Source organism: Pan paniscus, chromosome 4, assembly GCF_029289425.2.
Source record: "Pan paniscus chromosome 4, NHGRI_mPanPan1-v2.0_pri, whole genome shotgun sequence".
NCBI classification, from domain to species: Eukaryota; Metazoa; Chordata; class Mammalia; order Primates; family Hominidae; genus Pan; species Pan paniscus.
In genome coordinates, this window is record NC_073253.2 from 35,040,962 (window position 1) to 35,329,319 (window position 288,358).

Here is a 288,358-nt window from a genome sequence, read left to right on the forward strand (position 1 = left end):
TCAAGTAATATATAACCCAAGAACTTAACGCATGCTATGTGTTATTGTACTTCACTGTGTATAAATGTATGAACTCTCCTTATTTTACAGAGGACGAAACTGAGGTACAGAGAAATTAAGTCACTTCCTCAAGATTACAGACCTAACAAATGGTAAAGAACAAATTTGATTCCAGGGTCCAGCTCCAGGGGTTCTAACCCTAACCATTAGAATATACTGCCTCTAACAGGAGGGATGAAATTAGAAAATAAAAGTAGACAAAAAACGCTAATATTATATACTATGTGGCTATGCAATGCATAACTTTGACTAGACATAATTACATGTTGGCCGATAAATTTTATGAAAACCATGATGTAATTAGATTGGCAAGGGGGCAGGTGAAAGTGGGTTGAGAATTCAGCCTAAATGGAACATAAAAGAAACTGCAAAATAAATGCTGCCCACACATCAGGAAATAACAGCAGAAGAACATTATTTGAAAATATGAGGCTGGGCACAGTGGCTCATCCCTCTAATCCCAGCACTTTGGAAGGCCGAGGCGGGCAGATCACCTGAGGTCTGGAGTTGGAGACCAGCCTGGCCAACATGGTGAAACCCCATCTCTACTGAAAAAAAGAAAAAAGGGAAGGGGAAGGGGAAGGGGAAGGGGATATTGGCTAGGCACGGTGGCTCATGCCTGTAATCCCAGCAGCTTGAAACCCTGAGGCGGGTGAATCACTTGAGGTCAGGAGTTTTGAGACCAGCCTGGCCAACATGATGAAATCCTGTCTCTACTAAAACTACAAAAATATTAGATGGGCCTGGGTGCAGTGGCTCACGCCTATAACCCCAGCACTTTGGGAGGCTGAGGTGAATGGATCACGAGGTCAGGAGTTCAAGACCAGCCTGGCCAAGATGATGAAACCCTGTCTCTACTAAAAATACAAAAAAATTAGCCAGGCATGGTGGCGGGTGCCTGTAATCCCAGCTACTCAGGAGGCTGAGGCAGAGAATTGCTTGAACTCGGGAGGTGGAGGTTGCGGTGAGCTGAGATTGCACCACTGCACTCTAGCCTGGGCGACACAGCAAGACTACATCTCAAAAACAAAAAACAAAAAACTAAAAGGCCAGGCGCAGTGGCTCACACCTGTAATCCCAGCACTTTGGGAGGCCAAGGTGGGCAGATCACAAGGTCAGAAGATCGAGACCATCCTGGCCAACATGGTGAAACCCCATCTCTACTAAAAATACAAAAAATTAGCTGAGTGTGGTGGCGTGTACCTGTAATCCCAGCGATTCGGGAGGCTGAGATGGGAGAATCACTTGAACCAGGGAGTCAGAGGTTGCAGTGAGCCAAGACAGTGCCACTGCACTCCAGCCTGGCAAGTGAGCAAGACTCCGTCTAAAAAAAAAAAAAAAAAAAAAATTAGCTGGGCATGGTGGCACATGCCTGTAATCCCAGCTACTCAGGAGGCTGAGGCAGGAGAATCACCTGAACCTGGGAGGCGGAGGTTGCAGTAAGCCGAGATTGTGCCATTGTACTCCAGCCTGAGTGACAGAGTGAGACTCAATCTCAAAAAAATATATATGTATATATTTATATATGTATATATTTATATATACACATATATTTATATATGTATATATTTATATATACACATATATTTATATATGTATATATTTATATATACACATATATTTATATATGTATATATTTATATATACACATATATTTATATATGTATATATTTATATATACACATATATTTATATATGTATATATTTATATATACACATATATTTATATATATGTATATATTTATATATACACATATATTTATATATATGTATATATTTATATATATGTATATATTTATATATACACATATATTTATATATATACATATATTTATATATATGTATATATTTATATATATATACACACACATATATATATGGAGGTGAATAGGGGAAAACTGTATAAATGACTGAAAGTGGTTGCCTCTGGGGTAGGAACTAGAAGGTAAGGAATGGAGACTGGAGAGGATATTTTTCATTTTATTTTTTGTAATATTTGGACCCGTTTTATGTCATTGTCAATTTGTAAACTTTTGACACTAAAAATTTTTACTCTAAAAATTAAAAAAATTGCCAGGCGTGGTGGCTGACACCTGTAATCCCAGCACTTTGGGAGGCTGAGGTGGGTGGATCATCTGAGGTCAGGAGTTCGAGACCAACCTGACCAACATGGTGAAACCGCGTCTCTACCAAAAATACAAAAATTAGCCAGGTGTGGTGGTGGGCGCCTGTAATTCCAGCTACTCGGGAGGCTAAGACATGAGAATAGCTTGAACCCAGGAGTTGGAGGTTGCAGTGAGCCGAGATTGCGCCATTGTATTCCAGCCTGGGCAACAGAGCGAGACTCCGTCACACACACAAAAAAAGGGCCAGGCATGGTGATGGTGATCCACACCTGTAATTCTAGTACTTTGGGAGGCCGAGGCAGGTGGATCACGAGGTCAGGAGTTCGAGACCAGCCTGACCAACATGGTGAAACCCCATCTCTACTTAAAAAAAAAAAAATTAAAAAACATTTTGCATATGCTGGGTGCAGTGGCTCACGCCTGTAATCTCCGCATTTTGGGAGGCCAAGGCAGGTGGATTGCTTGGCCTCAGGAGTTCAAGACCAGCATGGGCAACATGGTGAAACCCAGTCTTTACAAAAAATACAAAAATTAGCCAGGCTGTGATGGTGCATACCTGTAGTCCCAGCTACTCAGGAGGCTGAGGTGGGAGAATCACTTGAGCCTGGGAGGTGAAGGTTATAGTGAGCCGTAATGGCATCATTGCACTCCAGCCTTCCAGCCTGGGCAACAGAGAGAGAGACCCTGTCGCCAAAAAACAAAACAAAACAAAAAAAAACAAACAAAAACCTGTGCATATATTAATTTAATAGAAATAAATGACAATATAGCTATCAGAGAAATGGGGTGAAGGCACTATAGGGCTCTGATTACTTTTTGCCTGGGGCTTGCAAATTTATAGCTATTTGTTTCTAAATGAATACTTTGTTGTTTACTTTTAATTGAAATTAATTAAACTTCGTCCACTGGATTGAGGTTCCTAGAGACCTCATAAGTGAAAATTAAAGAAATTTCTCCTTTTATATTTAAAAACCAACAGAATGCTTCACTAGGTTTTTTTTCAAAGTTGTTCATGTTTTAAATAATTAGAATAATTGGAAATTAAATTTGTAATAAAGTTGCGATCTTGGCTCACTACAACCTCCGCCTCCCAGGTTCAAGCGATTCTCCTGCCTCAACCTCCTGAGTAGCTGGGATTATAGGTGCCTGCCACCACATCCGGCTAATTTTTGTATTTTTAGTAGAGATGGGGTTTCACCATGTTGGCCAGGCTGGTCTCCAACTCCTGACTTCAGATGATCCACGCACCTGAGCTTTCCCAAAATGTTGGGATTACAGGCATGAGCCACCACGCCCAGCCAGTGTGTGGTGTTTTTAAACTCAACATTGAACTCTACCAAAAAAATCTTCAAATTCAGGAGGAGAAAAAAGCAAATTATAAGCTAGATATTTATGTTATATATACTTATATATAATTATGTTATATAAAAGGAGCTAATTCAGTTAATTTAAGAAAATTTTTGTGGGGGAAATATTTCACATGGTCTGCCAAGAGCTATACAGTCTTATTAAAACAGGTCTGTTACTGCTGGTTACTGAAAAAGCCACATCAAAAGAGCTTGACTGTAAAATTATCTACGTGTTATGAACATCAAGTCTCCCCTGAAAAAGTCTGCAGAGTACTTAAAATAAAAATTAAGGTGCCACTGTTTCGTGTTATGTCTGCTAACATTACCTCTACTCTTGTTAACCAACCACGATGCAAAGGAAGCTACTAACCAGACCTTAAATAGTAACTGCAAAGTCCTCAGAGCCAGAAGGCAGGTAAACCTCCAGATCTGGCCACATTCCTTTGAAAAAACTTTGAGTGGGGACAGGGAACGAGCCTGTATAGACTGTTTCTTTTTAATTTTCTTTTTCTTTTCAAGATGGAGCCTCATTCTGTCGCCTAGGCTGGAGTGTAGTGGTGTTTTCTCGGCTTACTGCAACCGCCACCTCCTGGGTTCAAGTGATTCTTGTGCCTCAGCCTCCTGAGGAGCTGGGATTAAAGATATGTGCCGCCACGCTCGGCTAATTTTTGTATTTTTAGTAGAGACGAGGTTTCACCATGTTGGCCAGGCTGGTCTCGAACTCCCAACCTCAGGTGATTTACCCACCTCGGCCTCCTAAAATGCTGGGATTATAGGCATGAGCCACTGTGCCCGGCCTCTTTTTTTTAATGGACAGATCCTGCCTCATGTTTGTTTGTATAAATAGAAAAGAATGGTACCAGCTCCATGCAGAAACAGATGGCAGCCCAGGGCTCACACCAGTCCTTCTGTCCTCCCATTGGTAGACAGAGGCCTCTCCTCCAGATCCTTTGTGGGTGTGCATGGGCACCCTTGGAAATTTGAACTGGAGCTGGAACTGGAACTGGAACTGGAGCTGGAACTGGAACTGGAACTGGAGCTGCAACTGAAGTCTGGGCTTTGGTTGGAGCCTTGGCCTTGGACTTTGGCCGGCAAAACCAGCCTTGGCCAGGTGGGTTCAAGCATGCTTCCTAAGCTTGGGGTGGATGATTCAGGCAAGTTGATTGAATTTTCAGCTGATGTCTTTTGGTATCTTGAGCTTGACCATGTAGGGGTGAAGGGCAAACTTCCCCTTTACCCTCTGAAGTTTCACTGAAAATCAACCGACAAGGCAGATTAAAAGGATAAAAGACATACAAATTTATTTGATCATAGTTTTACATGCCATGGGAGCCTTCAGAATGAAGACCCAAAGATACAGGAAAATTGTCCATTCTTATGCTTACATTCAACAGAGTATGGACGGCCATGTAGAAATGTGACTGGACAAAAAGTATATTGTTACCAGAGTGGGGTCCTCATCCAGTCCACAAGAGAGGGTTCTTGAACCTCACGCAAGAAAGAATTTGGGGCAAGTCCATAAAGTGAAATCAAATTTATTAGAGAAGTAAAGGAATAAAGAATGGCTACTCCATAGGCAGAGCTGCAGCATGGGCTGCTCAACTAATTATACTTACAGTTATTTCTTGATTATATGCTAAACAAGGGGTGATTTATTCATGAGTTTTCCGCGAAAGGGATGGGCAATTCCCAGAACTGAGGGTTCCTCCTCCTTTAGACCATATAGGGTAACTTCCTGATGTTTGTAAACTGTCCTGGTACTGGTGGGAGTGTCTTTTAGCATGCTAATGAATTATAATTAGTGTATAATGAGCAGTGGGCACGACCAGAGGTCACTTTGGTCGCCATCTTGATTTTGATGGGTTTTGGCCGGCTCCTTTACTACATCCTATTTTACCAGCAAGGTCTTTGTGACCTGTATCTTGTGCTGACCCCCCCATCTCATCCTCGAAGAATGCCTTAACTTCCTGGGAATACAGCCCAGCAGGTCACAGCCTTATTTTACCCAGTCCCTATTCAAGATGGAGTCTCTCTGGTTCAAATGCCTCTGACACTATTAACCTGGTTTTGAAGATGAGGAAACTAAGGCTTGGAGGTCACCCAGCTACTTCTTGGTAGAGTTAGAATTTGCAGCTTCCTGGCTTGAAAACTCAGGCTTTATCCTTTTCTGGTACCTTTCAATAGAGGCTACAAGTCCCCAGGTTATTTATTTATTTATCTATTGAGATAGAATTTTGCTCTTGTTGCCCAGGCTGGGGTGCAATGGCACCATCTAGGCTAACTGCAACCTCCGCCTCCTGGGTTCAAGTGATTCTCCTGCCTCAGCCCCCTGAGTAGCTGAAATTACAGGTGCCCACCACCATGCCTGGCTAATTTTTGTATTTTTAGTAGAGACAGGGTTTCGCCATGTTGGCCAGGCTGGTCTTGAACTCCTAACCACAGGTGATCCACCCACCTTTGCCCCTGAAGATGCTGGGATGACAGGTGTGAACCACCGTGCCAGGCCAAGTGCCCAGGTTATTAAGACTCTTTCTCCAGGTGGCAGACATCCACATTCTCAGAGTCCTCTCACATTGGCATGGAACTAGCAATGTAGGGGAGGGAAAAATGGCTTCCCTCTACCCTTCTAGGTTCTTTGCTTGGATTGCAAATTAAATTGACATAACAGAGATTTCTTTTTTTTTTGAGACGGTATCTTGCTCTGTCGCCCAGGCTGGAGTGCTGTGGCACAATCTCGGCTAACTGCAACTTCCGCCTCCTGAGTTCAAGCGATTCTCCTGCCTCAGCTTCTGCGTAACTGGGATTACAGGTGCGCACCACCTCGCCCGACTACTTCTTTTGTATTTTTAGTAGAGATGGGGTTGCACCATGTTGGTCAGGCTGGTCTCAAACTCCTGACCTCGTGATCCGCCCACCTCGGCCTCCCAAAGTGCTGGGATTACAGGCATGAGCCACCACGCCTGGCCGACATAAGACAGATTAACAGAAGAAAAACCGTTTTAATTACCTGCATACGCAGCAGCACAGGAATCTCACAAAACATGAAGGGCCAGATGATTGAAGCTTATAGCATTCTGAGCTAGAAATAAATAAGGGCTTGGGGCTTCTGTGGGGACAGTGGGGAGGCACCACAGGTTAGGATATAGGAGGGTTAGTGGAGGAAATGTATGGTAAATAATGTTGCCTTGTGGCTGCGCGCGGTGGCTCACAACTGTAATCCCAGCACTTTGGGAGGCTGAGACGGGCGGATCACGAGGTCAGGAGTTCGAGACCAGCCTGACCAACATGGTGAAACCCTGTCTCTACTAAAAATACAAAAATTACCCGGGCGCGGTGGCGCGCGCCTGTAATCCCGGCTACTTCAGAGGCTGAGGCCGGAGAATCGCTTGAACCCGGGGGGCGGAGGTTGCAGTGAGCCGGGATCATGCCAATGCACTCCAGCCTGGGCGACAGAGCGAGACTCTGCCTCAAAAAAAAAAAAAAAAAAAAAAAAAGTTGCCTTGTTATGTAGATAAAGTCTCTCATGTAATAAAAGTTCTCTGAGCAGCTGCCTTCCTGACACAGATACTTTTACTATGTGGACTTCCTTTATAGATGTAAATTTGCTTTACAAAAGGACAGCTTTTCAGAACTACTCCCGTGTCTGCAGTTTCTCAGAATAACCAGCTTGAAATGTGCCAAACAAGTGTATTTTGGGATAGCATATTTTGGTATTCTACAGTCATAATTTGGGGTGCTGTGGCCTGAGCCTCAGCAGCAAAAAGAGGACATGATTCAGGGTTCGGAGCGCTGGATTCTATTACCAGCTCTGCCCCCTAACCCAGTGGTCTCTTGTGAAAGGTCCTCGAGTTCCGAGTCGAGTCAATTTCCCTAAAAGGCAAAGAGGCATCGGAGTTCCAGCTGGCTTAAACATTTGTAGATTTCGCGCCTTCCCTTTTCGCCCCTCCTTCCTCTCCACCCGTCTCCCCACCCCGAGCTACTAGGGGGCCTGCCCATTTCCCCAGGCCAGGAGTAGGGCTGAAGTGAAGTGACCGCGGCCGTAGCCAACAGCGAAGCTCATTAGAAAGTCCTGGTGAGAGCCTCAGCTTCTGATGAGTCACACATCGCCACGGAGCAGGTTGCTGCGCTTGACTGATTGGGTTTACCCTATTTTTGTTTTGAGTTAGAGCCAACTGTCCTCATTCCTTTTCGTGGCTCTGAGTAGGGCCTGCTCCATTATATCTCTTTCTCTAAACGCCTGCATCTGAGATGCTGGAAAATCCTGCGCAGCTCATAACCCAAGGCCTGGTTTCCATTCACCTTTCCTCTTCTACTCCTAAGCTGCCCAAGACACTCCTTTGCCAGAGCTCTGTCTGGAAACGAGTCCCTCTAAGGTCAAGCCTTGCGTCATGTGCCAGGGGATCAGACGAGTGGATTCCAGGCCCAGTTTTACTTCCTCAACTTTGCTGTGAGGCTTTGGGCAAGTTATTTAACCTCTCTGGGCTTCAGTTGCCTCACCGCTAAAATGGGTACGGTAATGCTTATTTGAAAGAGCAAAGGGATTGGCGCAAAAATCGCACTAACAGAAATATCTTCATTCCGGCAGGGCGCGGTGGCTCACGCCTGTAATCCCAGCACTTTGGGAGGCCAAGGCGGGCGGATCACCTGAGGTCAGGAGTTCGAGACCAGCCTGGCCAAGATGGTGAAACCCCGTCTCTACTAAAAATATAAAAAATTAGCCGGGCGTGGTGGCAGGCGCCTGTAATCCCAGCTACTCGGGAGGCAGAGGTTGCAGTGAGCCGAGATCGCGTCACTGCACTCCAGCCTGGGCGACAGAGTGAAGCTCCGTCTCAGAGAAAAAAAAGAAAAAAAAAAAAGAAATACCTTCATTCCTCTTGGGGAGGTGGCTGTGAGGACAGCAGATCTGAGTGGGAGAAAACCTAGAGACGGCCTCCCTGCCTTCTGTATGGAACAAGCAATTATTGGGCACCCTCTTTTTAGTGAGGAAGCAGGGACGGAAAATGAGTCCTTGGGCCAGCGCAGGAGGAGAGGCTGGAAAACATATCAATATTCAGGGAGGCACGGAAAGGGCTCTCAATGGATCTCTCACCAAGTGCCATCAGGGCAGAACAGTCAAGGGCCCAGGGATTCGAGGAAGCTTGGGAGGCGCGGAGAGCCCAAAAGTTGAAAGTTTTCTTGGCAGATGAGGGAGGGAAAGGGATTTCAGGAACAAGGATCTCGTGGGTGGGCTGTCCCAGTTGGCGCGCGGCAGAGCGCAGACCAGCACCCGGCGGTCTGGTCTGTGCAGGAAAGGCAGGAACCGCTTACTAAGGCTCCAACCTTTTAGAGGCAGCAACAAGCTCTTTCTCCGGATCCGAAGGCGGAGAGGCGCTGCGCTCTCATTTGGCGAGGGCCCGAGCGCGGCCAGACCGCGCACCAGACCCGGAGCGTGGGGCCCAAAGGCTGGCGGCCGACTCCGGAGCTCGGCGCCCCAACCGGGAAGTGATCGCAGCAGCCCACCCGCCTGACGCCAGCGGAAGTGCGAGCCCGGGTCGAGCCTGCTCCGCCGCCGGGCGCCCGGGAAGGGGCGGGCACGGGGCGGGGCTGGGGGCGGGCGGGGCGGGGCCGGCGGCGGGGCGGGGCTTGGCCGCGGTTGTTTTTACCCAGGCCTCGGCGCCTAGGCGCTCCGCCGAGGCTGATCTTCGTTCAAGTGTGAGCCGCGGCTGAGCCCAGCGCTCGAGGCGCGAGGCAGCCAGGAGGGCCCGTGCGGCGCGGGGAGCCAGCGAGCGCGCCTTCGGCATTGGCCGCCGCGATGTCAGCTCAGTGCTGTGCGGGCCAGGTGAGCGAGGCCGGGCGCAGCGCGGGGGTTGTCAGATCGGAGAACCGGGCCAGGAGTCCAGGCGTGGAGGACCTGCCTGGGTGCGCTCCCAGCTCCGCGGCCGAACGTAGGGCCCGGGTGGGTCGCTCGGGCTGGCCCCACGGCGCTCAGCCGTCCGGGAAATCCTGTGCCCTGGGCGGGCGGGAAGGGGCAGGGGGAAGCCCGAGAGGCTACCCCGGGGTCTTCCCGTCCGGCCTCCGGGACTCCGCGTGGGGCGGGGCGTGCCGGGCTCGGGCGGAGGATCCCGACTGCTCCAGGGGCGTGTCGCCTCTTGCGCCGAGCACTGGTGAATAGCGCTGAGCTCCGTAGCCCTCTCCACTCTGCTTGTCGGATGAATCCAGGAAGAAAAGTGGGTTTAGGCACCGTCTCCTTTGCTATGCCCTGAATAAAACTTGGGTCAAACAACCCAGGCAGGTTGCGCTTGGCATCTCGTAGTCGAGCGTGGGCTCTGTACCTTTGAGAATGTCTCGAAGCCTGACTTCCAAACTACCGGGCGCAGGTCTGGGCGAAGGGAAAACTCAGCCCTGCTTCCTGAATTTCCCGACCCAACCCTGGCTCGGTACTAGCACGACTGCCTGGGTAGGGCTGGAGCCTTCCTGCCTCTCTTTGCAAATAAACTTGTTCGAACCTGTTTTTTAACTCTCGCCTATTTAAACCTATGATGTCTTAAAACATTATGTCTCCTACCAGTTACTGCATCAGTGTAGAATTAGTACGTCTTAGCCCTGTAATGCTGGTTTCACTCCTTCCTGCAGAGTTAGAAAAAACGAAGTAGGTGAGTCTCGTGGATGTGGAGCTCTTTTCTCCCTTTACATGTGGATTATCAGCGTTTCGGTACAGAGTTTTAATGGAGTGTTTTCACGAACGAATCAGACTCTAGGGAGCATCCTGGTTCGGGGTGTTCTTGCTGACAGCCTTTCCACAATCGAGGCCAGCTGTAAGTGATGGAGTGGTTAAACTGTGGGTTTCTGTAACCGGCGATTATACTGGCAGATAATCTGTCCTGTTTAGAGTGGCCACGTGGAGCTGTCTTGGTTTTTGAGGTCTAATACTGTGCTTGGCATACATTTTTTCAGAGTTGAGGAAATTGAGGCTTTTGACGACTGAGATGAAATGATTTTTTTCCCCTGAGTCAGGCAGAGAGAGAAAGAGAATGAGAATGGTCACCACCTTACCAGGTATTTGAGAACAAGGTGGACCAGGAAAGACTGTTTTCAGAAAGCTCTGCAAATCTTTTATTCCCGTTTTGAAATACTTTTTCTCCAATATGATGCAATACTTTTTATTACGTAGTAATGATATAGCTCTTTAGGGGCATCTGTCCTGGTCCCTTGAAGTCCCCTTGAGGCTCTTTCTGCCATTCCCAAGTTCCTAATTTAGAGCTCTGTAATTACCAGTATTCAAATGGGTTTTGTAAAAGAATTATTTTGCTATTGATGTTTTAGCAGGTTTCTAAAGTCTCCCCTCTTAGGACTTTGGAAAGAACCAAATCAAAGTTAACCCCTGCTTTCCCAGGCCTGCTGGAGGCATCACTGTGGTGGGCCTCAGTGCTGTGTGATGGTGATCACACTGTGATTTCCTGTGGATGGGGCGGTAGGAAGTTAAAAGAAAAGCAAACAGGCTGGGCGCAGTGGCTCATGCCTGTAATCCCAGCACTTTGGGAGGCAGAGGCGGGCGGATCACCTGAGATCAGGAGTTGGAGACCAGCCTGACCAACGTGGAGAAACCTCATCTCTACTAAAAACACAAAATTGCCGGGTGTGATGACGCATGCCTGTAATCCCAGCTACACAGCTAAGGCAGGAGAATCGCTTGAACCCAGAGGCAGAGGTTGCGGTGAGCTGAGATCACGCCATTGCACACCAGCCTGGGCAATGAGCAAAAAGAGCAAAACTCCATCTCAAAAGAAAGGAAAGCAAGCAAAACCTCACAGCACCATCAGAAGTTACCAATTCTTGTTTGTTTCTGTGGGCACCTACCTTTTGCCAGGAGCCTGCTATATAGTCATAAGTCAGACAAGCATTTCTGCTCTCAATGGCCTATCTGGGCAGGGGAGATCATTCATAAACATGTAAACAATGAAACAATGAATATGGTACTGGTACTGTCAGAAGGCCGTGTGGTAAGCAGCCTTGAGGAGGGTTGCCGAGGGAGTCTGAGAAGATGCCTGTGGAGTTGAGACTGCTCAGTGAGGAGAGGCAAGGGAGTCTAGGGTGGCTGGGGTGTCTTAGATGAGGTCAGAGAGAAGAGCAGGACCAGAAATGGCCAGAACCTGTCAGCTGCCTTTGGACTTTGGATTTAATTCTGGTTGCAGTGAGAGGCTGTGGGAGGATTCTGAGCAGGGGCGAGCTGTGGTTTGATTTGCACTTAGAAGATAATTGGGATGTCGTGAAGACTGGACTGTAACGGGCTAGAGTGGAGGTGAGGAAAGCAGTTCGAGTTGGTCATGAAGCATTTGGTGAGGAAAACCTAAGTGGATATTTGCCTCTTAGGGGCAAGCAGTGTTCTAGGCTTCAGCAGTGAACAAAAATCCTTTCCTGATGGAGCTCGAATCCTGGCAATCTGCTGTTGCTGTAGTCCCAGGAGGAGACAGCGTGGTACCTTAATTTAGGCTATGGCTGTAGGAGTGAGTACAGTGGGACATCATTGGCTTTGGGTATATTTCAGAGGTAGAACTGGATTTGAGCAAGGATTAGAAGTGGGATGTGGGAATGAGACAGACTCGGTTTCTGGCCTGAGCCACTGGGTAGATGATGATCGCATTACTGAGGTGAAGTAGGAAATTGTTAGGAAGAGGAATTTGGTGAGGAAAACCCAAGTTTCTTGGCTTCGTTACATTAGAGATGCCTATTATAAATTTAATGGAAATGGCAAGTCACCAATTAGGTATTTAGGTTGGGAGAAGTTTGAGGTCGGAGAGAGACATTTTGGTGACTTTCTTTAACTGCGGACCATCCTGAACAATATGTAACCCATAAAAGAGCCTGGGCTTTGGACTCAGGCCTGGGTTTCAATTTGGAAATCTGGACAATGAGGACTGGTGTGACTGGATGAGTTACTTACCCTCTATTACCTCATTTTACCTCAACTATTGAATGGGTACTTCTTAGGGTTATTGGGAAAATTACATGTGATGATAAGTGTAAAGTCTGTAATATAGGATTTGGCAGAGTGTGAGGAACCCCCCAAATCTTACTAGTGGCCATTACCCATCTGCATCAGGATAATATCCAGATCAGCTTATTTTATTTTTGTATCTACTCTGATATTCACTTTGGTTTTGCTTAGGGTGTTGCCTAATGGATGCTAAGAAAGTAGAGATTACAGGGGAGTGGTCACTCAACACTTTATGGGTTCAAAGTTCTGTGCTAGGCCCCTAGAGACACGGTAATGAACACAGGGCTTCCTTGTTCTCCTTTAACTTAAGGGCTATGTGGAGGTGGGAGTGTTGGGGGAAGTTAGCTACAGAAAATGACAGTGCAGGCTGGGCATGGTGGCTCTTGCCTGTAATCCCAGCACTTTGGGAGGCCGAGGCAGGTGGATCGCTTGAGGCCAGGAGTTCGAGACCAGCCTGGGCAACATGGTGAAACCCTGTCTCTACTAAAACAAAAATTAGCCAGGCGTGATGGTGCACGACCTGTATTCCCAGCTACTTGGGAGGCTGAGGCACCAGAATCACTTGAACTTGGAAGGTGCAGGTTGCAGTGAGCTGATATTGAGCACTGCACCCTAGCCTGAGCAACAGAGTGAGACGCTGTCTCAAAAAAAAAAAAAAAAAAAGGAAAAGAAAAGAAAATGACAGTGCTCACTGTCAGAGCGGAAGTGAGGTGTGTGCTTGGAAAATCTAGACAACCTTTCCAAGGCAGTTTGACAATAGGGATTGGGAGGGCTTGCTGCAGGCAAGTATAGGCATTTATGACAATAATAATGCTGAAATTTATTTCAGCCCACAGTATGTGCTTTGTTTTTACATACATTATAATTCATTCGTTCCTCACAAAACCCCTGCTTGGCCTCCTTTTACAGATGAGTCAACTAAAGTATAGAGAAATAAATGAACTGATGTTACCAACTGACTGATGGTAGAGCCAGGCCTTGCATACTGGCCCACCTGACTTGAGTTGGGTGACTTTTGTACCAGACTGCTATTCCTTATTATTCCTATATGAATAAATAATAATTGCTCCAGATGGACCCAGTGCAGTTTTGAATACCCTGCTATTGGCTGTTTTCGTAGATATTGTTGGCTGCCGTAGTTAATGGTTGGGTGAGGCTTAACTTCTCCCTCATGCCTAATTCAGGTCATAAAGACCAAAGTCACAGACCAAATTCTGTCACACATACAGACAGTGGCAGGCGTATGGAATAGTCATGCAGCCTGTTCTGAGACTTCCTGACATTCCAGCTCTTTGACCTTGTTGGTGCTCTGATAGGCTTCTTGCCTGAAAAGTTCACCCGAGGCAGATGCGCCAACATTCCAGTAGGCAAGACTCGGCTAATGTCTGGTTGGTGGGCAGCCAAGACTATTGCACCAGGAGGATCAAGCCCATGGTTGCCATTCTGAGTAAAGGTTCACTCTGTCTTTTTTTTTTTTTGAGACAGCGTCTCATTCTGTCACCCAGGCTGGAGTGCAGTGGCGCGATCTTGGCTCCCTGCAACCTCCGCCTCCCGGGTTCAAGCGATTCTCCTGCCTCAGCCTCCTGAATAGCTGGGATTACAGGCACCTGCCACTACACCTGGCTAATTTTTGCATTTTCAGTAGAGATGGGGTTTTGTCATCTTGGCCAGGCTGGTCTCGAACTCCTGACCTCAGGTGATCCGCCCGCCTCTGCCTCCCAAAGTGCTGGGATTACAGGCATGAGCTACTGCGCCGGCCCTATTCACTCTATCTTTATAGCCAGTTTATGCAAGGCAGGAATGCCCAGGCCCAGGTATTTCCAGCCAGATCCTATTTCTAGATCACCAAGATTTTCCTCAATGAAAACCCATGTATGTATGTATGTATGTATGTATGTATGTATTTAAAGATGGGATCTAGCTCTTGCCCAGGCAGGATTGCAGTGGCTCAATCATAGCTCACTGCAGCCTCCAACTGCTGGGGTCAAGCAATCTTTCTGCTTCAGCCTCCCAAGTAGCTGGGACTACAGGTGCGTTCTACCATGCCTGGCCAGTTTTTAAAAATTTTTGTAGAGACTGGGTCTGGCTTTGCTGCCCAGGCTAGTAAAACTCATTTCTGATGTCCGTTATGTTAATTAACAAAGCCTTGAATGCCACCAGGAACTGTCCATCACCAAAGATAAACAAAGCGGGACATTAGTTAAAGCAGTAAAAACACGTTTATTCAGTAACTATTGACTGTAGGGGAAAGAGCTGAGCTCCATTCGATTTTGTGCAGAGGTGACTAGGCCTTTTAAAGTGAGCATAAGGGAGTAAGGAGGGGAGTGAGCGGTGGCTCAAGAGTCAGGAAAGTGAAAAGTTACAAAGGGTTGGTCGCTGTAAATGCAATTAGGCCAGCTGTGTGGCCTTTGATTAAATGTTTGCTGGAATAGGGGTCTTATCAGGGCAACTGATGCCCCTATAATGCAGCTTAAAACACACACCCACATACACAGAGTCCATGAAGAAGACTTATTTAAAAAATAAATTACATACCGCATACAATAATGATGATTCCAGGCCGGGCATGGTGGCTCACGCCTATAATCCCAGCACTTTGGGAGGCTCAGGTGGGCGGAGTTCGAGACCAGCCTGGCCAACATGGCGAAACCCTGTCTCTACTAAAAATACAAAAATTAACCGGGCATGATGGCATATGCCTGTAATCCCAGCTACTCAGGAGGCTGAGGCAGGAGAGTCGCTTGAACCTGGGAGGCGGAAGTTGCTGTGAGCCAAGATCATGGCACTTCACTCCAGCTTGGGCAAGACAGCGAGACTCCGTTTCAAAAAAAAAAAAATAATAATAATAATGATGTTTCCCCCAAAATGTCCTTCCTTCTTCACTGTAAAACCCAAATCTCTACTTTGAGGTCCCAGCTCAATTAATGTTTCCTCAGTAATGATCTTTCTCTTGTTTTGAGAGTCCTCACAGAATTTCTGCTTCGTGGACTTGATTGCACCACTTAGTACTGGGTCATCTGATGCATTGGAATTAAATCCTGGCTACTGCAAGGATGTTTCCTCTCTTCTTATAAGCAGAGCACTTATTGTGACCTAGCTGAACCCCCTGTTGAGCTCTTTTGGTTACAAAACTCTTGTTCCCTATTGCTCTTTGTTTATAGTGATTGGAAATGTTAGGTCCTCATTATATTACATGGTGCTTCCACTGGAAGGGATCCAGTTACAAAAATTCATTGTTTCCATGATGATACTTTTTTGAACAATGTGGGAAGTATTTGTGAAACAGAGGGAAATCACACATATCATTACCCAGAGAGAACCACATTTTGATGCTTTATAGTCAGTTACTTATATTTAATATTTATTATTTTATTTTTTTTATTTTTGAGACAGAGTTTTCGCTCTTGTTGCCGAGGCTGGAGTGCAATGGCGTGATCTTGGCTCACTGCAACCTCCGCCTCCCAGGTTCAAGCAGTTCTTCTGCCTCAGTCTCCCGAGTAGCTGGGATTACAGGTGCCCGCCACCATGCCCAGCTAATTTTGTGTTTTTAGTAGAGATGGGGTTTCCCCATGTTGGCTAGGCTGGTCTTGAACTCCTGATCTCAGGTGCCCGCCTCAGCCTCCCAAAGTGCTGGTATTACAGGACTGAGCCACTGTGCCCGGCCGATATTTATAATTTTACTTTGCAAAGTTGGGATTTTGCTGGAAGTGCTGTATTTGATCCCACTCTTTTTGCCTAATTATGAGGTGACTGATAAAGTTTTTTTTAACATGCACCCACCACTTATTGTAGCTGTTAATGTTTTCTGGGTTTACATTCATATGTAGATAGTCTTCTACCTTCAAACTTGATGGTTTCTTTTTTTTTTTGGAGACAGAGTCTCGCTGTGTTGCCCAGGCTGGAGTGCAGTGGTGCGATCTCGGCTCACTGCAAGCTCCGCCTCCCAGGTTCACACCATTCTCCCGCCTCAGCCTCCCGAGTAGCTGGGACTACAGGCACCCATCACCACGCCCGGCTAATTTTTTGGTATTTTTAGTAGAGACGGGGTTTCACCATGTTAGTCAGGATGGTCTCGATCTCCTGACCTCATGATCCACCCGCCTTGGCCTCCCAAAGTGCTGGGATTACAGGCGTGAGCCACCGTGCCCGGCCTGATGGTTTCTTCAGAGGTGTTAATGTTGAATGTGTGAAAGTCACTTAATGAGCTTTTTGCGTTAAGAGGTTTGGGTGTGTTTCTATTCCCAAAAGGACAAAAGTAATGAAAAAAAATCCCTAATTTCATCTCTGTTAGATGGCATCATTGACAATATATTTCTGTCATTTTCAACATTTTCTTTAACTTTGACCTTTTCTTTTTACAATTACTTTCACAGATAACGTCTGTCCAAATGGTGGTTGAGTCACTGTTTTCCTGCTGTATGATGGTGGCCATCTTTGCTTCCACTGCATTAACATTGAGGCCTGTGTTTCTTATCACTAGCACTGGCACTTTTATTTTCCTGTTCATCTTTATAAAGATGTGGGCACAATGCAGTAAAATGCCCTATAATTGTTCTGTCAAGGTGGTGTTTTGGTTGATGTTGGCTAAATACGGTAGTACCCCTTTACTTGCAGTTTTGCTTTCTGTGGTTTCAGTTACCTGAGGTCTATTGGGGTATGAAAATATTAAGTGGAAAATTCCAGAAATAAACAATTCACCGGTTTAAATTATGCCCTGTTCTGAATAGTGTGATGAAACCTCACTCCATCCCACTGGGATGTGAATCAATTCTGGCCAGCATCTCCATGCTGTCTAGCTGTCTACCTATGCTCCTCACCCCTTAGTCACTTAGGAGCCATCTCGGTTATCAGATCCACTGTCGCAGAATTGCAGTCCTTGTGTTCAAGTCATTCAAGTCACCCATATTTGACTTAGTGGCCCCAAAGCGCAAGAGTAGTGATGCTGGCATAGTGTCATAAGTGTTTGATTTTATTATTTGTTATTGTTGTTAATCTCTTAACTGTGCCTAATTTAGAAATTAAACTTCATCATGAGGCCAGGCAAGGTGGCTCATGCCTGTAATCCCAGCACTTTCAGAGGCTGAGGTGGGTGGATCACTTGAGCCCAGGAGTTAGAGACCAGCCTGGGCAACATGGAGAAACCCTGTCTCTACAAAACACACAAAAATTAGCCAGGGCATGGTGGTGTGTGTGCCTATATAGTCCCAGCTACTTGGGAGGCTGAGGTGGGAGGATCACCTGAGCCCAGGGAGGTCGAGGCTGCAGTGAGCCATGGTTGTGCCACTGCACTCCAGCCTGGGTGACAGAGTGAGACCCTGTCTTAACAACAACAAAACTTTCTCATAGGTATGTATATACAGGAAAAAACACAGTATATATGGGGTTGGGTACTATCCACACTTTCAGGCATCCACTGGGGATCTTGGAACACATCCTCCTTGGGTAAGGAGGGACTACTCTATATAGCTCACTGGTGAGCTGATACAGGAAGGGTGGCTTAAGGGTATCTTTGTGTAGTGTAGCTAAATTCAGGTTGTCAGGTAATCCTCTGTCACTTACCTTGAACAGTATGGAGAGTGAAGGTTGCACTCTTAGTTGGAGAGTTCGCTTGACGGTTGCTCATTCAAATATGTTTTCTTGGGCAGCTCTGTAGCTGACCTGTCCAGCTGACAAATAGCTTTGGACTGCAGCAAGTCTGACTTTGTAGGCACGGTTGAGGAGAGGCCAGTCTGTAGGTGTGGAAGGCAGCCTCTGACTCATCTCTCTGTTCTAATTAAATAAAAGGTAACACTCCCTTCCCCATTGCTTGCTTTCCGCCCTCGTTTTCTGTATAGAGGCTGTAGATTTCCCACAGATACTGAGTATCTGGGAGTGACTATGAGACACGGAAGCTTTACTTTCCAGTTTTCCAGGTATTTTAATGTAGTCACCAGTTAGAGCCTCAGAAAGGGCACTGCAGTAATTATGGCATTGTCTACTTTTATTTCAGAGCAGTATGTGGCCAGATCATCTATGATAACTTGATGTTAAAAAGGAAGTCTTCATATAAGCTGATATGTCTACAGAACTAGCCATTGGATGTAATTCTTTGACCAAGCTATTTTTAGTACTTTAAGTGGCCATACCTGCCTAATTGTAAAGACCCAGTGTTTTCTTAGTGTTCTGAGTCAAGCCGCATTGTTAGTGAATTTTACATATTGCTGTTTGCAGTTGAATTTAGGGTTATGATTGGATCCTGAGAACAGTATCAATCAAGTTACCTATCTAAATCACTGTGATTGTTCCCAAATATTAGGCATCCCAAGTAGCCCAGAGTAAACCTTTGCAGCCCTGCTTAAAATGTATTTTAAAACATTTACAGTGAGACTATCCCCATATTCTTCTAGCTTATATATTAATGATATTTCAAAACATTTTAGAACTTAATCTGAGAGTCAGTATAGGGCAGTAGGAAATTCAAATAGTGAGTTGGTGTGATTACACAGAACATCTGTTTGAATTTTAAAGGGAAGCAGGATTTTACTTTTGGCTTTTCTTCCGTAGTTTGCCTTGTGAGATTAAAATTGCTGATGTTTAAGGAAAGCAGCTGTTGTGGAAAGACTTAGTGGGTTTTTATCAGAGAGTAAATTTTGAAACAATTTGTGGGTTTTTGAAGTAAGGTTACAGTATATAGTGATTAGACAGCATTTTCACTCTCTCATGAAAACTGTCTAGTCAAAACAAAAGTAGGAAAAACACATTGCATAACCCCTTAAATCTTATTTATGAAAAGATAACCAGAGGAGATGGGAAAATCAGACTTCTGTTTAAGTATCATTTTTTTATAAACTAGCTAAGTGCATTTTGAAACAAAATTCATGAGGTCTTTGTGGAATGCCTTTTCCATTTTTTTGTTTTGTTTTGTTTTTGCACTCACATTATATCTCAGCAATTTAATGGAGGGCTGATTTCCTAATGCTTTGATCCTTGGTGAGTGTGGTTCACCCGAACTAGGGAGGAATTCAGTCTTTTGTTCTTGATTCCATGCTCATTGATCTCCTCCACTGCCATTCTCAGAAACAATGGCAGTATTTTGTTTCCATAGTAATGAAACTGTTTGCTCTAATAGGATTCTATAGTGGTAATTTTTCTTTAGCTTTGCTAGCCTTATCCCTAAGGACTCTAGGACTTTGTTGGACTTATTTTGTTAGCTGTTACTCTTTTTTTTTTTTTTTTTTTTTTAAAGAGCTGACAATCCCTAAAGTAAAATGTCTATTGATAAATATTCTCTGGGGCCAGGTGTGGTGGCTCACACCTGTAATCCCAGCATTTTTTGGGGCTGAGGCGGGTGGATCACCTGAGGTCAGGAGTTGGACACCAGCCTGGCCAACATGGTGAAGCCCCGTCTCTACTAAAAATACAAAAATTAGCCAGGCATGATAGCACATGCCTGTAATCCCAGATACTAAGGAGGCTGAGGCACGAGAATTGCTTGAACCTGGGAGGCTGAGGTTGTAGTGAGCTGAGATCATGCCATTGCACTCCAGCCTGGGCAACAGAGTGAGACTCTGTCTCAAAAAATAAAAAATAAATAAATGTTCACTGGGTGCCTAGAATAATGAAGTTCAGAGGCTGTAGCTAGCCCTGCTTGTGCTTGGGAGTGACTTGTGAATAGATGCTGAATTTGCTAGCCTATGAGACTGTGCCTGGGCCAGTGCTTCTTCACAGACTGGATTGAGGGTTTGTTTGCCTCAGCTTTGCACCTTTTATCTTTTGGAAAAGGAGTAGAAGCTGGGGGTCCCTTGGCAGGGACATTTGCCCCCAGAAGTGGATGAGCCCATGCAGGGGAGCACGGGGAGAGTGGGTCCTCTTTCCTGAATGGGCTCTAGGGATCCATGCAATCCTGCAGTTGCACACACAGTTGTGTTGTTTATGTCCTGAACACTTTTCCAAGAAGAAAGTCCCCATCATTTCTCAGCTTCTCAAGGAAATCTCACCTCAGGAAAAAACAGCTGTAGTATGAGAAGGAAAGCCTAACCTTGGAACCTTGAGAAACATCTCCAATTTAAAAGGCACACATTCCCTGTAGCCAACAGGGAAATAAAGGAAATTAAGTGAAGGTAGAGCCTGCCTGGAGGGTGGGGAGAGGTGTGGAGCCAACTGGCCTGGTCAGACGACAACTTGGAAGTCAAGTGAGAGAGGAAGATCGAAGATCAGTGCCTGTGGATTTTTGAGAGTGCCGGCCTGTCCGGAGGCTGAGGTGGGAGGATTGCTTGGGCCCAGGAGGTCGAGGCTGGATGAGTTTTGATCTACGACACTCCAGCTTGGGTGGCAGAGTGAGACCATGTTTCTCTTTTTGTTTGTTTTTGTTTTTTTGAGATGGAGTCTCGCTCTGTCACCCAGGCTGGAGTGCAATGGCACGATCTCAGCTCACTGCAACCTCTGCCTTCTGGGTTCAAGCGTTTCTCCTGCCTCAGCCTCCCGAGTAGCTGGGATTACAGGCGCATGCCACTAGGCCCGGCTAATTTTTGTATTTTTTAGTAGAGATGGGGTTCCTCCATGTTGGTCAGGCTGATCTCGAACTCCTGATCTCGTGATCAACCCGCCTCAGCCTCCCAAAGTGCTGGGATTACAGACGTGAGCCACTGTGCCCGGCTGAGACCATGTTTCCAAAAATAAAAAAAGAGTAAGGCCAGGTGTGGTGGCTCATGTCTGTAATCCCAGCACTTTGGGGGGCTGAGGCAGCGTATCACTTGAGGTCAGGAGTTTGAGACCAGCTTGACCAACGTGGTAAAACCCCATCTTTACTAAAAATACAAAAATTAGCCAGGCCTGGTGGCAGACATCTGTAATCCCAGTTACTCAGGAGGCTGAGGCTGGAGAATTGCTTAAACCTGAGAGGCAGAGGTTGCAGTGAGCCGAGATCGTGCCATTGCACTCCAGCCTGGGTGACAGAACGAGACCCCATCTCAAAAAAAAAAAAAAAGTGTTTGGGGGTTTTGGCAGCCTCAGTTTCCAGGCAGCAGAAGGTAGAGAAATGCTGGGGAGCTGAGGAACTGAAGTCAGGGAGGGGAGGTTATTATCTTTTAAGATAAAAGGAGGCGCAGATTAAGAGCCTAAAGAGGTCTGGGCTGGGCCTAAAAGGATGGTAGTAGGAAAACAGCTTCCTGTCCCCAAATTGCAGGATGCTGAAGTTTAACTATTCTTTAAGTTCTGCCAAAATCGAGTCCAAGGGTAGCCCTCCATCCCCTTTTTTCTTCAGAGAAATCCCCCACTTTCTGTGCTCCCCCACCTTCTACTTTTTCTATCAAAGTTTGTGGAATCTCATCAACTGGGATTCAGTTCTTTGAAAAATTCTGTAGAGGCAAGTCTGGTTCTGGAGAGATCCAGGTTTTGCTGCTTGCTTATTTAATTAATTAATTAATTAATTTATTTATTTATTTAAATAGAGACAGGCTCTCACTATGTTGCCCAGGCTGGTCCCAAACTCCTGGGCTTAAGCAATCCTCCTGCCTTGGCCTCTCAAAGTGTTAGAATTACAGGTGGGAGCCACCATGCCCAGCCTTGCTTGATTTTTGAGGCAGGTCATGGAACCACAGAAACTCTTGGAAGATACCTTAAAAGGCATCTGTTTTTTTTAATGACCCATCTGAAGCTTAGATGTCCTTTTTAATGCCCCTCTTCAGTGTGCATCTGTGTTTGAATCTGTCCAGTGCTGGGGAGCTCACTACTGTTCCTAGTTCTTAAATTTTCTTGTTAAGTAGGGGAAATTCCTGTCTTGTCTCCCTAATGTTGTTAAAGAGATAAAATCCCCTTTAACAATATTAGTGATTGTTGAAGGGATACAAATCAGATGTTTTATGTAAGAGTCTTTTTTTATCTGTAAAGTGGTGATGCAGTGTGTCAGGGTTCCGTGTAGGAAGCCAACATCACTCTAGGTATTTTAAAAAGAAGATTTACTATAGGGAATTAGGTATGTTTAAAAAATAATTGTAGAACTAAAGGAGCAAGAATGAAGGGGCCACCCCCTGGGACTCTTGAACTTAAGAATGTTGCCTAAAGACCAGGGGTTCTGTCTAGGTCCTGCTGCTCAGCACACAAAAAGCCCACGACTGAGATCGACAAGGATTGCCAAGGAAGAAAGCTTTAATCAGGTGCTGCAGCCAGGGGGATAGGAGCTCAGTGTCAAATCTGTCTCCCTGACCTACTAAAACTAGAGGTTTGTATAGCAGGGAAGAAATTTAACAATGTGTAACATTTTGAGATGCAGTCTTTGCTCTGTCATTTAGGCTGGAATGCAGAGGCCTGATCTTGGCTCACTGCAACCACTGTCTCCCAAGTTCAAGCAATTCTCATGTCTCAGCCTCTGGAGTAGCTGGGATTACAGGCATGTGCCACCACGCCCGGTTACTTTTTTTATGTTATATATTTTTTTGAGATGGAGTCTCACTGTGTCACCCAGGTTGGAGTGCAGTGGTGAGATCTTGGCTCACTGCAACCTCCGCCTCCTGGGTTCAAGTGATTCTCCTGCCTCAGCCTCCCGAGTAGCTGGAACTACAGGTGCATGCCACCACACTTGGCTAATTTTTGTATTTTTAGTAGAGACAAGCTTTCACCATATTGGCCAGGCTGGTCTCAAACTCTTGACCTCGTGATCCACCCGCCTCGGCCTCCCAAAATGCTGGGATTATAGGCATGAGCCACTGTGCCTGGCCTAATTTTTGTATTTTTAGTAAAAATGGGGTTTCGCCATGTTGACCAGGCTGGTCTCGAACTCCTGACCTCAAATGATCCACCCACCTTGGCCTCCCAAAGTGCTGGGATTACAGGTGTGAGCCACCACACCTGACCTATTTTTCTAAAAGGGTCTTTTTTTAAGTATTTGGTAGATACTAATATAGCCATACCACCCTTTTGGCTTTCAACTAATCTGTCTTTATACTTAAAAGTATGCTTTTTATAGACGTGATAGAACTGGGTCTTTCTTGCTTTTTAATCCAATCTGACAATCTTTGCCTTTTTGTTTTGTTTCACTTTTTTGTTTTGTTTTGTTTTGAGATGGGATCTTGTTCAATTGCCCAGGCTGGAGTGCAGTGATACGTTCACAGCTCACTATACCTTCAATGCCCTGGGCTCAAGTGATCCTCCTACCTCAGCTTCCCAAGGAGCTAGGACTACAGATATGCATCACCTGACATGGATTTTTTTTTTTTTTTAATTCTCTTTTGTGGAGACACGGTCTTACTATGTTGCCCAGGCTGGTCTCAAACTCCTGGGCTCCAAGTGATCCTCCTGCCTTGGCCTCCCAAAGTGCTGGGATTACATGTGTGAGCCATTGTACCTAGCCAATCTTTGTCTTTTAATTGGATGCTTGGATCATTTACATTTAATGTAATTACTCATATGTTTGCGTTTAAGGCTATAAATTGTTGATCAGTTTCCATTTCATTTCCCCTTCTTTTTTTTATTCCTATTAATTATTTTTTAGCGATGGGGTCTCACCCTGTCACCCAGGCTGGGGTGCAGAGGTGCAATCATAGCTCACTGCAGCCTCAAACTCCTTTGCTCAGGTGATCCTCCTGCCTCAGCCTACCAAGTAACTGAAACCTGGCTCATTTCCTCTTCTGTTCTTTGTTCTTATCTTTTTTTGAGGAGAGGGCTAATTGAATATTTTTCACTGTGTTTATATGCCTTTTTATTTCTTCTTATTATTATTATTTGAGACGGAGTCTTGCTCTGTCACCAGGTTGAAGTGCAGTGGCGCGATTTTGGCTCACTGCAACCTCCGACTCCTGGGTTCAGGCAATTCTCCTGCCTCAGCCTCCCGAGTAGCTGGGATTACAGGCACGTGCCACCATGCCTGGCTAATTTTTGTATTTTTAGTAGAGATGGGGTTTCATTGTGTTGGCCAGGATGGTCTCGATCTCCTGACCTCGTGATCCGCCCACCTTGGCCTCCCAAAGTGCTGAGATTACAGGTGTGAGCCACTGTGCCCAGCCTTGCCTTTTTATTTCTTAAGATGTTCTAAGGATTATAGTATGTAGCACCTTGAAAAAGGGAGAAGCATCAAAACTTTATCATTAGTGATGGAAACCAATCGCTAGGTAGGCAGATCAATTTACTAGATACTGATTTAATCTTGAAATGATGAATTAAGTAACATGATATGAAAACTAACTTAAAAACAATACTTTATGCTTTACAGAAATACACGGCCGAGCACAGTGGCTCATGCCTATAATCCCAGCACTTTTTGGGGACTGAGGTGGGCGGATCACTTGAGCCCAGGAGTTCAAGACTAGCCTGGGCAAAATAGTGAGAACTCATCTCTACAAAATATCAAAAAATTATTCAGGCATGGTGGCATGCACCTGTAGTCCCGGCTGCTTGGCAGGGGGATGAGGTGGGAGGATCACTTGAGCCAGGCTGAGGAGGTCGAGACTGCAGTGAGCCATGATCTTGCCATTGCACTCCAGCCTGGGCAGCAGAGGGATACCTGTTTATATGATTTAATTAATCGTACAAATGTTTATTTTATTTTCCTTTTGGACATTTAGTGTAATTTTTAAGAATGAATGTAAATACTCTACACTAGAGCCCTGGAAATAGTTCTGCTACAATACAACATGACATATGCATTCTAAAAATTACCACATTAAGCAGAACTGCACAATGAAACCACAGGTCTCACGGGGAAAATTTGGTTAAGGGCACAATATTCTAAAACTTTGTCAGTGACACATTTGAAAAAAGGAACTGAATAAAAATGATATAGTTTTATAAATGTTAAATGGTTAAGAAATACATAACTACTATGGTAAATTTGGCATTTTATTTGAAAAAGTCTTGAAATTACCTTGTGGAAATGGGTTTGGAGAGTTAGGCTTTTGAGCAGTTGAGAAGCAGTGGGAGGAGGGTTATCTGGAATTGGATGGAAAGTTGTAACATCAAATGTGTTTGGTGTGACTCAGTGCACTTGTTGAGCTGAGCTGTGTGCATTTTTTGTGTATTACCACGAAGCTCAATTCAGCTTGGTGCAGTTTTCTACCTGGTGTTTCTCAGTAGACAGAAATGCACATCCTATTATGCCTAATTGTTCCGTAACATATCCATCCTGTTGGAGCAATTTTGTGTTTTCAAAGTAAGTATAGAATAAATAGCTCAGAAGCCTTGGACTTGCAGAGCTTCAGGAAGGCTGACCAAGCCTTGCTCCTGTTAGCCGTCTGAGGGAGAGAGCTGGCCCCACTGACTTCCTTTGGACCACCTCCCAGAAAATTGGCGCTGGAAGGGTCTTCTGTTCTTCTGACCCAATTGTGCTCGATTTCTTGTACCATAATAAACAAACAACTCCAGAGGCAGGAACTTCCTATCTTTGAAGGCAGCTCTACTTCACCCTTAGGGAGATCTGGTTTAATTCTTCTTCCTGCTGGCTTCTCAAGGCTGTAGTGACTTGCCTGTATCCTGGGGAGGGATACAGCTATTTTTGTATAATAAAGTTAAAAGAGGCGGAGTGGAAGGTGGGCATGGTCTGTGGCTCCTGGCTCATAGGGTACCACAATTTGGTTGATATTCCTGTTTCTGATCGTAAGAATCCAGTTTCTTTTTTAGTTCATAAGCATGATGATTGGGTTTTCATGCTTGTCTGTGAGATGTGCCTCCCTTAAATCTTGTCATGTCGTTGGTACATTACCCATGTGACATGAAAAAAAAAAAAAAAAAGAATCCCAGTGTTCACCCAAACCATAAACTGAAAATTGGGGGCATGCTGACAAAGGGGAATTGTGCCTCTGGGTATGAGAAATTTCACTAAGAAGCCAAAATATCAGACCTTTTAGCACACTCCAATAGTTTTTAAGGATAATGGTCAGGCAGTTTGAAATTAGAACCATTGTGGGAAGTCTTTGGTTGGCAGCCAGCCAGAGAAAGTCTCACAGCTGCTGATGAGGTTTCTGATGGGCGTAATGCCCGTTGCTCCGGGTCCTGCGTTGCCATTCTCAGATGGCTTATGGGCTGTCCATGGGGTTGTGAGAATCTGGGAAGTCACAGTCTAATTCTGGAGCTAGAAGGATCCTTAAGGCAGTGGCATATCCACCTAATAAGTTTTTTCCAGGAAACAGGTCCTGGAGCACAGGGTATCTTCCAAGGCCACACAGCTAATCAGCTCACAGCAGGTACTACCCCTGTGCTCTCCTAGCCTTTGCTATTTTCCACTGCCCAGTACACACTTGGCCTTTGGTAAATGATGAGAGCGTGAATGAGTGGATGTTGGGCTTTTCCCAAAGATAATCTGCTGTCTGTGCAGAGCAGTTCAACAAAGAGCTCATAGCTATGGATTTTAAACACAGTCTTATGATTTGATTATTTGAATCTCGGATAGGGTTTTTTTTTGAGATGAAGTCTTGCTCTGTGGCTCAGGCTGGAGTGTAGTGGCAGGATCTCAGTTCACTGCAACCTCTACCCTCTGTCTCCAGGGTTCAAGCTATTCTCCTGCCTCAGCCTCCCAAGTAGTGGGATTACAGGTGCCTGCCATCACGCCCAGCAAATTTTTGTATTTTTAGTAGAGATGGGGTTTTGCCACGTTGGTCAGGCTGGTCTCGAACTCCTGACCTCAGGCAATCCACCTGCATCAGCCTCCCAAATGCTGGGATTACAGGCATGAGCCACCATGCCTGGCTCTGGATTGGGGTTTTATACTGTATTTTGTTGTAATAAAATCAGTTTAAACTTTTTGTTCCCTTCCTTCTCTTAAACTCTCAAGCAGTTGTTTAAGTTATCTTCCAGAAAGTTCTGCTCTATGCGTGGATGATAGAATTTAACAGAAAGCGGTTTCTAAGACTGTACTATCTCACCATTAGTGTAGTTGGTGGAAGTTGCAGGTTGCTGAGTAAGGGGTATGAAGCCATTTAAATGAGGCACTTTATGCAAATCATTTTGCCTAGCAGCGGCTTCTGGCTGGAGGCTTTGAAAAGCATGAAGCTGTAAATTATTTCCTTATGATGGGGGGCGGGGAGGAATGAGGGTTGCCACGGGATTGCAATTTTTCTTTTTTCTTTTCTTTTTTTTTTTGAGTCAGAGTCTCACTCTGTCGCCCAGGCTGGAGTGCAGTGGCGCGATCTCTGCTCACTGCAACCTCTGCCTCCCGGGTTCAAGTGAGTCTCCTACCTCAGCCTCCTGAGCAGCTGGGACTACAGGCGCGCGCCACCACGCCCAGCTAATTTTTTGTATGTTTAGTAGAGATGGGGTTTCACCATGTTGGCCAGGATGGTCTTGATCTCTTGACCTCGTGATCCACCTGCCTTGGCCTCCCCAAAGTGCTGGGATTACAGGCGTGAGCCACCGTGCCTGGCCGATTGCATATTTTTTGGAAGCAAGAGTTCCAGCAGGGCTGAGTCTCTGACTTCTTTTTTTTTTTTTTCTTGCAGAGGGGTGTGGCAGATAGCTGGACCCAGGGCTTGAGAGGAACAGCAATGCTCATTTCATTTGCCCTTCATTATGGTTTGCTTGAGGGTATTCTCTGATTATTAGAGAGAACTGGCAACTGGTGGGGAGGTGGCTCTTGCTTGTAATACCAGTACTTTGGGAGGCTGAGGTGGGCGGATTACTTGAGCCCAAGAATTCGATACCAGCCTGGGCAACATAGTGAAACCCCATCTCTACAAAAAAATACAAACATTAGATGGGTGTGGTGGCGTGCACTTGTAGTGCCAGCTACAATGTAGGCTGAGGTGGGAGGATCACCTGAGGCTGGGAAGTTGAAGCTGCAGTGAGCCATGATTGTACCACTGCAACCCAGCCTGGGTGACATGACAAAAGACATAAAAAAAAAAAAAAAACAAAAAAGAGAGAGAAAGCCCTCTTCTTCTCTTCTTAGCATTTCATTCTCCTTTTTTGATGTTTGTAAAACAATTAGAGAGTCCTGTGCAAAGCTGATATTTAACTTACCCCCAGATGCCAATAGCACTCACCAGTCTTTGTGAAAACACTGCCCCTGCCTTTACTACCAAGGATGCACCTGACCCCTGGGGCAGGCAGTGATACTGCCCAGAAAAGAAACACTGGGGTCGGGCGCAGTGGCTCATGCCTGTAATCCCAGCACTTTGGGAGGCTGAGGCGGGTGGATCACCTGAGGTCAGAAATTCAAAGACCGGCCTGGCCAACGTGGTGAAACCCCGTCTCTACAAAATACAAAAAAGTTAGCCCGGCATGATGGCGGGAGGTTGAAGCAGGAGAATCGCTTGAACCTGGGAAGTGGAGGTTTCAGTGAGCTGACAATGTGCCATTGCACTCCAGCCTGGGCAACAGAGCAAGACCTTGTCTCAAAAAAAAAAAAAAAAAAGAAAAGAAAAGAAAAGAAAAAAGAAACACTGGGCCAGGTGCGGTGGCTCATGCCTGTAATCCCAGCACTTTGAGAGGTGGAGGCGGGTGGATCACCTGAGGTCAGGAGTTCGAGACCAACCTGGGCAACATGGTGAAACCCCGCCTCTACTGAAAATACAAAAATTAGCTGGGCGTGGTGGCGTGCACCTGTAATCCCAGCTACTTGGGAGACTGAGGCAGGAGAATCGCTTGAACCCAGGAGGTGGAGGTTGCAGTGAGCCGAGCTGCCATGGCACTCCAGCCTGGACAACAGAGCGAGAATCTGTCTCAAGAAAAAAAAAAAAAAAAGATTTAGGACTTAAGCTACTCCAAGTATTTGTTAGGAGGAAAAGGACAAACCTGCTTTCTACTGAGAATTAATTTGAACATATTTTTGGTGTGGATTTTTTAGGCTTTTTTGTGCATATAGTTCAGAGGCGGTGTAGCTGAGAAGTTAAGAGCCAGTTCTAATGATAGGAAGCCTGAGTTCCAGTATGTTCTCAGCCATTTTGGTGGTGTGCCCTTGATCAGTTACTTCATCTGTCTGTCGTTTAGTTTGTACATCTGTAAAATGGGATAATCCTTAGGATCTCTTTTATAGGATTTTGCGCTTGGAACAGGGGCTGGCCCACAGTATGAGTTCATAAATGTTAGATGTTGAAGTTATGGGGAGGACTGTCACTCTCCCTTGGGATACTGATATCCAAATTGTAAGTTGTCAATAGGCTTTCTTTGAAGTTTGCTCCACACCCTTTCCATTAAAATAAGTAATGTGTAGATCCAGTATTTAACCGTGATAAAATGGGTTAAAAAGGAGTCCATTAAAAGTATTGAGAAAAGATGGGCGAACTTTTAAAATAATCTAAAATGGCCAAGATTTTTCTAAGCATGACACACAGTTATTCGTAGAACAGAGATCCACTTGCCTTAATTTGCACAGTGTTCTTATAAATCAACAGAAAGTACACGTAACAGAAAAATTTAAAAGGTTAGGGATCATTTAGGAAAAAATGCAAATGCCAACAAACATGAGAAAATGCTCAATCTTACTTATAATTGAAGAACTACAATTCAGCCAGGCGCGGTGGCTCATGCCTGTAATCCCAGCTACTTGGGAGGCTGAGGCACGAGAATTGCTTGAACCCAAGAGGGAGAGGTTGCAGTGAGCCAAGATCATGCCACTGCACTCCAGCCTGGGCGTCAGAGCAAGACTTGTCTCAAAAACAAACAAACAAAAAACAACAAAAAAATTACCATTAAAAATGAGAGAGTTTTCATTGGCAAAGTTAAAAAGAAAGGTGAAAGAAAAACCTACTCTTCTTGATTTGTGTTTGTTCACTTATGGAGAATTTATTGTCATAATGTCTTTGAATCATAATTAAATATGTTCTTGGGTCTAGCAGTTCTTCTATTTCTTGTATTAGAAGTAAACATGGAACATCTTAAACACTGATAATGAAGACTAATTTAAAATAAAAAGTTACTAGCCTTTCATACAATGAAATATGTTGCTGTTAAAAAGAATGAAATTAACAATGGAATATTATACAGCCTTAATAAAGAAGGAAAGCTTGTCACATACTACAACGTGGTTGCACCTCAAGGACATTATGCTAAGTGAAATAAAAGTATGCAATAAAAGTCACAAAAGGACAAATACTGTATGATTCCACTCATACGAAATGTCTAAAGTAGTCAAAATCATAGAAAGTAGAAAGGTGGTTCCCAAGGGCCCAGGGGAGGTAGGAGGGAGAACTTGTGTTTAGTGGGTATAGCGTTTCAGTGCTGTGTGATGAAAAAGTTATAGAAATCTGTTGGACAACAATATGAATATACTTAACACTACTGAACTGTACACTTAAAAATGGTTAGGATGATAAGTTTAATGTTATGTGTGTTTCACCATAGTAAAAAAAGGAGTAAGTTAAATCTGTGAGGAACAGGTAGCCAAGATAACAGTGTTAGTTAAGTAGGGGTTATAAAAAGAGGAGGTTAAAGAACACTATGTCTATGAGGAACCCAATTATGGTTTCCAATTTGAAAGGCATGTATGTATCCATGTATGTAGATACGTATATATGCAATAATTCTGAGAGTTTTAAAGATATCCTAGAAACTGCCACCAGTGGTTACAGCAATAGAGTAATAATAGGAGGTTGGAGGGTAGGGGATAACGTTGGGGGCATTTGTTTTTCATTCAACAACTTTAAAGCTTATTTTAGCAAACCTAAATGTGCGAAATTCATCATGTTTTATAATTGTATTTGCTAGCACTGTTTTCATTTTGTTATCATCCCTGCCCTTTGTGGTGGGAGTGGTGGTAGTGTGTGATGTGTTTAGAAGTGGGTTTGGAGATAACAGAGTTTAACCCATTTTTGCATTAGAAAGGAAACATCAATTTGGTTGCACAACTGGCATGAATATGTGGTGTAATTTATTTTTATCAACATTGTCTACAATTTACATATGTAAATGTAGATTTTTCTTAAGTGTAGTGAGGTGAATAGAACTGGAAAAAAAGGGTACGCCAATCCTAAAACAATGGTGCTAAGATTAAACTGTCAGATCAGTCTTTGTCAAGTGCTCCAGCTGGCTGTGGATTATTAGGAAGTATTATTCAAAGGGCTGCTTTGGTACAAGACAAGAAAATTGCTGGAGAAATGACTGCTCTGGTGCTAAGATTCAGCCATTTCAAATGTGCAGTCTCTTAATAGTAAAAGTTGGGGTCGGGCACGGTGGCTCACGCCTATAATCCCAGCACTTTGGGAGGCTGAGACGGACGGATCACGAGGTCAGGAGTTTGAGACCAGCCTGGCCAATATGGTGAAACCCTGTCTCTACTAAAAATACAAAAATTAGCTGGGCATGGTGGCGGGCACCTGTAGTCCCAGCTACTCGGGAGGCTGAGGCAGAAGAATCACTTGAACCCGGGAGGCAGAGGTTGTAGTGAGCCGAGATCATGCCACTGCACACCAGCCTGGGCGACAGAGTGAGGCTCTGTCTCAAAAAAAAAAAAAAAAGGTAAAAGTTGAAAGATCTATAAAATACTTTCTGTAAACTTTGCAAAGCATTTTACAGCAGACTAATAACTTAAGAAACATATGAAGCAATTTCAGCTCCTAAAGTCCTGGGAATTTGCCTTTGGGGATACTTTTTATTTATAGGATACTTCCTATTTATTTATAGGATGCTTCCTATTTAAATTAACAAGTGTTCAAAAAAAAAGTCCTAGTTTTATTTTTATTCTTAAAGTGGCATTGGAGAGATGTCCACACTTGCACTTCTCTAATGAGCAGAGATGTCCAACCAAGTGATTTTAGAATTATTATTTGAGTTTTTTTTAAACTTATTCTAAAATGGCTATTAGGTTATTTTTAACTAAAGAAATTATTATTGTTTTTTTGAGACGGAGTTTTGCTCTTGTTGCCCAGGCTGGAGTGCAATGGTGCGATCTCAGCTCACCGCAACCTCCGCCTCCCAGGTTTAAGTGATTCTCCTGTCTCAGCCTCCTGAGTAGCTGGGATTACAGGCATGCACCACCATGCCCTGCTAATCTTTTGTATTTTTAGTAGAGATAGGGTTTCTCCATGTTGGTCAGGCTGGTCTCGAACTCTCGACCTCAGATGATCCGCCCTCCTTGGCCTCCCAAAGTGCTGGGATTACAGGCGTGAGCCACCGCACCCGGCCTTAAAGAAATTATTGATAAAGTAAAAAGTAGTTTCACATAGCATATACAGCCCAGTCATTTAAAGTGTGCAATTCAGTGGTTTTATAGTATATTTACAGAGTTGTGGAACCATCCTGACAACTTAGTTTTTGTCACCTCTATGCTTATTAGCAGTCACTCCCAATTCCCTCCCAAACTCCCTCAGAGCCCTGGCAATTGTTAATCTACTTGCTGTCTCTATGGGCTTTCGTAGACGTTTCCTATTAATGAAACCATATAATGTACAGTCTTTAGGACTACTTCTTTAACTTAGTATGTTCTCAAGGTTCATCCATGTTGTAGCATGTGTCAATACTTCATTCCTTTTTTCTTTTTTTTTTTTTTTTTTGAGATGGAGTCTCGCTCTGTCACCAGGCTAGAGTGCAGTGGCGTGATCTTGGCTCAGCACAACCTCTGCCTCCCGGGTTCAAGCGATTCTCCTGCCTCAACCTCCTATTTGGGAATATAGGCGCATGCCACTATGCCCAGCTAATTTTCATAGTTTTAGTAGAGTTGGGGCTTCACTATATTGGCCAGGCTGGTCTTGAACTCCTGACCTCATGATCCACCCGCCTTGGCCTCCCAAAGTGCTGGGATTACAGGCGTGAGCCACTGTCCCTGGCCAGTACTTCATTCCTTTTACTGGAATATACCACACTTTACTGAAACCCATTCATCTGCTGATGATCATTTGGGTTGTTTCCACTTTTTTTTTTTTTTTTCTTTGAGACGGAGTCTCACTCTGTCGCCCAGGCTGGAGTGCAGTGGTGTGATCTCAGCTCACTGCAAGCTCCACATCCCGGGTTCATGCCATTCTCCTGCCTCAGCCACCTGAGTAGCTGGGACTACAGGAGCCTGCCACCACGCCCGGCTTTTTTTTTGTATTTTTAGTAGAGACAGGGTTTTACGGTGTTAGCCAGGATGGTCTTGATCTCCTGACCTCGTGATCTGCCCGCCTTGGCCTCCCAAAATGCTGGGATTACAGGCGTGAGCCACCTTGCCCGGCCTTTTTTTTTTTTTTTTTTTTAGACAGAGTCTTGGTCTGTTTCTCAGGGTGGAGTGTGGTGGCACAGTCGTGGCTCACTACAGCCCTGAACTCTCAGGCTGAAGTGATCCTCCTGCCTCAGCCTCTCATGTAGCTAGGACCACAGGAGCATGCCATCATGCTTGGCTAACTTTTTTGGTATTTTATAGAGATGGGATCTCACTATGTTGCCCAGGCTGGTCTCCAACTCTTGGGCTCAGGTAATCCTCCCTTCTTGGCCTCCCAAAGTGCTGGGATTACTGGCATGAGCCACTGCACCTGGCCATTCTTAATGAGTTAATTTTTGTCTGGTATGGGGAAAGGGTCCAACTTCATTGTTTTGCATTTGAATATCCAGTTCCACCAACATTTGTTGAAAAGACTGTTCTTTCCCAGTTGAATTATCTTGGCAGAATTAGTTGACTGTCAGTGTTAAGCTTTATTTCTGGGCTCTCGATTCTATTGATTTTTTTTTTTTTTATTTGACTGTACGTTGGAAGAATTATTCATCTGGAATTTAGACCTACTGGGGCTGGTGGTCATGACGCTGGAGGTTGTGTTTTGGGAACTGGTGACCAGTCATTCTTAGATGGCTGACTCATTTTTTTTGTGACCATGAGATTTAAACATTTACAGAGATTTAATTGTAAGTAACAAAGGCCTGCAGTAGATGCTGTTACAGGCCTGAGAAATGGTTTTGTTTATACAGATCACAAACTATAAATACAGTGGCAGTGGCCCCTGGAGCCATCCATATATCACAGTTAAACTGTTCTCCTGAGTAATGGGGTTGTCAGCACTGAAGTACACTTCCTTGCCATATGGAGCAGTAGCCGGTTCTTTATTTAATATTTTCATTTACTAAGCAATAACTTAATTGGAAAATGAATTTTGATTGGGTTTTCTATAGTTAACTGTGTTTTAAAAGTACTATTCCCTTTTTCTCTTTTCCACATTCACTTTGGTGAGGTAGTTAAGAATACTGGCTTTGAAACTACCTGGGGCTGTTGCAGTGGCTCACACCTGTAATCCCACCATGTGAGAGGCTGAGGTAGGAGGACTGCTTGAAGCCAGGAGTTCGAGACCAGCCTGGGCAAAACCCAGTCTCTACAAAAAATACAAATATTAGCCAAGTTGGTAGTGTGCGCCTGTAGTTCCAGCTACTCGGGAGGCTGAGGAGGAGGGATTGCTTGAGCCCAAGAGGTTGAGGCTGCAGTGAGCTGTGATCGTGCCACTGCACTCCATCCAGCCTGGGATAGAATACTGTCAGAAAGAAAGAGAGAAAGAAAGGAAAGAGAGAGAAAGAAAGAAAGAGAAATTATACCTGGGTTTGGACCCTGTGCTCACCACAAAGGAGCTGTGACCTTGGGCAATTTATTTCCTAGAGTCCAAGTTTCCCAACTGGTACAGAGGAGAAAAATAATAATAACAGTAATACCTGACAGGTTGGGAGAGATTGTGCTGGTGTCACAGAGTCTGTGATAGCACTTGTAAGGGAGTGCTGCATAAATGAGAGTGGCTGCTGTTGTTGCATTATTATTTGTTTTACATGGTTATAAAACTTTCCTCAAGCCCCGTTTGAAAAGAGAAATCAGTAGTTGGCAAACAAATTCGAAGAGCAGTGGTTTCTTTCTTTCTTTTTTTTTTTTTTGAGACAGTCTTGCTCTAGAATGCAGTGGCGGGATCCTGGCTGACTGCAACCTCACCCTCCTGGGTTCAAATGATTCTCCTATCTCAGCCTCCTGAGTAGCTGGTGCATGCCACCACACTTAATTTTGCTGTATTTTTAGTAGAGACAGGGTTTCACCATGTTGGCCAGGCTGGTCTTGAACTCCTGACTTCAAGTGATCTGCCTGCCTCAGCCTCCCAAAGTGCTGGGATTGCAGGTATGAACCACCGTGCCCGGCCAATAGGTTTTTGGTCAGGTGTGAGGTTTGGCTGATGGGGTTGGGGTTGCTAGAGCTGCAAGCTCCTGGAGCAGGCTGAGCCTCCAAGAGGGAGCGAGTCCTTGGGTTCCTTCTGCCCTGGGAATTTCCTGAGCAGTGGAAGGAGAGCTGGCAACTAGGTAAATCTCCCAGAGTTTGAGGAAATGAGATGCTAGTGCTTTGGAGTGACTAGGTTTTGATCCCAGCCCTGTAAACCTCTGGCCTTCCTTTTCGAGCACACTGAGAATAATATTGACAATTAACGTTCTAAGTGCCTTGAAAACATTCTCAGTCCTAATAATCCTATGATGTAGGAACTACTGTTGTCTCTGTTTTGTATGAGGCAGCAGAGGCACAGAGCATTTAAGTAGCCTTGTATTGAATGAAATGAGCATGCATGCAAGCTAACATTAAACACTTATGGACCAGGCACATGTGCTGAGCACTTTACATGGGTGATTTCATGTAATCTTTACAGATGTTCATCATTATAACTTTATATGGCTGAACAGATCTGTGTTTTGTTTTTTCCTTTTCTTTTTAATTAGTTCCTGTAAGCAGAATGTCTGTGTTTTTGTATTGCTTCACTGGCCAAGAGATTTCTCCCTACATTAAGGAGCAAGTTTCTGTTGTTTACTTTTACCCTTTCCTAGTGTTGACTTAAACAATGAATGTTCAGTGTAGGCGAGTTCAAATTCTAGTTTGTTTATATTGATCACTTTTAGTTACTCAATAACTTTAAAGGTTGGTTGCAAAACTATTTTGTTTTTTGCAGTCTCTGAAAAGAGGATTCTGAGATGTTAAATTAGCAAAAAAAAAAAAAAAATTGTGTAAGTATGTAAAATGCCAGGAATGGTGGCTCACCCCTGTGATCCCAGCACTTTGGGAGACCAAGGCGGGTGGATCACTTGAGGTCAGCAGTTAGAGACCAGCCTGGCCAACATGGTGAAACCCCATCTCTACTAAAAATACAAAAATTAGCCGGGCGTGGTGGCATGCGCCTGTAATCCTAGCTACTGGGGAGGCTGAGGCACAAGAATCACTTGAACTCAGGAGGTGGAGGTTACAGTGAGCCGAGATCGCACCACTGCACTCCAGCCTAGGCAACTCCATATCAAAAAAAAAAAAAAAAAAAAAAAAGGTATGTAAAACATTGGTGGTATTTTGAGAAAAAAGAAATTCTCTGAATTTATCACTAAATTTGTTGTAAGCCTAAGTATAGTTTTTGTTTTCTGCCTTTTTCTTTTGTTCTTGTTTCTTGTCATAGTTAACTTTGAAGAGTTTGGAATGATCTTTTTATTTATATTAGAGTGTGAGGTATTCTAATGCTATCAACAAGAAAAAACCATGAATTATGTGGGAAATTTTAGACAAGGACATTTTGTGCAGAATGATAGTGAATGAGAATTTAGGCAACTTAAAATTTTTGTCTTGGCTGGGCATGGTGGTTCATGTCTGTAATCCCAGTGCTTTGGGATTGAGGCTGGGAATTTAAGACCAGCCTGGGGAGTATAGCAAACAAAAAATAAAATAAAAAAACTAGCAGGGCATGGTGGCATGTGCCTGTAGTCCTAAGTACTTGCGAGGCTGAGGCAGGAGGATCATTTGAGGCAAGGAGTTCAAGGCTCCAAAGAGCTATGGTTGGACCACTGTGCTCCAGTGTGGGCAACAGAATGAGACCCTTTCTTAAACAAAAAAAAATTCTTAATAGTTGAAAGAGAAAGGCAATGATGAAAGATTTGGATTGTGATTCAAATTTTATACGTACTACAAGTGCCAAACTCAGTTTTCACTCTGTTTTATGCTGAGTGTCTATACATTTTTTCTTTCCTTCCTTCCTTCCTCCTCTCCCCCTCCCTCCTTCCCTCCTCTCCCTCCCTCCCTCCCTCCTTTCCTTCCCTCCCTCCTTTCCCTCCCTCACTCCCTCCCTCACTCACTCTGCTTCCCAGGCTGCAGTGTAGTGCCGAAATCATAGCTCACTGTAGCCTTCTTGACCTCACAGGCTCTGGTGATCCTCCCATCTCAGTCTCCTGGGTAGCTGAGACTACAGGTACATGCTACCATGCCTGGCTAATTTTTTTTTTTTTTTCATATTATTTGTAGAGATGGGGTTTTGCCATGTTGCCCAGGCTGGTCTCGAACTCTTGGGCTCAAGTGATCCACCCACCTTGGCCTCTCAAAGTGCTGGGATTACAGATGTGAGCCACCATGCCGGCCAAGTGTCTGTACTTTTAACCAAAGTCCAGAATAATTGCTAGAAACTTTTAAACCTTCTTACCTTGTGTAAACACAGGTTTTTTCTTTTTTGTAAGTCAGGGTCTCACTCTGTCATCCAGGTTGGAGTGCAGTGGCACTATCTTGGCTCACTGCAACCTCTGCTTTCCGGGTTCAAGCAATTCTCATGCCTCAGCCTCCTGAGTAGCTGGGACCGCAGGTGTTCGCCCCCACCCTGGCTAGTTTTTGAATTTTTAACTTTCAAATGATTGACTGCAAAAATCAGGTAGTCAATTTAAAAATAAACATCTACACATGCGATTTTTTTTTTTTTTTTTTTGTATTTTTAATAGAGACGGGATTTCACCACGTTGTCCAGGCTGGTCTCAAACTCCTGGCTTCAAGTGATCCACCCGCCTGGGTCTCCCAAAGAGCCAGGATTAGAGGTGTGAGCCGCTGCTCCCGGCTGTAAACACAGTTTTATTATGAGGTGTGCTGTGACTCTCTAGAGACAGCTCTGGTCTAGAGACGGCACCATAGCAGCACAGGAAAGAGTTTAGGGCCTGGCTGACTGAGTTCCTATCTCGACCTTAGGAGAGACCTCAGTTTTCTCATTTGTGAAAAAAATGGAATTCGTTTTTCCTTTTTTTTCTCTTTTCTTCCTTTATGTTTTCTCTACTTATTTTGTCTTTTCCTCATTTTTCAGTCAGTATAGCTTATAAAATTTTTTCTGATTATAAAAGTAGGGCATAGGCGAGGCGCGGTGGCTCATGCCTGTAATCCCAGCACTTTGGGAGGCTGAGGTGGGTGGATCACCTTAGGTCAGGAGTTCAAGACCAGCCTGGCCAACATGGTGAAACCCTGTCCCTACAAAAAATACAAAAATTAGCCGGGCGTGATGGGGGGCGCCTATAATCCCAGCTACTCAGGATGCTGAGACAGGAGAATTGTTTGAACCCGGGAGGTGGAGGTTGCAGTGAACCAAGATCATGCCACTGCACTCCAGCCCTGGGCAACAGAGCCAGACTCCATCTCAAAAAAAGAAAAAGTAGGGCATATTATGCCAAAAATTTAAGTAATAATCCTCTTACTTTTGAAAAATGGCAATATGAGTATTTACTTCATGGGATTATTGTGAGGATGAAATAAATCCATGCTAAGAACTGAGGACCCTACCTGGCACCTAGAAAATGCACAATGCAATTTCCTATTATTTTAAAAAAATATTATTAGTATCACTGCCACAAATTACAAGAAGAATGAAGAATGGCTTTCGGAACGGTGGTAGGATGCCCAAGGCTGTGCTGTGTTCTCACAGAAAGCATTGGGAATGGCACATCTCAAGGTCAGGACTAGCCCTCACGAGGGGCAGGTAAGGGAGATGCAGCATCCAGTGGGCTCTTCTGACTGCTGTTGGTGCATGCACCTGTTTTAGGGTCTCTCTTGATTTTATGTTTCTATAGGGGAGTAGGTGGAGGAGGGGTCAAAACAGTATATTCCAGATATCCTGAGATCTGGTGAAGGAAAACTGGTTTTGGAATCCTGTTGGGCTCTGGAATCAGAGATCAGGATTTTGGTTTATCCCAAAGTGGCTTCTGGAAAGTCGGTTAACCTCTGAGACTCAGATTTCCTCATCTGTCAAATGGAGATTGTGATACTTCTATCAAAGGGTTATTTTTGGCCGGATGCAGTGGCTCATGCCTGTAACATGGCAAAACCCCGTCTCTACTAAAAAATACAAAAAATTAGCCAAGCATCATAGTGTGCACCTGTACTCCAGCTACTTGGGAGTCTAAGGCACGAGAATCGCTTGAAGTGGGAGTTGGAGGTTGCAGTGAGCTGAGATCGTGCTACCGCACTCCAGCCTGGGGGGACAGAGCGAGACACTGTCTCAAACAAAAGGCAGGGGGGTGGTTTTTTTTTTCCTTTGGGGAGATTAAATGAAAGGTCTTGAAAGCACCTTAGAGTAGTACCTTGATACATAGGAAGTACTTAAGAAATGGTAGGTAACTATTACTTATAATGAGTGCTGGGTAGAAGGATCTCCTTGGTTACCAAAGACACTCACATCTTTAATTTTGGTGTTTTGATGGAAGCACAGGATATAATTCTCTGCCTCCTTAAATTGTTGAACGTGCTGCAAAGTTTGACACTTAGAAATATAACTAGGGCTGTGGGGCTTTGTTCTGTCTTTAGGGCTTTGTTCTCTGCCCTTGCGTACACACTCGTGTGCATGTGTGAGTGCATATTACACAAGTGCATGGGATAACCCTACTCTTTCAAGGCAGTATGGAAGTAGCAAAGCTGCTGTCTTTGTCTTTTCGGGTGTTGCTGGTCTCCTCTGTCAGCACCATCAAGGCTTTGCTGCTCATTGCACTCATCCAGCAGGGTGCTATCAGAAAGAAGGAGAATGAGTTCCAAAAATAAGGTAACTTATTCAGGCTTCACATTTGTCTCTATGTCGGGAATGATGCTACTCTCCCTGCCTGCCTTGTGGAGTGATTATAAAGATAGAATGAGAGGAAGGTTGTGAAGGCGTGATCAAGGTGTTACACCAATCATTAAACATTATAAAGTATTGCAAACAAATGGACTTAGGAGTCACCTGACTGAGGCAGAAATTCCAGTTCTATTTAATAGGTTTGTCTGTGTTATTTGATCCACTTTCTCATTATAATAGAGGTGGATGATAACAGCATAGGGCTGTGATAAACATTAAATTCTGTAACATATGTAAAGAATCTAGTGAAGTATATGTTGCACATAACAGGTACTCAAAAAGTTGTGTTTGGGTTAGTCAGGAGTTTGAGACCAGACTGGGCAACATGGTGAAACCCAGTCTCTACTAAAAATACAAATGTTAGCTGGGTGTGGTGGCGTGCCCCTGTAATCTCAGCTACTCGGGAGGCTGAGTCAAGAGAATTGCCTGAACCTGGGAGGCAGAGGTTGCAGTAAGCCAAGATCACGCCATTGCACTCCAGCCTGGGCAACAAGAGCAAAACTTGTCTCAAAAAAAAAGAAAAAAAAAAAAAAGGCTGGGCGTGATGGCTCACGCCTGTAATTCCAGCATTTTGGGAGGCCAAGGCAGGTGGATCACGAGGTCAGGAGTTTGAGACCAGCCCGACCAACATGGTGAAACCCCGTCTCTACTAAAAATACAAAATTAGCTAGACGTGGTGGTGCATTCCTGTAATCCCAGCTACTTGGGAGGCTGAGGCAGGAGAATCACTTAAACCCAGGAGATGGAGGTTGCAGTGAGCCGAGATCATACCATCGCATTCCAGCCTGGGCAACAAGAGGGAAATTCCGTCTTAAAAAAAAAAAAGTTGTGTTTTTATACACTTTTCAAGAGCTGTTGCTTCTGTTACTATTGTTTCTGCTGCCCATTTTCTCTTTTCTTCCCCAATTTCTCCCTTCTTTGGAAGGGCTGGATGTTGGCTAACATGGTGGCTCATCAAACATGACTTTTTTTTTTCTTTTGAGACAGGGTCTTGCTCTGTCACCCAGGCTGGAGTGCAGTGGTGCAATATCTGCTCATTGCAGCCTCGACCTCCTGGACTCAAGGGATCCTCTCACTTCAGCCTCCCGAGAAGCTGGGACTATAGTCGTGTGCCACCAAGCCTGGCTAATTTTTGTATTTTTTGTAGGGGTGGGGTTTTGCCACATTGCCCAGGGTGGTCTTGAACTCCTGTGGTCTCAAACTCCTGGACTCAAGCCATCTGCTCGCCTCAGCCTCCCAAAGTGCTGGGATAACAGGAATAAGCCACTGTGCCCAGATTCATTTCTGACTTTTCTTTTTCTTTTTTTTTTTGAGACGGAGTTTTGTTCTTGTCGCCCAGGCTGGAGTGCAATGACAGGATCTCGACTCACTGCAACCTCTGCCTCCCGGGTTCAAGCGATTCTCCTGCTTCAGCCTCCCAAGTAGCTGGGATTACAGGCGCCTGCCACCACGCCCAGTTAATTTTTTTTTTTTTGTATTTTTATCTGAGACGGGGTTTCGCCATGTTGGCCAGGCTGGTCTTGAACTCATGACCTTAGGTGATCTGCCTGCCTCGGCCTCCCGAAATGCTGGGATTATAGGTGTGAGCCACAGCGCCCGGCTTGACTTTTCTAACTTTCTAGTTGATGAGTAGATAGTTGTATCATCACAGATTAAATCTTGAGGTTTTCATCTATTCCTGGCTATGGTGACAGCTACCCACCCTGCCAAGCTCAGGAATGCGTTCTTTCAAATCATTCTGGATGCTTAGGGTACTAGGAATTTAGTCTGTATGATTGCATTTTATTTTAATTTAATTAGAACTTTGACTCTCGAACTTGCTCTCAGGGTGGGATATTCTTTAGAAAGCATGAATAGCCTATCCTTACTGTATACCATGAGAAAGTTAGTGATACTAACCAGCTATAATTTTATAACAGAATATGATGATATATACAGTCAGCCCTCTGTATCCGTGGATTCTGTATCTGGATTGAACAAACCATGGATCAAAAATATTTGGGGAAAAAACCAAAACAATAAAAATAATACAAATTAAAAAATATAGCACAACAAATTTACATGGCATTTACATTGTATCAGGTATTATGAGTAATCTAGAGATAATTTAAAGTATATAGGAGGATATGCATAGATTATATGCAAATTCCATTTTATATCAGGGACTTGAGCATATGAGAATTTTGATATTCACGCGAAGGGTCCTGGAACCAGTCCTTCGCAGATACTGAGGGATAGCTATATGCTTTATAAAATCCCAGGCATATTTGTTTATGAAAAGGCAAGCTAGGCTGGGCACAGCGGCTCATGCCTGTAATCCCAGCACCTGGGAAGGCTGATGCCGGTGGATTGCCTGAGTCCAGGAGTTCAAGACCAGCCTGGGCAACATAGTGAGACCTCATCTCTATAAAAAAAATAAACAAAATTAGCCAGGCATTCTGGCACAGTGGTCCCAGCCAGTTGGGAGGCCAAAATGGAAGGATCACATGAGCCCAGGAGGTTGAGGCTGCAGTAAACTGTGACCGTACCACTGTACTCCAGCCTGGGCAACAGAGTGAGACTGTCTAAAAAACTGGCCGGTATGGTGGCCCACACCTGTAATCCCAGCACTCTGGGAGGCCGAGGCGGGTGGATCACCTGAGGCCAGGAGTTCGAGACCAGCCTGGACAGCATGGTGAAATCCCATCTCTACTAAAAATACAAAAAATTAGCCAGGTGTGGTGGCAGGCACCTGTAATCCCAGCCACTTGGGAGGCTGAGGCAGGAGAATTGCTTGAACCCAGGAGCCAGAGGTTGCAGTGAGCCGAGATCGCTACATTGCACTCCAGCCTGGACAACAAGAGCGAAACTTCGTCTCAAACACACACACACTCACCCACAAAAAACCCACCAGAACTTCTGGGTTGGATCTGGTGAGGTCACAATTTTGGATTTGGTCCCCACGTGGTCCAGTTTTGTTCTTATGGAGTAAATCTCTGTTTCAGAGGCCACTATATCACATTTCTCGAGTCTCCTTGTAGACACCTAACTTGTCCGTGATGATGTGAGGTAATAACAGGAGATAATGATTCAGCAAAGCTTTGTCCCACCACTGAGAAATTGCCTTGAAACAGTGGCCCATCCACAGTTGCAAAGTGGGGGTGATTCTTCTTCGGGGAGCACAGCGTAGCAGATTTTCCCCTGCGTCCTCTGTGTTTGTTCCTCAGTGTCTGGAAAGTGCTTACCCTAGAGAGTGAGCTTGGGACCATTTTTATTAAAGCTATTATTATTATTATTATTTGAGACAAAGTCTCACTTTGTCACCCAGGCTGGAGTGTGGTGGTGCGATCACACCTCACTGCAGCCTCCACCTCCTGCGTTTAAGTGATTCTCCTTGCCTCAGCCTCTCAAGTAGCTGGGACTGCAGATGGGCACCACCACGCCTAGCTAATTAAGAAAATTTTTTTGTAGAGCTGATGTCTCCCCACAACCCAGGGTGGTCTTGAACTCCTGGGCTCAAGAGACCCTCCCACCTTGGCCTCCCTAAGTGCTGGGATTATAGGCGTGAACCACCGTGTCTGGCCATTAAAGGTATCCTCAAAACTCATTTTATAGTATTTATTTTCTTTTGATGTTCATTGATTTTTTTTTTTTTTTTGGCTAAAGTTGTCTTGCTTTTTAATGTAGACCAATGGAGTGCATTTTACAGACAACAAAACATATCCTATATGGTGGGTAGCAAATTAAATAGGCTTTTTACTTTTTTTCTACTCTTTGATTCTTTACCTATTAAAATATTGCAGTTTTCTCTTCATTTAAAAAACTTATGAAATTCGTGCTTAATGTTAAACCTTGAAAACATAGACAAGATAAAGTAAACAAAGGCCATCTAACATCTCATAATCCTGGTTAATATTTTTGTGTATTCATCTCTCCTAAGGATGTGTCCATTAGCATTTTTTCCCGGTTGAATTACAGACACCTTTTTCAGAGACTGCATGCTAGTCTCTCATGATTCCCTTATCTGTTATATTGAAGTGGTGTGTGATCGCACGGGAAACTTGCTTTTGTTATTTGCCATCACCAAAGGACCCTTCTGAATGAAGAGTGAGGGCAGCTGGCTGTTGGGTGTGTGGCGTGTTGTCATCACTTGAACACAGGATTATTAAAGGTGCACAGGATTGTTAAATGTGCCTGCTGTCGGCTGATGTCAGATGATCCCCTGGGAAGGTTTGTTTATTTATTTATTTATTTATTTATTTATTTTTACCCTGCAGGCTCCAGTTCTGCTTCAGTAGATCTGGGATGGAGGCTGAGACTCCCCGTGATGCCCAGGCAGCTGTTCATGAGCCCCCTTTGGAGTGCCATTGAGCCAAGATCCTCTAGCATGGCCGAGTGCTCTCTGCTCTTGCAGTGAGGCAGTCTCTGCTTTTGTTCTGCTCAGGGCTGACCTGTTTTGGGGGGCTTCCTCCACTCTTGGGGGGCTTCCTCCACTTCCTGGCTCTTTTCCCTCATCCACGCTGCTCAAGACCCCATTTCTTCCCTGCTGTCTCATGCATACATCCACACTCCTCCCAAACCTCTGTTCCTGTCACTCCAGCAGGCTCCTCCATCTCCCCAGGCCACCCTCCTACCACCACCACTCCCACCACCACATCAGAGTCCTTTTTTTCCCAGTTACTACTTGATTGCCCCCCTCCCCGCTTCACCCCTCAGTTTCCTGTCTGGAGCCCTCAGATTCCTTTCTCTCCATGGAGGGCAGTGACTCAGAGGTGCCTACCTCAGAGGCGCCATCAATCAGGTGTGTCCTGGCCCCAAACTAGCTCTCCACTTGGGGCTCCCTGAGTGTTGAGGCCTTGGATTTCCTTGCAGGGGAAGGAAGGAGGGGTGAGAAAGATCCAGAATCTTCAAAGGAGCCTTCTTTGCCTAGTCCAACATCCACTCCACCCAGCTGACTGGAGAAATAAATGCTAGGTTTGACTGAACAAATAACAGTAATTAAGATCTGTTTCCTGAACAGCCTACCCCTTTGGCCTGTTTACTTTGCAGCCCAATAACAATTCGTTCAGTCAGCCTGGCATTGAGGTCCATTGTGTTTGATTTTGATGCTGGAGTGCTAGTCTTCACAATCTAGGGCTGATAGAAGACTTCTGCCTTGTAGTTTTAAAAAGTAGAGGGAACACCGCTGCCAATATGAGCAAGTTACTTGTTTCTTTCTATCTCTCTCTCTCTCTTTTTTTTTTTTATTTATTTATTGAGACAGAGTCTTGCTCTGTCGCCCAGGCTGGAGTATGGTGGCGCTGTCTGGGCTCACTGCAACCTCCGCCTCTGAGTTAAAGCGATTCTCCTGCCTTGCCCTCCTGAGTAGCTGGGATTACAGGCATGTGCCACCATACCCAGCTAGTTTTTTGTATTTTTAGTAGAGACGGGGTTTGGCCATGTTGGCCAGGCTGGTCTTGAACTCCTGACCTCAGGTGATCCACCTGCCTCGGCCTCCAAAGTGCTGGGATTACAGGCGTGAGCCACCGCGCCTGGCCTGTGACTTGCTTCTATCTCTGTACTCCTGTACTTGGTTGTGTAGCCAATACCCTGAATGAAAAAACAAAAAGGTAAAGGTTGGCGGGTGGTGACGTAAGGTTATTTTCATTTCTGTTGATGATAGAAGAAATAAGTATAAGCACCTTCATTTGGCCCTGGTTCCTTTTGCAAATGTATTTTAAGGACATAAACAGGAGTTTCTCAAGCTGGGGGCGAAGGGGTAATTGCATGACAGTTCTCTGCCAGTTGGTGCCATCGAGGCAGCTGGTGCTTGAATGCAGGCATCCTCACAAAGGCTGTCTAGGGCTTTGTGCCAGCTTGCCTTGGAATGAGGACCTGCTCCAGAAGTGGGTGGAGGGGTGCTGATAAAACCCACTGGGCATCTGGCAGTGCTTGCTTGAAAAGGCAATGAACAGCGGCTATTTGTTTGGGGGAAAGGCACACACCTATTCGTTCCTTCCACTTCAAGCTAGAAGTGGAAGAAGAAGATGAATTTCAAGGGTGAAAAGAGGGAAGAGCTGGAAAGAAGGTTTCCGGAAGTTTGAGGGTTGATGAAGGCTAAAGTTAACTGTGAGAAAAAGTGTTTTCTCAGCTGTAGGAAAACAGTGCAGCTGTTACTCCAAGAAAAAAGCTGTTAAACCAGGACTTTCATGGCACTACCAGGCATCCAGAACATGGGGTGGGTTAGAGGAGTGAGGGCGACCCTGTAGGAGGGACATGCGTCTTGAGAGGTTAGTGTGGGCTCATGCCTCCCTTTCCCCTTCCCCTCATCTTGCCTCTGAGCACTGGTACTATCCAGGTACAGCTGTGGTTTTCCAAACCAGAGGACTGTTGTCTGACATTTTGTTTTCTAATTTATGTATTTATGTGAAAAATATTAGAAAGGCTTGAAATAATCATCTTTTATTGGACAGGCCTAAGAACAGAATCCTGTTCTTGGGATCTAGGGTAGGTGAAGCGTGCAAGTTTTTCCTTGTACAGAGCCCTTGTTGCTAAACTAACCACCTTGAAAGAGAAACATATTGTTAACTGGGCAGTGGAATGGGTCAGAGGTGTTCTTTTGAGTAGTGAGCCCTTTCTGTGATGTGGTTTGTGGGGAGAGCGGCCAGTGGTTGAATCTGCACATGGGGTGATTTAGTCGGCTGTCAGCTTCTCAGAAGCGCAGGAAGGGAGGTAGTCGGGGGTGGGCATTACCATAGCACAGCCTGTAGCTGTTCCAGAGCACCAGACGTTTTTGTTTTTTTTTTGAGACAGAGTCTTGCTCTGTCACCAGGCTGGAGTGCAATGGCGTGATCTCGGCTCACTGCAACCTCCGACTCCCTGGTTCAAGTGATTCTCCTGCCTCAGCATCCCAAGTAGCTGGGATTACAGGCACGTGCCACCATGGAGTTTCACTCTTGTTGCCCAGGCTGGAGTGCAATAATGCAATCTTGGCTCACTGCAACCTCTGCCTCCCGGGTTCAAGTGATTCTCCTGCCTCAGCCTCTCATGTAGCTGGGATTACGGGCATGTGCCATCATGCCCGGCTAATTTTGTATTTTTAGTAGAGATGGGGTTTCTTCATATTGGTCAGGCTGGTCTAGAACTTCCGACCTCAGGTGATCCGCCCACCTTGGCCTCCCAAACTGCTGGGATTACAGGCGTGAGCCACTGCGCCCAGCCAGGAACACCGGTTTTGTGGCCACCCCAGGGTTAATGCGACACATGCTGGCTTTTCATTTTAACTGTCATGAGGGAAACCTTTCAAAATGTATTAGACTCTGAGACACTTGAAACTGCCTTCTTCCTAGGATCAGCAGAGCATTTGTTTGTTTGTTTGTTTTTGAGATGGAGCAGAGCGTTTTTTAAAGCTACTAACGATGACTTCCTTTAGTTGTCTCAAGTGTCTGTTAGTATATTGCACAGTAGATACAGAAGTGTGGAACCCAGAGGATGAGTGACTAGCTCCTTCCTTTTCCAGACTGCTGAGTTGTTTGCACTGATGTGTTTTTTGATGCTCCACTGATGGTTGTCACTAGATTTGTCCTTGAGCCAAATCACCTAACCTTTCTGGGCCTCGGTTTTCACATCAGGAAAATAGGAGGACTGGACTAGATCAGGGACTTCCAGTGCAGGTTTTGGGATGTAGCCCTGTTTAGGTTGAATTTTCTGGATGCTGAGTTTGATTAAAAAATCCACTAAAATGTGAGCTTCCTGAGAGCAGGGACTATACTACCAACTCCTAGAACCAGTACCCAGTCACTAGTAAGCATTTAATAAATACTGTATGAATATAGAACTGCATTTTTGGTATTATACTGCATCCATATGTGTTACATATTGTGCATAGAATTTCGTTTGGTGGGGAACAGAGCTCACTCGCCGCTAAACTCTTGAAGCTTTTGGTGCACTTGGGTTCTAAGGTCCTCTGCACTCCAGCTCTCTGAGAGCAGTGAAATGAGCTCCTTTCTGTTTCCATCCCCGAGCATACGGGCATCTAGCTGGCACCGGGGCCTGTCACCAGCCTAGAAAGCACTCCGTGGCTTGGCAGGGTTTGGGGATTGGGCTGGCACATAGCACCTCTTGGAAAGGGCTTGGCAGGTTTCTCCCTTGCAGCATAATCTCCATGACACAATGAGGCAAATTTTGGGTTTAGTGTTTCACTGGCTGCCGGTTGGTAAGCTACTATTTATAAAGTAGAACGAGCAGGGTTTCTGCCCACCTTCTTTTTTGCTGAGACTATTTAAAATTAACTTTATTTTATAAATTAAAAATAAAACTTTTAAATAAACTTATTTTAATTAAAAATTTGTAAAATAAAAATATCAAAATAAAAAAATTAAAATTAAAAATTAAGAATAAAAATGTAAACATCAAACTTACTTTATAAATGAAACTAGTTTTTACTGCATTTTATTTTATTTGGTTTTTTAGAGACAGAGTCTAACTCTGTTGCCCAGGCTGAAGTTCAGTGATGCAATCTCAGCTCAATGTAACCCCTACCTTCTGGGCTCAATCCATCCTCCTACCTCAGCCTTCCAAGTAGCCGGGACTACAGGCTTGTGTCACCATGCCTGGCTAATTTTTGTATTTTTTGTAGAGACAGTGTCTCACTATGTTACCCAGGCTGGTCTCAAACTCCTGGACTCAAGCGATCTACCCACCTCGGCCTCCCAAAGTGCTGGGATTACAGGCAGGAGCCACTGTGCCCAGCCCTAAAACTAATTTAAAAAAAAAATTTAAAACCCAATGAGTACTTTTGTTTTCTCCCAGTCTCCTACACTTCTCCGTTTTGAGTTTCAAGGTTTCATTTTCTTATACCTTTTTCTTAATAGAACTTACTTAACTCACCTTTTTCAGCCCTGTTCTGCCACAGGTATTTGTTGCCTCAGTGGGTGCCAGTGAATGTTCCCACAGCTCTTGTTTTTTCCTCAGTGGAAATGAAGGTGTAAAGACGGCTTTAGCTTTCCAGCAAGTTTTCTCACACACATAAGTTGCCAGCATGCTCTCCTGTGTTCAGACTGAAGGTGGTGAACCCCACAGTCTGACTGTGGAGGTGGCTCTTGCTTTTCACCCCTAACTCAGTGGCTCTTAACTGGGGAGCCATTGTCTGGAGACATTTCTGATCATCACGCCTTGCAGGGGAGAGGGGGAGTTGTGACTGGCATCTAGCGGGTAGAGGCAGGGAGGGGCGCTGCTGAACATCAGCATCCAGTGTACAGGTCAGCCCCCCACAAGAAAGAATTTTCTGGCCCCCAGTCAATAGTGTCGACTGATAGAAACGCTGCTCTGAAGGACCTGCCCCTGAGGAACGTTTGTTTTCTGTTGAGCTGTCAGAAGGGATGTTGTTTACCCTCAACCTCAAACCTTATAGATCTCACCAACCTGCTAAAATGTATCAAGTGTGATATGATATTTTTAATTTTAAGGTAGAGAGAGGGTGGTGTGATGGAATGATTCAAATAATCCCACTGCTGTCTGAGAACAGAGGACTTGATAAACATTCTTCTGGTGCTGAAAGTAGCCCTAACCTCCTGGGAAAGAGACTCCAAAAAAGGGGAACATCTTTGTCCCAGACTCCATTGTAACCCCAAAGCTGACTGATGGCTTTGTATGCGTTCATAGCCTCTTCTTGCCCATTTCAGACTTGGTTCTGGTGGCTGGAGATACTAAGTTGACCCTTGACTGTTTGTTTCATGGAAATGTTCAACGTGGAAAGTAACACCGCTCTAGTATGTTGAAACTTGTTTGAGAAACCACTTGCCAGAAACTCGTCTCTCACAGTCCCCACAATCCTGCTGCCACAGTTACGGGCATGATGATGAAAGCCTTGGCGCTTTAGAGGATTCTCTGAACTCAAAATAAAATTTAAGAAACCCAGATAAAGGAACTATAAGAGCATATTTCTAGTCTAGGCAGATATATAGCTTTCTGTTTAACTTCTTGAACTTTTAGGTAGCCGTATTAATCTGTTCTTGCATTGCTATAAAGAAATACCTGAGACTGGGTCATTTATAAAGAAAAGACCTTTAAATGGCTCACCATTCTGCAAGCTGTACAGGAAGCATAGCAGGTTCTGCTTTTGGGGAGGCCTCAGGAAGCTTCCAATCATGGCAGAAGACAAGGGAGGAGCAGGTGTCTTACATGGCAGGAGCAGGAGCAAGAGAGAGAGAGAGTGGGAGATATCACACACTTCAGATGACCAGATCTCATGAGAACACACTCCCTGTTGTGAGAACAGTACCAAGTGGATGGTGGTAAACCATTCATCAGAAATCTTCCCCCATGATGCAGTCACCTCCCACCAGGCCCCATCTCCAACATTAGGGATTACAATTCAACATGAGCTTTGGGTGGGGACACAAATCCTAGCCATATAGATAGCTGTTTAATTATTTTATTTTATTTTTAATTGCTTCAAATTCTACCAAGTATTGGTTTATTTGCATCAGTTAAACTCTAAAAAGTTTTACAAGGCTTAAGGAATTTTTTTTTTCTTGCAGGGTAAAAAATGCGTACATAAAATTTACCATCTTTTTTTTTTTTTTTTTTTTTTTTTGAGACGGAGTCTCGCTGTCGCCCAGGCTGGAGTGCAGTGGCGCGATCTCGGTTCACTGCAAGCTCCGCCTCCCGGGTTCACGCCATTCTCCTGCCTCAGCCTCCCGAGTAGCTGGGACTACAGGCGCCCGCCACCTTGCCCGGCTAATAAAATTTACCATCTTAACTATTGTTTTGAGATGGAGTTTCACTCTCGTTGCCCAGGCTGGAGTGCAATGGCATGATCTTGGCTCATTGCAACCTCTGCCTCCTGGGTTTAAGCAATTCTCCTGCCTCAGCCTCCCAAGTAGCTGGGATTACAGACATGTGCCACTTCACCTGGCTAATTTTGTATTTTTAGTAGAGACAGAGTTTCACCATGTTGGTCAGTCTGGTCTCCAACTCATGGCCTCAAGTGATCCGCCTGCCTTGGCCTCCCAAAGTGCTGGGATTACAGGCATGAGCCACTGCTCCTGACCCAACTATTTTCAAGTGTATAGTACAGGAGGTGTTTTTGTTTTTTTTTAATGCCTCAATTATGGTGATAGTTCACTCTGGCTGTTTTCTTCCAATCACATTGAAGTAGGTTTGATTTACTCATTGTCTGATGCATTTAACAAATATTTGAGGGCTTACCACCTATGAGGTGGAACAGGAATGTTTTGTTTTCTTCCAAAATAGAAACCTGTAATGTTTTTCTAATTATAAGATGTATGCTTGTTGCAGAGAGTTCAGAAAATACAGAAGAGCATAGTCACTCATAATTCTACAACTCTGTTTACTACTGTTGATGTACTGATATATCCTTCTAGTTTGTTTTTTGTTGTCGTTAGTGCTGATCTATGTCTTGTTATATTTTTACCCAAAATGCTATCATACTCTACACTATTAATGTTAACTATTTTCAGTTTATACAATGTGGACGTCTTTCCATGGCCATAAATTTTTCTGTATAACCTATATAATCATTTCAGTGGGTGTATTATATTCTATAACATGAACCTTTCGTAATTTAACTGATCTTAAATCTTAATCTTTTTATTGGACATGTAGGTTTCTTCTCTTAAACCACATGTATTAGATGTGTAATAGATGTCATGTAGATGGTCATCTTATGTATATCTTTGTTTTCTTGCTTAGAGAGTGTAGAATCAAGGTCTCTTGTTTACTGCGGTATTCCCAGGAATTGACAAAGCACATAGCATGTGTAGAGTATAGTATATATTAGCTGAGTGAATGAATGGCCTGGTTATTTCCATAGAATTAGGAAATAGGGCTTTTAATATGGGGTAGGATTTGGTGAGGCAGGGAGCTTGGTGATTGCGGTGGTTGAGCTGCTTGGGGCAAGACACTAGAAGAAGCCATCCATGTTCACTGAGGTCAGAGTTTGCATGGGAGACAGGAAGGGGCACAGAAAGGGAAGTGACCTCTTCAGATACTTGCTGAATGCTTACTGTACACACAGGGGCAGGGAAGAAAAATTGCTTCCTTTTTCCAGTGTAGTCTGTCTCCCTCCTGTAGGAAACCGAGGTTTGAAGCCAGTTTCAGGCCAGTGTTACCTGTCTTGTTCATGCGCTTATGCCTGCAGTAAGTGGAGAAGAATGGCAAAGAGCCTACCACATTTAAATTAAGTCTAGTACTTGCCGGCTCTGTGACCTTAAGCTGCTGTTTAACCTCTCTGAGCCTTGGTCTCATCTCTGTAAAATAGGGATGATTGTAACAGGTAATAATAATTGTTGTGCCTTGCAGAGAGTAAGAGATTAATAAGTGTTAACTATTGCTAGCTAATATTATGATGGATTCAGTAAGCTTTAGCTTTCTTTTTTCTTTTTTTTTGAGATGCAGTCTTGCCCTGTTGCCCAGGCTGGAGTACAGTGGCGCGATCTCTGCTCACTGCAACCTCCGCCTCCTGGGTTCAAGCGATTCTCCTGCCTCAGCCTCCTGAGTAGCTGGGATTACAAGCACCCACCACCACATCTAGCTAATTTTTTGTATTTTTAGTAGAGACAGGGTTTCACCATTTTGTCCAGGCTGGTCTCAAACTCCTGACCTTGAGTGGTCTACCTGCCTCAGCCTCCCGAAGTGCTGGGATTACAGGTGTGAACCACTGTGCCTGGCTGATTCAGTAAGCTTTCATAGGTTGCCATGTATTCTTTTGTATGGGGGAAAGCCACTGTAAGCCCCAGATAAACCACATGTGTATGTGTTGAGTTTTCTAGAATACAACCATTTGTGAGTTAGGAACTACCTGCAGTTACACTGTTTGTTCAGTAAAACAGTCCTTTATTGAGCAGAGGAATTTTTGTGCTCGTTCTTCTAGCTTTTAAGTTGCACCATGCCATTGCATAGCTATCAATAAAGGACAGTACCTGGCACTGTGGTGCCAAGAGGGAGGGTTTACCAACACCCCCCCCACCCCACAACTGCCCTTTTGTAGTGGGAAGAAAGGTCTGTCTAAGCTCAGTGGAAGCTATTTCTGAGCTTGAGATGGGAAGATTAAGCCACACAATGTTGGTTGTTGGGTCCAGAATTTCAATGAATGTTGCTCTCCAAAGTAGAGAAGTGTTCATTTCTTCTGCAGACCACAGTTGACTCAAAGGTAACCCTAAAGCTTCAAAAGAGAAGGAAGGGAAGGAGGCCCTCACACGGCATGGGTAGTATTATGTATTACTGAAAGGTGTGGAACTCTGTAGTTAAAAGATGCAGTGTTGTTTACTTGAATAAAAAACTTTGAACCCAGTTTTATGTTTTTAATGCATGTCTTCTATTACCTTGGTACTACAACCTCCCAGCATGCCCAGGAACACCTGAGTTCTAACAGCTTGGTCAGCTTCAATATTTGAGGAACTTCCCCACTGTGCACCATTCCACTGCCGTTTATTAAGGAACAGTATTATAATTTTTGTAGCTCACAGAAAACTCTTAATGTCTTTCCTTAGCTTTGCTAGGTCTCCTGTATTTCCAGAATTAAGAAAAGGGACTGAATGAGAGGTGGTGTCACACTTCGTTTTATGGTTTGGACTTAGTTTAGACACATGAAAGCCAACTTGGCTGTCCAGCCCCGTTGAGGAGCAAGTCCTTCAGAATAGTTGGTTTCCACATGGCTGAGGGGTTCATACTCCCCAAAACTCAAGCACTGAAGCTAAAAACTGTGACCCACATTTGGGATCATTCTTGTGACAGAACTGTCCTAAGCACTTATTTGCTTAGGATACTTCTTTCATTCCTAAGTGGAATGAAGGTAACAGAACGTATGTGCTGCCTGGGCCATTGTCGTGAATATGAGTGATCACACTGCCGTGTGTGAGCTGTTACCATGCAGAACATAGACCATGCAGCAACAGAGTGATGCTTATATTACCTGTGTGTCAGCTAAAGAAAAATCAGGCTTTCAAATCAACTTAGTTTATTCAGAAGTCTTGCTGAAGCTTGCAACCTGTTAGTCTTTCAGAGAGTTTCTGTTAGACTGCTCCAAGGCAGAATTTCAGCCCACAGTTTATAGACAGGTGATGGCGGCTCTTCCAGTGCTCAGAAGTTACAACAGATGTGCTCGAAGTTAGATTAGAGCAAGATCTCATCAAGGTTTGGGCGCAGCAGTTCATGTGGTTATAGATGATAGAGGCATAGTCATTAATCCTGTCAGACATGTACAGAAAGAGGCAAGGGCTAGGGTCATTGAACTTACCTGATTCAGGCAAGAGACTCGGGAACCTGTGCTGTGTGCTGCTGATCATCTTCAGGCCATTCTTCTGGAGGGCTGCACTTGGTCAGAGTCAGGGGCTTTGTGGAGTTCTGCTGGTAAGGGATTTTGTAAAATTCTGCAGGCAAGCAGAAAAGCAAACGTGGCTTCTTACATTTGCCATTTTGTCTCACATGTGCTTGAAGAGCTTACCGCTGCTCCACTTTTTAGTTCTGGCTTCTCCTTTTGGTTGCTTTTCTCTCCTCCTTGCTCTGGGATTAACTCATCATGCTTGCCTGTTGCAGTTTGTTTTTCAACATCTAAGAAGTTATGGATGCTAAGGATATCCAGTTACCTCTTGCAGGGTTGACAGGAGTGTGGTGTGATGCCACCATGCTCTCTTTCCATGCCTGTGGCAGATGGTACTCAGTGATCATTGCACTTTCCCCGCTGAGACATTCAGCCTTAAGAATCCTCCTCAGCACAGAGTTTCAGGCAGCTGCTGCCCATCCGTTGGATGTGAGATGAAACCTGTTGATCTACCACCCATCATCTACCTGGGCTCCTTCGACTTACAGGTGTTGACAACTAAGACCCAGAAGGGCAGGTCACTTCGCTAGAGTTGAGTCCAGGTTCTGTGGTTCTCCCCAGCAGTTTGTCCTCTTGGTTGCTGTGGCTTAAGAACCTGGTAGTCAGGCCTTTGGAACTGTGAAAGTAAGACGTGAGAGAGGGAGACAGAGACCCTTTTATGATTAAGGTACCTGTGTTGTGTGTGTGTGCATGCCGATTTTGTAATATGTTTGGCCTTCTTGTTGCCAGCTGGAAATTCTAGGTAATGAAGGTATTGTGCTTTTTAATTTAACGGAAGAAGTACTTGGAAGTTACTACCAGCCCTAGCTCATGTTTCTGTGAGCATTTCCTCACACACCTAGGTCAATCCTTGGAAGGACCATCTGTGCCCAAGGCTGGTGCGGAGGACAGAGAGGGAGACATATTTATTTTTTGTAGTATGTGTGTGTGTTGCGGGGCTGGTCCTTCATTGGAGAAGAAAAATAACAGTAAGTGGGAGGCCCAGCTTCAGGTAAGATAAGCAAGAGTCAGCTTACCCTTTCATTTTGATTCTTTGCCCCGGCAAGGACAAAGCACCTCCTATTTAGAAAAGCCTTTGCCATTCCTGCGGTTGGAGGGAGGATGTGCCAGGCTCTTCGAAAGATTTTCCTTTGCAGTATGGTTGCTGGAGGGGAAGCTTCTTCAGAAGGGAAAAGCCCAACATACAGCAATACCACATTTGCAAATGCTTTCATATCACTATCGTTCAACTTAGTTGCTTTTATTTTATTTCTTTTTTGAGACAGGATCTCTGTGGCCTAGACCAGAGTGCAATGGTGCAACCTCTGCTCACTGCAGCCTCGACCTGTGGTCCCAGCTATTTGGGAGGCAATCCTCCTGCCTCAGCCTCCCAAGTAGCTGGGACCACCGGCATGCACCACCATGCCTGGCTAATTTTTGTATGTTTTGTAGAGACGGGGTTTTGCCATGTTGACCCGGCTGGGCTGAAAATCCTGAGCTCAAGTGATCCGCCTACCCAGTGCTGGGTGCCTCCCAAAGTGCTGGGATTACAGGCATGAGCCACCACGCGCCGTTTACTTTTCTCAAGTAGTCAGTTTTCTTCATTTTTTAACTATAAGAGTAATGCATGCACATGGTAAAAACCCAACCAGGAGAGCAGAACAATAAGTATCATAGATGTCCCCGGTTCTTCCCCACATCTAGGCCTGTTCCTCGGGTAGTCAGTGTTAGTGGTCTTGTATCTACACATATGTGTATGTACACAGATATGAAATAGCAGGGTGTACTGCCTGTCTTGGTTGGCTGGGGCCACCATAACAAAGTCACACTGACTGGGTGGCTTACCCAACAGAAATTCAGCTTCTCACTTGTGAAGGCCAGAAGTCCAAGAGCAAGGTGTGTGCAGGGTCGCTTTCTTCTGAGGCCTCTCTCCTTGGCTTGTACATGGCCACCGTGTTGCTGTGCTGTCCCTGTGTGTGTGTCCTCCTCTTCTTAGAAGCAGTCCTGTTGGATTAGGGACCACCCCAGTGGTCGTATTTAACTTTTAAATACCTTTTTCGTTGAGACAGAGTCTGGCTCTGTCACCCAGGCTGGAGTGCAGTGGCGCGATCTCGGCTCACTGCAACCTCTGCCCCCCCGGGTTCAAGCGATTCTCATGCCTCAGCCTCCTCAGAAGCTGGGGCTGCAGGCATGTGCCACCATGCTTGGCTAATTTTTGTATTTTTAGTAGAGACGGGGTGTTGCCATGTTGGCCAGGTTGGCCAGGCTGGCCTCGAACTCCTGGCCTCAAGCAATCCACTTGCTTTGGGAGTTGGGATTACATGCGTGATCCACCGCACCTGGTCTAACCTTAATTACCTTTTTAAAGGCCCTATCTGCAAATACAGTCACTTTCTGAGGTACTAGGGTTTAGTACTTCAACATATGAATTTTGGGGGACACAATTTAGCCCAACACACCTGACGTATTAACAAATATTTCATTGTATAGGTCGTAATTCATTTTACTAGTCCCTGGGTAGCTGGAAAATAAGGCTGTTTCTAGTGTTTGTTATGAACAGCCTCATACCTAAATCTGTGTCTTTTTGGAAATGTATCTGTGAGAGGAGTTTCTGGAAGGATTGCAAGCATTGCCCTCTGAAGATGTTGTTGGACTCCCTTTTGCGTGTGTGAATGTTACTTCCTTGGAGGAGGAGAGTGTGCAGTATCTACAAATCAACACCCTTAGTATTCTCTGTGATTCAGTGCTTGCGTGGGAAATTGAGTATAGCATGCCATTGTGAACTTGTTCCCATGGAGGGGATTGCCAGCCACTGTGCGTGAGGAGTGTTGCCACTGTGACTTCACCATACATTATTCAGCCAATGTCCATTTACTGAGTCGTTGGGGGGCAGGCACTGTTTTGTTCATTTATTTATTTATATTTTTAAAAAATAGGCTTAGGTTTTTTTTTTAGAGCAGTTTTAGGTTCACAGCACAATTAAGAGGAAGATACAGAGAGTTCCCATATACCTCCCCTCCCCACTCGCACGGCCTCCCCCATTATCAGCTCCTCCCACCAGACTGGTACATTTGTTAGAATCGATGAACCTACCTTGACACATCACTACCACCTAAAGTCCATGGTTTACATTAGCGTTCCCTCTTGGCGTTGTATATTCTATATTTATTTGTTTTTTATATGCTGTAACTTTTTCAGTAAAAGCTTTATGTCCTCTTGGAGCCAGGGGTAACGAAACCCTGGCACTTCTCTCCAAGCTTGTGAAAGCACCAGTAGTTCCAGCCAGGAATTGATTTTTCCAGTTTTGAAAGTGAGTGACGTGCTCAGTGTCTTAACCCTGTAGGTGGCAGGGGCTGGATGTGAACCCATTTTATTCAAAGGTATGCTCCTCCAGAAACAAGTGTTCAGTCAGCAGGGCTGTGAGATTTCCCTAGATGCTAACATAAATGTTTCTTTTACAGATGCTGTTTTGAATTTCCACCTGGTATATATATCAATGTGTAGCTTAAGATAATGTGCTCGAACCTTAATTATTAGCATAGTTTACTTTGATAAATCACTTTTGGGCTAGTAAGAAAGGCTAGTCCATTCTAATATTAGGAATGTGTGTGTATAGGTACACATACATATAGACACATATATATGTACATATGTATATTTATAATACTATAGCACTGTATAGAGTAAGAGTGAAAATGAAATTTGGAAAATCAGATCCATACAATGGCATATGACTTTAATGACAGAATAGGGTTAAACCAATAGGGCTTTCTTTTTACATTTTCCACAATCATGTCCCTTCTGTTGCTATTTGTCTGCCTTTAGATGATCAGTTCCAATTAGGCTCACAGTGATGTTTGTATCTGTTTATTTTTCCCTCTGTGGAGATAATAGTAAGTTTAAATGTTGATTCAGCTGTGGGAATGTTTTATTGTGGGAGGCATTAACTGTTTCCAAAATACTTATTTTCCCAAATAGAATAAGTATTTTGTTGATCACATTTGAACTTGAAATACAGTGAGAGGTCGCTGGGCACCATGGTTTACACCTGTAATCCCAGCACTTTATGGGAGGCCGAGACGGCGGATCACAAGGTCAGGAGATTGAGACCATCCTGGCTAACACAGTGAAACCCCATTTCTACTAAAAATACAAAAAATTAGCCAGGCGTGGTGGTGGGCGCCTGTAGTCCCAGCTACTCGGGAGGCTGAGGCAGGAGAATGGTGTGAACCCAGGAGGCGGAGCTTGCAATGAGCCAAGATCGTGCCACTGCACTCCAGCCTGGGCGACTGAGTGAGACTCCGTCTAAAAAATATATATATATATAGTGAGAAGTTATCTAAGACCACAGGGTAACAGAGAGTTAGCAACCAGCCAGGCGTGGTATCATGGTGTCCTGTGCTTGTAGTCCCAGCTAAGGCTGAGGCAGGAGCATTACTTGAGCCCAGGAGTTTGAGGCCAGTCTGTGTAACACAATGAAACTCTGTCTCTTAAAAAAAAAAAAAAAAAAAAAGCAATCAGTGAAGGAGGCAGTTAGGAAAGGGTTCAGGAGGCAGGACCCAGAGAAAAGCCAGCTAAAGCAGTGGGAGGGGACAGTTGTATGTGTGTGTGTTTAAAATTGGGGCATGTGAGTGGAAAGAGGTCAGTAAAATCAGAGATTGAGAACATCAGTGAAGGAATTGTAAAGGAAAGTGGCCCATAAAACACCCACACATGCAGTAATGTTAGGATACCACTTGTGTATTCTCTTATCTCAGCCCGAGTAGAATGCCTTCTTTTACAAAGCAGTGGCTTAGTTTTGTGAGTCAAGAAGAATCTGGAGGAAGCTGGCTTGGAAAATCGGACGTAAGATGGAGAGAGTTGGTTAGGAAAAATTTGTAGTGATGAAACAGTAGAGAATGACACAGGGCTCCAACAATGACAGTCTCATGAAGTAGATGAGATAACTAGGGAAATGACTGTGATTCCAAGATCTGTCATACCATTATGGTATGTTGTCTTACCCATATACCTGTGATCGTAGCTCATTGTAAGTGATGTTTATGGTGTAGCATTCTAATTGATGCTTGTTTTGAAGCCTTGCAGAGTCTCAAACTTCCTTCCAAATCATTATCAAAAGATTGAATTGTTGGGCTTCAGGTTTATATAGAGTATAGTGTTAATACATACAGATTGTATTGTAATCTGCAGTTTATGGTAATTTCTTGTAGCATTGCCCTGTTGGCTTAACAGGGACTCCTTTCTGGTGCCAGTTGTGTCTGATTAGGTTATCCAAGACACCATGTAGTACTTCTGCCACCCCCACTTTATAAACGAGAAGTCTTGAGGTTTTCTTTCTTTTTTTTTTTTTTTTGTGCACCACCACACCCGGCTAATTTTTTGTTTTTTGTTTTGTTTTGTTTTGTTTTGTTTTGTTTTTAGTAGAGACGAGGTTTCACCATGTTGGTCAAGATGGTCATGGTCTTGATCTCCTGACCTCACGATCCACCTGCCTTGGCCTCCTAAAGTGCTGGGATTACAGGTGTGAGCCACCGTGCCTGGCCAAGTCTTGAGTTTTTAAAGGATAAATAACTTGCTTGTAGTCCACAGCTAGTAGGTGGCAAAGCCAGGCCACAAACCCAGCCAAGCTTTGAGCCTGAGCTTTTAATCACCATCCTCTATTACCTTATGGTTTATTAAAGATCCCAAAGAAAAGATGTGTATGCTGTTAGTGGTATAGCAGGAGCTCTGTGCTCCTCTGGGCCCACGTCCTACTCATTAACCCAAAAAGCTTACCATTTGGGACATGAAACTCTGGTAGAAATGCAGTGTAAAAGGCACCCATTTCTTTTGAGCTTCAAGTTACATACTCTCATTATTTCCTACAAGGGTGTATGGCTGCAGGCCTTTCCCATCCCAGCACCCTGGGTGCTTGTACATTCATCCTTAGGCTCATGGATTTTGACAGGTTCCTTTTGAAACCGTCTAGGGTTGATGGTCATGTTGTCCGAGGTGTTATCCAAGTCCGTTGTCTCATGACCAAGAAAAGTAAGGATTAATATGAACACAAGGGTGAAGTTGGAGTGAAGGAAGAAAGCTCTGTGCAACGGAAAGGAGGACCTGAGTGAGTCGCTGTTTTTACAGTTGAGTCTGAAAGCTTTTATGAGAAACTCCCCTCATCTCTGTAGCTGTTTGCCTAAGTTCCCTTATCTGTGCAGCTGTCTGTGTAACTCTCCTTATCAGTGCAGACACGGGCATGTGTTGGGTAAACACAAAGTGCAGCTCCTCATTTGTATAACTGTGTTTTAGGTAAGCCTCCCCCAGCACCTCCCCACTCCCTGTCCAAGTTCCCACGGAGCCCACCGTGTATGTGCCTGAGAAGGAGAGGAAACTTTTCCCTGGGAGCCTGCTAATCACACAAAGAACAAAAGGCTTCTATGCTGGGCCCTGCTTTCTTATCAGTGCAGCTGCAGTTTAGTTTTTCCCCAGGCAACTCTTATTTGTATGTGTAGCTGTGATTTTTCAGTCTGTTTCTCTGAGGACTAGCCTTAACTGTCTGCCTAACTGATTTTTCCTTTTCTTCTCCCTCACTTTCTTGGGCCCAACTTTTTGTTTTTCATGTTCTTCCCACTTTGTTTACTAGTTCTTGGCTTCTTCTCTTGCTCTTAGCTGATTCTAGAAATCTTTTTGTCTGAGAGTCACGATTATAATACTTCAGATGAACTGTGCCTTTTCTGTGTAATAATTGGGCATCTCCCAAACCATTGATGGTTGTCATTAAAGATAGCACCAGAACAATTCCGATGAAAGCTTTGTTCACACACCGAACTATTCCTGCATGTCCTATGGTCAAGGTACCTGGGAAGAATGTTCATCTTGTAGCTTGGAAGGTCGACCTACAGAAGACCTGGGTGAATACGTTGGTAAAGTGGTGTGACTCAGTACAGGACACCAACTGGGCATCCCACAATTTAATTCAATTCTGACACTAACTACCTAGAGTTCGCACAGACCTCACAGGTTAAGGGCTGGGTTCCACAAGACTTTTCCCATTTCAGATGCCAATTGCAAATCTAGGCCTTCCATACTTCTGACTGACCAGCTATAAATCAGGGGTTCCCAGCATCCCCTCTTTAGGTTCAATAATGGGCTAGAATGGATCACAGAACTCACCAAAACTCTTTACTGGCGATTACCAGTTTATTATAAAGGAGACAAATGAACAGCCAGATGAAGAGGTACACAGGGCACTGTCCGGAAGGGTCCCAAGCGCCAGAGCGTCATTCCCCTGGAGTTTGGGGGCACCACCCTCCAGGCACATGGATGCGTTCACCAAACTGGAAGCTCTGAATCCCATTGATTAGGGTTTTTATGGAGGCACTATTATGTACATGCGGCTGATTAAATCATGGGCTATTGGTAATTAGCTCAGTCTTCAGTCCCTGCCCAGGTGTGTGCTCCTGAAAGTTCCGACCCTCTAAACCACATGGTTGGTTCCACTGACAGCCAGCCTTCCATCCTGAAGCTATCTAGGGACCCAGGAAGAGTTGCCTCATTAGTACAAGCTCTGGTATGACTGAAAAGAGCATTAGTAACGAAATACTCTCCTGTTAACCTCTGTCACTCAGGAAATTCCAGAAGTTTTAGAAGCCCTTGCACCAGACCAAATTTTATATATATATATATATGTAGAGTAATGGCAAAAACCACAATTACTTTTGCACCAACCTAATATGATTGTTTTCTTTTTTCCTGGTCATGTTTTTCATGGAGATAGCCTCCCAAGTAGCTGGGACTACAGGTTTGTGCCACCATGCCTGGCTAATTAAAGAAAACATTTTTTGTAAGAGATGGGGTCTTGCTGTGTTGCCCAGGCTGATCTCAAACTCCTGGGTTCAAGCAATCTTACCTTGATCTCCCACAGCTCTGGGATTAAAGGTGTGAATCACTGCACTGGGCCTTATTAAAAATATATATGTGTGTGTGTGTATATGTGTGTGTGTATGTATATATGTATATATAAAATATACATTAGATATAGACTGTCTCAATATATATACATATATTTATATAAATAAATATATATACACATATATATGTGTGTGTGTATATATATTTATTTAGAGACAGGTTCTTGCTGTGTTGTCCAGGCTAAACTTGAACTCTAGTCTCAAGCGATCCTAGTCTCAAGTGATCCTCCAGCCACCCGAGTAGCAGGAACTCCAGATGTGTACCACAGTGCCTGGCCATGTTTCTTATTCTATCACAGCATCATGCTCTAAGCAGATGCCTTCTGTTCCTTTTCTAGCTGGCCTGCTGCTGTGGGTCTGCAGGCTGCTCTCTCTGCTGTGATTGCTGCCCCAGGATTCGGCAGTCCCTCAGCACCCGCTTCATGTACGCCCTCTACTTCATTCTGGTCGTCGTCCTCTGCTGCATCATGATGTCAACAACCGTGGCTCACAAGATGAAAGAGCACGTAAGTTTGTCCGTGTTCAGCTCGTCCTATTTCCGATGTTTGATGAGGGTGTGTGGGAAAAACATGATTTAGAAGATGGGGCCCATGTACCCCCATGTGTTTTGGGGTATACCTGGTTTCCTTGAACCTTCCTGAAGCCTGCTCTATGCTTTCCAGGATCCAATGCCTTCTGGCTAAACAGGAACACCAATCAACAGCTTGATCTTTAGTAGTAGTGTAGATTCTATCTGATGCTTTTGGTGGAGAATTCTTGTTTTAATTTTTAAATTTTAAAACATTTGTGTAGATTAATGGGGTACAAGTGCAATTTTGCTATGTTGATATATTACCTTGTGGTGAAGTCAGGGCCTTCGGTGCATCCATCCCGGGAATAACACACGTTGTACCCACCAGGCAACCTCTCATCATCCACCCCCTTCCCAGCCCCACAGCCCCTGAGTCTCCATTGTCTATCATTGTCCATCATTGGACACATCATGGACACATCATTGTCCATCACAATCGTCTGTTTATGTCAGACGATTGTGTATTTTATCTTAGCATTGTTTATAGCTGTTCCTGATGAAATATACTGTCTTTTCTTGTACCCTTCTGTCCTTTTCCCTTGTCATAGGATGGCTGCCAGGATTTCTTTCTTCTTTTTTTTCGAGACAGAGTTTTGCTCTTGTCACCCAGGCTAGAGTGCAATGGCATGATCTCGGCTCACTGCAACCTCCACCTCCCAGGTTCAAGCGATTCGTCTGCCTCAGCCTCCCTAGTAGCTGGGATTACAGGTGCCCCTCACCACGGCCAGCTAATTTTTGTATTTTTAGTAGAGGCAGGGTTTCACCATGTTGGCCAGGCTGGTCTTGAACTCCTGACCTCAAGTGATCTACCCGCCTTGGCCTCCCAAAAGTGCTGGGATTACAGGCGTGAGCCACTGTGCCTGGCCGCCTGCCAGGATTTCAAATAGCAGCTGAAACACTTAATTTGGCCTACATAGGAAGTATAATAAAGCTTAGATATTCTCACAAATAATGGAGAATGGGCTATGGGGCATTTCCCACCTTTCTGGACAGGTTACTTGTAGGGTGAGTGGTATCTTCATGGGTGAGGGGTGGATTTTTGGCCATTCTTTGGTCAGTGTATACAGAAGTAGGCCTGGTGTGTGATGCTGATGGAGATACATGTGGGACCTCTTTTTCTTGAATTTCCTTTTTTCCCCCATAGTAGTCCTCCTGGATCACAGGGGACTGTGGTGGGGATTTTGAGAGAGCCCAAGAAATAACACTTTGTCTCCTAGGTTCTAAGCAAATTGACAAAAAAGACTAAGATGTCAGCAGGTTGCCAAACATCACCTTTATTCCTCATAAAACTGATGTGAGGCTCTGTGGCTCGTATCTTCAGGGAAGCAGGCTTTTACTGAACCCTCAAATGACTCAGACTCACCCAGCAGGGCACCATCAGTGCCTGGGAAGGGCAGACTTCTTTGCAAGGGCGCAGTTTGCCAGGAAGAGAGAGCAGCAGGCGTGTTCCCTTGGGGCAGCTCTTATCCTAGAGATAGAGGGAGAGGAAAGCCTTGCTATCCAAATGCCATTTCCCCTTACAAACTGACCACTCCGTACTGCATCTTCCCAGCTGAACAAGTGAGGAGGTGGAGGGAAGTCCGGAGCAGGATCTGATGGAGCTGCCCACAGTAGGGATGACATTGCCCGGGGCAACACCTGAGCAAACGTTTGCCCCAACCTGTGCTGAAACTAGGGCTATTTTATTTTTTTTATTGATTGATGATTTTTTTGTGGGGGGGTGGTGGATGGAGTCTTGCTCTGTTGCCCAGGCTGGAGTGCAATGGCGCGATCTCAGCCCACTGCAGCCTCCGCCTCCCAGGTTCAAGCAATTCTCCCACCTCAGCCTCCCGAGTAGTTGGGATTACAGGCGTGTGCCACCACGCCTGGCTAAATTTTCGTATCTTTCTTTAGTAGAGATAGGGTTTCACCATGTTGGCTGGGCTGGTCTGGAACTCCTGACCTCAAGTGATCTGCCCGCCTCAGCCTCCCAAAGTGCTGGGATTACATGCGTGAGCCACCATGCCTGGCCTGAAACTAGGGCTATTTTAAATACACTCAAGTATTTCAAAACAACTATTTTCTTAACAGCACTTTGTATATTCTTATTCATTAAAATAGGCCTTCTGAAGCTTTCTGTTGCATAGTGCTTTTATAATTCTGATTGTATGGTCTTGGATATGGTGGATACTGCAGTGAAATTTGGGTTCCCCTCTGACTGCTTGAAACATTGGCTCTTTCCTCAGTAAGACACTGTAGTGCTAGCCGTGGGGTGTTCACACTTGCGAGAAATGGAGCTTATAATTCAGAAGAGAAGTGATGAAGTCTTTTTTTTCTTTTCTTTTCTTTTTTTTTTTTTGAGATGGAGTCTTGCCCTGTCGCCCAGGCTGGAGCACAGTGGTGCGATCTAGGCTCACTGCAAGCTCTGCCTCCTGGGTTCACGTCATTCTCCTGCCTCAGCCTCCCGAGTAGCTGGGACTACAGGCGCCCGCCACCACGCCTGGCTAATTTTTTTTTTTTTTTTTTTTTTGTATTTTTTAGTAGAGACGGGGTTTCACCATGTTAGCCAGGATGGTCTCGATCTCCTGACCTCGTGATCCGCCTGCCTCAGCCTCCCAAAGTGCTGGGATTACAGGCGTGAGCCACTGTGCCCAGCCAAAGTTATAAAGTCTTCTAAGGCCTAAAACAAGGCAGAAATTACTAAGAGTCTCACTCTGTTGCCCAAGCTAGAGTGCAGTGGCACAATCATGGCTCTCTGCAGCCTTGACCTCCCAGGCTCAATCGATCCTCCTGCCTCAGCCTTCTGAGTAGTTGGGACTACAGGCGTGAGCCACCATGCTGGCTAGTTTTTCTATCTGAAAGCGTAGATTTTAACTCTTATTCTGAGCGTCCACTTAATCTCCCATGTACTACTTGTGTTTTTTTAAGTAATACAGTAAATTACTTAAATTTACTCTTTGTAAATTCAACAAGCTTGAATTTCTAAATCCATTAAGGTGGCTTGATGATCCACTGTGGTACTATGGTGGGAACTCTGGTGTGCACTGGATGTAGTGTGATCCCTGCTCTTAATAAGTTGCTATTCTTTAATAGAATTAAGCCCTGCATCCAAAAAACAAAATCTATTACTAAACAAATAGATAGTATCCCACAGTGGTGAATTTATTGAGACGTTAGAGGGAGAGATAATTTGGGAGCCATTGGTATGTATTTTAGGACATGAATTTCATAATGATAATATTCACACCTGATTACCATCCAAGTAACCTGCCCCATGAAGCAGTTCTAGCAATTCCAGTCAGTATTTATGCTTTCTGACTGTTAACGGATCATTTGAGAAACAGAAGATGTTCCACTGGTGTTGCTAGGAAAGGCTTCGTGAAATAAGTGACTTGTATGAGTAATAATAACTATTTCAATAGCTAATTATTGAGTGATACCATGTGTCAGGTTTTATTCTGAGCACTTTCCCTGTGTTTTCTTACTTCATCAGCACTGTACTCACCTGAACAGTAGGTACTAGCATTACCCCTGCCCTACAGATGGGGAAACTGAAACATCGAGCCATTTAAGTACCTCACCCAAGGTCTCCAGCTATTAAATGGTGGGGTTGGGATTTGAATCTGGTCTGAATATGTTCTTAGCTACGAGGCTGTGTGACTAGAGAGGAGGGAGAGGCAGGTGGAGAAGGACCAAGAGGTGAGGCGAGGTGAAATGACCACATCTTGCAGGAATTGTAGTGCCAAGGTGAAGTGTTTGAATGTGGTCTGTGGCAAGTGGGAAGCCATTACAGATTCTAGAGCAGGAGGCTATATCATGGAAACAGAGGGAGATATTTTGGGAGGTGAGCCTAGAGGTGGTGGTGGCAGTGGGCACAGGGTGACTTACAGTCAGAGAACAGAGAGAGGGAGGAAGAGAGGGAAGGGCAACCCTGACGTCCCTCACAGAGGCTCTTGTAAATGTTTCTATGCCTGTCCCCTGAATGTACCTATTTACAAATGGTTTGGCTGGGCGTCCTGCGTAGGGAATGAGATCCCTGTGGGTGAAACCAATCCTTTTCCAGCTTTAGGGCCTCACAAGGGAGCTGGCCATCTGGCCACAAAGTCAGCTTGTTTCGTGGCCTACAGAAGAGAGGCTGACCTCATCCTCAGGCGGTGCTTGCGGGCGGGTGTTGAAAGGTCCCCTTGTAGGGACGCACACTGGGCTCCTGCTGGAGTCCTTACCCCCTCTTTGTTGGCCGTGGAAGTGCCTGAGACTGTGACTGGAAGAGGAGAAAGAACTGCATGCTTGTAACGGCCCGGATGGGAGTGTGTAAGTGCCTCCTACCCAGCGTTCTGCCAGAGTCGCGTGGGTCTTTGGTATGTGGGTTAGGAGCGCAAGGGCAGCTCCCTTGTCAGTTATTTCCAGTTTTTGCCTTGGTTGCAGAATGTGGCCTGTGTTTAAGTTTGAGTAAGAGGGGACTGCAAGGGATGCTGGGCCAGACTTTGTCCTGCTTCTTTTCTTTAGGGAAACTCCTCTTTCCCAGGAGAACTTTGGCTCAGAGAAAGCTTGACTGTGCTGGTTGAATAAGGCATGATTCTGTCTTCTCTTGGAGCATTTCCCCATCTCAAAACATAAGGGCTATTTATTTTGCAGGTCATTCTTGTTATTAACTGTGTAATTTAAGCAGGTACACACTCATGAGATTTGATACCTGGGGGATTAAAAATCCATTTTAGAGGCCGGGTGTGGTGGCTCATGCCTGTAATCTCAGCACTTTGGGAGGCTGAGGCGGGCGGATCACAAGGTCAAGAGATCCAGACCATCCTAACCAACATGGTGAAACCCCATCTCTACTAAAAATACAAAAATTAGCTGGGTGTGGTGGCGTGCACTTGTAGTCCCAGCTACTCAGGAGGTTGAGGCAGGAGAATCGCTTGAATCCAGGAGGTGGAGGCTGCAGTGAGCCGAGATCCCGGCACTGCACTCCAGCCTGGCGACAGAGTGACACTCTGTCTCAAAAAAAAAGTCCATTTTAGAATGTAGAATGCAAAGGGAAAAAAAGTGGGCGAGAAAGTAAAGCCTCCCAACCCAAACGCTAAGTCAAGGTGTAACGTCTGTGTTTGAGGAAGATTCAGATTTAGGCACCCTGGGAAGCCACATGGGTGTTTGGGGAGGGAGGAGAAAGGAAAGTCTTTATTTCCTAGGGAGTAGGGGCCACTAAAACCTGTACTGGAGAAGGAAGGGTGGGTGACCTGTGCAGCCCCCACTTTCTCCCCTGAGAGCTCAATGTGCCAGGCCAATGTAGGAAGAGCCATAGATATTCCCAGCCTGAAACATGTTAGATCTGTTTCCTTCATTCCACATTACACTCTCCACTCCCTCCCCATCTTCCCCTCAAGCTCCCCAGCCCTAGGCAGCCACTAATCTATTTTGTCTCTGTGGATTTGCCTATTCTAGACATTTCGTATAAATGGAATCATACAATATATAGCCCTCTGTGTCTGGTCCGTTCTCTCTCTCTCTCTCTCACAGATGGAATCTTGCTCTGTCTCCCCGGCCGAAACGCAGTGGCACGATCTTCTGCTTCAGCCTCCCGAGTAGCTGGGATTACAGGTGCCTGCCACCATGCCCGGCTAATTTTTATAATTTTAGTAGAGACAGGGTTTCACCATGTTGGCCAGGCTGGTCTCGAACTCCTGACCTCAGGTGATTCGCCTGCCTAGGCCTCCCAAAGTGCTGGGATTACAGGCGTGAGCCACTGCACCTGGCCCACTTAGCATGTTTTTAAGGTTCACACTCAGGTTGTAGCATATGTACTTCATTCCTTTAAGTGGCTAGATAATATTCTGTTGTATGAATATAACATTTTATTTTACTTTTATTTATTTATTTCTTTTGAGATGGAGTTTCACTCTGTTACCCAGGCTAGAGTGCAGTGGTGTGATCTCGGCTCACGGCAACCCCCGCCTCCCGGGTTCAAGCGATTCTCCTTCCTCGGCCTCCTGAGTAGCTGGGATTACAGGCGTGCACTACCAGGCCCGGTTAATTTTTTATATTTTTGGTAGAGACAGGGTTTCACCATGTTGGCTAGACTGGCCTCGAATTCCTGACCTCAAGTGATCTGCCCGCCTTGGCCTCCAAAAGTGTTGCGACTGTAAATATACCTGTAACATATTTTATGTATCCATTTGTCAGTTGATGGACATTTGGATTGTTTGTACCTTTTGGCTATTATGAATTATGCTCCTGTGAACATTCGTGTACTGATTTTTGTATGGACATGTGTTTTCATTTCTCTTGGGTTTATATCTAGAAGCAGAATTGCTGGATTGTGTAGTAATTTTAAGCTCTTGAGGAACCGCCATATTATTTTCCAAAGTTGCTACATCATTTTCCATTCCCACCAGTAATGTGCGATATTCAGGATGAAGTCATGTATTAAGGTTCACATTTCTCCACACCCTCACCAACACTTAATGGTACATCTTTTTTTTATTTCAGTCGCTATAGTGTGTGTGAGGTGGTCATCTCCTCTTTGCCTGTGCCTCCAACACTGCCCTCTGCCCTTCCCGTTCGCTTGCTTTCCCCTGGGGCAGCTTGTTCATTTCTGGCTTTGATCATCCCCATATGTGCATCTGCTTGTAAAAACACCCTTCACTCAGGACAGTGCTGAGGACACTGGTAGATTCTTTCTTCCTGCATCCCCGTTTTTCTAGATCTTGTGCATACTTTTCCCCAGACAGGTCATAAAAGTCTCAGGCTTCCACTCTGCATTCCAGTCAGTCACGGTGATTCGGCCACGCCACCCTCCCTGGTGTTGCATATTACATTTACCTTGTTTGAACTTGAGTAGTTCCCAGATGTCCCCAGCTGTCCTCAGACTTCTTTCTCCAGATAACTTAGCCCGTTAGTTAGGCTGAGCTGAAGGTGCTGTTTGCTACATTTCTCCCAGATGATACCCTATTTCTAAATTCTGGGGTCACCACAGTGTAGTGACTGTAGGTGAATACAGTGGCTACTTTCCTTAAAAACAACTTGGATTTCCAAAGGCTATTCATAAGCACATCTTTTAGTCTGTTTACAGTGACATGTTAAAATACTTCAGTGGTTCTTGGAGTTGACAGAGTTCTTTGATCCGTTATGTTTGAAACTCTGAAACTGGGGAGATGAGCTACTTTATTTCCTATTTTTAACCTGAAGAATTAAAATAAATATGAAGCCATAATATTAAATATTCCTTGTGGGAAGCCCTTCTTGTACTGGTTCCAGGGATCCAAAAATGCCTGAAACAAGGCCCCTTAAAGGAGCGAGTTAAAGAGATGAGTGGAAAAAGGCTGCAGCTCATATGTATAGCAAGTGTTCTGCCTTGAGAAGAGACAGCAAATACGTGTGGTGTTAAGTGTTCTACAGAGAAAACAATGATCTTTTCAGGATATAATTTGTTTTTTAAATTTGTATAAATTTATGGGGGTACAAGTGTAATTTTGTTACATTGATATATTGCTTAGGATATAATTTGAATACATTGTTAGAATTTTTTTTTTTTTTTTTGAGACAGAGTTTCACTCTTGTTGCCCAGGCTGGAGTGCAATGGCATGATCTTGGCTCACCACAACCTCTGCCTCCCAGGTTCAAGGGATTCTCCTGCCTCAGCCTCCCGAGTAGCTGGGATTACAGGCATGCACCATCACACTCGGCTAATTTTGTATTTTTAGTAGAGAAAGGGTTTCTCAATGTTGGTCAGGCTGGTCTCGAACTCCTGACCTCAAGTGATCCACCTGCCTCCGCCTCCCAAAGCGCTGGGATTACAGGTGTGAGCCACCACACCTGGCCCATTGTTAAGAATTTTTAAAAGCAGAAAAGTCCTAAGTGGTCATCTTAACAAACCTGTCGTTTGACAGGTGAGGAGCTGTGGCCCAGGAAGTGAAGTGGCTTGTCAGAACTGAGACACCAGGTATATCTGGGATTAGAACCCAGGGCTGCTGGTCGCCTGGCCAGTGCATCTCCTGTTTGTGCAACTAGGTTTGCTTCTTGGTCAGGTATTCACAGAAGTCACAGTTAAATGCCTTTTATCAAGCATATCCTTCCTCCGCTTTCTAGACTTTCTTCTGGGCCCAGTGGTAAGAAGTATTACTTTAGGAAATAGCGCTGCCTGGGGCCCTCAGCAGCGATCTTAGCTTAGTTACATTTCCCATCTGCCTCCTTCCTGTTGTGATGACCAAAAGCTGAGCTCAAGGGATGACTGTTATTCTGAAGTAGAAAACAGAGGTAGCCACAAAACTAGTATTTATTTATTCAGTGGCTTTGCATGTAAAATAGAACTTGTTTTCAGGTTGTGTTTGGTATAACCATCTTTTTAAAACAAACGTCATCAGTGAAAAATATTCCACTTTGATCCAAAATAATGTGCAGTTTGTCCCAATGTAAAATGACAGGTCTTCATGCTGAAGCTGGAGAGTCTGGCTCTTGATTTTCCTTTGATATTTACTGGTTGAATGTTCAGAGCACACTGTACCTGAGACCTGCATCAGGGGCTGGCATAGGCACATTGAAGCCTCAAGTAGAACTCTCCATTCTCAGCTTATATGCTTTTGTGTCAGAACAAGTGTCAAATTAACAATAACAAGAAAATATTGCTGACCCAGTTCTTTGATTCTGGAATGCTTTTTTAAAATCCAGCTGAGATGGAGTGCTTTTCAAAAGTTCTCTTTCTGCGTAGCAACTGAGTTCATGGTACTGTTGTACCTTATGTGTCAAGTTATCAAGGAGGAAGTTTTTGAGATTAAAAGTGGGTTGGGACCATCGAACCTCAAGCCCATTGTAGAACTGAGGGAAAATTCTCACCATGACCTTTTAGAATTTTCCTCTGGGGAGCTGGCTTTGAGGTTTTGCCTTTTAAATCCTCTGATTTCCCTCCCCTCCAAGTTAGGATGACTCTGGAGACATATGTTTCCAAACGGTTTTATCTTTTGGTCTAAATTTCATCCAGAGATAACATGTGAGAGAAAGCAAGGAGTCCCTGTACCCTCCTATGCCTCAGCCGTCATTGCTGGGCCTTATCCTTCTTCCCCATACAAGTGGACGTCGGGAAGTAGTGGTGGGAAATCGTTTTGTACTGGAGGCAGCAATTTGAACTAATGGATATCCTGCTGAGAGTCTTTTTTTGAGCCTGAACCAAGGACAAAGAGGTTTGATCCTGGTCCAGTAATAATGAGCTTGCCAGGAGGCAGCAAATTGGAAACAATACATACTGTCCTTGGTCTGTGAGGATCCATTACCTGCACGTTTGCGGGAGCACCAGGTGTCAGCTGGATCTCTTTTAGGATTGGTCTGGCTATGGACGAGAGAGAATGATAAGATGTGAGAATGAAAGTTTTCCTAACACGTTTTTTTCTGTAGTCATCTAAAGCGTCTGTTAAGCAACTGTCCACAGACAGGGCCTCGGAGTAGCCTGCAGATAAATAGAACAGACAAAAGCTTTGGAAATGAGCATTGTCAGCCATCATAAACATGGGGCTGGAGAGAACAGAGAAATGGCACAACGAAGAATGGAAGAAAAAGTAGCCTCAGAGCGGTGGGAACAGGAAACAATGCATAGATATTGTGAATGGCTGAATCTTGATACTCTGCATAGAAATTTAATAGGATGATTCTGTGACTTGATTAAACTGTAATCCGAGCTCATTCTTCAAAAGTTGAAAAAATTGCCTAGCTGTCATTCTTTCAGATGCAAGTGGCAAGCACCCTGAAAGGTGCTGGGGATTTCAGAGATGCTGAGTAACACACAGTTATTGTCCCCATAGAGCTGGCCCTCAGGTAGGGGAAAAGAGAGCAGTTTGGCAAGTGTGTCTGGAAGGAGCCTGTGATACTAGACTGTGTGTGTCTGAAAGCTAAAAATATGTGAACTCCATTAGTGAATATTGGACAGTGGTGTTGGCTCAGAGGTGACTCGGCTGACCTTCGGAGTCACGTGGTAACTCAGGAATGCTCTCTCCCCATTCTAGAGACAGAGCTGGGGTGCCTGGGAGGTTTATAAAATGGAATGAAGTGTTTTTGCCTCCTCAGCAGGGCTGAGCATAATCATAAGGGGTTGGGTATTCTGGTGGTGTGGTTTTAAAATTTCAGCGAGACAGTCTCTGCAGTCTTCAAATAGATCTAAAATTATCTTTCGACATGCTGGCTTTCATCAGTGTGGGGTTTATTTTTGGTTCCATGGGGTGTGTTTGTGTGACAGATGTGAGGACGTTTTCTGTTCGAGCTATTGACGGCTTCTGAGCCGCAGAGATGAGCGCTGGAAGCTCATAGACACATTCTCTCTCCATTCCTTCCCACCCCATCTGAAAAACTTTCTGTGGGTGGATAAATTAAGGTACTTTATTTTCTGCTAAAAAAAAAAAAAAAATGACATATGGGAGATACACAGTTTGATTCACTTAAGGCCCAAGTTCCATTTGAGGACAGCCCTGAAGAAGGGAAGAGTCTCATGGGAGAAGGCAGGAGCAGAGGGCTGGGACAGCTGGACCGCAGCCCAAAGGAGCTGCTCTTTTGGCTCTTGATTTGTAGAGTAAGTTATCACCAATTGTCACTTGCGTTTGAAATGTGAATTTGTACTTAGGCAGTTAACAGTTAGGCACAACTCCTCATCTATTCTTCCTAGTAGCGCAGGGGTGGGGCAGACTTTTCCTACAAAGAGCCAGCTAGTACACACTGGAGGCCCTGTGGTCTCTGTAGCAGCTCTCGCCTTTGTAGTGTAAAAGCAGCCAAAACAATATGCCAGCCAATGGCATGGCCAGCCAACCAGTGTGTCTATGTTCCAATAAAACTAGGAGGCTAGCTGGATTTGACCCACTGGCTGTCGTTGGCTGACTCCTGTGTTAGACCCTCCATGGTCTTATATGCGTTATGTGCAGTTATTCTCCCATCTCTCTCAAAAGGGAAACGTCAGTGGCCTAAACATTGTGCTCAGAGTACCAGAGTTCTTGCTTAAGTTGCAGGTAACTGACTAGGCTGTATGAACCACATACTGGGTAGACTAGGTAAGAATAATGTGGCAATGAATTAGTATGACATGTTTAATAGTAATTATGTCTATATGGCATTTTGGAATAAATGGCAAATTGTTTACAGGTTAAAAAAAAAAAAGTCTTTTTTTTTCTTTCTTTTTTTTTTTTTACAGACAGGGCCTTGCCCTGTTGCCCAGGCTGGAATGTGGTGGCACGATCATGGCTCACTGCAGGCTTAACCTCCGGGGCTCAAGTGATTCCCTGCTTCAGCCTGCTGAGTAACCAGGACCATAGATGTGCACCACGATGCCTGGCTAATTTTTTGATTTTTTTTTTTTTTTGTAGAGATGGAGTCTCCCTATGTTGCCCAGGCTGGTCTCAAACTCCTAGGCTCAAAGCAACGATCCTCCTGCCTCAGCCTTCCAAAGTGCTGGGATTATAGGTGTAAGCCACTGTGCCCAGCCAGTCATCTTTTTATATATTCTGTCAAAAGACGAAATTACAAATTTAGTTGGAAAGTTGAATTGGATTTTATTTGTGATTCTAGAATGTGAAGTAGAACGACTGTTCCAGTTAGCTGAGCAGAGGAGGGTGTCTTTATAGGCAGAAAAGGCTTGAAAAAAAGCAGAAACAGAACAAAAGGTTAAAACAGAGAGGATTTCCTTATTAGGCAGACTCACATTGACTGGAATCTTTCAGTGGTTTTTTTTTTTGGTTTTTGTTTTTAAAGAAAACTGGCCCCCAAATTCAGTGGCACTTAGTACAAGTGGCTTCATTTAGGTTTGGTCTGGTCTGCTGGGGCCTAGTGCAGTAGTCAAAAACAATGGCCTCTCCTAAACTTTAACAATCCAAACCAAGCATTTTGGTGATCCAGGAAGAAGTGGGGTTGGAGAAAATGAGGGTCTGGGCACCCTAGTTCCCCAGCTGCTGGGCACCATCATTCAATTCCAGGTCTGATATAAGAAAGATGCTGGGGCCGGAAACTTAAATGTCTGCCATGTACTGGTTCCCATCACTAGAACTGGGTAACAGGTAATGGGGCTCTCAAATCTTGAGGTTATAGGTTTGGTGTAGAGTCCTATCTTTTGGGGAATATTAGGTCCTAATGTCCTGCCTAAGGCAAACATCATGACTAGTCTGAATTAACCATGAAAATACTTCAAATATCCATCAAGTAGAGCATAGTTTTGTGCATACAGCATTTCACTAGTAGAACGTTAGCTCTTTTTAGCATGAACTTTTAACCTGTTTTATTCACAGCTCGTATCCCCCTAGTTTAGAGCGATACCTGCACATAGTAGTTGGGAATGAGTGCATGGATGATCAAACTCTAGGCTGTAATACATGTGTATGTCATGTAACATAGTACGGAATGAAGACTATACATGCAAACTCTAAATTCACTGGATTTTTACAAATTATATGCTCATGTCTGTAATCCCAGCACTTTGGCAGACCAAGATGGGAGGATCACTTGAGCCAAGAGTTCGAGACCAGCCTGGGCAACGTGATGAAACCCCGTCTCTACAAAAAATACAAAAATTAGTCAGGTGTCATGGTGTGCACCTGTAGTCCCAGCTGCTCCAGGAGGCTGAAATGGGAGGATTGCTTGAGCCAGGGAGGTTGCAGTGAGCCGAGATTGTGCCATTGCACTCTAGCCTGGGTGACTGAGCGAGACCCTGTCTCAAAAAAAAAAAAAAAAAAAAAAAAAAGTACGGAAGACAGTTATGTAAATAGTTCAACTTGCAAATAGTGTATTACCACTGCGTTCCAGGTCCACACATTTAAGAAGAAAGCAAGCTAATTTTGGCTGAGTGAGGTGGCTCCCACCTATAATCCCAGCAGTGTGGGGATGCTGCAGTGGGAGGATCTTGTGAGGCCAGGAATTTGAGACCAGCCTGTGCAACATAATTAAGACCCTGTCTCTACAAAAAGTAAAAAAGTAGTGGATGTGTTGGCATGCACCTCTAGTCCCAGCTTCTGGGAAGGCTGAAGTGGGAGGATGGCTTGAGTCCAGGAGTTTGAGGCTGCAGTGAGCTATGATTGTGCCACTGCACTCCAGCCTGAGGGACAGAGCAAGACCCCTTCTCTATTAAAAGAAAAGAAAAAAAAAAAACTAGCAGATTTGAGGCTCACTTAGACTATAAGCATGTGTTTTCTCTAAATGGTTAGAATAGAAGGACCTGCATGTTTCAGCATTTAGTCCTCTCTTTATAGAAATTTCACATTTCTATGTTCAAGAGATATCTTTCCATCAGCCGTGTTCACCTCAGGGCAGCACAGTGTCTTCTGTTAGACCCTGTATTCTGTGTGGGGCCATAGCCGTATTTTCTAGCCGAAACGAAAGTTCAGACCTCCGTAGCTGTGGTTTTAAGTTGTCTTGAGTTAGAAATAGATTTGTGTCTTTGGCTCAGAGGGTCCTATTCACTCTCTTCCCGGCTTTGGTTGTAGGGGCAGTGCTTACAAAGACCCTCAGGAATCTGGAAGATTGACATGTTGACCCTGCCGGGGCAGCACAGGAGTACCTGGCTGAGAGATGGTGTGTCCCTGGCTCTGCCTCTCTTCCCGGCACCTCCACTCCTCCTCTCTTCTGCTCTATTACCCCTAATTCCAGAGTTTCCAAAACCCTTCTTATGGAGAGTTTGGCAGTATCCGTTCAAATTTTAAATGTACTAACTTTATGACTTCTGTCATAAAGCTGACTTTAGCTTCTGTCCTTCTCAACACTTTACATGTGAACAGAGAGATACACATAATAAGGATGATATCCATTGTACATTATTTATAATAGTGAGAAAAAATCAGAAAAAAACTAAATGCCTACCAGCAGGATAACAAACTAAATTAGAGTCAATCAGATTGTAGAATTCTAAATTTTTATCTATTTTTCTGAGACAGGGTTTTGCTGTGTTGGCTAGGCTACAGTGCAGTGGCGTGATCATGGCTCACTGCAGCCTCAACCTTCTGGGCTGAAGTGATCCTCCCACCTCAGTCTCCTAAACTCTTGGGCTCAAGAGATGCTCCTACCCCAGCCTCCTGAGTAACTGGGACTACAGGCGTGCACCACTATGCCTGGCCAATTTTTTTACTTTTTGTAGAGACGGGGTCTCTCACTGTGCTGCCCAGGCTGGTCTTGAACTCCGGGGCTCAAGTGATCCTCCTGCCTTGGCCTCTCAAAGTGCTCAGATTACAGGTGTGGGCCACTGGGCCCAGCCTAGAATTCTATGTAGTATGTAGGAAGATGCAAATAGATTTATCTGTTAAACATACAGCAACCTCCAAGTCATAATGAATGTAGAATAATGGCACAGCAAAGGGTCTAGAAAGATCCACTCACACCTGAGGACAGTGGCACCTCTAGGGAAGCAATCAAGTTAGAATCTAGGCATTGATGGGCAAGGACACTGGGTTATTTCTATTTTTATTGTAATTTACACATTTTGGCAGTAAAATATAATTGTTTTGCTTATATAAGTGCAAATAAAATTGAGAATAATCCTTTGCAGTTAGATTTTTTTTTTTTTTTTTTTGAGACGGAGTCTTGCTCTGTCACCCAGGCTAGAGTGCGGTGGTGGGATCTCAGCGCACTGCAAACCCCGCCTCCCAGGTTCAAGCGATTCTCCTGTCTCAGCCTCCCGACTAGCTGGGATTACAGGTGCCCGCCATGCACCTGGCTAATTTTTGTATTTTTTAGCAGAGACGGGGTTTCACCATCTTGGCCAGGCTGGTCTCGAACTCTTGACCTCATGATCCACCTGCCTCGGCCTCCCAAAGTGCTAGGATTATGGGCCTTCAGTTTTACCTAATTCTCTCAATGGAGATTGAAATGAGTTGAATCCTGTTCTGCATCTGTGGAGGAGCTCTTCTTCCCATAGTAATTAATTAGTCAGTCTTCTGGGAGTTGTCTCCTTTGGAGCTTATTGTGTAACGGTTTGCTTAGAGTTGCTTTCTGGCTGCTTAATCCTATCTGTGACTGTTTGATTCTGACAAAATATTCATGGTGGAGGAGGAGCTGTGAACTCGCATTCTCAGTCTTTGCATGCTTTTTGAGATTAATTTTCATTCGTCTTTTGGCTTTTAATAATGATACAATGTAGATTTTTCTATTAAAAATGCTCAGATAACCCAAAGAAAAGAGAAGCCAGTACTGGTTGTGTTGTTATTGTTTATTAAATAGCCCCAGATCCCCCAAAGGGCCTCAAAGGCAATCACTTACTGAGAAATGAGCTTTGGTTGCCAAGAAGCTGTGTAAGGAAAGAGGGAAGCTGATTTTAGTGTTTCCCATTTCATGGCTGTTGTCCACTGACCAATAACAGGAAGTCATCAGTGTGGTGGACCCTGGAAGTACTTCATGGAGAAAAACAAACTATCCTGGAAAGTTTGAAGATGAGTGGAATATCAGAAAAGGGAGAGGCAGACTGGGAGACGTTCTAGGTTCTGAAATGCATTTTCAAGTGAGGGATATTAAACAGAACTTGCAAATCTAGTTCTTCTAGTTTTTGTGAACCTAATTTATCCCTCATGTGGAGCTGCCCAAAGCTTTCTTTGAAATTTGATATTAATATAATGAAATGTAAGAATAATTAGCTTTGCTAATATTGCATTTTCTTTTTTCTTTTTTTTGAGATGGAGTTTTGCTTTGTCACCCAGGCTGGAGTGCAGTGGCGTGATCTCAGCTCACTGCAACCTCTTCTTCCTGGGTTCAAGCTATTCTCCTGCCTCAGCCTCCCGAGTACTTGGGACTACAGACGTGTGCCACCACGCCCAGCTAATTTTTATATTTTTAGGTATTTTTGGTAGAGATGGAGTTTCAGCATGTTAGCCAGGCTGGTCTCGAACTCCTGACCTCAGGCAGTCCGCCCGCCTTGGCCTCCCCAAATGCTGGGATTACATACGTGAGCCACCGCGCCTGGCCTAATATTGCATTTTCTAATCTCAAGTAACACGATTACGCAACTACAACTTTCACCTACTTCCTCTCCATTTCTTAAGAAGCCACTCCCAAAACTTATACATGTTTTCTATGTTTGTAGCATCTGGGCCCCTGGCCAATTAGACCTGTAGGTCTTCCTGTAGCTTTTTTGTTGTTTATTTGCCTGGGATTGAAGTTGTTTTAGGGACATAGCTAGCATCTCTCCTGTGTAAACAAAATTACGTGAATTTTCTTCTCGCTTGCATCTTGTTGAGTTTATTACTTGTTTTCATGTTTTGGAAATGTTTTTCCTAATTTGTGAGTTCAGAATGCTTTCTTCTGGATGGTGGCTAGGTCTCTGAAGGACAAGTAGTGAGTGCTATTTTTTGGACCTCAGTTCTAATATAAATGTACCAAGGAAAGATTCACCTTACTGACAGGTCGGGCGCGGTGGCTCACGCCTGTAATCCCAACACTTTAGGGGGCCGAGGCGGGTGGATCACCTGAGGTCAGGAGTTCGAGACCAGCCTGGCCAACATAGTGAAACCCCATATCTACTAAAAATACAAAAAGTTAGCCAGGCATGGTGGCAGGCGCCTGTAATCCCAGCTACTCGGGAGGCTGAGGCAGGAGAATCACTTGAACCTGGGAGGCAGAGGTTGCAGTGAGCTGAGCTTGCACCACTGTACTCCAGCCTGGGCGACAAGAGTGAAATTCTGTCTTTTTTTTTTTTTTTCAAAACAAGAAAGTTAATCTTTCAATCCAAAGGTAGTAGATCCTTTGGTAAAGTGAATAGAGCATCTACTAGTTCTAAGATGTTCAGTTTCCCACCATGTTTAAATCGGAATGCATTAGTTTGTGGATCATGTAATGTACCTGAGTCTCCTCCCCGAAATTATTTTTATATAATGTCAGGCCTCTGAGCCCAAGCCAAGCCATCGCATCCCCTGTGACTTGCACGTATATGCCCAGATGGCCTGAAGTAACTGAAGAATCACAAAAGAAGTGAATGTGCCCTGTCCCGCCTTAACTGATGATATTCCACCACAAAAGAAGTGAAAATGGCGGGTCCATGCCTTAAGTGATGACATTACCTTGTGAAAGTCCTTTTCCTGACTCATCCTGGGTCAAAAAGCTCCCCCACTGAGCACCTTGCGACCCCCACTCCTGCCCGCCAGAGAACGAACCCCCTTTGACTGTAATTTTCCTTTACCTGCCCAAATCTTATAAAACGGCCCCACCCTTATCTCCCTTCGCTGACTCTTTTTTCGGACTCAGCCCGCCTGCACCCAGGTGATTAAAAGCTTTTATTGCTCACACAAAGCCTGTTTGGTGGTCCCTTCACACGGATGCGCATGAAATACAACATAATAGTGCTTTAGAATTAAAGAAGTTAACTTAATGACTACTATGGGTTAGGAACCGTGGTAAGCACTTCACAGGTGTTATCTGATGTAATTCTCAGGCAACTCCATGAAATGGGTGTCGGTATTGTTTCATTTTACAGATGGCACAACTGAGGCTCAGGGTGTGTATGTGTGTAGCTAGCTCAAGTTAGCAGTGGAGTTAGGATTGGAAGTCTTATGAGCTGTTTATTCTTACTTGATAGTTTGTGGCTTTGAGTTTGGTTGCTTTGAGGGTTGGAGGGAAACGCCTTGTTCTCAGGGGTCTGTATAGAAAAAACATACAGCCTGCATGCGGTGGCTCACGCATGTAATCCCTGCACTTTGGGAGGCTGAGGCAGGCAGATCACCTGAGGTTAGGAGTTTGAAACCAGCCTGGCCAACATGACAAAACCCCATCTACTAAAAATACAAAAATTAGCTGGGCATAGTGGTGTATGCCTGTAATCCCAGCTACTTGGGAGGCTGAGACAGGAGAATCGCTTGAACCTGGGAGGCAGAGGTTGCAGTGAACCGAGATTGCGCCACTGCACTCCAGCCTGGGCAACAGAGCAAGACTGCATCAAAAAAAAGAAACAACATACAGTGTGTGAGCCTGGCTTAAGTGCCCTGTCCTTGGGTGCCCAGAGCCAGACTTAAGAGGTAACACCCTTAGCAGGCACGTTCCTTTCACCCTGTGGTGTGGAATTTGTATGTGATGTATTTTTTCTTTTTCCAAAAGTGGGGTGGACTTTGGAACAGCAAATATTTAATCGGAGCAAATTCCCCTTGCCAGAATCCTGCTAGCTTGTTCACCTTGGAGGGGGGTTGTTTACCTGTTTTTGATGAATATACAGTGTCAATGTACTCACCCTGTGATGAGCCTTAAAGGGCCCTGGCCACATTCCAGATTCTGGAGTAAGCAAACAAGGGAGGGGATTTGTTGGGGATGGTGGCTCAGCCTGCTGCTGTTAGCATTCTCCTTGAAATGGATTTTGGAGGAAGAAAAAAGAGAGAGGTAGGGAGGTAGAGAAGGTCTAAAGGTGAAAGATGGGCTGGTATAGATGAAAGAGGTGCTAATGTGCATGTGTTATGGGGAAGATGTGGTTCAGGAGTTAGAGTTGCTGATGGGGTAGAAGAGAGAAGGTGGGGAAGAAAATAATTTAAGGAATGTTTTAGAGCAATAAATCCGGTGTGAATGAAACAGCCTAATGAATGAAGTGGTATGGCTTCTCCATGAATGTAGCTTTTAGAGATTCAAAGCAATATTACCTCCTGGTTATTGGCACTACTCATACAGGTGTAACTTTTGTTTTGGGTTAGACTCTCTGAAACATTCATTTTTGTGTGTGTCCCCTACCATATTTCAGCACCTGAAAATTTTAACCATGCTGTTTCATCACTCACGTTTAAACACAGCTAAAAATTGAGGTTCCTCCAGAAAGCACCTGTGTGACTGACTTCTCGTTACCCTCCTGCGGGTGCTTCCTTTCATGCGCGTCCGTGTGAAGAGACCACCAAACAGGCTTTGTGTGAGCAACATGGCTGTTTATTTCACCTGGGTGCAGGCGGGCTGAGTCCGAAAAGAGAGTCAGCGAAGGGAGATAGGGGTGGGGCCATTTTATAGGATTTGGGAAGGTAATGGAAAATTATAGTCAAAGGGGGTTGTTCTCTGGTGGGCAGGGGCGGGGGTCACAAGGTGCTCAGTGGGGGAGCTTCTGAGCCAGGAGAAGGAAATTCACAGGGTTAATCACTCAGTTAAGGTGGGGCAGGAACAAATCACAATGGTGGAATGTCATCAGTTAAGGCAGAGCAGGGCCTTTTCACTTCTTTTGTGATTCTTCAGTTACTTCAGGCCATCTGGGCGTATACGTGCAAGTCACAGGGGATGCGTGCAAGTCACAGGGGATGCCATGGCTTGGCTTGGGCTCAGAGGCCTGACACTTCCTGTATCCAGCCCCAATTGCTGTTCTAAAGCAATTTGCAGACCAGACTGTTCTTGCTGGGATGCCCCTTGGTGATGCCCTAAGGTGTTAAAGAGCAAACTCCTGCTTTGTTCCTCACTTCTGCTGTCTGTCCCCTGCCCTCCACCCTCCCTCCACCCCAAACAGCAATGCCATAAAAAAAGAAGAAAACAAAACAGCTTTGTCTCATTCTTCTGCTTCATTCTTGTCATCTGTGCTCTCCTGCCAATTGTGAGCTCTACCTGCAGAATCTCTGGTTTCTCTGCCTGGGGTTACCTTCTTCACCTGTTCCCAGTGGCCTTCAAACTTGTCCCCTTGCCTCAAGTCTGTACCCTTTCACCACGTCTTCCACTTTGTAGCCAAAGGTGTTCTAGCTTCAGTAGTGCTTTTCCCCTTGCTTACAGGATGGGGGCCTGACTGCTAAGTCTGGCATGCACCTGGCCCTTCCCAGCAAGACCTTGCCTTTGCAGAGAAGGGAAAAATGGCTTCCTTCCACTCTTCTAGGTTCTTTCTCTGGAAGCAAATTAAATTGACATAAGACCAATTACAGGAGAAAAAGCAATTTTAAAAAGGGTCAGATAGGCTGGGCATGGTGGTTCACGCCTGTAATCCCAGGACTTTGGGAGGCCGAGGTGGGCGGATCATTTGAGGCCAGGAGTTCAAGACCAGCCTGGCCAACATGGTGAAACCCCATCTCTACTAAAAATACAAAAATTAGCCAGGCGTGGTGGCAGGCGCCTGTAATCCCAGCTACTCGGGAGGCTGAGGCAGGAGAATAACTTGAATCTGGGAGGCAGAGGTTGCAGTGAGGCGAGATTGCGCCACTGCACTCCAGCCTGGGCAACAGAGGTCTCAATTAAAAAAAAGCGGGGTGGGGGGGTCAGATGATAGAAGCTTATGGCATCTTGAGCTACAGAGAGGAATAGGGGCTCGGGGCCTCTGGGAGTTGCTGGCAACACGTAATGGGAGAGTGAGGGGAAGAAATGTATGGTGAATAAATGTCTGATACACTTTACTAATGTAGATTTCCTCTACAGATGTAAATTTTTTGTATAAAACAGCAGCTTTGCAGAGCTACTCCTGTGTCTTCAGCTTCTCAGAATAACGAGTTTGAAATATGCAAAGAAGAATATTTTAGGGTGGCATATCTTGGTTTTTGTGAGTGACGCCAAGGTCAGAGGTAACCAGGTCCACGAACATTTGTGTCTTTCCATAATGTTGGACTTATTGATGCTATTTCAGTTACAAAAGCCACCAGCTACGTGGAGTTCCCAGGGAGGCAATTCTTCTTAGTACTTCTCATCCACTCATTAGATCTGCAGGCACACAGGTTCCAGCCTCTGCACCAGCCAGTCAGTATTGCAAACCATACACAATCGTATACTCTGTCAATATATAAATGTTACTGATTAAACATTGCACAACAAACAAAATAACATTTAACATTAAGAGAAAGGGAATAGGAAAAGGGTTAATGAAGTAGTCCAGGGAGAGCAACAAAGAAAAAAAGAATTTCCTGGTCTGGGCTGGTTAATCTGGTTGGTTGTGCAAGAAACAGTCTTTGATGTGGGCAGAGCCTTCAGGGGCAGATGCCAGGTGCTTGTCACGAGTTAGAACTGTACCTACCCTTTTTATGGCCACAGAGTCCTCCAGTGAGGACTGATAGTTGAAGACTATGCATGTTTATCTACTTATCTGGTTGGATGCTGTCTTTATCAAGCAAAACATCTTGTCTCTGTTGTGACAAAATGGTGTAAAAAAAAAGTCATAAAAAATGTACAGTTTTAGGAATTTGCTGAAAACGAAATGTTGGCTGTTTCCTCATGAAGTCTTTCACATGTCTTCATGAAAATGGAGCTGGCCAGGTACAGTGGCTGACACCTGTAATCCCAGCACTTTGGGAGGCTGAGGCAGGTGGATTGCTTGAGTCTAGGAGTTCAAGACCAGTCTGGTCAACATGGTGAAAACACCAACTGTACACACACACATACATACACACACACACACACACACACACACAATTAGCTGAGCTTGGTGGCGCATGCCTGTAGTCCTAGCTACTCAGGAAGCTGAGGTAGGAGGATGGCTTGAGCCCTGGAGGCGAAGGTTGCAGTGAGCCAAGATTGCGCCACTGCACTCCAGCCTGGGTACAGAGTGAGACCCTGTCTCAAAAAGGAGTGGGGAGAAAATGGAACTCTTTTATTTTTATTTTTTTTATTGATCATTCTTGGGTGTTTCTCGCAGAGGGGGATTTGGCAGGGTCATAGGACAATAGTGGAGGGAAGGTCAGCAGATAAACAAGTGAACAAAGGTCTCTGGTTTTCCTAGGCAGAGGACCCTGAGGCCTTCCGCAGTGTTTGTGTCCCTGGGTACTTGAGATTAGGGAGTGGCGATGACTCTTAAGGAGCATGCTGCCTTCAAGCATCTGTTTAACAAAGCACATCTTGCACCGCCCTTAATCCACTTAACCCTGAGTGGACACAGCACATGTTTCAGAGAGCACAGGGTTGGGGGTAAGGTCACAGATCAACAGGATCCCAAGGCAGAAGAATTTTTCTTAGTACACAACAAAATGAAAAGTCTCCCATGTCTACTTCTTTCTACACAGACACGGCAACCATCCGATTTCTCAATCCCTTCCCCACCTTTCCCCCCTTTCTACTCCACAAAACCGCCACCGTCATCATGGCCCGTTCTCAATGAGCTGTTGGGCACACCTCCCAGACGGGGTGGTGGCCGGGCAGAGGGGCTCCTCACTTACCAGTAGGGGCGGCCGGGCAGAGGCACCCCTCACGTCCCGGACGGGGCGGCTGGCCGGGCGGGGGGCTGACCCCCCCACCTCCCTCCCGGACGGGGCGGAGGGGCTCCTCACTTCTCAGAGTGGGCAGCCGGGCAGAGACGCTCCTCACCTCCCAGACGGGGTCGCGGCCGGGCAGAGGCGCCCCTCACCTCCCAGACGGGGCGGCGGGGCAGAGGCGCTCCCCACATCTCAGACGATGGGCGGCCGGGCAGAGACGCTCCTCACTTCCTAGATGGGATGGCGGCCGGGAAGAGGCGCTCCTCACTTCCTAGATGGGATGGCAGCCGGGAAGAGGCGCTCCTCACTTTCCAGACTGGGCAGCCAGGCAGAGGGGCTCCTCACGTCCCAGACGATGGGTGGCCAGGCAGAGACGCTCCTCACTTCCCAGACGGGGTGGCGGCCGGGCAGAGGCTGCACTCCTGGCACTTTGGGAGGCCAAGGCAGGCAGCTGGGAGGTGGAGGTTGTAGCGAGCAGAGATCACGCCACTGCACTCCAGCCTGGGCACCATTGAGCACTGAGTGAACGAGACTCCGTCTGCAATCCTGGCACCTCGGATGGCCGAGGCTGGCGGATCACTCGCGGTTAGGAGCTGGAGACCAGGCCGGCCAACACAGCGAAACCCCATCTCCACCAAAAAAATACGAAAACCAGTCAGGCGTGGCGGCGCGCGCCTGCAATCGCAGGCACTCGGCAGGCTGAGGCAGGAGAATCAGACAGGGAGGTTGCAGTGAGCCGAGATGGCAGCAGTACAGTCCAGCTTCGGCTGGGCATCAGAGGGAGACCGTGGAAAGAGAGGGAGAGGGAGACCGTGGGGAGGGGGAGGGGGAGGAAATGGAACTCTTTGTTTGTTTGTGTAAAGGAAAATAAACCCTCTCAGGACTGCCCAAACTCTTTATGCCAAATGGAAACTTAAGACTGGAGAGACAGTCACGTGACACTGCTGCTGTCCCCTCGCACCTTGCCCCCCCTGCCCAGTAGATAGCTGCGACTTCCCAACCTTGTGTCAAAGCGCTATGCATTAGCCACACCCCTGGAGAAGGCAGAAGGCCTCGTGCATCCCGGATGACTGCCCTCAAATTGCTCATAAGTAAATTCTCTGCTGGTCCCTAAACCTTTCAAGATGTGTATCTTCCCATAAAAAAGGACATGTCAGCTGTAACTTTAGGTCTGCAATCTAAGTCTAGCTCCCTGTCCATGGAATTGCAGTCTGTTACATTTCACACTGACAATGCCCATTACAAGCTTATCTTCCCAGGTGCAGAACAAAGACAGGACAGCAGTCATTTCTCTGCCTACCCTGAGACTACATAATTAACTCTTCCTTTACTCCCTTTTTGAATGTTTATCATATCTCTTTTATAGCGGAGTTTACTGGGCAGTAGTTAAAATCTCAGGAGAATGTTGCGTTTGCCTCACCACCTGTCCCCTTTTCCTGCATGCCTTCTCCCCTTTAAAGAAATGGGTAAATACTGAGCAACCTCTTTGGGAGCACCAGCCACAGAGGGTTCTGTGATTTGTGTGTTTCTCAGCAGCCCCTCAAGCTCTGGCTTAATTATTCCCCATTGAGACTCTTGCCTCAGTCTCTCATTTGGGTTGACATTTGTTTATGGAAATCCTGATAGCCACAGATATTATTGTTTCTTCAGTATATTTTTCTGGAGAAGAAACTGTAAATTATCTTCTTTATCACACTTTACTTTTACCTTCAGTTTTGTGTATTTTTTCTCTGGGATACTTTATTTTTCTTATGAATAATAGTTATAATGTGATTTATTTTCTGTTCAGAAGAGTGTTCAACTTTGATGTTGATAAGAAGCAAGTTTTTATGACTGACCAAATCCTTATTTTATGACATTACTAGGAATGTGCTGCTTGTTCTCATTGTGTAAGATTTTAATTATTCTGATAATGAAAGTGATTATTTCACATGGAAGCCTTCTAATTTGGCTAGAATAAGCTATTGTCAACATTTATCAGAAGATTAAGACCCACTAATAAAGAGCTCCAGTGGATCAAGAAAATACCCAATTAACAGCCAATTCAGAGAAACAGATGGCCGTAAACTTGAGAAAAGATGCTGAATCTCACTAGTAATAAGGAAGATGTACCTTAAAACAGGATATTGGGTTTTTGCCTTTAAATTAGATGTCCAAGTTGGGAAATGTGCAATCTCAGATATTACTGGTAGGATGTAAATTGGTACAGCCTTTGAAAGTACGATTTAACTCATCTTGAAGTTTAAAAATGTAGATACTGGTTGAATATTCCTAATCCAAACATCTGAAATGTGAAATACTCTAAAATTTGAAACTTTTAAAGTGCCAACGTGATACTCAAAGGCAATGCTCACTGAAGCATTCTGGATTTTTTTGGATTAGGGAACCTTAGCCAGTAATATAGTGTAAATATTCCAAATTCTGAAAGACTTCTGGTCCCAAGCATTTTGGTTAAGGGACATTCAACCTGACTACTTGACCTACTAATTCCATTTCTAGCTCAGGTGTCTGTCCTACATAAATAATGGCACAGGTGCAGTGAGGCATGAACAGCAGTATTTACTGAATCAGTGTTTGTGATAATAAAAAACAAGTACAAAAAATAAAATTAAAAAACCCTCCCCAACAAAAAATTAAGATCAGTGTGAGAATGGTTATTGATTTTGATCAAGCCTTTTTACAGTATAAGATAGTGATGAAAAAGAATGTGATGGGATTTTGCGTATTAATAGGGAAAGACTCTTCATGGCTTATTGTTTATTTTTGTTTTCTTTTTTTGGGACAGAGTCTCACTCTGTTGCCCAGGCTAGAGTGCAGTGTCGCGATCTTGGCTCGCTGCAACCTCTGCCTCCCAGGTTCAAGCAGTTCTCCTGCTTCAGCCTCCCTAGTAGCTGGGATTACAGGCACGAGCCACCACGCCGGGCTAATTATTGTATTTTTAGTAGAGACAGGGTTTCACATGTTGGCCAGGCTGGTCTCAAACTCCCGACCTCAGGTGATCCACCCACCTCGGCCTCCCAAAGTGCTGGGATTACAGGCATGAGCCACCGTGTCTGGCCCAGCTTATTGTTAATTGGGAAAAAATATTGCAGAACATTACATACAATCTTTTATTTTAAAAAGTTGTTTTAATATATTTATTATATGCATAGTACGATATAAGTGTAGTATGTGTGTTGTGTATGTATATGTATATGTGGGTGTGTTGTATATGTATACACACACATTTATCTATGTGAATTAATACAAATACTCTACCCACCAAATTGTTTACTCTTCTGAGGGAGAGGGGTGACATTTTGGTTGGGTAGTAAAAGAAGTCTCTGATTTTTTATTTGTATATATGTATACATATCAACAAAAATATATCCATGTATTGAAATGGGATTTTAGGCCAGGTGCAGTGGTTCATACCTATTATAATCCCAGCACTTTGGGATGCCAAGACAGGTGGATTGCTTGAGCTCAGGAGTTCAAGACCAGTCTGGGCAACATGACAAAACCCCATCTCTACAAAAAAAAACAAAAAACAAAAATTAGCTGGGCATGGTGGTGCGTGCCTGTAGTCCCAGCTAATGGGGAGGCTGAGGCAGGAGGATTACCTGAGCCTGGAAGATCGAGGCTGCAGTGAGTTGTGATTGTGCCACTAAACTCTAGGCCGGGCAACAGAGCCAGAGAGACCTTGTCTTGGGGTCGGGGGTGGGGGTGGTTAAAAAAAAGGTAATTTTTGTAAAATCTGATGTTGGATTTCAGAAGTCATTTGGGGCAAGTAAAGGCTGAGTGTTATTTTATGATCACTGTATCTTTAAAAAAGATTCAGAGAAAATTAGAAAAATATCTCTTTAGGAGATAGATCCTCAGTCTGTTTCTTTATGCACACGATCCATTTCCACAGTGGATGTTGTGGTTGGCTGCATGAACATTCCATGACAGTCCACCTCTCACTCAGTTGTAACAGATGACTTTTCTAAACTTTCTCCTCAGATTCCTTTTTTTGAAGATATGTGTAAAGGCATTAAAGCTGGTGACACCTGTGAGAAGCTGGTGGGATATTCTGCCGTGTATAGAGTCTGTTTTGGAATGGCTTGTTTCTTCTTTATCTTCTGTCTACTGACCTTGAAAATCAACAACAGCAAAAGTTGTAGAGCTCATATTCACAATGGGTAAGTATCTTAGTCTTCTTGGGGATTGCTTTCTCCTTTCTTATGTTCAGGACAGTAGTCCAGGATCCCATCTGCCCACCAGACACTGCGACTGCTCTTCTTCTAGTTGAAATTGTTGATTTAAGGGAAGGTGGAATTGATACTTACCCACATGGTTGCCTCAAAGGTAGAATCTTATTTGTAACACCTGGTACCATGATGCGAAATTTACTCAAGACAAAGAGTTTATTTCTTGTTCCAAGACCTTCCCCCAGGTCATTTCCACCCCTGCAATGAAATGGTGTTTTGCACAACTGGAGGCTGCACTGAGTCTGCCTAATTATGGGAAAAAGCATTCTTCAAGTCACCTAATTACTTCCCCTTGATTAGGAGAGAACATTGGCCAATGGCAGAATCATGGATTGACATGCTGTACCTTCTAAGAGGTCCTTTGTCCTTCTTGAATGTCATTTAAATACATTTCCTCTTTTTTTCCCCCCCACTTCTAGCTTTTGGTTCTTTAAACTTCTGCTGTTGGGGGCCATGTGCTCAGGAGCTTTCTTCATTCCAGATCAGGACACCTTTCTGAACGGTACTAATGGGGTATTTTGGGTACCTGTTTATTTTGTTTTTACCCATTTTGTCAAATTGCTCGGAAGCACAGTCCAAAGTACCTCTGATAGTTAGAATTACTGATTTTCTTTTGGCTTCAAAAGAAATTCCTGACTTACCTGCCCATACTTTTTCCATCACTGCCAATCTACATGCCCTCTTCTCACCACCGCATCCCACTTCCAGGTAGGGTGTAAGAGGACTTTGATACTCTGCTGGCCTGGGAGACCTTGTTCTTTCCAAGCACTGCACAGAAAACCCAGCAACAGGGAGCACAGGGCTATCAGCAGTTAAATGTCTGCTGCAGCGATAGTGGGACAGGAAAAGCATCTTTCAGTCTGTTATTAAACTTACCGTATGTGAAGCTCTGTAGCATTGAATTATATTCTTTATTGTTAGAACCTGCTTTAATTCATTAATATGAAGCCTTTAATCATAGCTGAAACAGGGGGCCCTTTTTCATATGAGCTGAGGGAAAAACCTGAATTTCAGTGGTTCAGAGCATTTTGTTCAACCCAAATGGATTCACTTTCCTAAGTAAGGTATTAAAAACATTTAGGCCAGGCGTGGTAGCTCACACCTGTAATCCTAGCACTTTGGGAGGCTGAGGTGGGTGGATCACCTGAGGTCGGGAGTTTGAGACCAGCCTGGCCAACATGGCGAAACCTCATCTCTACTAAAAAATATAAAAATTAGCCAGGCATGGTGGTGTGTGCCTGTAATCCCAGCTACTCAGGAGGCTGAGACATGAGAATTGCTTGAACCTGGGAGGCAGAGGTTGCAGTGAGCTGAGATTGCACCACTGTACTCCACCCTGGGCGACAGAGTGAGACTTTGTCTCAAAAACAAAACTGAACTAAACATTTAGATTGTGTCAGTTTATAAGGAACAGCCATAATCCTTCATATAGTTATGTATCAGGGCCTAGCTAGTTGTTTAAGGTCATACTTGTTTTTCATGTACTCCCCAAGTCTTGCTGTTACCTAAAATACTGTTAAAAGTTTTAAAATTCTCTACAGAGATCCTTTTATGTATTAGAATGTATATTTGGAGGGAGAAGAGACCTAGAAACCCTCTGGTCCAGCTCAGTCTTTTTTTTTTTTTTTTTTTTCGAGACAGAGTCGGAGTCTCTCTCTGTTGCCCAGGTTAGAGTGCAGTGGCACGATCTCGCCTCACTGCAGCCTCCACCTCACGGGTTCAAGCAATTCTTCTGCCTCAGCCTCCCGAGTAGCTGGGACTACAGGCATGCACCACCACGCCTGGCTAATTTTTGTATTTTTAGTGGAGACGGGGTTTCACCATATTGGCCAGTCTGGTCTCAAACTCCTGACCTTGTGATCCGCCCCCTCTTGGCCTCCCAAAGTGCTGGGATTTACAGGCGTGAGCCACTGCGGCCGGCCAAGCTCAGTCTTTTTTTTTTTTTTTTTTTTTTTTTGAGACCAAGTCTCGCTCTGTCACCCAGGCTGGAGTGCAGTGGTGCAATCTCAGCTCACTGCGACCTCCACCTCACAGGTTCAAGTGATTCTCCTGCCTCAGCCTCCTGAGTAGATGGGATTACAGGGACCCGCCACTATGCCTGGAATTTTTTTTTAAGTAGAGTCAGGGTTTCACCATGTAGGCCAGGCTGGTTTCAGACTCCTGACCTCAAGTGATCCCCCTGCCTCAGCCTCCCAAAGTGCTAGGATTGCAGGCATGAGCCACTGTGCCCAGCCCCAGCTCAGTGATTTTTATAGACAAACTGGAACCCATGTGATGTGACTTATTCAAGGTTATAGCGTCTTTGTGGCAGAGCCAGAAGTCGAGCCGAGTCCTTGTCCCCTGTCTGAACCTTGTTTCTTTACTGGTCATTGTTGACTTCTTACCCAATAAAATTTGAACCTTTGATTTTCCTGGCAATATGTGTTTGCTTTTAAGTTGTGGGTCATTATGGATTTTATGAATTAGGGCATCTATTAGGGTACCTGGCAGATGTAGTGTGGAGGATAAGTTTGGATATTTCAGGGTCAGACTGCCTGTGTTCAGATCCCAACTATACCATTTATTGACTGAGATGTTGTCAACCTACATAGATTCTCAATTTTTCTCTTCTGTAAAGTGAGTGACATTTATAATAGTAATACATATCTTATATGGTTGTGTGGGAATTAAATATGTTAGGTACACTGATCATCTAGTAAAAATTAGCTGTGGTTATTCTCTTTTGAGCAAAATACAACGAAAGGTTGCCTCATTGTGTTCTTCATGGTCTTTTGCAGCCTGGCGCTATGTGGGAGCCGTCGGAGGCTTCCTCTTCATTGGCATCCAGCTCCTCCTGCTCGTGGAGTTTGCACATAAGTGGAACAAGAACTGGTGTGTGCCTTTATGGAAAGCTTCCCATTGACTCGCAGAAACTGCCCAGTTTTGATCAAGGCTGTACTCAACTGCATTGCTAGGGATTTGCAGTTTTGTTTCCCTTTATACCTGTTTTTTTGTACCTCTTCATTTACTCCTCTCCTTCATTTACTTCTCACTTTTTGACCCCCTGCCCCTACTCCCTTGCTTGGGCTCTGAGTCAACCAGTGGTGTGAATTAGCCACACTCAATCCCCTGCTCGTACGGGTCTCGATCTCCTGACCTCGTGATCTGCCCACCTCGGCCTCCCAAAGTGCTGGGACTACAGGCTTGAGCCACCGCGCCTGGCCTTGCTGTGTTTTTTTTAACAGACTCTTGCTTATAAGAATCTAGAAAATGTGCTCATTGCTCTTAATAGAACAACTAAAGTACCTTTTCTTCCCTTTTTCATTTATCTCTTTGTAAATATCTTGAGAAGGAGACGATCCTAAAAACAGTAGGATAGAAAGGTCATGGGCCTGGCAACCAGGAGATGCAGATTTCAGTACCCTTTTGTTTTCTTTTTCTTTTATTATTATTATTATTATTATTATTATTATTATTTTTTTTTGAGATGGGATCCCACTCTGTCATTCAGGCCGGAGTGCAGTTGTGTGATCATGGCTCACTGCAGCTTCGATTTCCCAGGCTTCAGTGATTCTCCCACCTCGGCCCCCTGAGAAGCTGGGACTACAGGCATGTGGCACCACACTTGGCTAATTTCTTTTTTTGTTTGCTTGGTAGAGATGGGATTTCGCCACGTCGCCCAGGCTGATCTTGAATTCCTGGGTTAAAGAGATCCTTCTGCCTTGGCCTCCCAAAGTACTGGGATGACATTGTGTTCGGCTTCAGTGCCCCTTTTAATGCTTGCTCTCACTGTAGAGCTCATCATTCGGCCCCTCTGACCTCCATTTTCACACTTAAATAATGTGTTTGGACTAACTGGTGTGTTCTTTTTTTTTCCTTTCTAGCTCAAATTTTGTGGTTTATAGTGTCAATTCTCTATTAGAATTGAAACAAAAGGCTTTAGGTGTCAAGGGTAAAGGCTTTTTTTGGATTTTTAGTGGGATGGGAGAGCACCAGAGGGCCTTAAAAAGGGAGGAATATAATCTGTTTTAAGTCCAGAAAGGTGAAAAGGTGTCAGGGGTGCAAGTAAGGAGGTCAGGGGGAGTCAATCCAGGTGAGGGAGGAGTAGTCTGGAACTAAGTGGTAGCAAGGAGCTGGATCCTCCTATGTTCCAAAGCCAGCTCTGGGTGGAGGTGGGTGGGGGAGGGGAGAGCAGCAAGAAGCTTCCAGAGTGACCGCAGTTCTTTTGTTCTTTTCTTTTCTTTTTTTTTTTTTTTTGAGACAGAGTCTCACTCTGTCGCCCAGGCTGGAGTGCAGTGGTGCAATCTCGGCTCACTGCAAGCTCCGCCTCCCGGGTTCATGCCATTTTCCTGCCTCAGCCTCTCAAGTAGCTGGGACTACAGTCGCCTGCCACCATGCCCGGCTAATTTTTTGTATTTTTTAGTAGAGACGGGGTTTCACCGTGTTAGCCAGGATGGTCTCGATCTCCTGACCTGGTGATCTGCCCACCTCGGCCTCCCAAAGTGCTGGGATTACAGGCGTGAGCCACTGCACCCGGCTTCTTTTCTTTTCATTTCATTTCATTTCATTTTCTTCTTTCCTTCCTTCCTTCCTTCCTTCCTTCCTTCCTTCCTTCCTTCCTTCCTTCCTTGCTTCCTTCCTTCCTTTCCTTTTCCTTTTCCTTTCCTCTTTCTTTGCTTTCCTTTCTTTCCTTTCCTCTTTCTTTCTTTCTTTCCCTCTTTCCCTAACAATGGGAAGTTGGAATTGCTGTTTTCTGAGGTTGGGATGATTGCACAATAGCAGGTTTGGGGGATGGAGGAATGAGGGTGTCAATATCAGGAAGTTAGCCTTAGCCTGGATGTGCCAAGTTTGAGATACCAATTAGACCTTCAAGTGGGTCTCCAATTGTTAAATGAACAATTGGATAATATAAGTGACATTCAGGGGAAAGGTTAGGGTTGAAGATTTAACTTTGGGATGGACTGTAAACATAAATTAACTGAAAGAAAGTCCTTCATATTCTAATAACATAACCAAAAAGACTAGTGAATAGAAGCGTTGGTCGTCTCCCACGCACAAACCAGTCAGCAGTGTTTACCTTTTTCTGTATAATTCATGCTGTCTCCCCATCATCCATTATTATTTGCTCTTAGATATTTTTTTCCTTTTTAAAATCCCATTTTTCTCTCATTTCCTTTGTATGCCTTTTATGTTAGAATAATTCCAAGGTCATTGGAGTGTCTGGCACAGTTTCAGGAATATGACGGTCATTATCATTTTGGCCTTTCCTCCCTATTTTCTTTGTTTCTGGTTGCAGGAACTTTTTCATCATTAAAACATTTTAGCTGGGTTGCTTGAACACTTTCCAGTTTTGTGAGGGCATAAAGCAAGTTGCTTTTTCTGTGAGGTTTGGGAGAATGTGGTTACAAAGAGCAATTTAATCATAAGGCAGATGACCATGATTCATTCAATTCATTCTCCCTGTTCTGTCCTCTTCATTTAGCATTTATAGATACATAGATACTTTTTTTTGTTCTGAACAATTTCCTTTTTTGTGTGAGACAGGGTCTTGCTCTGTTGCCCAGGCTAGAGTGCAGTGGCATGATCTGGGCTCACCGCAGCCTCTGCCTCTGGTGTCCAAGCGATTCAGCCACTCAAGTAGCTGGGATTACAGGCATGCACCACCACGCTTGGATAATTTTTGTATTTTTGGTAGAGATGGGGTTTCGCCATGTTGGTCAGGCTGGTCTCGAATTCCTGACCTCGTGATCTGTCCGCCTTGGCCTCCCAAAGTGCTGGGATTACAGGCATGAGCCACCATGCCCTAATTTATTTTTTAATTGACATATTGTAATTGTACATATTTATCGGGTTCATTTTGACGTTTTGATACATATATGTTATATAGTAATCAAATCAAGGTAGTTGGCTATTCATTACCTCATGGATTTATCATCTTTTTCTTTCTTTCCTTTCTTTTTTTTTCTTTTTTTTAAAGAGACAGGGTCTCACTCTGTCACCCAGGCTGGAGTGCAGTGGCGCAGTCATAGCTCACTGCAGCCTTGAACTCCTAGGCTCGAGAGATCCTCCTGCCTCTGCCTCCCAAGAAGCTGGCTAATTAGCATGTCCAGCTAATTTTTTTGTTTGTTTTTTGTTTTGGTTTGGTTTTTGGTTTTTGTAGATGGGGTCTTGCTCTGTTGGCCAGGCTGTATCATTTCTTTGTGTTGAGAATCTTCAAAAGCCTCTCCTCTAGCTGTTTTGTAATATACAATACCTTACTGCTAGCCATCATCACCCTACCATACAGTTGATCACCAGAATTTATTCCTATCTATTTAACTTTTTTTAATGTCAAATTTTCCTTTACTATTCCCTGATACTATTTTAGATAAAGCAGCAGCACAGTTACAGGTCTTTCTCTTCAGTACAGGGAATAAAGAGCTAAGGTCAGCCAGTATGGCTCTTAGTAAAGGTAATTCTCTTTTCTCCCTAAGAAGATGGCATCAGAGCTGCTGGCAACACTTTGTTTCTGTTTTTAAAAGTTTATTTATTATTATTATCAAACATTTGGGGCCAGGCACAGTGGCTCATGCCTGTAATCCTAGCACTTTGGGAGGCAGAGGTGGGTGGATCACGAGGTTAGGAGTTCAAGACCAGCCTGGCCAAGATGGTGAAACCCTGTCTTTACTAAAAATACAAAATTAGCCCGGCATGGTGGTGGATACCTGTAATCCCAGCTACTAGGGAGGCTGAGGCAGAGAATTGCTTGAACCTGGGAGGTGGAGGTTGCAATGGGCCAAGATCACACCACAGCACTCCAGCCTGGGCGACAGAGCAAGACTCCGTCTCAAAAAAAATAAAATAAAAAATTTAGACAGGGTCTTACTCTTGCCCAAACTGGAGTGCAGTAGTACAGTCATGGCTCATAGCAGCCTTCATCCACCCGAGCTCAGGTGATCCTCCTACCTCAGTCTCCCAAGCAGCTGGGACTACAAGTTTGCACCACCACATGCTGCTAATTTTTGTAGAGACAAGGTTTTGCCGTGTTGCCCAGGCTGGTCTTGAGCTCCTAGCTTCAAGTGATTCGCCTGCCTCGGCCTCTCAAAGTGCTGGGATTACAGGTGTGAGCCACCTCTCCTGACAGCACTTTGGAGTAGAGACTATGGCACTTCGGGGCTCTGTGTTTATGGAGAAAACTTGGAGAAGCCCAGTGAAGAGCCACTTTTTTCATCCTGCCAAAAACTGACCCACGGTGATTCATAGTCAGAATGGAGAAGCTAGAATAAAGTCTGTAGGTAGCTAAAGGAAATAAAGAGTCTCAGGACTGCTCAAACTCATTACACCAAACGGAGAGTTAAGCCTGGAGACACAGTCATGCGACACTGCTGTCTCCCCCCTCTCCTGCCCATAGATAGCTGTGACTTCCCAACCTTGTGTCAAAGGACTACACATTAGCTAGACCTCTACAGAAGGCAAAAGGCCCCGTGCAACCTGGATGATTGCCCTCAAATTGCTCATAAGTAAATTCTCTGCTTGTCCCTAAACCTTTCAAGATGTGTATCTTCCCATAAAAAGACATGTCAGCTGTAACTTTAGGTCTGTGACCTAAGTCTAGCTCCCTGTCCATGGAATTGCAGTCTGTTACATTTCACACTGACAATGTCCATTACAAGCTTATGTTCCCAGGTGCAGAACAAAGACAGGACAGCAGTCATTTCTCTGCTTACCCTGAGACTACATAATTAACTCTTCCTTTACTCCATTTTTGAATGTTGATCATATCTCTTGTATAGCAGGGTTTACTGGGCACTAGTTAAAATCTCAGGGGAATGTCGCGTTTGCCTCACCACCTGCCCCCTTTTCCTGCATGCCTTCTCCCCTTTAAAGAAATGGGTAAATACTGAGCCTTCTGCAACCTCTTTGGGAGCACCAGCCACAGAAGATTCTGTGACTTGTGTGCTTTTGGGTGCACCCTCAAACCTCTGGCTCAGTAAACCTCGGCTGATAGAGACTGTTGCCTCAGTCTCTCATTTGGGTTGACATTATTCATTTTAATGAATGAATACATTTGTCGCAGAAAGTGGAATTCTCTCATTGTTGAGAGAAAATTCTCAGCTTGAGTCAAGAAGTTTCCATATTTACCAGAACCTTCTAGCTTTGATGAGCATAATCACTGCTAAAATAATGTGTCTTCTGAACAGCTGGGTACCAGTGCCTGTGGCCTGTAGCATTAGTTACTGCCTGAGGGATGGTGAATGTTACTGCAGAATGGTGGGCTTCATTGACTTGTCTTCTCTCCTCTCCCTCTTACCCACTTCCCGGAGAAACAGGACAGCAGGCACAGCCAGTAACAAGCTGTGGTACGCCTCCCTGGCCCTGGTGACGCTCCTCATGTATTCCATTGCCACTGGAGGCTTGGTTTTGATGGCAGTGTTTTATACACAGAAAGACGGCTGCATGGAAAACAAAATTCTGCTGGGAGTAAATGGAGGCCTATGCCTGCTTATTTCATTGGTAGCCATCTCACCCTGGGTCCAAAATCGTAAGCATGTTTTTTTCCATTCTTCCTTACTTATATTTTCCTAAGTGTCTTTGAGCAAACCCAATGGCTTTTTTTGTTTTGTTTTGTTTGTTTGGAACTAGTGTATTCCTTAACTTACTGTGGATGTGTCAGCAGTAGGCAAGGTGGGGCTCCAGTCTCTTCATATCTCATGCTCGAGCTGTGATAGCCAAGCATTTCTCATGTCGAGAAAGACCTGAACTTAACGAAGTCAATGAATAGGAAGATACTGCCTTTGCTCAATAGTGTACCACAAGGAGCCTTTAAATGGGAAATGCCTTCCGTGTATATCAAGCTCAGGTGTTTATGAGCTTGTGTACAATCTCTGTGTAAAAGTTGAATGAAAGGGCCGCAGAAGGGGTTGGTTCTGGGGTCATCTTTCACTCAAGGCTGTGGACAGTGTGGTCTGGGAGTCAGGAAGCAGGACATCCCATCCCAGCCCAGCCAGCAGCTGGCCCATGTGCTAACCTTCCTTAGACCCAGGTTCTTCCTCGGTAAACTCAGTGGAAACATGTGAGCCTGACCTTGCTCATTGTTGTTTCAAAGCCGGAAGGAAGAGACAGTGGGATTTGAAAGTGCTTTAGGAAGTATAAATGTGAATTGTCATTTATAAACTAATCTTGGTTTCTTAAGCCAGGGTATAGTGTCTTTGGGCTTACAGTGAGATGTCCCTGGTCTGATTTTTTTTGTGGGTGTCGGACCCTATAGGTGATGAAAATGCACATGACATTCAGGTTCTAGGTAGGAAAATATAGGCAATAAATGTACAGCCCCCTTGAATCATTTCTAAAATAGTGGTTTAAAAAGGCAACTAGTGGTCGGGCGCAGTTGTTCATGCCTGTAATCCCAGCACTTTGGGAGGCCGAGGCAGGCAGATCGTCTGAGGTCAGGAGTTCAAGACCAGCCTGGCCAACTTCGGGAAACCCCGTCTCTACAAAAAAATACCCAAAAAATTAGCCAGCCATGGTGGGACACGCCTGTATTCCCAGCTACCCGGGAGGCTGAGGCAGGAGAATTGCTTGAACCCGGGAGGCGGAGCTTGCAGTGAGCCAAGATCCCACCACTGCACTCCAGCCTGGGTGACAGTGAGACTCCGTGTCGAAAAAGAAAAAAAGGCAACTAGTCACAAATAATTTGTTTTCTTCTATTAAAAATTTTAAGACCATTATTGAAATTGAGAGTATTATTCTCCTAATCCCTTTAATTGATCAGTTAAGAGTTCCTAGAACAACTTGATATTCCGATTAAAATCTTTGGGTTAAGTCCTACCTTTTGAAATAGGGATAATGTTTTGAAATACTTGGTTTAATACCATTAGGTGCTAAGGAAAATCTTATTCCCTTGCCAAAGAGCAACATTATAACAGGGTCTATTTTATGTCTTTATTGGTAATTATAATTTAATAATGATAATTTTGGAAACAAATTTGACCAAAGGGAAGACTGAGTAAAAACTGCATCCTTTTATGTCAGCAAGTGGTCGAAAATTTCGCAGGAAAGAAAGAGAGATCCCTTATCACATCCTGGTTACTCTGAAGGATCTGAACCCTTAGTTTCCTTGAAATATTATAACTTTCAAAAAATAACAGATGGCTTGTGAAGTTTCAGAGAAAAATGAACACTTATACACTGTTGGTGGGAATGTAAATTAGTTCAACCATAGTGGAAAGCAGGGTGGCAATTCCTCAAAGACCTAAAAACAGAACTATCATTAGGCCCAGCAATCTCATTACTGGGTATATACCTAAAGGAATATAAATGGTTCTCACATAAAGACACAGGCATTCACAATAGCAAAGATATGGAATCACCGACATGCCCATCAATGGTAGATTGAATAAAGAAAATGTGGTACATATACACTATGGAATCTATGGAATACTGTGTAGCCATAAAAAGGAAAGAGATCATGTCCTTTGCAGGAACATGGATGGGGCTGGAGGACATTATCCTTAGCAAACTAACACAGGAACAGAAAACCAAATACCACATGTTCTTGCGTAAAAGTGGGAGCTAAATGATGAGAACATGTGGACACATAGAGGGGAACAACACACACTGGGGCCTATCAGAGGGTGGAGGTGGGAGGAAGGAGAGGATCAGGAAAGATAACTAATGGGTACTAGGCTTAATACCTGGGTGACGAAATAATCTATATGACAAACCCCTGTGGCAATTTTCCCCTTACAACAAACCTGCACATACACCCCTAAACCTAAAATAAAAGTTAAAAATAAATGAATAAATAAATAAATAACCTTAAAGCCATTCTCCCAGTGAATGCTGAGCCCCATAGCCTTCCTCTTTAGCCAAGAGCAGTTCTTGTATTCTGTCCCCAAAAGCTTTTTGATCATTGGCAGGTAAGAGCTTTTTGCCCTGTCATAGACTGTAGTATGTGATGACCTTGTAGAATCCAGAATACATCCCCTATGAAATCTGGTTTACCACTTACTCCCCTCCCCAATTAAGCTATGTGGTTTTATCAACAACTATGGTAATTTTTTTTTCTGATCTTGTGATTTAAGAACTAATGTTACAAACCTCAGGGAGACTAGTTAGTGTGTTTTAAGTGTAGCCATAGGCTTGATAAAGTATTGGTAGATAACTTGGCAGAACCTGACGTCTTTAAAGTAGCAATGTTCAGTTCAGCGTGTAACTCTCTCCCCCTTAATATCTTTTTAGTTTTATCTGAGAAACATACTACATTTTTTTCTCTTTTCTTTCCTTTAAAGGTGGATGCTCAAGTTTGAGGACTGTCATGGGGACTATCAGGTTTTTTAGGCATGTGCTTTCTTTTTCTTCAAATTAAAACCTGTTGTCTGTCTGTCTCTTGTCACTTTTCAGGACAGCCACACTCGGGGCTCTTACAATCAGGGGTCATAAGCTGCTATGTCACCTACCTCACCTTCTCAGCTCTGTCCAGCAAACCTGCAGAAGTAGGTAAGCCAGCCTGTTAGTGGGCTTGTGTTTGCAGTGTGAATACTTTCATTCATGGAGGAATGAGCTATTGTTTAAATATTGGAGAGGCCATGGAGATAGAGAGCAGAAAGATGGTTACCAGAGGCTGGGAAGGGTTTGGGGGAGGTTTGGGAGGAGGTTAGGATGATTAATGGGTACAAAATAAATAGGAAGAATGAATAAGACCTAGTATTTGATAGCACAACAGGGTGACTATAGTCAAATTTAATTGTACATTTAAAAATAACTAAAAGAGTATAATTGGATTGCTTGTATAACACAAAAGATCAGTGCATGAGGGGATGGGTACCCCATTTTAGATGATGTGATTTTTACATGTTTCACACCTGTATTAAAACATCTCATGTACCACAGAAATATGTACGCCTACTATGTATCCACAAAAATTAAGTTAAAAAATAAAAATAAACGTTAGAAATGTACCAAATCACAGTAGAGAGATGATCTAGACTTTTCCATGAAAAAGTCTTTAACTTGAGCTATGTAAAGGAAAATTCCCTTTTTCGATTCTTCCTGGTGTGTAGGACAGACAGGAGGAAAGGTTTGGCTGTGGAGTTTGCTTTTAGGCCTAAATAACCTCTTAATTTAGTTGTATTTCTTTTCTTTTCTGACTATAGCAGTGGAATAAAGAGTGGAAAGAATGTGGGGGAGTGGGGAGCAGGGAGCAGGATCTGAGCACAGATCCATGATTTACTGGCTATGTGACCTCAAACCACTCGTCTTAAATGACATTTATTTACAGAGACAACAGAACATAGTGATTAGAGCATGAGCTTTGAAGTCGGACTGCCTGGTTTATGGACTGATCCTGCTACTTAAGTAACTTGCAGAAACTTACTTATCCTCTCTATTACTTATGTGTTGTATAAATGTAAATATACACAGACATACATACATATATACATACATACACGTAAGCATATATAAATGTATGTTTGAGTATATTTGAGCTTATATAAGTCAAATTAAATAAATGTAGTGTCTAAGAGAATTGAAGTTGTTTCCTCTTTTAAATTTGGAAAGCTGGTGCAATGATAATTTTGAAAGTTTTAGCATATACACATAGTATTTATGGGCTTGTCCTTGTTGCTATTTATAGTGGAAAGTAATGTAAGTGGAGGTCTTAAGTAACTATTGCCTATCCTGGATTTAAGTTTTTTTTAAAATATTCTATCTTGACTCTGTAAGTTTACATAAATTTAGTCTCTTTAAGACTTCTTTTATGACTGTTTATGTAGTAATTTCTGGCTTTAACTTACTGGGATTTTTATTTACAATATTTTTTAAATGGCAGGTATCCCTTTAAAACAGAAAAAAAAGGCTGAGCGTGGTGGCACATGCCTGTAATCTAAGCACCTTGGGAGGCTGAGGCAGGAAGATTGCTTGCAGCCAGGAGCTGAGACCAGCCTTGGCAACATAGCATCTCTACAAAAAAAAAAAAAAAAAAAGAAAAGAAGTTATTTTAAATTTCAAGTGCTCTACATTTTTTTAATTAGCCTAAGAATAAAGATTCTTGAAACCACAGCATACACAGGGAAGTTTATAGCATTAAATGCCTACATGAAAAAAGCAGAAAGATCACAAATTAACAACCTAACATTGCACCTGGAACTAGAAAATCAAGAAGAAATCAAACCCAAAGTTAGCAGAACAAAAGAAATAACAAAGATCAGGGCTGTGTGAGTTGGCTCATGCTTGTAATCCTAGCACTTTGGGAGGCTGAGGCAGGCAGATCGCAGGAGCCCAGGAGTTTGAGACCAGCCTGGGCAACATGGTGAAACCCTGTCCCTACAAAAAAATACAAAAAATTAGCCAGGCATGGTGGCGCATGTCTGTAGTCCCAGCTACTCTGGAGGCTGAGGTGGGAGGATCACTGGAGCCCCAGAGGTTGAGGCTGCAGTGAGCTGTGAGCTCTTATTGCACCACTGCACTCTACCCAGGGCAATAGACAGGGACTTTGTCTCAAAAAAATAAAATAAAATAAGGAACTAAATAAAATAAAGACCCCCCTCCCCCCCCCAAAAAACCCATGAGAACAATACAGAGGATCAACAAAACAAAAAAAAGGTGGTTTGTTGAAAAGATAAACAAAATTGATAAGCCCCTGGACTAACCAAGAAGAGAGAAGACCAAATCAACAAAATTAGAAATGAAAAAGGAAAAATCACAATAATAACCACAAAAGTACAAAAGATCATTACAGACTATTATGAACTTCCATATACTTACAAACTAGAAAAGCTAGAGGAAATGGATACATTTCTGGAAAGCAAGAAGGAATAGAAATCCTAAACAGGCCAATAATGAGTAGTGATATTGAGTCAGTGATTTAAAAAATCTTCCAATAAGAAAAAGCCAGGACCGAATGGAGTCATAGCCAAATCCTACCAAACATATAAGGGAGAACTAATACCAATCCTCCTGAAATTGTGCCAAAAAATGGAGGAGGAGAGAACTCTCCCTGACTCATTATACAAGGCCAGATATATCACCCTGATAACCAAAACCAGACAAGGACACAACAAAAAAAAAGTACAGACCAATACCCCTGATGAACATAGATGGAAAAATCTTCAACAAAATACTAGCAAACACAATGTAATAGTACATCAGAAGATAATATACCATGATCAAGTGGGTATTATACCATGGATGCAAGAATGGTTCAACATATGCAAATTAATAAATATGATACATCATACATTACATATTACATAAACAGAATTAAAGATAAAAACCATATGATCATTTCAATAGATGCAGAAAAAGCATTTGTTAAAATTCAGCATCTTTTCATGGTACAAAAAAAAAAACCCTCAATAAAGTAGGAACATAACTTAAAATAATAGAAGGAATACAACTTAAAATAATAAAGGTCATATATGATAAGCCCACAGCCAGTATCATACTGAGTGGGGAAAAATGGGAAGCATTACTTTTGAGGACTGAACCAAGATAAGGGTGCCTGCCTTCACCATGCCTATTCACCATAGTACTGGAAGTCCTAGCCAGGACACTCAGGCAAGAGGAAGAAGTAAAAGGTATCCAAATTGGAAGAGAGGAAGTCAAATTGTCGTGTTTATTGATGATGTGATTCTATATCTAGAAAACCCAAAAGGCTCCACCAAAACACTGTTAGATTTGAGTAATGAATTCAGTAATATTGCAGTATACAAAGTCAACATACGAAAATTAGTAGTGTTTTGGCTGGGTGCATTGGCTCACATCTGTAATCCCAGCACTTTGGGAGGGCAGGGTGGGTGGATCATTTGAGGTCGGGAGCTTGAGACCAGCTTGGCCAACATGGTGAGACCTCGTGTCTACTAAAAATACAAAAACTAGCCAGTCGTGGTGGTGTGCACATCTGTAATCCCAACTACTTGGGAGGCTGAGACAGGAGAATCACTTGAACCCAGGAGGGGGAGGGATCTTGGCTCACTAGCCAAGATCGCACTACAGCACCCCTGCACCCCAGCCTGGACAATAGAGTGAAACTCCGCCTCAAAAAAAAAAAAAAGTCAATAGTGTTTCTATACACCAGTAATCATCTAGCAGAGAACCAAATCAAGAAGCCAGTCCCATTTACAATGGCTACAAAAAATAAAATAACTAGGAATAAATTTAACGAAGGAGGTGAAAGATCTTTACAATGAAAACTACTAAACATTGATGAAAAACTTAAAAGGAGGGGCCATGTGTAGTTTCACATCCCTGTGATCCCAGCACTTTGGGAGGCCAAGGTGGGAGGATGGCTTGAGGCCAGGAATTTGAGGCTGGCCTGAGCAACATAGGGAAATCCCATCTCTACAAAAAATTTACAAATTAGCTGAGCGTGGTGGCATGCACCTGTAGTTCTAGCTACTCATGGGTCCGAGGTTGGAGGATCACCTGAGCCCAGGAGCTTGAGGTTATGGTGAGCTATGATCAGGCCACTGTACTCCAGACTGGGTGAAAGAGCAAGACCACGTCTCAAAAAAATAAAAATAAAAAGGATGCAAGCGAATGGAAAGACATCCCATGCTCATGGATCAGGAGAATAAATATTGTTAAAATGACCATATTGCCTAAAGCAGTCTTACAGATTTAGCGCTATCCCTATCAAAATACCAATGACATTTTTCACAGAAAAACAATCCTAAAATTTGTATAGAAACAACAGAGCCAGAATAGCTAAAGCAATCCTAAGCAAAAAGAACAAAACTTGGAGGAATCACACTTCAAAGCTGGAGGAGTCCCTTCTTCAAATTATGCTACAAAGCTACAGTAAGCAAAACAGCATGATATTTGTATAAGAATAGATCCATGGAACCACATAGAGAACCCAGAAGTAAAGCCACATATTTATAGCCATCTGGTCTTTGACAAAGTTGACAAGAACACACACTGGGGAAAGGATACCCTTTTCAATAAGTGGTCCTGGAAAATTTGGATTTCCATATGCTGAACCCCTACCGAACCCCTGTCTCTCACCACATACAAAAATCAACAAAAGGTGGATTAAAGACTTACATGTAAGACCTGAAACTATAAAAATGCTAGAAGAAAACCTAGGAAAACTCTTCTGGATATTGCTCAAGGGAAATAATTCATGACTAAGACCTCAAAAGCACAGACAACAAAAACAAAACCAGACAAATGGAACTATGTTAATCTAATTAGTTTCTGTACAGCAAAAGAAATAATCAACAGAGTGAAGAGACAACCTGCAGAATCAGAGAAAATATTTGCAAACTGTGTCTTATAGGGGAGCAATATGCAGAATTTACAAGGAACTCAATTCAACAACAAAAAACACCAAATAATCCCATTAAAAAGTGGTCAAAGGACATGAATAGACATTTCATTTTTTTTCTAAAGAAGACATATAAATGGCCAACAGGCATTTGAAAAAAAATGCTCAACATTGCTAATCATCAGAGAAATGCAAATTAAAACCATAACTAGATGTCATTTCACACCAGTCAGAATGGCTATTATTAAAAAGACAAAAAGTAACAGATGTTGGTAAGGATGTGGAGAAACGGAAACACTTATACTGTTGATGGGAATGTAAATTAGCATAGCTTCTATGGGAAACAGTGGGAGATTTCTCAGAGAACTAAAAATAGAGCTACCATTTGATCCAGCAATCCCACTACTGGGTAGCTACAAAAAGGAAAATAAATCATTATATCAAAAAGATAACTGCACCTCTGTGTTTATCGCAGCACTGTTCACAATAGCAAAGATAAGGAATCACCTTTAAGTGTCCATCAACAGATGATTGGATAAAGAAAATGTGATTTTTATATATATACATATATACACATATATATATACACGTGTATATATATACACATATATATACACGTGTATATATATACACATATATATACACGTGTATATATATACACATATATATACACGTGTATATATATACACGTATATATATACATATATACACACATATATACGTATATATACACACACACATATATACACACACACACACACACATATATATATATATATATCCACACAATGGAATACTATTCAGCCATAAAAAAGAATGAAATCCTGTCTTTTGTAGCAACATGGATGGAACTGGAAGCCATTATCTTAAGTGAAACAAGCAGACACAGACAAATACTGCATGTTCTCGCTTTTAAGTGGGAGCTAAATAATGTGTACACATGGACATGAGTGTGGAATGATAGTGAAGACTCAAACATAGGAAGGAGGGAGGGGATGGATGGTGAGAAATTACTTAATGGGTAGAATACACATTATTTGGTGATAGATACACTAAAAGCCAAGACTTCACCACTACATGTAAAAAAGTTACACTTGTACCCCATAAATTTATACAAATAATAAAAGATTCCTTAAACCACAGCATACATAGTTATGTTTACTGTTTCAAGTGTAAATACTAGTCATAATTGTAGTCTCACTTCAGACACTTGAAATATGCACGTTTGTAAAGTGGTTTCTAGAGTGTTACTTTATGTTACTTGCTTTGGTGGCAAAGTTGGCAGTCAGACCTAGGTTGGGTATTCCAAATGGAAGACTCCATGTTAGGTAAAAGGTAAATTACCACTGATGGTTATATTATAGGAATCTTTGTTACGTAGTGTTTAGAATAACTCAGTTTTTCTTACTGTTTCACACTACAACAGTCAACACACAAGGTTTCTGTGACACTAAAATAAGTGGAGATTTCTCCCCACCAGCAAGCAGGCAGTGGACATCAGTTGGGTGTCCTCCAATCCAATTCGGATGCTCTACCTGGAGATAAGGTCACATCCCACAGGTCGAAGGCTCAATTCCACAAAACAGCCCTACCATTCCCACTGGTCACAAGTCCGGCCCTCCAGAACTTCTGACCAACTGTTAGGGCTCCCACAGTTACCCCTTCTTTGGGATGGATTAATTTGATAGAGTGGCTCACAGATCTCAGGAAATACTTATCTTTACTGATTTATTACAAAGGATATTTTAAAGAATACGAATAAACAGGCAGGTAAAAATATATATAAGGCAAGGTCTCAAAGGGTCCTGAGCTGTCTCCATGGAGTTGGTGTGGCTGGGTTCCTAACATGTGGATGAGGTGGTGTTCACCTTCCTGTAAGCCTCCAGCTCTCAGGAAGCTTTCTGAACCATGTCCTTTTGGGCCTTTTATGGAGACTTCATTACACAGGCATGATTGATTAAATGATTAAACCATTGGCCCTTGGTGATCAACTACCATTCCTCCCATTCCTGGAGTTTGGAGAGTGGGTCTGAAAGTCCCAGCCCTCTAATCCTACCTTGGTCTTTCTGGTGACCAGCCCCCATCCTGAGGCTACCTAGGGGCTGCCAGCCATTAGTCAGTCATTAACATATAAAAAGACACCATTTTGGAGATTTCAAAGATTTTAGGAGTTGCATGCAAGTAAATGCGGATGAAGACCAAATATATATTTCACAATATCTCATGTAGCCACTCACTTTAAAAAAAAAAAACACACCTCAGGAGTTTCCAAGTTACAGACAGAAAGATATCATGATTATCATATCACTTACAGCAAAATGACTTCTCAACTAGTTTAGGAGCCATTGTTGGCTGTTGATTCACCTCAGCACTGCTTGGTATCTGCACCCTACCTCTCTTTAGGGGCTGCCCTGTCAACTGAAAAATGCACCTGACTTCGAGCAAGACTCTTTCCTTAGGTTCTGGATCTGTTTGAGCCCCATGGCACTGATCTGGAATCTGAGGGTCTTGTTCCAAGGATGTGATGATGTGGGAGAATGTTCTTTGAAATAGCAGAAATCCAGTCTGCATGGAAACAGCCTGTAGAGTAGAAGTTTCCAGTGATAAGTGTTCACTGTTCTAAGGAGGTACACCACAGCTACCTGAATTTTCCCAAAATGAGTGCTTCTGTGCGTTACAACTGGCCTTTCTATTTGACTGTGATGACTTTGTTTTTTCTTTACAAGTTCTAGATGAACATGGGAAAAATGTTACAATCTGTGTGCCTGACTTTGGTCAAGACCTGTACAGAGATGAAAACTTGGTGACTATACTGGGGACCAGCCTCTTAATCGGATGTATCTTGTATTCATGGTAAGTCTTGGGAGTTACTCAAGGCCACTTTTGCAGACTTTAAAATTACAGGAAAAGAACTGAAATAACTTTCAGTAGCTGTGAGGCTGCAACCATTTGAGGAGGGGGGAAAATAACCACAAGTAAAAAGGTGAAGAGCATGAACTCATAGTTGAACTTCGTTCACCTTACTTGTTTTTATTTGGGGTAAATAAAGCAAATATATGGTATGTAAATATTTGAACTTCATTTACCTTACTTGTTTTTATTTGGGATAAATAAAGCAAATATATGGTATGTTGCAGCACCTTTGCCTAACCCCCTTTAAAAGATGGTTGAATAGTAGTTTGCTATACTTTTACTGGAGGGCAGGGGAGCACAAAGTGAAGAAGAGATGGAATGTGCCAGCATGTCCTGGCAGCTTTCTAATCCAAAGGAAATAGCTTTCTTCTGCTGTTGATGGAAAGAGTACAGAGTGCTGTGTGCGTGGTCATTCTGTGCAGACAAGAAATGTTCCTTCTCTTTTCTGCTAAACCCACAATGCTGTTGTTCACTCAGCAAAGCAGCTCCTCCAAAAGTAGATGTGACATATGAGTGGGCTGTGTTTCAGATGCTTGTGGTGGGGATTATTCCCCCTTTAAAAGGTTTAAAAGGTTGCTAGAGGGAGAAAAGTCAAGGATAGAAATGGCTAGTTAATCTGGATATATATTTTGCTGATAACTAAGCTTCCCTTTAACAGTAACCTTTTCACATTTAGCCTTTACTTCTGTGTTTACATTTTGTTAATGTTCAGTATAAAAATTCAATTCCATTGAATTCAGCCATAGGCACATGGTAAACTTCGTTTTTACTGAAACGAAATACTCCTGGTGGTGAGAGCTTGTATAAATACAATGTCTTTCTGAGCATGTTGGCATTTTCTCTTAACCTCCTTTAACAACTTCTACTATTAGAAAGGGAACAACAAGGACACAGACCTTTTAGAGTCTATTTGCTCAGGGTCACACATCAAGCAATAAAATGCTTGTTGTTTTACAGGTGGGTGTTAAGATGATGGTTACATACATTCATTCTTGGCCTGTGTGACATAGTGACAGAGTCTCCTTGTTGTTGCAGAATGGACTGTGGTAACTTCTTTCTGGCCTTTCAATTTTATTAATTCCTAAGTTGTTCGCTGAGTACCTACAATATAGGAAGCAGGCTGCGTGGTGCAGTGGCTCACGCCTATAATCCCAGCACTTTGGGAGGCTGAGGCAGGAGGATCACTTGAACCCAGGAATTTGAGACCAGCCTAGACAACATAGCAAGACCCTGTTTCTACCAGAAAAAAGAATCAGGCGTGATGGCACATGCCTGTGGTCCCAGCTACTTGGGAAGCTGAGATGGGAGGATCACTTGAACCCAGGTGTCTAAGGCTGCAGTGAGCTAGGGGTGTCTCCACTCCAGCCTAAGCAACAGAGTGAGACCCTGTCTTTTAAAAAACCAACCATGAAGATATTTGACAGAATAAAATCATGTTTTTGTGGGTTACTGGGTACCAAATGAAAAAAAAATTGGCCCTTGGCCAGGCGCGGTGGCTCACGCTTGTAATCCCAGCACTTTGGGAGGCCAAGGTGGGTGGATCACCTGAGGTTAGGAGTTTGAGACCAGCCTGGCCAACATGGTGAAACCCCATATCTACTAAAAATACAAAAATTAGCGGGGTGTGGTTGTACACACCTGTAATCCCAGCTACTCCGGAGGCTGAGGCTGGAGAATTGCTTGAACCCAGGAGGTGGAGGTTGCAGTGAGCTGAGATCACGCCATTGCACTCCAGCCTGGGTAACGAGAGAAACTCTATCTCAAAAAAAAAAAAAAAAAAAAAATTCCCTTTAAATAAAGTAGAGTTTGGATTTACCATAAACCCTTCAATGGAAAAGATGGCAAAAATTCTTCTTAGCCTGCTGCATAATGGTTACCACACATAGGGCATTTCACAACATGGAATTTTCACCCTATCATATTTTCTCACTATTTCTAGCAGGTATAAAGAATTCTTCTGAGTTGGCCCTTGAGTGAGAGATGATAAATAAAATGTTGTTTCTTACAGGACTGAGGTACCATAGTGGAGATTGGTAAGGGCTGGTCTGATATTCCCAAAAGATGTCAATTTTCAAAGTTGATAGCTACTAAAAAAAAAAAAATCTGTCTAAATACCAGCAACAAACATTGTTATTGAATGTGTAAACCACAAAACTGCAGTGTCTGGTGGGATGAGAACATATAAAACTGCAGCCCCTACAAAGTGGAGATGAGGATGACCAGTCTGCTCTGTGGGGTACTTCTGTAATCTGTAGGCAAGAGCACACTCTGTGGGCTGGGCCCCCTAGGAGTTAGTTCCCCCGGGGTCCACGTGATTGATGTTTGCTGTAATTACTCACTGCAGCTCTTCGAGGGGTCAGCTTTAAGAACACTAAATTCAGGCTTTGTAGGGTCTGGGAATAAAGGAATGCTGTAGGGGTGGGAGTTAGCCCAACTAGGGTTTTTTCAGATCTGGACTTCTGAAGAGTTTGTTTTCCTTCCTGACTCAGAGGAATGAAAGTTTGGAGGATGTTACAAAAAGGCCGCATCGTCCGTGTGGGAACTGTCATTTGAACATAATTGCAGGAATATCTAGGATTCTTGATAGAAATTGCAGGAAGCCAGAGACTATTATAGATAGTATGTAGATTAAAAGGAGAAGAAGGCCAAGATTGCCTGGGGTCCACTCTTTTGTAAAGTTGTAGAAGACTGGAAATCTCCCTAGCTCCTAAACACTCGCATTGTTCGGGGCCCTCTTGTATGCGGTGGAATGGAGGGACGAGGTTCGAACTTGTAGTAAAGATCCTTGCCGCTTGGCTTTGACTCTGGACTCTGGTGGTCTTCTTTGGGGAACTAACGGTCTGGGCATAACACTCTTTCCCTTCGCCCTCCAGAGCCCCCAAGCCCCACCCCCAAATACTTGTTTCCTTTGGGGTATCTCCGTCCTGACTCTTGCAGCTGGGGTACTCTCTAGGAGTATGTTTTAATGTTTGTAGCCTCAGCTCAGAAGAAGGGCTCAACCCAAACCTACTCCCTGCCTTTCTGCCTGGGGCTGCCTTCTCTCCAGAGCCTCCTTCCATTGCACCCAGGAATCATTGCTGTGAAAGAACATCATAGCTTGGACCCCATGTAAGCCCTCACCTTGGTCCACTTGTGGGAGTTCTCTGATAGCTCTTTTTATTTTTTTAGATAAAAAAAAATGTTTTAAGGCAAGTTCTCACTATGTTACCCAGGCTGGGTAAACTGTCCTTAAGGGATCCTCCTGCCTCAGCCTCCCAAGTAGCTGGGACTACAGGCATAACCATGGCACCTGGCATTCTGATGGTTTTCTGTCTCTCTCTCTCTCTCCCTCCTCCTTTCTTCCTTTTTTTTTTTTTGAGGCGGAGTTTTGCTCTTTCGCCCAGGCTGGAGTGCAATGGCAGGATCTCAGCTCACTGCAACCTCCGCCTCCCAGGTTCAAGCGATTCTCCTGCCTCAGCCTCCTGAGGAGCTGGGATTATAGGCGCATGCCACCACGCCACCATGCCCAGCTAATTTTTGTATTTTTAGTAGAGACGGGGTTTCACCATGTTGGTCAGGCTGGTCTCAAACTCCCAACCTCAGGTGATCTGCCCGCCTTGGCCTCCCAAAGTGCTGGGATTACAGGCGTGAGCCACCATGCCCAGCCCTGATGGCTCTTTCTATAGGCGCATCCCTCCACACCCCTTTAGTCTGGAGCTTTGCTGTGACAAATCCTGGCCTCCACGAACTATTTCTTAATTCCTCCCTTGGTCTCTGGATTTTGATTGAAATTGTTATTCTGTTGCCTTCAACTTCAAACTGTCAGCCTGGACAGGATCCCGGAGTTGATCAGGTCAGTCTCCTCATTGTACAAGTAAGGAAGCATGGAGCCTATACCTGTAGCTCTCTACTCCCAACTTCGGGCAACCTTTCCTTGAGGCTCCTTTGCGGGAGTATTTAGGGACACTGGTGGATAGTCTCTCCCCGGCTCTTTTTCCTCAGATGGCTTGGTGTAATGTCCCCTGAGGGAGAAAGATAAACTGGATGACTTGCGTAATTATATTATTACAAGGCATTTGCACTATAAAGTTTCCTGACCATTCCACTTTTATCTGTGTTTAAGAGAAAAAATAATTATTAATATTGAACCATCTTTGAAGATATCCTTTTAAATATAAAACTGGAAAAAGTAAGAATTTTTATTCAATGTCAAACAACTTCCCAGTTTGAAGTGGGGAGGTTCGCAGGTTGGTGTGATAGCATTGCCGAGGGGATTGTTCTACATTAAAAAAAGTTGGGAAATCAAAGAAGAATATTTATTTTTTTGGTACATTCTGGGCCTTTATGGGGGATGGGGAAATTTGTATCTTCCCCACCAGGAGGGGTGAGATTTGTATCTTCATTTTGGGAATTCTGCTCTGGCCTGCCTGCCAGCTAGAAATCTTCAAGTTAGAAATGTTCCACCCCGTGGCCAGGCGTGATGGCTCATGCCTGTAATCCCAGCACTTTGGGAAGGCGAGGCGGGTGGATCCTCCGAGGTCAGGAGTTCAAGACCAGCCTGACCAAAATGGAGAAACCCCATCTGTACTAAAAATACAAAATTAGCCAGGCATGGTGGTGCATGCCTGTAACCCCAGCTACTCGGGAGGCTGAGACAGGAGAATCGTTTGAACCCAGAAGACAGAGGTTGTGGTGAGCCGACATCGAGCCATTGCACTCCAGCCTGGGCAAAAAGAGTGAAACTCCATCTCCAAAAAAAAAAAAAGAAAAAGAAATCTTCCACCCCATGCCCCAGGTTCACAGAGAGCTCAGGTCTCCTTTGGGTTCTATAGCACAGGGGAGCATGACTGATCTTCATCATTGCACAAAGGCTGGGAATAGTCATGGGATCTGTCAAGGGCCTGTCCTGTACATTTGTCAGGGAGTCGGGATGCGTGATCTCCAGGAAGGTTTGGACGTGTTATTTAGAGATTTTCTGTGGTCTAGTGGACTTTGGCCAGCTTCAAAAGCATCTGCAGTGCCAGTGTTGAGGGGCACCTGCATTGTGCATTCTTCTGCCAGTGTGAAGGGGTTCTGGGCACTGTAGTGGTTCTGCAGGGAAACAGGACACGGCTTTTTTTTTTTTTTTTTTTTTTGGCTGTCACCATGACTGCAGAGCACTGCTGGCATTTTGGCTGGGTTGGGGTGGGGTGGCAGCAGGCAGAGACAGTAAACACGCTGTGGTGTGTTAGGCATTCTCCGTACAATAAAGCATTGTCTTAACCCAATGCTGTAAGTCTCCTCCTATCCCCACGGGAAATACTGGGTTAAAGTCACACCTATCTTAGCACAGGAAGAGGTAAGGCTTATAGGTAACCCAGAAATTGTTTTATAGCAATTTGTGCTGTGCTCACCAAACAGTGGTCTTTGTAATAGCCTGAATGCAGTTAATAAGAATTTCCTAGGCTTTAAGAGCTTATAAAAAAAAAACCTTTTCTTGATAATTCCAAGAAGAGTGTTGTATGGAGAAAGGCTACAACTGAATAAAGATCTTTTTTTTTTTTCCTGCAACATCTGCCTCCCGGGTTCAAGCAATTCTCTTGCCTCAGTCTCCCGAGTAGCTGGGATTACAGGCGCCCCCCACCATGCCCGGCTAATTTTTATATTTTTAGTAGAGACAGGGTCTCACCATGTTGGCTAGGCTGGTCTCGAATTCCTGACCTCAGGTGATCTGCCCACTTCGGCCTCCCAAAGTGTTGGGATTACAGATGTGAGCCACCACGCCCGGCACCTGAATAAAGATCTTAATGTAGGGTAACATCTACCTGTAGAAGTCACATGGCATTAATGATGCTCTGAATGTAGTTCTTTTTAAAAGTAAAATCAAAACCTTCCCCATGTTAGGCCTCTTTGATGGTGAAGTGGCAAAGGCGCCCAAATCAAGAGCTTTGTTTTCTGGAAATTACGTTAACCCAAAGAATTTATAGAGTAGAATATTTACTCTGAGGCTTTGTTTTTCTTTTTGAGACAGAGTCTCACTTTCTCGCCCAGGCTAGAGTACAGTAGCGTGATCTCAGCTCACTGCAACCTCTGCCTCCTGAGTGTCAAGCAATTTTCCTGCCTCAGCCTCCTGAGCAGCTGGGATTACAGCTGCCAGCCACCACACCTGGCTAATTTTTGTATTTTTACTAGAGATGGGGTTTTGCCATGTTGGCCAGGCTGGTCTGGAACTCCTGACCTCAGGGGATCCACCCGCCTCGGCTTCCCAAAGTGCTAGGATTACAGGCGTGAACCACTGCACCTGGCCTATTCTGAGCCTCATAAATAATGAATGTTAACCTTTCAAATGAAAATTTCAGATAGTGATCTCTTCCTAAAATTAAAAATTTATATTTTCCCCTGTGAAAACTATACACTGTACTAAATCAAAACTTGTATGCACAGGATATGTGCCACTCTTTTTTTTTTTTTTGAGACAGGGTCCTTCTGTCACTCAGGCTGAAGTGCACTGGTGTGATCATGCTCACTACAACCTCCCAGGCTCAATTTATTCTCCTACTTCAGCCTCCCCAGTAGCTGGGACTGCAGACATGTGCCACCACACCTGGCTAATTTTTATATTTTTTGTAGAGACAGGGTTTTGCCAAGTTGTCCAAGCTGGTCTCGAACTCCTGGGCTCAAGCGATCTACCTGCCACAGCCTCCCAAAGTGCTGAGATTACAGGTGTGAGCCACCGCACCCAGCCGGGCCACTCTTAAATGTCGGATTAGGTGTTGTGTTTCTTGGGTGCGCAGTCATTGGGAGATGTTTCTGTCTTCCTCTGACCAGGCACAGAGTCAGGAGGTGGAGTGGCATGGGCCTGGATTAGCATCCATCAGTTCAAAGCAGAAATGAAAGTGATGCTGTTGTACTTGAGTGGACCACAAAAGAAACAGTGAACTTGGATCTCAGTGGGCTTCTGTATGAGAAAGCTTTTTATTGTTTATCTCTGTCTCATTGATCTCTCTCCTTGGGAAAGAGGATGAGACTGCGCAGTGTTGCCTCATGGGGTTCGCTGGATTGAGATGAGTGTGTGTCCCCACCTTTCCATGAGCAGACCAGCTTCTTGAGCACCAACACGCCCCGCCCATGTCAGGCCAGCACAGAAGCTACATGACGGCAGGATTGTTGCCTGTGTCACTGAGTCCCCAGTGCTTAGAATCGGGCCTGACACATAGTGGCCTTCAGTAAATATTTGCTAAATCAATCTGTAAAGTTAGCTGGAACCCTAAGTATTGTATATATTTGCTTAAAATGTTCTGTGTTTTTGTTTTGTAGAGATGAGGTCTTGCTATGTTGCTCAGGCTCTTCTCAAACTCCTGGCCTCAAGTGATCCTTCCACCCCTTCCTCTCAGAGTATTACAGGCATGAGCCACCACTTCTGGCCTGTTTTTGTTTTCAGGCCTTGCATGGGGCAAAATAAATTGTTTTGCCCCATGCAAGGCAATTTGTCTAACATTGTACCTTTCTAGGTCTCGGGGAAGTGGCAGAATTTTTTATTACCTCGACTGCTACTCTTCCAAACAGCAAGCCTTGTTCTGCTATAGGCTATCACAGTAAATAACTGCGACTTTTGCTTTCATGCCCTTGCTTTCTGTTGCCATCTCTGGGCTCGTTGCTTTTGATTCCCTCTAAGCAAGACTAGTCAAAGGGAGGGAAAGATAAAGTGAAATTAGAAAACTATTGTAGCATTTGAGGGAGGAGAGGCAAAAAGCAATACTGAAAACCAAGATATCTTACTTCTCTACCTACAACCTTCTTTGCATAAAATGATCTAATGCAATCCATGTAAAATGATATCAACTATAGAATAAGCCAGCCAATTTTGGAATAAGGAGAGGTATTAAAATAGATTGCTTTGATTTAAGTCTCCTGAACGGTAGGTTACATTGAGGCTCTCGTCGGAGCACTGGCCAGCCGGCTTTCCCCTTCATTCCATGTGTTGTAATGTGTTAATATGCCCAGCTGACGTTTTTGTCTGTTTCTTAGTTTGACATCAACAACAAGATCAAGTTCTGACGCTCTGCAGGGGCGATACGCAGCTCCTGAATTGGAAGTAAGTTCATTTCCTTTTCCTGTCATGCTTCATCTCAGAAGATCCATTTCTCAGGAGGGCCTTTTGTGTTTGTGTCTTTATCAGTCTGCATTCCGTGATCCTGTTTTTCTGCTGAGGAAAGATTTTTGTATAGAAAAATAAATGCTGGCCGGGTGTGGTGGCTCACGCCTGTAATCCCAGCACTTTGGGAGGCCGAGGCGGGTGGATCACCTGAGGTCAGGAGTTCAAGACCAGCCTGGCCAACATGGTGAAACCCCATCTCTACTAAAAATACAAAAATTAGCCAGGCATGGTTGCTCACACCTGTAGTCCCAGCTACTTGGGAGGCTGAGACGCGAGAATCACTTGAACCCTGGTGGCAGAGGTTGCAGTGAGCCAAGATCATACCACTGCACTCCAGCCTGGGCAATAGAGTGACACTTTGACTCGAAAAAATAAAATAAAAAAGAAAAATAAATGCTTTCCTGCTTTCCTTTGTATGCTATGGGATTAAAATGAATCAGTCCATTCTTGATTTTCTGTAAGAAAGCTGGCCTCTTGGGTGGCATCCTGCCGCTCACCCCCAACCAGAGGCTCAGGTAACCTTGTCAGGCTGCACCCTGCGCTCTTCCCTTGCCGTAGTGGAGTCTTGGTGGGTTTTATTTTAACTTCTGATCCACCCACCTGTTTCACACTTGTCTCTGCCCTCCATACACAGCGTGGCTGTGAGATTATGTAATAGCTGTTTGGAAGAAAGGAGAGAGGAAAGGGAAGGAACCATATCTGCTCTGCCTGATGCTGTTGAACGTCGTAGATACATTAACTCATTTGTCAGTTCCATCAGGTGGGCGTTTTGTCAGGTAGAGTGTTATGGACAATACATGCATTGGTTGCCTGCACATCCAAAGCCTCAAGGTGTTCAGCAGATGCCTATCAGTCAACAAAATGTCTGTTATTTTCTTAATTGTGCAAGAGTCTTTCTGGGGCTCTCATCTACCAACATCAGCAAGGTCTAATCAGATGGAGGCAGCCAGGGAAAGACTCAGCTGTGACCTAAGAATGAAAAGAACCAGGGGTTCCAAAGATGGCTAAGACTTAGAGCACTTGCTATGTCCCAGGCACTGTTCTAAGTTCTTCCTATGTGATTTCACTTAATCCTCATAAAAACCCAGTGACGTGCTATTACCTCCATTTTACAGAGGGGAAAACCAGAAGAGTTAAGTCATTTAAGCCTCACAGGTTTTGATTTGCCAGAATATAAACCGTGTACTCTGGCCCCAGGATCTGTGTTCTTGACCACTGCTGCCCAGGAGCTGAGCTGCTGAACCCTGGTCCTTGCTGCTGACTGCAGGCAGCTGGTATCTGGCCACTGCCTGCGTTTTAATAGCTTTCCGTGGATGGAAAAGCCCTGGTGTCTGTCTAGATATGGGCACTTTACTCTGCAGCTGGGTGTCTGGGGTTGGTCTCTCTTGCACCTGACCTGGATATAGTGAGCCATTATGAAGGGCTGTCAATCTGCCAGCATCATTCACCAACTCTTTCTGTTGCCTAAAGGAGAAAATTGTGCTGAGTTTGAATAGGTTACTGCCTATTATAGAGAAGAGAATGGTCTGTAGAAGGGGTGTTTGTTCTCACCATTGACTAGGTGACCACCTGCTGAGGTTGCATGGTTATGGTTTCAATGTCTCTATTGTGTACAGAGTTCAAGCTCAAAGAACAGCAGTTCTCCAAGTTAGATTTAAGAGAGGATGTTTTTCTTCTCAGTCTAAGGGAAAATGTCCGAGTGTTTCCTTCTGAACTGGAGAGCATACGGGATGGAAGTTGGTTTGCTCTCCTGCGTCACATTTCACAGGATACAACTTTGAAAGTGAGAGTTCATAGTTTCTTGTGGTAACTTGAACTTCAAAATAACTAAGACCTCAGCATACCGTGTCTTGGGCCCACTGAATGAATTAGTGGTTTTTAGACCATGGCACTTAATCCAAGCTCCTGTTAAGGCTAATACCTCCGTTAAAGGTTTCCTTGCCAAGCAGGGAAACAAGGGCTTGGCCTTGATACACAAATGAGATGAAGGCTCAAGCTCTCATATTCTCATCCTTGGCTCTCTGTTCTTTGTAGTTGAAATATCTTCAGCCACAAAGTGCTAAGGGCCCTGCACTTCCCAGGCTGTCTTAGTACTCTGTTTACCAGAGTCCTTCTGAAATCACATACTTTTTTTCTTTGCTTTTTTTTTTTTTGAGACAGGGCCTCACTCTGTCACCCAGGCTGGAGTGCAGTGGTGGGATCACAGCTTACTGCAGCATCAAACTCATGGGCTTAAGCAGTCTTCCTCCCTCAGTCTCCCAAATAGCTGGGACTATACATAACCTGATTTTTTAAAATTAAGTTTATTGTTTTGAGTAGGTAAGAAATAATGGCCGGGCGCAGTGGCTCACGGCTGTAATCCCAGCACTTTGGGAGGCCGAGGTGGGTGGATCACCTGAGGCCTGGAGTTCGAGACCAGCCTGACCAACATGGAAAAACCCCGTCTCTACTAAAAATACAAAATTAGCCAGGCATGGTGGCACATGCCTGTAATCCCAGCTACTTGGGAGGCTGAGGCAGGATAATTGCTTGAACCCGGGAGGCAGAGGTTGCAGTGAGCCGAGATCGTGCCATTGCACTCCAGCCTGGGCAATAAGAGCAAATCTCCATCTCAGAATAAAAAATATGCAAGGTACCAGAGATGCTTCAAAGGCAAGCATTCCCTCCATCCCTGCCCACGGCCCATGCAACGGCTTGATTTTGATAGGAAACATGGGTAGGCTGCTTCCAGATTCCTTCACTTTACTATTTCAGATCCTACCAGCTTCGCCAAGCTCCTAGATACCACGTGTTACCTATTGTGAATCATGGATCTTGGTGTCCCCATCCTGCATTCGTCTGTTCCAGCTCTGTCACTAAGCTAGTTTGGTGACTTTGGCCAGTTAACCTGCCTGACCTCAGTTTCCTCAGCTGTACTCAGGATAATAATAAGCCCAGTGCAAAGGTCAAAGAGGATTTAATGAAATAACATTGAAAGCAAAGCACGAGAAGGGAGCACCAGGAGAGTGGGGCTCTTGTCACGTTCATTGGGTTTCACATTGAGTTCTCCAGAAGCAGAGGCTGAGGCAGTTTGTTGCGTGGGATATTTATTAAAAGTCAGCACATGTGGAGGGAGAAGGGGAAGGGGAGGCAAAATTGGGCAGAGGGTGAAGTTGAAGGACAGTGCAGCTGGACAAAGCCTCCCTAACCCTAGGAGCCATAAAGGCACGGCCTTTACCCCTTCCATGGCAGTTACCCAGGAAGGGTAAAGGAGCTCCTGTCTCGAGGCTCTGCTGCCAGCATTCATGGTAGCAGGAGCGAGCACCAAGTCCACGGATGAGGATCTCTGTGGCACATCTCCCTCCATGGGGTTTCCTGTCACCAACACCCAGCACACCTGGGAAAGAACAGTCCACATCTTTTGAAGGGATACGGGCAATTCAGGGCCTGGGAGGTGGTTCAAATAAGGGTTACTGCTGCCTTACTGAGGTGGACTAGAAATAGAACACAAGCCGCCTGACTGTTGCTTTTGCTTTCACAGATAGCTCGCTGTTGTTTTTGCTTCAGTCCTGGTGGAGAGGGTAAGCAGAGCGCTTTTATTCTTTGCATCTGTGTGGCACTGCAGACCTATAACTCTAATCTGTAGTCATTTGGGATTCAGACACAAATAACTTGAATAGTAAGGAGAAAGTTTTATTCTAAAGCTGACTTACTACTTATACACTTTTCACATTCTTCCTGAAGGATAGCTGAGTTTTGTTTGTGTTGGTATTCTGGTAGGGAGAATCAGTCCAAATTTTGGTTTAAATGTAAGTTAAATTATACAGTGAGATTTAGAGAATCAGAGAGCACATTTTTTAAAAAGGAGTGATTTGGAAAATACCAAGAGGTCCTGACACCTTATTTTGGGGCCATTTCATTCCTTCACCTTACTTTCCAAGGTGGATTGGAGGATTCCAAGGGCTTGAGAACTAACTCTTGTTTTATTCTCACTTTCTGCTGAGCTTATAGTAAGTTTTACGTCTTTAAGGGTTTTTAAGGGTTCTCTTTCTGTTAAAATAAATGTGGCAGGCCAGGCACGGTGGCTTATGCCTGTAATCCCAGCACTTCGGGAGGCTGAGGTGGGTGGATCACCTGAGGTCAGGAGTTCGAGACCAGCCTGGCCAACATGGCAAAACCCTGTCTCTACTAAAAAACAATACAAAATTAGCCGGGCGTGGTGGCGTGTGCCTGTAATCCCAGCTACTCGGGAGGCTGAGGCAGGAGAATCGCTTGAACCTGGGAGGTGGAGGTTGCAGTGACCCAAGATCATGCCACTGTACTCCAGCCGGGGCAAAAAGAGTGAAACTCCATCTCAAAAAATAAATAAATAAAAATAAATGTGGCATTAGGTAACTCTTCCTGTTACAGAAGTTGCTAGGGTGGAGTGGGGGTTTTGTGCTTAGGGCACAGATTGAAGTTGCCAGAGGGTACAGATGGCTTTCTGGCATCTTTTCTACTGACAGCCCTGTAGAATTAGCGAGCGTGACTTTGCTGAATGGTAAACACCCACATTCACTCATTGAGCCTGGGCTCCCTCTGTGCTTCACAGACACTGAAGAGCAGCAGCCGGGGAAGGAGGGACCACGGGTCATTTATGACGAGAAGAAAGGCACCGTCTACATCTACTCCTACTTCCACTTCGTGTTCTTCCTAGCTTCCCTGTATGTGATGATGACCGTCACCAACTGGTTCAAGTGAGTGGCCCATTTGCTTAGGTATTTTTGAAGCAAAGCCTTAAAGTTAAGAGTTAAGTACTGTTCGTGTTTGTTTGTTTGTTGGAGAGACTGTGACGCAAGTCAAATATGGTGTGTTAGATGGTGATGAGTATTGGGGAGAAAAATAAAATTAGGAGAGGGAATTGGGGTAGGGGTGGTGGGAGTGGTGGTTTCAAGCACAGTGATTGGAGAGATTGTTCCTGAAGGAGGAGAGGAGAAGGGAGCTTTAATGCTTCCCAGTGATGCTTTGGGAACTCCTGGGAATTTTTGGCTTGGAAAGCTTAAGAAAAGATGGAGAAGGCTATAATTAAAAAGGCAGATAATAACAAATGTCGAGGAAGTGGAGAAATTGGAACCCTCTTACATTGCTGGTTTGAATGTGAAATCTGCTTTGGAAGAGTTTGGCATCTCCTTAAACAATTAAACATTGAGTTACAATGTAATCCAGCTCTTCCACTACTCCTGAGCGTATACCTAAGACAAAAAGAAAACTAGGTCCACAAAACTTAAACAGTGGTGTTCATACAGGCATCATTGGTGATAATCAGAAAGGGGAAACATCCCAAATGACCATCAGCTGGTGACTGCCTAAACAAAATGTGCTCTATCCATACAGTAAGATACTATTTAGCAGTAAAAAGGAATGAAGGACTGACACATGCTGCCACGTGGCTGAGCCTTGGAAATTGTATGCCAGGCAAAAAAGCCACACACAAGAGACCATGTGATTCCTTTTATATCAACTGTCCAGAGTAGGCAAATTCATAGAGGCAGAAAGTAGATTGGTGAATGCGGGGGGTGGGCTGAGGGGGCCATGGGGAAGGGGAGAGCACCTAAGGGGTGCATGATTTCTTTTGGAGGTGATGAGAATGTTTGGAAATGGGTAGTGTTGATGGTAGCACAAGTCTGTGTATGAATACATTGAAAGCCGTTGAATTATACATTATAAATGGATGTGAATTAGTGAATTGTATCTCAATATATTCCTGCTTTGACCGCGGCTAGGTGTCTTGTTTCCACAGCTACGAAAGTGCCAACATCGAGAGCTTCTTCAGCGGGAGCTGGTCCATCTTCTGGGTCAAGATGGCCTCCTGCTGGATATGCGTGCTGTTGTACCTGTGTACGCTGGTCGCTCCCCTCTGCTGCCCCACCCGGGAGTTCTCTGTGTGATGATATCGGCGGTCCCCTGGGCTTTGTGGGCCTACAGCCTGGAAAGTGCCATCTTTTGAACAGTGTCCCCGAGGCAGGGACTGGCGCCCTGTGCCTGAGTGGGTCTGAAAAAGCTTTGAGAGAAAAAAAAAAAATCTCCTGATTAGCTTTTTACTTTTGAAATTCAAAAAGAAACTACCAGTTTGTCCCAAAGGAATTGAAATTTTCAACCAAACTGATCATGGTTGAAATATCTTACCCCTAGGAACTGGATACCAGTTATGTTGACTTCCTTCTGCATGTTTTTGCCAAAACAGAATTTGGGGCACAGCGTCTTTTCACAGGGATAAAAATATCTTGTGGGGCCAGTCATTCTCATCCTCGGAATAGAAAAACATGCCAAAATCTTGAGTCCCCAGCCCCTAACAGAATCCAGACCCCTCTCACTCACTTCCGCCTCTTACAGCCTTGTCCCCAGGGGGCTTTGAGGACAGGACTCAGCCTGCAGGGCCCCTGGTATTTATAGGGTCCAAGAGGAGGCACCTGCTTTTCAACTGCACCCTCAGTGCTGCCTCTTCATGGCCCCTAAACGTTGCCCTTTGAGGTTGTGATGCTGGGAATCACAGACTTCACTCTCTGCCTGCACCCTTCCCCGAGGTCTCATCTTTTCTGGGTCCCACATCTTTGTAATAATGTGAAAAAGCACAATTTGTCTGATCATCCCCCACGTGGTTCCCCACCTTATTATCACTACCTGATCCGAGTTACTGCAATAAGTACGGCGCTTATTTATGGTGTTATTCACATGATTATAGAACAAGATTCATGTTTTCTCTACCTAAGCAATGGAGGGCTATCATTCTTACTTCTTTGTGCTGTTGATAATGATAATACTTTTAGGACCTTAACTGAAAAGCTGCTTCGTGTTGAAGCCTGCTGCATGCACTACTCTTTCAGTTGTTGAGGTCAGCCCCTCAGTTTTTTCTCCACCTTGAGGCCTTTGAAACTGTAAAAGCGGAAGACGTTTTGTGTTCTGGATCTGTAATGTGACCATACCGTTCAGGTTCATGCTGGCATCCTTGGAGTAGATTTGCTAACGTGAGAATTTCTGAGGTGAGGATCTCAGACACACTGACCAGAAGAAGCTTGTTAGGCAATGTGTGGAAGTGGCCGAATATACTTAAAAAGAGGTGGGCAGAGGCAGGCAGATCACAGACCAGCCTGGCTAACATGGTGAAACCCTGTCTCTACTAAAAATAGAAAAATTAGCCGGGCATGGTAGCGTGTGCCTGTAATGCCAGCTACTCGGAGGCTGAGGCATGAGAATCACTTGAACCCGGGAGGCGGAGGTTGCAGTGAGCCGAGATCACACTGCACAGGAATTTCCAAAATACATACTTGCAAAGTAATACAGAAACGTGACTTTCGGCAGCTACCCAAGATGATGCCTATTTTCAGTGTTGATGTATTCAGGCAGGGAAAAGGTTTACTTGGTGGAAACTCCTGTTAGAATTTCATTCGGGGCGGAAAGAATCTTCTCGAGCTCTCTGTAAGTGAGGATCTAAGAATAAAAGGCTCAGCCTAGTCATTTTTTTCTGTGCCCTACTGTATGAGTTGGGCAGAATTGAGTGCCACCTAAGCTGGGCTTCTGTGTGCCAAAATGCTGGTGGGTGAAATTAGTGAAATTCTTTCTATTCATTCCTTTGCCCTTCTCCCAAGAAAACCCATGGGGAAACAAATTACAGGGGATGAATTCCTTTAGAACTTTCCCTACTTAGAGTGTTTGAGATTCAGTTTCAAAAGGCACTCCATCTGTGTGTGTGGTTTAGAGAGCCTTGTTTTGTAAATTCCATTAAATTTCCTTTTGTAGGGCAGGAGCTCTGTACTCAGCAGTTAAAAGATTCATCTGGAGTCGCAAAATGAAAAGCCGTGTTCTAACCCGAGGAACCGGTTAGGGGACAGGAGCTCCGTGGGCCAGGAATGGGCTCAGGGAGTGGGGCTGCGTGTCACACACAGTAGCTGTGTTGCAGTGGCCTAGGGCCTTGGGGGTTGTCTTTAGGAAACACCCTGAGGGGAAGCAGGTAAAGGGCCTGGGCAGTATTGTGACTAGTTTCATTGTTTTCCTCCTGCTGAGGGCTAGCAGAGCCCTTGCTTTGTCTTTTCGGCTGGGTCTGGCTGCCAGCTGGTGTGATTTGAGAAACTGACCTTACGCCCAGTCAAGGTCGAGCTGACAAGGCCTTGGATTCCTTGGCTGGCCGTGGTTGGCTCTTTCCTCTGCAGAAAGCAGCTTAGGGAAGCCCAAGCAAGGGAGTGTGGCCGGTAGAAGGCCCTCGTCGCTTCCTTCTGGAGCCAGCCCAGCCACCCCACGTTTTCCAGATGCGTGAGTCTGGTTTGTGACATTCCGTTCCCTTCTGCCGGTTGGTCTGATGCAAGAGGAAGAGTTACAGTTGCTCTGAATTTTATTCTCAGCTGAAAATGTTAGCACGTGTATCTGGATGAACAAAACAGATGTGGATGTATCTGAGGACTGAGGGACTATCAATGCAAAGTTAATGTTGATGGTTATTAATTGTGATATACAATACTCAGGTGAGGAGTCAACATTCCTGGATTTAAAGAATCTACAGTTTTGTGCAATTGTGATTTGAGAAACTGGAAACATTGTGCCAATGGCTTTGAGTTGCTATAACAATGGTGTTAATTTGATTAACTCACTGATATCTTTGAAAAATAATAGACATTTGCTTCCTACACCTTTTTGTACATGACCTAAAGAGTATATTCCCAGAAGCTGCTGGTCAGACACATTTAGGGATGACAGTTGAAGAGGACTTTTTTAAAGCTGCATGTGAATATTTCCTCTGTGTCATTTGTCTGATGTAGAAAAGTTTTCCCCTCATTTTTATGAGTAAAAACACTAAGTGGGTGGCAGGGGGGTGGGGGTTCTTATGGGAGTGTCATACCGCGGCATGTTACCTGACTGGAGACTAGAGACTATTTCCATTATAAGCCTTCAGAAACCCAACCACGTCTTTACTGTGTCTAGCTTTTTAAATACTGATTGGTTAGTTTTATTTTTGCCCACAGTTTCTTGGGCAAAAAGGTTCTTCATTTTGTCTGAAAAAGAAATTATTTGCCAGAGGTATTTGGAGCCTCTTTGAAGGGGAGATAGAGTGGGGGTGGGTTGTGGGGAGGGTGGAGTTATTGGGGTTTTGGGGTTCTGTTTCCATACAACATTGTTTATTTCCTATTCCTCAGAAGATCCTTTATTGTGAATAACCTCAGTGTAATGTTAATTTCCCGCCCCCATGTCAAAATTGTCACCCTAAGCCTTTTTTTTTTTTTTGGGAGACGGGCTCACTCTGTCAGCCACGCTGGAGTGCAGTGACATGATCTTGACTCATGGCAGGCTTGACCTCCTGGGCTCAAGGACCACCTCCCAAGTAGCTGAGACCACAGGTTTGCCCCATCACACCTGGCCAATTTTTATTTTTTTGTAGAGATGGGGTTGTCCAGGCTGGTCTCAAACTCCTGAGCTCAAGCAATGTGCCCGCCTTGGCTTCCCAAAGTGCTGGGATTATAGGCGTAAACCACTGCACGCAGCCTACCCTCTGCCTTTTTAAGATGATGTATTTATTTAATTTTTGCCATCATTGGTGCTTCACCTTCCTGCGAAGGAAATTCCAGAGCCTGTATTTAAGCTACCTAGGCTTTTACACTCCCTTTATTGCCTTTCCAAATAGTATCTCATTTGGTGTACTCTAGTGTCCTATACCTCTTGGAAACGAAAGAGGGCCCAACCTACAACTAAGAAGGGACAAACCTTGAACTAAGTAAGACCTTACACACCCAGAAAGAACACTGGGCCCTCCTTCTTCAGGGACAATGCAGTAGCCACTTGGCTTGTGGAATTTGCTGAAGGCTATTTTCTGTAACTTGCTAGTTAACTTAGTTTTGTATTTCAGGCAGAGGTGCGCTCTGTAATGTTGGGCCTTTGACTTCACAGTACTGGAGAGCTGTTCACACAGATGTTTAACCTTTCTCTCTCTCTCTTTTCTTCTTTCTCAACAAATCTTTCACAGAGGCAGTCATTTTGAAAGGTTGAAATATTTGGCCTTTACCAAAGAGCTTTTTTTTTCCTTAAGCAAAATCCTTTCAGAAAGAAACAAATGGGGAAGGGCAGATTAAGAATGCATATGTCCCAATCCACTTCTATAGGAGTTTAATCATATTCACATGAGTAAAATGATGGAAGAACTCTTTAAGGTAATCCTTTGGGATAAAGGATCCTGGGAAGTTCTCTCAGGTAAAGAAAGCTTACAGCAGATTTGTAATATATGTCTGGAGAGCTATTTATAAGAAATTTAAGAGGATTGTTTTGTTTTCCTTTATTAAAGATTTAAGCCTTTTTACTTTGCAAAAAGAAAACTACAAAAGTTTTATAGATATAACTTTGCTAATTTTTTAAACTTTTCTGAAACGATTAGCTGTAGCCAAATTATGTGGTTACGTTTTGCTACATTAGAATTTGAAAATGCAATATGTGTGGTAAATCTACTGTTTGAAATTTATAATGGTCTCTGATATGATTCGAATTTTGGTAACTTTTGAAAGTTATTTTCCCCCTTTAGTCATGGATTTCTATTTGTTTTTTAATGTTAATTTTTCTAGAAAGCATCTGAATTGACTAGGCTTTTCCGATATAAAAAACTCAAAACTTGTTAACTCTGTACTTTAATAAAATTTAAAATTAAAACTGTGTTGTTTTTTTCTCTTCTGCTAGATACATATATAGTTAAAGTACTCAAGTTAGTTGTTTTGCAGAGATGTTGCCTTCAGATGTTAATCAGGTCTCTCAAGTTTCATGGAGTCTATGCTGATCCTTTAATTGACAAATAAAAGATACATATCTGTGGTGTGCAACATGATGTTTTGAAATATGTATATATTCAGGAATAGCCAAATCATGCTAATTAGCATATGCATTACCTCATGTTTTTGTGCTGAGAACATTTAAAATCTACTCACAGTAATTTTTTTTTCTTTTTTTTGGAGACAGAGTCTTGCTCTGTCACCCAGGCTGGGGTACAGTGGCGCGATCTCGGCTCACCGCAACCACCGCCTCCCAGGCTCAAGCGATTCTCCTGCCTCAACCTCCCGAGTAGCTGGGATTACAGGCATGTGCTATCATGCCCTGGTAATTTTTGTATTTTTAGTAGAGATGGGGTTTTGCCATGTTGGCCAGGCTGGTCTTGAACTCCTGACTACAGGTGATCTGCCCACCTCAGCCTCCCAAAGTGCTGGGATTACAGACGTGAGCCACCGTGCCCGGCCTACTCTCAGAATTTTTAAGGTACAGTGCCAGGTTCCTAACTCTAGTCACCGTGTTACACAGTAGATCTCCTGAACTTATTTCTTCTGGCTGATATTTTGTGTTCTTTGACCAACATCACCCTGAACTCCCCCCTCACCCAGTCCCCGACCTCAAGCCCCTAGTAACCACCTTTACACTCTGCATCTCTTAAGTCAAACTTAGGAAGTTTGACTTTTTAAGATTTCATGGATCAGTAAGATCATGAAGCATTTGTCTTTTTGTGCCTGGCTTATTTTACTTAACCGTGTCTTCTAGGTTCCTCCAAATTGTTGCATATTGGAGGAGTTCCTTCTTTTTGAGGCTGAATTTTTTATTGTGTATATATACCACTTTTCCTTTTTTTGAGACAGAGTCTCACTCTGTCACCCAGGCTGGAGTACAGTGGTGTGATCATGGCTTATTTTGGCCTTGACTTCTTGGACTCAAGCAATCCTCCTGCCTCAGCCTCCCGAGCAGTTGGGACCACAGGCTACAACACCAAGCCTGGCTAATTTTTGTATTTTTTATACAGATAGGGTCTCACTGTGTTGCACGGGTTGGTCTTAAACTCCTGACCTCAAGCAATCATCCTGCCTCAGCCTCCCAAAGTGTGGGATTACAGACGTGAGCCACTGCGCCCAGCTCACTTTTTTTTTTTTTTTTTTTTTTTTTTTGAGTTAGAGTCTTGCTTGGTCGCCCAAGCTGGAGTGCAGTGGCATGATCTCGGCTCACTGCAACCTCTGCCTCCCAGGTTCAAGGCAATTTTCCTGCCTCAGCCTCCCGAGTAGCAGCTGGGACTACAGGTGGCCGCCACCACACCCGGCTAATTTTTGTATTTTTAGTAGAGACGGGGTTTCACCATGTTGGCCAGGCTGGTCTTGAACTCCTGACCTCATGATCCGCCTGTCTTGGCCTCCCAAAGTGCTGGGATTACAGGCGTGAGCCACTGTGCCTGGCCACATATTCTTTATATTCATTTGTGGACACTTGGGCTGATTCTATATCTTGGCCATTATGAATAATGCTACAGTGAACATAGGGGTATGGATATCTCTTTGACATACTGATGTCATTCCCTTTGGGTATATACCCATTAGTGGGATTGCTGGATCATATGGTATTTCTACTTTCAGGTTTTTAGGTGTTTTTTTTGTTTGTTTTTTTGTTTTTTTTTTGAGACAGGGTCTCAGTCTGCCACCCCAGCTGGAGTGCAGTGGCACGATGTCAGCTCACTGCAACCTCTGTCAGCCTCCAGGTTCAGGTGATTCTCCCACCTCAGCCTCATGAGTAGCTGGGGTTACAGGCGCATGTCACAATGCCCAGCTAATTTTTGTATTTTTTGGGGTAGAGATGGTTTCGCCATGTTGGCCAGGCTCGTCCGGAACTCCTGACCTCAAGTGATCTGCCTGCCTCGGCCTCCCAAAATGCTGGGATTACAGGCGTGAGCCACTGCACCCAGCCTGACTTGAGCACTTTTTCATGTATCTGTTGGCCATTTGTATGTCTTTTGAGAAATACCTATTCAGGTGCTTTGTCAACTTTTTAAGTGGGTTGTTTTCTTGCTATTGAGCAGTTTTGAGTTTCTTATATATCTTGAATATTAACCCCTTATCAGATGTTGTTTGCGAGCATTTTCTCCGATGCTGTAGGTTGTCTCCTAACTTTGTTGTTTCCTTTGCTGTGCAGAAGCTTTTTAGTTTGATGTAATCTTGTCTACATTTTTGTTGCCTAGTTTTAGTTTCAGGTTTTAACAGCTAAGTCTTTAATTCATTGTAAGTTGAGTTTTTAATATGGTATGAAATAAAAGTCTAATTCCGTTCTTCAACATGTGGATATCCAGTTTTCCCAGCACCATTTATTAAAAAGACATTCCTTTTCCCATTGTTGTGCTAATTGTTGAGAATATAAACATGAAACCCCAAGCTTGTCTTCTTCCTCTGAAAGCTCCTGTGGACCGCACTTCCTTTTTCCTGTAGTGACACCCTGTCCTGATATATGAGAATTAGAGTAAAGCATTTTTTTTGTTTTTTTGAGACGAGGTCTCTTGCCTAGGCTGGAGTGTAGTGGTGTGATCATAGCTCACTGCAGCCTCCAACTCCTGAGCTCAAGCGATTGTTCCACCTCAGCCTCCCGAGGGCTTGGGTCTACAACTCCTGCTCTCAAGTGAGCCTTCTCTCTTGGCCTCCCGAAGTGCTGGGATTACAGGTGTGAGCCACCACACCGGGCACTTAACCATTTTTAGGTGTACAATTCAGTAGTATGAAGTGCATAGTACATTCACATTATTTGGCAGCCAATCTCCAGAACTCTTCAATTTGCAAAACAACTCATTAAGGAACTCCCTGTTCCCCACTTGCCCTCTCCTGTGGCAACCGTCATCCTACTTTCTGACTCTGAATTCATCATTTGCTTTTTTTTTTCTTCCCTCTGCTTCTTCCCACATAGATACTGATAGTCTTCAGCTCTCCCAGCTTTTGATTTTTGATTGTGCTATCTAGTTGCTATTTTTATGTAGCAATTCAGGAAGATTCAAAAACTATGCTTCTATCATTGCCCCCATCTCTTCCATTCACACTTGAACTCGCCACAATAAAGCTTTCACACACTTAAATTGAAAACTGCTTTTCAAAGTCATGGGTGACTTCCATGTTGCCACATCCATCGTCCTTACTTTACTTGACCTATCAGAAGCACTGGACACTATGAACTGTTTAAACTGCACTGCAAACCTTACTCAGATTTCATACACTCATCCTTACTTTTTGAAAGGGATTCTCTATTGTAGTTATCTTTTTCCTCCTCACATTGTACAAGGAATGCGGGAGGCAGATAACTTGTCTTTTTAGTTCTTAGGTCTCTGCACCCACAGAGCCATCCCTGTGGAGCCTTATCCACACACAGCTGGACCTGATTTACTTCCTAACTCCACCTTCTGGGTCGGCCTTCCTTTACTATTTGAAAAAGCGTGATTGGGCCTGGCGTGGTGTCTCATGCCTGTAATCCCAACATTTTGGGAGGCTGAGGCGGGAGGATCACTTGAGGCTGGGAGTTCAAGACCAGCCTGGGCAACATGGTGAAACCCCGTCTCTACAAAAAATAAAAAAATTAGCCGGGCTTGGTGGCATGTGCCTGTAGTCCTAGCTACTCCAGGGAGGCAGAGGTTATAGTGAGTTGTGATTGTGCCACTGTGCTCCAGCCTGGGCAACGGAGGAGACCCTATCTCAACAACAAAAACCCTGATTTGCAGCCAAATAGTTTCCTCAGCCTATTTCCTGCCAGTAAATGGTTAGGAGCCCAGTGGCTTTGTTTTGAACAGTCTTTGTCCATTTTGGTCCAAGCTAGTGGTGCTTGTGTTGGTTCAGTTCTCTTAAAAACATTGTGAGTTTTCTGTGGATTTTACTGGGATTCACTGTGTTAGATAAAAACCATCTCCACCAATCTTTTTAAGATACACTCCCTCTCTGGGGTGCAAGTCAGGGTGCTGTGTGAGAACACACTTGTTCTTTCAGAAGCCTGTTTGTCTAACTAACCATGAGGGTTTGAGAAGCAATTCCTTACATCTTTCTGGGATTTTAACAAAGGGCCTCATGTTGACCAGAGGCCACGTTTTACTTGTGGCATTGAAACCACCTTTGCATAAATTATAACTGAGAGGATTATGACAATGAAAGAGATGTGACCTAACTTACTGATTTGTTCCTAACCTCCAAGCTGTCCTTGTTCATTCCTGGGTGTAGGCTGAACTAATTTTGGAAGGAACTTAATTTACAGTTTAACTTTGTTTTTTTGTTGTTTATTTTGTTTTGTTTTGTTTTGAGACAGAGTCTCACTCTATCACCCAGGCTGGAGTGCAGTGGCCCCATCTTGGCTCACTGCAATCTCCACCTCCTGGGTTCAAACGATTCTCCTGCATCAGCCTCCTGAGTAGCTGGGACTACAGGTGCACACCACCACGCCAGACTAATTTTTGTATTTTTAGTAGACACAGGGTTTCACCATGTTGGCCAGGCTGGTCTCGAACTCCTGATCTCAAATGATCTGCCTGCCTCGGCCTCCCAACGTGCTGGGATTACAGGTGTGAGCCACCACGCCCGGCCTGTAGTTTAACTTTGAAACAAAGATGGTACCAGCCCTTTCCCTGAACAAATACCCTTTTAGCCTGGGAACTATAAACTGCCTTTGCAGGACTAACAAATTAGTTACAAGATTAGAAATTGTGGTTTAGGAGTCATGCAGCTGGAGGTGGCAAGATTCTAAACCCCTCCAAATTGCTCCTCCAGATAACAGGTATTTTGGAGACCCTGCACTCAGTGGATGAGCTGTCCCTAACCAGATTGATAAATTGGTTCATCTGGTCTTGTGGCCCCCACCCAGGAACTGACTCAGCACCAGAGGACAGCTTCAACTCCCTATGATTTCATCTCTGACCTAACCAATCGGTAGTCCCCACTTTCTGACCCCCTGCCCACCAAATTATCCTTAAAAACCCCATCCCAAGTCTTTAGGGAGACTGATTTGAGTAATAATACAACTCCAGTCTCCCGTACAGATGACTGTGTGTGGATTAAACTCTTTATTGTAATTCCTCTGTCTTAAATTGAGTCTGTCTAGGCAGTGGGCAAGGAAAATTCGTTGGGCGGTTACAGCATCTTAGATTTGTTCTTTGCCTCCAAGTTTTATTTTGATTTTAGAACACGCTGCTAACTGACTCAGTCTTGGGCCCTCTATATTCTTCTAAAATTTGCTTGAAAGGTGAACATTTCCCTCTTTAGTTTATCTCTTTCTGTACATTATCAACTATTACAAGCCACTTGGCATTTTCAGCATTCTGCATGAAAATGTCCTTAGCCAGTTCATGAACACATGTACCATCTTCCACATTGCTACAAGTGACAGTGTAATTGAGCTGCCAGTATGTAACTCAGGCCCCCTTTTCTCTAGCCCACAAGAGCAAGAGCAAGTTTTTCCTTCCTGTTTTAGGCTAGCGTTAGGCCTTTCTTGCATTGCTCTAAAGGAATACCCAAGACTGGGTAATTTATAGAGAAAAGGGGTTTATTTGGCTCATAGTTCTGCAGGCAGTATAAGCATTGGTACTGGCATCTGCTCGGCTTCTGGAGAGGCCTCAGTGAGCTTTTACTTACTGTGGAAGGTGAAGTGCGAGCAGGCACGTCACATGGCAAGAACAGGAGCAGGTAGGGAGAGGTGCCACACACAACCAGATCTCATGAGAACTTACTATTGCGAAGACAGCACCAAGCCATGAGGGATCTGCAACCATGACACCTCCCACCAGGTCCCACCTCCAATGCTGAGGATTACATTTCAACATGAGATTTGAGAGGGACAAATATCAAACCATATGAAGACTCCACCAACAGCCTCACTGCTCTTCAGTCTTCTATGTGTTACTTGGTCCCAAACATGTAGCAATTGGCTTTAGGTTTTCATTCCAGTAGTATTTCATGTTCTGGTGCCAATTTTTATTCCAGTCCCCTATTGCTGTGTAATGTCAATCTGAAAGAAAGAACTAAGGGCCAGGCATGGTGGCTCACACCTGTAATCCCAGCACATTGGGAGGCGGAGGTAGGAGGATCACTTGATCCCCAGAGTTCGAGACCAGCCTGAGCAACATAATGAGATCTTGACTCTACAAAAAATTTAAAAATTAGCCAGGCATGGTGGAAATAAAAAAAAAAAAGAACTAAGGCAAATGCATATAGGTAAAGAGTTTATTTGGGCCAAATTTGAGGATTGCAACCTGGGAAGCACTTATATACCAAGTCCAGGAGGTGCTCCAGGTTGGGGTGGTTACAAGCAGATTTTAAGGAACAACATGAGGAGATACAACAAGGTGGTCTCAGCATGTTCATATAGAAATACCATTAGTTAACAGAAATAAGCTAACAGATGATTAGCTAAGGAGTAGAGTGCTTCTTGGAATAGTCATCAGTTTGTGATTAACCCAGACCTGGAGTTCCTTACAGAAGCAGGAGGGGGTCTAGGAATTTCAGGAGAGTAACTGTGGGGTCTCGTGCCTACTCCCCTGTGGCCCGTGCTATTTAGTTCATCTCTATTTGTCTCTTTTGTCATCAGTAACAAATCACACTAAAACTTAATGGTTTAAAACAACAATTGCTATTATTTGCTCATGGTTTGGGGGTGAAAAATTTGTGCAGAGCATGTTGAACATGGCTCATCTCTGTTATCTGGTGTCCGCGGCTTCAACTGGCTGGCTTGAAAGCTAGGGGCTGGCAGAAATGCTCAACTAGGCCGAAATGGCTGGGCCTTGGTTCTCTTCTACATGTCTTTCTCCATATGCCTTCTGGGTTCCAAGAAGGAGCATTTCAAGTGGTGAAAGGAAGGCTTCTAAAACAGTTCCTAAGGCCCAGTCTGGAATTTACAGTATTACAGAATCTAGTTACAGAACTAGATTCTGTTCGTCAGGATTGGTTTAGGCTCAGCCCAAATTCAAGGAAAAAGGAAAGAGACCCCATCTCTTCTTAGGACAGTGGCAAGATCACATTGCAAAAGACTATGTGAGGTGTGAGATATTTCTGCTGCCATCTTTGGAAACACAATTTACCACACCCTCAAAATGGCTTCCCGTTTCCTTTGAAGTAAAAGCCAAAGACTTTACAGTGGTCTACAAAACCCTGCATGACCCATTCCCTATCCCTGCCTCAACTACCCTCTTTGCTCACTCTGTTCCAGCATTACTGGCTTCCTTGCTGGTGTTCAAATCCAGGAGGTATGCTCCTCCTTCCCCCTCTCCCCCGCAGGCTCTCTGCACACACTCTTTCCCATACTGGAATGCTTCTCCCTTGGATAGCACTTGGCCCATTCTGTCACTGTATCAGTCTGTTCTCACGCTGCTAATAAAGACATACCCAAGACTGGGTAATTTATAAATGAAAAAGGTTTAATTGATTCACAGCTCCACATGGCTGGGGAGGCCTCAGAATCATGGCTGAAGGCGAATGAGGAGCAAAGTCATGTCTTACATGGTGGCAGGCAAGAGAGTGTGTAGGGTCTACCATTTATAAAACCATCAGATCTCGTGAGACTTATTTACCACCATGAGAACAGCATGGGAAAGACCCAGTCCCATGATTCAGTTACCTCTCACCAGGTCCCCCCAGTGACACATGGGAATTATGGGAGCTACAGTTCAAGATGAGAGTTGGGTAGGGACACAGCCAAACCATATCAGTCACCATCCTCACACTCTTCCTCAAATATGTATTACCTTTTCAGTGAAGTTCTCCCTGACTATTCTATGTAAGATTTCACTCTCTCCCTGAATTTCCTACCCTACTTTACTGCTTTATTGTTTTCTATAGTACTTATCACCATCCAGCCAACTATATACATTTTCTTACCTTTTCAGTTTGTCTTCAGTGGCACTAAAATTCAAGCTCCCTTAGGGGTAGGGATATGTTTACTCCTGTATCCCCAGTGTCTAGAATGATGCCTGGTACATAATAGGTGCTTAGTAAATAGGTGACAAATGAATAAATGAACAAATGGATGGATAAAAGAAAGATTTGTGGATGGCAGTAGTGAAAAACAAGACATCGTAGTGCCTTGTGAAGGACTTTTAAATGCCAATTGAAATGTCTAAACTCTATTTAGGGAATGGGACATAGGAAAGGGTGATACTTAGGTAGATAGTGGATGATATCCTTCTAGGCATATGGAAAGATAAAGATAGGTGCTGGAAAGAAGAGATTTGAGTATCTGAGCTTAAAACAAATTATATCAAGTTTACGACAAACCGGGAAGATGTAATTACAGATAGGGCCCTGTTGTATTGCCCAGGCTCAAACTCTTGGCCTCAACCAAGTAGCTGGGACTACGGACACAAGCCACCACAACCAGCAATATATTTAGTAATTAAAATGCCTTCTTCTTTTTTTTTTTTTGAGATGGAATCTCTCTTTGTTGCCCAGGTTGGAGTGCAGTGGCGCGATCTTGGCTCACTGCAACCTCTGCCTCCTGGGTTCAAGTGATTCTCCTGCCTCAGCCTCCCGAGTAGCTGGGATTACAGGAGCCTGCCACCAGGCCCGGCTAGTTTTTGTATTTTTAGTAGAGTTGGGGTTTCATCATGTTGGCCAGGCTGGTCTCGAACTCCTGACCTCAAGTGATCCACCCACCTTGGCCTCCCAAAGTGCTGGGATTATAGGCATGAGCCATCACGTCCGGCTAAAATGCTCTTATAAACCAATAAGAATATAATAGAAAAACAGTTGGTCAAAAAAAAACATGAAACTATCCTTCAATCTTACTAGTAATTAAGGAAATTTTGTTTCACTTATCAAATGGTGATTAATTTTCAACTAAGCACTGAAGACGATATTGAGGAAGACTGCATTTTGTATGTTGTGGCGGGAGTGTGGCTCAAATTGCCTGGCACATTTAGCAAAATGTATCAAAACTGTTAAAAAATGACACACCTTCTGACCTCGCAATTCCAATTTAAGGAATTTCCCTAAGGAGTTAATAATAGATAGTTTCAACTATTTAGTTACAAGAATATCACTCAAATAGAGTTCATAAAAGCAAAATAATAGAAATAATTTAAATTCACTTAGAACATCTATATATGGAAATGTTAACATAGCTAATAAATACAGTGCTGTAGAAAAATATCTTATTGAATGTGTTCTGAATGCCTTGTAAAAAATAATTTAGACAGCTGTTGCCAGGCACAGTGGCTCATGCCTATAATTCCAGCTACTTGGGAGGCTGGGGTGGGAGGATCACGTGAGGCCAGGAGTTCAAGACCAGCCTGAGCAACATAATGAGACCCTGTCTCTACAAAAAAAAATTGTTTTAAAACTTATCCAGGCATGGTGATGCACACCTGTAATCCCAGCTGCTCTTGAGGCTGAGGTGGGAAGATCCCTTGAGTGCAGCAGATGAGTTCCAGGCTGCAGTGAGCTATGATTGCATCACTGCACTCCAGCCTCAGTGACAGAGGGAGACCCTGTCTCTAAAACAATCAAACAAACAAACAAAACCTATATACAGTGCTATCCAAGTTATGCACACATGCATAAACGTACTCATGTGTGCACATGGACCCAAAGGAAATGTACCCAAATGTTCACCTACCATTACGTCTTCACAGCGGCACCTCCTCCCTGCTTTTCCCTCCTTCATATTTTGGGAAGTTTTCTAGTAGGAGCAGCCATGTCCTTTCCATACAACTCTCCTGTCATAGCTTCAGTTAATTGATCCAAGAGTGGATTTTCCATCTAAGCTGGACAATCAGTGTCTTTCTGGAAATTTCTTCAAAATGGCTGCTGTCTTGAACCAAGGAGTTTGGAAACTTGAAAGATGTTGTTAGTGACTGTTTTAAGCATCATGGACATAGAAAGAAAGCCAATCTGCAGAAAGATATAGGATTAAAACAGCTGTGCAGAGGAGCAATTGTGGAAGAGAGGAGAGGGGGGGAAAGAGTAAGAATGAATGGACTTCCTGGATTTCCTTATAATGTTCCAGTCTGCAACTCTAATCCATTCTGGAGGCCCAGCATAATAAAATAATAATGATAGCCAATGTTTATTGAACACTTAATGTGTGCTTGGCATAATTCTCACAGTGATCCTATGGATGTTACTGTTCTAATCCCCATTATGGCAATGGAATAAAGACAAACTTTTCTTAAAATCCTTACTAATTTGCTTTCACAGAAACTGCCAGATCTCCCCTCTCTCCCCAGTTCCCTTTCCTGCCTCCTCTTTTCTTCACTGCCTCCCCTCCCCACAAGATCTTCCCCTTTAGGTCAATCTTTCCTTTCCATATGCAGTGCTTTCTCTGGGCTTCTTTATTTGTATAACCATTATATCAGTAAGGAATTGCATTTGACAAATGGACCACAGGGACTTAAAAACCTGGGATGTTGGTTCAGCAGCTCAAGGACGTCAGGTCAAAGATTACTGTGGATTTCTGGTTTCCCCTTGTGGCCCCAGCAGCTGCTTTGCCAATCCATGTAATCTGCATTCCAGCCAGAAGACCCTGAGGGCACTGGGCTCCCTGGAGAAAAATTCATTGCATGTTTTACGGCAGGAAATATCAAGATGAGTCTGGAAATATCTTCTTATTGCCAGAAAACAAACATACTTTCAAAGACCCTTGGAAGACAAGCTAAGTTATGTCTAGTCATAAATTTTATCTAGAAATAAATTTTGTAACCATTATAGTATTTTGTGTATATTTTTCTGCTTTTTATGGTAAGTAAAGAGACTGATTCATTAGACTCAAAATATTAGTAAAAATTTATAAGATGTTGATAACTAAGTTTGAAATAATGTTCAAATGTTTAAATTGTTAAATCTTTAAATTTATAATTTATTAAATTTGTAAGGTTAAACTTTTTAAGTTCAGTATGTTTTCAGTGTTTATTAAGATTCTGCCTATAGAAATGTGAGTCTGCTTTGTTGTTTTTTTCCTTGAGAAATCAATTAAAATTAGATTGTAGTTTGAAATATCTAAAACTTAATTCTGAAAGTTTGATAAATATTTGGGAGTACCTTATCAAATTTACAAGCCAGTTAGGCATTCATCAAAACCAAATAAAAGTAGATAATAAAATATTAACAAAATTGATTTATAAATTAACACAAGTTTAAAGTCTTCAAAATTAAGTTTTAAAACATATAATTTAAATATATAAAATGTAAGTTGAAATTAAAGGGAGTATTTATTTCAGTGCATAAAGGCTCTCTTCAGACATAAGGAAAACTCAGATGACATTTTGGAGGTAGGTGGTATCAGTCAGTGTCGGCTAAGTTATGCTGTGGTAACAAGCAACTCCAAAACCCTCAGTGGCTTACAATGACTAAAGTTCAGTTCTTGCTCACATTACGTGTCAATTGTGGGCTACTGGTAGCTTTGCTCTAAGTTTTCCATCCTGGGACCAGCAGTCTGTATTTGGGATATTGCTGGTTTCATGGAAGAGAGAACAAACATAGTAGAACCATATGATGAATCAGAGCTTCTGCTTCGAAGTGGCACACATCACTTCTGTTATCATTGCATTGGTCAAAGCAAATCTCATGGCCACTCTTGAGGTCAAGGAGGTGAGAATATGTAATCCTCCCACAAGAAGGGACACCTCAAATCACATCTCTAAGGCTGATGCAATGAAGTGGGGAAGTATTATCTTCCCCAGGGTGGGGCAGCAAATATTTTGAGTAATAAAATCTACTGTAATGGGGAATAGGAGGTTTTTAAAAAATTCTTACAACTTAGTTTTTTCCCTGTCACATAGGCTGTCAGTATATCCTAACTTACAGAAGTGATTGTGATTGTGTCTGGGTGTTGGAATTATGGTGATTTTAATCTTCTTCTTTGAAAGTTTTTGATGATGAGTATATATTTATTTTGTAGCCAAATTAAAAATTTTTAATTAAAAATTTAAATTATACCAGGCTTGGTATCGCATGCCTGTAATCCTATCACTTTGGGAGGTCAAGGTGGGAAGATCACTTGAGCTTAGGAGTTTGAGACCAGCCTGGGCAACATAGTGAGACCCTGTCTCCATTTTTATATAAACAAATAAGCAAAAATTTTGATGAAAAATTTTTTTGTAACCAAATTAAAATGTATGAATTTCATTTGTACAAAAAAGGCAGTGGATAACTAACTTGTTTTTAATATAGGAATGGTAGTATGTGCAGAACAGTGTTTTAGAAAAATACATCTCACAACATTGAAGAAGAAAATGTAATTTGGAGATTTTGTGTTTTAGATATATCTCAACCTGTCAGCTTTGAAAGAATGTGGCTATGAAATGGAGTGTGTTTGTTAAAGAAATAAGTAAATCAGTAAGTGAATGTTGGTTAGTTGGGTGGAGAAAGGCTTAGAAGCATCTAGCACTAAAAGATATATTCTTTTGTGGTTATCTGGCTGATGTCATGAAATTCTGACTTATACCACCAGGGAAGCTTACATTTCTCTTTGGCAGGAAACTTCAAATTTAGTACAGTTTGGACCTCACTGCATAGTCATAGTAAAAACTTTTGTACTTAATTGACTCTTTGTTTGCTTCTGGTTTTATAGTGGCCTTCCTGATGAACTAGCTTTTTATAATCCAAATTGGATCTGTGCCTACTTAATTGTTTCTGTCCCAATTCTACTTGGTGGTCAAGACTGAATCAGATTTTCGGTTCCTCCTTCTCCTCTCGTTTTGACTTTCCAGTGTATTCAACTGAATTTTCATCATAATGACTCCAAAGTACTCTTCTCTTCCTTTGTCTTGTGGTCACAAGAAAAATCACAAGATCACATTGATGAATGACTCATGAGCTCCTCATCTTTCTGATAGAGTCTCTGAACTGAACCAGCGTGAGTCTAGGTTTGCAGGAAGGCTTTTGATTCAGCCTTGTGATTCTCATGAATAGATGGCAATAGAATTAATTTCTCTCTCGATCTTGCTTTTCTTTTTCAATTAATAACTTTATTTACATCTATTTTCCTCCCTACCCAACCCACTGCATGTCCTTTTCTTGACCCAGGTGATGACATTTCTTAAACCAGTTTGCTCTTCTCCGTATCCAAAGCTGCTCTCGTAGGTCACCATTATAACTCCACAGTTAATGCAGCAACTGCCCAGCTGAGTCTTCCCATCATCAGACATCCCCAATCCATTCCAGCCATGGTGAGCTTTCAATAATGCAAATCAAGTCATCAAGGTCATTCCTGTGTAGAAAGCCCATTGCCTTCCTCATATACTTATGGCTTTCAAGTTCCTTCATATCTAGTCTCTGTTCCCCTTTCTAGCCTACCTCCCAGTACTCTCACTCCAATATAGCTCATGTCAAACATACTACTTTTGGGTTCCTGAAATGCCTTTCCTTGACAGCGAACCTTGCTTCTGCCTGAAACACTCTCTCTTCCCCTATTTCTATCAAGCTCCCTGATTTTCAAGGTTCATTTCAGGCAGCATGCCCTCTAGGAAGAATTTCTTGGCAGCCTGATTCTCTGCGCAGCCTCTCATCTGATTTAGGCCATAGATTGAGCATAACATATTTCACAGTATTGTAATTGTTCATTTACGTAGTGGTATCTCCTCACATTGAGGGTAGAGATTGTGGTTTTGGTTTTTGTGTTTGTTTTATCATTGTATACCTAGCACCTAGCATAAGGTTGGGATGTACAATTGTTTGCTAAATGAATGAATGAATGGATGGATGCCTTCACAAGGAAAATCACTCACTAGACCATGTTCGTCAGTAGCAGGTACTGGGAGGCACAGAGTCTAAGAGTCTAGCACGTGACACATGACCACTGTCTCACTGTGCCATCAGGAATGGAGTGGACCCCTATTGGGATGTCCATCCCCCTACCTTTTCTGGTTGGAACCATCCCCCTTCTCTCCCCTCCCCTCCACACGGTGACAGGGATGGGCTTCTGATTGCCACGTTCATAAACAAGACTACCTGCAACTACTCCCCACCCTGGGTGGGAGTTGGGCACTGTTAGTAAATTGGTCTAGGATGGTGCCTGACCCAAGGTGGTTCAGTCTGTGTCCTTCTCCAGGAACTTGGAATCAGGACGTACAGAGAGTTGCCTCTCTGCAGGTGACAAGATAAGCACAGGCCCTGTCCATGGTCATGTTTTTGGCCATTTGGACCAGAGAACCCGGTTTGCAAGAAGACAAGATTTCTAAGATCCAAGCTCGGATTGCTTTTCCAGACTCCGGCTCTAGGCTCTTCCCATGGCTGCACAGCTTTCCTGAGCTTGAGGTTCCATGAAACACTCCTGCATCCTTACATGAAATTTCCTTGTATTTAAGCCCTAAATCTCCCTGAAAAACAAGGACTGTGGAAATAAATGAAGACCACCCAAATGAGAACAAACAAAGCCTACTATAGAGAGCTTGCAAGGTAGTCAGCCACCATCACTTGTGTTTGGCAGACACTTAAAGGCAGGCAGAGGTGTGGAAAAGCCTTGTGGTAGAAAAAAGGGAACACTTTGGGCGTGCCCTGAGACTGTTGGCACGGGGAAGCTGCAAGTGGGCCAGCTAGAAGTGCGGCATGCTATGTGATTGGTTGGGGGTGCCCATTTGGCTTTCTCTGGTTAGTCCAAAGTTGGAGGTGGGGGCAAAAATTATGGGAGCTGTCAGTTTATTAATCGAGTCCTGGCCATTTGGGGTCCATTGCCAAGGGGGTTATTGCTTTGCTTCCTGGATTGGTTACTGCAGATAATATGTTGGCTTCCCAGGCTAGTTGCTACAGATTGTGGGTCAGGGTTCTATTTTGATATCTAGTCTGGCCATCTGCATATTCAGTATCTCATGACAATACCTCTCTCTCCTTCCTTCACTGGGAAGCTTTTTAAAATCTTCTGAAATTTACCTGGTTAAGTGCATAATATGTGCAGGAACAGTTTCAGCTTTCGGAAAGGGAAGATGTTTTAGAACAAGAGTCACAGAAACAAGGATATATGTGCCAGGCCAGGAAGCATTATTACAGGACACGATATCAGAATAAGCTACCTTCCCCTTCCATAACTTCCAGGGCTGGTGGAAAGGGGAGGTCAATACTGATGGACCCTGCACGTTCTCAGGTGCAGGGACCCACTGGGAGAGTGAAGGTGAGCACATTGGGCTTTGAAGTCATTTTGCTTAACTTTGTTTTCCTTGACAGCAGCTCCACTTTTAAGTTTTGGATTTGGGGGCTGGTGAGACGGGGAGCTGGATCATCTCTGTTCAAAGAGCTGCAGCTGATGCCCAGACTATGTCACATTCTCACCATAAGGGCAGGAAGCTCCCTAACAGACAACTCAGCACAAGGAATCGAGCAAATGTAAAGCTAAGAGCATACTCAGATATCATCACTCTAACTTCCACCATCTCCCCATGTCACTTTTTATTAATAAAAAATAAGTGAGGAAGCTAGGCGTGGAGGCTCATGCCTGTAATCCCAGCGCTTTGGGATCCTGGGATCCTCCCAGCTGAGATAGAAGGATCTCTTCAAGCCAGGAGTTTGAGACCAGCCTGGGCAACATAGTGAGACCCCATCTCTACATAAAAAATAATTAAAAAAAAAAATCAGCCAAGTATGGTGGCATGTGCCTGTAGTCCTAGCTACTCGAGAGATTGACGTGGGAGAACTGCTTGAGCCCACGATTTTGAGGTTACAGTGGGCTATGATCACACCACTGCACTCCAGGCTGGGAAAGAGAGTGAGACTCCGTCTCAAAGAAAAAAAAATTGATGACAAAACAGATTAAGAGAATGTATTAGTTTTTTTATTGCTGCTGTGACAAATCACCACAAATTTAACAGCATAAATTTATTAGTGGACAGTTCTGTAGTCAGAAGTCCAGGCAGGCTTGCCTGATTTCTATGCTCAGGAATAGCACAGGGCTGGAAATCAAGGTATTGGTTGCAGAGCTTTTACCTGGAGGCACCGAGAAAAATCTCCTTCCAAGTTCATTCCAATTATTGGCTGAATCCAGCTCCTTACGGCTGTAGGTCTGAGGTTCCTCTTTCCTTGCTGACTGTTAGGCAAGGGCCACTTTCAGTTCCTTGAGGTATTCCTTCTCGCGTGGTCCTGCCATCTTCAAGCAGCAATGGCACTTGAGTCTTCCTCATACTTCAAATCTCTCCGAATTCCCCTTCTGTTGTGTAAAGGGCTCTTGTGATTAGATCAGGATCACCCAGATCATCTCTGTATTTTAAGGTTGACTGACTTGAAACTTTAATTACATTTGCAGAATCCCTTCACAGGAGTACCTAGATTTGTGTTTCTCAGGGAGGTTGTGATGGTTAATACTGAGTGTCAACTTGATTGGATTGAAAGGATTGATCTTGGGTGTGTCTGTGAGGGTGTTGCCAAAAGGGATTAACATTTGAGCCAGTGGGCTGGGAAAGGCAGACCCACCGTTAATCTGGGTGGGCACAGTCTAATCAGCTGCCAGGCTGGAATATAAGCAGGCAGAAAAATGTGAAAAGAAAGATGGGTCTAGCCTCCCACTCAACATCTTTCTCCTGTGCTGGATGCTTCCTGCCCTCAAACATGGGACGTCAAATTTGGACTGGCTCTCCTTGCTCCTCGGCCTGCAGACGGCCTATTGTGGGACGTTGTGATTGTGTGAGCTAATATTTAATAAACTCATATATATATATATACACACACACACACATATATATATATATACTATTAGTTCTGTCCCTCTAGAGAAGCCTGACTAATACAGAGGTCATCCCCAGAATTTGTCCTACTATAGAGAGATTGCAATTTACACCATATGAGAATTGTGAATAGAATAAAATGTTTGCACAGATGCTGGGTACTGTGTAATTGTTATTTGGAGGTGGAGAAAGGGGGTGAACATTTCCTGACTGATATGGTTTGGATGTGTGTCCCCTCCAAATCTCAGGTTGAAATGTGATTCCCAGGGTTGAAGATGGGACCTGGTGGGAGGTGTCTGGGTCGTGGGGGCAGATCCCTCATGAATGGTTTTGTGCCCTCCCCGAGGTAATGAGTGGGTTCTCACTCTATTAGGTTCACATGAGAGCTAGTTGTTTAAAAGAGCCTGGCATCTCCTCCCCCTTCTTTCTCTCTCTGTCGCCGTGTGACACACCTGCTTCTGCCATGATTGGTAGTTTCTTGAGCCCTCACCAGAAGCAGATGCTGGTGCCATGGTTGTACAGCCTGCAGAACCATAAGGCAAAATAAACCTCTTTTTAAAATAAATTACCCAGTCTCAGGTATTTCTTAATAGCAATGCAAAATGGATTAACACACTGACTATAGGTTAGTTGTAAAATAGATCCCAAAAGTGTATGATATAGTTTAGATGGCCCCTCCAAATCTCATGTCGAGATGTAATCCTCAGTGTTGGAGGTGGGGCCTGGCGTTTGAGTCATGGGGGTGGATGCCTCACGCCTTGATGCTGACCTTGTGATAGTCAGTGAGTTTTTGTAAATAACTAGGGGACAGCAATCTCAGGGAGGTCATCCTGAGATTCCTCACCACCACACCAACTCTCACTCTTGCTTCTACTCTGCCATGTGAGATGCTTGCTCTGGCTTTAAGTAAAAGCTCCCTTAGGCCACCCCAGAAACTGAGCAGATGCCAGCACCTTGCTTGTGCAGCCTGTAGAATCATGAGCCAGTTAAAACTCCTTTCTTGGAAAAACAGACAAACAAACAAACTCCTTTCTTGGCTGGGTGCGGTGGCTCATGCCTGTAATCCCAGTACTTTGGGAGGCCAAAGTGGGCGGATCACCTGAGGTTGGGAGTTCGGGACCAGCCTGACCAACATGGAGAATCCCCATCTCTACTAAAAATATAAAATTAGCCAGGTGTGGTGGCACATGCCTATAGTCCCAGCTACTCAGGAGGCTGAGGCAGGAGAATCACTGGAACCTGGGAGGCGGAGGTTGCAGTGAGTCAAGATCGCGCCATTGCACTCCAGCCTGGACAACAAGAGCGAAATTCTGTCTCAAAAAAAAGAAAAAGCCTCCAAAACTCCTTTCTTTATAAATTAAAGTCTCAGGTATTTCTTTATAGCAATGCAGGTATTTCTTTTCTTTTTTTGAGACAGAGTCTCACTCTGTCCCCCAGGCTGGAGTGCAGCCTGAAACTCGGCTCACGCAACCTCTGCCTCCTGGGTTCAAGCGATTCTTGTGCCTCAGCCACCCGAATAGCTGGGATTACAGGCGCCTGCCCCCACACCTGGCTAATTTTTTGTATTTTCAGTAGAGATGGGGTTTCACCATGTTGGCCAGGCTGGTCTCAAACTCCTGGCCTCAAGTGATCCTCCTGCCTCAGCCTCCCAAAGTGCTGGGAGGTGTAAGCCCCCACGCCTGGCCATGGGTATTTCTTTAAAGCAACTATATTATAACCTAATATGGTATATGAGCTTATTTCTCATTTGCAGAAAAGTCCAAGGCAGGCATTCTAGTTGATGGATAGCTTTCCCCTACCTAGTAACTCAGGCATACAGGCTCCTTCATGTTGTAGATCCCCAGTTCCCTAGAACCTGTCACCTGCATCCAAGTGATGCAAGACAAAAGAAAACCTGGAGGAGGCATATCTGTTCCTTAAGCCTTTGTCAAGAATAGGTACTATAACTTAGAACCATATCCCCTTGGTGAGAACTAGTGTGGCCGTGCCTGGCTGCAAAGGGTGCTGGGAAATATAGTCTAGTTGTGTATGAACAAGAAGAAGAAATGGATTGGTGAATAGTAGCAGTCTCTGCTTCAATCTACTATGAGCAGGCGCTTTACATAATTATCATTGAATTAACACCACAACCCTGACAGGTATAGCCCCCCCTTTATGGAAGAGGAAGTTGAGATCCAAAAAAATGAAGTAACTTGCCCAAGGTCCCACAGCTATTATGTGGAAGACCCAGGATTGGACCCTATTTCTGTTTAGTTTCCAAACTCTTACTCTTTCCAGTATTACATATTGACTCCTAGGTAGCAAGCCCCTACCTAGGTTGGACTATAATTTGATTGCTATGGTTGAACCAGAATTACCAAAGGGGGTTATTTAAAATGGTTGGTTCCTATCCCCACTCTGTTGAAGCTTTGTTTAACCAGCCTGGTAGAGGCCCAAAAATGTGCATTTAAACAAGCTCTCTGGGTTATTCAGATGTGCTGTAATGTTTGTAATATACCAGAACAGCTTTCCCTTCTGGGATGGGGAAATCATTAAGGTAAATTCCCAGTTGCCATCTGGAAAAGTCCTCCTCTCTGGGATTTGGGATCATAATCTATTTATGAATTTCTGGAACTTCTCCAGTGTAGCTGACCTTCCATCTGTAGGAATGGCGTCATGTGGAGGGATTCAAAGAATAGTTAACAACAGTGCAGTGAGTGCAGTTAGTTCTATGTGCCTGCCCTGGTGGCCCTGTTCTCTGCTGACAAACCCACCCAGCTGATCCCTGCACTGCTTAGATTGGGGTCACTATTGGGTGCCTCTAATTCGCTCCTTTAGATCCCTGTGGAATCTTACATAATTGGTGTTATTGGCTGTCTAGGCCACTTGTTCAGCCAGTTTGTCACCCCACCTTCACTAAGGATAGACTGTTTGCAGACTTGTGCTAGACTTGTGAAGGAAGCAGAGATAACTCCAGCTCTTAAGAGCTTGTAGCCTAGTGGGGTAAACCTACCACTAGTAATGAGAGCTACCAATTATCCAGTACTTTTAACATATTAGCTTATTTAATTCTTTCAAACAACCCCGGGACATAGCATTATTGGCATTATTGGCCCTTTTCCAGAAGCTGAGATTCAAAGATATTAAATAACTGAATCAAGGTCATCCAACTAGTGAGTGATGGTGGGGCTGGTGTTGGAATCCAGGTCAGTCTACTTCTAAAGTCCATGTTCTTAGGTACTCCAAGTAGTGGACCAAATGTTGGTGTAATGGACTGAATATTTATGTCTCCCCAAAATTTATATGCTGAAATCCCAGCCCCCAGGGTGATGGTATTTGGGAGATGATTAGTTCATGAAGATAGAACCTTCATGAATGAAGCTGGGTGCAGTGGCTCATACCTATAATGCCAACACTTTGGGAGGCCGAGGCGGGTGGATTGCTTGAGGCCAGGAGTGTGAGACCAGCCTGGCAGCCTTGTCAACATGGCAAAACCCCATTTCTACAAAAAAAAAAATAATAATAATAATTAGCTGGACATGGTGGCATGTGCCTGTAGTCCCAGCTACTCAGGAGGTTGAGGTGGGAGGATCACTTGAGCCTGAGAGGCAGAGGTTTCAGCGAGCCAAAATTGTGCCACTGTACTCCAGCCTGGGGGACAGAGTGAGACTCTGTCTCAAAAGAAAGAAAGAAAAAAAAGAGACTAGAAGCCTTATAAAAGGAAGAGAGATCCCTGGCCCCTTCTGCAATGAGGACATAGTTAAAAGACCTCACCAGACACTACAGCTTCCAGTGCCATGATCTTGGACTTCCAAGCCTCCAGAACTGTGAGAAATAAATGTTTGTTGTTTGTAAGCTACCCAGCATCTAGTATTTTGTTATAGTTGCCTGAACAGTCTAAGATAGATGGTTCCCAAAAAGACGTCCACATCCTAATTTCCAGAACCGTAAATGTTAACTTTGCAGACGTAATGAAATTAGGGATCTTGATTTGAGGAGATCACCCTGGATTAGCCAAGTTATTATTTTTTTTTTTTTGAGATGGAGTCTTGCTCTGTCACCCAGGCTGGAGTGCAATGGTGTGATCTCAGTTCACTGCAACCTCCGCCTCCCAGTTTCAAGCAATTCTCTTGCCTCCACCTCCTGAGTAGCTGCAATTACAGGAGCCTGCCACCACGCCTGGCTAATTTTTGTATTTTTAGTAGAGATGGGGTTTCACCATGTTGGCCAGGCTGGTCTCAAACCCCTGACCTCAAGTGATCTGCCCACCTCGGCCTCCCAACGTGCTGGGATTACAGGCATGAGCCACCATGTCTGGCATGACAAGTGTTTTTATAAGAGACACACTGAGGAGAAAACAGACACAGATGAGATGATAAGAAGACTAGGTAGAAATTGGAGTGGTGCAGCTACGAGCCAAGGCATGCTGACAGCCACCCAAAGCTGGAAGAAGTAAGTAATAGATCACCCCCTAGATCCTTCAGAGGGAGCACAGCCCTGACAACATAGTACTTTCAGACTTCTGGTCTTCAGAACTGTGAGAGAGTAACTTTCTTTATTGTAAATCACTGGTTTGTGGTCTTTTTTTTTTTTTTTCAGTAGCCACAGGAAGACTAGTACATTCTATTTGTTTTATAAAAGCAAAACCACAAGGCAGCATATAATTCAAGGCTAAAGGAGTGTGGCAGGCTGACAGATGGTAAGAAAAGCTGAATGTCAGAGAAAGATACCAAATCCAGTCAGTGGCTCTGTGTGATTATCAGTTAGTATGTGTCCTTTTCTCTTGTGTCCAACTTACATCATCACCATCACCTATTATTGAGCACTTAATATGTGCTAGGTACCAAGCTAAGTGCTTTGCCTAGATCACCTCAGTTAAGCCTCGCACTAATTCTATGAGGTAGGTGCCAGTATTTGCCTATTTTACAAATGAGGAAACTGAGGCTCAGAGAGGTGAGGTTCCATCTGCAGTTGGACTGTGAGTAAACGGCAGAGTGAGGACCAGAACTCAAGTGTGTCTTACTGCAGAGTCTTGGCTTACGCAGTTCCTAGCCATCTTCCGTGTTAGTTTGTTCTTCTGCATATAGTCATTGTAGTTAAGAGCTCTGGGCCAGGCGTGGTGGCTCACACCTGTAATCCCAGCACTTTGGGAGGCTGAGGCGGGTGGATCGCCTGAGATCGGGAGTTGGAGACCAGCCTGGCCAACATGGCGAAACCCCGTCTCTACTAAAAAACACAAAAAATTAGACGGGCCTGGTGGCACTCGCCTGTAATCCCAGCTACTTGGGAGGCTGAGGCAGGAGAATCAGTTGAACCTGGGAGTCAGAGGTTGCAGTGAGCTGAGATTGTGTCAGTACACTCCAGCCTGGGCGAGAGAGCAAGACCCCGTCTAAAAAAAAAAAAAAAAGCTCTCCAGTTTCTGGTGACTTGAGCCAGCGGGGGTGGAATGAGGCCTGGCTCTATGAACCTGAGTCGTCTAGTGTAGGACATCCCCCTCCAGGCCAGAGCAGCCTGCCTCTGTGGATGTTTGTTAATGAACGAGTGAACATATGGTTGGGCTGCCAGCAGAGCTCTGCCTATCTCAGGGCCACAGGAGGCATTTGCGTCATCCTCTTGGTAGGTATGCCACTAGCGTCTGAGCTCAGTTACTGAGCTTCTTCCCACTGAGGGGAAAAGGCAAGTAAGCCTGGCTCTCACTCTCTGCCTCACCCACTAAGCCTGGAGAGTGGGGAAGGAGGGGTATGGAGATATAGCATGCAAGTCCCAGGGGAGGGAACGGAGAAAATGGACTGAAGTTTCTGATAAGGTTCATAGTGATCTGGATGGCCTGGGCCTGTCCCATTCTCTGTCCAGGAAGAGGAAGGGAACACAAGGTGAGATTTTACTTTCTATTTTGTTCCCAGAAACTATCAATGCTGAAGACTTAAGGCCTCTTAAGAATACCCTTTTTGCAAGAGGGGATGGAAAAATCTCTGGCCCCAATTCCGACAGGAAAGCCTGGTTTTAGCATTGAAAAGATGATTGAATACAGCTTGCCTTTTCTCCAGGGAGGAGAGACAAGATGGAGTGCCAGAGAGGCCTACGGCAAGGTGCCTATTTTTGCATTGCTGCAGCAACGTGGAGGCTTTCTGCCCTGCCTCACACCCCTCATCAGCCCCAGCCTTCCCCATCATGGTTCTCCCAGATGAGGCCTGATTGTTGATTTCTTTCACGTGTGTGTGGAATTAACATCTATCCCTTTCAATGTTGAATTAACTTAGTGACAAACTCATTAAGGACTCCTTATCAAGGCTTTCCCTCCTTTCTATAATTTTATCCATTGTCAGCTTTGACAGAAATCCCACTGAAGGTTTGTCAAAGAGCCATTGAAGAGTTCTAAGTGGTCTTGCTTGCAGAGGGCAACTGCACTTGACCTCTATTTATACTTTTTGTAGTACTCTTGCCTGGACTCAGAGATGCAACTGGGATTGAAATTATATTTACCAAACATCAACATATTGATGTTAGACCTTAAAAGAAGAAAATGTAAAACAGCAAACATCTACAGTCTTTTTGCAGTAAACAGTAAACTCAGGAAATTTTTATTCATTGATTCCTTCCTTCAACAAAATTATGGTTAAGAATACCTGCTATTTGTCAAATTCTAAGATTATGAAATAGAACAAATTCTACCCTCAACTTACTCAAAGTCTAGACAGGGAAGCAGAAAATAGCAAATAATTACTATATGGTGTGATATGTACCACAGCCTGAAGAGAAATATACTGAAAACTGAGAATTCAAAAAAGATTGAATTAATGGTTGGTGGGTTCATAATAAGCAACTACAGTAAATGAGGAATATTAGAGGGTTATTCTGAACCTGCTAAGGTCATTGGAGAGACAACCTTGGATGATAGGTCTGGTTCCTGGGTGGGTTTTGAGCAAGGCTTGGGCTAGACCTGGGGTGCATTTGAGCTATACCATGTGCCCCCAGTTTCACCCTAGCAGTAATGATCCTTGGCAGCAGTTTATCTGCTTTATTTCTCCCCACCCCATTTTTATAGTAAAACGTCTGCTAAAAATGATGTCAGTGAAAGCAGTCACTATAGTGAAGTTGAATGTCATTTCTGGGACACTGGGTGTGTAACAGTTGCATGTAGGGAGTGGTGGCTCCACTTTCCCTAATCAAAGACAGGGAAGTTCTGGCATTGAGCCAGGAGAGTTGGGCAACTGGATTGGGCGGCAGAAAATCAGTCATTGTCTCTGCCTTTTCCCTGGTTTATGGAGTGTCACAGATCCAGAGACACACATTTCTTGTCTATAAAATGGGAATAATGTTTGCTTCCACCTTACTCATTTAAAAACATTTCTTACAATTCCTAGTCAGAGTTATTTGTCAAAAAGCTTTTGTGGATGGTGATATGGTTTGGCCCTGTGTCCCCACCCAAATCTCATCTCAAATTGTAATCCCCCCATGTTGTGGGAGGGACCTGGTGGGAGTGATTGGATCATGAAGGCGGTTTCCCCAATGCTGTTCTTGTGATGGTGAGGGAGTTCTCACAAGATCTGACCTTTTTTTTTTTTTTTGAGATGGAGTCCCACTCTGTTGCCCAGGCTGGAGTACAGTGGCATGATCTTGGCTCACTGCAACCTCCACCTCCCAGATGTCAAGCAATTCTCTTGCCTCAGCCTCCCAAGTAGCTGGGGTTACAGGCATGTGCCACCATGGTGAGCTAATTTTTGTATTTTTAGTGGTGATGGGGGTTTCACCGTGTTGGCCAGGCTGATCTCGAACTCCTGACCTCAAGTGATCTGCCTGCCTCAACCTCCCAAAGTGCTGGGATTATAGGTGTGAGCCACTGCACCCAGCCATGATCTGATGATTTAAGAGTGGCAGTTTCTTCTGCATGCTCTTTCTCTTCTGCTGCCTTGTAAGATGTGCCTTGCTTCCCCTTCACCTTCTGCCATGATTGTAAGTTTCCTGAGGCCTCCCCAGCCATGCAGAACTGTGAGTCAATTAAACCTCTTTTCTTTATAAATTACCCAGTCTCAGGTAGTCTTTATAGCAGTATGAAAACAGACTAATACAGACGGCCAACATTTTGGTTAGGTGAAGACGTTTAGCTTTCAGTTGTTTGTTTGGGCCCACTCCTTGTAACTTAGCATGGAGACGGTGCTGAAGAAATGGGGCTAGGGCAGGTCATTGTTAATTGAGGGAAGGATCCTGGGAACATTGGGTTATCTTGAGGACACCCAGAGATGGGAGTGTGAATGGAAGTACCCAGAGTCTGGCAGCAAAGGCACCAGGCCTGGGGAGCCTCGCCCACAGGCATGGGTGGGGGGGCACACAGCATGGCAGAGGTTATGGGTGGGTGCCATCAGGTGGTGATGCATGATATAGTTTGGCTGTGTCCCCACCCAAATCTCAACTTGAATTGTATCTCCCAGAATTCCCACATGTTGTGGGAGGGGGCCAGGGTGAGGTAATTGAATCATGGGGGCCGGTCTTTCTCATGCTATTCTCGTGATAGTGAATAAGTCTCATGAGAGCTGATGGGTTTATCAGGGTTTTCTCCTTTTGCTTCTCTCTTTTTCTCTCTTGCTGCTGCCATGTAAGAAGTGCCTTTCACCTCCTGCCATGATTCTGAGGCCTCCCCAGCCATGTGGAACTGTAAGTCCAATTAAACCTCTTTTTCTTCCCAGTCTCTGGTATGTCTTTATCAGCAGCGTGAAAACAAACTAATACAATGCATATCCCCTCGTTCCCCATCCTTGCTCTCCTTAAAATGAGAGCACTGAGGATGTGTCCAGACCCGTCACAGAAGAAACATGAATGGCTATGCCACTCAGAAAAAAATGTTCAGCCACACGAGAGTCAAGCAGAATGCAGACTAGAAATGATACTAGTTTTATCTACCAAATTGGGAAAAAATAAAAGAAGATAATGGACAATGCTGATCATTTCTTGAAACAGGCACTACGGCTAGAGGGGATGAATTTGTTGAAGCTTTCTGGAAACAATTCAACAACATCTATCAGGAACTTTAAGAATATTTAACCTTTTGTTCCAATATCCCAATCCTGGAAACCTATTCTAAGGAAAAAAAGAGATTATAGGGTTAGAGATTTCAATAAAAACATGGCCAGAATAAAATTATTTATATTGGAAAAAGAATTAAACAACTTCAATGGCCCCAAATAGGGCAAGCATTAAGTAAACAATAAAAATATCCATAGGGGAGACTATTATGCAGCTATTAAAAAAATCATACTTTTTTTGAGACATGGTCTCACTTTATTGTCCAGGCTGGAGTGCAGTGGTGCGATCACAGCTCACTGCAGCCTTGAACTCCTGGGCTGAACTGATTCTCCCACCTCAGCCTCTCGAGCACCTGTGACTACAGGTGTGCACCACCATGCCCAGCTAATTAAAACAATTTTTTTTTTAAATTTTTTAGAAATGAGGTCTCATTATGTTGCCCAGGCTGGTCTTGAACTCCTGGGTTCAAGTGAACCTCCTACCTCGGCCTCCCAAAGTGCTGGGATTACAGGTGCAGGCTATTGCACCCGGCCTAAACATCACATGAAGGGGTGGTTTGCCCCTCCACACTTGTGGGTATTTCTCGTCAGGTGGGACAAGAGACTGAAAAAAGAAGTAAGACACAGAGACAAAGTATAGAGAAAGAACAGTGGGCCCAGCAGACTGGTGCTCAGCATACGGAGGACCTGCACCAGCACCGGTCTCTGAGTTCCCTCAGTATTTATTGATTACTATTTTCACTATCTCAGCAAGAGGAATGCGGCAGGAGAACAGGGTGATAGTGGGGAGAAGGTCAGCAAGAAAACATGTGAGCAAAGGAATCTGTGTCACAAATAAGTTCAAGGGAAGGTACTATGCCTGGATGTGCACGTAGGCCAGATTTATGCTTCTCTCCACCCAAACATCTCAGTGGAGTAAAGAATAACAGAATAAAGAATAATTGCCGCCAGCATATCTCGCCTCCAGCCAGTGTGGTTTTCTACAATCAGGTTTTATACCGAGACATTCCGTTCCCGGGGCATGCAGGAGACAGAGGCCTTCCTCTTTTACTAATCCTCCTCAGCACAGACCCTTCACGGGTGTCGGGCTGGGGGACGGTCAGGTCTTTCCCATCCCACGAGGACGTATCTCAGGCTGTCTCAGTGGGGAGAAACTTTGGACAATACCCGGTTTTCCTGGGCAGAGGTCCCTGTGGCTTTCCGCAGTGCATCGTGCCCCTGGTTAATCGAGAATGGAGAATGGCGATGACTTTTACCAAGCATACTGCCTGTAAACATATTGTTAACAAGGCACATCCTGCACAGCCCTAGATCCCTTAAACCTTAATTCCATACAACATGTGTTTCTGTGAGCACAAGGCTGGAGCAAAGTTACAGATTAACAGCATCTCAAGGCAAAACCATTGTTCAGGGTACAGATCAAAATGGAGTTTCTTAAGTCTTCCTTTTCTAAATAGACACACTTGTGATACCCTAACTTGTATTAACCTGATTGACTCTCTCTTAGCTGAGAAACCTGAACGGACTCCATTTGGCTCCTTCATTTGCAAGACATCAAGGGCTCCTTACCCACCCCCTTCCTCAAGGAATTAACTTGTGCAAGCTGACTCCCAGCACATCAAAGAATGCAATTAACTGATAAGATGCTGTGGCAAGCTATGTCCGCAGTTCCCAGGAATTTGTCCAGTTGATATTACCCTAAGCCCTTGCATTTTTGTCTGGTTGATAGCACCCAAAGCCCAGCGTCTATCAACTTGTGATGGATTTAAAGCCCCTGCACCTGGAACTGTTTGCTTTCCTGTAACCATTTGTCTTTTTAACTTCTTTTGCCTGTTTTACTTCTGTAAGATTGCTACAGCTAGGCTCCCCCTCCCCTCTCTAAACCAAAGTATAAAACAAAATCTAGCCCCTTCTTCAGGGCCGAGAGAATTTTGAGCACTGGCCGTCTCTCGGTCGCTGGCTAATAAAGGACTCCTCAATTCGTCTCAGCGTGGCGTTTCTGTATAACTCGCTCGGTTACAACACAGTAACAGTCTGATCCTGTTTTTTTTCCCCCCTACATCATACTTTCAAAGAATAACTGACGTGGATAAATACTTTTCCTACAGTGTTAACTTTTTGGTGCTGGGGATCTCCAGTGCAGTATACAGACCACACCTGTGCATGTGAAAGATTGGAAGGATATTTTCCAAAGTGCTGAAACATCATTTCTGAGTTGTAGGATTGCAGGATTACCTCCTTCTTTACATTTTCCAGGATTTTCTAAATATTCTAAAGTGAATTGCACAATTTTGATAAGGGGGAAAAGATGTCATTAAAAAATGATTGCACCTGCCTGACTGCAGCCAGTGCTCTCTGCTGCCAGTGGATCTTCTGCCTTCGGCAAGAGGCAGATTTCATGAGCCTGGAGACCCTGCCAGGAAAAAGTGCAAGGAATTAGAACAATTCACCCTGGGGCCTGGCCAGGCCCGGTGGAGAGAGGGATGGGGCAGAGAAGCCCATCTGGGAAGCATTTTTCTCAGGTACATCCCCAAATTGAGCTGTGCCCACCTATGGACTCCAAGGACCCCAAGTTAAAGAGTACTTGCTGGTGCCAGACTGAAGGCCCAGCTAAATGCCACCTTGACTCTGGGGCTGTGTGCCCAGTGCCACCCTGAAGAGTGAGGGGATGTGGCTGGACAGATGCTCGGATAGACCCAGCTTCTGTCCCCCGCTCTGAGCAGCTCAGAGCAGCCAGTGAAGAGCAACACACTTCGCTTCAAAAACCCACAGAGCAGCTTGACAGGGAGTTCTGGTTTCTGCTCGAATGCATTTGAGACTGAAATTCCCCCCCCAATATATTGTCTAGCACTTTTCCACTCTGCTCAGTAACAGCAGCATTGCCAGGGAGCAGGTTAGACGTGCAGAGGCTCAGCTCCGGTTTACAGAATGAGAATGTGCAGTTCAGCAAATCCCCAGGGTACTCAGGAGCACTGAGTTTGCAGCACTGCTCAGCTCCCCTCACTGGGGGATGGACCTCAGACTGGGCTGGGCTCGGTGGGGGCGCAGGGAGGAGGAGGAGAGCACTGAGGAGCTGCGGAGCGGGGGCCTGTGGGAAGCCCACTCTAATCAGGTGGGATGGAAGCAGAAGTGGCTCCTGAGGGGAAGCAAGAGCAGCTGGACAGAGCACTGAGTGGCCCTCGTTTCTGCCACTTGGGGTGAAAGAGGCAGGGCAATAGCTTATTCCAGGGCAACCTCCTCCAGGAATGTGTGGGGTATGGGGATAGTCTCTCCCTGTTCCTCACAGGGTCCCTGGAGCTTGGTAGGAAGCAGAAGGTATTATTTTCATTTTCCAGATGGTTTTATAGGGGCTGGGGGAGGGAGCCTGGGAGGTTGCCAGCCTACTGGGAAAGCTCAGAGCCCTCTCCTTGCTCCAATGGTGCCAGCTGGCTCTCGGGCCAGATAGGAAGGCTGTGCCCAGGCACACCATCATTCCAGATCCCAGGAGAGTTGCCAGGAATTGGGCTGCTGGGTTTTCTCATCACAGCTGAGGCCCTTCACTGGGGCATCTGGGAGGTACAGAGAACTTGGGCTACTTTCTTTTCTTTTCTTCTTCTTTTTTTTTTTTTGTAGTCCATTTTATTAATTTTCCTCCAGCTTTATTAAGGTATAATTGACAAAGATGAGCCACTGTCATTTTGAGGGGTGGTGGTTGTTCCCAAGGTATTAAAAATGCAGAAATGCCAGCCAGGCCCAGTGGCTCACGCCTGTAATCCCAGTACTTTGGGAGGCCAAGGCAGGTGGATCACTTGAGGGCAGGAGTTCAAGACCAGCCTGGCCAACATGGTAAAAACCTGTCTCTGCTAAAAATATATATATATAAATTAGCCAGGCCTGGTGGTGCACGCCTGTAATCCCCACTACTCAGGAGGCTTAGGCAGGAGAATCGCTTGAACCCCGGAGGCAGAGAGCCAAGATCGTGCCACCGCACTCCAGCCTGGGCGAGCAAGCAAGACTGTCCCATAAAAAAAAAAAAAAAAAAAAAAAAGCAGAAATGCCAAAACAAGTTAAAATGTTACAGTATATTTTTAAGAAATGTTACATTTTAAAAATGAATGCTTAGAAACACATCCCAGGTGCATATGGATAGAACTTTATACTAGTTTGCTAGGGCTGCCATAACAAACTACTGCAGGACCAGTGGCTTAAACAGACATTTATTGTCTTGCAGTCCTGGAGGCTGGAAGTCAGGGATCAAGGTGTTGGCAGGGTTGGTTTCTGAGGCCTGTCTCCTTGGCTTGCAGATGCCATCTTCTCCTTGTGTGTTCATGTGGTCTTCTCTCTGTGTGTGTCTGTGCCAATTTTCCTCTTCTTATAGAGACACCCTTATTGGATTAAGACCTACCCTCACAACCTCATTTTAACTGACTGACCTCTTAACCCTATCCTCCAAATTCAGTCAGATTCTGAGTTGCTGGGGGTTAGGACTTCAACATATGAATTTTGGAGGGACACAACTTGGCCCATAACAAACATCAGTTGGAAATAACATCAAAAGTCTAAAAGTCCTTTCTTGAACGTAAAGCCCAGGCCCAGCGGCCTTCTTGCCCCTACCTCTGTCTATGTCCTGGACTCTTAAGCCATCTAGCTGGGCAGCAGGAGGTATCTGATTTTTCCTGTTTGTGTGTTGTCTTAGTCTGTCTGGGCTGCTAAAACAAAAATACCATACACTGGTGTCTTAGAAACAACAGAAATTTATTTCTCACAGTTCTGGAGTCTGGGAAGTCCAAGATCAAGGTGCAGGAAGATTCAGTGTCTGGCCAGGCCCAGTTTCTGGTTCATAGATGGAACCTTCTTGCTGTGTCCTATCATGGTGGAGTGGGTGAGCTAGCTCTCTGTGGTCACTAAATCCTAATCATGACGGCTCTGCCCTCACGACTGAATTACCCTTCAAAATTCCCACCTCCTTATGCCATCACTTTGGGGTTTAGGATTTCAACTCATGAATTTTAAGGGAACACAAATATTTAGTCCATTGTATGTGTGGGGTGGGTCAGGAAGAAAGGTCCTCTCTCCCTCTTGCCCTACTGGCTGCTTCTTGCCCTCTGAATTCATCTCCACTTTGCCCTTATGTGGATCTCAGCAGCTAGCTTCCCTTTTGGTAGGAATGTTTGAGGTTGTGGCTTCAGCTGATGCTCATGGCTGGGTACAGTCTCCCAGGGACCAGGATTCTGTTGTCCCTGTGGTTGGGGCATGCATGAAGAAGCCCTGCCCAATGTGGCATCTTCTGTCCCTGAAGATGTTCCTCAAATCTAGAAAAACATCCTTGAGGAATTATTCAGTAATCACAAAGTATAAAACCTCCCAGTGTTTACCTCTGCCTGGGAACCTGCCCTTTTAGATGAGGAAATTCTGGCCGGGTGTGGTGGCTCATACCTGTAATCCCAGCACTTTGGGAGGCAGAGGTGGGCGGATCACCTGAGGTCAGGAGTTCAAGGCCAGCCTGGCCAACATGGTAAAACCCCGTCTGTACTAAAAATACAAAAATTAGCCGGCCTGGTGGTGGGTGCCTCTAATCCCAGCTACTTGGGAGGCTGAGGTAGGAGAATCACTTGAACCCAGGAGGTGGAGGTTGCAGTGAGCCGAGATGGCACCAATGCACTCCAGTCTGGCAACAAGAGTAAAACTCCATCTCAAAAATAAATAAATAGATAGATAGATAGAAGATAGATAGATAGATGAATGAGGAAATTCTCCTCTTTCAAGTCTTCCTTTCTCCCCAAAGCCACTGTTATGGGTTGAATTGTGTCCCTCTAAAAAAGGTATGTTGGAGCCCTGTATTAGTTCATTTTCACACTGCTGATAAAGACATACCCCAGACTAGGTTACTTATAAAGAAAAAGAGGTTTAATGGACTCACAGTTCCACGTGGCTGGGGAGGCCTCACAATCTTGGTGGAAGGGTGAAAGGAACGTCTTACATGGCAGCAGGCAAGATAGAAAATGTGTGCAGGGGAACTCCCATTTATAAAACCATCAGATCTCATGAGATTTATTCACTATCACGAGAACAGCACAGGAAGGACTCACCCACCCTGATTCAACAACCTCCCACTGGGTTCCTCCCATGATGTGGGAATTACAGGAGCTACAACTCAAGATGAAATTTGGGTGAGGACACAGCCAAACCATGTCAAGCCCTAACCCCTAGTACGTCAGAGTGTGATTATATTTGAAAACAGGGTCATTATAGAGGTAAAAAAGTTAAAATGAGGTCATTAGGATGGGCCCTCATCCAATATGACTGGTGTCCTTAAAAGGGGGATATGTGGGCGAAAAGACAGACATGCATAGAGGGGAGATGATGTAAAGAGACACAGGGAGAAGATGGACATCCACAAGCCAAGGAGGGAGGCCTGGAGCAGACCCCTCACAGCCCTCAGAAGAAACCAGCTCTGCCGACATCTTGATTTCCTAGGCCAGTTCTCCAGAACTGTAAAGACAGTAACTTTCTGTTGTTTCAGGCAGCCTGAGCAAACTGATATACCATCTGTGGTAACTCTTCCCCCTTGCACCACTTCTTGTTCACCCAGCTGCTCACTCTTGGGCTATACACAGATGATAAGCTTCCTGAGAGCAAGGACTAGGATTATATTCTCCTTCTCAATCCCACAGGCCCCTGCATGGTGCAGAAGCTCAATGAAACTATGTTGATTTAAAGGACTTTCCCTCCCTTCCTCTGTTCCCCTTCTTCTCTTAGACTTTCTGGCACCGTTTGTGTGGGAGGCTGAGCCTAATAAATGTGGTCCTTGCTGGTGGGCCTAGGGCACAGCTGTGCATTCACCCAGCTCTTGGGTTCTTGTGACTTAGTCTTTCTTTCAACTTCCAATCTGATGCTGGGAACAATCTTGCTCAGCTGTAGCGCATATCACCATGACCTTGAAATGACATCACAGTGCAAACATGGCAATCCCCATGAAGCTCTAGGGTTCAGGGGAGGGCATCCCAGGGAGGCCTCTCTGGGTGGTGAGGGGGTAGGGAAAGGGCCTTCTGGCTGCTCCCTACGGGAAGCTGCCTCTAGGTCCCAGGGCTTGAGATACCACAGAAGCCCGGCCTTCCCTAGGGGTGGCAACCTTGGTCTCCCTGCAGATCCTTCTCAGAGGATCTTCCATTTGAACTTTGATGACAACAGCCTCTAAGACTGGGGTTCCCGCCCTGCTCTGTCCTCAGGTGCAGCCCTCACAGCTGCAGGTGTGCTAGGGGTTGCTGAGGGGGAAGGGAAGATATTTAGAGGCCCCAGAGGGATAGACTACTGAGGGAAGACACTATGACTAGAAAGAAGAGGCACCCCGGAGGAAGGGGGTGGGCTTCTGATGCAGGGAGGGTCTGTGAGTTGTTACACAGTGGAGGGGGCCTGTGCCACGCTCTCAGAGGGTGCAGGAAATTGGATAAAGTGTTCTGGGACTCAGGGGAGGGAGTGATCACATCTATCTGAAGGGTTGGAGAAGCCGCACAGGGGAGGTGACATCTGAATTAGGCCCTGGAGAGTGAACAAAAAACCCATAAGGAAAAGTGGAAGCTTCAGAGCTGCCCGCAGTCCTCCTCACCCGGCACCTGAAGGTATAGCCCATGGCGGGGAGACATTGCTGGCCAAAGAGCCCCATTTCTTCCAACTTAGTTGCCAAGGATGCGGCCTGTGATGGACCAGGTGCCAAGGGCATTTTAAAGAACAGAGCATGTCAGGAGAGTGGCAGGAAAACAGGTTTGCAGTATTAACCCCACTTTGCCATTCTCCAACTCCCTGTCCCCCTCCAACTTCCAAGCAGGTGACTTCCTGGCTCATTGCCTCAGCTGTGGAATGTGACAGACAGGAAGGCAGGACTGGACCTGGGATTCAAAAAGCCCAAAGCCACTCCAGAGTGTACAGGACCCCAGATCTAGCCAAAATATTTGGCATATGGGAGGTTTGATGAGAAAGTGATTTCCTTGGTGGTGTGGGGAAGAAGGAAAGCAATGACAGTGCAGAGATGGGGGTCCCTCGGAAACAGGGGGCAGATTGTCCTGTTTCCTGCAACCTAGAAAGAGCCCTGGGAGACCCCAGAGAGGAAATGGCTTGTGCGTGTGTTGAGGTAGACGGGACCGGGACCTTGCCTTCTAGAGGTTCTATCCCAGCCAGGTTCAGAACAGAACCAGTTCTTTCCCAAGACAGCCGCAGTAGGGGCAGCAAACCTTCAGCCTTAAAAGGACCATGACCTTGACAGGGCATCTGTCTAGTGAATGGGCTGAGAGGTGAGTGATGGCAGCTGCCCTGCACACCTTCAGGGATGTGCTCACACGGTGGCCTTTGCTGTAGGCAAAACTCTAAAGATACTCTCCCTTCTCCCTGTTTGGTCAATCAAACACAAATTTAGGTTCTGCTGGGAAGGGGCTTTGCAGGTGGAATTAAGGTTACTAATAAGCTGACCTTAAAATAGGGAGGCGACCCAGCACATCCAGGTGGGCCCGATGTAATCAAGCAGAAAAGGAAGGCGGAAGAGTCAGATGCCGCAGAAGGCCGAGTCCATGATCTTCCAAGCGAGAGAAAGATCTGATGCCTCCTGGATGATGTGCAAGGACCAAAGAAGGAACCTAAGGAGCTGAGGGTGACCCTAGCTGCCACCTAGCAAGTTTACCCACAAAGAACTGAACTGGGCCAGCAACCTGAACGAGCTTGGAAGAGGATTCTTTCCTAGAGTCTCCAGCTATAAGCCCAGCACAGCCACCACCTGGTAAGACCCATATTGCACTTCTACAGAAACTGTGAGAAATAAGTTTGTGTTGTGTTAAGCCATTATATTTGTGATAATTTGTTACAGCAGTGAGAGCAAACTATATAGCCTTTGAATAGTGGTCTGCAGTTGTGTAAGACACAAAGGAAGTGACAATAGGTGGCATCTTCTAGACACCTGTGTGACAAAAGACAATAAAGACCCCATCTCCCAGAGCTCAGTGGGACTTTGACAAGATCCTAGGTTCAGGATATGGGTAAATTTTAAATCAACAGAGATTATGTTTCTGCCACATTGGCAGGATAGGAATCAAATAGAATTAAACTCTGTGACAGAAAAATTGTTTGTTGGCCGGGTGTGGTGGCTCACGCCTGTAATCCCAACACTTTGGGAGGCTGAGGCGGGTGGATCACCTGAGGTCAGGAGTTGGAGACAAGTCTGGCAACATGGTGAAACCCTGTCTCCACTAAAAATACAAAAATTATCCAGGCGTAGTGGTGCACACCTGTAATCCCAGCTACACGGGAGGCTGAGGCACAAGAATTGCTTGAACCTGGGAGGTGGAGATTGCGCCACTGCACTCCAGCCTGGGTGACAGAGCAAGACTCCATCTCAAAAAAAAAAAAAAAAAAAGACAAAGAAAAATGGTTTGTTTTCTGTACACCTGAACTTGTGGCCTAAGATTGGGACCCACTTCAAGAGATCTTGCATTAAATGGAGCTGGAATTAAGGCCTCCTAAATGCTGCGAGCTTCTGTGTCCAGGTTAGCATTCAAAGGACAGGAGCAAGGGGGAGGAAGGCAGAACAGATAACTAGTTGAAGAGGCTCCCAGAAAGGTCTTCCTCCCAATACAGCCAGACCCATGGAAGCTTCCACCAGCCCAGATAGGCTTTGCCCTTCTGCTGTCATGCAAGAGGAGCTCTGGGGCCTGACTGCTGCTGCGTGGGGAAAGAGCCAGCTGTCTGGGGGCTCTCAAAAGTACAGTTCTGCTTTCTCTGGCTTCCCACTGTTGGGACTCAGAAAAGAGTACTCTAAAATGAAAGCCTCAGAAGTTAAAAGTTTTTCTCTGCATACCTGCCCTCCTTTCTCTCAGGCGCATTCTCCCCTAGTCTAGCCATAGAAACTAGAATCCCTCTTCCCCATAGAAACCAGAACCTCTTTTCCCCAAAGCCAGCCATAAATCCTAAAAATATTACTCTTATTTTCCCTCTGCCTTTCTGTGTAAAAACTGGCCATAAAGAAATGATCCGACTTACCTTGTTTGACTATAGGTCATAAGACCCCCATTCCAGAGAGGGTCCTGCCCCACACACAGAAGAAAGGGATGCTGTGCAGAGAGGCCAAGAATCTACACAGGCTTCACTGAATCTCCCAGCTCAGTCTATTAGCATTAGATCATACCCTTTTTTTGTCCAATCGCATTTGTACATAGCTGTTCATACTTCGTTAATCTTAAGCATCAATATGGCCAGTTTCCCCGTTATCTTTGGGTTTTCATTCTGAAGGATCCTGTGTATAAATGTTAAATAAACGTGTATGACTTTTCTCCAGTCAACCTGCCTTTTGCACAACGTATCTCACCGACAGGGCTAACCTTCCTTAAAGGCATCCCCTGGGCTCCTTGCACCAGATAAGAAGGAGCAGGGGTTCCTGTGCTATAGCCAGAGCAAGCCTGTGGGCAGCCCCTGAGTGAGGTGTGTGACGTGAAGGAGGGCTGAGATCTAGTGGCTGCTCCCAGCACCCTGGTGACTTGGGAGGGCTAATGGACCTCCTAGGGTGACCAAGCATGCCAGGGACTCTCTGAGCTAGGTGCTGGGCTGCATGCAGAAAGCTCGGGGTGTGTGGCTCAATGGAGGCTCTCACGGCTGTTTGACGACCTACCTTAGATCCTCTTTGGGGTCCAGAAGGCAGTGAGGCATCGGGGTCACTGGGGGCACCGAGAAGCCTCCAGGGAGAGGTACATAAAGTCCTGTGGCATAAGAGTGCGAGCTCCATGGTCAGGGTACTAGGTCCAAATCCTGGCTTGAATCTCTTTATTAGCTGGGTGAAGCTGGACATGCTTCTTAACCTCTCTGGGCAGTAGTGTCCTGATTTATAATTGGGGTTATTAAGATGATTTTCTTGTTTGCTTTGTTGTAAGGCTTTAATGAGATAACTCATGAGAAACAATTGGCATGTAGGATGTACACATCTCAGCTATGATAATGCACAACAGGCCTAGAGAGGGAGGTTTTGCATTTGACAGGATGCAAAAATCCTATTGAAAGTGCTCTATGAGTAGTTAGAGAAGAAGGTGAGGTTACTAGGAGTCAGCAGAGGTTCCTGTGCAGTGGACAGTGGTAGCTCTTGGCTGTATATCATCTAACCCTCATTTTCTAGTAGCACCTATTACTTTTCCTTTTGGGGGACCATACTCCTGGGTTGTGGGGGGAGACAGTGCCCTTTCCTTCTAGACCCAAATGGGCCAGATCCTCCCTTTCCTACCTAGCCATGGGTTGGGCACATGCCTTTGGCTTGGCCAGTTACACTCTCTGTCCTGGAGATTGTCTCTGTTGTCTCTTAGCGGACTCCTATTAGGTAGATATTGGGTCTTCTGGATTGGTCATCTTTTCTCCCATTTTCTATCTCTCTATTTATTTTTGTTCAATTTTCTGGATAGTTAGCCTACTTTATCTTCCAGAGTTTCTGTTGAATTTACTACTTCAGTTGTTATAACTCCATCTCCAATAACTCTATCTTTTTTTGTTTGTTTGTTTTTTGAGATGGGAGTCTTGCTCTGTTTCCCAGGCTGGAGTTCAGTGGCACGATCTCGGCTCACTGCAACCTCTGCCTCCCGGGTTCAAGCAATTCTCCTGCCTCAGCCTCCCAGTAGCTGGGATTACAGGTGTGCACCACCACACCCAGCTAATTTTTGTATTTTTTGTAGAGATGGGATTTCACCATGTTGGCCAGGCTGATCTCGAACTCCTGACCTCAGGCGATCCACCCCACTCAGCCTCCCAAAGTGCTGAGATTACAAGTGTGAGCCACCATGCCAGGCCTTCTTTCATGTTTTCTGATTACCCCCCATCCTCTTCTGTTTCTCTTCCATGGATGCATATCTTTTCATATTTCATAGAGGATATTATTTATAGTGTTTTGTTTCATTTTGGTTTGAGGGATCCTCTGATCCTTTATAGTTTCTCTCTTTTTCCTCTGAGCTGCTTTTGTTCTGATTATTTGGTCTGTCACTTTTTAAAGTGAGGCAATAAAAAGCGAATTGAAAGTTCCCTGGGCATTCCCACCCTGTCACCCCACAATTGACAATCATCATCATGTTGATTTCCACCTTCCACATTTTTTCCTAAATGTTATTTTAACGCTTTTCATTATTTTATATGTTCCATTAAGCTAATGACCATATTTGCTTATAATTTCCCAGTTGTTTTTTTGGACATTTTTTTTTTCTGGCTCTTAGAGAAAAGTTTGCTATAAATATCTTTCTACATGTGGCTTTTATTTCCATCTAAATTATTTTTTTGGAATAAATTTGAGGAGTAGAATTACCGGGTCAAAAGCTTATGGGTGTTTTCATCAGTCTTTCCTGTGTGTTGCCAAATTTCTAATGGTAGTGTATACAGGTACCATAGCAGCAGCAACAGGAGTACAACCCTCCCAGCACTCTTTTTTTGGAGACAGGGTCTTGCTCTGTTGCCTGGGCTGGAGTGCAGTGGTGTGATCATAGCTCACTGCAGATTTGGCCTTCCAGGCTTAAGGCATCCTCTCACCTCAGCCTCCTGAGTAGCTGCGACTATAGGCGCACTACCGTGCCTGGCTAATTTTTTGTAGAAATGGGGTTTCATCTTGTTGCCCAGGCTGGTCCTGAACTCCTGAGCTCAGAGATCCACCTCCCTTGGCCTTGCAAAGTGCTGGGATGATAGGTGTCTGCCACTGCACCTGGCCAGCACTTGATTTTTGAGTATTTTCTTTATAGTTGTTTGTTGTTATAAAGGTACAAAATAACACCTTAACCTTATTATTTGAATTTGTCTATCTTTGAGTATTGGTGTGGTTGAACATTCTTTCATCTAGAACTGGGAAAATTGGCCGGGCGCGACGGTTCATGCCTGTAATCCCAGCACTTTGGAAGGCTGAGATGGGTGGATCTCTTGAGGTCAGGAGTTCGAGACCAGCCTGGCCAACACGGTGAAACCCCATCTCTACTAAAAATACAAAAATTAGCTGGACGTGGTGGTGCATATCTGTAATCCCAGCTACTTGGGAGGCTAAGGCAGGAAAATCACTTGAACCCAGAAGGCAGAGGTTGCAGTGAGCCAAGATTGCACCATTGCATGCCAGCCTGGGCAACAGAGGAAGACTCTGTCTGAAAAAAATAAAAAAATAGGGAAAATTAAGCCTGGAGAAAGTCTGTTAGAAATAAAAAAGTTCATAAGAGAATTTCCAAATAGATACAAAAGCAACATTATTTTGTGTTAGCTGTGGTTCTTAACCTGGGGTCCAAGGACTGGGGTGGATTGACTCCCTGAAATAATATGCAGAGTTTTGTGACCATATGCACAGTAGCATGGAAAGGGTCCTTGGCACTCATCACAATTTCACAAGGATCTGGACCTAAAAAGGCTCACTTATAGGATGGAAGATTTCTGCCCCAAGTAGAAAAAAGGCAACAGAGGAAAGCTCTCAAAGGCCACTTTTTGTTTGAAATTGCATTCTGCCACTTGCTAGCTAGCTCTGTGATCTTCAGCTAATTATTTACTTCTCTGTGCTGTAAGTTTCCTTGCCTGTCAGGTCAGGTGGAGTAATAACAATAGCATCTATTTCATAGGATTGTTGTCGTGATTAAATGAGTTGACACAGGTCAAGCACTTTTCATTTAATTTTTATTTTTAAAGGAGTTGAGGTCTTGTTCTGTGGCCCAGGCTGAAGTAGAGTGGCGCGATCATAGCTCACTGCAGTCTTGAACTCCTGGGCTCAAGGAATCCTCTTGCCTCAGCCTTCCAAGTAGTTGGGACCACAAGTGCACACCACCACACCTGGCTAGTTAAATTACTTTTAATAGAGCCTGGCACATAGCAAATGTTTAATAGATGATGTTTACTAATAAGAATTATTAGTAACTAGAGCCTTCCAACAATAGGATAGGCTACATCATACAGCGGTGAGTTCCCTGTCACTTGAGGTGTTCATGAAGGAGATAACAGCTGTCAGGCAGGCTCTTGAGGGGATCCCTGAGTTGGGAGGGAGGAAGAATCTGGCATTCTGAGTTTCTGTGAATTAAATTTTCCTGTTGGGCATGTGGCAAATGGTGAGACTAGCAGTTCTCAAGAAGCCAACAGGCCTCCAGCAGGAGTGACAGCTGCGCCTGCTAATATGGAAATGTATTTCTGAGCAAGCAGCCTGTTTCAAGAGCATGTTCCTGGCCCATTCTCCTGAGGGTGCAGAAGAATAGGGTTTTTTTTTGTATTTTTTTTTTCTTTTTTTCTTTTGAGACAGAGTCTTGCTCTGTTGCCCAGGCTGGAGGGCAATGGCGTGATCTCGGCTCACCGCAACCTCCGCCTCCCAGGTTCAAGCGTTTCTCCTGCCTCAGCCTCCTGAGTAGCTGGGAATACAGATGCACACCACCATGCCTGGCTAATTTTTTTAATTTTTAGTAGAGACGAGGTTTCACCATGTTGGCCAAGCTGGTCTGGAACTCCTGACCTTGTGATCTGCCCACCTCAGCCTCCCAAAGTGCTGAGATTACAGGCATGAGCCACTGTGCCCGGCCTGAAGAATATTTTGAAAAAACCAAATGCAGTTTCTTCATCATTCTGTGCAGAGAGACTAGGAGTGGGGAAATCACCATAATAGAGCAGGGGTTGGGGGCAGGGTGTATGGCGCAGGGGCAGAGTGTGTGCTCCCAGTAGCTTTGCTGACTAACAGATATTTACTGAGCACTTACTGAAGGCTGTGGGTGGGTGTGATTGCAGGTGGTGAGTGGGGTTAAAAATATGAATTAGATCCAGTATCAGTGTCTCTTCATTTTTCTAGTTTCCATTGTCCTTACTGGATTTCTAGGCTATTCTTGGAAGGGCAGTAAAGCTCAGCTGAGTGGCTGAGGCATATGATTGTCTTTGGGTAGTGGGCTCAGAGAAAAGTTGGAAATTTCCTTTTTAAATTGAGATACGGTCTCGCTCTGTCACCCAGGCTGGAGTACGGTGGTGCCATCATGGCTCACTGTAGTCTTGAACTTCTAGGCTCAAGTGATCATCCCACCTCAGTCTCCCGAGTAGCTGGGACTACAGGTGTCCACCATCACACTCAGCTAAATAATTATTTTTGTAGAGATGGGGTCTCCCTATGTTGGCCAGGCTGATCTCAAACTCCTGGCCTCAAGTGATCCGCCTTGGCCTCCCAAAGTGCTGGGATTACAGGCGTGAGCCACTGCACCTGGCCAGAAATTTCTATGTATATGTCTGTGCGCGTGCTTTTGAGCACAGGGCATCTGTTCAAACTTAATATTCCCTAATTTTGGAGTAAGTAAAATCTGAGTGCTGAGGAAGGTTTGCTTCTGGTCAGCTCCCCCAGAAGCAGGCCCTGAGATAAGGATGAGTGAACCCTCTTTATTTGGGAGGTGAAGCACCCCTAGACTGGGGAGGGAGGAGAGGGAGGAGAGGGGCCTTACCACTGAGGGCAGCTGGAGCCTAATCATGCGGGAACAATGCAGGGCACATTCCTCAGACTCAGCCCCCACCAGGCGAGGGGCTGAGGCTTTACACACCCGTTCCCTTCATCTCACTGGAGCCCATTCCTTAGGTCTCCTAAATCCCCCGCACCTCCAACATAGGCAGAAAAAGCAGCTTTTGCACCAGAGGAAGCCCAGAAACAAAGAACTGCAGGTGCTGGTGCTTTGACATCCATGAATGACAAAGTGAAAGAAATGGGCAGGCCACCAAAGCATCTGCCACAGTGTTTCCAGCAGGGCCGAAACTCCCTCGGTGTGAGTGGGGCTGGGTGCGCATGGGGAAGCAAGATGGATCCAAGTGAGCTCTTTCTCAAGCCCAGTCCTCTGTAAAAGGTTGTCGGTCTGTGTACTTCATAGAGGGACTGGCCAAGAAGGCACAGGTGGGGTGAAATCTAGCCCGGGTTCCACCACTAAGCACCATATGGGTTCGAGGCACTCTGTATAGACTTAGGTTTGAACACCAAGGGAAGAGGGAGGTGTGAAGTCTGATGGGTGAGAGGAAGGTGAAGAGGAGGGAAGCTGGGGCCTGAGAAGTCCCAGGTCATACCTGCCTTCCACTGTTGAGTCTCTGCCCATCAAAACTGGAAGCAGGATGGCCTCCCAGGAGATCTCTGAAATTTCATCATGTACAGTCTATCAGCATGTTTTCTTTTTCTTCTTTTCTTTTCTTTTTTTTTTTTTTTTGAGACAGAGTCTCACTCTGTCACCCAGGCTAGAGTGCAGTGGCACCATCGTAGCTCACTGCAGCCTCAACCTCCAGGGCTTAAGCTATCCTCCCACCTCAGGCTCCCAAGTAGCTTGGACGACAGGCACATACCATCACATCCAGCTAATTTTTGTATTTTTTGAAGAAATGGAGTTTTACCATGTTGCCCAGGCTGGTCTCAAACTCCTGGGCTCAAGCGATCCACCTGCCTCGACCTCCCAAAGTGCTGGGGTTACAGGCGTGAGCTACGGCAATCCGACACTGCTTTTTCTTTGAGCCCTCTAGACAGAAACCCCCTTTTGGACTTTACCCCTGACCTGGCCTACCTGAGGCAGTTCTCATAGCAGGAAAATGAGAACCATGAGCCTGTAGCCCCAAAACCTGGGATCTGGCCTCAGTTTTGCTCCTAACTAGCCATGTAACCCTGACAAATCACAGAGGTGACTAGGCCTCAGTTTTTCCAACTGTAAAATGAAAAGGCTGAAACAAAAAGCTTCCTGATGACTCTTCAGATCTTAGATTTGGTGAGTCTATGGTTCTGGATACATGACTTTATAAACACTTCCCCATCCAGAATTTCTTTTGCATTAAGGAGGATTAAATTTAGCTGGAAGTAACAGTAAAGCCCCAAGAACAGATGGAGATTTTTCATGTCCACAAAGTCCAGTGATAGAAATTTTATGGTCTGTTACTGGTATGTTACTCCACGGTGTCAGTTCTATCTTGTTCTCTGTGATGACGCTTCTATTCCCAAGGCTTTCTCATCAACTCAAGACAGCCTCTGGAACTCCAGCTATTATATCCATATTCCAGCCTAGGAGGAGGGAGAAGAGGACAAATAAGAAATATTAATGCTCTGGCTGGGCGTGGTGACTCACGCCTGTAATCCCAGCACTTTCGAAGGCCGAGGCAGGTAGATCATGAGGTCAAGAGACCGAGACCATCCTGGCCAACATGGTGAAACCTAGCCGGGTGTGGTGGTGCATGCCTGTAATCCCAGCTACTTGGGAGGCTGAGGCAGGAGAATCACTTGAACCCGGGAGGCGGAGGTTGCAGTGAGCTAAGATTGCACCACTGCACCCCAGCCTGGCAACAGAGTGAGACTCCATCTTAAAAAAAAAAAAAAGAAAAAGAAAAATTAACCCTCTTTAGAAGAAGATTCCCAGAAGCTACCATGAACTTTTTTGCTTATATGCCACTGATCAGAACTTAGATGGCCCAACTCACCTGGGAAGTGTAATCTTTTATTCTGGGCATCTGGGTTCCTGCAAAAATTTGGGACACTATGACTATGAAAGAAGGGTAGAGCTGGTATTGGGGGTGACTGCCTCACCTTAAATTTCTGTAGGTATGAGACTAACCAAATAAACCACTTCAGTTAGACTCTGTCCCTTGTCATGTGTCCAATCTCAGGGGTCTCCAGTTTGAGTTTTGCTTCTCCAGCTCTGCAGGTGTTTTGTGGTTATTGGCCTCAACTTTTAGGCCCCTGTTTTCCATTATTTTCTCATTAGTGATGCCTGTGATGACCTAGCACCTCAATTATTCTTTGCACTTTGTAAGCCCAAAGCCTCTTTCAGTTGTTGGAGATAGTTGACTGATGTTTCGGGGTCCCCAAGACCACTACATTTAAGTGGTTTGCTAGAAAGTCTAATCAGAGGCTTTCTAGACAGGGATGTTTAGAACAAGGCTCCCTTTGGACCCAGGTAAAAACTCTCAGGATTAAGTAAGTCTGAGTTCTTCAAATAAACAGATGCCCTCTAAATAGAATCTAGTGATTGGCTGAAGCATAACTCAGCATCTAGTTATTCTTACAGTTATAATTTATTACAGTGAAAGGATACAGGGCAAAATCAGCACAAAAAAAAAAAAAAAAAAAAAAAAAAGGTGTATGGGGCCAAGTCCAGAGAAAACCAGGGGGCAAGCTACCAAGAGTCTTCTCCAGGTGGAAGTCACATAATATGTGCTTAATTTCCCCAGCAATGAGTTGTGACAAGGGATATGAAATGTTGGCCACAAGGGAAGCTCATTAGAGACTCAACACCCAGGGTTTTTATTAGGGTCTCGTCCTATAGGCACCTTCTCCCTACCATGTACCAAAATTCCAACTCCCAGAAAGAAAGCAGATGCTCAGCATAAACCACACGGTACAGTCAAGACACGGTGAACCACTCTTATCAGTTTCAGAAATGGTGGGAACACTCTGGAAAGCCAAGTGCTCAGATACCAGCCAAGGGCCAACTTTGCAATTAGGCCTTTCTAACTAAAGATCGGCAGCCATCTCGGGCCTGCTATTAACTCTTCTCTGCATACCTGATGAATGTGTGCTGTGGCTATAAAAGAATTTCAGATTTTGGAACCAGCGTCAGTGATGCTGGGTTTGAATCTCTTTCCATCTATTGATAAGGTAGGAATCTTCTACCTGAGACCTCAGCTCCTGTCGGCTGGCCCCCAGTGTACCCCTATCCTCTCCAGGCAGTGGTGACAACCCCTAACAGGTTGTTAGCCAGAGTGTTCCCAGACTGAACTGAGGGTTGGGCTGCTTGTTCTCATGGCCCAGTAATGAGATGCAGATAAACTGGGAAAGAAGAGAGTTTATTTCTGTAACCCGGTACAGGGAGAAGGCCAGGAAAATATCACCAGACCAACTCATATTTACAAAGTTTTCCAGTGCTTATATACCTTTGAAGCTATATGTCTACGTGTAAGTGTGGATTCATCAAAAGACACAAGTGACTGATTCCCTGTAATCCATAACTAAGATCTGAGTCCTGGAGACCTTCCTCCGGAGCCTCAGTAAGTTTATTTAATCTAGATGGGTCCAGGTGCTGGGGGTGATTACCCTTATCTTGTCTCCCGCTGAGTTATGGCAGTCTGGGGAGTTCTTTGTTGACCCCTAATAAAACGTGTTTAATCCTAAATGTGGGTACGAGGAATGTAAGAATTTCTTTGTTATCTTGTCATGCTTCAAGGCCCAGGAAAGGCCTAGGCAAGACTCTTGGTGGGCTTTTGTCACATTCCAGCCTTTGTGTAAGGACACTGGCTCTTGTAGCCTTTAATGTTTAACCTAAGCACTCAGTCAGTGCTGAAACAGTTGTCATGGAGGCCTGCCTGTTTAGCTATTAGTGAGACCTGGCCTGCCACAAGAGGGGTTGAGTCCCAACCTTCTCCATATCCCCTGCAGGCCGCACAGGGTGCCTGGGAAATCCCAAGTACGGACTCTCATACTCGATCACTTACAGAGTCAGGTAGAAACTTACATGTGTGGACACTGCGGTGCATGGACAACACAGGTCCTTTTCAAGGTTCCTGTGCGTGAATGCAGATGGAGGCTGGAGCTTTTGACTTTTTAAAGAGAAGTTGGAAATGCAGATGGAGGCTGGAGCTTTTGACTTTTTAAAGAGAAGTTGGAAATCCAGGTTTTTGTGTAAAAACACTCAAATTTTAAATGTTTGCTTAAGTTAGCAAATAGAAAACCCAACAACCACCACCAAAACACTATATGGCCCAAAGAATTTTTGACTCAAGTAATTTAGGTCATGGAGACTGTCCTGGGCCAGGAAGCTGGCTGCCCCCTGCTCCCTGGAAGTGTTCTTCCTGGCAGGGATGTTTAGGACGAGGCTCTCCTTAGACCCCGCTAAAACCTCTCAGGATTAAGTCTGGGTTCTTACAACAAACAAATGTCTTCTAAACAGAGCGAGAGAATCTAGTGGTTGGCTTTGAGGTGCATTTAATTCTTTTTTTTTTGAGATGGAATCCCCCTCTGCTGCCCAGGCTGGAGTGCAGTGGCACAATCTTACTGCAACCTCTGCATCCAAGGTTCAAGTGATTCTCCTGTCTCAGCTTCCCAAGTAGCTGGGACTACAGGTGCGTGCCACCACATGTGGCTAATTTTTGTATTTTTAGTAGAGATGGGTTTTGCCATGTTGCCCAGGCTGGTCTCAAACTCCTAACCTCAGGTTATCTGCCCGCCTCCACCTCCTAAAGTGCTGGGATCACAGGCTTGAGCCACTGCGCCCGGCCAGGTTCATTTAATTCTAAACTACACTATAATTTTGCAGTTATGATCAGTATTATTAACAGTAAGACAAAGGCTTTCAGTCATACAGAGGCCTGGACTAAAATGGACTGGCTTTGTGTACTTTTAAAATCCCTCCCAGTACCTAGCACAGTGCCTGGTATATAGTAATTGCTCAGTGTGTGTCTGAAGAATGAGTGAATGATGAGTGGATAGATGAATGGCTCTTTGCTTTGCTCATGGAGAAGACTCTATCCTGTGAATTTAGGCTGAGGGACAAGGCAGAAGTCTTTGCGAAGCAATACCTAAAAGAAAGCGAGGCTTCAGTGTTCGTTCAGAGACTAAGTTGCAATAATTCACATTTAGGTGGTGGTTTCCTTCCTATGTGGTGGTTGTTGCTTTTTGTTGAGATGTTCGTTTTGATAAATAAGGGTTCTTTTTTTTTAGACAGGGTCTTGCTCTGTCACCCAGGCTGAAGGGCAGGGGTGCAATCATAGCTCACTGCAGCCTGTCCACTCAGGCTCAAGTAATCCTCCCATCTCAGCCTCCCAAGTAGCTGGGACTACAGTGCACACCACCATGCCTGACGAATTATTAAAACATTCTCAGTAGAGATAGGTCTCACTATGTTGCCCAGGCTGGCCTCAAATTCCTGAGCTGAGGCGATCCTCCTGCCTCAGCTTCCCAAAGTGGTAAGATTTCAGGCATGAGACACCACTCCTGGCCAATAAAATTGTTCTTAAGCCCTGAACTATTAGCATATAACATAGTGCTAGGAGCAGAGTAAGTGTTTAATAAATTGTAGTTGTTGTTATTCTTTTTTTTTTTTCCTGAGACACATACTTGCTCTGTTGCCCAGGCTGAAGTGCAGTGGCGCGGTCTCAGCTCACTGCAACCTCCGCTCCCCGGGTTCAAGCGATTCTCCTGCCTCAGCCTCCAGAGTAGCTGGGACTACAGGCGCAAGCCACCGCACCCAGCTAATTTTTGTATTTTTAGTAGGGATGGGGTTTCACCGTGTTGGCCAGGATGGTCTCGGTCTCCGGACCTCGTGATCCGCCCGCCTCGGCCTGCCAAAGTGCTGGGATTACAGGCGTTTGTTATTCTACTTTTAATGAAATTTAGTCATCTTTTAGCTAAAAAAGTGGCTGGTTTAGGGGCCATTTCTAGAGGATTGCTGCCCCCTAGTGGATTATATGAAAGAGACAAGAATTTGAGGCCTCTTGGCCTCGCCAATTCCACAAATTTGTACTTTATTGAGAGGTGGAGGGTGAGATAAACATGGCACGGTCCTTATCCTCCAGGAGCCTGTAGAAAACCACAGGGCTACTGGGACTTTGGAGATGTTAGTTCTCAAGCCCTGATCCTCAGAATTCTGGTAGGAGGGGTAGGAGTGGGATGGAATTGTTGTGAGGAAAACTCCTTAAAAATATGCTAATGAAGAAAATTTTTCATTCAAATCTTCCCTCCATAAATTTTTCTTAGACATTAGATATCTGCTACTGTTTACTCTAATAGGTGCTACAAAATAAATAACTAGGCCGGGCGCGGCAGCTCACGCCTGTAATCCCAGCACTTTGGGAGGCCGAGATGGGCGGATCACAAGGTCAGGAGATTGAGACCATCCTGGCTAACACGGTGAAACCTCGTCTCTACTAAAAATACAAAAAAATTAGCTGGGCGTGGTGGCGAGTGCCTGTAGTCCCAGCTGCTCAGGAGGCTGAGACAGGAGAATGATGTGAACCCGGGGGGCGGAGCTTGCAGTGAGCCGAGGTCACGCCACTGCACTCCAGCCTGGGCGACAGAGCAAGATTCCGTCTCAAAAATAAATAAATAAATAATGAATGACTAGTAAATACCCCCAATGAGGCAGCAGATGCTCACACTTAGTTGGATGATGCTTGTGAACGCGTATGTTCACAGCAGTGAAATTCTATTGTGCTTTGCAGTATATAAATTTAATGTTACTCAACAAGTTAAACTTAATGAAAGGGAGACTTATGCGCTGAATCACAGGTTGGATGATGGATAAAAGCAAACCTTCCCGCCCGCCCCAGTGTATCCTAAGCTGTGACTTCCTAGGTCTCCTCCTCCAGGCCAGGATGGGAACTGGGCTCAGCCACCCGTCTGCCTGGAGCCCTCAGCTCATTGGCTATTTGTGGAATTTCTAGGGTGAGTGATCTGGCCTGGTTTAAATACAGGCATCTTTTAGGAACAAATCTAAACAGTAGGAGGCCAGGTGTGGTGGCTCATGCCTGTAATCCCAGCACTTTGGGAGGCTGAGGTGGGAGGATTGCTTGAGCCCAGGAGTGTGAGACCAGCCTGGGCAACATAGTGAGACCTCATTTCTAAAAAAGAATTTTTTAAAATTAGCTATTGAAGTTGTTCACAGTATGTTGTGGTAGCACTTTGAGATATTGACCCATTTCCTTTTCATATTTCCCTTTGCCCCAGTCCTCCCATTCAGGCAGAGTGGACTCTGGGCCCACTATTTCAGTGAGGCTGTGGTGGTGTGAGTCAGAGCCAGCTTGCAAACTGTTCTAGTTTTTGTGTACCCAGAGCTAAGCCCATAGTCGAAGTCTGGGGTTTGTGGGAGTGTCTTAGTCCATTTTGTGTTGCTATAACAGAATACCATAGACTGGGTGACTTATAAAGAAAGGAAATTTATTTTACATGGGACGTTGGGAAGTCCAAGATAGATCAAGGTGCCGGTATCTGGTAAAGACCTTTGTGCTGTGTCATCCCCTGGTGGAAGATGGAGGGGCAGAGAGTATAAGAGAGCAAGAAATGGAACTCGCAGTCTCAAGCTCTTTTATAACTGACATTAATCCATTCACAAGGGCTCTGCCCTCATGAATTAAACACCTCCCACTAGGCCTTAATTTTCAAAAGTGTTGTATTAGGGATTAAGTTTCCAACACATGAGCTTCAGGGGGCACATTCAAGTCATAGCAGGGCGTAAGTGAAGGAACACCGGGAATGGATAAGATTTCTTGGCCAAAAGCAAAAGGAAGAATGAGGCTTCCCTCCTCATACTTGAGAAGGATTCTCCCATGCTGAGACAGAAGGAAGGGAGGCCTGTGGGAGCTTTCTGCAGTCCATAGGTAAGGGGCCAGTAAAGGAATGGCTGCAAAGATTCACACAGATTTGAGGTCCCCAATGTGGTCTGTTAAGAGTATGGGGGGTGGGTGCTGACTATGGTCACGTTAGAAGGAATCTGTGTGGATAGATGTCCCCCTCCCCAAACACCTTGGTTCTGAGAAGACATCCTAGAGTCTTGATTCTGGAAGAAGAATGGGAACCCCAAGAAAGACTGAGGTTATGTTTCTCTTGAGTTTGGCACAATAAGTTCTCAGAAAAAAACAAGGTGAAATTTGGGAAATAAAGTTGTTTTTCTCAAAGACCTGAGTTGAAGGCGTGGATGCATGTCCACTCCATAGTTGAGGAGGTAGACAATGTGAGGAAAATACTTTTCATTCTTTTATGATGAGCCAAGGAAATAAGCTAAAGTTACTTCTCAGTCAGGTGGCGCAGTCAGAATAGGAGAGCTTTCATTCTGGACGTCTCATTCACCCCAGCCCTCCAGATAAGCAGACATGTTTAGGCATCCTTAAAATTTTTGATGTAGTAGGGAGAAGAGAGAGGTGCTCCTTGCCACACTGCCACACCAGGGCCCCAAGTTGGGGCTAGTGCATTCTTCAGGCCATGTGTCCTGGAAAATGAGGGGTTTGAGAGCTGACAGCAGGATAGCTCAGGCCCCCAGCATTGCTGCAGCCAGCTGCTTGGTGATGCCCTGGAGTCAGGGAGAGCTGAATCAAGGTCCTTTATCCCTCTGTGCGGTGACAGTCCCCAATGTAGAAAAGGGCAGTGTTCTGGGATGATTGTTAGCCCCTTATTTGGAATTCAGGATGCATTTCCCCAGATCTCCACCCCTCAATAAAAAAAAATCAGTGCTGACTGTCACTGTGCTGTTTTTTATTGATTTTGTTATTTGCTTATAAGGGTAGCTTTCATACACAGAAAACACAATTTATGGTGACTGGTTTTTAAAATTAATGTTTGATTAAAGTTACAAATTACAAAACCTTAAGTATAGAAGTTCAACTTAAAAATCTTATGACTTTACTACATCTATAAATATACAAATCTACTTATTACTTTATAGCAAAATTTATAATCACTTGTAAGCTTTTGATTGTCTAGTGACATTTGTAAACTTAATTAAATTTCTTTAAATGCTCTAAATTCCATTTATAAATTTAATATATTTATAACAATATACTATGCTAATTTGTAATACATTATAAACAGTAAATTTAAATTGCATTTATAATGTTTTATTTTTATGTCACTTGTCTGACAAAACCTGCCTACGCACTTAAATAACCCTTGTAAATTAAAAAAATTTATACAGTGGATTATAAATTATCTGAACCACCTCAATATCTTTCACATATTCAACCAAATTCTCCCTACCTTCTGATTTAAAATCAGAAGTCTGAAATCAAATACTCAACTACAGACAATCCCCAACTTATAATGGTTTGACTTAAGATTTTTTTGACTTTATGATGGGCTTATAAAGATATTAAATGCCATGCTGGCTAACACGGTGAAACCCCATCTTTACTAAAAAAAATACAAAAAATTAGCTGGGTGTGGTGGTGGGTGCCTGTGGTCCCAGCTACTCGGGAGGTTGAGGCAGGAGAATGGCGTGAAGCCAGGAGGCGGAGCTTGCAGTGAGCCGAGATCGCACCACTGCACTCCAGCCTGGGCGACAGAGCAAGACTCCATCTCAAAAAAAAAAAAATAAAATAAAATAAAATAAATATATGTATATATATATAAAATGCATTTTCACTTATGATATTTCTGACTTGCCGTGGGTTTATCCCAGGATGTAACTACATGGTAAGTAAGGGAGCATCTGTATGCATTTTAAACTAGAATCTCACATTGAATTTATTGCATTCTGTATGCCAAATTCTCTTAGATATTTCAAGTACTTTGCCACATATACAAACATAATTCCCAAGCACCACACAAAAATATTAGGATGATGGGCCCAATTGACTTCAGCATATCTGTACTTAGTTCTACAATTGTAGAATTACTTCTCAGGAATAAAAGACCCTTCTCCACTAAGGAAACTCTACTGCCTCAGGAAATTTGGGGTGCATGTCAATTGTCTGAGGTTGTTTATTAACCAACGATTTGGGTGAGGTGGTAAAATGTGGAGCTTGTAGGAGGCATTCCTTATTCCTGAAGGAAAGGTTGTCTTTTACAGAAAACACAATTTATGGTGACTTTGGTTTTAAAATTAATATCTGATTAAAGTTACAAATTACAAAACCTTAAGTTAAAAAATTCAACTTAAAAATCGTATTACTTTACTATATTCTATAAATGTGCAAATCTACTTATTACTCTATAGCAAAATATATAATCACTTTTAGGCTTTTGATTAATGTTTAGTCCCATTTGCAAACTTAATTAAATTTCCTTAAACACTCTAAATCCCATTTATAAATGTAATATATTAATTTATGACATAATATACTATGCTAATTTGTAACATTAAAAACAATATATTTAAATTTCATTTATGCATTTTTTTGTCATTTGATGAAACCTACCTATGTGCTTATATAACTTGTAAATTTAAAAAATTTATATAATGGATGAGAAATTATCTTAATCATCTCAATATTTTCATATTCAACCAAATTCTCCTACCTTCTGACTTAAAATCACAAGTCTAAAATCAAATACTATCTTTGGGAGGCCAAGGCAGGAGGATCATTTGAGCCCAGGAGTTTGAGACCAGCCTGGGCAACACAGTAAGACCCCATCTTTACAAAAAAAAAAATAGAAAAAATTAGCTGGATATGGTGGTATGAGCCTGTAGTCTTAGCTACTTGGAAGGCTGAGGTGGAAGGACTATTTGAGCCAGGAGGTTGAGGCTGCAGTGAGCTGAGACTGCACCACTGCACTGCAGCCTGAGCGACAGTGAGATCCTGTCTCAATAATACTAATAATGATGATGATGATAAACCAAATATTCAACTATAAACAACTCCCAACTAATGATGGTTTGACGATTTTTATCAAAACATAACCCTATTTAAATTGAGGAGTATCTGGACTTCATGATGGATGACTTAAACTTTTGACTTGGGTTTATTGGAGTACTAAATGCACTTTGGACTTAAGATATGTTCAACTTACGGATTTATTAGGACATAGCCCCATTTTAAGGTGAAGAGCATCTGTCTGCATTCTATACTGGAATCACAAGTTCAATTTGCATTCTCTAATTATGCCAAATTCTCTTAGATATTTCAAGTACGTTGCCACATATTCAAACATAATTCCCCAACACCACACAAAAATATTAGGATGATGGGTCCAATTTACTTCGTCATCTCTATACTTAATTCTATAGTACTAGAATTATTTCTCTGGAATAAAACACCCTCACCCACTCTGGAAACTATACTGCCCCAGGAAATTTGGGGTGAGCGTCTCTGTCTCCTGAGGTTGCCTATGACCAAATTGGGCGGGGCTGTAAGATGCAGAGCTGTGGACACTGCAGGGGGTTTCTTCATGCCACTGAAAGGTTGAGCCACCCTTACAGTCCCGATGTTACTGGGGACCCCAGGTGTGTATCCCAAACGGGCACCCCACCTCTCACCCCTAGATTTATGCTGTACAGTATCTAGTTTTCCCATGGCCTCACTTCTGGACCAGATTCTTTTTTGCTGCTTGAGTCTGTTCCCAGTTATCTTCTAGCCTAGGCCATAAAAAATGCCTACAGATATTTCAATAGCACGTGGCTGGATTCTATATCTTCCTCATTCTCTTTAACTCTATTGCCTGTCTCCAAAATTAACCTAAGGATAATCACCATAATACTTCTGGAGCCTAGGACTAATAACCTGGATGGGGAGAAGGAAGAGTTTTTTTTTTTTTTCCTTTTTCTTGAGTGTAGGCAAAAAGGGCTGCACATCCCTTTGTGCACCTGCTCCCATGCCCCCAGGCCTCCTCTGGCTGCCCCCAGTGCCCTCATCCTGCCCCCAGAGATCTCCCACACTTCCCGTGGGATTCTACTCAGCCATGGTCTTTTCCCTACAGTGACAATGCCTCTTTTCTTTCCCAGCCACACCTCCCATTCCCCCACAGTGACAATGCCTCTTTTCTTTCCCAGCCACGCCTCCCATTCCCCCAGTACTTAAAAAAAAAAAAAAAAAAAAAAGAGTGAGACAGGATCTTGCTATGTTGCCCATGCTGGACTTGAACTCCTGGGCTCAAGTGATCCTCCCCATTCAGCCTCCCAGGTAGCCAGGACCACAGGTGCACACCACCATGCCCAGCTCCTCAGTCTTCTCGATCTCCATGAAAAGTCAGGAGGTGAATGGGCATTGGAATGAATTCATACTAGTTTGTGAGAGATTGATGGCCACTCAGTCCTAGAGGTGTAAGATTCAAATGAGGCTCTTACTAACCTAATGGAACTGTAATAGGAATTTGTGTCATTGTGCTAAGGTTGAGTATAACAAGTATCCAAGAAGCCCAGGGAGTTACCTGGGGGAGAGCATACCACACCTGCTAGCTCATCCCCTCAGTCTGCAACTGGCTAGCTTCTCTCAAGTGCTTCCTGATTTTCACCTTTTTGTTTTTTTTGTTTTTGGAGACACGTCTTGCTCTGTCGCCCAGGCTGGAGTGCAGTGGCACGATCTCAGCTCACTGCAACCTCCGCCTCCCGGGTTCAAGAGATTCTTGTGCTTCAGCCGCCTGAGGAGCTGGGAGTATAGGCAGGAGCCACTGCACCTGGCCTAATTTTTGTATTTTTAGTAGAGATGGGGTTTTACCATGTTGGCCAGACTGGTCCCAAACTCCTGACCTCAAGCGATCCTCCCACCTAGGCCTCCCAAAGTGCTAGGATTACAGGTGTGAGCCATGGCACCCCGCCCATTTTCACTTTTCTTACTTCATTTCTTATGCAAGAAATTTTCTGAAAGCCTCAAGTTTTCTACATCAGCTTCAAAAATATAAGGAGGGCCAACTAGGAATAGGACAAGGTAGAATAATCACTTGTGTGCTGATAAATATTTAACAACCAGTTCTCTGGAGCCCTGATTTGTAGTGTTTGCCAGTTTCTGTGTAAATACTCCCACCATGGCCAATTTCAAACTACCAACCGTTTAACAATATTCCTAAAACTTGAATAGTTGGCTCTTATGAGCTGGTAGGAGTTGGCTTCAGCACACTGCTGGTTCTACATGCGTCTTTGTTTCTTGTTTTGCATAAATAACAAGTTTTGTCTTCCCAAAAATGTAATAAGCTCCCTAAGGGATGGAATTATGTTCTAGATCTCCTGTGGGCCCATGGTTTCTAAAATAGTTATAGACACAAAAGATTTAACCAAGAGAGTCTGTTTCCTGTGGACATACTGCGTTCTTGGGCTTGCACAGCCGACAGCAGGGAGGCTGCCCCAGGGGTGGGCATGGTGTGGGTTGCTGCCTTCTTTCACCAGCCTCACTCTCATTGCCCAGGCTGGAGTACATGGTGCAATCTCTGCTCACTGCAGCCTCTGCCTCCCCAGCTCAAGTGATTCTCCCACCTCAACCTCCCAAATAGCTGGGACTACAGGCAAGTGGCACCACACCTGGCTAATTTTTGTATTTTTAGTAGAGAAGGGTTTCGCCACGTTGGCCAGGCTGGTCTTGAACTCCTGGCCTCAAGTGATCTGCCTGCCTTGGCCTCCCAAAGTGCTTGGGACCACAGGCAAGTGCCACCACACCTGGCCCCATTGGAGTTTTTGATGTAGGAGATCAGATGTCCTGGATTACAAGGCGACACACATCTCCAGGCTGTACATGAGAGGAGGTTGTCCAGAAATCCTCCAGCTCTCATGCATGTACCATTGTATTTTCTCACTGTTAAAGTCATGATAAAACTGTGGTGTTTTTTCTTCATACATAATTTAATATATCTCTAGGAATTCTGGAATAAGAAAATATATAACTGCACAGCAATATTCTTTGAAACAAAATTTCTAGAGAACTTATAAAAATTTGCTTGGATCTTGACTTACAACTGAAATACAAGAAAGGCTAGTGTACAAATTAGGCAAGTTTCTGCCCTGTACATCCAGCTACTGGTACCACAAATAGAGGATATGTTGTGACTTTTTGAGTTGAGGAGGACTTTTATGATCATATACACTCTACTGTCCTTTCACTTAAGAGGCATTCATTCATTCATTCTTCGTTTATTAATTCAGTAAACATTTATTGGCTATCTACTACATTCCAGGTACTGTGGGGATATTGATTGTAATGACATGATCCTTTATTGTCAATATGCTTACATTCCACTAGGGGGAGCCAAATATATAAATAAGCTTAAGAATTACATTGAAGGGGCCAGAATAGAAGTCTGTGGAAGGTGTGGGATGGGAGGACAGCATCAGAAAGAATTGGGCAAATCTGTCCCAGGACTAGGTCAGAAAAACGCCTCCCTAGGGAAGGTGCCACCCCGAACACGTGTTTCTGAGAACCCTTACCCGAAATAAGGAGGCTGCCGAGGTGAGCATGGAACGGTTAGGCGTTTTGTATGGAGCAAACTGGGGGGACCCCAGCTGAGACCTCTGGCCTGGGCCTTGTGATTCACGCATAGGCTCATCTTATCGGCCACCGGGTCTGAGACGAAACCACCACCCTGCAAGTTAACAGGGATCCCTCCGAGAACGGGCACCTCAAAGCCTGAGCCACGTGAGAGCAATGTCTGAGCAACACGGTTTTTAAAAATGATCTCTTCTCCTTTATTGCCATATTCACATAAAACGTTTTGATATATTTGGGTTGGTAAAAGCCACAGTGTATATAAAGAAAATTGAAGTTAAAATATATATGGTTTTAGTGTTCCGAAAAGCAGTTACGGATTGCTTCCTTGGTTTAATTATCGAAGCGGTCGAAATTCTGGGTTTGAAACTCTTGGAAGTCCTCAGGGATGGTGTCTGCAATAGGAATGGGCACAGGGAGGTTAGCGAGGCTCCTTCCACCCCGGACCCCTGCCCGCGGCGCAGGCGTCCTGTAGGGGGCGCTGTTAGCCCGCCCAGGAGGCCCTGCAGGCCCTCGCCGCCATTTTCTCCTGCAGGCTGCTTTGCAAACCGTTGGCTTAAAGCCCAGGAGTGCTCCTTCCCGGCCCTGCAGAAAATCAGCAGGCAGAATGGATTTTGCATCTGTGATTATGTTTTAACCACATGAAAATAAAGGCTTCCTGTAAATTAAATCTGACTGGATTTCTCACTGAACCCCAAACCCTAAACCATGCAGTTAAATTCTATGGGTCTTAATTTCCACATGGATAAAATAGGATAAATGCGATCTGCTTTTTACTTCTGGTACACAGGGACTATCAGGTTTTAATGACTATGTGGTATGAACGTTGGGCTTTTGCGGGGGAAGCGCGGTATAAAAATAAGGTGGCAGTGTTTGACTAATTCTAGTAACAATGTTGAACAGTAACGAGAATGCACATTACCATTGCAGCGATACTTGAGGTTGGACCAGATGATGTTTTCTTGAGAGAAGCAGAAAACGCCAAGTCGGCCTCCACGCATTGTGGTGTCTATGGTGACTCCAGAGTCAGCCACCAACTCAGAGCCTTCATAAAATCGTACCCTGCAGACAACACAGCCAGAGGGGCCTCCATGAAATCCAACCCGGGGTAAAGTGCCCACTGTGAGGCCCAGGGGCCCCACTTCTTATACGTACCTGCATCTTTACTCTGTTTGAGGCTCCATTTTTCGCTGACCTGGATTGTACTGTAGCTGTTTCCACTTACTTACTACACTGGAAGTCCTTGAGGGCAGGGACCGTGTGTGTCCGTGTGTGTGTGTGGAGGGGGGTGGGGGGTGTTTCTTCCCAACTTCTCTCTCTCACAGGGCCTAACATGATGTTGGTCACACTATCAAACTTGAGTTAAAAATCAAACCAAACCAAACCTGATGTCTTGAGTGAGAAAGTTTTGTGTCTTGTCATGTGAGTTGCCTTGTCTAGATACCATGCTTAAAAACTTCGGCTTTTCCTTTGGTCTGATTTATATCTTTTGGTGGAATCTCAGAGCAATGATTCTCCACAGGAGACAGCACTCCCTAAGTGGAGTTGGAGGAATCTGTGGGGACACTTTGGGTTGTCACAGTGGCACTGAGTGATGGCAGCCCGGGATGCTGGATGGCGAGCAATGCCCTGGAGAGAACAATCAAAACCTGTCCTGCATTCCGTACACTTCTGGAGTGTTCCTCAGACACCAGGGTAGGTAAAGAGCAACTATCAGGGCCTAGAACCTGACTCACTTTCACTTGTAAACAGCAAGTATATTTTGCACAAATTTTAATATAAACTATATTTTCCAGGGTAAATTGAGAAAATTTGTTTGAAAATTAACATTCTAAAATGTGTACCATTTGAGAAATTTACATCGCTGTCATCAATACCAGTGTAACATTTAAGTCACTGACACAACAGTCTGTTAGAATGTCACCTTCGTAGTGATTCTAGGCATGGGTGCAAGTGTCTGTTTCATTTTGTCTTCTGGTGTGGCTGTGCTCAAGTATTTAAATTATTTTGTTATAAATTATTCTTATTTCTCTATGATATTGTTAGGGCTCACATTGATTTTCTAGATTATACGTGTAGGTAGGTTGTAATTTCTATGATTCCATTTTGGGACGGAAAAGGGGGCATTTCAACATATTTATAATAAAAAAGGGGCATTGGGCTTAATAGGGCTGAGAACATGATCATCTTACTGTGAGACAAAAAGAGTACATTTGACATAATGTCGCAAAGAGAAACAAAACATGAATTTGCCCTCATGATTTTCTTTTTTCCACAAGGCTGCTTTCCTGCCCCGATGAGGAGAATGCACTCAGTACTCCTTCCTAAATATACTACACATAGGCTAGGATGGGTGTTGATCTGCAAGTTCAAATGAAGAAGAACACTATCTACATTTCAAAGACACAGCCCTAAGCCTCCTAACTCCTGAGAATACTTAAAAAACAACAACAAAAAAGTCCTATAAAGAACAAGACAGACTACTTTGGCTTACATGATGATCAGTTCATGCCACATGTAGTAGATGTCAGGCTTTGTGCTAGGCACTGGGGAGATCAAGATAAAATAATAAGCTATGGCTGGGCACAGTGGCCCATGCCTGTAATCCCAGCACTTTGGGAGGCCGAGGCGGGTGGATCACGAGGTCAGGAGATCAAGACCAGGCTGGCCAGCATGGTGAAACCCCATCTCTACTAAAAATACAAAAATTAGCCTGGCGTGATGGCGCGTGCCTGTAATCCCAGCTACTCGGGAGGCTGAGGCAGAAGAATCACTTGAACCAGGAAGGCGGAGGTTGCAGTGAGCCGAGATCACGCCACAGTACTCCTGCCAGTACTCCTGCCTGGCAACAGAGTGGGATTCCGTCTCCAGAAAAAAAAAAAAAAAAAAGATACAAGCGCTGCCCTCATGCAGTTTGTGATCCAGTAGGGAAGACAGACTGTAAGGGACATAGTGCAGTCAGGGTGAAATGTGCACTAGTAAGTGATTACACAGGGCCCAGAGGTGCCACAGGGGAGGGTGTGGAGAAGAGACCCTGCCACACCTCTTACCTCGTACCGAATGGCATGTCCACCCTCAGGCTTCTCTGCAGAGCATGGCAGAAGGGCACAGCCATCCAAATGCACCAACCCCACAACGCTGGGTCGTCCCCTCAACTCTGCTCCTTCTATCCCCATCTTGGTCCTACTGTCCTGTCCGGGTGGTCTGACCCTGAATACCTTCTCTCCCACCTCTTTTCTAGGTTCCCCATCCTGCGGTCACAAAAGTCCTGGCATGTCCTTGGGGACTATCCTAGGTCAGAATTGCTCAGGGAAGTGAAGGCTCTGGGATGCAGAACAGAGAATGCTTTGCTTCTAGAGCAAGGTAAGGAGATGGGGCCTCTACCTACCTGATGTAGCCCACCTGGGGCCTGTGCTGTAGGAACCAGCGGTAGGACACCTTGTCCTTCCAGCCCACATTCCTGGAGTCCTTCCACAGCAGCCTGACCTGGTCACTGGTGTCCCCCGTGTGCCACAGGGAGTTCCGGAGATGCTCCCCTGGACCTGTCTTAGACTTCACAGCCTGGATGATGACACAAGCAAGGCTTTAGGACAGGACACAGGCACCACCCTTCCTGCTTCCTGGATCTGAAGTGATGATCCAGGTTATAGTCATGGTTATAATCCGGCTGCCTTGGATTCAGAACAAAGCATAAACACTTAAATGTCATTTCTATGGAGGTGACCCCAACCTTTTACTACTAAGCCTTGCCCAGTATTCCATTACACATTCCATGTTTGTTCCTGCTGCACATCCACTGCTCCCTACATTTGCCCAATGAGGGCTCCTATCAAACGTCTGGCTACTTAAGTCAGCCTTGTGTCCTAGCAGGAGTGACAGAAGTAGCCCATCAGCCCTCCTGTACAAAGTTGGACCTATCGATGAAATTTATTAGCCAGTTTCCAACACAGTGTGCCTGAAGATGCACTCTAAACCTTCCCTCTCTCTGACCTCATGTAGGCTGGGATTCCCACCATTAGAGGTTAGAATGTAGCTGGCACACAGGAATGAAGGCAAGGGTCAACTATAGTCTTCCCTGACTCTAATGTTAGCATAAATGCATCAATTTTTTTTAGATTAACTAAGTACCACATGGGAAAACACAATATCTGAAAAAAGATGAGAGGTCCAGAAGAAAGGGAGATGAATGACTTCAAACCGCCAATACCTTGAGCTGAATGCCAGGTTCTGCAACTGCTCGGAATGGGGTGGCTTGCCAATACGTCTGCTCTGTCTGCTTCCACATGACCACGTAGAAGCTGGAGCTATCTTGGTAGCCAAAGATAAAGCCTGCATAGTCATCATCTGTCTGGGTATTCACATGGAAGGTCCCTTCGAAGTCAACTCCATTAAAAGCTGTGTACCCTGTAGGGACCAGATAAGATTAGAACAATAGACAAACCACACTAGTAGCTGAAGAATTCTGAGTGGCAACTGAGGCCCTGGACATACCCACTGCCAGGCCAGGATCACTGTTCATGGTCTGTACAATCTCCATGCCCTGCAGAGAGAGTTGAGGGAGTTCAGAACAGTCTTGAAGGGGCCAAGTAATCTTAAGGAAGCTCAAAACCTCAGGCACCATATGAGTGAGTGGCCGGTGATGTCTGACGTCCATATAAAGATTTCATTATCTGAATAGTTGCTCTATTGTGTTATGTGCTCAAAGAAAGCATGTGCTTGTAAAGGTTAAAAAAAAGCTCAAAGCTGAATGAAATACGTTTGCTGAGACTGTCACTTAAGCTGATTGAACAGGCCCTTAACTGGGGAGCATACAACATATACTTCTCATCAATGTGACTTGCTCTGTGACTCTGGAAAATCTACTTAAGCCTCTCTGTGCCTGCATTTCTTAGTTACACAATGAGGAGGATATGCAGAAGGCAGTCTGCTGCAGAGATCAGAAGTGTGGGTTCTAGGGTCAGACTGCCTGGGTCCCAATTCCAGTCATCTCAGCTACTTACCACAGTGCTACCATCATTAAAGCTGCTACAATCATGAAAGCTGTAGCAGACAATTTCATCCTCTGTAAAATGGGCATAATTGAAGTAGTCTGTCATAGGGCTGTTGAAGAATAAGAGCGATGTGAAGAATGCCTGGCTCATTGTCTGCACCCTCTAAACATGACCTACCACTATCAGAAGGGCCTCTGTTGAGAGGCAAGGCTGAGCCATTGCCGCCCATGTGACACTCACCTGGTTCAGGACCACCCAGTTGGGATCGATCTGGGCATCCCCTTCAGGATCCAGGACCACGGTCTGGTAAGCCCTGAAGTCGGTCAGGGTGACCTCTGCGTTCTCTGGGCAGACGTCAATCCGATCAATGACCTGGTCCTGGTCAAAGTCAGACTCACAGATGTCTCCCACTCCGTCGCCTGAGTGGGGTGGAGAAAGGACAGGAGCTCAATAGCGCTCACACCCACCGCCACTCCTTGGCAGGGAAAGGGGCTGCATGAGGAACAGAAGGGCTCAAGCTCCCTCAACCAGGGCCATGATTTCCCATCAGTGTTGGGAGAGGAGCCCTGGGGACATGTCTGAGCTGGTGCCAGGCCCCATTCTGGAGTCCTTGTACTGGGTGACCAGGCCAGTCCTCCCAGAGTTTTTTGAAAGATCAATTTGAGCAGTTGCCCTCCACTCTGTCCTCAAGAAGTTCTTATTACCTACAGTTGGGTTCACCAACTGGTGGATCTTAAGCTTGACCTCACATAAGCAAATGTCTACAGCACTTTCTGGACTGTAATGTATAGACAACAGGGAAATTATTGTTACCAGAATATCTCTAAGACTAACTTCTGGTGGCCCCTAGACTGAATGTGGCCCCCACGTGTGTGTTGTTCAGCTAACGTGCTGGCATTTTTGCATGTGCACTGCTGTGGATGGGCATGCCCTCTCCAGGTCACTTCAGTCCCCAACACTCCCTGCTGTCTCATGTCTGGCTTGGTGCAGACCTTTTCTTATCTGCCTGGCACCTGCAGGCATCTGTGTTTGTGAACCCAGCATATACCACTCCTACTGTGCCATTCTCTCTATCCTGCTCCTTTTCTGGGACTCCCAGTGGAAGGTGGCAGGTGACAGGTAAGATGGTGGAGCAGCTCTCCAAGCCCTTTGGGGACTGAGCCACAGTGTGTGGCTGCTTCCCTGACCTGTGTGATGGCATCCTAGGGTTGTTCAGGAAGATGCAAAGCAGCTCAGTCCTGACTGAGTTGGAGACTGGTGTCTACCAGATATCTGCTGTCCACACAAGCTGCAGCTATGCAGAGAAGCTGGGTGTGGAGAAGCAGCTGATGGGAGCTGGGGATATTCTGAGTTGGTGCCTGGAGAGAGGCGTGCCCCCATGTGCCTGGCTGAAGGGAACCCAGGGGTGCTGTGCAGCTCTGGGCTGAGCCTGCTTACTGTTGCTATCCTCCTGGGCTGGGTTGGGGACCAGCCGGCAGTTGTCTGGTCCAGGGGGCACCAGGTCTGGGATACCATCATTGTCATCATCATCATCACACTCGTCACCAATTCCATCCTTATCGGTGTCCAGCTGGGCACTGTTAATGACGGTGGGGCAGTTGTCTGTGCTGTCCTGGTGCCCATCTCCATCACTGCAGGAGAAAGGACAGGTGATGTGGCTCACAGTTCAGCAGGGAACAGGAAGGATCCATTTTTAGGAAGGAGAGTCTGTGCTTGAGGTTTTTTTTTAAACCAGGGTTGGCTTTTAAAATCAAACCCACTGGGGTCATTCCCTTAGATAAGGCTGCCCTATGGGCCTCAGAGACAATTTTCCCATCCCCAACCTCTTGAAACAAGTGAGTCATTTCCTACTCAAGAAGATAAGGGTCTATTTATTTCTATGATTTATGACCAGATGCTCCTATCAGTCCCTGGGAACTGCTAGATGATACTCAACTCAGAGGATGTGTGAGGGGAACAGTGACAGGCAGTGGAACCAGACAGCCTCAGTGTAAATCCTGGCTCAGCCACTGGCCAGCGTGTGACCTCAGGCATGACACCTGACCTCTCTATGGCTCAGTGTCCTCATCTGTAAAATGAGAATAGTACCTACCTCATAGAGTTGTTATGGAGATTAAATGATGAAAATCAGAATGTTGCATATTAAATTTCAATATATGAAAAAGTGCTGACTCTTAGGAAGCCCTACAGTGTTTTCTGTTATATCACTCTTCACAATCCCTGGCTAGTGGATCCAATGAGGATTCAGACCTGAACGCCATGGGGAGAAGGGCAAAGTGAACAGGGCCACGCCTTCTCGAGGAGAGTGTGTAGGCCGGGTTCAGTGCTGGTCTAAAGGACTTCTCAGAACTCTCCTTCTCTGTCCACCTGACTTTCCGGGCTGAGGGGCCACCTGAAGATGAGTCTGCCCTGCCTCCAAGAGGTGTCCTGGAGTCTGAGACCTCTCATGGTTACTCTGGAAAAGAATGAGCACTCCTTTAGACCTGGTCCACCTGCGGCCTGTCCTGCGCCAGGAGCTGCCCCTGCACCCTTTTGGAGAGGGAAGCCAGGGACCAAACCATGCTCTAGGGCCACACCTTCCACATGGTACAGGGGGACAGAAAGGGTCCAGCGAAAGTGAAGTCAGCCTTGACAAGCAGAAAATGATGTGGCTCAAACAGCAGAATCCCTGTGCATGCAGCAGGTCTGCTTTATAAAACACAAGACTGAGCTATTTCCATTAGCAGCCGTTCTATGTAGCCCTGAACATTTTAATGCAAAAACAAGCAGTTCCTACCCTCTTCTCCAAGGTTCAACTTTGTGGGAATTAAAACATAGCACAATGAGTCATTTGTTTTGGGCAAATATCTAGAGGCTGGTGGGACAGGATATTTTAGAAATTAATGTAGATAGTAGTCAGAGTGCAAGATGACCTGCACCAGGGAACATTCTTGACGCACATCATTTAGGGCAGTTGTCAGGATACAGTCCCACCTTCCCCTCGGAAGAGGAGAGGGACATCTGATGTCAGGCTCTGTTGCTGACGTGCCTTTCCTTGTACTGTGATACCAATAATAACATGGCCCCTGTTTTCTGCATGTCACCCTTGGGCCAGCACTGTGCCGGGAGCTTTACCTACATTATCTTGAATTTTCACCATAACCTGCACGATGCATTTATTTATCTCCTCTTTGCAGATGAAGAAGTTGAGATGCGAAGAGACTGGGAAATATGTTTAAGTTCACTTAGCTAGTACAGTCAGGCCTCTGTATCCGCGGTTCCGTATCCGCAGATTCAACCAACTGAGGATTGAAAAGATTTGAAAAAGAACAATAAAAAATAACAACAAAAAAATACAAATAAGAAACCAATGCAGTATAATAACTATTTACCTAGCATTTACATTGTATTAGGTATTAAGTAATCTAGAGAGGATTTTTAAAGCATATAGGAGGACAGGTATAGGTTATATGCAGATATTACATCATTTTATATAAGGGACTTGAGTATTTGAGGATTTTGGTATCCTGGGGGCAGAGGGGTATCCTGGGACCAATACCCTGGGACACTGAGGGATGACTATATGTACTTTGCAGCAAGGACACAGAGGATAATGAAAGAGATGCACACTTTGGGAGGCTGAGGCAGGTGGATCACTTGAGGCCAGGAGTTCGAGACCAGCCTGGCCAACATGGTGAAACTCTGTCTCTACTAAAAATACAAAAATTAGCCAGCATGGTGGCACACACCTGTAATCCCAGGTACGTGGGAGTCTGAGGCATGAGAATTGCTTGAACCCAGGAGGTGGAGGTTGCAGTGAGCTGAGATCATGCCAGCCTGGGTGACAGAGCAAGACTCCATCTCAAAAAAAAAAAAAAAAAAAAAGAGAGCTGTGGCTTCATAGGAGCTGTCCTTGAGTAAGGTTTGGGTCAGGAACTGGTTTTCTGCAGGGCAACCTCTGATCCAGGTATCAGGAGAGAAATTACATCTTTTTTGCTTTGTCTTTTAGAATCCTTTCCCTCTCATCCTTGTCCTGGCTGCCTTTGTAAGAATTCCCTATGGAGACAAAAGGGTTTAGAACCTTGGGTTGCAGGTGCCGCTAGGGCTGAGTGACACACGTCTGTTTTTGGTGATGTTCTTCCAGAATCTGATCAGTTGATCCAGCCTTGAGTCTTAATGTGGGACTCCATTGTGTTGAGCTAGGAGGGTTCACAAAACTCACTTCCACAGAACAATTCCACTTAAATAAGGAAAACTGAATTAAAAAAATTTCAAGGACCAGGAAATAATAGCAGTCCCTCAGCAAACTGACAGCCTTCTATTTTGAGATGATGGTGAAGTTTTTCTGAGCTGAAAGAATATAAAAATAAAAGAGCTAATGTCTATTGAGTGCTATGTATATAACAGAAACCATAATGAGCACTTTCCATGGATCAACTCAATCTTCACGATGGTCCTATGAGCTAGATCTATTGTCATCCTCATTTTACAGATGAGAAAATTGAGGCACAGAAGTATTAGGTAATTTGCCTAAGGTTAGCTGGCATGTAAGAGAAGGAGCTGAAATTCATATCTAGCTGTCTTATTCCAGAGCCCATCTGTGAAGCATGATGCTATATTACCTCTCCTGAAATAGATCTCACTTGCTGGAGTGCCTAGTAGCCTATTCTGACACCGTTATACCCTATACAGAACTTTCAGGGAGAATTTTCATGGTAATTCTGACCAGAGGCAGGGCTATTATCCCACCAGTAGCTCAGTCCACCCAGAAAGATCCCAAGGAATGGAGCAGCAGGAAGTTCTGAAATTTAAAACCCTCTCCGGGCTGGGCGCGGTGGCTCACGCCTGTAATCCCAGCACTTTGGGAGGCCGGGGCAGGCAGATCACAAGGTCAGGAGATCAAGACCATCCTGGCTAACATGGTGAAACCCCGTCTCTACTGAAAATACAAAAAAATTAGCCAGGCATGGTAGCGGGCGCCTGTAGTCCCAGCTACTTGGGAGGCTGAGGCAGAAGAATGGCATAAACCTGGGAGTCGGAGCTTGCAGTGAGCCGAGATCGCACCACTGTACTCCAGCCTGGGTGATAGAGCGAGACTCGGCCTCAAAAAAAACAAAAACAAAAACAAAAAAAACCCTCTCCGGATGTTTGCATCTGTCTCTCTGCAGTTGGGAGACATGCCATACCTGTCCTGATTGGTGTCACAGGAGTCCCCAACCAGATCATTATCCACATCAGACTGCAAAGAGAACAGCACATGTTATTTATTCCTGGGCCTGCACGTACCGAATGTTCCAGAGAAGGCAGACATCACCCATCATCATTGGATTTGGGGAATTATTTCTCTGGAACTGGGGTGGTGCAAAACTGCAAAAGGACAACACCATATTGGTGTAGGCACAATGCTGAATTTTCAAAAAAGCCTTCTAAAATATCAAGCTACATGGATGGGCTGCCCACACACCAGATGAGCTGATTGGAAAGGGGCGCTGGGGTAGCATGGTGGCAGGTGGAGGCATGGAACTCTGGCATGGGTCACAGGGAGCCAGCCATAGGCATGGGGAGAAGGCAGGTTGATTTTGCTTTGCTTCTGCAATTTGCAATTTGGCCAAAATCGTGAGTGAGTCACAGAGGGCAACCATGACTCCCCTCTCTCAGGGCTTTAAAAATAAATGACACATCATACCCAATTATCCAGACAGGGAGGAGGAGTGAGAAGGGAGATGCAACACATCCCTGGCTGAACTTAATCTGAAATGTCCATACATAGGCTGTGTAGGGGTTTAGGGACTAAAGGGACACAAGGCTCCCAATGGTTAATTTCCATGCTCCGTTTTCCTTTCTGCAGGAAAAATACTTGTATTGAGCATCATGAAGTTCATGTTACTAACCTCACAGGCAATCGACAGCCTGGGAGATAGTCCCTAGGGCTTCAGATCTTGTGTGGTGTTCATCCCACCATCTTCAGGCCCACAGTGTGTCATTTTCCCACCTCTGCTTTGTTAGGTAAGTGGCAACAGCTAAGAGGCTCTGCTGTTTTTCTAGACACCCGTCTTAAATGAGTCTTTGCATAGAGGAATTCAGCCTGGAGTTTGAATTCCCCAGTATCCTACTAACCTGGTTAGGGTTGCTGACATCAGGACAACTGTCACAGGCATCCCCCACACCATCACCATCCTTGTCCCGTTGGTCACGATTGGGAAATTTTGGGCAGTTGTCCAGAATGTTTTTTATTCCTGTGAGAAAGAAATGCTACCTTGAGTCAGGGGAATGTCACTGACTTCTAGGTGCTGGAGAGATCAGGCGCATGGTGAGTCGCTTCTGCCTGGGCCAGTGTCACACAGAGACTACCCTTTTCTGCAGTTATCCAGAGGTAGCTTCAAAGGATGGATTCTGGGAGACTTAAAAATGAACAGATCTCAGAGGTATTTATCGACTGAATTCTAATTTGTCCAAGATGTCAAGGGCTATGATAGCAACCATGAGGAGGGGATCATGATGGCTGTATGGGCCGACCCTGGAGAGGGAGGATCTTGTGGGTATCTGAGCTATGACTGAGACCCTAGGGCTCTAGGCAGTGTTGTGCTGGAGCTGGGTCCATTGTGTCCCTCTCTTTTCAGTTTTGTGTTTGATGATGTCACATTGGTAGCTTGAAATCAGCAATGAGGACAATACGGAGTTACATCATGGAAACTGGAAAATGCTACCAACTAGGGCTTTCTGTGATTTGCTTACCAGCATATACCACTGGAAATGGGTCATCAGTTAGGCTTGCAGAAGGTGAGGTCATGTTTTAGGGGGGTGTTCATGTTCTGGAGTGGTGTGTGTGTGTGTGTGTGTATGTGTGTGTTGGGGCAGGTGGTATTTCAAAAAGGTTTTTCCTTCAAGGGCCCACAATGGGATGTGTAGCCTGTGATGCGTAGTCTGTGACCCTGCTCAATGCCTTCTCATTCAGTTCTCCACTTCTGGGTCTCTCACATGTAGAAAGGATAGTGGAGAGTGAGGACAGGTAGAAATGGGAAGGGAGATGCCCCATAAAGACACACTCTGTCAAGACACTGCTTGAAGGGGTCATACAAAGTTTCTGGCAATGATACAGAGTCGTGGAAACATCCAGAGCCATTAGGTAGTGGAGTGGGCTGTGGGGTCTCCTTCCATAGACACAAGTCCACCTTGGGTCTTCCAGATGCAGGCCACAATGAGCCACCCACAGCTGGAAGGCTCTGAATCAGTCATTCTATTCCTACTCTCTCAGAGAACAATGGAACAAGGTCAACTGAATTCCAAATAAAAGACAAAAGCAAGACAAATCTACCATCTCCATCCATGTCATCATCACAGGCATCTCCTCTTCCATCCCCATCCGTGTCTTTCTGGTCGTTATTTAAGACACTCAGGCAGTTATCACAGGCATCCCCAAAGATATCTTTATCGCTGTTCCTTTGGTCCACATTGTGAATCAGGACACAGTTATCCTAAAAGATGAAAGTATAGAACATCACTCAGACTTTTACTAAATCCACTTCCCCCATTGTTGTGAAGCGTCAGCACTCTGGTGGCCCAAGTTTGTCAGTTTTATATTTCAAACATCTGTGAACCTTATAGGGTAAAAAGCTGCAGTGCTGTGGAATGCAGGCATGGAAACTAACATTTGGGATGATTCATATACATAGTTGACATCACAGGCTTTCTCCCATCATCCCTGGTACGTGGCAATTCACAGGCCCTCCCAGCAAAGCAGGTACCTGCTCATTCAGGATCCCATCTCCGTCAGCATCCTCGTCACAAGCGTCGCCAATGCCATCTCTGTCTGCATCTTCTTGGCCAGAATTTGGCACATATTTGCAGTTGTCCTTAGGGGGAAAATGCAGTTCCGAGTGACATCCTACATTTGTGTTAAGCCAGTAACTGTTTCTGACCTCAAGACACTGTGGCTTTATTGTTGGTGGCTGTTTCACTTCATCTGAGATGCAGCTACTTTACAAGTACAATTTTAAATTAGATCCACAGAACCTCTCCCCATAGAAGATGTGACTTTGGAAAGCCACAGTGCATGTGTGCCTACTGCCACCCCACACCCCTTACCTTTTTACAGTTCCTGGCAGAGCATGGCAGTTCTTCGTCGGGGTAACTGTCGATGTCCACATCCTTTCCACAGATATAGCCATCTCCAGCCCAACCAACTCCACACTGTAAAGGGAAAGCCCATCAGAGGCCTGGGAAGCTGAGCCTGGCAGGGAGCTGGTGGCTGACAAGGGCCTCTCTGCTCCTTTGTTCAATCCAGGGGGAGGGCCCAGAGTCACTCAGCCTTGTTGGGTGGGGCTTAGAAACTATTTAATTGCACTTGAAGAGTGTAATGGTTCACTATTCAAAAGATGTAAAGGGAGACTCAGAGAGAAAACTCTCCCTCCCACTCCCACTTCCAGGAACAGGCAGAGCAGCAGAAGGGAGATGGGAGGAGGGGACCCAGAAGGTCACAGGGAACTGGAAACGCAGAGGGAGAGAAAGCTGACCTGGGACGGGAGGTAAAGGAAGGAGGAGGGAGAGAGTCTGAGGAGCAGAGTCTGGGCCAAGGGAAATCAGACTTATGTGAGCACAGGTTAAATTTCCTGGCCTCACCACCCAAAATAAGGAGCTTTCAGACCAGTGACTTCCTCAGCCACAGCCTGCCTATTCTCAATCATCTGTGCTCTCCCTCTGCAACCAGGATTTAGGAGGCAGAACTCCAGAGAGACCCTCCCGGGCTCCTGGTTCCTGCTCACTTGCCCCAGCAGGGCATTTGGAAGGCCTGGAAGGCTGATCCACGAGGTTGATCCTTGACTCACTTTAATGAGGAAAAAATGTCCTCTAGGAACAAATACATTTTTAATGAGCCATTTTCTGGCAGATTCAATTATTTTAGTAGTCACACCAAGTTTATTAATCCTTTACCATCTGTCGTTGTGCCTTATTACAAATTCAAAAACATATTAAGAGCCCCATCACCCACCATCCCAGGGGAGTTGTCAATTTGTTCACAGAAAATGGGGATTTCAACAGAGATATACACTTGTTTCTCAATGACTGCTTTTTGGTAATAAACAAGCCCAACCATGAGGAATTCAGGAAATTGCTGGGGTTATTCCCCCTCTGATACACCACATTCTTCCATCTGACCTTGTTACAGAATATCTGTATTGCCAAGGAGGGCTGACTTTATTATATTTATTTATTAACTCATTTTTGACTCTTATTTTTCCTATTTGAAAAGTGGTAGGCTCATTGTGGAAAATTGTGTATGCATAAAGATAAAGAAGCATAACTTTGAGATAAAGATGGAAAAGGGCTCCGAGAATCCATCTTGCTACTCAGGGGCGATCACTGTGAACCAGTGACCCCAGAGTCTGACGGGCCACCTGCCGAGGGCCTGGCACCCCAGGAAGTGCAGAGGAGGGGGGCAGCTGAAGTCTGCTGATTTTTCAGTGCCTAAGATCCCCAGGACTTTGGATCCTTGGATTTGGGAATGGATGGCAGGCTGAGGACTCCGGATCCTTGGATTTGGGAATGGATGGCAGGCTGAGGACTCCGGATCCTTGGATTTGGGAATGGATGGCAGGCTGAGGACTCTGGATCCTTGGATTTGGGAATGGATGGCAGGAGCATGCCCTCTCCTTCACATAGGGCCCACTACAAGCTCAGCATGAGACCCATGTCAGGCCCTGCTGTGACTGCTCTACTCTCTTCCCAGCCTCCCCTCCCCAGACGAGCTCCATGGCTGGAGAATGCACAGGAGGCGTGACCATTCATGGGGCTGTCCCTGATTGGAGTGGAGGTAGACATACAGCATGGCGCCGTCTGGCCCTGCCAGTCACCTGCCGAAGACGGGAGGTTTCTCCCGGAGGGACTATGACAGTCCCCACCTCTACACGATGGCCCACCCCCCACAGGAGCATCAAGGCAGACAGACTCTGGAAGTTGTAAGGATGAGGACAGTTAGAGACGACAGCAGGTATGTTGTCATTATACAGGCAGGTAGATGGGGCAGAAGAAGGAAAGGGGAGAAGAATGTTCCTTCACCTCCCTGCTGCTGGCTTCTGGGCCTTTCCATAGAAGGTGCTTGGGAGCTGGGGCTTCACCGGAGGCTCTGGCATCCAGGTACCCAAGTGGACAGGGTTGCCCCCCGGCCAAGAGGGAGAGAAAAGGCAGCTGATGGTTAGATGGATGTCAGGCTGCTCCCCACAAACTCGGTGGACCCTGTTCCTATTACACTCCATGCTCATTTAATTGCAATGCTTTCATTTTGGAGTACTTTTACCCTGAAGCACATAGAAACTGGAGAGAGGTGGTGTTAAAAATGGAAGAGGAAAAATGATAGAGGAAATCAAAAAACAACTTACCACACATGTCACATCCCCCTGCCTCTCTTCAATGCACTGGGCATTCACACTGCAAGGGTTCAGCTCTGGGTTTCTGCAGTTTCTTTCCGCTTTGCATCCCCTTATCTGATCACCAGTATACCCCGGCTTACAAGGCCCACAGCGGTAAGATCCCTGCAAGGAACAAAGATCAGGTGATGAGCTGAAAGCTGTGGGCAAAGGTACAGTTTGAGCAAAGGTACAGTTATTGTGTATATTTTCACAGGTACTCATTGCTGGCAGGAATCAGGCATCAGACCCATGCCTTCTTCTCTGCTTACATGTAAGATCATGTGAATGTTGATGAAAACACCATCAGACTGGAGGCTGCGTCCGGCCACTCAGACAAAGAAGGAATAGAAGTGAAGGAAGAAGGCTGGACTGTGAACCAATGACACTGAGTTGCCCGCGCCACCGTGGAGGGCATAGGGGACAGGCCAAAAGTTCCAGTGAAGTCCTGGGAGGTGGTGTGAGAAGTTTACTCTGGGGACAGGGAGATGATCTGCTTAAAAAGCAAGTTAATTTTTCTTATTGCTGTTCCTTTGGCTCTTTTACAATGGAATGGGTGCACAGAGAAATGCTGGTGGCCTGCATTGAGAATTTCTGATGAGGTAGGCTGAGAAACTGACAAATGAGCTGTCAGCTCTGCTGCAATGACACTTCAGGGGCCAGGTTTCTTTAGCTTTTATATATATAATATATATTATCACACTGCACACTATATATGTAATAAATATTATACAATATGTTTAAAAAATGAAAATTAAAATTTTCATCTTTATTGAGGTATAATTGACAAAACTGAATATATTTAAAGTGTGCAGTGTGATGATGTGATATACGTATACATTGTGAAATGATTACCACAGTCAGTTAAGTAACACATCCATCAACTGACATAGTTACCTTCCTTTTTTTCTTTTTCAGTGAGAACACTTAAGATCTGCTCTCTTAGCAGATTTCATATATATAATATAGTATTATTAACTACAGTCACCATGCTGTACATTAGATCTTTTTCATCTTATGCAGTTTTATTGGCATAAAATTTACAGGTCGTAAAAGACATCCATTTGAAGTATATATAGTTTAATGATTTAAGTCACTCACAACCTCTTAGTTGCCAAATCCAATGCATGCTTTCCAATGACTTGTCTCGATCTTTCAGCCTCCCTGGCTGTGCTCGCTCCTTTTTCTGGCTTCTGCTCTTTTTCCTTGGCCTAGTCCTTCATTTTTGGGGTTTCCTGGAGTTCTATTTACTGTCTACTTTCCTTCTCTCTAGGTGGCTCAGTTATTACCTTTACACCAAGATCTCGCAAATCTATTTGCAGACTACTTTGTCCTGGTAAAAGCTGAGAAGCAATAAATCCCCATCTATTCCTAAGCAATATAGCATTGCGGAGAACTCAGGCTCTGTAGCCAACCTGGAAGATGTGTGACCTTAGTCTAAATACGTAACATTTCTTTTTTTTCTTTTTGGAGACAGGGTCTCCCTCTGTCACCCAGGTTAGAGTGCAGTGGCGATCACAGCTCACTGTAGCCTCAAACTACTCTTGTACCCAAATGACCCTTCAGCCTCAGCCTCCTGAGGAGCTGGGACTATAGGCATGCTCCACCATGCCTGGACTTAATGATGTAATATTTCTGTCCCTCAGTTTCTTCAATTGTAAAATGGGGATAATAATAATCCCTGTTTATGAGGTTGTTGTGAGGATTAAAATAAGTGACTTGATAAATGTAAAGTGTTTTTACTTACAAGGAAACAAGGAACCTAGAGGCTGGATAACTTTCAAATAGTCATACACGTAATCAGTAGTTCTTGATAGTCAACTCTGGTACATCTCTCATCTTGGACACAGTTTGATAGGAACTTTCAGAAATAAAACCCATATCTGAATACCTAAGTTATAGGCATCCCTAAGTGCTAAGCACTTTAATTTAATACAATGAAAAGTTTTGGAAAGTTTTTTTTTTTTTTTTGAGAGGGAGTCTTGCTCTGTCGCCCAGGCTGGAGTGCAGTGGTGCGATCTCGGCTCACTGCAAGCTCCGCCTGCCGGGTTCATGTCATTCTCCTGCCTCAGCCTCCAGAGTAGCTGGGACTACAGGCACCCGCCACCAGGCCCGGCTAATTTTTTTTTGTATTTTTAGTAGAGACGGGGTTTCACCATGTTAGCCAGGATGGTCTCGATCTCCTGACCCCATGATTGAAAAGTTTTATGAAAATAAATAATGCCATTTGGGGATTGTGTAGTCACCAGTAAAATACTGAACTATTAATATAAACTACCAAGCTCTTCACAATTTTAAAATACAGGAGTAATAATTTACTCAATAAATAGTTATCTAATAGCCTAATATTGCAACTTTGATAGAAAATAAAGAACTTGGCACTTATAAAATTATTCTTACATAAAAATTACTTATAAAATTACTCATATTAAACACTTTTTCAGCACAAACTTTTGCCTTTATTCTGCCAATCAAATATATTATGCCCACATGTTCTAGGTGTGTTTGGAAGCTATGATCTATAAACATACACTTGTTTTAATAACCGGTTCTGCTTTGATAACAACAGCTGTGAGAAATACTTACCAAAGTATTAACGCAGATCGAGTTGGGAACGCACGCTCCATTTCGACACTCATCAATGTCAGTGCAGACCTAGTGCAGAAAAGTTCAAAGAAAGTTTAGCGAGACATGCTGCTTAAATAGAAATGCAAATAAATCTCCTTTGTTTTGCTATCTTTGTGTGAAGTGAAGATGCGGAATTTCGGGTAGAATGGTAATCTGAGGGTTATTTGTGCCATCTCCCTTGCATTTGTACCAGTTTGTACTTAATCTAATTGCAAATGAGAATTGCTTTCATGGTATTGAAAGTTATTCAGAAAAGACAACTTGTATAATTCATCTGTTCCACCACTTTTTTAGGTTAGGAAAGTTTTATTTTTTTTTTAATCTTGCTTGGGACTCAATGTAGTTCTCCTAAATGAGGATTCTTAGCTTTTTTCAATTCTGGAACATTCTCAGCTTCCCCCGACTGCTTTCTAGCCTTTCTTTGGAACTACAATTGGATGAATATCGAACTTTCTTGTTAATATCTTCTTTTGACTCCTAACCTCTTGTTTATATGCTTCATGTCGTTATTTCTCTGTGCTGCATTCTAGATGATTTCTTTAGATTCACCTCTTAGCCTATGAATTCCCTGCTAAGCTGTGTCTAATCTGTTTTGCCCATCTATTGAGTTAAGTTCAACGATTTTCCATTGATAAAAGTTTTATTTGTCTGTTTTACAAACTTATCTGTTTTTCTCACATTGCCCTATATTTTTTGTTGTTGTTGTTGAGACAGGGTCTTGCTCTGTTGCTCAGGCTGGAGTGCAGTGGCACAATCACAGCTCACGGCAGCCTCGACCTCCCAGACTCAGGTGACCCTCCCACCTCAACCTCCCAAGATTGCTGGGACCACAGGCATGCACCATCACACCCGGCTAATTTTTTTGTAGGGATGGGATTTTGCCATGTTGCCCAGTTGGGGCATTGCCCTATTCTTTAAGTATGGTATTTATTTCTTTACCTTTTTATATTTACTTTGAATTTATCATGTTTCCTCATGGGAGTTTCTTTATATAAACTGCCATTTTTGTTTATAAGCATATCTTCAGTAGCCCAAATTTTGCCTGTGGGCATTCCATTGGCCCTGAATTTTGGCGTGTCTTTACAGAGTGGTGTGCCTTTGACTTGAGTCAGAGCCCTGGGGATTTCACTTCTTCATGGCTGGTTATTATTTTAATTTTTTGGCTTGTGTTTCTGCATTATATGTATAACAGATTTGGAACTCATAACTGTATGTGGTACAAGTGTGGTGCTTTGATTTGCTGTAGGCAATTTTCATTTTTGTCAACCATGTCTTAAAGCTGAAGTCAAGCTTCTTTGTTGTTTCTTAGGGCTACTAAAGGTTTCCTGTCTCCTTGTAATGGATAAGGTGGTTCTCTGAGGGTCCTGGACTTATGCAGGGGTGTTAGGCCTTTCCAAAGTTCCCAGACTACATTGCTGCATCCACTCCACACAGGTGGTAAAAGCCAGGTCCCTGTTACTAAGACCTGGACCCAACTCCCACCTCCCAGGATCTGCTGTGGCATCAGCTCTAGTCACAGTTCTGGCTTTGAGTTTTCTCTTTGTTTCTGGACACTGTGCCATTTCCTTTTATTTTCTTTGACTTTGGAATGCCGTAGCATTTGCTGTTAAATTTAGCAAGGTGGCTCCCTTCCACTTCAGTTCTGTCTGCCTTGTTACTGGAAATCTATTGAGAAGTGCTCCTTACTACCTTACACCAAGTACCTTATGTTTCCTTGGTTTGTTCTTAGAGATTTTGTCTTTAGAGGACTCTTAACAGCTTCTTATCATTCCTATATGTCTAGCTGGCCTCCCTTTTCTAGTCTAAAAAATCATGCCCTCCAAGGACTTCATGACTAAAACACCTAAAGCAATGGCAACAAAAGCCAAAATTGACAAATGGAATCTAATTAAACTAAAGAGCTTCTGCACAGCAAAAGAAACTACCATCAGAGTGAACAGGCAACCTACAGAATGGGAGAACATTTTTACAATCTATCCATCTGACAAAGGGCTAATATCCAGAATCTACAAAGAACTTAAACAAATTTATAGGAAAAAAATCAAACAACCCCATCAAAAAGTGGGCAAAGGATATGAACAGACACTTCTCAAAAGAAGACAGTTATGCAGCCAACAGACACATGAAAAAATGCTCAACATCACTGGTCATCAGAGAAATGCAAATCAAAACCACAATGAGATGCCTTCTCACACCAGTTAGAATGGCGATCATTAAAAAGCCAGGAAACAATAGGTGCTGAAGAGAATGTGGAGAAATAGGAACACTTTTACACTGTTGGTGGGACTGTAAACTAGTTCAGCCATCGTGGAAGACAGTGTGGCGATTCCTCAAGGATCTAGAACTAGAAATACGATTTAACCCAGCCATCCCATTACTGGGCATATACCCAAAGGATTATAAATCATGCTGCTATAAAGACACATGCACACGTATGTTTATTGTGGCACTATTCACAATAGCAAAGACTTGGAACCAACCCAAATGTCCATCAATAATAGACTGGATTAAGAAAATGTGGCACATATACACCATGGAATATTATGCAGCCATAAAAAGGATGAGTTCATGTCCTTTGTAGGGACATGGATGAAGCTAGAAACCATCATTCTGAGCAAACTATCGCAAGGATAGAAAACCAAACACCGCATGTTCTCACTCTTAGTTGGGAATTGAACAATGAGAACACTTGGACACAGGGTGGGGAATGTCACACACCAGGGCCTGTCATGGGGTAGGGGGAGGGGGGAAGGATAGCATTAGGAGATATACCTAATGTAAATGACAAGTTACCAGGTGCAGCACACCAGTATGGCACATGTATACATATGTAACAAACCTGCACGTTGTGCGTATGTACCCTAGAACTTAAAGTATAACAATAACTAAAAAAAATCATGCCCTCTAGAACCCTTTGATAGGCAGCTAGGAAATAATAAACCCCTGCCCTTCTTCAAAGCTAATAATTTCCCTAAGGTAGTAAAATATATTTATAGAACAACCATTTTTAAGGGCTAAAAACATCAAAAAGAATTTCACAGTCAGTCAGTTAAATAATGACCAGAATATAGTAGAGCATTTGGAAATAAATGGAGACTGTCAAGAAGTACTCAAGTGCTTTATGGCAATTTATAGCTTACATAAGAAAAAGGGGAGGTTGCCTTGGGGGATTATTTCTACTCTTAAAATCCCCTCATCTCTGAAACAGCTTCGATTGGCAACAATGACTCTACAAAAGTGACCTAATTTTTCAAAGCTTTTGTCTCCCTGGTTCTCAACTTATTCTGCAGGACAAAATGTTCAACAGCTATCAACAAAATAAGACTGAAATTATGCCAATAGCCATATTACCCCATTTACTGTTTTTCTAGTGATACTCTATTATCCCTTCTTAAAAGCTTCCTCCCTTCTAGATTTTATAAATGTAAACACTCAGAAATGGTTGAAAAACTTCCTAATTTGCTCGTTTTGCACCATGACATTCCACATGGCCTTGGCTGCTCATGGAGGTAAAGGTTTATACCAAAGAGGTGGGAACCAACCACAGTTGTTTTGTTAAGATGAGAAATGAATAGAAACCATGACTTCAGCCTACCTGCTTGTTTGACTTGGCAAAACTGATCCCAACACCCTGCACCATGGGCCCTGTGAAGCCCACGGGGCAGGCGTCACATCTGAAGCCAGGAGACAAATTTATGCAGCGCACGCCCGGGTAGCAGGGATGGTATTTGCACTGGAGACAAAAAAGTTCAAAGTCTTTAGCCACACTGAGAAAACACTCTCAAACTTTTCTTCATCTATTTGCACATACTTGTTTAGTCATTTAACTATCTTTTGGTGGAAAAAATAATAAAAGAAAATAAAGGCTTCCAACTCCAGTTACCCACTGAATCCCTGACCACACAATCTGAGGTTGCTTTTTAGTAGGCTTTGCTGTGCTGTAGAATAATGGCACATGCATGTTGAAAGGGTCCTTGATATTAACCAGCCTACCTCTCAATGTAATAAGCTCCCTGATATTCTGACATGGAATTTGCAAATCTCTGTGAAAGGACTATGTCCCTGGACCACTTAGCTGGCTGTTAGATGCCTCCAAAAGCATCAGCAAACCAACTACTCAATCAGAAAGACCTCCAGAAGGCAAAGCCAGGGCCGGTGCCTCTTCATTACCACGTAATCCCTCAGGGCCTGTGCCTGCCTCCATGTCCTGTCAAGTCCATGCTATTCCAAGGCTCTAGGAATCTTGGAGATTTTTTTTTTTTTTTTTTTTTTAAACCACTTCAACTAATGTAAAAAACATGACCACTTCCTGCCCTTTCAGAAAGAGGAAAATTCCACCTCACAGATAAAAACCAGATGCAGTTCAGTGAAATGTATGCAGTTGTTTCTCCAATTGAGGGATTACTAGAGACCATCTTAATTGCTTACTACTAGAAGGTAATCAGCTGAGTGTTACTAACATTACCACGGGCCTGCAGGAGCCCCAGGGAGTCAGTGTGCCTAAGTTCTGTACCTGCGTCTCTCCCCTGCGCTTCTCCTTTCAGCCTTCCTTGGGCTGGGTGGGAGGAGAAAGGCACATTGAAGGCACATTTTGGTGGCAGCCTTGCTACCTGCTATGAACACTGCTTTGCAACTGGACTGGTGATTGCCTAACCATGTTTTTTTTTGTTTGTTTTTTTGAGACAGGGTTGTACCCAGGCTAGAGTGCAGTGGTGCCATCATGGCTCACTGCAGCCTCAACCTCCTGCCTCAGGCAATCCTCCTGCTTCATCTTCCAGAGTAGCTGGGACCACAGGCACATGCCACCATGCCCAAGTAATTATCATATTTTTTGTAGAGATAGGGTTTTGTCTTGTTGCCCAGGCTGGTCTCAAACTCCTGGGCTCATGTGATCCTCCTGCCTCAGCCTCCCAAAGTGTTGAGATTGCAGGCTTCAGCCACTAGGCTGGCCTGCCTAACCAGGGTCTTGAAACAGTCTCTTCTGGGGCTCTGCCAGCCGGTCAAATAGCTGGTATTTGCTGGATGTGCCTCCTCTGGGGCCCTCCCTGGGCACGTTTAGTTACTCATAGGTTACAGGGCCTCCCCCTTGTTGGTGTGAGATTCCCCTCTGCTCCTTTATTTCAGGAAGCCTGAAGAAATCCACGGTGACTCCTGAAATATACCCTTAGAAAAATCCTCCCCTTCCACATTTGCAAAAGTGGGGGAAAAACAAAATTGTAGCACAGACTATTTAAGAGAAATAACCAATGCAAATGTCAGCGTGTAAAGCAGAAACCTCAGCACTGTAGCCAATGGAGTAGAAGAGTTGGAAACACAGAGGAAAAATGACAAACGCAGCCATAACCTTGGGTCATGTCTCCTTCCGCCATCCCTGTGTCTCAGGGTCTCCAAGCAAGTGGTTTCGATGGAGCCTGGAGGACAGCCCAAGTCAGCCCTTAATCATCAGCTTGGCTTCTTTTTCCAAAAGCTGCAGGGTGAGGAGGATACTTAGGGATCCCCTCCCAGTCTAAGTGAACTTTTACCTCATCAACATCAATACAGGTGATCCCGTTTCCTGTGTAGCCCTCGGGGCAGGGCCCACACTGGAAGCCATCTCTGCTGTCGGTACATTGGACACCTCGGAAACATGGGTTGGAGTCACACCGACGAGGTGGGCGTGTTGGTGGTGCAGGGGGAGCCGGGGGCACCACTGTGCTTGGGGTCGGAGACTGAAACTTGAGAGGACCTAGAGAAAAACAATCATCCACAGGCGTATTCACCGCCAGGAAGATATACAGAAGGCAAAACAAAATTTGGTTTCCTATTGAACTTTTCCTCCCTCCCCTCCATCTATGTGGTAGACCTTCAGAAACTGCGGTCAACACAGCCTCACCGCAAGCCCTTCATCAGCCTGCATCATCCGACTCAGGCGAGCCCATTACTAGAAAAGCACTTACCGCAAGCCTGGCATTCAGCTATGGTGTTTCGCAAAAATGATGTTTCCTTAACCTTTAAAAACGAGAAGGGGAAAAAAGGATTGAAAAGGAATGCCTGATATCATCCAGGAATGAAAGAATCCATGTGGAGCTATCTATGTAATTTTTTTTTTTTTTTTTGAGACAGTCTCAGTCTGTCGCCCAGGCTGGAGTGCAGTGGCACGATCTCAGCTCACTACAACCTCCGCCTCCTGGGTTCCAGCGATTCTCCTGCCTCAGCCTCCTGAGTAGCTGGGATTATAGGCATGCACCACCATGCCTGGCTAATTTTTGTATTTTTAGTAGAGACGGGGTTTCACCACGTTGTTCAGGCTGGTCTCGAGCTCCTCACCTCATGATCTGCCCACCTCAGCCTCCCAAAGTGCTGGGATTACAGTCGTGAGGCACCGCACCTGGCTCTCTGTAACACTTCTTACAGTAGCGTTAGCAGCCCTTGATGGCTCCCGCTCTGCTTAGAGCCATGGTGTGTTCATCACGAGCTTGGACCCCATTTCCAGAGAACTTCCAGCAGAGCCCTGGCGTGCGGGGCTGCGTGGGCCCCCGGAGATCTGGCTCAGAGGCTGCCCCCGTGCCTGGGCAGGCCTGCAGCTCCACTAGCTTGTGGGGAGCTGCTCTAAGAAGACCAGGGCTTTTCTGATGATATGTCCCGCTTGTTACCTGCTGTCTCAGAAGGTCCTTCACCTCTCCCAGGAGTTGGTTTAATTGTGTCATTTGACCCAAGAACTGCCGGTTAAAGTCCCCTGTAGGAACAGCAAAAGGCAAAGAGTTTTCAGCCAGTGATGGTCATTTCTAAGTGACTCAAAACCAAATTATTCCCCAGGAAATCATCCTGACAAGATGATTCAAAAACCCAGAATATTTGAATTTAATTTGGGGTAATTTCTTTAATTCAGCTAAAAAAATAATGATAATGATGCCACTGACTAAGTCTAAATTCCATGTGAATCATAAAAATAAAAGCATAATGAAAATATTCCGTGCCCTGGATTTTGTTCAAGAGACTGATTTTCGTAGATACGTTTTGTTGGGCTGCTCTGTTGACAGTCCCACTTTTCCGTGATGGGACCCAGCCTATTCAGGGTCTTTGGAGTTTGTGTTGATGAAGGTATGCAAACTGCCCAAGAGCCCACACCTGTGCCTGTGGCAGCCAGTGGCTCACTCTGCTGCAGGAAGCAGTCTTGCAGGCTGGCCACCTGGAACAGTGAGCCTCTCACCACCAGCTTCAGCTCTTCCAAGAAGTCCTGGAAGAAATCACATTCATACCACAGATTGCTGACACTGTTCAAAAGCCAATGTGCTTGCCTACTCACGCAATTTTCATAATCAAGTAGTCCTGTATACTTGGACCCTCTGACATCTTACATAATTTTGTAGGATCACATTTTTTCCTAAAGCCTGCCAGCCCTATCTTTTTGACTAAAGTGAATATGTAAGTAGCCAGTAGCCTAGGAAAATGCTGGCATTGTCACCAAGATAGCTGAGAAAACCAAAGGCTCTTTTCCTACATGGTAAAGGAGTTATTTTGTGACAGGAGCCTCTTAAGAATTGTCTGTAATTTGTTTATGGAATTTAGATCATAATAAATAAGGTGTTAACCCCAATTTTAAACAGTATTATTTTTTGGTTGTCTTGGCTCAAGGGTCTAGCAAAGCCTCTGACTTCTTTGGGATATGAGAATGAATAAATGATATCTTCTATGATCATTAGGTAGTTGGCATCATATTTTTACATTACGGGTTGATATTATTCATTGTTAGTCAAAAAGTCAATTTCCTTGCCCTTTTATCTTGTGAATTCTGCTTGCAATCACCTTTATTATATCTATATACAACAAAACGTTTATGTTAACTGCCAAAGTGAAGTCATCATCCTTATTTTAGAAATGAGCACAGCTAAGGATTTTCAGAGGAATTCTGCTTTTTGATTTAGCTAAGATTTAGGCAACATGTGCTATTAAACACACATTGTATTGGACATCAGACTATAATCTCCGCAGAGTCAGGAAAATGACTGGCTTTGCCCACCATGGTAGCACTAATGCCTAGAATGTGCCTATTTGTTGACTGACTGAATGAGTGAGTAGGTGACTATGAGACTGAGCCACTGTGATCACTACCATGGTCTAAGGAGGTAGAGCTTCTGAGAAAATTCCAATAAGTACAGTTTCTGATGACTTTGTCAGGGCTGAGTCCTGACTTTTAGAAATTGACTTATTTGGTGGTGAACACTAATTTCTGAAATAAGCAGTGACACAATTTCTGACTGTCATTCTGATTACGTGTGCTACTATGGGGATGCAGAAATAGAGTTTAGCATATCTTTCTATTAATTTTTTTCCATATGTAAATCTACATTAAAAATCTCTCTCTATATGACTGAAAAACAAAAATCCCCCAAAACCTTGGATTTTAGCTTTCTTGGAATTTCTGATTAAAAATGCTTCCTGTTGTTCAAGGGCAAAACTTCTAGGATCAGATTCATAGTTTTTATATTACTATCTAAAACTGCACAGCATTCCTACTTGCAATGGAAATTATTGCTTACACCCTGCTTCTCTGTACAAAGGGCTCAGAGTAGCTTGTAACTAAAGCATATATTAATATAATGAATTAACAAATGGAAAGTGAGGATTGAGAGGTAGCAGACAAAAATAATATGGGCCATTACAGATGAACATAGTTACTGATTTGACATTGGCTTATATAGCGGATGAAATTCAGGAACTTTAACCAGTTATACATTATTGGAAAGGACAAAGAATACTAGTTCTTTATAGAAAACAAAGCACTGCCTAGCACAAAATTCTAAAAGAAATGTATGTGGCAATTTCTACAGCAGGTGCGATGACAGAATAATAAAAATACCATCAACATGGAGTAAAACAGAAGACAGAGGTGATGGTATCTTAAGACCAAATGCAGCTAAGCTAAGCTCCCTTTTGTTAGTGGATGTTCTGACAAGACCTGTGAAAATGCTGTTATGAAAGCTTGGCAGTTTCTAATCATTCTTTTTTATTTTCATTATAGAAAATTGAAAATAGATAATGTCATCACCCTGAGGTAGTTATTTTTACTTTTGCCCTTCCTTTTCAACGTTACAATTGTATCCAGAGTCTCTACTTATCATTGAAAGCACAAGCTCTCAATTTCGGCATCACATTAGAATTGGTGTTTTAAAAATATGCTGATGCCCCTAGCATAAAAATATGCTAGGCCCCACCCGACAGATTCGGATTCAGTTTGTCTTAGGGGCAGCCCCCTATCACTTGCTTTTCAAGCTCCGCAGGTGATTCTGATGTGCAAGCGGCATTAGACCCACTGACCTGCAGCAGAAAATTTCTCAGCACACTCCTCTGCACTCCCTAGGCACTGGCAGCTCATTTTTCCACTTCAGAGAATGGTTTGTGGGTTCCTACCTGTGGCTTCCTCTGGAAAGTCCTCAATTCAATGGTCTCAGGTTTCTGGGAGGGTCCAGCAAAGGCCCTGGGGAGATTGTGAATGGAATCCACCTGGATGCAGTCCAGGTAGAGCTCTAGGGAGCCGGCCCCTCGCTGCAAATTGCTCAGCCTCAGGAGGATCCTGTGCCGCCTTCCGTCTGCCAGCTGCAGGTTGTTGAAAACCACCAAATGCACCTTCCCATCGTTCTTCAGGTAACGGAGGATGGCTGGAAGCAAGCACAGGTCAACCAATGGTGTGATAAGTGGCAGAGGGGGAAGTGGAGGGTCAACAAATGGTGTGATAAGTGTCCTGTGCTGAACAGCCTCCTGGTAACAAGACTGGGTTGCTGGATGGAATGTGAGTGAGAAATAACCACAAATATTGATTCACCATCTTCTGTGTGCTAGGCACTGTTTCAGGCACTGGGAACCAACTCTTCTCCTGAGAATGTTTTGTGTTGATGGAGAAACAGACAATATGTGGCAAATTTGAAAATAAACAATACAATTCTCATATAGTGATAAGTACAATGAGCAAGCAGAACCCCATCTGAAAGCAAAGTAAACTCTAAATAAGCGTAGAGCATGAATCCATTCATTCACCAAACACTTGCTGAGCACTACCATGGGGCTGGGGGCTGTCCTTAGGTGCTTTAAATACTTGATTTCTTCCCTTTTTTTTTTTTTTAAAGACAGGATCTCACTCTGTCCCCCAGGCTGCAGTGCAGTGGGACGATCTCAGCTCACTGCAACCTCTGCCTCCTAGGCTCAAGTCATCCTTCTATCTTAGCCTCCTAAGTAGTTGGGACCACAGGTGTGAGCCACCACACCCAGCTAATTTATATATTTTTTGTAGAGACAGGGTTTTGCCATGTTGCCCAGGCTGGTCTCGAAATCCCGAGCTCAAGCGATCCACCTGCCTTGGCCTCCCAAAGTGCTGGGATTACAGGTGTGAGCCATTGTGCCCAGCCTAAATACTTAATTTCTACTCACTGCAACCAAATGCAATTGGAATAACTATGGACGAGGAAAGTGAGTCTCAGATAAATGAAGGCACTTGCTCAAGGACATAGGAAGTGGCAGGACTAGAATCTGAACCTGAGTGTGGTTCATTCCATGACTAAAGCAATGCTAGGCATGCACAGGCCTTAGTCAGCACACATCAAATCGAGTGTAATCTGTCATATCGTCCCTCAGCAACCCATCCCTGAATTTAACAATGCTCAGTTAGATAATAAGAGGTATTGGCTGGGCACAGAGGCTTATGCCTGTAATCCGAGCACTTTGGGAGGCCGAGGTGGGGGAATCGCTTGAGTTCAGGAGTTTGAAATCAACCTAGGCAACATAGTGAGACCTCATCTCTACAAAAAGTAAATTTAAAAAAATTGGCCAGGCTGGGCGCGGTGGCTCACGCCTGTAATCCCAGCACTTTGGGAGGCCGAGGTGGGCAGATCATGAGGTCAGGAGTTCAAGACCAGCCTGACCAATATGGTGAAACCCCGTCTCTATTAAAAATACAAAAATTAGCCAGGCATGGTGGTGTTCGCCTATAGTCCCAGCTACTCAGGAGGCTGAGGCAGGAGAATTGCTTGAACCTGGGAGGCGGAGGTTGCAGTGAGCCAAGATCACACCACTGCACTCCAGCCTGGGTGACAGAGCAAGGCTCCATTTCAAAAAAAAAAAAAAAAAAGGCCAGGTGTGGTGGCACATACTTGTAGTCCCAGCTACTTGGGACACTGAGGTGGAGGATTGCTTGAGCCCGGGGGATTGAGGCTGCAGTGAGCCATGATCGAACCACTGCACTCCAGCCTGGGCAAAAGAGCGATCCTGTCTCAAAAAAAAAAAAAAGAAAAGAAAAGGTATCCATGGTTGTAAAAGAAGGACTCCCATCTTATTTTCTGTTTTTGTTTTTGTTTTGTTTTGTTTTGTTTTTCCTATGTGGGTAGCTATTCACATATCTGCTTAAGCCCACATATCTTTTGGTTTTCGGCCTTGTTTTTTTACTCCATTATTGTCCTGAACATAAGAGGCCCTGAGCTAAAATCTGCTCTTGGAAGCTGACCCTTTGTGAGTGGAGCCCATTGGCTAAGGTTTGCCAGAAAGACCAAAGTGATTTCAGCTAGTGTCTAAACACGCCTCTAGGTGCATCCACAGGTACCATTCCCAAACCCAGCACTTTGGGAGGCCGAGGTGGGCAGATCACGAGGTCAGGAGTTCAAGATCAGCCTGACCAATATGGTGAAACCCTGTCTCTACTAAAAATACAAAAATTAGCCAGGCATGGCTAATTTTCACCGGAAACAATCCCAGGAACAAGGTCGGAGGCTAATTGCAAATGTTGCTGGATAAGGGAGGTGGTAAACACATCATTGCAGCTGCAAAGCTCTGGCCAGTCTTCAGCTGTCCCAGGGTGGGAAAGCCTTAAGTAGAACTTAAAGCAGAACTTTTCTGGAGGGTAATTTAGTCACATGCATCAGAACCTTAAACATGTGTAAACCCAACAGCCCAGCATTGCCACTTCTAGGAACTAAAACTGAGGAAATTAAAGAACAAAAAAGAAGCACTTCAGCACTGTCCTGGGTTATAGAAAAAAAAAAAGCAGCACCAAGATGTATGGGTGAGAATGTTCATTTCAGAAATACTTATTGTAATCAACACTTGGCACAACATATATGTCCAAAAGGAGAGGGCTGGCTACTTAAATTACAGTATAATTATAAAATGGAATACTATGGAATAGCTGAATATTAAAAACACAAAAAGACATTCTCAGTATTTTGTTAAGAAAAAAAGGAGATATAGGTCAATATGGGTTTAGAAAAAAGTGTGCATGTGTATATATATGTACATATATGTATACATACATACCTAGAAGATTAGAAGAAAATATGTCTACATTAATATGGTTATTTGCTGGGTGTTTGGATGGTATTTTTTTCTTCCTGCTCATCTTCATTGTTTTAACTTTTCTACAAGAAACAACCATTACTTGTATATAAAAATAATAAAAAGATATATATTACACATATACACCCAGACTGTGCTGCTGTTAATCTGTGTGATTTGTGGCAAGTAACTTGGACCATCTTTCTCCTCAGGTACCTTTTCTGTAGAGTGTAAATGCCAAGATGGTGCCGCCCAGAGATGAACTAGCCAAGAATACCTATTTATGTTGCAGTATCGCCAAAGAAAATAATCACTACTGTGGAACATGAAGGATATATTTTAAGGCTTTCTCCACATTAGACTTTCTAGGTTCATTTTCCCACCCTTCTGAAATCTGACTCGATTTTCCAGTTGACCACAGTCTGAAGAGAGCCAGTTGGCGTGAGGTTCTGTGACCTACACAGATGGTGGGAGGAGTCAGACGGGAAATCTCTTATGTCGACGTGGTCACCACCACTTGCTTCTTGAGGGAGAAGAATCGGAAAGACCTGGCAAGACAGACTAGCTAGAAGGGCTTTCTGATTCCAGAACAATACTAAGTTTCCTGAAGTAAAGTATTAAATAAATATAAATAAATGGTAAGACGTATATAAATGTGGTATGAAGAGGAAGAAAATAATGGAATGGAGGGAAATAGACACAAATAGAAATTCTAAGGTATTTCTAATCTGGGATAGAACAGAATTCTTCACATGTACCCCTTAAATATGTAAAAATTATGTATCAATAAAAATAATTTGTATCTGAAAAATTTTTTAATGTTGAGAATTTACAATAGTAACTGCACAGCTGGAAATTAGAACCATATATAGTAACCAAAAGAGGGAGAAATTGAGTCCAAACATATGCACTAACTCAATTTTTAAAAAACTTCTATTACATTACTATTTAGAACAGTTTTGCAAATACCTGTAGTTTTTACAGGCCAAGAAAAATACCACTTGGACCACCAAACTTGAATTAGGTCACACACACACTCACTCACTATCTCCTTATTTCAGTTATGGCCACTACCTCTGTTCGCTACATTAACTGTTTCAGAGCATACACATAGTGGCTTATAACAAAAACTCTTGATTTTTCTTCCTCAAACTAAGATTTCTGTGAAATTCAAAGGAAACATATTTTCTTGGGCATGTTGCCTGCTTTTAACAGGGCTTCACAGGGTATGTGGGCCATGGTTTATTTTCATAACTAAATAGCTGGGTTTAATTTGATGAATAGTACCTAGTGGGATACTTTACATATAGCAGATGCACACTAAATGTTGTTAATATAAACTTTAAATGAATAATTAAATGATTGTATTTAAAGCTTTTTATATAGAAAATAAAGTTTAGAGAGCAGCAATTCAACATCTAATTCCAGGTAGCAAAACCTCCTATTGTGTTCATACTCTCATTTAAGTGGATTCTGTACTTCTGCCTTGCTTTTTGTTGCAATGTAACACTCAAATGACAAATCCCTCATGCCCCTAGATCTCATGACAATAGCAAAAGAAAACACAGGCAAGGAAAACCATGGAAACTTCCACCTTCACAATGTCTGTTTGTTAGCAGAAAAATTATCAAGTGCCTTGACATTTCCCATTCTTCACACTTGATCCAATACTCATTTCTCTTATGGCTTCCATTTTTCATTTTCTTTTTTATTGCAAATTCTTTACTTCAGTGCCTCTACACTTATTTTATTATCAGAGCAGTTAGACTACCCAGAGGGAAAGCAGGCTCAGGAAACTCCACGTTTTCACATCAGTCATATGGAGTCTGGAAAAAGCAGAAAGCTCTGGCCCCAGGAGCCTGCAGCCTGTTGGGTGCGAGTTTTCCTCACCTTCTCCAGAGGCAGCATCACTGGGAAGGGGAAGAGAACAGACAGGGTTCCCTTCCTCTTGCCAGCCCCCTTTCCCGGTGCTCATCTTGCCCTATCTTATCCCAACACATCCACACATAGCAGAAGGAGCAAAACGCAGGGGAAAACACTACAGCAGGAGGAAGATGACCATTTTGTCCCTCCAGGAAGGAAGAAGAAGCCAGGCCCCTGAGGCTGGAACCATCCCACCTCCCGACTCGACCACACCTCTGCCTGGCCACCACCCTGGAAAGCACTCAGGAAAACAGTCACTGGGTATGAAACTGTCTTTGCCAAATTATAACTCAGGAAATTATGACAGTGAGAGAAATCAGACCTAACCGACTCTATCTGGCTTCTAACACTTAAGCTTTCCTTGTTCATTCCCGGGCACGGGCCGAACTAACTTTGGGAAGGAATTCAGTAGATGGTTTGACTCTGAAGCAAAATTGATAACAGCCCTTTCCCGAAGACCCCCTTCTTGCCTGGGGACCAGTCTGCCTTTGCAGGACTAATAAATTAGCTACAGGATTAGAAATTACAGTTTAGAGGTCATGCAGCCTCTGGCTCCAAGAGTCTGAGCAATCCCCAAATTGCTCCCCAAATACCTCCAAACTGGGGGTAACATCACTATTGTAAAGCCTAACATCAGTGCTTGAGATATTTTGCAGACCCTGCACTGGATGTATCAGCTGACACCACCCAGACCAGTAATGTGGCCCAATCATTTCTGCCATCACACCCAGGAACAGAAGACGTTAAGAAAACCTAACTTCGACCCACTATGATTTCATTTCCAGCCTGACCAATCAGCACTCCCCACTTCCCAAGCCCCTACCTGCAAAATTATCTTTAAAAACTCTGATCCCTGAATGCTTGGGGAGACTGATTTGAGTAATAATAAAACTCTGGTCTCCCACACAGCCAGCTCTACGTGAATTACCCTTTCTCCATTGCAATTCCCCATCTTGATAAATGGGTTCTGTGTAGGCAGTGGGCAAGGTGAACCCACTGGGTGGTTCCAGGTACAACTCTGTTTCTTCAGCTGCAGCACATTGAGTTCACATCCTCGGTTTTCACTCACCACCAGCTGCACAGGTTTTCTTGGCAATTGCAGCTGGTTATTGTGCAGGGTTAGTACCCAGAATGCAATGCAGATTGGATTGGAACTGAAGGCTGTCAGTCAGCGGGTGCTCGGATCTCAAACGGTGTCTCTGACTCTGCTCCACCTCTGGGCTGCTCTGTTAGATTCCTGTCTCCCCTTCCTACTTTAGGTCTCTTTCTGCACGGACTTTTTGGACTGAGAGATTGAACTTCTTATAGGACTGTTCTGATCGTTATTGCCTCCTCAAAGCAAGCAAGCAAATGAAATCCTTCAATAACTCCCTAGTGGATTCTAAATAATGTTTCAACTCCTTATCCCAGGACTGGCCCTAATCTTCCCACCACCTTAAGTCCCTTCATGCTGCCAAGTCTATATCTTACTGATTTTCCCACATCCCATAGTATCTGAGGGCACCACTACAACTACTTATGGGAAGTGAAAAAAAATAGATAAAATAGAGTGTGTCCACTCTGACTTTTATTACTCACAATTATGTCTTTTTAAAAATGTGGAACACTTTGTTGGTTATATAAATCCTTTCCCTCTAAACTTGGCATCTTTGTGTAATTGACAATTTGGTCAGGAGTTTGAGACCAGCCTGGCCAACATGGTGAAACCCCATCTCTACTAAGGATAACAACAATAACAAAAAAAATTAGGCGGGCGTGGTGGCGCCTGCCTGTAACCCCAGCTACTCAGGATTGCCTGATTTTATGGCACTGTCCAAGAGCTACATTTCCATGCTTGGGACCAGCAGGACACAGGAACCACATAGCCCAGTCTGATTAAATACGATTTCAGTGACTGGCAGGAGATGAAAAAGCAAGCCCAGGCAATGAAGATTTGAAATATTGCTATCTTCAGAAAGAATTTTCAAAAGATGCTTTTTGAAAAGTGGACCTGGTAGTCAAAAATATTATGATATGTTGAATGTCAAAGTTATGAAGCAGGGTGCCAGCTTTAAAGAACTGGAAATGATAATATTTTGTCTGCTTGGGCAAAGGAGTCCAGAGTGGCCTGGCCTGCAGGCAGCAAACTCACAAAGGTAGTCTGGAGCTCTTTGCTTTGTTTGGCAAATGGCTTTGCTCTTTGGCACTTTTAAACATATGATGGAAGCCATCATTGTCAACCTTTCCTCTTCTTTTTAAATAATTGTACATTTAAAAATTGCCTCCTTGACATTAATGTCTCTTGTGATGGATATTCTTGTTTGCCTTTGCTTATTTATCTTCATGCCCTATACACTAGGTCTTTGTAACTTTAGTGCTTTGGAAATACATACAAAAGGTAAATCAGCAAATTGCTTTTTCTGAAAGTACTCTGGGTGACTCCTAGTTGTGATAAATGCAGTCTGTTTCAAAGTTTTCTTATGGCAATTTGAATAAATGTAAAGTATACAGAGTATACACACACACACACACACACACACACACACACACACACATCTATCTAGTGAAAGGAAACACAGCAATTATGCTAAACATCTGCAGAGGACTTTGTGTTTTGAAAAAGTATGAGATTCATCATAGTATGCAACTATCTAGTAGACAACAAAGCAGTGAGTGTGCACAGAAGCCCAAGGTCATGTTACAGGAAAGAGGTGCAAAGCAATTTCTTAAGTGCCTATGAAACTTCTCTAGCCTTGGTAGAATGACAAAATATTAGCATTATAAGTCATCCAGCTTAATATCTCACTTCACAAATTCCTTCAATAAAAGTGCAGCCTCTACCAGCACATTTCCAGTAACAAGGAACTCATTACTTTGCAGAGAAGTCCATTTCACTTTTGGATCACTCTCCAAGATTTTCCTAATACAGAGCCAATATCTGTTTCCTCTGTCTTCTACCAATGGATCCTAATTTTACTCTTCAGAGCTAGAGAGAGATTTAGTCTGATCTTCATTCCAAATGACATTTTTCAAATATTATTTAAAAATTATTTTTAATTATTTTTATTTTTTTGAAACAAGAGCTTGCCCTGTTGCCCAGGCTGGAGTGCAGTGGCATGATCACGGCTCACTGCTGCCTCAAACTCCTGGGCTCAAGTGATCCTCCTGCCACAGCCTCCTGAGTAGCTGGAACTACAGGCATGTACCACCGAGCCAGGCTAATTTTTTTAAAAATGTATTTTTGGCTGGGCGCGGTGGCTCATGCCTGTAATCCCAGCACTTTGGGAGGCCGATGTGGGTGGATCACATGGTCAGGAGTTTGAGACCAGCCTGGCCAACATGGTGAAACCCCATCTCTACTAAGGATAATGACAACAACAAAAAAAATTAGGCGGGTGTGGTGGCGCCTGCCTGTAACCCCAGCTACTCAGGAGGCTGAGGCAGGAGAATCGCTTGAACCTGGGAGGTGGAAGTTGCAGTGAGCTGAGGTCGCGCCATTGCACTCCAGCCTGGGCAACAGGGTGAGACTCTGTCTCAAAAAAAAAAAAAAAAAAAAAAAATTATTCTTAATTTTTTACCCAGACTGGTCTTGAATGTGTGGACTCAAGTGATACTCCTGCCTCAGACTCCCAAAGTGCTGGGATTACAGGCATGAGCCACGGCACCTAGCTCTTTTTTCAAATATTGTAAGGCAATTTTCATATTTTTCATGTCTTCTGTCTGGCTCCTTCATTTCTCTAGTTCCTTTAACTTTTCTACTTAAATGTGGTAAAAACAAAAAACAAAAAAACAAAACCAAACAAAACAAAAAAACGGGGTCCAGATAGGTGCTCTTTTGGTGACTCTTTTCAAGGTAATCTTTGACTTGACAGTGTCCCTGTGAAATGTGTCCAGGACTAGACACAGTATTAGATGTGGCCTGGACAATTAAGAGTACAGTGGGACTCTTAGCTTCCTTAACCTGGCCATATGTATGCACTAATGAAACCTAAAATGTAAGGAGCTTTTTATAAACAGTTGCATCACAGTATCTGTTCATTCATTCATTCGGCAAATATTTTTGAGTATCCATTATGTGTCAGGCACTATCCTCAACACTGATTAGGATTTGTTGTTGATTAGAGAACTCTTAGGACAGATGTCTCACATCCTGAACTTCTGCAATTTGCTTTTCACTCCTAGTCGATAGCTTTACATTTATTCTTGTTAAATTTCATCTGATTGATTTTGGCCCATTGTATTATCTGGTAGGACTTTGTAAATATGAATGATAGTATCCAACATGTTCAACTCTTTTCTAGCTTTGAATTGCAAACACGATAAAATGCTGTCTTTGCTCAAGTCACTGACATGTTGGACAGTTCAATACCCAAGACAGAGCCCTGTCAAAAACCACTAGATAATTTGCTATATCTATATATAGATATATATAGATATAGATATAGATTGCTATATCTATATATAGGGGACTTATCAACCCCTAGCGGTACTATTACCTAGCTCGTTCTTTTTTATATTATTTAGAAAGGTATGATAAGCGACTTCATCCAATTCTTTTCTGAAGTCAGATACATTATGCTCACAGCATGTTTTTTTAATCTATCAGCTTTGAAACTTTACTGAAAAAAAAAAGTTTGGCATGATTTATTCTTAGTAAATCCACTTTGTCTTAAAAAAAATCCCAGATTTCTTTTCTAGGCAATCCCAAAATACATGAATAATCATATAACCCTCTGGAGCTCTGTCCTAAATTTCAGTAGCCTGTGGTTTTCAGAATCCACCCTTCCCTTCTTTATAAAAATGGAAACATTTGCCTGTCCTGTCTTTTAGGACCTTTCTGTTCTCCATGATTTCTAAATGAACTAACAGTGGCTCCACTATGACTTTCTTCACTAAATATCCCAATGTGTAATTCATCTGCACCTGAATAGTTAATCTCACTAAAGAGAGTGGGCGTTTTTCTGCTATCTCCTCATCTAGCTTGGATTTTTGTTTTCTTTTAACTGTTCTTGACAATTTGAAGAACACTCCCCTTGATGGGTAAGACAGAAACAAAAGAGCCATCTATGACTTACCTCTATCACCTGTTAATCTCCCATTACCTATTCCAGGAGGTAGGCTTATTTCTTCCATATCTTCCATATCTTATTCTGAACATGGCTAAAAACATCCATTTTATTATCTTTTGTGTGAATCACCAACTTTGACTCAATTAGGTTTTAGCTTTTTTGTCCTAATTATTATAGTTTTGTGTCAAATTTTAAAATTCTTTCCATCTTCTGCACATGACCACTTTAAAATTAAGCTAATTCAAGGGCATGTCATAGGAATATTGTGAAAGTTAAAAGGGGAAATAGGCTTTGAGCTTTTAACACAGTCCTGGTACATTAAAAAGACTCCATAGGGCCGGGCATGGTTGCTCACGGCTGTAATCCCAGTACTTTGGGAGGCCGAAGCAGGCAGATCATCTGAGGTCGGGAGTTTGAGACCAGCCTGACCAACATGGAGAAACCCTGTCTCTACTAAAAATACAAAAATTAGCTGGGTCTGGTGGCGCATGCCTGTAATCCCAGCTAATTGGGAGGCTGAGGCAGGAGAATCACTTGAACCCGGGAGGCGGAGGTTGCAGTGAGCCTAGATCGCGCCATTGCACTCCAACCTGGGCAACAAGAGCAAAACTCCGTCTCAAAAAAAAAAAAAAAAAAGACTCCATAAATATTATTATTAATGTTTGAGGCCCCTCATTTTTTCCACTTATTATTGTGTCTAAAATTTTATTTTTTAAGCTCTACCATCTCTCTTAATCTATATTTCTCTTTAGCTTGCAAGCTTCAGAACCACTACTCTGAACTATTTGACATGTCCTATCCTTAGGCTAAGGAGTTTCACTGACACTCTCTGGTCATTACAGCAAACACTTTGGGTTTCCTTCACTTCACAGCACCAAGTTGTTCTGAGACAATCATACTAAGACTGAAGAAGCAGTTCTTGTGTTTCTTTTTCTGAAAGGTGAAATTGTCATCAAGGCAAGCCAAGAGTTCACCAAACCATCATCATTAGAAAACAGTTGCCTAAATAGTGGAAATCTGTCTCTAATACTGTTTAAGAGTATGAAAATTTTATTAAGCCTCATAGTCTGAAGAAAGTTATTATACCTTATATAATTCAGTTCTTGCAACCAGCCTGTGAAGTAGCTATTATTATCCCCATTTTATAGGCAATCAACCAGGGCTAAGAGAGATTCAGAGATGTATTCATGGTGATGCAGTTTGTGACTCAAACTCAGGATACAAATTGGAAAGTTGTCTTTACGCCAGATACTAGAAGAGCATCAGCCATATCTTCTATCCAGCCAGGTGGTTTCTGCAGGATGCTTATTTCTATCAAGATTTAAAGGCTGTATTACTCATAACCTGGCAGATCACTTCTACCAGAAATACTACCTGTATCCTCTTACATCCTATTCCAAAAGCCCTTCAACATTTATTCATTAAAAAAAAAAAATCTTTTTTTGGCTGAGTGTGGTGGCTCAGACCTGTAAGCCCAGCAATTTAGGAGGCCGAGACAGGAGGATCACTTGAGGCCAGGAGTTCGAGACCAGCCTGGCCAATATGGCAAAACCCCATCTCTACTAAAAAAATAGAAAAATTAGCTGGGCGTAGTGGTGTGCACATGTAGTTCCAGCTACTTGGGAGGCTGAGGCAGGAGAATCAGTTGAACCTAGGAGGCAGAGGCTGCAGTGAGCCAAGATCTAGCGACTGCACTCCAGCCTGGGTGACAGAGCAAGACTCTGTCTCAATAAATAAATAAATAATTTTTTTAAATTACCTACTATGTGTCAGATATTGTGGAATCCCAGAATTTCACAATGGTGTATGTCATTTTTCACAAACAAGTCTACTCTTCTCAGCCTCCATTTATTCTTTTCAATCTATCCATGAACTACTTCTATGTACAAGGCACCTTGCTAGGTGCTGCAGCAGATGCAAAGATAAGGGCTGTATAGTCCCTGTCTCAAGGGAGCTCCCAACCAAATGGAGAAAAGACCTAGAAGTAATTCAAGTACAAGGTGAGCTAAGATGAATGTCTTCCTTAAGAGGTACAAAGTCATATTAGAAAGAATATCAGAAGGAGCTGGAGATGGGTCTTGAATGTGTAGGATTTGGGTGTCGAGAGGTGAGGCAGGATATGTGTCGAGGGAGCAGAGAGCAGGAACAAAAGGATGGAGGAGAGGCAGCATGCGCGGCCCCAAGGAATGGCAACAGCCTATCTTGGTGAAGCTCAGGCTGCATGGAGGTTGGAATGAGGGATAAACTGGAAAGGCTGCTTGGGGCCATGCAGAGTGGAAGCCCCGAATGCCTCGCTGAGACATGGGTACATTATTCAGTTTGGAAAGGGGGCCACTAGAGGTCTCAGAGGTCAGATGTATCTTGATCCAAATTATGTTTGTGAACAGTAATGAAGTGGCCTGGGGTAGGCTGACTTGGAGAGGGTGAGAGTAGAAGCAGAGAGCTCAGTGGCAAACTCTTTCTTTGCAGTCTTCATTAGCTACATTTTAATTTGCTTCAGGAGGTCATATGAGGCCCAGATGACCAAATTCTGCTCTTTGATGCTGTGTAGTCACCCTCCTTCATCTCCCAGTCCTGGGCTTTAATGGAGGGAAGGGTGTGTTTTATTTCCTACTCAGGTGTTTTAAGTCAGTAGAGATCCACTTGGATTTCTTCTGTTTCACCGTTTTCCACGCAAATCAGCAAAAGAGGAGATCAGCTGAACCTTGGCCAGATGAATGCTGTCTGGAGCCTACCATGTCCAGGTAGATAATTTATGGAGGGTTGTGGAGAGAATTATGTCAAGTCAGCATGGCCACCACTGAACACTGCAGTGGGGAGTCTCAACCACAGGCTCTGTCTTTTCCTTGGATCTGATGGACCCAGTGACTTCTTTTTATTGTTCCAGTCAGAATGGACTTCTCTTTCCTGAAACTTTTATATTCACCACTGCTGGCAAATCTTCGTATTTTTTTCCGACTGCTCCGGTGAAACAACTTCTCTGTGTCATTCTTCAACTCTTCAAGCTCTAATAACAGCATAAATCCCTCTTTGCCTTATGAGAATTCTCATTTCTAGATTCTTCCAGGACTCCTTCTGCCCCCATAGTTTCTAAGAACAATTTATCTTTCCTAATAGGTTGGAGGGTAGGGAGATGTTCATCTTTCAGTTCTTCATCTCAACCCTTTCATCTTTTCCTCTAATTTTTTTTTTCTTTTGAGACAGAGTCTCGCTCTGTCACCCAGGCTGAAGTGTGGAGTGCAGCGGCACAATCTCAGCTCACTGCAACCTCTGCCTCCTGGGTTCAAGTGATTCTCCTGTCTCAGCCTCTCGAGTAGCTGTGACTATAGGCACACACTGCCATGCCCGGCTACTTTTTGTATTTTTAGTAGAGACGGGGTTTCTCCATGTTGGCCATGCTGTTCTCAAACTCCTGAACTCAGGTGATCTGCCTGCCTCAGCCTCCCAAAGTGCTGGGATTACAGCCCCTAAAATATTTGATCAACTGGTATTTACAGCTGACTCACATTACTGGTGATTCTTCAGAGGAAACATACTAACGATCCCCTTACCCTCTACCTACTGCCCATTAAATCCAGTGTTACTCTTGTCTACACAAACTGAAAGGATCAGTTCAGGGGAAGTTGCTTCCTTGTGTTTCCCAGCAACACAGACTTTCCACAATGGGCTCACACATACTGGCCAATTTAGAAATAGAGGGTGAGAGGCAGTGAGGGCAAAAGCTTGGAGCAGTTTTTTACTCTGCAGAGGAACTTCTGGCCATTAAGCTGGATGAACCAAAAGAAAAATCTTTGCAATGCCTCTGAAATAGACAGGTTAGGAGAAGCTGCTGATCCACAGATGAAGAACGGTGATTTTTATGATCACAAACTGAGTAGCTGGGTTGTCAGAAGATGAGCAGTTCCTTCAACAGATGCTAGGCAAAATGGGGCTGTTTGATTCAAGGCAGAGACATGGGCAGAATCCCCCCTCATTAGGGCTGAAGATGGGGAAAGGGGGACAGGAATGGTTGACCCATCTGGTGGCCATGTCCTCAGACTCACTTTATTATCTGACACCTCCTCAAGGTCCCTGACAGGCTGTGAGGCACATACAGAGAAAGCAGACTTGGGAGTAGCGTGGAAGCAGGCAAGAAGCACGTTGGAATCTGACAGAAAAGAAGGGGTTAAAGTCCCATTCCTTTATACTTTTAACTTTAGAGTCCTAAGAAAGTTAAGAATTAGAAACTTCTTTCATTTCCTAATGCCTGCAGATTTAAGTGTACAATCACAAATATAATCTAAGAGAGAGTTTGAAGCACTAGGAAGTGTCTACTTTGTAAAGCAAACTGAAATAAACATAAAACCCAGCCAGAAGAACCAGCCCTCCTATTTTATTAAATGCATGAAGCAGCAGGAACACGCATCTGTCACATTCCTTAATAAACAGGAACAGGTGTTGTCCCCCGGGGAAGGAGTGGAGGAGAAGGCAATGAAAAATAGTGACCATTTTCTTTGGGACTCACTTCTCAGTGCTTATAGTAACTCACTGCGGCAACAAAACAAATGACAGCAGAGGGATCAAACCAGTGACAGGCCTGTGTAAATTGGCACGCACAGGGAGAAAAGAGCCCTATTCATCCTGTTCTACTGGTTGAGGTATATTCTTTCCATCACGGCCAGGTAGGTGCTTAAGGAGCTAGGAGCTAGGTCTACTGAGCACTGGCTTCAAAGGGAACATAAGAATAGTATGGGGTGGCTGTCATGGGCTAAATGTTTGTATCTGTCCCCTTCCTCCCGCCCCATCAAATTCATATACTGAACTCCTAATCTCCAGTGTGATGGTATTTGGAGGTGGGGCTTTTGGGAGATGATTAGGTTTAGATGAGGTGCTGAGGGTGTGGCCCTCATGATGGGAATAGTGACCTTATAAGAAGAGACACAAGAGAGCTTGCTGTCTGTCTTCATCATGTGAGGACACAATAAAAAGATGGCCATCTACAATCCAGGAACTGGGCCCTTACGAGGAGCCAAATCTGCGGGTGGTATGGTTTGGATATGGTATGTCTGTCCCTGTCAAAACTCGTGCTGAAATTTGGTCCCCAGTGTGGCGGTGTTGGGAGGTAGGGCCTTGTGGGAGGCATATGAATTATGGGGTTGGATCTCTCATGAATGGCTTGGTGCTGTTCTCGAGACAGTGAGTTTCAGCTCTTGTGAAAATGGATTAGTTCTCAAGGGAATGGATTAGTTCTTGAGAGAGTGGGTTATTATAAAGCTAGGATGCCCCTCAGGTTTTCCCCTCTTCCCATGTGTCTGCTCCCTCTTTGACCTTCTCCACCACGTTGTGACACAAGAAAGTCCTTGTCAGAAGCCAGGGCCATGCCCTTGAACTTCCAGCCTGCAGGACTGTGAGCTAAATAAATCTCTTTTCTTTATAAATTACCCAGTCTCCGGCAGTCTTTTATAGCAACACAAAATGGACTGAGATGGCACCATGATCTTAGACTTACCACTGTCTAGAACTGTGAGATGTAAATGTCTATTGTTTAAGCCACAAAGTCTATGGTATTTTGTTATAGCAGCCTGAGCTGCCTAAGATAATGGCTGAATTGTCCCTTGTCCTCTCTGTTCCAGAACTGGATTCAGAATAACATGAGGATGAGACAATGTCAAAAAGCATCTTGGTCACAGCAATTCTTTTTTTCTCCCAATGTCACTTTCTTCCTGAACCGCCCCCCACCCCCCTGCCAATATAGGTAAATGTACAGTAAGAAGAATTCAGTATTAAAAACTGAAATGACTAGTGAGTGAGAATATAATTGTACAAGGAAACCATCTCAAAGACAGTATACCCCTAATCCTGGAATAGAAAAAGGAGATTTTTAAGAAAATAATTTCAGCAAATTTGCTTACCTTTGTTTAAGCGTCCCATCACAGTAAATTCAAAATATTTACTGTTGTCAGTTGAAGAGTAAAGACCGAAGATGGTGGCTGAACTTTTAGTCTGCAGCTTGAAGGTGGAAATCACATAGAGATCATTCAGGGCGGGGTCTGTCAGGACTGGCAGCAGAGCGCCTGGGTTTAGCCTCTGACTGGAAGATGGGAGAAGGTCAAAGACTGGGAAGAAGGGAGAAGAAGGGGTATAAGTGAAAGATTCAATTTTGGGGAAAACAGGGTTTCTTTGTTGGGGGGGGCAATTTGACAGTAAGCTACAGAGTAATGTAAACTAATCTTGTAATCCCTTTTCCGTATTGCCAAACTCACCAGTTCTTCCCTGTCACTTTTATAGTGGCTGGTCATTTGAGCCAGAAGAAATACAGCACAATATTCATCACTGGGTGTAGCCCTCAAGAGAGAGGACTGAACTTGCAAACACAAAATTGGGTTTGGCTGAACAAGTAGCTCTGAAAATGCCCACCAGGAAAAGTACTAAAGGCTTAAAGTACAAGGGGGATTGGTGAAAGCATCCAAGCCATTGCTTTACTGATGTCCCCAAGCAGTGAATTTCTGTCACGGAGTCCCATAGGCACCTCCAGGACCAGAGCCAATTGTGTTTTCCTGGTCAGTGACAAATGACAAGAAATGCAGCAGAAAACATGGCTATGGTGGTAGATGTGCTGGTAGAAAGTGATTTGCCACCTTTGTGAGACCTAAGTGTTCCCTTTGTGCCTTTACAATTCTCCAACATTTCTCTGTTTAAAAAAATCCCAATGTGGAAACAAAACAAAACAAAATGATGTGGTTTCTGTCTCTTGACTGTATCTTGACTGATAGAATTGGTCTACAAAAATCAGAATCTGCATTTGTATAAGTTGCTTTTGATCAAGCAAGCAGTACTTTCTCTCACAAACTCTGTAATATTTATGAAAGCTATGAGAGAGTATGCCCAGAGTTATTTAAAAGGCAAAGGCCAAATTTGGGTAATACTCAGTGGAAGTTATTTAGTATATCTATTAGCAGATGCAAATATCATTTGAACAATTCCATAGGCTGCAGAAACTTCAGCACCTACAGCTGTCTCTTGGATATAATAATCTGGTTATTAAATGGGTAATATTGACAATTGATAAAGAGTTCTTACAAATCAATAAAATGATAAGCATCTTAATAGAAAAATGGGCAAGGAATATGAAAAGGCAATTTACATAAAAAGAATTACAATGACCATTAAGTATATAAATAAATGTTCATGTATTTATCTAATGATGCAGGAGTTGCTAACTTAAACAATAACGTATTGTTTTCACCATTGAATTGGAAAATTAGTAAATACAACAGTACTCAACTGTTTGTGAGGGTTCAGGGAAATGGGCACTCTCTGTACCACTGTGTAACATTTAAACTAGTATAAACATTTTGAAGACAGTTTAAACAACAGTATCAAAGGCCCTAAAACATATGTGCTCCTTGATCTAGCAATTCTGCTTATGGGAATTTATCCTAGGGAAATAATGGATAACATGGTAAATGATTTAGGTACAAGAATATTAGACACTAGTGGTAATTCTAGAATTTCTATTTAGGAAAGAATTAGATGAAAATCTAATTGGAAAAGAGGTAAACCTGAGCTCTGTTGGTATAGCATTTTGCTATGAAAACATTAACTGTCCTTAGCAAAAAAAAAGAGAAGGGCTTGGCTGAGATTGAGGGGATGGTTAAAATCATCCCAAAGCATCCTGTGACACTTGCACTTGTTCAATAAATTATTATTTACAATATCAAAACCAAAAACAACTTAAGGGTTCTATATTATAACCCTGGCTAAATACATTTTGATTCTTCCAAAAAGCAGAATACTACCTAGTTTTAAAATGTAGCTGAATACTTACAGATGTGAAAAGATGTTCATGATACGTTAAGAAAAAAAGATTCTAAAACTATATGTATAACGTAATTCCATTTGAAATATATTTTTGCATAGAAAAAGATTTGAAATGAAAGACAATACAACAACATGTTAATGTTAATAGAAGCTATCCCCGGGTTGCATAAATATAAGTTTTAAATTTCCTCTTATCTTTTATTTTATTTTTTGCTTATCTAACTTTTATCTTTTCTACAATGGGCAGGTATTGCTTTTGTAATAAGAATGAATAAAAGTTCTAAAGCAAACAGGCAAAAACCTAGTTACTCAAGAATATCTACCCCTTTTAAAAGACAATTTGTCTTCAAACTGGATCTATACTGTATTTTTCACATGTACCAGGGGTCCTTACACAATAATGAAATTAATATGAGATGTGTTGGAAAGCAGAACATTTACTGTGCTCCTCTTAGTGCCTATATCCCTAAACCATAAACACTGTTGCCTACTACATTTCAAAAGGGAAATTGGATTTTTTAATTTTCAAGAGAATTGGAAACTTTACATTTCCACTAATGAGGGCAAAGGGAAATAAGGCAATATGTTTTAAAGTTCCATTCAGGACAACACATCTTCAGAAAAGAGATATGTATTTAAAGTATGGGAACTACATTCAAAACAAAACTCTTAGTACTCTTGATTCTTGCTTTGACTATGATCAGGTTCATGATGTAACTCAAGCTAAACTTGCGGTATTTCAATCTATGGTTCGTCTGATTCATTTGCATCTCTCTCAAGAGGCAGAGATGGGATTAGTTAGTAATGAACATAGAGAGTGTTTTGAAAAGGAAATGAGACACTACCATTTTCTATTAATGTTATTACGTTTAAGTGCCAGGATCAAAGCACAACCCTCTACTGTTAGAGGTGAAATTACTGCTACCAATGAGCGCAGCTACCATGGTATGTAAATTGAATATATACTAATTTAAGACCAGCAATGAAGCTCAGAGGAAGAAGGAGATAATCAAATTATCCTGTTAAGCCTGATAATTGCAGACTAGATAATGCAATAAAAGAATCTATCAGAAACTTAACTTAATCAGATCATCTACGGCAACCAAATTACCCAGATAATTTAGGTTGTATAGGCCGAGTTCAAATCTCCATAAAATGGTCAGGTATGTCTGAGACATACCTAAGGCACACCATAAAGCTGTATGTTCAAAAGTCAAGAACGTATATAACACAAAAAAATTATACCTATAAATTCACACTTGCCAAATATCATTACAATAAGACTTTAGAAGTGTTTAAAAGCTTCCTTTTTTACCTTCCTAGAAGTATGGGGCACGGACGACAGCATTTCAAATATTTCAACACAAACTAAAAGTTAGCAGTACTCTAACCCCTGAAACCACAGTTCTGGTTGTCTGGTCTGGAATGAAAATGAGTTATTCGGCGAAATGCAGTTTAAATGTGTGATTCCAGCAGCGGGAGGCAGGGAAGTTGAGAACGCCTTCATAGGCAGTCTTTGCTTTGGCTACAAGAGGAAAAACAACTTTTACTTCAAGTTGTGCGTCTCTTCCAGTTTTACTTCCACAGTCAGTAATAAATCAACCCAGGCACCAAGTTCAAACAGATGAAGCTCACGCCTGACCAGTTAGGGCCAGTTATAGTCCTAAGATCTTTCTTTGCTTAAATCATGTCTTCCTTTTGGTCTTTACAAAAAATTCTGTTTAACTGCTTTCTACCCAATGGCTATTTCACCCCATTTCACCAAGGGGTTTGAGGATTGTCCAAGTATCTTTTCACATTATTTGTTGAATTTTTACCGTTTCATAGAAAAAGATCAATTTCTTTCTTTTTTCTTTTTAAATTATAGATTCAGAGGGTACATGTGCAAGTTTGTTACATGGGTGCATTGCATAAGGTGGGATTTGAGCTTCTAGTGAACACATCACCCAGTGAACGTAGTACCCAATTGGTAGTTTTCCCAACCCTCCCCCCTACTTTTGGAGTCCCCAGTGTCTACTGTTTCCATCTTTATGTCCATATGTATCCACTGTTTAGCTCCCGCTTGTGAGAACATGGTATTTGCTTTTCTGTTCCTGCCTTAATCCACTTAGGAAAATGGCCTCCAGCTGCATCCATCTTGCTGCAAAGAACTGATTTCATTGAAAAAGACCAGTTTCTCAGCCCTTCCTATTTACCTCAGAAATTAAGACATCAAGCCAACCCTTGAAATAAACTTTCTTTTTGTCGTTCAAGCAAAGTCAGAGCAGAAAATGCAGGTGGCAGGGCAAGTAGAGTAATTCTGCGTCTTTCTCAGGGATGTCAAGAGCAGACCCTGGGCAAACATCGCTCTGCCTGAGGAAGGATTTAGGGAGCAAGGCTGCCTGGAGGGAACCGGCACAGGGTGCAGGACCCGGAATTCACCCTACACCAGAGCCTAACATGTTAAGAGGTCTAGGACCGTGTAGCAAGTTTTGAAGGCAACCCCACCCCACATCTTTGCATAGTCTGAAACAATTTTGCATCCCCCAACTATTTAGGCAATTGTTCTCATCATTGGATAATCGAATTTCGGAAAATTCTAGACTAATCACTACCTCCAATCACAATATGCTTTGATTGGGCCCGGGAGGGACAGAGAGGGGCTGAGCAAGGCCCCAGGAGCACAGGGCCGAGCAAGTCCCTCCACTCACTCAGCAGATGGGGCACCCGGTGCCCGGCGCTCCCGGGCCCGACCCGACTTACCCTGGGGGGTGGCCTGGGCGCCGGCCGCTAGCCACCGCTGCAGGACCAGGTGCAGCAGGAGGACGGCGGCTCCGCGCGGGGCCAGCATGTTGGCTCTTCCTGCTCCCCGCGAGGCCGGGAGCGACGGCGGCGTTGGCCCCGCCTGGGGGTCCCCGGGCCGTGCGTTGAACCTCGGTCGGCGCCCGGGCCGGCGCCGCAGGTGACCCGTGCTCGGCGTCCGGGCTGCCGTCGGGGGCGCGCTCGCGTTCCCGCCGCGCGGTGCTGGGGAGCTGACTGCTGGGCTCCGCGGCAGCGGCCGGGCGCTTTATGGTGCGGCCGGGCGGGGGAGGGCCGGGGCGGGGGCGGCCCCCTTGGCGGGATCCCCTGTCCTGGGAAGAGCTGGGCAGCTGGAGCAGCGAGCCGGGGCCGCAGGGAGAAAGGCGCGGGTGTGAGGATGGGAAGGAGCCTGGACGGACCAGGTCCTGGGGTGGGTGTAGACACGGCCCCGACGCGCGAGGGTAGGAGCGAAGATGGGCAGTCGGGGCTGGAGAGAAAGGGGTGCTGAGCAGAGGCACTCGGGGCCACAGGGGAGAAAGGAGCGGGAGGAAAGGGGCGAAAGGGAGGAAGAAAGTGACACTGACCCACCAGCTTTGGGCACCTTCAGTCCCCTACTCCTTGCGCTCCTTTTGTTTTCTAAAAAGAAGAATATCCTTTGGATCGGCTTTGAATGCCCACCTTGGGTTCCCTTGCGAATGAATCCTGAAGTTCTCCAGGAACGCTCTGCCTCCTAAAGTGGCCCAGAGAGTAGCGAGTTTCTTTTATTTCTTCAAGCTTTTCTTGAATACTTGAAAGGCTGAATTTTTTTCTCTATCATTTTGAGACACAGTGAAAGTTTGAAAGTTTTTGTGTTTTTAATGGAAATAAAACACATCTCAAGGAATCCATCCAGACAGAGCCATTTCTAGGCTGGTGAATCTGTGCTTTATGGATAATTCGTTTTCAGTATGGTTTCCAAACGCCCTGCTTGCCCACCTCTATTCCTCTGTCACCAAAGATTCCGTGTGACAGTTTAAAGGTACGGGAGTAGAACTTGAAAGAGATCAGAGGAACGCAAGTAATTCGTCCTTTTCCTGGGCAAAGCTCCCGGAATGATATGGATTAACTAGAGGAAAAAATATTTGATAAACAGTGGCAAAAATTTCTCCTCTGTAACAATCTCGACTAATGGAGAAGATCCAGCAAAGTATTGCTATCTCTTTTATGTCTCAAATAATTCCATTTCAAAGTTTAATAAGCCACAAACTGGGAGATTAATGCACCATTTTATCCCCAAACTGTGCTAAAATAACCTGACACCAGTTATCACTCAATTTACAGCTAGCGACTTGGAGATTTGTGAGCTATCTGCAGAGCTCTCTAATATGTAAGGTCCAATACAGGTCTATCCAGGGTTCCTTTAATGCCACATTACTCTACAGTCACTCTTTGGAATGGGGCACCATATGTCTACACATGAGAGAGCACTGAGAGACACAGAGGATGTGCATACATATCAACTAATGAGATACACTAGATTTGGGAACATTCAAATCTCCAGACCATGTTCCCAGGAGTGGCCTGGGTTTGAGAGGAATCTAGGCTCCCAACCTATGCTTCAAGCAGAACAGCCTTGCCTTTCTATGTTTTTACAGTAGACTTCAGAGATTAAGATTTTCTGTGAAGACAATATTTGGATGCTCAAAATTTTGAAAGCCACTATTCAGTGGTTCTCAGCTGATTGGGTATACCAGAATCTCCTGGGGAATTTAAAAAACAGTGATTAGGTGCCTACAGGGAACAAATGAAACCAAACATCAAAAGAAACAATATGCTATATCACACCATAGACTACTCTGATACATAAAATAGGGTTACTCCTTAAATGAGTCACCAAGCAAGCCTAGTGGATGCCTGTGAGAGTTCTTGTGTAGTGTGCCACCAGACACTGCCTGTTTCCTCTCAGATCTGGTGCTCACCTTCCACTGCATGCTTGTCAGCAGTCTAGATAAAATGGGAGACTAGAGAGCAATAAGAAGGTAGAAGGTAGAAACTAGAGTATTTACTTCTCTGTGACCTGAATGGATGCATCTTCTTTGTGACTCTTGCAGGTGGGGTCCACCATGATTCTAGCTTCTGCCTTCTCACCATTTGCACCCTCCAGCCATGACATTGGAGGTCACTTACTGCAGTTGCTAAAATGTGGATTGCCTCACTCTTCTGTTTGACATCTCAGTTCTTCTACTATATATGTAATCATTTCCCTGTATTAAATTTCTTCTATTTAAAATACCTAGAGTATTTGCTAGGAATCTCCATGGTGAGGACAATGCACCACGTGCTGCTGGAGGTAGATGTGTTGGAGGGCACCCTGCAGTGCCCAGAGTCTGGACGTGTGTTCCCCATCAGCCGCAGGATCCCCAACATGCTGCTGAATGATGAGGAAACAGAGTTGATCGTGCCAGGTGCCAGTTTTTCTTTTTATGACCGTGTGTATTTTTGTTGATGTTACCCTGTTTCTGAATTCTGCCATGTGTGTCCCCAACCCTTGACCCAATGATACACCAGACGCACAGTGTTCTTGAGCACAATAGTATTTTTTCTCATTAAAGATTCAAAACCAAAACAAACAAACAAACAAACAAAAAAACTAGGAATTTTCGATCCTAGCAAATTCCCAGCAAAATAGCTTGCACATCATGATGGTTAATGTTGAGTGTCAACTTGATTGGATTGAAGGATGTAAAGTATGGCTCCTGTGTGTGTCTGTGAGGGTGCTGCCCAAGGAGATTAACACCTGAGTCAGTGGACTGGGAAAGGCTGACCCACCCTCAATCTGGGTAGGCACCATCTAATCAGCTGCCAGCGTGGCTAGAATAAAGCAGGCAGGAGAAGACGGAAGAGCAGACTTGCTGCGTCTTCTGGCCTTGATCTTTTTCTGTGCTGGATGCTTCCTGCCCGCAAACATTAGACTCCAAGTTCTTCAGCTTTCGGACTCTTGGACCTACACCAGTGATTTGCCAGGGGCTGTTGGGCCTTCAGCCACAGACTAAAGGTTGCACTGTCAGCTTCCCTACTTTGAGGTGTTGGGACTCAGTCTGGCTTCCTTGCTCCTCAGCTTGCAGACGGCCTGTTGTGGGACTTCATCTTGTGATCGTGCGTCAATACTCCTTAATAAACCCCCCTTCCTATCTATCCTGTTAGTTCTGTCCCTCTAGAGAACTCTGACTAATACACACATATAGGCACACAATAAATTTTGGTTGACTACTAAGTGTAACGGAAAAACAAAAGAATCAAATGACTTTCTGTTAGCCTAACAGAATTTACAATCTGGTTTTGCTTTTAGAGGGCTTGCATTTTTATGCAGCCATTCGCTAGGGAGTCTCAGTAAACTTTATGTCCTCAGGGCTACAGTAAATTTGATTATAATAAAATTAATTTAATTAGCTATGAAATATATGATAAAGGAGACAAAAGAGTTTATTTTCATTTCCATGCCACTTCTTATTAAAATATCTATTCATGTACTTACATTGGATTTTATTTCATTTATTTTAATAATGTATTAATTTGTTTGATTTTTTTTCCCAGTATCCAACTGTGAGCTCCTTAGGATTATCTCATTTAGTTTTGTAACTCTAATTCCAAGTACAGTACCTAACATTTAGTAGTAAATATATCATTGAATTGACTTTCCTTCTCTTAATACTGTAACCTAGGATAAGAGTTGTGACATATTAGTAATCCATTAATAGGTGCAGTAGGTTACAAAAATGGCCCCAATTCTTTGCTCTTCTGTGAACACATCTTTTATTTTTCTGTGTACACATCTCATGGCTTGGCCACGTAACATGCTTGGCCAACAGGATTTTGGCAAAAGTGCCACAAGCAGAGGCTTAAAAAGTGCTTGTGTTATTGGGCTGCTTTACTCCTGCACCTTTGCCTTTGCCATGATAGCATGCCTGTGCTGGCCTATTGGAGGATGAGAGACATAGAGCAGGGTACAGCCCACCCCGGCAAAGCCAGCCAAGATCAAGCTGACAGATGAATGAGTTCAGGCAAGATCAGCAGAGCTGTTTAGTTGACTCCAGATGTGTGAGCAGGACACATTTATTTTTGTATACCATTGAGGTTTGGGGGTTGTTTGTTATGTAACAATATTGTAGCAATAGAGAACTGATATACTACATTTTATTTCTTTTCTAATTGTTGTAATACAGAGTATGACTTAATTTTTGATGTTTGACTGCAGACAGTTCTCAAGCCCCACCACTTCCCTTCCTCTCTGCCCCACATCTGAGCAAACTGATAAGAATGCCTAGGTGCTCCTTCCTTGGCACTAGCACGAAGTTCCAACAGTAAGCCCTAGCCCATGTACGGGAACCCTCACCACAGCCCCACTCCTAACCACAATAAGAATCCCAAAGCCATTCTCCTTTCTTGTTCTCTCTAGTTTTCAGACCAGCTGGGAAGCCCATCTTACTCTCCCCCAAAAAAACGTATTATGTGAGCAATAAACCTTTCAAACCCCTTTGCTGCATGTGTGATGGCATTATTGATTTTGATATCCAAACCCAATTTTGAGAGTGGGGATCTATCCTGCTCCTGTGGGGTGACTATAGCACCATTCTTCACAAGTGGGGGAAATCACCCATACTGTGCACTGATATTTGGCACAACTAAGTAGAAGTTTTATACATATGTGTTAATTGATATAGGTATAATAATAAAGTTACCATTATTTATGTCAGGTTTTCCACTTGAATTTTTGAAGGAAACAGAAATGGATATAATTATTAACATTAAAAGATGGATAAAGGGGCCAGGCATGGTGGCTCATGTTTATAATCTCAGCACTTAGGATGCCAAGGTGGGAGAATCACTTGAGCCCAGGAGCTGGAGACCAACCTGGGCAACATAGTGAGACCTCATCTCTATAAAAATAAAAATTAAAAAATCAGGCCAGGCGCAGTAGCTCACGCCTATAATCTCAGCACTTTGGGAGGCCGAGGCCGGTGGATCACAAGGTCAGGAGTTCGAGACCAGCCTGGCCAACATGGTGAAACCCCCGTCTCTACTAAAAATACAAACAATTAGCCAGGCATGGTGGCGGGCACCTGTAATCCTAGCTACTCAGGAGGCTGAGGCAGGAGAATCGCTTGAACCCGGGAGGTGGAGGTTGCAGTGAGCTGAGATTGCACCACTGCACTCCAGCCCAGGCAACAGTGCGAGACTCTGTCTCAAAAAAAAAAAATTAAAAAATTAGTTAGCCATGGTGGTGCCCACCTGTGGCCCCAGGAACTTGGGAGGCTGGGGTGACAGAATTGCTTGGGCCCAGGAGGTTGAGACTGCAGTGAAAGCCATGATCATGCCACTGCATTCCAGCCTGGGCCACAGAGCAAGACCCTGTCTAAAAAAAAAAAAAAAAAAAAAAAAAAAGATATTTACATTCTACCATGTGATGACATTTATACTCTAGCACTGGGAAAGGCAGACTTTGGACTCCTATTTAGTTTAGTATTAATAATAAAGGAAGGTGCTTAAGCGACAGGAAAAAAGCTATTCCAAAAACTACTTAGCACAGATAAGGGCTCTGTAAATGAAGCTGGAGTCTTTTGATTAGTGTGTAATTCAAAGTAGAATTTTCTCCCCAGAATTTAGAAGATATTTTGCTTTAGCAATTAGGCACTGATGATTAGTAAAGCAAGAAAAGAGGTGTGAAAAATCAGTCATTTTCAATCTAAGTGTCTCTATAAAAAATTATCATTAACCTCTTTAATATATTTTACTAAATAAAGTGTAAAATCCTTAGAAAAATAGCCAGAACAGGACATGTTACAATTAATAATTATGTATACATTTAATAATTACGTATATACCAAACTTGAAGTCCAGAGAGAGTTTATAACAACTAGGATCTCTTAAAGTAATTGCTTGCCTTCATTAAACAACACATTTATCCATCCATATGGTGGTTCCTGCAATGTCTAATGATAACAATGATTATCGTGCCAGGAATGTCCCTTACTGAGTGCCAGGTGTCTAGATGTATTTGCTAAGAAAATATGATGCAGAGTGTAATGAATTAATATGGCATAAAACAAACTTGCAAAATACATGAAAATTACATGAATTTGGATCCTGCCTCAGCCTCCCAAGTAGCTGGGAATTTTGGATAGTTTGATTTTATTTGGGCTGAAGTTCATCTATGGGGAAAAAATGGTTTGCAAGCAAATGAATAGTATTACTTCATTTCCTGGGGGCATGTTTGTCCTAACTAAAAGAACTGTCACATCGAAGGATTTTAGTAGTTAACTTTCAACAAGAAAATCAGTGCTGCTAATTACAAATTACTTCTAATTAGTTCATTAAAGCTGTAGTGAACAGATGAGACTATATAAAAAGAGTGTGTAAAATAAGAAAAAACGGGGAGGGGGGTACAGGAACACTGGGGAACACTAGTATTAAGAGCCTAGCAGAAGGAGAAGCCAGAAATGAATACTTAAGGATGCAAAAGAAAATCTGGAAAATATGGTTTTGTGGGCCGGGCATGGTAGCTCACGCCTGTAATCCCAGCACTTTGGGAGGCCGAGATGGGTGGATCACTTGAGGTCAGGAGTTTGAGACCAGCCTGGCCAATATGGTGAAACCCCATCTCTATTAAAAACACAAAAATTAGCTGGGCATGGTGGTGGGCGTCTGTAATCCCAGCTACTTGGGAGGCTGAGGCAGGAGAATCGCTTGAACTCGGGAGGTGGAGGTTGCAGTGAGCTGAGATCGCACTATTGCATTCCATCCTGGGCGACATATCAAGACTCTGTCTCAAAACAAACAAACCAAAAAAAAAAGTATGGTGCGGGGGAGGCATAGTGGATAGTATCGACTATTTTGACCTGTGTGGAGAGGTCAGGCCAGATAAGAGCTAAAAACTGTGCTTGGGTTTATCAACTCGGAAGTCACTGGTGACTCTGTTGAAAGCAGTTTGATGGAGTAATGTGGGTGAAAGAAGGGCAGAGTATTGCTATTTGAGGAGTGAGGATGACAGAATAGGAAGTGGAGATGGTAAGGGTAGATAAGTTGGTGGGTTTTTAGAGACAGTGGCGGAGGTGGGGTGGGGTGGGGATGTCTTGCTGTGTTGCCCAGGCTGGTCTGAAACTCCTCGGTTCAAAAGATACTCTTGCCTCAGTCTCCTGTGTAGCTGGGATTGCAGGTGTGCACTACTGTGCCCTGCTAAGGATAGATTAACTTTTAAGAAGTTTGTCTGTAAAGCAGAAGGTATATATAGAGCAGTAACTCTGTGGGAGAGATATGAACGTATTTTGATTTAGGTCGAATAGAGCTGCCAAGGAGGGAGGAGTTATGGTATTTTAGGTTTTCTTTTTCTTCCTTTTTTTTTTTTTGGAGACAGGGTCTCACTCTGTCACCCAGGCTGGAGTGCAGTGGCACGACCTCGGCTCACTGCAGCCTCAACCTCCTGGCCTCAAGTGATCCATCTCAGCCTCCCAAGTAGCTGGGATTACATGTGTCCACTACATGCCTGGCCAATTTTTGTATTTTTTTTTGTCGAAATGGGATTTTGCCATATTGCCTAGGCTGGTCTTGAACTCCTGGGCTCGAGCAGTCCACCTGCCTTGGCCTCCCAAAGTGCTGGGATTACAGGTGTGAGCCGCCGTGTCCTGCCTGATATTTTGTTTTTTTGTAACGGGTTTTTCATTTTATGCGTCACGTCACTCCTCTAGCAATGTAAGCTTTGCAAGAATGAAGCCTGTCAGTGTAATAAACGGCAACAAAATTCCCATCTTGGGGATTTATTATTGCCTACAACAGGAAGTCCAGGGGGAGAGAGCTGTGGAGGTGCTTTGGTGAATTAATGATGTTATGCCTGTGGACCAATTCCTGGATTTCCCTCATGGTTGCAAAATGGCTGCTGCAGCTCTAAACACTGTCTCTTTACGTGATATCATCCAAAAGTAGGAAACAAGGAGAGGGTGGGGATTCTGCTCTTGTAGCTTTCTTTTTTCCAGTGAGAAAAACCTTTCCTAGAAGCACCCCAACAGACTTCTCTTCAGGTCTTACTGTCCAGGAGTTGGTCACAGACATACCCCTTTGTTTGCCAGGAAGGTGGAAAAGTAACAATCTGTTTTCTTCAGACTATTATAAGAGGTGGACTCCACCAGGAAGAAAGAAGGAGAAGGGAATGGATTATTGCCAATGTCCACATGATTGGCCACAAGTTCTGTGTCTTCCGCTTTGTTAGTGCCTGCTGCAGTGCTGGGTGTTTACAGGTGGGTCTTTGGCAAATAGTTTTATTCTCCAGTGAGGTTTATAGTGCAATTAAACAAATATGTGAGGTAGAGAGGAGAAGTAATGTCCTGGTAAATCAGAATGGGAATGAGAGTGTGGGGAAAAAAATTAAAGTCTTAGGGAAAAGTAAATGGGCAGAAAGAGAGAAAATGACTTCAATTTCAGTGGTTTTAATGTGAAGAATACTCTTAATGTATTAAAAGTTTTAGACCAGGGACTGGCAACTATAGCCTATAGGCTGAATCTGGCCCACTGCTTGTTTTTATAGGATCAGTGAGCTAAGAATAATTTTTATAGTTTTAAATGATTGGAATTTAATATTTCTGATGTGAAAATCATGTGAAATTCAAATTTCAAGGCTCATAATTAAAGTTTTATTGGAATACAGCAATGCTATGTCCATTTTTGTGGCACAATGGTACAGTTGAGTAGTTGTAACAGAGCCCATGTGGCCTGCGAAGGGCTCAGATATTTACTCTCTGGTCCTTTACAGAAAAGGTTACTGACCCCTGTTCTAGATCATGCCTTTTCTGGCAATCCTTGTCCATTAATATTAGACTCAATTATTAAGCAGAAGAAAACACAGAAGGAAGGAGAAGGAAATATTAGTGGGCTTCTTTTCTTGCTGGTAGTCCCTTCCCTACTTTCTTATTGACTACTCAGATCTAGGAGTCGAGGCACACAGGGCATTAGAGTTATCATCTTGCCTCCTAGTACCGCAAACTAAAAAATATTAAATCTGTTGTTCATCTCCTTCTAAGTATAGTGTTTCTTTCCAGTGGTATTAAAATGACCCAGGTTCATATAAATTTCAGGAGAAGTAGGAGGGAATTGGTCACTGACTTGAAAACTGTTTAATGGAAATGTGATTTCATGTATGGATCTAGGGAAATGTATACTGCAAACATAGTTTATTATTCCATTTGAATGTTAAATTCCATTGGTATGTAGCATGTGCTTTATCACGCATGTCAGTGAAAAATGACTTTCCGACCTATATAATCCTCACAATAGGATTTCCCTGTGGAGTTCTGCCATGCCTCTTCACCAGAAGAGTTTTTGAGTATGGGTATAATTACTAGTGATGTTGATTATTTTGGCTACCACATTTAAAAATTGACTAATGGGAAAGGAAAATAGATGTAACAAATCTAATAAAGTTTACCCAGAAATCCAGGGTGAGTAAATGTAGTAGAGGAATTTGGAATAAGAACAGAGAAGAGGAACGTGTGGAGGACCTCAGAAGGACAGGTGAGAGGCGACAAAAGGTCCCTCAAGGATGAATGAGCTCATCACATCCAGGGGTTTTGAGCACTGATTCCTTTAAAGCACCTATCAGGAAGAGCTCCTCCTGAGTGAGCCCTAAGCCCCATTCATGATTCCTTCTTCTTTCCTTGATGTTCCCCTGACCACTCCCTGCAAAGAGCTCATTTTCTAGTGCCTTTCCAGTGGGGCCAGGTACTTCATCCACAGCAGCTCCCTAAAGTTGCTTGTGGGGTCACGGGCTTTGGGGCTAGTTCTCTGAGGGCTGCAGTGCCTTGAACACAATCTTTCAACACTGTCTGTGTATCCAATAGTTAAGCAGCTAAAATCAGAGGCCTGCAGACTTGCCCTAGCATACTTTATCAGGGCTTCTTCTGCGAGATTATGACTAGTTTTTCTCATCTTCTTTTGCACAACACAATGTTCTAATACATATGTCCTTGTACTCATATTCATGCATGCATATATATGCATGTTTATTATAAGTAAACATATATCTACACATCATCTTTTTCTTTTTCTGTGGAAGAGTATGGTAAGTTTTTACTGCCTAGAAACCCACATCATAATAATAACCAAATTTAAATATCTCATTCAGATAGGGAGCTTTGTCTTATATTTGATCTCATTTAATCTTTACAACAATGAGATGGGACAGATGAGTGCCATAGTTATAATTATAATGCACCAATTTTTTCAGCAGGTACTATAGTTATAATTTCCACTGCACAGATTAGAAAACTGAACGTCAGGGAGATTGAACAACCTTCCCAAGGAAATGCCAGAAAGTGGACTCGAACTGAGGTCTTCTGACCCTAGGCACAGTGTCCTTCTACTTGCCTGCACTGCCTTAGGGAGAGTGAATGTCTGATCAATGCATAAAACTTTGCTTCTGGGGCACACTACGTGAATTGAGGCCATGAGAATGCATTTCTTGTAATTAATTTAACGTACTTCCTTCTTCACATATTATGTGAAGCCAAAAACTCAGTTTTTTAGTATTTGCTTTTTTTCTCTGTATTTTTAGAAAGCCATTGCCAAAATGGTTGTGGTCACCAGCATAATACATCATGATATAGCTCTGTCCCGTGAAGGAATCATAATGCTATGTATGATCTGGAGAGGCAGCACGGTGGAGCCACACCTGGGTTTGAAACCTGGCCCAGCCACTTACTAGCTGTGTGGCCTTGGGGAAGTCCCTTACACTCTTGGATGAATAAAGGAGTGGTGTCTTACTTTCCTCACTGGGAAATGGGAATGATAGCTACCTTATGGGTTAAGAACCAGCTCTAGGGTGGTGCATAACATATCATGGCTCTCAATGAACAGCATTGGGCTTCTGACTTCAGGGACCTGAAACTGATTCCCAGGATGCATGATCTTGAAACATTTCTGAGAGTGGCCGGTAAAAACAAGAAGGGGTAGTGTCCTGGTTAGGAGTGCAACAGCCTTTAATACTGGCTCCATGACTGTATGACCTTGGGAAGCCATTTAATGGTTCTGTTCCTTAGAGTGGTCATTCATAAGATGAAGATGCTAATGGGACCTGTTTTCAGGTGAGTGGAAAAGCCAATAGTACTGTTCTTAGTTGGAGGATGAATATAAACACTTAACCCAGTGCCTGGCACATGGTGGTTTCCTTATTATTATCTTTATTTTTGTGGGTGCTATGGTTTGGAGATGGTTTGTCCCACCCAAACTCATGTTGAAATTTGATCCCCTTTGCGGTGGTGTGGGGAGGTGGGCCCTAGTGACAGGTGTGTGAATCCTGGGGATGGATTCCTCAGGAATAGGTTAATGCCCTTCCACAAAGGTGAGCGAGTTCTTACTCTCGTGGGATGGATTAGAATGGGATGGGTTGTGAGAAAGAGCCTGGCTCCTTGGTTTCTCTCTTGCTTCCCCTCGCACCATGTGATCTCTTTGCACACACCAGCTCCCCTTTTGCTTTCCACCAAGAGTTGAAGCAGCTTCAGGCCATCACCACATGTGTGTGGATGCCCAAACTTGAACTTTTCAGCCACCACAATCATAAGCCAAATAGACCTCTCTCTCTTTCTTTTAAAATAAACTACCCAGTCTTGGATATTCTGTTACAGCAACACTAAATGAATTAAGACAGTGGAGTTCAGATGTTTCCATTTGTAATTGAGTTTGTTAATCTATTATCACCCAAAGCTTAAATAAGAGGAAACGGGGAAACTGTAGGTTATTGTTGACAATCTTTGAACAAGTAGAGCATACTCTGTTAGGGAAGGGGCACCAAACCCTCTTGTAAATGGAAGGAAAATACAGCCGGACTTAGAGTAAATTTTAATTGCCCTGACTACAAGTAGAATGAGTGACTTCAGCTGCTTTTGTAACAGTGCAAATACTGAGCTCCCAACTCAGGTGGAGTCTGTGTTACTTTATATAGAGATACGATATATCTCACGTGTATATGCAGGTACAGCTAGGTATATTGTCCAATGTAGAGGTGAGACAAATAGAGTTCAAGGGCTGGTTCAGGCCAAACAAGGTCTCAGGATAAAAATATCCAGCATCTACAACCTGTAATTGACACTCAGGAATAATTATTCCATGATAATCAGGGACTGGGTTTTCATGTGATGTTATAATTCTGAGATTTGTTTTTTGCAGAATCATGTCTGTTTACTTTTTTCTTTATTTTTCTTTAATAAATAATTGAGCCTGGTGTTCTTGCAACTAAGGAAATTGATGATAACCTACTCAGTTATCCAGGGGAAAGGTCTATCCTAAATCTTAAGGGGAGGCTTGAATAAAGGGGAGTGGACCATCCTCAGGCAGTAGTCTAATCCCGAGGATCCCAAGCCCACTACACTAAAAAGGAAACCATGAATGACATTGGCTTTAGAAACCTGCTTCTTATATAAAAATGTCCTTACAAATTAAAAAGCATGAAAAAAGAGATGTACTGCACTTGTCAACAGGGCTATTTCCACATTGTTATGAACGTATTTATGACTTTTGAGAAGGTGTTTTCTCATGACCTGGCCTATCTTCATACTTTTTTTTGTACAGAATGTAGAATTCTGAATTCACAATAATTTGAATAAATGAGCTGCACAAATTAGGGAAAAAGATTGGTTTGATACAGCACCTTTTTGTGTTGAGACAACTATATTTTCAACTGTGTAATTGAAAGGTGAACATGCTGGATTTATGCCTTAGGGCCACAAGCTTTTTTACAGTATTATGGTAAAGAATTTTTTTTTCAAAACTTGCTTGTGGTTGTAACCACTATTTGAATCTCTTGCTTGTGGCTGTAACCACTGTTTGAATCTCTGCAAGAACTGGAAGAAAAGTGATTGCAATTTAACTTCCATTTAAAATGCTGTTGCATTGAGACTTCCGTTTCTAGTAGTGTAATGTGATGACATACCCTGAATGATCCTCCCAGTGAAAATAACTAAAAACTTGGGGTAGAAATTTTAAAATTAAATGAATTATTGAGCTGGCAAGAAAGCAAGAAACGTATAGAGACCAAATATAAAATGAAAGCCTGAGTCCTGAGAGGGAAAGCGAGTGCCAAAGCTAGATTTTACCCTGAAAGTGCCTGATAAAACCTCGGACCTTAAACTTCTGTTGTATCAGCAGCATGGGTTGAAGAGATTAAGAAAAAGACATCCTAGGGTGAAAAGCCCAGTAGGAAACCTTTCATAGAAAACTGAGACATCAGGAGTCGCACCCTCAGTGTAGGGTAGCTTAGACATAAACCCTCCTCCCAAAAGGAGAGAACAAGAAATTTGCCTCTCCCGATTTTGGCTGTGGAGTAGAGGAGAACACCTCTAGGGGAATTCATGTGATTTTCTGGTTTGTTTTTACACTTTCCCACAAAATTTAAAAATTTGTGGAAATTCTGAGCCTACAAAAAAGTTGAAAGAAAAGTACAAAGAGGCCAAGTGCAGCTGCTCATGCCTGTAATCCTTGTACTTTAGGAGGCCGAGGGAAGAGGATTCTTTGAGGCCAGGCGTTCAAGACCAGTCAGGGCAACATAGACCCCGTCTCTACAAAATATACAAAACACAGACCCCGTGTCTACAACAAATACAAAAATCTAAGCTGGATGTAGTGGCGCATGTAGAGGCTGAGATGCAAAGATCCCTTGAGTCTGGGAGTTTGAGGCTATAGTGAGCTACGACTGTACCATGGCACTCCAGCCTGGATGACAGAGACCCTGTGTCTAAGAAGCAAAGTACTATGAACAGTGCTCTTAGAGTCACTACTTTATCTCATATGCCTATACATATGTGTGTATGTGTCTGTGTATAGATAATATGTTTTTTCACTTATTAACATACTTTTATTAAAATCAACTATTTTTCAAAATGAAAAAATTTAGTGATAAGACTAGCATTGTTTTACCTTTTTGCAAATCTCTTTTATGTCTGACAATGGAAGACAGTTGGATTCTCAAGTCTGCTTCTTCATTTGATGCACTGCTTTGGTTAAAGTATATGAAGAAAAACTAGTTTCACATGGACTTGCAGTTGGAGGGAGAACTTCAGGAACCCCCTGAAATGGTCTCAGGTACCCCCAGGAATCCTCAGACCATATTTCGAGAACCACTGCAACAAAACTGTTTCTCGGTTGAAGATTCTCTATAGCTACCAAATTAGTACTAGAATTGGCAATTCCTTCTGTGGCCCAAAACATTTTAACAAGTTGTGATGAGGTAGTGGTAGTAAAGGAAACTTGAACTCTTGTGTTAATTCAATTTTAGGTGACATCAGTTTTTAAATTGAGTTCATACATTTGCCAGCCAAGATTACATATTACAATTTTTTAAAATTTATTTTTCTAAGCTAAGAAGAGAAAGCAACATGTCATATGCATGCAGTGTTTACATTTGTATAGTGGTTTTGCATTTTATAAAGCCTCTTTCTGTGCCCCATGTAATGCCATGTAGTCCTTAGAAGCCTGCATTATAGAGGAGGAAAGCTCAGGGTAGACAGGCAATGTGCCCGAGATTGCCATCAGTAGCCAGCCTATGCAACCAGGACTCAGAGCTGGGTGTGATGACTCTGAATCCCACGTTCTTTCCTCATTCAGCTGCCTGCTGCTATCACACTAGAGGAAGACAGGGCTGACTGCTGTTTTCAGGGTCAGCGATCCACATTCCCCCTTGTACAGTTGGAGTCCTCTGACTAAGCGATGCACTCACAGGACAATCCTGTTCTGGCTCTAATGAACACACATTTCACTTTGTTTGTTTGTTTGTTTGTTTGTTTTTTGTTTTTTGAGATGGAGTCTCGCTCTGTCACCCAGGCTGGAGTGCAGTGATGTGATCTTGGCTCACTGCAACCTTCGCCTCCCGGGTTCATGCCATTCTCCTGCCTCAGCCTCCCGAGTAGTTGGGATTACAGGCTCCTGCCACCACGCCTGGCTAATTTTTTTTGTATTTTTAGCACAGACGGGGTTTCACCATCTTAGCCAGGATGGTCTCGATCTCTTGACCTCGTGATCCACCTGTCTCGGCTCCCAAAGTGCTGGGATTACAGGCGTGAGCCACCGCGCCCGGCACATTTCACTTTTAAAAGGTGGCTTTTCAGCCTTGGAAGAGGGGACCCTTCATTTACGTTCACTTTTGTTCACATACACAGGAGACAGCATTCGCTCTAGAATCCAACTGGACTTTATTTGACACAGAATACGATGTGGCTGCGAGAACAGCAAATGGCAAAGACAAAGCAGAAAAGACACAGTTCTATCTAATTTATAATTAAGTGACAGAAGGGCAAGTCATTAAATGAATCGCAAAACAGTTAAGCTTGATGGAAGAATTCTTTTTCTGGTGTCCATACTTTTGGAATTCCTATTGTCTGTTGTCCAACAGACACAGCTGTTGTGTTTTGAGCCAGTGAGAGAGATAGTGAAGTGAAAAGCACGGTTACAGGCTCCCCGTGCAACGGTACACACTTCTGAAGTGGCAGACTCTTGGTTAGCTTGACATTCTATGCAGATCCATGCTGTGATTCCTGCAGATGGCACAGTTATTAACCACAACATCCCAAGCCCAGAGGGCTAGCTACTGCATTTCACTTTTTTACTTCAAAGCACTGCTGTTGGTACTGCTTGGGGTATCCACATCCATTGCCACTGCCATTTTGGACCAGCTTTTTTTGTTTGTCTGTTTGAAAGCCAGTTATAAGCACAGGACACTTTACCCTTCAATACTTCAGCAGCCATCTCCTAGATGAAGGACATCTCTTGTATAATTACAATATCCTTATCTCACCTAAGAAAAGTAATGATAATTCCATAATGCCATTTAATATACAGTTTGCATTCTAATTTTCTTAAGTGACTCCCAAATATCTTTTATGACTTAAAAAAATCCAGAAATCAATGAAGGGCATGCCTTGCATTGGGCTGTTCGTCTCTGTAGTTTCTTTTGATTTCTATCTTATAAATTAAAGTGTACGTACGTGTGTGTGTGTGTGTATGACTTTTTTGAAGAATCCAGGCTCTATAGAATGTCCTAGATTCTGTCCTATAGTCTTGATTTGGTCAATTATTTCTCATGATTAGATTCAAGTTAAATATTTTTATCAATGATACTTCATAGTTGATGTTGCTTCTTGTGGTTTTGTAGTTCCAAATTCATGCTACTATAGTTGAGCCAGTGAGAAATGCAGTGGAAGTGGAAAGCATGACAAGAAAAAAAAAAAAAAAAACAATCACAGAGAGAACTGGTAGTCCTCCTAGGCAATCGAAGTAAAAGAAAATCCTTTCTGAAGGACACCAACTTTAACCAGTTCTCAAAAAATCCTACAGATAACATTCTAAAGAATATGAACTTCCCTCCCAACACACAAAGACAAAGTATACTAGGCAAAAGGCACACCAAGTAAGAGCCAGAGGAAATAGCAGACAACAACATCACACTTTCACAGACTTGCAGATATTAGAAATATCAGAAGTAAACTATACAATAAATATATTTAATATGCTTTAAGAAATAAAACAGACATTTGAAAATAATGACAAGAAATAAAAAATGTTTAAAAAATAAGTATATTTGGGCTGGGCACGGTGGCTCACACCTGTAATCCTAGCACTTTGGAAGGCCGAGGTGGGCAGATCACCTAAAGTCAGGAGTTTGAGAACAGCCTGGCCAACATGGTGAAACCCCATCTCTACTAAAAGTACAAAAATTAGCCGGGTGTGGTGGCAGGTGCCTCTAATCTCAGCTACTAGGGAGGCTGAGGCAGGAGAATCAATTGAACCCAGGAGGCAGAGGTTGCAGTGAGCCGAGATCATGCCATTGCACTCCAGCCTGGGCGACAAGAGCAAAACTCTGTCTCAAAAAAAAAAAAAAAAAAAGTATATTTGAACTGGAACTTCTGTAAGTGGAAAATATAATTTAAATTAAAATCAATGTATGAATTAAACAGCAGACTGGACACAAAGAGATAACTAGTGAAGTATAAGATAAATCTAAAGAAATCATATAAAATATAGTACAGAGAAATGAGATTTCAAAATATAATAAGAGAAAAAGAAAGAGTTTTTGAAAAAGTCCATACACCTAATTGGAGCTCTGGAAAAACATAGTAGAAAGAATGGAAAAGAGACAATATTCCAAGGAAAACTGGCTGAGAGTTTTTCAGAATTGCTGAAAGATGATAAGCCAAATCACAAGCAGATAAATACAAATAAAATAATTCCTTGGCACATTAGAGTGGAAGTTCAGAACAACAAGGTCAAAGAGAGGATCTATCTTAAAAGTAGCCAAAGATAACAAATCACCACAAAGGAATAAAAATTAGAGGTATAGCAGTGTTTCCAACAGCATTGATGGAAGCCAGAATATCATTTTCAATGTGTCAAAGAAAAAAAAAGATCAATCCCAAATCCCACGATTAGTAAAAAGATCGTTTAAGAATAAGAGTAAAATAAAAGACATTTAAGACAAACAAAACTGAGTATAGATCCTCACAAAAGAAAATTTCGAAGGATATACTTGAGGCTCACAGAAAATGAATCCAAATTGAAAGTCTGAAATTCAAGAAGAAATGGTGAGCAAAGACATTTATAAATAAATACACTTCAACACTGGCCATATAAAACAATGGTGATGACAATAATAATAGTGTTTAATTTGTAGAATTAAAAAGCAAAATAGAACTAAAACACTCAACTAAAACAACAAATAAAGTGGCATGGGAAGCAATTTGATTAGTCTTATAATCCCCTTGTATTTTTCAGAAGCAGGTAAAAAGATTTAAACTTAGATTTTATTAAATATTAAAATATTTGGGTTAACCTCAAATGAATAGACAGAGGATGCATTATTTAAAAATTAGTAGATGGAAGAAATTGAGCAAAGAACAAAATTCCTTAAAAAAACACACATTTTGTTGGGTTGCATGTTGTTAGATTGTATTGTGGTATTGTGTTATCCATATCACCGAGATTTTCTTATCTAAATAAAAAATTTCTTTCAGATTCGAGTGCCAAGAAAAAGCTTTCTTTATTTGGGGAGGTTTTCTTTACGGTATTATTTTGTACCTATTATAATTTCATGTATGCTTTTGCCATCAGGAAGCCCAGCTTGAACATTGGCCTCCATTTTAATAATTATGTAGGAACTAGCATTCTATACATCTTTGTAATTCTAATTCCTCCTCCCATCTTTGTCATCTTTGTCATCTAACATTTATTTTTATTTTTCTTGATCCTGATTTTTATCTTGTGTTCTTATCATCTGTCTTAAATGCTTTGGAACAACTTAAGTAGGAATAAACCAACATAATTGAATGGATCAATAAATAAATATAAAATGATTAAAGCAAATAGAAGATTGACATCTGGGAAGTGGAAACTCTTTTGCTGTTTTGTTTTTTCATTAGTGTCAGCACAGGGAGTGTGGTATGGGTTAATCTATCCGTTTTGAATCAGTTCATCAAAGGTTGGAATTTTAAGCAGTTTGTCTATGCTTGAGGTTTTGGGTAGCTGCGGGCAGTGCAAATCACTAACAGGACAGGCAAAATCTATTATGAAAAGGAGAAACAAAAACTTATCACCTCACATTGCCAATACTTCACTGATCATTTTTTAGGGCTAGCAATACTATAATCCTAAATACAATAATATGTGTATATTATTTGTTCATCATTTACGAAGAACTCAGTTTGGTTTCTCAAACAGAAATTGTCATCAGTAAAGAACCTGCCCTGCTTTCATACAATGAAACAGTTGAATTTGTTACAAGATTTTGTCTCACTGGATTCATTTTGTGCTAAAAATAATACCATTTCGCAGACCAATCCCACTCAAAAAACTCAGTGGAACACAGAAAAAGAACACAGAAAATAAAAATGAAATAAAATAAAACATGATGACATTTCAACACTACAGTGTAGGTGTTATATGGGAGGAAGGCAACAATGGGGTGACCCCAAGAATTAGGCTATGAAGGGACATAGCCCTTTGCCAGCTGAGCACATATAATCGGTCAAAACAGTATGCAGTCACATCTTCCAGAAAAAAAGAAACTTCACTTTAATCTGTCTTGATTAAAGACATCAACACGTTTAAGGCAAGACCATGTCAATCAGAAAGGGAATCGGTGAGTCACTGAGGTTTGGGAATGTGTGACACAGGAAGAGTCAGTGAGGCAAAGTCTGGCAGTAGATGCGTGAATACTGTCCAGGGAAGGGTCTTCCTGGTCCCAAAGACAGCCCTTCTGGTCCAAGAGGCAGACAGAAACACATGGTGGAAATGGATGCATCATGTAATTATAGGCTGACCCCATTAAACATCACCCTTGTTGCTTGCCAAGCAACTTTCTGTTAAATTGGCTTCCTTGCAGTTTGTCTAAGAATGTACTTGCCAGGCTGATGCTAATGCTCACCTCGTAAAAGACACCTTGCCTTTTAATGACAACATTGGCAGTCTGCTTATTATTCTTCAGCTTCTTTCAGGCACTGACAAGAGTTTCTGCATCTCTGAGACTGAAGGCCTGACCCTGGTCCCTGGTGCCTTCATCATGGAAAGGAACACTTGCCTTGGGAGCCAGCATGCCAGTCTTCCCTGCAACAGCTGACCTTCCCCAGGGACCTTCTCCGTGAATGTTGACAACCAGCAATCATTTTACTAATGATGAGGATGATGTTGTTCCAGTGAAACACAGTATTATCAGGAGGTTTCTTATCAGAGGGAGAAATGTTCCAAAAGGCATAGGGATCGGCACCAGAACATGGACTTATCCTTCCTGTTATACAGCTCACAGGGATACTGGTGATCTCACTCCCCTCAAAGGTGAGACAGGCTTCAGCCCTTGAGGGGGCGTCCTCTTACCTCCCTAAGTACTTGTAGGCCTTTATAGAGGGTCTCCCACCATGACTAGGCCTTGCAAGCCCCACAAGGGCATACTCACCTTGGCAGAACCTGATAGCTGGATCATCTAGGGGAAGCCCATACCTGAGATGCTCAGCCCCTACTTAGTTCTTGCTGCCACCAACTCAGTACTAAAGAAACCAAAACTTTCCCCATCCCCTAATTGGATATTTATTTCAACGCCAAAAGGAAAAGTATGATAGGGTTACACCTTTTTTCCTTGCTTCATCTCTTCTCATCTAAATTTGGAAAATGTTCTAAGGTTGAGTACTGAATGTTAATTATTTTAGAAGATGTAAAGTTTCCATTAAAAGATTTCTTACCAGAATGGTGACATTTCCAAGTTTTTGAGAGTCACCACATTTCAACTGGCAAGGAGTGTTAGCAAGACTTTGGCTTTATCTGAATCTGGTAGTGATGAAATAAAATTATCAAAGAAAAGACGTCAGTTATTGAGTGCTACTCTTTTTCCTCCTTTCTATACATAATAAGGTTTGAAGAAATTAAGTGACAGACTTGGATTAACACCTGGTTCTCCAGACTGCTGGTCCGGTGCTCTTTCCACTTTCTCATTGAAATATACTCCATAGTTCCTTGGCTATTTTCCTCACTCTTGTCCAATTCAAAGTCTCTTCTTCACATTCCTCATACCCCAAATGTCTGTACCTTGGGCTATAACCCACACATGGTCATAAATAAATACCTGCAGCTACTCCATGGTATCAGACACTTTCTCCCTCTCTTCCCCCAACTACTGGCTAACACCACATCCTTGGGCTCGAGTACCACTTTTGCTGAGCCTAAGAGATATCTGAACTCCCTAACATCTCAATCAGTCTGAGAATGTTGATGCTTCCAAGGGTACTGCTGTATCCACAGAACATCATTCTGCTTGTTCCAGGGATCCCACCACATCTGCGAGGGACCACTGTCATGACTGCTGGAATCATCAGTACCTCTGTTGGGAACCAGAGCTGTGTCTACTACATACCATTGGCACATCACCTGAAGACCATGGTCATATCTGTTGGAGGCCACCGTTACATCCATTGAACATCCTCTGATGCTTTGGACACTGTGAGATTCCAAAGCTGGGCAGCATTTGAAGCAAAGTTTGAGACGTTATCTCTTTCCTGGTTAGGTGGGACATATGTATTGTAGTAAGTGGTGGTGGTGGTATCAAGACAACACTGTGCTGTACCCCAAAGCCTTAAGGAGTTTTTACTGAAACCATTCTTTTCACAATTTACTTACAATCCCACCTCTACATGGGACTCAGTGATGAATAACAGGCAAGCTGGGCAAGGAGACATAGCCAAGAGCTGGGCTCCAAGCTATGTCTGGAATCTCTCCTTCTGGGGTTTTGTTACTGGATCAAGTTGACTTTCTTCTTACCTTATGGTAAACTTCCTTCAAAAAGGCTTACTTATGGGGTATCTACTATTAGAACTGTCATTTATCAGTGCTTACTACGTTTTAGGCCCTATGCCAAGAACGAATTATACATCATTTAATTCTCACAACAGCCTTGTGAAAGTATTATTATATCTCTGTTTTACAAATGAGGAGATGAAGGCTTAGACGGGATACAGACTCTTCCAGGGCCACAAACCTAATAAATGGTAGAGCTGGGGTTTAAACCCAGACCTGTGGAATACTGGAGCCTGTTTTCTCAATGCCATGCTACACGGCCAGGGTGCAAATATACCCTGGGCAGGCTGTCACCTACCCACTATCAGACATGCCCAGCTACAGCTAAATCCCAGAGGCAAACATAAATAGGGCTCAAAGTGGGGCCCTTCATGGAGATATCACTTTATTCTTAAAATATGACAATGCAGGATCCCGGCTAGACCCCTTTGAGTTTAAGAAATTACACACATTTGGCCAGGTGTGGTGGCTCATGCCTGTAATCCCAGCACTTTGGGAGGCTGAGGCAGGCAGATCACCTGAGGTCGGGAGTTCGAGACCAGCCTGACCAACATGGTGAAACTGTTTCTACGAAAAATACAAAAATTAGGCAGGCGTAGTGGCGGGCACCTGTAATCCCAGCTACTTGGGAGGCTGAGGCAGGAGAATCACTTGAAAACAGGAGGCAGAGGTTGCAATGAGCCAAGATCGCGCCATTGCACTCCAGCCTGGGTGACAGAGCGAGACTCTGTGTCAAAAAACAAAACAAAACAAAAAACAAAAAAACAAATTACACACTTTTGATGGGGGGAGAGGGCAGAAACTTGCCTTGTTTTGAGGATCCCTTGGCCCTGCTGATATGCAGCTGAGAAGTCTCATGTGTTCCAGCACTAAGTTTCTGGGAGATGATGGGGATAAGGGCACAGGGGAGAGGAGAGAGGATGTCTAGCAGAGTCAAGTGCTGCGCAGGAGAGTCCCAAGACGGGGCCAAGTGGGACCTCGTGTGACAGCCCCAGTCAGTAGGGGTAGAGATTTTCAAACACACTTTAATCTGAAGATAGAATGCCACTACTTAAGTAGAGTGAAATTTCCTGAGTTGTGAATCTGGATCTTAGTTCCAGCATACTTTGCAGATGGGATGAGGCTTTCTTATTAGGTGTATTTCAGGTGTTTGTTGTGGGGACACTCAGATTGTCTCAAGTGATGGACACTGATGGCCAGGAAGCCAAGGCAAAGAGAGCCCAGGAAATCACAGCCTTGGAGTGGGCCTGTGAGGGGAAAGTGAGAAGCCCTGAGTCTTGATAAGCTTCTTAGCTTCAACCTCTAGTTGAAATTTGCCTCTGGGGAAGAGACCAAGGACACCTCTAGGAGCTCATCAGCCATTTGAGAAGTCAGACATTTTATGGTCCCTCCTACTCCCTCTGTTTGGGTTTCTAGAGTTTTAATGTGTTTTTCCTGTTGTATACACCACATACCCCTCTCCTGTCCACAAGAGGAGGACCACATTGGTTGGTCACATGCCCACACTACCTCATACAGTGTCACTACCAGTCAGAGTTTTATTACCAAGTTTCCTCATAGGCTACTGATAATCTTATGCTCATCCTAGAGGTGGTGGCTGCTTTATGTTAGTTTCCAATCCCTGGTTCAATCAGTGGCAGAGGCTGGTCTGGCTATTTTGTTCAGAAAGAAGGGGAGTGGGCCCTTAAGTATTTCTTGGTCTCCTTCCTTTATTTTTATCTTTACTTTTAAATTTTATTTATTTATTAATTTTTATTTTAGGTTCAGGGGTACACATGCAGGTTTGTTATATAAAGGGAAATTGCATGTCATGGGGGTTTGGTGCACAGAATGTTCTGTCATTCAGGTAATAAGCATACTTTGGCCTCCTTCTTTTAAACAGAACATTATTATGTTGAAAATCCAAGCAACACTAACAGAAAGTGATACATTTTAATAGTGCTTTCTTGGGTCAATACAATTACTGTTTGGGTTTCTTTCTTTCTTTTTTTTTTTTTAAGAAACAGAATCGTTTCTCAGCATATTTTATCTTTTACCTTAAGTGACTTTTTCTGATATGTAGCAGATCTTAGGAAGAAAAGCATCTAAATATCAGTTGTCCTTGTGACTTGGGGTTTCAGGTGCAGGTTGGAAGTGTGTCCTCAGGAGCCCCTTCCTGCAGAGTTCTGGGGAGTTGTTCCTGGCTCATTCTGAAGCCTATCTAAGTTTGGTGTAGTCCTCACTATTTAAAATATATTACTGGATGAGCAGTTTCTCAGTTGTTCTTATCCCATTTTTAGCTCTCTTTCTGCTTCTGTGTTTGGTGGGTTGCTTTCCTCAATGAAGTGGTTTTTGATCTAAAACAGTCAATAAGCCGAACAAATTCAAAGAATGATTTTCCTTCCCTCTTGTGATTGCTCCCCAGTATCCCTTCTTCCTTTTACTGCTAGCTAGGCATAGGGCCTCCTAGCTAGAGACTGTATTTCCCAGCCTCCATGGCAACTATGGTGGCTGTTCTAGACATTCTAGATAATGAGGGGTGAATGGAAGTGGCTTACCCTTGTATTAGTCTGTTCTCATGCTGCTGATAAAGACATACATGGGACTGGGTAATTTACAAAAGAAAGACGTTTAATGGACTTGCAGTTCCACGTGGCTGGGGAAGCCTCACAATCTTGGCAGAAGGCAAGGAGAAGCAAGTCACGTCTTACATGGATGGCAGCAGGCAAAGAGAGAAATTGTGCAGGGAAATTCCCCCTTTTAAAACTGTCAGGTCTCATGAGACTTATTCACTATCACAAGAATAGCATGGGAAAGACCTTCCCCCATGATTCAATTACCTCCCACTGGATCTCTCCCACAACACATGGGAATTCAAGATGAGATTGGGGTGGGGACACAGCCAAACCATATCAATGCTATTTCCAGGTCACATCCTGTCCCAGATGCTCTGCTGTGCTGCCATCTGTCCAACTGCAAGGCTACTGGCTGACAGCTCCCTTTGAGAATTGCCTCAGCTAAGAAAAGTCATCTCATTCAAGGTCACATTCCTTTCCTGGAACGGCTTGCAGCCAATATCTGGTCTCATCCCAGCTCTGAAGGACCAGCTCAGCTTCAACGCCCCGTATCAGTTTGGTTGAGACCTTGTTGTGACTGTACTGCAGCTTAACTTTTCCATCTTCCCAGTTCTGCTTCCTTCCTTTCCTCCAGTGAGTGATAATTCATGGAGCACCCCATAGTGAACTTCCTGTACACTAATCTCCATCTCAGAGTCTGTTTCCTGGGGGACCCACCCAGCAACACAAATTTAAAAGAAAGCTATTTGCTGGCCTCTCTGCCTACCTTTCTACAGATTGGGACAGAGTGAGGGTAGTGGTGAGTGAGCTTTGACCATGTGGATGAGGAGAATGTCTTAAAGGGTGGGGAGCAACAAGATATAAAGTACTTGGGTCAAAGTACCTTATTTAGATGGCCTCATGGATCAAACTTTCCACAAACTCTGAACCACTGACCACTGCATACTTCTACCCTGGTAGGTGAGAGAATGATCAACTTTGATCTCATTTGAGCCACTCTATTTTTTTGATCTCTAACTTAGAGCAGCTTAGCATATACTTTGGAGTTGGGGAAAGTGTAGTCTGCTCCAATCAGATAATTTAGGACCTTGTAGTCTGCAGTAAGGATTCTGGACTTTGTCTTAAGGGTAATGGGTTTTTGCTGTATCTCTAGGTGTTGTGTATTATGTTTATCCAAGAATGAACTGTAGATCAGAACTGAGTTGCTTTGTCAGTGCAGTGGTCCAATCATGGTTCATTGCAGCCTTCAACTTCTGGGCTCAAGCAATCCTCCTGCTTTAGCCTCTTGAGTAGCTGGGACTACAGGCACATCCAGCTAATTTTTTTAGGGGGTAGGGTGTGGGTAGAGACAGGGTCTCACTATGTTGCCTGGGCTGGTCTTGAACTCCTGGCTTCAAGCAATCCTCTTGCTTCCTCCTCCCAAAGTGCTGGGATTACAGGCTTGAGCCACCAAGTCTGGCTGCTTTAACATAACTTTTTTAAAAAAGCAATATAGCTAGGACACTTGGCCCCTAAATTTAGTGAGAATGATTCAAAAGAATTTTTTTTGCATTATCCTGAGAAAAATACAAAATTGTAGATGTCAATTAATAAAGGCAGAATAAGAAGTTCATGTATTCTCTTTGGAAACTTGTTTGAATCACTGTTTTTTTGAGTTTTTCTTCATTGGAAGTAGATTTGATTTTTCACTCCAATCTGGCAATCACAAAGAATTTGAGTGGAAAGTAGGATTATGCTGAAAATTCCTTGGAGGAAGGAATGCTTAGTGACTCTCACTATACAACCGAAGAGCAGTAATTACAGCCACAAAGACTCTAAAGGTTAATTCCTTAAAAACTTCCCCATAATATGCATAACCACATTAGTTTCTTGCTTTAGACAGCAAAATAAATTCATATGTTTTCTTGGGTAAAATAGAAGGAACAACACTTTAGCAAAATTCCCTGTCGAATTATTTTCTGAAAAATCAAACAGTAAACAGTTTTCCTATTCTGATTCTCAATGCATCTCTTGGCAATTTGTTTTTTGGACACACACATATAATTATTCAGCTAGGTGGTCTAGGTTGGAATTTCAGTTATTGCTATCCAAATAAAACACTCCTTTTCCAGAAATCAGCAGACTCTGTACTAACTGTTCTTTCAAAGCCTTGGATGAAGTCTATATTGGGAACCTGAGCCGTGTCATGAGTACTTTCTACTGCCTTTTTCTCTCAAAGCTGCTGGAGCAAACAGAAGCTTCTGTCATAGAGCCTCAGACTGCAAAATAATCCCACGTCTACCAGCTCTCTAGTTCCTCAGCCATTTCCATTGGTGCTTCTCCCATGATATTTTAAAATAAAGGCTACATAAAATATGGCTTTCCTCTTCCTTCTTCAAGATCAGGACAAGTTAGTTTTCTACTAATATATTAACACATATACTGTACTTATAAATAAGCTTCTTCCCTCAGAACAGGGGTCCTCACCCAGGGATGATTTTGTGACCCCCTCCCCACCAGACATCGGACAATGTCTAGACATTTTTGGTTGTCACAACCAGGGTATGCTACTGGCATCTGGTGGTAGAGGCGAGGGGTGCTGTTAAGCATTGAACAATGTACGAGAGCCCCTCACAACAAAGAATTAACTGCCCCAAAATCAATAGTGTCAATGTTGAGAAAACCTGCCTCAGTGAGATTTGAAATGGTATTGAGGTATTTTCCAAATTAATTGGCTATCATATGTACTTTGGATCTTATTCAGGGGCAGTGTTTGGAAGCAAATTTTGTCCTTTAGATTATAGTTGCCATACTTAACAAATAAAAATGTGGGAAGCCAGTGAGTCGAGATCATGCCACTGCACTCCAGCCTGGGCGACAGAGTGAGACTCCAACTCAAAACAAAATTAAAAAAAAAAATAATGTGGGAAGCCCGGTTAAGCTTGAAATTTTTACTTATAAGAAAAAATTACCTGTTATTCATATGAAATTCAAATTTAAGTGGGCATCATCTTATATTTTATCTGGCAACTCTGTCTTAGATGGAGACATTTGCCTTAGTTTCTCACTGGTAGACCCACATTTATATCTTAATTTAAACCACTGATTGTAGCTGGAAACTGCTTACTATTTTTCTATGTTAATATAGTACATAAACAAAGTATCTTTCGGAAAGACAGTATTACTATAAACACAGCCTTAAAGTATCATTAGTTTCTTCTTTGAAAATTATACCAATTTGATTTTCATTGACACCGACATGATGTGTTAATAAACTTTTTAATGCTTTTATGCTCTGCTCGAAGTTGTCCACATTTATTCCAGACCTGGGCCCAGTTTGTTGTAAGATCTTACCCCAAATACACAAATCAGGGTCTTTCATTCTCTTTTCTTGTAGGAGCATCTACTGCCTTAATTACTCTCAAAACCAACTAATTACTATTTGAGAAGAATCTGAATAATTGATATTCATAAAATCCAACATGCCATCCACATCAGTAGAAGAAAAGTGACAATAACGCCCCAAACAATGATATTTCAGAGCACTGTGTGTTATGTGCACGAGCCCAGGGCTAGGGGTCACAAGCCCGGCATTTTGGTTGAGGTTCTGCCACTGGCTTATACCTAGTCTCTCAATGATTCTCTGGGCTACAGTTTTATTCACAATTTCCACCCCCGAGGCAGATGGACCCCAAGAAGTACATCACTTGACAGAGTGCGAGCCTCGAGGTAGAACTTGAGTGAGAAACAGGATCTGAGTAGTAGCCACGTTCTGCAGACAGGACACACATGGTGGACGGTAGTGGGGACGCCTGCTTCTTAGAGGACTGGCCACGAACATCAGCCACCTAGCTTCATGGGGCAGACGAATTCCAGGAGGTACAGTGATGCCCCTGCACAAAGCACCACTGTGCTGGCTTTGGGCAACACAAAGGCTGCCCTTTGAAAGCCCGCAGACCACAGATAGGCATGGCTGGGACAAGTAGGAGCTGACACAAAATATCAGAGTTGGAAAAAATTACTACCATAAAATTAATTTAGTTCTTTTAACCATGCTATTGTATATGTCTGTGAAATTCATATGAAAAAAATAAACTTAATTACTCCCTGTTAGTATCTAGTCACATTATGGTCAAGTCTGGGTCTGCACGTTAATGGGCTATGGAATTATGAATGAGGATGAACACTCCTAAGCTTTATCCCATTGTTCACTGGGCATCATCGACTCTTCCTTCTCTCTGCTCCTTCTGAGACTTTATCTCCTTGGTCTCGTATTCTTGAGTGTAAGCTCCACAGGGGAAGGAATTTTTGTCCACTTTGTTCATTTATGCACCCCAGGCATCTAGAAGAGTGCCTGGCACACAGTTGGTGCTCAATACGTGTTTATTAAATGAATGAACAGCATACCCTTTATTCTTTTTAAAAATTCCTTTTTATTTGTATAAATATATGGGGTATAAGTGTAATTTTGTTACATGCATAGATTGCATATTGGTGAAGTCAGGGCTTTTAGAGTATCCATCACTCAAATAACACACATTGTACCCATTAAGTAATCCTTCATCATCCACCCTGCCCCCTTTATTCTAAACCAACTCTTGCAATGGCAGTGAGACTCCGTTTTGGGCCATTCCCTCTTCAGACATTTTAACTCCTGTGGGACTGCCAGCAGGGTGATGTTGAGGTCCAGTGTGGAGACATGTCCAATCTGACAGTGAGTGGCAAGACAACCAAAGGGAAGAGGCCTAGTTCCAAAAAGAACTAGAGCAGAGGTGTATTAGTCCATTTCACGCTGCTGATGGGCAATTTACAAAACAAAGAGGTTTAATTGGACTTACAGTTCCACATGGCTGGGGAAGCCTCACAATCATGGCAGAAGGCAAAAAGGAGCAAGTCTCCTCTTACACGGATGGCAGCAGGCAAAGAGAGAATGAAGTCACAAAAGCGGAAATCCCTGATAAAACTATCAGATCTTGTGAAACTTATTCACTACCATGAGAACAGTACAGGGGAAAGCACCCCCATGATTCAATTATCTCCCACCAGGTCCCTCCCACAACATGTGGGAATTATGGGAGTACAATTCAAATGAGATTTGGGTGGGGACACAAAGCCAAACCATATCAAGAGGGAAGCTGACCAACCTGGAGGAAGGAAACCTCCATATTTTATAACTATGAGGGTAAAAGAGTTTCCCAATTCCTTTTCTGGAAATCTTTACTTTTCAGGAAAACTATAACACATGCTTTAGTTTAAAAACAATGCCACAGGCCAGGCATGGTGGTTCACGTTTGTAATCCCAGCACTTTGGGAGGCTGAGGCAAGTGGATCACGAGGTCAAGAGATCGAGACCATCCTGGCCAACATGGTGAAACCCCATGTCTACTAAAGATACAAAAATTAGCTGGGCATGATGGCACACGCCTGTAGTCCCAGCTGCTTGGGAGGCTGAGGCAGGAGAATTGTTTGAACCTGAGAGGCAGAGGTTGCGGTGAGCCGAGATCGTGCCACTGCACTCCAGCCTGGGTGACACAGTGAGACTCCGTCTCAAAAAAAAAAAAAAAAATGCCACAAACAAAACATACTGTGTACCGTGTTCCAGGTTATAAACCGTGTTCCAGGTTATAAACATCTCTAACATATGTCATTTCTCCAGAGTCTCACGGTGCTCTGCCAGCCAGGCAGAAGAGGGATCAGGTTCCCCTTTATACAAAACAGGACACCAAGACTCAGGGAAGTTAAGTGAACTGCTCAGGCCAATATATAGCAGAGCCTGGACCCCAGTTCTCTAGAATTCACATCTAGTGCTCATTCCTCCGTGCACACTCTTTTTACAAAGTTTAAGATGCTTTGTGGTTTGGGTACATTAAAATACATTAGAAATGAATTAACTTATTCACAAACTTGTCAGGTCTTGTAAATTAAATTTGAAGTACACTTAATTCAGATAACAGCAAATTTGCTAATTAAATTAACCTTTAACTATGCTTATTTGTATTACACATGGAAATAACAAGCGGCTAAACCTTGAGAAATCCATAATCTATTTCTTTTTGCAAATGTATGAAAAGCTGGAGAATATTAGCGTAAAAGGAAGACATCTACAATGTTTTCTGAATTTTCTGTTTAGTAGCATTAAGGCACTAAAATAAATATTAACAAAAGGAGCTAAGAACAATAAGGAAAACCCACCCTGTCCCAAGATATATCAAGGGCAACTTTTCCGTGTGAACTTTGTTTAATTACTGCCATTTTCTGAGCTCTTATTATTATTCTAAATTTTTGTTTTTGGTTTTGTTTTGTTTTTTTTGGCTAGGCGTGGTGGCTCATGCCTATAATCCCAAGACTTTGGGAGGCCAAGGAGGGTGGATCACCTGAGGTCAAAAGTTTGAGACCAGCCTGGGTAACATGGCGAAACCCCCTCTCTACTAAAAATACAAAAATTAGCCGGGTGTGGTGGTAGGTGCCTGTAATCCCAGCTATTCAGGAGGCTGAGGCAGGAGAATCACTTGAACCCGGGAGGCGGAGGTTGCAGTGAGCCAAGATCACGCCACTGCACTCCACCCTGGGTGACAGAGCGTGACTCTGTCTCAAAAAATAAAATAAAAATAAAAAATAAATAAATTGTTTTTTATTCTTTCACTTGCCATGTGTAATTGAGAAGTGAAAGTTACACATGGTAAGTGAAACAATAAAAAACAATTTAAAATTTAGAATAATAAGAGCTAAATAATACGAAAAGTTGTGGCTTTGCTCTAGTGGATAAACACTTCTCTAATCTTTTATCTGTTTGCTTGCTTCTAGTCTTTCCTGAATTTCTAAATCAAACCCGTAGGCCACAGTGGCAGGAGACTATAGCAGATGAGAAGCAACAAGGGGCCACCCTAGTGTCCTGCAAAGGTCTGAGTCTGCGGGACCCAGATCTGCATCTCCAGAATGAACACAGAGAGATGTTCCAGGTCACCAACACATGGGAGCACCTACCTGGAAGGCAGAATCCTGACTTCCCTAGGCCAGTCCAATGTGGTGCTGGTCCCACTCACAGAATCTGAACAATATCATTTACACACATTCATAATCCTTCTAACATGGATAATCTAAAATTTTCCCATTTTCTCCATTTTGCGGGAGAAAACCAAAACCCTAAATCAACCCTGAATGACACTTGAAAAACCTGGCTTCCAGTTTCAGCTCAGTCATGGTGGCTGGGGTTCCCTGTGAAAGCTACTGTCAAATGTGGAAACTGAGGAATCTGACTAGGAGATTTTCAGAACCCTTTTGGCTGTAACGCTTAGTTCCCTTTATCTTCACCTCTCTGGCCCTGAATCATGCAGGTCACATTAGCAACATCCCAAGTATGAATGACCCTCCCTACTACTTACTACCAGATCCTCGCTGTGCTCAGCTACACTTTTAATTTTAAAGAAACAGACTTGTAGAAAAATGTTTAAAACCCAGGATACATGAAGAGCTTCTCCAGAACCTCTCAACAAGCGGCTTTTGATGATAAATACCAGATGCTATAGAGGACGATTAACTATGCAGACAACTTGCATGTAAATTATACAGTAACATAAGAAGGGGGTCTTCAGAGATATGGGATTTCATTTTGAATTTGGCGAAGGCATCCGCTTCTGTCCCCAAAGGGGAGTAGTTTAGAGCTGCTTTAGGTTCATTCATACATATATACTCATTGTTTTTGTTCTTTTCTTCTTGAGGGAATTGCAGTTGCTCTTTTTTTCTTTTTTCTACTGGAAGAACTGCTTTATGTTGGCTGGAGCTGTTTTGTGGCTGGGTCGTAGAGATGAGAATACCATGGCAGCTGCTTGAGCCATTTGGTGAGAAACAGGTAGAGAGCTACTCAATCAGGATAAGAACTGATAAGGCAAACAGCATGATGTGACCTCTAACCTAACCCTTCCAAAAGCTCACCAGGTTCAAAACCATTCCTTCCCTTTTTCTCTCTCTCCCTACTTACTTCTCCTCTTCCTCTCATCCTCTGCCCCTCTGATCTCTTTCTTGCGCCCTCTCATTTCCCTAAATATTGCCCGAATCTCCAATTCACTTTTAAAAGTTTATGAAATGTTTGTAGTATTTAGGCATTTATAAAGGTATAAGGAATAACTCCAGAAACATTAGTTCCTACTACTTAACTAAAGTTTGCAGTATTCAAACTGCAAATTGCTGAAGCCTCTCCTATATCCCTCTCTTAATAGTATCGATTCCCCTACCCTTTCTCCACCCCAGGAGTTAACCACAATATTCTACTTGCCACCCACTCACCTGTAACAGATCATAACATGGAATTTTAAGAAAACACACTTGTTCTTAGTGAAAAATGTATATTCCCTGTTCTGTTAAGAATCAGGGAATTTAGTTAAAATTTTAAAGAGAAAGACAACATGTTTTTTTTTTTTTTCAAATGATCTTTCATTAACGTAACAGTTCCTCTACCTACCTCCTGCTGTAAGGGGTATGCACTAATTAAGTTTCCCAGCACCATCAGTGCTATTTTGTTCAGAAGTCTTTTTCTGATTCTGTGTAAATTTTAGACTCTTTTATTTTGTTCTTAGGTTTTCCTTTTTTTTTTCCCCCTTCTGGAGTTTCCTCAGCTGTCCAGTGTTTCTCTACTATCTCCAATTACAGGACTCACCACAATGCCATTTACTGCTTGGACAATTTCTTCTTGAATATGAAATGCTCTCTCTCCCTGCACTCTGCACCAAGTGATTACAGTTGACTTTCTCTGCACCCTTTCTATTTAAAAGATTTGATGAAAAAGCATGAACATCGTTCACATTAGGATAGAGCATGGGGTCACTGGGAGGGGACTTCCCAGCTTTTCCGAGGCAGCATGACTGTTATACAAGGCAAAGGTCTTTGGTCTCCTGTTTCTTTTTGGGACATGCTAATGGGTTAGGGGCAGGAGAGTCATCCTTAGTGACTGGGTCTCCCCTGACATCCATTGAGGATATGTCAGTCTCCAATGCTAGGGCTAGGAGAAACCTCTGTTTTCATTAGGCCCAGCAGATGTGTCTTGGTAGAGGTGCCCTTGAGATAGTGTGGCCTCAGATTCACATCTTTGTCAGGCAGCTACTGAAGGTAGTGGCTGGATACCAAAGAATAAAACGCCTGTTGTAGGGTACCCACCGGTGTAATCCCAGTATTAGATGCTGGTCAGTTTGTCATTTCACTATTAATGATAGTTAACAAAAGCAGAGTGCATGGTATGGTATAAAATATGGGACTAGAAAATGTCTAATCATTGGACTCAAAGTTCAAATTGAAAATAGAGATACTACACTGGCTTTTTCCAAATAATGCTTTTAATTATCTTCCAAATTAGTATTGTTTTTCTTCTTATAACTTATTTACATCTTTGGTAAATGGTTAATTTGAAGAATGTCTATGAAGTAAATATGGTTTAATGTAAAAATCATGGCTTTGGAGACGAACAGAACTGGGCAAAAATCCTCATGTAATCACTTTTTGAAACAAGATATTTACCCTTGGTGCCTCCAACTCCAAATTCCTTTGTGTGGGTAAATAGGCCTCTGACTGTGCCTGCAGTCTTACTTCTCATCATTATCTACCGCTCACTTTACCCTCCTGAAATGTTGAATTATACATAGTTCTCAGACCACAATATACTATTGCTCTATTCCTTGTTTTTACTTCAGCTGTTTTCAGTCTGGAACACCTCCCCTGGTACACCTCCTCCAGGAGTGCTTTACTGACACTGTTTCATCCCCAAGCCCTCTGCAGATGGGTGAATAATTCCTCTTCTATAACCTCATAACACTTAATTAATCTCCAACAGCACTCACCACACAAGAGTGGACGTTACTGTGTTTATCTCCTCCATGTACGCCATTCAGTAACAAGAGCTACATCTGATTGATCTTGGTATCACTGGTGCCAGCATTTAGTAAACTCAATAAATATTAGTTGGATTGAAAGGGTTATATCTGCAAAACGAGTATAATACTATCCCTTCAGTTATTGTGAGGAAGAATTCAATAAATGCCACTGCTGGTTCTGTTACCCAAACTTCTCCTAAAATATTTCTAAAACACGGCAACAAATATGTAGTATGTGCAAAGAAAAGATATATTGACAGTCACCTCTAGATGTCGTTTTTGTACTCAAAACATTTTCTGGAGAAAAGCATGTTCAACGGAGTTGTAATTATATTTGCCAATTTTAAGATATCATCTGGCTTATGAAATCCAAATAAAGAGATGATGCTCATGGACCAGGTGAGAAGTTTTATTGAGAGTCAACTGGTCTAATTTTTGTAAGCTGTTGGTGATGTCCATAGGTAAAAGTTATCTCGAAGAATAAATCTAAAACTAAGCTGTTTTAAAAACAGGTCCAAATATATAATGAAGACATCTACATATAAAAAAAATCAGAGAAAGAAAATCTTTTCTTTAAATAGAGACCCTCTGGGAATGTTTTCTTTGGCCTCAGGAAGCTTCTACCACAATTCCCGCCCGTAACCCTTCCTCCCCTCACCAGTGCACACACATACGCTCTCTTGGAAGCCTCTCTCCTGGATATTTACACTGAGTTACTGTTCCACACTGGAAATACACCTCTCTGGACTTGATTTGCTCACTCTCATCTTATCCTTTTGGTTTTCAGCGCTATGATTAACCTTGAATGAAAGTTGAAGGTCACTTAATTATCCATACCAACAAATGGAGAAAAAGGCATATAAATTATGCTTATTCATGACAGCCTTATTGTCCCATCCCTAGGATAGAAATGAGAGCTGGGGAATGGAAGGCTGTGGTGGCAATAACAGAAGGCATGACATATTAGGAAGCCAAAAGATGGAAATGCCTTGTAGTCAAGGGGCAGCAAAAGGAGGAAGACTCCAGTTACTGAGTAGATGTGGGAGAAGAAAATGCAATGGAAAGAGAGGACACAGACACCTGAGGAAACCACCATAAGGAGGGGTAGACTTTGTGGTCAAAAGCAAAGGGTAACTTTGAGACATTTGAAACTGAAGAAGCAATAAAAGTTCTGTTCTTGTAATAGTTGAATATGTTTTGTGTCCATCAACTATAAGCATCTATTATGTGCCAACTAAATGCTGTGGGGGATATAAGAGTTAGTTCCTGCATTTGAAGTAAAAATGAGTATGCAGCTTTATGCAGGTGTAATCAAATGGTGTAAGTACAGTAATGTAAATTAATAATAATTCATAAGTATTTACATACTGAGACATTTTATCAAGAAGTTAATATGCCATTCTCCCATATACCTACTCAGTATACTTCTTGGGTTGATTTTAATGTTGTTGCCTCAGCACCTTGATGAATAGGGGAAGCAAGACAGTTCCAAAAGCTATGAACAATACCCAACTGTAAACACCATTTCAAACTCATTGGACCCTTTTCTTTCTTCTTCCTGTCACTTCCATTACTCAAAATGTACGCTAATTTCTTTTAGTTTGCTAAGATGGCATTTAAAGCACTGATGTGAGTAATGACTGACATTTCAAGAGGAAGTTCCATAAATTGAGGTATCAGACCAGATATATCTCATTTTACACAACTGACATGATTGTGGATTGAGAGAATTTTTATATATGGACTATTTTTAAATGCTAGGAGAGTTTGCTGTTTAAAGCGATTTATGTATAAAGCAAAGAATACTCCAATAATGAATCTTTCCTCAGGCAAATTTTAAAATGGCGGCATTTCACAAGGCAGGATTTATTTGTTCTTCATTATTGATGGCAGCCTATTAATCTGGAAAAGTAATATAACTCCCTATAAACAATACACATAATGACTTAAGTTCTGAAAATAAGATCATTTTATACACTCATTTTTAAACATTTCAGAAAATGGGATCATATCCATAACGTTTTCAATTACTACCATAAAAAAAGGAGGCATGTGAATTTACTATTTTTGCTCCCTAGTAGACTTGGCTAATCCAATGGAGGAAATATGAATAAATACATCTATTTTTTCCTGTTTGGTGTAAACAAATAAAGCTTGATATAATTATTCCTCACAGGGATAGTATAAGAAATGGATAAGCTATAAACGGTTAATGGGTTTAGAATTATAGTAATTCTTATTATGCCATAGCCCTTAATTTTAGTAATATGGCTGTAAGAACTATTGATCCAGCAAATATATATATATTCAAACAAAGTGTTTTAATATATTGCTTTTTTTTCTTAAAGAAAACTTTGAAATGTTATCTTTAGCCAAACAGAGAATGCTGGATTGTTTGTAGATTATATTAAGGATTCTAGTGATTTCCAAGGTTGACTGAATCCCAGGGGTGTAGTGGGGTTACCCAGTCCTAAGATGATTTCCTGGAGAGCATCTTTACTCCTGGCTGTCCATCCTTATTCATTGTTACTGATTCTAGAGAGCCATGTGGCCACTGAACATAGCTCAGCATCACTTCTGGGAAAACATTTAAATGGCATGGTCTTGCTGATGAAAAGATGTCCGAAATACAAAGTTCCATGAAGGCAGATGGTCCACATTTTTAGCTGCCATCTGGTTGAATGCTCTGGATATTTCATGTGCCCATTTTTTGCATCACATGCCATTACATTACCTTTAATTCTTTTTAAAAACATCTAATTCCAATTAAGTATAGATTCACAGGAAGTTGTAAAATAAATGTACAGGGATGTTTCCCCCCAATTGTAACATCTACTGTAACTATTGTACGATATTAAAACCAGGAAAATGACATTGGTACAAACCACAGAGTTCATTCAGATTTCACCAATTTTGGGTCTGGGTCTACGTCTGTGTTGCTATGTCTCTTTTTCCTTATAAGGTCACCTTTATTAGGCTGTTATCACATTGCTACAAAGGAATACCTGAAACTGGGTAATTTATGAAGAAAAGAGGTTTAATTGACTCACAACTCCACAGGCTCTACAGGAAACATGGCTGAGGGGGTCTCAGAAAACTTACAATCATGGTGGAAGGCGAAGGGAAAGCAGGCACGTCCCACACAGCTGGAGCAGGAGGAAGAGAGAGAAAGGGGAGATGCGACACATGTTCAAACAACCAGGACTCATGAGAACTCATTATTATGAGAATAGCAAGGAGGGAATCCCTTCTTGATCCAATCACCTCCCATCAGGCCCCTCCTCCAACAGTGCGGATTACAATTTGACATGTGATTTGGGCAGGGACACAAATCCAAACCACATCAGTTACCAATCATTGGATCTGCAGTCTATCCTATTCCAGTATGATTGGGTGGTTTTCTTGTTGTAAGTTTTAAGAGTTATTTGTATGTTTTGGACCCAAGTCCTTTAACAGATATGTTTTGCAAATTTTTTTCTCCCAGTCTGTGGCTTCTTGTCATTCTCTTAATAGGAAATGTTGTATTTTTATTATCAATTGCATATATTTCTTTTCTGTTGACACTTCCTCTCTGACCCACTGATTACATAGAAGTATGTTAATTTCCAAGTTTTTGGAGTTTTTACTGTTGTCTTTCTGTTATTGACTTCTAGTTTAATTCCAGCACAGTCAAGTAATATATTCTGCATTATTTCATTTAAAACTTTTGTTGAGGTTTGCTTTATGACTTGTAATAGCCTACTTTGGTGAATGTTATATAGGCTCTTAAAAATAATGTATGTTCTGCTGTCACTGGGTGGAGCATTCCATAAATGTCTATTAGATCCTGTTGTTTAATTCATCTATATCTTTGCTTATTTTTTGTCCAGTAGTTCTATCAATTGTTGAGTGTCGGGTATAACTATAGCTTATATGTTATAGTTAAAATTATGGATTTGTCTATTTCTTCTTTCACCTCTATCAGTTTTTGCTTCATGTATTTTGAAGCACTGTTGTTTGGTGCACACATTTGGGATTAATATGTTGTCTTGTGGACTGATCCATTTATCATTATGTAATGTCCTTCATATATATATATATATATATACACACACACACACACATACACATACACGCATACTACTTTTTTTTTCCTGATCAATGTTTGCATGGTATAACTTTTCCATCCTTTTAGGTTCCATCTACCAATGTCATGTTTGAAGGAAGTTTCTGATAGACAGCATACATTTAGTTTAGTTTTTTTATGTACTCTGCCAATTTCTGTCTTTTAATTGGTGTATTGAGATCAACTTTACATTTAGAATAAGTCTTGGTATTTTAGGAGTTAAGCCTGCCATTTTGTTACCTGTTTTCTGTTTATTCTCAACTTCTCATCTGTCTGACTACCTCCCCACCTCCAACCTATCACTCCCCTGCTGGCCCCTTGCTTTCTTGCGGGTTACTTGGACTTAAAAACAAAACAAAACAAAAAAAACTATTCTGATTTATTTAGTATTTTTGAGTATATCACTTGTATAGTTCTCTTAGTGGCTACTGTCAGTATTACAATATACATATTTAACATCACAGTCTATTGGTATATTAGGTTTTACCACTTTGAGTGAAGTGTAGAAATAAGGCTTCCATTATTTCCATTATTTACTTCCATTATAAGGTCCTTATTTCCACCTAGGACCCTTTACAAACCTCATTTTTTAAGTATAATTGTCCTATTTCCTCAACATAAATTGAGCACAATGTCAGATTATAATATTCTCATTTTGGTTTCATTTAATTCTTTTTCATACAAAAGACAGCAGGTTTACTATGCTGGAGGAGCAAAATGAATCCCTATCAGTATATATTACTGTCTGATCACCTTCACATAGCTACCAAATACATGAACTTGGCTTTTTATGCTTCTGGGTAACAAAGTACCTTTAGAGGAAGCCACACAACTGTACAAATTTAGCTAGACGTCAGGACGGCTGAGCCCCCATCATGCTGAAGCTACAGAGTTCATCTTCTTTCAATTCCTGGGGCAACTCCTAGGGTACCATCCCTCTTCTATCATCCTCAGGACCAACTTTTAAGTGGTACTAAAATCCGGATTTCCAAATAAAACTTTTAAGATAATTGGTAAAATACAAATTGATCTTGTTACATTCTGGGGCCAACTTCATTTCCATTTAAAAAAACTGAATGAATATTTAAAGAATATCTGTTTAAAGAGGCACCTAATCATTAGCCTGCCCATGGCTCTCCCTTGATTTATCGCCTTAATACTAATTTACATTTGACCTTTACGACTGTCAGCAATGCTCCTATTTACTTTTTACTAACCCCTGATATAGTCTCTAAATTATTCTGTCTTTTTTGTGTGTGTGTGTGTGTGACAGAGTCACTCTGTTGCCCAGGCTGGAGTGCAGTGGTACGATCTTAGCTCACTGCAACCTCTGCCACCTGGGTTCAAGCGACTGTCTTGCCTCAGCCTCCTGAGTAGCTGGGATTACAGGTGTGCGCCACCACATCCAGCTAATTTTTTTTTTTTTTTTTTTTTTTCAGTAGAGATTGTGTTTTACCATGTTGGCCAGGCTGGTCTGGAACTCCTGACCTCAAGTGATCCTCAAGTGGTCTGCCTGCCTTGGCCTCCCAAAGTTCTGGGATTACAGGTGTGAGCCACTGTGCCCAGCTGTCTTTTTAAAGCCCCAGTCTCTTTCTCTCAGGCACTTTTATTTGTTTTCTAATGTAATAGGGAAATTTGAAGGTAACTGATTTATCTACTCAGCATCCCATAGTTCCCCTTGAAACTTCCTCCAGTGTCAGAAAGAGAGCATGTCTCTCATTTTCAATGCCTGCCGGCCCCGCTGCTCAAGCTCCGGATCTCAGCCTCAACTCTTAGGGCAATTCCTAGGATCCCATCCTTCTTCTCTCCAGCATCTTTAGACTTTTACTCATAATAGCCAATTTTGTCCTCATATGTGTGTAGATTCACCATGTCATCTCTTTCAAAAACTTTGAGTCTTTCAGTCCTGTCCCATTTCTCTTCTTCCTTTATCAGTCATATTCCTCATGCTCTTAGACCTGTCCTTATCGTTTATACCCTTTTCTCCAGTAATCCCTTGCCACTGGATTTCTAACAACCTCCTCTATCAAAAATGCTCAGCAGAAGGGTGCCAAGTGACCTTCCTCCAATAATATTCAGCAGCATTTTCCACCACACTTTTACTTTATTTAATACAGTTTATGGGTTTATAAAATGCTTCTTCTTATAATGTCCATGTAACAATAGCTGTCTACCTCCCATCCTTGACTATGTAAATCCACTAATATTGTATTTGGACTTTTACTTGTCTTTACTTTCTCAAAACTATAAATTCCCATGCCTTCCAATTCTGGTTCTCAAGTTAGTCAACCAATACTCTCCCTGAGCAGTCTCCAGCTTATAACTAAACCCAGCATTCGTTTACTCATCTTCAGATTCCTTGCCATAGTCAGTCCTGTTTCTATGCCTTCACTTATATAGCACAGCCCACATGCAATGCCTTACTCTGTGCCAATCTAAATGCAACGTACCCACCCTTCAAGATCAGCTATCATCTTCTTTCATTAGGCCTTTGCCAAGCATTGCAGTACATTCAAGCCTTTGTCTAAAACCATATTAGACTTGTCTTCTTGACAAAATGGTACTTCCTAATAGTCTCTAGTTAGTTCAAATATGTGGGCCTTGTTTTATCAACTGTGCCTCTAAAAGCTTGAACATAAGTTTTTGCACAATCACGGCTCACTGCAATCTTCTCCTCCTGGGCTCAAGCCATCCTCCCGCCTCAGCCTCCCAAGTAGCTGAGACTATAGGCACACACCATCATGCCCAGCTATAATTTTTGTGTTTCTGTTGAGACAAGGTTTCATCATGTTGTCCAAGCTTGTCTTGAACCCCTGAGTTCAAGTGATCCTCCTCCCAAAGTGCTAGGATTACAGGCGAACATAAATTTTTATTCCCTGACAGCCTTGCAGTGTGCTAGGCATACAGAAGCTGCTTAATGAATTAGTTTAATGGTGTAATACTAAACAAATATTATTTACATAAATAATAACAATAATATCATGGCATTGATATCTCCACCTTGGGTGAAACTGGGCTTTTTAATGGACTACACAGGAGGCTACATGAGGCAGTATGACACAGTGGTTAAGAGTATAAACTCTGAAGCCAAAACTGCCTGGGTTCAAATCTTGGTTCTACCACCTACTGGCTATATGGGTACTGATATTTTCTTCTATTTTCAAGGAGGGACACAAAGACGTTAGTTAACCTTAGGAAGGTACCTGTGTCATGAAATCATTATGGAGATAAAGCAAGTTATGTTAGATACTTGAAACAACTTCTGGCATGTAGAAATTGCTCCATAAATGTCAGAAATTATTAAATGTTCATTACACATAAAATGATAGCATCTCAGAGATAAAAGAACTTTTGCTTTATAAATGAATGAGCAGAGGTATCAATGTAAAATGATTGGCCCAAGTGCATATGGCTAATCAGAGGCCAAGTCAAGAACTCAGCTCTCCTGATTTCTATTCAGTGTTTGTTCTTTCCCCTCCTTAAGGATTTTATATCTGAACACAAATTACAGAATCTTCAAGTTCAAAGGGATATTTAAGACTTCACAATTTAATTTTCCCATAAGGGACCATATACTGTACCATCACTTGTCACAAACCTTTCATCTTTCCCAACAGCACCATTTCCCAGATTCTTAATCACCCAGACAAAAAGAGCCTAACAAACCTTGCACTGTGGCTCCCAAGTTAAGAAACACACGAAGGATGGGTATGGATGCCAAGGTCAGGTTGCCTGAGTTCAGATGACTATCACCAGATGAAACCATTCTTAATGATCATCTTTTGAAAAATAAGATTTCTTTTTTGGGGAAAACACTGTCTGGGATACTCATTATAAAGCTGTGATTCAGGCCATCCCACACAAACACGGATGTTTTGCAGATAGCATTCTTCCCGGTAGGAATCTGAAGTTATGATTTAGATGAACTCTGAACAATACTCTAAAACAGCCAGGAAAAGGCACAGGAGCCAACTAACCATACCAGGCATAATTTCTGAAGGTTTCAATTTTCTGTGTGGTTCTCTGGAACAGTATTCAGCCTGTTTGTGCAATCAGCTATGTTAGAGTTTTTAAATTCAATCTAACAGATACAGACTCTCAAGAGGAACTGCAGCAATAAAAGATTGCTATTATCTATGCACTAATAAACCTGTGTGTAAGGATTCTTTCATCAGATGCAATGACATGCTATTCTGTCTCAATTCAACACTAAGGGAAGAGATTTAATTTCTCTTCAATGCAAATGAAATCACTGTATGTAGTAGCAGCAGTACGGAAGAAGGCCAAACTGAGTAACTGTGTTATGTGTCCACTAAGAATGTTCATTCACTCCTCTCAGTCCTGCTACAAACAAGGCTCAGGAAATCCACATTCTTTCTGTATGATTGTTTTAAATGCCTGATTGTAGTATATGGACCCTCAGCTTTATGGCTTAGGATTTTCTTTCCCCCTGCCTTGCCTTTGTCAGTCTATGGTTTGACATTTCTAACCCTCAAAACAGGGAGGTTCCATTACAATCTGAAAGTTGAATTACTTTACTTTCTTTATACTGAAGACTCAACAGATAGTCTCCACTGATCACACAGAGGATGCATTGTCCCTCCTTTGTGTTTCTGTAGTATTTTCTTATATTTCTAACCCTACTCGTGATTATCTGACTGGTTACACCTTGGTGTGTGTATATCTCCTTTGTGCACTGTAAACTCCCAAGGACAGAATTCATGTTTTATATATTTCTGTATTGTTCCAGAACCTTATGATGTCTAAGACATAGGAGCTGCTCAATAAATGTTTCGACAGTTTTAATGGTACATATGTTATGCATTTTCCAATTATACAGTTATTATTAATGAATTCTCATTTCTGACATAACTCTTTTTCATTTCTTAGAACTCTTGGTTTTGAAACATGTAAAAAAGACTTTAGCAGGCTGGCACTGTAATTTGAATGATTATGTAAACAGTAAGGGAGTGCCTAGCAAATATTTGTTGAATAGTAATTTTACGAAAATTTGCAGGTTTCTTTTGAGTTTTAGTTAAGAAGATCCGACCATCTCAGTGGGATAGAGGAAAGAACTCAGAGGCATGACTGGGAGGGTGTCCCAGAAAGACTACTGTGCCTTCTAGAAAAAAGACCCAGCACCCAAGTTCTAACTCTGAGACCCAGTCTTAAGTTTGGATCATAGCATTTCCAAGACCAAACTTCCTCTTTAATAGTTTTTCTGAGAATCTGTCAGGTTTAACGTCAAGAAACATTTAGTCTGTGCTCATTAGGCCCACAGACATGACTAGCTACATGATTTGAGGGGCCCAGTCCAAAATGAAAATGCAGAGCCCCTTGTTCAAAACTTAAGAATTTCAAGACAGTGACGGAAGAGCATCAGCCAAATGAGGAGGCTTTTTAAGCACAGAGCCTTGTGTGGCTGCATAGGTCCCAAACCTATGAAGCTAGCCCTCTTCTGTGAAAGGCAAAAGGTCTGTAGCTAGGGAGAGAAGCTACAATTCAAGTATGCACAAGGGGCTACAAGAACCCAGAGCTCCTAACTTTGTAAAAACATCACAGGGAAGGTGAGTTAAGCTCATTTTTGAGGGAGCAGTTGCATAGGGAAGAAAGATATTCCAGATTGAAGGACCAGCACTGAAGGTGGGCACAATTTACCTGACGTTCAGAAATACTGTAACTTTTAAGCAGGGTTGTGCCAGTGAACATGAGGGTGAGAACAGATTGAGGCTGGAAAGGCAGGCAGAGGCCACATACATGGGAGAAGGGGTTGAACAATTACTGAGTGCCTCCTGTGTGCCAAGTTCTTTCTCTACGACATTGTAAATACCACAATCTTGTAAATACTGGGTCATCCCTGTTTTACAAACAGGTTAATTTAGGCATCACACAGATTTAATGTTCAAAGGGTTTGGAACACTCTAGGGATCTAATAAATATTAATATTTGAAGAATTACTGGTGGGTCTGACTTAAGGCACACAACTCTTACCCTTTAAGCCAAGCTGCTCCTAAGAGTTCTTCTTAATCCCTCCAGTCGTTGTTTCTCTCATCTCTCAAGAGCCCCCAAATTACCCTTCCCTCCCTTAGCCACGCCCCCGCGTTTCACGTGCCGGAAATTAGGAGGAAAAGTACTTCCGGGATAGTAAAGGTCGGCCCGCGCAAGATGGCGGCCCCCTTGGAACTCAGTTGCTGGGGAGGCGGCTGGGGGCTCCCATCGGTTCACAGCGAGTCCCTGGTGGTGATGGTGAGGCCGCCTCGCGGACCAGGGCGCAGGAGGAAGGGGCGGGGCCGGAGGCGCGAGGCTGACTTGCCCCAGTTTCCCGCTGCGCTGCGGGGTCCAGGAGGGCCGAGCCGCTGCACGCTGCATTGCCCTGGGCTCCCTCCCACCGACGAGTCCCAACCTGGCCGATACCCCGGCCGAAGGCCGGCGGCGACGTCAAGGCTTCTCCGCTTGGCTCCGAGTTTTGTCCGCCTCACAAAGCTGTCTGGGCGGTGGAGTGAAACCCCGAAGCAAGGGGCGCGCCCTCCCTACTCTGCATCCCCAGGACCTTTTGGGGAGCAAAGTCCTCGAAAGCCGGGTGGCTGGCGCCCGCGTCCCTACTTGAGATCACGGGGAGGGATGCGGCCTCAGTATCAGTCGCCTTCTGCCTTTGGGGGATGGGGCTGTGAAGTAAAGCTGCTCTGCAGCTTTGCATTACGCACTTGGTCTAAAATGTTTGATTGCAAACTCTGTTTCAGGCTTATGCCAAATTTTCTGGTGCACCCTTGAAAGTCAATGTGATAGATAACACCTGGAGAGGTTCAAGAGGTATAGTGTAAACCTTTACACTCCCCTTTCTGCACTCTTTTTTTTCTTCTTCCATTTAAAGCTGTGAGGTATATAGCTATAATACTGAGGATTTAGTTTCTTACCGTGACCTTGGCTCTGTGTTGTTTATGGTTTGATCATTCTGAGTAATACCTCAAAGTGCAAGCGAAATCACTGGAAATTATGAGAAACGAAAATGTTCTTTAGAACTGCTCTTTGTGAAACAGCAAAAAAACCAAGACAAGCTTACTCATTTTTTCCCCTCTAAATGTGCAACTGCTATAGTTTTTAGGATATTGGAATCTCTCAGAGGAAATCACACTGTGTCCTTGTATGTAAATTGTTTTTTGATTATAGGCGATGTACCAATTTTGACAACTGAAGACGACATGGTTTCTCAGCCAGCAAAAATACTAAACTTTTTAAGAAAACAGGTGGGTGGTTCACTTTGAAGAAGTAGATTGGTAGATTGTTGATCCCTGCATGTTGGGCTTTATTTTATTTATTTATTTTTTTTGCCAACTCATTAGACAATTGGAGATACCTGGGACAAGATGTAAAAATAGATTTGAGAATCACTGCTCTAAAGCATGAGTTCTGTGATTTGAAAGTCATATGAAGCAGTAGTCAGTTTATATTTTAATAAACTTTGCTTGAATTTTATTGAAATTTGTATGTAAGTAGATTTAATTTAGCCATTTTCACTGTTAAACTTATTGATAGGATTGTGTATTTTGTCACATAGTTGGTACACATTTTGTGCTGGGCATGACACCTGAGCTCTCACCAACTAGCAACTATATTATTTTTAAAAAGCTCTTACAGCAGTTTTATGGAATAATGTATCTAAATGTTTTAACAGTAGAGAATTATGTATCCAAAATGTTTAAACATGTAAAGATTTATATGAATGGGTAAGTTATTTGTTTTGCCAATACTGTACTTAAAAAAATTGTGTCAATAACATTTTGAACTTTTATAAATTGGAAGGTTTTTTCTTTTTTCTTGGGGAAGGTTTTTTCTTTTTTCTTGGGGAGAAACACAGCCAATTGGAACTGTTTCCTTCTTATTAAAAATAATAGTTGCTTTTATTAAGTTTGTACTACATGCCATGCACTGAACTAGGTCATTAACAAGCATGAAAATAATAGTAGTTAATATTGTAACATTTATTGACCATATTGTGTATGTGATACTAAGAACTTTATGTGCATTAAGCAGTAGGTTTCACTGGATTTGTATTTCTCTTTCTCCCATTTTAACACCACGTTTGCTATTTGTAAGGAAAAATACGAATCCTGATTTGATTAGTTTTACTGTCTTTGGGCTGCTCTTTGACTTCTGAGATTCTTTGGTTTTATTTTTTTTTAATAGAAATATAATGCTGATTATGAACTCTCAGCAAAACAAGGGGCAGATACATTGGCTTATATTGCTCTCCTCGAAGAGAAGCTTCTCCCTGCAGTGGTGAGTGTTCTTAAATATTACAGTATTTTAGTAGCCTAGTTGCAAATGTACATAGTCTGTTTAGAAAAAAACCAATGAGAAAAGTCTTAAGAGAAAATTTTACTTATATGTTAATCTTAATTCCTTCATATTACTGTGAAACTGGATTCTGTTAGGCATTCAACTAGTATGTGAAACAACAAAGTAAAATAAAATGTCATGTCGGAAATTCTTTGTGGGAGATGGATCTTTTTGCTCCATGTTTAGAATTGGGTGTAATTCATTCATTCAGCAAATGTTTATTGAACACCTGCTATGTGTCAGGCCTTGTTCTGGGTGTTTGGAAGATAGCAGTCAACAAAACTCACACATTTAAAATAATCTTGTTTTATCCTGAGTCATTCTAACTGGAAAATTTGTATGAAGACACTTCATATAAAGATATTTATGAAAAACTCTCATGTTGATTGAGTGATCTTTCATTTAATAAAAGAACATCCTTGTAGTGTTTTTTCTCTTCTTTTGCAGCTTCACACATTCTGGGTTGAGAGTGACAATTACTTTACTGTGACAAAGCCATGGTTTGCTTCACAAATTCCTTTTCCTTTGAGTTTGATCCTGCCTGGAAGAATGTCTAAGGGAGCACTGAACAGGATTCTCCTAACCAGAGGACAGCCTCCCCTCTACCACCTCCGAGAAGTGGAAGCACAGGTATAGTATGGATTATTCTTCAAGCAAGGGCCCTAGAGAGAAAGGACAAGATAAAATGCAGACTTGAGTTTACCTAGAGATGCCTTCCTCAAAAGTAGTTTTAGAATATCTTTTCTACTTTTGAGATATAATTTCATCCTTATTAGATATACAGAGATGCCAAGGAGTGCCTAAATCTTCTGTCAAACAGATTGGGAACATCTCAGTTTTTCTTTGGAGATACGTGAGTATTCCCTTAAAAATCATTTTGGTATTTTGTGCACATATATTCAGTGAGCAGCTATTTAAAGCAAGTCCTCTTATCTCCCCAAAAGATGAGTTTTTTACTTAAAAAAAAACAAGATTTAGGCCGGTGTGGTGGCTCATACCTGTAATCACAGCACTTTGGGAGGCCGAGTTGGGCGGATCACCTGAGGCCAGAAGTTCAAGACCAGCCTGCCCAACGTGGCGAAACCGCATCTCTACTAAAAATACAAAAAATTAGCTGGGTGTGGTGGTGGGCACCTGTAATCCCAGCTACTTGGGAGGCTGAGGCAGGAGAATTGCTTGAACCTGGGAGGTGGAGGTTGCAGTGAGCTGAGATCACGCCACTGCACTCCAGCCTGGGTGACAAGAGTGAAACTCCATGTCAAAAAACCAAAACAAACAAGAAAAAAATTTAATGGGCTTTTATTATAGGAAACTTTTTCTACCAGTGATAATCTAACATTGACTTAATAGGCTGCATATGTGAATTTAAAACATCTCAGACTGTTCCCACTCTGCCTCCAGTCTATTTAACATTTGTGAGTAAAAATGAATCTATAAAGACAATTTCATTTTCTTCTAGAGTCTAAGCTACTCATGAGTAAAACCTTGGTTGCATCATTTTTGTAAACTAAAATGGATAGTAAACCTTTTAAGAGACTATACTGTGTAATTCAGAATTGAGAATTTTGAAAAAAAAAATTAAACACCATCCCAAGTTAGTATTTTCTTATGTGCTTAAAAAAAATCCTTAATTTAATTTTTTTTTTTTTTTTTTTTGAGATGGAGTCTTGCTCTTGTTGCCCAGGCTAGAGTGCAGTGGCATGATCTTGGCTCATTGCAACCTCTGCCTCCTGGGTTCAAGCAATTCTCCTGCCTCAACCTCCCAAGTAGCTGGGTTTACAGGTGCCCGCCACCACGCCCGACTTTTTTTGTATCTTTAGTAGAGACAGGGTTTCACCATGTTGGCCAGGCTTATCTCGAACTCCTGACCTCAAGTGATCTGCCCCCCGTTGATCTCCCAAAGTACTGGGATTACAGGCATGAGCCACCGCACCCGGTCTTCAGTTAATATTGTCTTATGTGCTTTAAAAATCCTTAATTTATTTCTAGGCCTTCTACCTTGGATGCCTATGTTTTTGGTTTTCTTGCACCTCTTTACAAAGTACGGTTTCCTAAAGTTCAGCTACAAGAACATCTGAAACAGCTCTCCAACCTCTGTCGCTTTTGTGATGACATCCTGAGCAGTTATTTTAGGCTTAGTCTTGGAGGTAAGCTGGCTCTTTTTCAGCTAATGTTTGTTTGCATATTCTCCTATGTATGTATAAGCAAAATCCACTACTTATTTTAATTTTAGAAGTTGGTGTATTGTCTTTAAATAGTGGTTTATAGCACTTCAAGGATTTGTGTTTTTCCGACTTCATTTTTGTTCTCATGTTAGTTCTTATTTAAATAGATAAATAGATATTTGCCTTTTATCTATTCCTCTGGATTTTTACATTTCTTGCTTCTTGTTCTTTAAATATTACCCCTTTGAAGTGGGTCATTTTCTTCTAAAAGGTTAAAACCACAGGTATTAAGTCTTTGCTGAAAAACAGTATTTATCCTAATGCAAATGGACAATTACTTTAAATGATTTTTACCTGCTGCTTCTAGCATTTTCCTGCATGAACAGAAATCAGCAGCAGATTGATTTTGGTGAGGTACACTGCCATGATTCCACTACTTGAAAACTGATTGCATCAGAATGGAAGTATAGTAAATAGAGGGCACCTGTTACTTAGGATGTGCTTCATTGAGAGAGTGGGGCCTTGTGCTTAAGTTATTCAGATACTAAATTTCTATTGGGAGGGTTGGCTGAAATTGTCCTTTTAAGAAACAGGTTCTAAAGATAGCTGGCTTAGGTGGACAGTTTATTATTTTTTGGTGGGTTATGTATTCTGTATACAGGAAGGGGTTAGTAGTTTGGGAGTCATGAAATTAAGTAATGTTCAACCGTGTTAACTTGGGAGCCGTGGTTAGCAAACCTGATTATTTGACAGATAAAAAATCTTGGGTCCTATTCCAGACTTACTAAATTAGAATCTTTTAGGCATCAATCCTAGGAATTTGTATTTTTAAGTTCTTCTGAATACTTTGGATGTCTGGTGGGCAACTTTTTGGGAGTTACTGCCTTAGAAAACTATCCAGATAGTTGTGACCAAAGACCTATTTGAAATGGGTGTGAGAAAGGAATAGCTTAAACTTGAGAAGGAAATGAGGACTACTGTGCTTTAAAAAAAAAAAAACAAAAAACTAATTATTGTGACCACTTGCAGAACACTTGGTTAGCAGTGTCTACTTAGTGGATAAATTTTTGTCCATTTTGCTCAGGGTTTAGTTTTGGAGCATTCGAATCCCTGTCTTCGCCTTTATACCCAGAATGGTTTTCGTCTTTGCCTTTTTTGGGGAGGGTGGGGCACTGGACAGGGTGGGTAGACTCAAAATTCTTTCAATCTAAATAGCTTTAAAGGCTTTAAAAATTTCCTGTCTTTCTCTGATTTCTGTCCTGGCTTCTTAGGCATCTCTCCAGCTGGACAAGAAACGGTAGATGCAAATCTGCAGAAACTCACACAACTTGTAAATAAGGAATCCAACTTGATTGAAAAGGTCAAGTCTACTTCAATCATTTTATCATAGTTCAGTATTTTCCTTTTGGTAGCTAATATTGTCATTTGGGTCACACATTAACTGTACCCTTTTAGTTTTTTTTATAGAGTTTGTTTTTCAGAAAACTGTTTAAATATACTTTCACTAAAGTTGTATGTAACATAGTGTTTTGAAGCCAATAGTGGCCTGATTGGGGAAAGATCAGATAAGAGTATTGGGTTTACTTTTGCCACACAGTTAGTACCCTTTAAGCTAGGAAATCCAAAAGATTTGCTTTAAAAAAAAACAAAGCGGCCGGGTGCGGTGGGTCACTCCTGTAATCCCAGCACTTTGGGAGGCCGAGGCGGGCAGATCATGAGGTCAGGAGATCGAGACCATCCTGGCTTATACGGTGAAACCCTGTCTCTACTAAAAATACAAAAAATTAGCCGGGCGTGGTGGCAGGCGCCTGTAGTCCCAGCTACTCAGGAGGCTGAGGCAGGAGAATGGCATGAACCCGGGAGGCGGAGCTTGCAGTGAGCTGAGATCGTGCCACTGCACTCCAGCCTGGGCGACGGAGCGAGACTCCATCAGAAAAAACACAAAAAAAACCAAAGCAAAACACTTCTTGCTTGTGTGTCTGCCTCTCTGTCTCTTAATGTTTCTTAAGATTGTAAGCACTGGGCTTATCCTTTCTTATTAACAGCACCGTGTTCTTTTCTTCTTTCCACATGAAAGTTTTATTTTTTCTCCTTGTTCTTCTCTGCTCTAGATATAGTTTATAGTTTTTTCACCAGTGTAGATATTTTGCCACTTGGGGTGTTCTTTTCATGAGAGAAACATTGAGGAACTGGGTAGGGGAGGGAACCAACAAAGGAAATTTCAAGTGTGATTCTAGTAGGAAAAATACGAAGAGGTTACATATTTTTCCCCAGTAACTGATAAGCTTGCTTTTTTTTTTTTTCCTGATATAAATAGTAATACTTACTATTTTACAAACTCATAGGGCAGTGAGGCCTGATGACACTGGCTGACAGTTTTTGAGGTCCACCACTGTGTTATTTGAGCTTGATATGGGTTACCTCATTTAGAACTGATCCAGTGTTTGGAAAACCACTGGATTACATTTAAAGAATTTATCTTTCTTTTTGCCTAATGTACTAGCTTCCTTTGGTCTACATACTCTCAGTTTTAAAAAGCTGGTCTTTTTTGATTGGAATACAGGTCATTTTCATTGAGGTAAAGAAGTATAGTTGAAAGAATAATAGTTTTGGAATCAGAAGACCTGGGTTCAAGTTTCAGCTCTCATACTAGCTTGTGACGTGGGGCAAATCACTTAACCTTACAGAGTCTCATTTTGCTCATCTGTACAACAGAGAAGGTCTGTGTCTGCCTTTTCTTCATAGCGTATCGGGAAGATCAAATAAGATACTGTACGTGAACATGGTTTGCAAACTGGAGCTTAGTGTAACGGTACTGCTTTTACACTTACTATCAGAAGACCTCTTTAAGTTATGGTTGAGTTCAGTAGAATATTTATTTTGTGGAATTAACTATAATTCTGTGAAGGTATCAGGAATGAGCCACGTTGCTTTTTACAGAAACTGAGTCAGCTGGTATTTGAGGTATGACATTTAGAATTCTTGAGATTATTTGTAAGAAAAAGGTTTCTCTAGCAGCCCAGGAAACATATGGTTCTGTACTCTTCTAGGCTATAGTTTGGATGAGGAGGCCACAGTCCACATAAGCGGTGCCACAGCATTAGTCAGATGTATCTTTTGTACTTTCTACAGATGGATGACAATCTTCGCCAAAGCCCTCAGCTTCCTCCTCGGAAACTGCCAACACTTAAATTGACTCCAGCAGAAGAAGAAAATAATTCCTTCCAACGGCTTTCACCCTGACAGTAGTCATGGTTTGTGGCCAAAGTCAAACGATTGTTGCAGTAATCTCTTACACCAAGTGTGTGAAGGCAAAAAGAAGATACCATAATAGGTATTAAGGAAGACTCTAAACCAAAAGGAACTTTCTATGCCATCTATTTTTACTATTATTATTAGGAAGCTTGTATTCTAGCTTGGCACTGCATTTTTAATAACATCAAAGAGAATGCTAAATGAACTTGGTTGGGGGGCGGGGAAGAAAAACATCGTACTGTATACAAAGAGCTGCCTTAATCATGGCAGATTTTTGCCTTTGGTTCACATGTTGCTGACCAAAAGCTACAATTCTGTTCTGAATGTGCACTCCTAATTTATTTGAGTTAATTTATTCAATTTATTAACTTAGTTTTCTTAGACCAGGCTGAATACCTAATATGTGGCTTTTTGGCTGAGGCTTTTTACTTCTGTTTAGAAATTTGATGCCTATTTTAGGAACCAGAAAAAGATAAATTGCTTCAGTAGAAGAGACCATATTTAACTTTAAAAAGTGAGGAGGAATGTGCTTTTTAATTATGCTCTCATAAGTCTAATCTTTTGGGGGTTTAGTAGCACATAGATAAATATTAAAGGTGGTTACATATAATAACATCTGATAATACTCATTTCAGTATAACATTGGTCTTTGCTGATGTGTTCGATATAGGTTAGGAAGAGTTCTTTTAGTTTACTTGGGGAAATGTGGCAGTTTTAGACCTATGTCTTTGTAGTACATCTTCAGTTGTCTTTCTTGTATTAATTCCAGAAGAAGTGAATGTACTGGTTATCGTTACTATGCTAGGCTGTAAAATTCTTACTGAAATTGCCCACTTGTTAGACACTACTCAGGAGGAGCCCATGGCCAGGGTAGTAGAAATACTGTGCATCTGGTCCAAGTTTTCTATGCTTGGCTCAGTCTAATATTCTTTCATAAGATGCATATCATGTAGTCAAAAGCTTTCTGACAACCAATTATTTTTCATATGTTTCACTTATAGTCGAATAATACAAAGGAACAATCAGAAATAGCAGCTTTTAACGAATATTTTCTATTTATTGGTTGCTGAACTGTTAAGGGATTTGCTGTGTGGTAATTTTACTTATAATAGAAACTTGCTTATTTTAGTGGTTGAGGTGCTTCTGTTGTCCTAAAACCACTTCTGAGGTTTTTAAAATGTAGAACCATGTTTTTGATTAGTGTCTTAAAAGATTACTGTGGTGCTCAGCAAATCTTATCAAGTCGTGCAGGAACCCATATGTTAAGAAAATGAGCTTTGTAGTCAAAAGACTCATCTAATTTGAGCTGAGTGGAGCTCAGCTGTGTTTGACCCACATCCTCCCAATTTGTTCTGTATTTAGGTAGTTATTTATACAAGAGTCTTTAAGTCATTGTAAATACTTTTTCTTGAAAGTTTTAACTAAGTGAGAAATAAGGTAGTCTTCAAAATCTTGGTAATCTGTTTGGATGAGGGAAAGTACCTCATGAGTTGCACATTACTTCTACAACAGGGTGTGTGTGTGTGTGTGTGTGTGTGTGTGTGTGTGTGTGTGTGTCAGTCAGTCATCTTCAAAGGCAGATTATTAGATTCCAGCAATCTGAAATCTATTATTCCAGCAGTCTGAAACCTAAATCATGACTGTGAGACTTTATTGTCCTCTAGGATGGATGTATATTGGAGAAGGGTGGTTAGCACATTCATCAGACATCTGCTTATGCTGTGGTCAAGGCCAGTCATTTTTAATTATGATTTATATCAGACCCTCCAAAAAGTATTTGAAATATATTACAGTTATAACGTACAAGTACATTACATGTATATTACAAGTATATTACATGTAAAACAGGATAATTTAAAAATTTAAAATTTTAAAGAATTAAAAATTTTAAAAATTTAAATTAAAAAAATTAAAAATTTATAGAACCATATCAACACTGACAGATTCTAAAATTAAGTAGTAAATTTAACTCCAAGTTTCTCCATGGGCAAAGTCAAAAGATAATGCTAGGTTATGTCAATTTTTCTTTTCAACAAAACTGCTAATGTCTATTAGGAAGAAAAATGTGTTTAAAGTTTTACAGGAACGTGGAGCTCATGTTCTTCTGATATGTAGACTTTGATAAAGAAGCATACTGTAATGTTTTATGAACTGAAATTTTAATCAAAAGAGGTCATTTTAGAATAACAAGTATTAGTCTTTTTTAGTAGAGGGAATGACTGTCAATATGATTTATTTGTTTTTGTGTCATCCCTACTTCGAACTGCCGTTAGCCTTCCATTCTCACTATAGTCTATAATGCTTCCAGATCACCTTTTCTAAGATGCAACATGTGATTTTAGTGAGAGTTTATATGTTGGGTTACTTAGTTGAGCTATTTATGTATAAGTAAATGAGATGACAGGAAGCTGTAACTGAGCACAAAGTACTTTAGGGAGCAGCCACACATACAGGAAGCTCTTAGAAAAGAACTTTTTTTTTTTTTTGAGACAGAGTTTCACTCTTGTTGCCCAGGCTGGAGTGCAGTAGCGCAGTCTCGGCTCACTGCAACCTCTACCTCCTGGGTTCAAGCAAGTCTCCTGTCTCAGCCTCCCAAGTAGCTGGGATTACAGGCATGTGCCACCATGCCCAGCTAATTTTGTATTTTTTTTAGTAGAGATGGGGTTTCACCATGTTGGTCAGGCTGGTCTTGAACTCCTGACCTCAAGTGATTCACCTGCCTCGGCCTCCCAAAGTGCTGGGATTACAGGCGTGAGCCACTGCACCCGGCCAAAAAGAACATTTTGTCAATCTGAACAGAGCACAGAACATTTTTTCAGACTGAACAGACTGTTGGACCAGCCTGTCATGATACGTTTTGGATAAAGTTTGAGTTCATTGGGATAAATGGTCCACAATCTTAAACAGAATACTGTGAGCCAATGCCTTTTGGAAGTAATGGTGGAGGATAATATGATTAAAGGGAACATGCTTGTGTTTATTTTTGTTGGTAGTATATGATTAGAAAAACTAGATAATTCCCATAAGATGAAGATCTTCCATGAACAAACTACCATCAATCATCCATCAGATTGATTTTTTTTTTTTTTTAAGTAACACTAAAGAAGCTGTAAAGAACATTGAAGGTGGTCATTCCTTCAAAACTGTGTTTTGACCACACAAAAGGTGGGCATTAACAAACCAAATTTCAACTTAAGTCTGTTTGTATTATATTGGGGGTGCTGCGAGACTGGAGATTTTATAAAAGCAAGAATTTTTATTTCCATTTATAATTTCTATTCAATATTGCTAGATATATTAACATGAAGGAATGGGGAAACTTATTTCAATCAAAGCTAAAATTTTCAGAAGTCTGTAAAAATGGAAAAACACCATTGAAAGAGGCAGAAATAGGTAATGGGGATAGTATCTTAGAAAACCTGTTGGTTAAGGCAGCTGCATGTGATAAAAGTGGTATTTGAACTTGGTAGTGTTTCCTTAGACCCTCCTCCAAAAATATGCATTTACCAGGCTTTTACAATTTTTTTGACAGTTTTTCATCAACTGTCAAAAACTTCAACCCTTTTAAAACCTAGATATAAATGCTTACATGTAAAGAAAGGAAGCTAAGCAGTGGGTACCTGGGATCTCTCTGAACTATTTTTATAACTTCTTGTGAGTCTAAGTATTTCAAAATAAAAGTGGTTTTAAAGTAAATTCATAGATTAAATGTATCATTATCTATATATAAACCATGATTTAAAACTTTAATTTTCTAAACATAGTATTCAACTTAGTTGAATAAATATATGATAGAAGTTAAATACAATTTTTATTTCATTCTTAAGAAAAACTCATGTTTGTAACAAATGATATCTAAAGATCTATTTTGCCTTACCAGAAAAGAAAAAAAAACCCTAAAACCAAAAACTCCTTTCCCTAGGATGTCAAAAATGCTGTGATTTAAAATATCTAATTATATTTTTTTCTTTCTATGGTAGTGGGGTTTACTTCTGAGGATAAAATATTTTGAAAAAGCTCTGTCCCTTGACATGGTAGTTCTCCCGTGCCTTGTACTTGTTCTCTCTCCATATGCACAGTGTGACAAGATGCTCACCTTTAATGAAGAAGGTGTAGCTTTTCGTTTTAAGCTGTAATTGTCTTTGTCTTGATTTGGCTATTTTTATAACTGAAATCCTGAGCAACAGAGATAATTTGGGTGGTAATGATCATCTTTTGTATATGTTCTTGATGTTAAGAAATATTTTTTGCTGCCATTCAGCTTTGTGGAATTTATGTTTACTTTTCAATATTTTCATATTTCTTAACCATATTTTAAAGAAATTTGTTGTTAGTTACGTGAAATCAAAGGTCAGGTCAGTAATCCCATTATTCTCAAGCTTGAAGTTTTGTTGGATGTTCAAAATGCTAATTTTTGCAGAGATATAAGGATAAATTAGTTTTAGTTTGTGTTCTTAAGGGTTTGCAAAATAATTTGGCTCCCAAACTCTTGTTGGGGTGTAGTGTTTGCTAGGAGCCCAGGTTACCTGCCCTGGACTTAAATTGTGATTGAAGTGGAGAGGTACTCTAGGAATTTAAAAAGACACAAAATTATTTTTTTCCAGACTAGTGTGCCATGGATTTCTGATAAGAATTAACATTCTTGAACAAAGGTATCAGAAAGGGTAACTCGAGTTGAAGGTTTGTGAATAGAAAGGGAAATGTGATAGAAGATTATTCAGAACAAAATAAATAGACAAAATAACAAAAGACAGGAAAATAAGTCTCTTTGTATCCTTATTAATCATTTGAAATTATGCTATAATATTTTTTAAAACTCACCTGTTTGGTTCTGGGTGAAGCAGTTCCTGAAGGAGTGTTTTGTCAGAATATATTGTTAGGTGAATAGAGGGTTCTGTGACCAAGTAAGTTTGGGAAATAGTGGGTTAGACAAAGTTGAGTTACTGTTGGCCTTTCAGACCTTTGATACGCTAATGTGCATTTTAAATCTCCAAGAAGCACCTCTATTTTATACATCATTTCCCTAATTTATTTTAATATGGATTTCTTGTTTTTGTTTTCTTGAGACGGAGTCTTGGTCTTGTCACCCAGGCTGGAGTGCAGTGGCACGATCTCGGCTCACTACAACCTCCGCCTCCCAGGTTCAAGCAATTCTCCTGCCTCAGCCTCCCAATTTACTGGGATTACAGGCACCTGCCACCACGCCCAGCTAATTTTTGTATTTTTAGTAGAGATGGGGTTTCACCATGTTGACCAGGCTGATTTTGAACTCCTGACCTCAGGTGATTCTGCCCGCCTCACCCTCCCAAAGTGCTGGAATTATAGGTATGAGCCACTGTCCCCGGCCAGATTTTTTTAAAAGTAGGTATCTTGTGGGATTTATGTTCTGAGAGATACACCTAAGGAAATGCTGCCCTACAGTGTTTTTGCTAGTTCATACTCATTACAAAGGTTTCTTATTGTTGGGTGCCCCTCTAGCCAGTGGTAGTAAAATGGGAAGAGACAGGTCAAGACTCCCTTGGACCACGGCATTGAGAGAGGGATGGCTGTCGGCATAGATATGTTGGTTATTTAGGCATTTGTGAGGGAGGCCCCTGGCTCTTCCAGCCTGTTTCCTTAGAATCCTAGTTGGCCGGGAACAGCTGTACAAGGGTCTGAACTGGTGGTTTCAGCAGACTACCCAGTTCCTAAGCATCCATGAGACAGAGGGAACCAACTTGTATTTCCAGAACAATTTTCCAAACCTTTTCTGGCTGTACTTTAAAAGTGCCAAAAAGGCAATGGGTGTTTATGACACTAAAGTCACGTACAAGCTAGTATGATACATACATCATAGAAAGCTTATAGTTGCTCAGTGACAAAGCAAAGGAAGTTTAATATTTTCCAGTTTTGTTCATTACCGAAGACAGTCTAAGGTTCATAGTTTTCACTAAATTCTAAGCAGATTCTATATCCTAAAACATTTAAACCTCACTAGACCTGCAATTTTGAGAGGGTTAGCTAAATATGTTTGATATCACTTCAGAGTCTAAAACCAGATTACTAATCATGTGTAAGGAGGCATTTTGTGTGTCTTTGCAATGTATACAATTGCATTATTTGGAACACCATTTTGAATGTGTATTTGAGAGAAAGCTCGCCTGTGGGTTTTGAGTTGTGGTGTAATGGTGAACATGTAGCCACATGAAAGGCCGTT

General features: G+C 43.3%; 3 protein-coding genes, 1 long non-coding RNA gene, 1 other non-coding gene and 1 pseudogene across 13 annotated transcripts in view; 4 read left to right on the top strand and 2 right to left on the bottom strand.

The window, feature by feature from the left end:
• Window positions 1–9,130: 9,130 nt before the first annotated feature.
• On the top strand, window positions 9,131–154,888 carry SERINC5 (serine incorporator 5). 5 transcript variants are annotated; one of them, XM_034959892.3, is made up of 13 exons: window positions 9,152–9,353; window positions 62,782–62,949; window positions 89,018–89,196; window positions 89,685–89,767; window positions 92,043–92,136; window positions 97,554–97,765; window positions 100,627–100,722; window positions 108,220–108,346; window positions 116,393–116,459; window positions 120,043–120,082; window positions 121,093–121,237; window positions 152,482–152,535; window positions 154,411–154,888. In XM_034959892.3, exons 1-12 carry the CDS (start codon window positions 9,327–9,329, stop codon window positions 152,504–152,506), a joined length of 1,263 nt encoding a protein of 420 aa, XP_034815783.1. In that variant the 5' UTR covers window positions 9,152–9,326; the 3' UTR covers window positions 152,507–152,535; window positions 154,411–154,888. The 5 variants fall into 5 exon arrangements, with proteins under 5 accessions (XP_003822322.1, XP_054968232.1, XP_034815783.1 ...); XM_034959893.3 differs by having other exon boundaries at window positions 152,485–152,535; XM_003822274.5 differs by lacking the exons at window positions 152,482–152,535; window positions 154,411–154,888 and adding an exon at window positions 122,281–127,163 and having other exon boundaries at window positions 9,131–9,353.
• On the top strand, window positions 26,085–26,188 carry LOC112439988 (small nucleolar RNA U13). The gene has a single exon (XR_003028202.1). It is a non-coding gene; the product is annotated as a small nucleolar RNA U13 (small nucleolar RNA).
• A 22,157-nt stretch (window positions 154,889–177,045) lies between the features above and the next one.
• Window positions 177,046–274,854, bottom strand: THBS4 (thrombospondin 4). Of its 2 annotated transcripts, XM_034959894.3 has the most exons (23): window positions 274,397–274,854; window positions 267,403–267,446; window positions 225,878–226,081; window positions 210,109–210,356; window positions 207,826–207,934; window positions 207,351–207,433; window positions 206,655–206,706; window positions 206,241–206,443; window positions 204,314–204,451; window positions 200,677–200,745; window positions 198,064–198,216; window positions 195,773–195,877; window positions 195,433–195,540; window positions 195,003–195,162; window positions 193,805–193,923; window positions 192,874–192,926; window positions 189,146–189,339; window positions 187,949–188,127; window positions 187,209–187,257; window positions 186,925–187,121; window positions 186,106–186,278; window positions 183,640–183,779; window positions 177,046–183,112 (listed from the first exon to the last, which is right to left on the bottom strand). In XM_034959894.3, exons 3-23 carry the CDS (start codon window positions 225,894–225,896, stop codon window positions 183,051–183,053), a joined length of 2,613 nt encoding a protein of 870 aa, XP_034815785.1. In that variant the 5' UTR covers window positions 225,897–226,081; window positions 267,403–267,446; window positions 274,397–274,854; the 3' UTR covers window positions 177,046–183,050. The 2 variants fall into 2 exon arrangements, with proteins under 2 accessions (XP_034815785.1, XP_008974044.2); XM_008975796.5 differs by lacking the exons at window positions 267,403–267,446; window positions 274,397–274,854 and adding an exon at window positions 230,529–230,828.
• Window positions 183,648–200,663, top strand: LOC134730369 (uncharacterized). Of its 2 annotated transcripts, XR_010112110.1 has the most exons (8): window positions 183,648–183,825; window positions 184,240–184,412; window positions 185,959–186,080; window positions 193,536–193,693; window positions 193,975–194,112; window positions 194,308–194,467; window positions 197,415–197,675; window positions 198,308–200,663. It is a non-coding gene; the product is annotated as an uncharacterized LOC134730369 (long non-coding RNA). The 2 variants fall into 2 exon arrangements; XR_010112111.1 differs by lacking the exons at window positions 193,536–193,693; window positions 193,975–194,112; window positions 194,308–194,467; window positions 197,415–197,675; window positions 198,308–200,663 and adding an exon at window positions 186,833–188,827.
• On the bottom strand, window positions 244,933–248,182 carry LOC129397756 (RING-box protein 1-like; annotated as a pseudogene).
• MTX3 (metaxin 3) overlaps window positions 274,539–288,358 on the top strand; it is a 14,551-nt gene continuing 731 nt past the window's right edge. Inside the window, exons 1-9 of one of the 3 annotated variants that reach the window (XM_008975797.4) lie at window positions 274,547–274,651; window positions 275,146–275,215; window positions 275,573–275,649; window positions 276,590–276,682; window positions 277,190–277,372; window positions 277,519–277,595; window positions 278,732–278,889; window positions 280,179–280,267; window positions 282,040–288,358. The exon at window positions 282,040–288,358 is cut by the window's right edge and continues 731 nt beyond it. In XM_008975797.4, coding sequence (XP_008974045.1) covers window positions 274,571–274,651; window positions 275,146–275,215; window positions 275,573–275,649; window positions 276,590–276,682; window positions 277,190–277,372; window positions 277,519–277,595; window positions 278,732–278,889; window positions 280,179–280,267; window positions 282,040–282,150 — 939 coding nt within the window. In that variant the 5' untranslated portion in view covers window positions 274,547–274,570 and the 3' untranslated portion in view covers window positions 282,151–288,358. Of the gene's footprint in view, window positions 274,652–275,145; window positions 275,216–275,572; window positions 275,650–276,589; window positions 276,683–277,189; window positions 277,373–277,518; window positions 277,596–278,731; window positions 278,890–280,178; window positions 280,268–282,039 lie in introns of all 3 variants that reach the window. The other 2 variants (XM_003822276.5, XM_034959895.2) reach the window with 2 other exon arrangements.

Bases quoted from the DNA above. Each gene is read 5' to 3' on its own strand.
- THBS4 (XM_008975796.5), bottom strand. From the start codon at position 230,616: ATGCTGGCCCCGCGCGGAGCCGCCGTCCTCCTGCTGCACCTGGTCCTG. The intron at 193,924-195,002 runs GTAGATTTGTCT...TCTTTCTCACAG, and splicing joins TGATGACATGGATGGAGATG to GAATAAAAAACATTCTGGAC. The intron at 188,128-189,145 runs GTAAGCAGGCTC...CACCCCACTCAG, and splicing joins AGCCCAGGAGGATAGCAACA to GCGACGGAGTGGGAGACATC.
- SERINC5 (XM_003822274.5), top strand. From the start codon at position 9,327: ATGTCAGCTCAGTGCTGTGCGGGCCAG. The intron at 62,950-89,017 runs GTAAGTTTGTCC...CTTTCTCCTCAG, and splicing joins CTCACAAGATGAAAGAGCAC to ATTCCTTTTTTTGAAGATAT. The intron at 108,347-116,392 runs GTAAGTCTTGGG...TCTGTTTCTTAG, and splicing joins GGATGTATCTTGTATTCATG to TTTGACATCAACAACAAGAT.